General features: G+C 39.3%; 14 protein-coding genes and 2 non-coding genes across 22 annotated transcripts in view; 4 read left to right on the plus strand and 12 right to left on the minus strand.

Annotated features, from left to right (window-relative positions):
* Nucleotides 1-1,072: 1,072 nt before the first annotated feature.
* Nucleotides 1,073-11,286, plus strand: LOC137169150 (gamma-aminobutyric acid receptor subunit rho-1-like). Its single transcript, XM_067572167.1, has 8 exons — nucleotides 1,073-1,212; nucleotides 3,258-3,325; nucleotides 3,409-3,632; nucleotides 8,174-8,256; nucleotides 8,546-8,686; nucleotides 8,778-8,930; nucleotides 10,448-10,644; nucleotides 10,943-11,286. Exons 1-8 carry the CDS (start codon nucleotides 1,131-1,133, stop codon nucleotides 11,228-11,230), a joined length of 1,236 nt encoding a protein of 411 aa, XP_067428268.1. The 5' UTR covers nucleotides 1,073-1,130; the 3' UTR covers nucleotides 11,231-11,286.
* Nucleotides 11,287-13,600: 2,314 nt separating this feature from the next.
* Nucleotides 13,601-20,175, minus strand: LOC137169148 (peptidase M20 domain-containing protein 2-like). The gene is made up of 7 exons (XM_067572163.1): nucleotides 19,544-20,175; nucleotides 17,796-17,944; nucleotides 16,925-17,067; nucleotides 16,686-16,840; nucleotides 16,464-16,599; nucleotides 16,275-16,382; nucleotides 13,601-14,295 (listed from the first exon to the last, which is right to left on the minus strand). Exons 1-7 carry the CDS (start codon nucleotides 19,952-19,954, stop codon nucleotides 14,114-14,116), a joined length of 1,284 nt encoding a protein of 427 aa, XP_067428264.1. The 5' UTR covers nucleotides 19,955-20,175; the 3' UTR covers nucleotides 13,601-14,113.
* A 1,091-nt stretch (nucleotides 20,176-21,266) lies between these two features.
* LOC137169149 (peptidase M20 domain-containing protein 2-like) lies at nucleotides 21,267-26,900 on the minus strand. 2 transcript variants are annotated; one of them, XM_067572166.1, is made up of 7 exons: nucleotides 26,381-26,900; nucleotides 24,446-24,594; nucleotides 23,757-23,899; nucleotides 23,518-23,672; nucleotides 23,143-23,278; nucleotides 21,792-21,890; nucleotides 21,267-21,672 (listed from the first exon to the last, which is right to left on the minus strand). In XM_067572166.1, the coding sequence occupies exons 1-7, from the start codon at nucleotides 26,789-26,791 to the stop codon at nucleotides 21,491-21,493; spliced, it is 1,275 nt and encodes a 424-aa protein (XP_067428267.1). In that variant the 5' UTR covers nucleotides 26,792-26,900; the 3' UTR covers nucleotides 21,267-21,490. The 2 variants fall into 2 exon arrangements, with proteins under 2 accessions (XP_067428267.1, XP_067428266.1); XM_067572165.1 differs by having other exon boundaries at nucleotides 21,783-21,890; nucleotides 26,381-26,899.
* A 2,310-nt stretch (nucleotides 26,901-29,210) lies between these two features.
* On the minus strand, nucleotides 29,211-37,443 carry cfap206 (cilia and flagella associated protein 206). Its single transcript, XM_067571964.1, has 12 exons — nucleotides 36,335-37,443; nucleotides 36,014-36,097; nucleotides 35,314-35,404; nucleotides 34,275-34,463; nucleotides 33,582-33,746; nucleotides 32,854-33,068; nucleotides 32,509-32,628; nucleotides 32,036-32,234; nucleotides 31,775-31,915; nucleotides 30,157-30,350; nucleotides 29,725-29,868; nucleotides 29,211-29,593 (listed from the first exon to the last, which is right to left on the minus strand). The coding sequence occupies exons 1-12, from the start codon at nucleotides 36,440-36,442 to the stop codon at nucleotides 29,372-29,374; spliced, it is 1,872 nt and encodes a 623-aa protein (XP_067428065.1). The 5' UTR covers nucleotides 36,443-37,443; the 3' UTR covers nucleotides 29,211-29,371.
* A 64-nt stretch (nucleotides 37,444-37,507) lies between these two features.
* Nucleotides 37,508-63,015, minus strand: LOC137169027 (uncharacterized). Its single transcript, XM_067571963.1, has 23 exons — nucleotides 62,569-63,015; nucleotides 62,220-62,306; nucleotides 61,486-61,609; nucleotides 61,291-61,393; nucleotides 57,133-57,246; nucleotides 56,932-57,048; nucleotides 54,696-54,856; nucleotides 53,140-53,286; nucleotides 51,454-51,556; nucleotides 51,112-51,240; nucleotides 50,578-50,760; nucleotides 49,559-49,812; nucleotides 47,835-48,794; nucleotides 47,411-47,507; nucleotides 46,903-47,010; nucleotides 44,334-45,830; nucleotides 43,400-43,522; nucleotides 43,171-43,299; nucleotides 41,809-42,001; nucleotides 41,594-41,718; nucleotides 40,623-40,813; nucleotides 39,925-40,058; nucleotides 37,508-39,745 (listed from the first exon to the last, which is right to left on the minus strand). Exons 1-23 carry the CDS (start codon nucleotides 62,585-62,587, stop codon nucleotides 39,513-39,515), a joined length of 5,331 nt encoding a protein of 1,776 aa, XP_067428064.1. The 5' UTR covers nucleotides 62,588-63,015; the 3' UTR covers nucleotides 37,508-39,512.
* Nucleotides 63,016-67,432: 4,417 nt separating this feature from the next.
* rmdn3 (regulator of microtubule dynamics 3) lies at nucleotides 67,433-76,044 on the plus strand. Its single transcript, XM_067571945.1, has 12 exons — nucleotides 67,433-68,276; nucleotides 69,744-69,933; nucleotides 70,219-70,359; nucleotides 71,041-71,380; nucleotides 72,615-72,717; nucleotides 73,058-73,118; nucleotides 73,204-73,279; nucleotides 73,368-73,445; nucleotides 73,919-74,017; nucleotides 74,149-74,202; nucleotides 74,308-74,388; nucleotides 74,542-76,044. The coding sequence occupies exons 1-12, from the start codon at nucleotides 68,075-68,077 to the stop codon at nucleotides 74,599-74,601; spliced, it is 1,485 nt and encodes a 494-aa protein (XP_067428046.1). The 5' UTR covers nucleotides 67,433-68,074; the 3' UTR covers nucleotides 74,602-76,044.
* A 94-nt stretch (nucleotides 76,045-76,138) lies between these two features.
* On the minus strand, nucleotides 76,139-82,378 carry rad51 (RAD51 recombinase). 2 transcript variants are annotated; one of them, XM_067571946.1, is made up of 10 exons: nucleotides 82,274-82,378; nucleotides 80,712-80,798; nucleotides 80,409-80,546; nucleotides 79,572-79,689; nucleotides 79,310-79,401; nucleotides 78,280-78,374; nucleotides 77,856-77,969; nucleotides 77,630-77,759; nucleotides 77,358-77,479; nucleotides 76,139-77,091 (listed from the first exon to the last, which is right to left on the minus strand). In XM_067571946.1, exons 2-10 carry the CDS (start codon nucleotides 80,793-80,795, stop codon nucleotides 76,968-76,970), a joined length of 1,017 nt encoding a protein of 338 aa, XP_067428047.1. In that variant the 5' UTR covers nucleotides 80,796-80,798; nucleotides 82,274-82,378; the 3' UTR covers nucleotides 76,139-76,967. The 2 variants fall into 2 exon arrangements, with proteins under 2 accessions (XP_067428047.1, XP_067428048.1); XM_067571947.1 differs by having other exon boundaries at nucleotides 80,712-80,820; nucleotides 82,274-82,341.
* A 3,139-nt stretch (nucleotides 82,379-85,517) lies between these two features.
* On the minus strand, nucleotides 85,518-108,289 carry cenpe (centromere protein E). Of its 5 annotated transcripts, XM_067571495.1 has the most exons (56): nucleotides 108,097-108,289; nucleotides 106,994-107,106; nucleotides 106,797-106,886; nucleotides 106,579-106,697; nucleotides 106,370-106,489; nucleotides 105,320-105,401; nucleotides 105,146-105,213; nucleotides 105,001-105,075; nucleotides 104,858-104,909; nucleotides 104,684-104,771; nucleotides 103,852-103,981; nucleotides 103,599-103,718; nucleotides 103,327-103,479; nucleotides 103,090-103,240; nucleotides 102,855-102,954; nucleotides 101,979-102,333; nucleotides 101,789-101,845; nucleotides 101,365-101,532; nucleotides 101,188-101,262; nucleotides 100,696-100,764; nucleotides 99,676-99,807; nucleotides 98,678-98,855; nucleotides 98,389-98,543; nucleotides 98,003-98,296; nucleotides 97,613-97,747; nucleotides 97,228-97,407; nucleotides 96,987-97,103; nucleotides 96,719-96,889; nucleotides 96,434-96,583; nucleotides 95,768-95,989; nucleotides 95,568-95,660; nucleotides 95,153-95,236; nucleotides 94,954-95,070; nucleotides 94,576-94,794; nucleotides 94,384-94,476; nucleotides 93,512-93,595; nucleotides 93,313-93,429; nucleotides 92,923-93,153; nucleotides 92,575-92,808; nucleotides 91,740-91,823; nucleotides 91,412-91,528; nucleotides 91,111-91,332; nucleotides 90,892-90,987; nucleotides 90,405-90,485; nucleotides 89,978-90,103; nucleotides 89,637-89,831; nucleotides 89,330-89,539; nucleotides 89,003-89,215; nucleotides 87,907-88,110; nucleotides 87,571-87,747; nucleotides 87,332-87,429; nucleotides 87,046-87,143; nucleotides 86,675-86,810; nucleotides 86,230-86,576; nucleotides 86,101-86,139; nucleotides 85,518-85,703 (listed from the first exon to the last, which is right to left on the minus strand). In XM_067571495.1, exons 1-56 carry the CDS (start codon nucleotides 108,150-108,152, stop codon nucleotides 85,624-85,626), a joined length of 7,770 nt encoding a protein of 2,589 aa, XP_067427596.1. In that variant the 5' UTR covers nucleotides 108,153-108,289; the 3' UTR covers nucleotides 85,518-85,623. The 5 variants fall into 5 exon arrangements, with proteins under 5 accessions (XP_067427596.1, XP_067427599.1, XP_067427598.1 ...); XM_067571498.1 differs by lacking the exon at nucleotides 94,954-95,070; XM_067571497.1 differs by lacking the exon at nucleotides 93,313-93,429.
* Nucleotides 108,290-108,547: 258 nt separating this feature from the next.
* ddx51 (DEAD (Asp-Glu-Ala-Asp) box polypeptide 51) lies at nucleotides 108,548-117,008 on the plus strand. Its single transcript, XM_067571501.1, has 15 exons — nucleotides 108,548-108,793; nucleotides 109,226-109,563; nucleotides 111,219-111,373; nucleotides 111,495-111,645; nucleotides 111,736-111,881; nucleotides 111,997-112,068; nucleotides 113,877-113,983; nucleotides 114,076-114,184; nucleotides 114,293-114,438; nucleotides 114,964-115,159; nucleotides 115,278-115,393; nucleotides 115,486-115,602; nucleotides 116,105-116,206; nucleotides 116,321-116,519; nucleotides 116,879-117,008. Exons 1-15 carry the CDS (start codon nucleotides 108,771-108,773, stop codon nucleotides 116,894-116,896), a joined length of 1,995 nt encoding a protein of 664 aa, XP_067427602.1. The 5' UTR covers nucleotides 108,548-108,770; the 3' UTR covers nucleotides 116,897-117,008.
* A 1,338-nt stretch (nucleotides 117,009-118,346) lies between these two features.
* Nucleotides 118,347-119,570, minus strand: smim8 (small integral membrane protein 8). The gene is made up of 2 exons (XM_067571503.1): nucleotides 119,289-119,570; nucleotides 118,347-118,581 (listed from the first exon to the last, which is right to left on the minus strand). Exons 1-2 carry the CDS (start codon nucleotides 119,415-119,417, stop codon nucleotides 118,423-118,425), a joined length of 288 nt encoding a protein of 95 aa, XP_067427604.1. The 5' UTR covers nucleotides 119,418-119,570; the 3' UTR covers nucleotides 118,347-118,422.
* Nucleotides 119,571-122,964: 3,394 nt separating this feature from the next.
* On the plus strand, nucleotides 122,965-128,660 carry gjb7 (gap junction protein beta 7). Its single transcript, XM_067571502.1, has 2 exons — nucleotides 122,965-123,290; nucleotides 125,171-128,660. Exon 2 carries the CDS (start codon nucleotides 125,184-125,186, stop codon nucleotides 125,973-125,975), a length of 792 nt encoding a protein of 263 aa, XP_067427603.1. The 5' UTR covers nucleotides 122,965-123,290; nucleotides 125,171-125,183; the 3' UTR covers nucleotides 125,976-128,660.
* Nucleotides 128,661-129,448: 788 nt separating this feature from the next.
* Nucleotides 129,449-152,643, minus strand: znf292b (zinc finger protein 292b). Its single transcript, XM_067571544.1, has 8 exons — nucleotides 152,418-152,643; nucleotides 142,708-142,862; nucleotides 141,452-141,530; nucleotides 140,942-141,077; nucleotides 140,506-140,708; nucleotides 139,135-139,271; nucleotides 137,223-137,364; nucleotides 129,449-136,692 (listed from the first exon to the last, which is right to left on the minus strand). The coding sequence occupies exons 1-8, from the start codon at nucleotides 152,580-152,582 to the stop codon at nucleotides 129,868-129,870; spliced, it is 7,842 nt and encodes a 2,613-aa protein (XP_067427645.1). The 5' UTR covers nucleotides 152,583-152,643; the 3' UTR covers nucleotides 129,449-129,867.
* Nucleotides 152,644-160,089: 7,446 nt separating this feature from the next.
* Nucleotides 160,090-160,161, minus strand: trnaw-cca (transfer RNA tryptophan (anticodon CCA)). The gene has a single exon. It is a non-coding gene; the product is annotated as a tRNA-Trp (tRNA).
* Nucleotides 160,162-160,566: 405 nt separating this feature from the next.
* Nucleotides 160,567-160,638, minus strand: trnaw-cca (transfer RNA tryptophan (anticodon CCA)). Its single transcript has one exon. It is a non-coding gene; the product is annotated as a tRNA-Trp (tRNA).
* A 10,265-nt stretch (nucleotides 160,639-170,903) lies between these two features.
* LOC137169704 (5-hydroxytryptamine receptor 1E) lies at nucleotides 170,904-215,098 on the minus strand. The gene is made up of 2 exons (XM_067573018.1): nucleotides 214,729-215,098; nucleotides 170,904-173,408 (listed from the first exon to the last, which is right to left on the minus strand). The coding sequence occupies exon 2, from the start codon at nucleotides 173,329-173,331 to the stop codon at nucleotides 172,195-172,197; it is 1,137 nt and encodes a 378-aa protein (XP_067429119.1). The 5' UTR covers nucleotides 173,332-173,408; nucleotides 214,729-215,098; the 3' UTR covers nucleotides 170,904-172,194.
* A 67,676-nt stretch (nucleotides 215,099-282,774) lies between these two features.
* pcare2 (photoreceptor cilium actin regulator 2) overlaps nucleotides 282,775-288,358 on the minus strand; it is a 6,726-nt gene continuing 1,142 nt past the window's right edge. The window contains exons 1-2 of the mRNA XM_067573045.1: nucleotides 286,513-288,358; nucleotides 282,775-283,836 (exon numbers count right to left, since the gene is read on the minus strand). The exon at nucleotides 286,513-288,358 is cut by the window's right edge and continues 1,142 nt beyond it. Coding sequence (XP_067429146.1) covers nucleotides 283,767-283,836; nucleotides 286,513-288,358 — 1,916 coding nt within the window. The 3' untranslated portion in view covers nucleotides 282,775-283,766. The remainder of the gene's footprint in view (nucleotides 283,837-286,512) is intronic.

The raw sequence follows: 288,358 nt of genomic DNA on the forward strand, positions 1-288,358 counted from the left end.
GAGGCTAGACAGGAGAATCTTATAGTAGAGATTAAACCAGCATGAATGGATTTAAATGCACATGGTCAACATTCTAATCACACTATTGTTTGCAGTATCTAGAGAGGAGGATGGGCTGCTTCCGTGCTAAACCCAATATAATCTATTCTTATCCTTCTGAATCAGAAAGTTCATTTGATTATTTTCTGGATGAAGTCAGTAAGATGACAACAAGCTACAATGCATGCAATCAAACTGCTGGGAGAACATCAGTTGTACAATATACTGAAAAGCTCATTAACCCTGGTGTAGCTCCTGAATAGCACAAGAGTGATTTTCCAGTAGTAAATGTAGCTGGAAGCATCTATCAATGATGTTCAAACAATTGGGGCAAATTACACTCAGTGGCCACTTTATTAAGTACACGTGTAAACCCAAGGCTGGATTACCAGCTCCTTTGACATTGGATTTGAATTTTCACCACTGAAGCACTGTGTTAGTGGTGTAGTAGCCATAATACAGGAGAATGTACTGTAAGCCAAGTGCAACATTTTGTAAAGATTAGATCAGCTTGACAGAAATAGCAAAAAAGGTTTCACATACAATTCAGTAATTTTACAAAAGGACTGATAGAACAAACTTAGTGCACATTAGAAAGCATTTAAAGAACATCATGTCTTGTGAGAAGACAGAATAGTAGAATTTCAGAATTGTTCATCTTTTTTAGAGACCCTAAACTTCATCAGACTCAGAATCAGAGTCAGAATCAAAACAGGTTTATTGCCAAGTAGGCTGGCACATACAAGAAATTTGCCTGCAAGTTGTGATGCATTACAATCAAAAAATAGGGTCAAGTATAAAAAAAAAATATATATATTTTTTTAAGAGAAAATACAAGTACCACAAAAGACAATTGATTGTGTATAATGTAAATTAAATTTTACAATAAAAATTAAGTATTAATTAAGTAAGTAAAAATATATTTAAGTGAGTGAAAAGAGTTGTTAATGTTTAAAAAATATTGTACAAGAACAAAGAATTGTATTAATATAACGCACCATGTTGGATGTTCATATTGATGTGGATATTAACTCTTGAAATGTTGTTTTCCATCTATTTCCATCAGTCCTATCTACAAAAGGAGTCCAGACATGACCAAAACCTGGGGTACAAAGTCAGAGCAGCTGCTGAGGATAGACGACCATGACTTCACAATGCGACCAGGATTTGGAGGTAAGGAGATTCATCTCTCTGAACTAAATGGAGCAGTAGATGATGTTCTCTGTTCAAAGATGCTTCGGTTTGTAATTCAGTGTCCAGACAAGTCATTAACTGCATGGAGTGTTATTTGAGACTTTACGCCTAAACCCAACCCACGCAGCCAGATCTATACACTCATTTAAATGGGGGAAGTGGGAGTGTCCAACGCTGGCTTGAAGAGATGACATAACAGAGTAGGATTATGTCTGAGCCATGCTGCTGTGGGCCAGTGATTAATGTGATTAATTCAATAACTCCCATCTTAATCTGCCACATTAGCACGGCTCAAAGCCTGAATCTGTGTGCTTTTTCAATTCTCACACTTGCATTTCCCCTATATATTCGAAATCTCAAATGAATCCCAGTGCAGTTCCTGGAAAGCCTTCACTCAGTTACTGGCAGTCTTTACTGCTCTTAATTACATCAGGGAATGTGAGCTGGATTGGGTTTAATTAGTTACTGCATGTTTCTTATTCTAAATGTTAGTGTTTTTCAATGCAAAGTGCATTACAGCAAATATTTCAACAGTCCTCTGCAAAAATCATATATATATATTTTATTTTGTAGTCTGCATGCAGATAGCATGTCTTTATTCACTGTAACATATCAAATTTAAACTTGTGATATTTTTAAAATTATTACTAAATCTCTGACTCTGTATAAAGGCTGGAAAATGCTTCTCCATCTGCATTTACAGTATCTGAACATGCCAGGGTGTTGTTTGGAGATGTTTGTACATCTGTTTTCTTCTATACTTTTATGCATTTGGGGTATTACATTAATGTATTCAGTGTAGTTCCACTGTTCCATGTTGAAATGGGAACAATCAATCAGCTTGTTTGTGATGGAGACTGGAACAACAGTGTGTAAGTTGGGTTAATGATAACACTTCACTTTTCATGACTCTCCACCAGCTCCCTGTTACTGCTCCCATTTAATCAAAGTCACTAAGGCTCGCCATCCATCAGTGATGCTGAGTGTGGTCAGAGGTGCAACAGACTTGAAACATAAATAAAACACTTTTTTTCACCTTGCTATTAAGTTACATTAGAGCAACTTCACACTGTATCCTGTTTGGAGGAAAAGCATTGCTGTTCTGACCTTTGTGTGATGAAAGCAGGGACAGATTTAGCCTCTCAGGCCTGGGTGCAGTAAAAATGTCAGGTGGGACACACCATGGTATGCCGAAAACTGTAACTGCAATGTCTGTGGTTCAATTCCGGCTGCAGAACTTTGTTGCATGTTATTCTCCATCTCTCTCTGCCTTCGTTTCCTACTGTCTCTCTACTGTCTGTCTGTTAAAGGAATAAAATAGCCCCCCAAAAATGTCAGTGGGGCATCATCAAAATGCACTTTTAATTTATCCTTATGTTTTTATGTGTGCACATTAGTCGTTTTTAACTGGTTATCTGTTGAGTCTGTGTATATTTCATTTCATATACTGTATGTAGATTAATCTAAATGTAATTGCAATGAACTTGACTGTGCTTGAAAACACAACCACAATACATACTGTATGTTTTAATTAAATTTATTTTTATCTCCTCACAGCAGCTTTAAATAGCAGATGGTAAATTCTTTTCACATACCCGCCCACCCAACCTTCACACTGCAACTCAGTTTAACATCAGCTTTATTTGTGTCATTATATACTTGTTTGTCCCCACCATAATTGTATCAAAATGTAGACAATCTGGAGCCCTGCTAAAAAAAAAAGTTGCCTGCACTATAATGTAAAGTAGGATTAGAGTACTCACTCCACTGGCTCTGTGCCATTTTTGGGAAATCTACACCCAACTGCTTTTATGGGGATTTGGAGGAATGGGAGCAGAAGTCATTGTTTGTAGCAAAAAGCACTGGCATAAAAAGCAGTCATGACCTCCAAATTAACAGATAATCCAAATAACACTGGATGAGGCACTTGGGCTACATCTGCACTGCTGTTTTTATCGGTACTGTTGACACTACTGTAAATTGCAGGTTAATACATCTTTGTAAACTGCTCTATATTTTTCTAGGGCCTGCAGTCCCAGTTGGAGTTGACGTTCAGGTTGAAAGCCTGGATGCTATTTCAGAGGTTGATATGGTATGTCTGGACTGTATTGTGACATTTTATGTATGTTGTTAGTTGAGATAGTGCTGCAACAAACATTTCTTTTCTTGTTTAAGGACTTTACTATGACCTTGTATCTGAGGCACTACTGGAAAGATGAACGTCTATCCTTCCGAAGCAACAAGAACCAGAGCATGACCTTTGACGGCCGCCTGGTAAAGAAGATCTGGGTACCTGACATGTTTTTTGTCCACTCTAAGAAGTCCTTCACACATGACACCACCACTGACAATGTCATGCTGAGAGTCTACCCAGATGGCAAAGTCCTCTACAGCCTCAGGTAATTCTACCCCCAATGTATGAAACAACTGAGAGAGACTGTTTAATCAGGATTTAACATGAATAATGTTATAGTCTGGTCTCAACTAATTAAAAACTCAAGTACTTCAAATGAGATGAAATCCAGATATTTGCTTTCTTTGAATGGAGCACAGCATTTGGCAGAGTTCTGAAGTCACACTTGCATTAGCTGCTTCATTCCTGCTTAACCATCAGTTGCTTGGCTACCAGCTGACTAGTCACATCCACTCATATTCATACAAGTGCATCCATTATAACCTCACACTTCTCTAAGGCTGCAACAATTGATCGATTAGTCAAACAACAGAAAATGAATCTGCATATTAACTATTTTGATAATCGATTAAAAAGTAATCAACAATTAACAAGTAATTTTTCCAACAAAAATGCGGAATACTTAATGATTCCGGGCTCTTAAATTTGAGAATGTGCTGCTTTTCTTGGTGTTACATTATTGTAGATTGAATATTTGGGGGTTCGGACTGTTTGTTGAACAAAACAAGACATTCAATAGGATATTTTGATCATTTTTCATTGTTTTATAGACAAAACAATCAAGAAGATTCAACAGATTATTCAGTCAGGAAAATAATGGTTAGTTGCAGCCCATCTGAGTTCTTTCCACCCCCCCAGCTTCTTCCATATGTACTGTTTTTGATATTGTTGATTAAGTTGACTTAAGTTGATAAGTTTGTCTGATTGAACTGTAGAAATGACAAAACTGTAATGCCAGATCAGAGTAAAGCAAAGTGGTTAAGTGACACAATTGACTGAATAATTTTGTAAAGTTGTTGATCATACAGGGGCAGCATGTAGTTAAAGAGGCACACTACCAATTTTATAAATTAAATTCAATTTACTTGTCATGGGCAGTAGCCTACTACCCAGCCTGTGTGTGTATAATGTCTTTCATGGCTCTGGAGGAGCTTTGTCAAGTCTGAGAAAATAACTGAAGTGACATCACACCTCTATAAGGGTGTGGGCTTGAGGACTACAAATTAATAACTGACTTACAAATTGGTGGTGTGGACTTTGAAAGATGTGGGCGTTTACCAGAAAGGGGAGGTCTAATGAAATACGCTATTGATGTGCATCATGGGAAATGTAGGAATATGTTTTTGAAGCTTATCCTTAACTTTTAGTCCAAGAACAAAACTAAGGGATATCTCAGCCTCTGCTGCATTGATTCTTGCTGGAGTATTCTTAAAGCTTAAAGCCAGATTGCGTTTTTAAGGGTTATGAGGACACAATTTACTAAACCTAAACGCTAAACCTTTAATTAGCCCTGCAAATTAAGACTTGCACAAAATTTTCCTACAGTTTAAAAAAAAAGGCTATTTGTTTTGAGTGGTGTTCATGTCCACCTGATGAATGTAAATCCAATATTCTCAGTTCATTTCTGGTTTATATCTGCTCTTTAGCTGCTAAATGCTCCACTATGTTCACAAGCTAGTTGCTAACTGTGTCTTCTGTCTAGCATTTGGCAGGGCAGTGAGTTTATTAGAGCTTTTTCACTGAAAGCAGGAGCCTTCTGCTGCTGAAACTAGGTTGATGAGACTGAATCAAAAAACAGTAAAGTTGCAGGCTACCAAAACCATGAGCTAAAAAAAGGCTGAAATGCTCCAAAGAGCTTAGGAGAAGAAAAAATATGACTAGTACAGCTTTAATATATTCCACTGACTTCTTTAACACCGGATACTAGTGCATTACATACAAGTAATACGTTTTAAGTGGGGCAGGTTATGATGTTAGTGGGTGTTCAGGGATGTAATTGCCATTGGCTGTCCCACAAAGACAAAGTGGCACCAGCTGCCACAGTACAAGTTGTGTATTTAAGGGGATAACGTTCTGCCAATTACAACCGTTAATACTGCTGAGCATGACCTTCTAATTTTGGCAAGCGACATGAGGCCCGGAGCCAAGATAGCTGTTTTTGTAATCCACATTACAGAACCTAGCAAATGATAACAGCTGGCCATCTGCCTCCTGTTGTGACCACTCATAGTACTGCCTTGCTGATGGACTGGCACGAACAAAATTCAACAGCATCATCTGCAAATCTGCATTTAGCTTTTGATGGGAAATATCACACTGTTAGCATAGAAGGTGCTACTACACCATAATAGAAATGGTCTGATAAATCTATATCTTGTTAAATTAAATCAAACAAAAGTCAGATTGTGTGAAGTCTGTGATCTGGTTTTCTTACAATCAGAGATCCTGATCTTGATGTGAGTTGTGGTGCTTTGCTACTTGGTGAATGTATACTATATGTATGAGAGAAGACTATTGTTGATGATGATAAATACATATAAGCATACTCATCACATGGCATGGGTTAATCTGTGTGGGGTTGGTGCTGGTTAGAGATTTTCCAGACTAAGGCAGATTGGCGAGTGAGGATGACAATTTGTAGACCTCGCCTGCCGACCCTATAGCCCTCTGTTGTCCTGTGAGCTGGATTATGTATTTTCATTTATCATGTGCTGGAACCCCTGACCCAAACAATATTTGCCTGCGAGTATGGATGGATAATGCACTGCTGAAGGTTAGACAAGCATATGTATATGAAGGTCAGTGGGCACTATACAATATTTATCATCAAATCAAAAGCACCAAAATCTTGGTAGGTGAAAATAAGCATCTTTCTCCCATTCAATAACAGCTACTGCCTCTGCTTAACATCAACATTCCCAGAAAGCTATGTAAATTTGTATGCTCTTGTAGGACTGCACATAACTATAAGGTTTTGCATAGCTTATCCTGTTTACTACAAATCACATACAGTACTGTTATGTAGATTACTGCCAATCTCTTTCCAAATCATAGTGTAGTCTTTCTCATTGTGTTACAGGTTGATTTCCAATGTCTTCAAGCCCATTTCTGGAATTAAAAACATTTCCATAGGGCCCAGGAACCGTTTCAGTGACTTAGGAACCTTACCTTCATTTCAACCAATGGAAATGAGGTCAAAATTTAGAAAAGTCCATGCAAGGCCCAAGGCCAAAGAACCATTGGCAAGGGTATAGGTTTGGATTCAGAAGTGGGGGAACACAATGAAGTCAGAGATTGACGAGGATAGTGACGAGGATATTTAGTTCCAAATTAAGTGCTTGAGTTTAGTTCCTGTGGCTCCTTAGTTCCTGGAACTATTTAGTCAAAAAGGGGCTTTAGCTGGTTAGATGGTCAAATTCATATTTTACAGTCACACGGTATTTACATATTGTTTTTCCTTACATTTGTTTTAATCTATACAATAAGAGTAATTAGTAGTGTTAACTATTTACAATTTTATGCATGTGTGTTATTATTGTAAACTCATTGAGAGAAATATGTTCATGTCTCTTTAAGATAGGACCGGTGAATTTGCCGTAGATGGACACTGACACAGGAATATAGTTAGTAGTTTGCATGACGAGAGTGGAGCCGCACAGTTTTCTGACTATGTTGTGGAATATATGGATACAAGGTTGTATTAATCTATTAGATAAATAGATAAATAAGATGTACTATTAAATAATATGTACTATCAGATTTTTTATTTTTGAGCCAGTTTACTTTGTATAGACAACATGGATCAATAAATCCATATTTGCTTTCATTTACTGCATTCATTTTTATTTTTGTTAGAGAAGAAACACGTCTTAAACTTAAAATTTGCACTCTCATGCCAGTTTTGGATTGTACACTATACTTGAGAGGTGACTGCAGAGCAGTAACCTTTTGATGCAAGACTCTACCAATTACATTTTCCTACTTTCAGTGTCCATTGTGGTTTTTAAACCAAATAACAGGAACTAATGAGCTCTAGAGACTACATCAAGTATTACAAGTTGTTTTGGTGCATCCCTGTTTACATTTTTACTGCTTCTGAAGAACTGCAAAGATGAGCTAAATTAGATTGAGAACAAGCTGTATGTGACTACTGTGTGTGATGTTTGATAGTGGAAAGGAGACATACAGAGGTAGAAAAGCAGCTTCGCCAGATAGGAAGTGAACTGTTTTAATATGTAATTTGATATTGGTACTAGTGACAACCACTGCTGGTTTGCGGCCTCAAGGCTAATGTTGGAGCAGGCAGTGACATTCAGCACTGCATACTCCACCCTGAGTTTCTGGGCCATTAGAAATCTTGGGACAAGAGACTTTTTTTTGGGGGGGGGGGCGAGAACATCAGAAACCAAAACTGGAACTAGCTTCTATGCAGGTCAAATTTCTGAGTTCCTGAAAAGGCTTCTTCCTGCAGTTGAAAAGGGCCATGAGTTTGCTTATTGAATTTCTTTATGACAGCAAAGTTTGTCAGATGACATAAAGGCTGCCAAAGAGAACATGAAAACACATATTCCCACATGAACCTTGTTAGCTCATCTTAGCGCCCTCTTTGTGCTATGGAGCAGTTTTAAACATTATTTACTGCATTTTTAAAAAGAAATATCAAGCTTACATCTCATACATGGTGTTTTCTCTCTCTAGAAATTTTAATTATACTACAACAGCTAATTGTTTTGTCTTGTACTGCAGGGTGACGGTCACATCCATGTGCAGCATGGACCTGAGTCGCTTTCCTCTCGACACACAGACATGCTCTTTGGAGATAGAAAGCTGTAAGTGACTGATGTGATCAAGTTTGATTATCTTCTCCTACAGCCAGCTACATTCTGATAAGATTTATCTTTCTGTCCTGTTTTCATTCCTTTCTGAATACACTGGCAAAATATAAATATAATAAATAAAATTGATATTAAGTGTACACCTGTGAACACTGTTGAATACATTGGAGACTGGAGGGTGTTTTTTAGCACTCTCTCCATCTATTGTTGTACAGGGTCTTCACTTATCATGTTATTTTCACGTGTGCCACTGATATTTAGTTTATGCTCTTTGTCCCTCCAGATGCGTACACAGATGATGACCTAATGTTGTACTGGAAGGAAGGGAACCGCTCATTAAACACAGACGAGAGAATATCTCTCTCTCAGTTCCTCATTCAGGAGTTCCACACCACCACCAAGCTGGCCTTCTACAGCAGCACAGGTACTAACAGAGTTATGAGTGCAGAGCTATTTTAAATGTAAGCCTACAGTCTCTCTGGGATATGTAACTTCTAACTTTATCTCCTCTCCAGGCTGGTACAACCGTCTGTACATCAACTTCACTCTGCGGCGTCACATCTTCTTTTTCCTGCTGCAGACCTACTTCCCTGCCACTCTGATGGTAATGTTGTCCTGGGTGTCCTTCTGGATCGACCGCAGGGCCGTCCCTGCTAGAGTGCCGTTAGGTGAGAGTCCTGTCCATTGTTGGTGACTAACTTCTTAGTTAACTGATGAATTGGTTTGGACAGTTTTTCAGACTTTTGGCCCTATTTTAACCAAGAGCAATGACCAGTGCAAGGTGGTAGGTGTTGGGTGCACTGACTGTGTGGGCATCTCCATGCTCACCTGCTATTTTGGTTCATGTATGTGCAGCAGTGCAAAGTACAAAAGGGCTGGTTGAAGGTGTATAGATCAGAGAGACCATAAATCTGCAGCCAGAGGCAGATGGTGTGGGTCTATTTTTTCATTAGTACAATGAAGATAGAAATGAATAATGTTGGTGAAGTTATCGCTTCAGTTCAGTGCAATTTGAACATTTGCACATAGTACATTTATACCATGATGTGTTTCAAGAATAAAACATGACATGCCACTTTTATCAAAAATAAAGGTGGGAAGGAGGCTATGATGCACAGGATTGATGAGCTTTGGTAAAAAAAAACAAAAAAAAACAGGCAGAATATTGAGTTACTATATCCAACTAGACTGATGTTTGTTGGGTGTGCTGTTTTCAAGTGATTTATTGAAGGTAAACACGTGGACAGCCATGTGTAATGGTACTGCGTCTGGCGCAGCACTTCTCAAATTAGAGGCTGCAGATGTATCAACATATTACTGATGCTGCAGATTTGAATGAACTGAAGGAGGCTTTCATACAGTAGAACAGATACTGTAAGAATCACTTATATTAATTCATAAATGAATTCCAAATAAATGGGGTTGACATTTTTTAATTTTAGTAAAATGTATCTAGCTGCAAGCATCAGATGTTAATGTTTCTCTCAGGAAGAATTGCATTGACCTGTGATCCTCTGACTTCTCCTCTAGCGCCATCATCAGGTCAAAACTTTTTTTCTCCAGTACCTCAGTTTCTGACCAAATATCTGCAAAACTAGTGGCATTCCCATCAGGCTCACCTACTGTTAGCATACTTACACAGTAAACTAAGACATTACCTGCTAAATATCAGCATGTTAACACAGTGAGCATGTTAGCATGCTGATGTTAGCATTTAGCTCAAAGCACCACTGTACATAAAAAGAGTCTCAGAGTCAATAGCATGGCTGTGACTGACTCTTAGCCTTGTTTATGTTATTTTTGTCATACATCAGGTTTCCACAAATGGAAAATGATCTTTCGATTTAATTAAATTATTTGATTTTAATATTAGCAGCACTGGACTTCCATAATCTTCAAATGGCAGCAAGATTTAAACTTTGAATGTTATTAAGTTTTTAGTCAACTCAAATGTTGATTCTGCACTTTGTGTGGGTCAATATTTGTACATACACACCAGAATTTTATTTTCATCACATAAGGTGAAGCTACAGCTTCTTGAAGAGAAGGGATAGTATTCTCATCGCAGACAAATGTTTCTTCTTAGTTGTTATCTTTGCTTTTCTTTATCACCATTACCCGAACATCATATATGAGCCTCCTTTCAGCTGCTCTGACCTGATATTCTGTTCTTCCTATGCTTCAGGTATAACCACAGTGCTCACCATGTCTACCATCATCACTGGAGTCAACGCCTCCATGCCCAGGGTCTCCTACATCAAAGCTGTGGATATTTACCTCTGGGTCAGTTTTGTCTTTGTCTTCCTGTCAGTGATCGAGTATGCTGCTGTCAACTACCTGTCTACACTGCAAGAACGTAAGGAGAGGAAACTCAGAGATAGGGTGAGTCAGTCAGTCATCTCTAAGCTCATAGACACCGAGATGATGTACATATGCCTGAGTAATAGTTTCATCTCACAATTTAAAAATGTGTTGTGTGTTAAAAAAGTACTTAAGCAGACAGCAAAGCACATTTTTTATTAAAATCAAAAACTTTTAAGACATAAACATTCTCCAGATAATGGCTTTAAGGTAAAACGTGTGTGAAGAACTGAAAAAACAAAAACAAGATGGTATTTTAACAGCAACTGAAAGATCGTGAACACAGCATGAGTCTTTAATTATTTTTGTTTACTTGCAGCTGCCGTGTACCTGTGGTATAGCCCATCCTGGCATGATGTCAGCTAGCTACAGTGAGGTGGATGCCAACAACACAGGGAACTACGGCATGCCAGAAGAGAATGGGGTGAAGCGGGAGAGGATGCTGGTGCAGCTGGCAATGGAGAGTGACCCTATCACTGGCCATGTTGGCTCCAGCGCCTACAGCAACGTCTGGATCGACACACACGCCATAGACAAGTACTCACGGGTCATCTTTCCTGGATCTTACATCCTCTTCAACATCATCTACTGGTCTATCTATTGCTAGCACAGATGGGATTCAAACAGACCTGTGGGTATCTGAGGTTGCATTTGACAAGTCTGCCTCCCTGCTTCGTCTAAGTGGTTAAGAGATGCACTTGTAGTGAAGTGGAAACTTGTGCACTGAACCTGCAGTTTCAGGGTTTTGTGTTTTCAAATTTGAAAGATAGAAAATGGAACTGACAGCTCCAAAGAAAGACTGGTGTGTAATACAGGTCTTCAGATAGACCCAACCCTCCAAAAACAGGCTCATATCAGGTTTTGATCTAACAGAGGTAGGTCTAGGTTCCACACTTTCTAGTTCAACTCAGTTTATGGCTCTGTGCAAAAGTCTCAGTGGGTAGAACCTAAGAGGATACAAGGACTGTCTCACAGGAGCAAATATAGCCGAAACACAACATATTACCCAATATTTCTTCATCAAAGCACAGATTGTGCCTGTTACATTAAGACCATTGAATGTTTGCCTAGATGCAGCTAAAATTTTGAATTTTGACAGGTTATCTGCCAATTTCATATTTAAGGATTTTCCCAACAGGCTCAGAGTTGTATAAGCTCTTAAAACGGGCTTAAAACACATTGTAGCCAGCACTTCAGTAAATACTGAGTGTGAACTACTTTTTCTGGCCTCAGGTTCATTTGGCTCTGTTTGGGTTTGGTTCAGTTGCTGTGTATCTTTGAAAGGACAGCTCCATCTTAGGGTGTTTTTAAACCTATTGTTCGTTTGCTCTGGTCCAAATCAGTGGATGAGTTGGAAAACTTGGTTCAGTTTCTTTTCACACAGAGAGAAATCCAAGCGACTGAAAATCATCACTACAAGCCACATGAGAACGTTCACTCCACTTATTGGTCAGTTGTGTCTGGGGCGGGTGCAAGACCGTAAACACAGGAAGAAGGTCCTGAAGAAGGTCCACTGGCCAAATACAACATATTACGTTGAAATAGTCCAGGTTGGACCTCAATTAATTTTCTGGCTAGTTGTTAGCAATTGTTAAATTCGCTCATCTGCATCCCAGCATGCAAAGCACACCTGGCTACAGGAGCCATTTTGCTCAAACTCGCAGAGTATACCTAGTAGTTGGATTGGATCAAAGTCAGATTACGTTCCCACCACAAACAAACAAACCGAGACCACCTCCTATAAAGGGTCTTGGTATGGTGGCTTTGGTCTGCACCTGAGTATGATTACTGTGTTCAGACCAGACTAGATGCCATTTTAAGGATTTTATCAGACATACATTATTGTTCCAAGTAGAGTATTTTTTTATATGTCTTAATACATGTCTGGAGGGGCTCTTTAAAAAATACAGATAAACATCTCAGCAACACCCAGGTAGTGTCCTCACACAGATATGCAGTATGTTTTGCTGAGTGCTGAAACACTGTGATGACAAACTGGTTACCTCAGGTACTGACTAACTTTTTAAACAAAAAAAAGCATAAAATTGCCTATAAAGCCATATATAAGGTTGTATAATTATTAATCTGTTTATTTTTAATTCAAAAAGTAGCAAATGATCTGAGGCATGGTACCGGCCTCCAGGGGATTGGGAACCTCTGCTGTAAACCATGTTTTATTTTTTTTTGCATCAGAACTTCAGGGTTTCATAGTTTAATGTCACTGTTTGATCCTTTGAGCTGTTTCTTGATATGCTTGCACTTACACTTTGTAGTTGTCACAGACATTAATGTCAATCTCAGATGGAATTGGAGCATTTTTCTACTTTCACTTTCTCCATCTCTTGTAACTATTCTCATCTACACAGTGGCATATCAAATCATGTATTGACTCCATGGTACATCAGTGTACAAATTTCTTGATTAAAATATCTTGTGTATCACATTTTTCTGTTTGACTGTTTTGTGCAAAAACAAATATTGACTTACTTTGGGAAATGTGAGATTCTGCAACTGGAATGCAGGTCAGCAGAACATCTGACAGACTTCATTTGGAGTCAAATGAAGTCTGTTTGATCAACAAATGAAAGACAGCCTCTCTGAAGATCATCAAAAAGTTTGACGTTGATATGAAATATGTCTGTCTGTTGCTTTTATCTTATGTAATACCACTGTAACATCTGTTGTGGCTTATGTCAAACTTCTGACAAAGCCAAACCGGCAGACGTGGCTTAGAAAAATCTGATATTTCATTGTAAATAAACTCCCAAATCTTCTGTCCTCTGATAAGAAGATAAGAGAAGAAGAAGAAGAAGAAGAAGAAGAAGAAGAAGAAGAGATAAATGATGTGACCATGAAATAAAGTCTTCTCATCTGTGAAGATGTTGTGACAGAAGAGAACATCACTTGAAAACATTAACGAGAGTGTACTAATGATTCAGCATCTACTAGTAACTCATTGCTTTCTTAGGGCCAAAAGTGTTCTTTAAGTATCATTCTGGTTTAATACAACTTTCTATGATAACATTGCACTCTTTCAACCTGCAATAACTTGACCAAAAAACCCTAGTCTGGAAATTGTGGGTGAAGAAACAAAGATGTGGGGGTGGTTGCAATATCAATGAATCCCCAAGTGACATAAGAGGAAGCATAAAATGAGTTCAGATTTCAGAGCAAGCCAGCCCAAATATATATGCACAAGCACTGCGAAAGTGAATTTTTCATAATACGGTCCCTTTAAGGCCTTGCATTATATAGATTTGACTTGTAGTGACATCTAAACACAGGAAACAAACAGAAAAAAACTCTACAAAGCCAAGTTTCAATGATTTTGAGTGAACAGCGCAGCCTACAATAGTACTAGCATTCTGTACTTAAAAATGTCTGTTGGATCAAATGTCAGTAAAGATCAATATTTTTGGTAGGAACACCGTTCCTGTGTTTAGTTGCCTGTTAATGCAAGTGGAGGAGCTGCTGAGCTCCTCCACTTGCATTAACAGCTGTTTGCAGACTGCTCTGTGTTCTCTCCTTTCAGCTTCCTGTCCTCCTTCAGTTTGGCCTGAGTGAACTCCTGCTTCACCCTCTGCAGCAGCTCTGGACACAGCAACACATCCAGAGCTGTCATGACCAGAGCCTTCGCTGTCCGCAGCGTGTAGAACTGAGCTCTGTCATCACCTGCAGCAAAGACAAACACATATTTAAACATGATTTTTACATTTTGTTGCTGCTTGATGGTAGAGCAGTGAGAAAGGTAAAAAAGGGAGGAAGACATATACACATATAATTTCAATACTTCTGAGAGAAAACATGCATTATCGTGCAAAACTAGTGTTTATTAGTGGACCTTTTGATGGACATGTTCTGTTTTGATGAAGGTTTATACTAAATGCTGCATACTGAGTCAGAAAAATAAACATATCAGGTGTGCACCTTGCTATACAGATCAGCAGGATAAAAAAGCCAACATTCATAAAACCAGGGTTTCTCAATATAATAGTATAATATTTTACCCCCAGCAGTTAGAGCTTTCAAGTGTCACATGAATGTGAGCATGACATTCCTTTGTCTTCTATATAGCACAGAGTGTGCACCACTCCTGAAGGATTATATGACAATTATGATATTTCAAAACATTCCACCTTCTTCTTCTATAAAAGCAAAATATTAATATATCAATCTTAGGGTCCAATGGTATTTAAGTGTTCACACCAGAAAGTGGCACAGCAAAATTCATTGTCACATCTTCACTAAACAGGTGGTGATGTAGTGAATACAGAGCTAGCTGGCAAGCTACTGTGGTTGGCAAGCTAACTCAGTAACATCCTAGATAGCCAGTAAACACTTAGCCAGCCTGCAAAAATAGCTCGCCCCACTCACTATAACTACCAGTCATCAAGCTAGCTAGCTCAGTGATGTTGCTGAAAGCTCCAGGCAGATCAATGGCTTCTATAAGCAAATCCACCGACTGCAGCAACTGTACTGAAACATTCTGTTTTCAGACAGAAATTTTGCTGTTACAAATGCTGGTATGCCCAGGCCTTAACAGACAATTTATGAATATAGATCTTTGAAATAAATTGATTCCATTGTGGAGACTGATTAAATCCACACAGTTTTTGTAATTTGGAAAATTCAAGCAAATTACAAAAACCATAATGCTGAACTTAGGATCAGAGAAGCAGATTCTGTAGAAGCTATCAGCTGTGTCACACCATCCATCTTCATAACCTTCATAACCTCTGCTGAATATAGACTGCTCCAAAAAAGACATGGCATTCCCTATGTTCCTTTGAGGCATTTTTATGCATTCATTATAGCAATAATAGAGAGATGACCAGAAACAAGCAGAGAGAGAGATGAAGAATGACATGCAAAGGTGACTGCTGCGATCAAACCTCTGATGCTGCAGTATGCTACAGAGATGCACCAAATTACCTGTTTTAAGTTACTGTTCAGATATTGTCTTGCTAACTGGTAGTTAGCTAACTAGTAGCAAGCCATCTGGCAAGCTATTTTGGGTGCATAACATCAGCATGTTACCATCTAGCTAACATTTTACCAGTTAGCTTGCTTACTGTAGCTAACCAACTAGCTCTGCAAGTAGTCACCACATCACCAAGACTCCAGCACCACCTATTCCACAATGAAGCAACCCAAATTAATTCTGCTACTTGTCAAGCGAAAAGCTCAAGGATGAGAAATTTAGATTTTTTAACCATCATGACACACTAAAATTCTCCACTAAATTCTTCATTTTCCTCAAAATTTCTGGTTAAACATTCTGGAATTTTCTTAGACCACAAAGGTAAAATGACCCATAAAACCCATTCAGTGAGAGGGATAAATTAGTGCCCTTCAATTTCCAAAACAAGTGCATAGATTAATAAACTGATAGCCAGTGGATTAAACTGAGTGGCTATGTCGTATCTAATTATGAATTTTCAGTGTACACACAAGTACAAGGGCCAGATGCATTAACAATGCACACACACAAAAGCCAAGCATAAGCCATTTCCTGAGATTTATAAAACAGAACCATGTGTACATATGGCTTTATAAATCTCACGAAAAGAATGTGTATGCATATTTCTGGCTTTGTGCGTGCAGACAGAGTTTTGTTCATCTGGCAGCAGGTGCGTATCTGCTTGACATACCGGAGGCCACAGTGTATTCTTCAGTGTGGTTCAGAGCCTTAGAGCCGATGTAGAAGTATGGATGGATCCCAGGAACTACAAATGTCACATTGCCAAAGTCTGTGGAGCCTGTAAGGACAATAGAGTGTTTTATTCTTCTTCCATAGGTCCATAGGTCAATGTTTGTTAGTGTATTTACTGTACTCTCACCAGAAGCATTGTTAAGGACTTCTTCATCTGTGGTGAATTCCATCCCCAAAGCCTTGCCATTTTTCTCATACAAATCTTCCAGAGTTGTATTTCGCAATATGTTGTCAAAAGCATTTTTTGCATATTCCACTTCCACCTGAGGAAGACACTATGTTGACAAACTGACCAACACAGATTGGTAGACTCACTAGGTAATTAAAACTTCATGCTATTTTTTTTTACCTGGCAGCCAGTTGCTGTAGCAGCTGATCTGAAACACATTTCAGCTTTTGTCTTGAGGATGGAAAGTTCAGCTCGTGAAGGGGTTCTCAGATAGTACTCCAGCTCAGTGTAGGCAGGGATGATGTTTGGTTTCACTCCACCGTGCTTTATGATACCTGCACAACACAGCATGGTTTAATCAGAGCTCACTGAACTCCTCAGAGCAACATGTTGAGTATAGAGATGCATCAGTTGTTCACCATGAACTCTCCAGTCTGGCTTCATCTGTTGTCTGAGCACAGACAGGTTGTTGTAGCACAGTACAGCTGCATCCAACGCATTGATTCCCTCCCAGGGGTAGGCTGAGGCATGAGACGCCTTACCATGATACTTTATAGTTACACTGGAAAACACACGACAAACCACATTTCAGTCTCTCTGCTTCTCGGCTTTATGAAGGGGATAGGTAAAGAGATAAGCTACTGTAGTTAAGTGAAGTTTACTGCCAATTGGTGTTTTATCCAAATACTAACAGCAGAACTAATTTTATTAGTTGTGTGTTTTCCTATATGCTGGTCAAACAGTCCGAAAACTGTCAAAAATCAGACCAGAGAGTGGATGTCCTACAACTTTACAAAGAAATTTATCAAACTTTATTTTAACTGTTGGCTAAGATAGTCTAGAAGTGCATGTTGGTAAAAATGTTTTCTTAAATTAGTATTTAACTAGTTTAGCACTGTACTCCTTTATTATTGTCAGACTAACAATGGACAGTGAGGAGAAAATAATCAAAATCGATGTATTAGAACTAAAACTATCATCTTTTTTATTCCACACATTCTTCTTTGTCAAAACTTGCCACCTATATTACCCACAATGCAACGACACTGCCGACAGTTTGGTTGGAGATTCAGATGGTTGGTGCTAGATTGGAGCAGCTGGAGGGATGAGATTTGTATGCTAACCTTCCCAGCATCAGAATGAATTAAAAGATGCTATAATCATATAATAATTCTACATTTGGTGGCTTTAATTATCTTCATTGATTTTTGATACATCTGATAGCACACAAAAGCAAAATAATGTATTAGTGCAGTGGACATGCAGAGATGAAGTTTGTTTAAAACTTACTCATGTTCGGCCACAAGAGGCAGATATGGAGCGTCATCCTGCAGAGGATGGGCCATGAACACCACATCCATATTATTAAAGGCTCCCTCCTTCATCAAGTCTATTTTACCTCCACCGTCTTCCTCAGCTGGGGTCCCCAGCACCGTCACCTGTGGAAACACTGATTGTTATGACAAGAATTTTTGTTTCATTAATATAATGTCATTTTACAGTAAGTGGTGGGATGTTCAGAAGGCTTATTTTCATCATTTTCTCATGAACTACAGCACTTCAGTAGAAATTCTGCCACCTGCAGTATTTTAACAGTATTTTTTTTTACTACACTACATTCATTTGACAGCTTTAATTATAAACCACTTTGTGGATTCAGATTTTGAAAACCTTTAATGAGCATAAAGTATTATAAATCGTTTTCCAGTAAATCGTATTGCTGAACAGTATACTTTAATTTAGCTCCACCTCCAGCAACAGCAATAAAATGATGTTTACATATTAATGAATACTGTAAGTAATAATAATCCAGCAATGTTACAAAACACATTAACATTAAAAAGGGTCACTATGCAGAATGAATACTTTTACTTTTAGTACATTCAAGGACAGGTGGACAATTTTTCAAGTCTGTCTTAAAACAACAATCATTCCTCCTGTTCATACTGACCATTAGAAGATCCCTTCATAATTCACTTACAAAATCAACAGTCCTCCTTCTGTGCAAAAATGTATTTAAAAGTTTATCTGAAACTAATATGAAGTTTCAGCGTCCAAATGAGTCAAATCAGTAGATATCTTTCAACGTTACAGTCTTTTTAGTGCCTCTTTCTCAACAGAGAAACACTGTCTGAGGAAACACAAAGAGGGAATTTGATGCTAAAAAGACTGTAAATGTGTCAGATATCCACTTGATAGACTGATGAAACCTCATATAAGCTTCACATCAACTTTTAAATGCATTTTTGCACTAAATGACTATGTGGACACACTGTGGATTTTGTCCTCCATCACTTCCATTGAAAGCACATTTGAAGGATCTTTTAATATCCAGTATGAACAGGAGGAATGATTACAGACACCTGACTGTTGTTTTAAGACACACTTGAAAAATTGTGAAATTGTCTTTGAAGTACATTTTGCTGATAATATTAATGTACATTTACTTCAATAAACTTTTGAATGCAGGACGTTTCTATGTTACACGGTATTTGACATGTCAGTACTTTTATTTAAGAATGTGAATACCTTCTTCCACCAACATGTATCTTAGTGTCTGTTACTGTGTACTTTGATGCAGTTCTGAATCCAAATGCAGATTCAAATTCTGTAACATTGTGGGTGTGGTGTGTGTGTGGTGCAGCCTTGGTGGAGGTACAGTATGTGCTTTCTAGTTAACTGCAAATGTTCAGGTGGTTAACTGTGTGTGTGTGTGTGTGTGTGTGTGTGTGTGTGTGTGTCTGTGTCTGTATGTACAACTGTGGGTGCTTCGAAAGATATTGTGCTCCCTTATCTCTTATTATACTGAAAAAGGTACCAGTAACAGATCACTGGCCTCACAATTTTGTTGTCGCATTTGAGAACAGGAATATATCCTGATAAGATCTAATAAATATGCTTCAGCCATATATGAGGAAACTATGGCAACCAGGGCTCATTTCTGTGACAATGACTGAGCTGATTTGTGTCACTGCAGAGCTGAATGAGTGTGACAAGCGGCCCCAGCCTCCCCTACTGCAGACTGTACGGATGTATACCTGCACCCGGACAGGGAGGCTGCAGGTGTTCTCCAGCACAGCTTTGAGCCCCAAAGCCGCAGCAGCTCCAACCTCAGCTATCAGGTTGTGTCCACATGCATGTCCAATACCAGGCAGGGCGTCGTACTCGCACAGGAAACCCACGTTGACCACATCTCCCGGCTCGCTGCCTCCTCCAGATCCCCAAGTGGCTCGAAACGCAGTCTCAAGTTTGAAGTGAGTGTCGATCTTCCAGCCTTCCTCCTGACTGAAAAACGTTACCAGCCTGTCATGAGACTTCCTCTCCTCATAAGCCAGCTCCGGACAGCTCCATATGTCCTTACTGAGGCTGTGCAGCTTTGCTTTGGCTTCATCTATACAGCAGACAGCTCTCTGTTTCAGCTCTACCAGCAGCTCTGCTCTACCCGACATCTCTCCGCCAAAACCTGATATGTCCTGCTGCTCTGAGTGAAGTCAGTCATTGACTAAAGCAGCCAGTCACTGCGCTAAACAGCGCTGCCAACACCTAAACATGTGACGAAGCTTTTTTGGGGGCTTTTTTTTTTTTTTTTTCTAAAACTTTATTCATATAGATAATCTCCCTCTGGGCAGGCGAGTTTGGCAGCCTAAACATACTGCATAGCCTATATATAGATATAAATATTACTGTATAATAACTTTCTACAGGGTTTAAATTCTATATCTATCTATCTATCTATCTATCTATCTATCTATCTATCTATCTATATAATTTTCAAAAATATATATTTATTGTTTATTGCTTGTTACATTTTACACATCTTTTTATGTATATTTATTTACTGTTTTTGCTGTAATGGAGCCTCCCAGCCAAAGTAGTTCACACAGTTGTACTATTATAACCAATAAACATCTTGAGTCTTGAGTCAGTAAGATGACTTGTGGTTAACATAAATTCCAAACTCCTATAGCTTCAGGTATTCCTTCAGTTAAATGGACATGATGTTCATCAGCATGTTTTGGGGTCAAAGTTGACATTCTGGCTGCAGATATGGCAAGAGAAGCTGACTGCAGACAAGATGGCGGACATCAGCCTCAAGTGAACTTTGATATTTTGTGCTCTGTGGCAAATATAAAACCAGTTATTGTTCTGTGTTCTACATACTAGCTGACGATGCTGATTCTAATCTGTGTATCTTGAATAGATCATGTGGTTTGTAGGTAGAGCCAGACTTCAGTGTTTACTTAGTGAATTGCTATTAACATGTTTGCAATTTTAATGGGTATCTTGTTGAATAATTTGTTTAATACCAAATAATTAAACTGTGGAATTTTTCAGATAATATTTTCCCGAGAGTGCACATTGTAGGTTTCTCCATGCCATAGCTGAGCTGTCTAGTTGTTCTGGTTGGAGGCTGATTACAGGTTATTATTTAATCTTTTGTATTTGCTGCCATCATGTGGACAAAGTGATAGGACTCATGTGTTGCACAATGTCTTCCATTGCAGTTTCTTATGCTTTGCTGTTACAAAGATTGCTTAAGGACTACAATATCATCAGGACAAAGCAGTTTAAGACAATGAACAATAATTATGTTGTTAGATTGATATCATATACAATGTTATGAGCAGGGTAAACAAAACCATGTACAGTTCAGAGGAGTTAACAAAGTTAACAAATCAGTTAACAAATGCAAAACTGATTGTATTTCAGATTTACAAACTGAGAAAAAATTGAGGCATCACCATTTTTGAACAGCCCCAGCAGCTGCCTGCCTCCACAATACTGTACAATCAAACATAAGCTTAATTTTAAGAAATCAACTGTGATTTCAACTGTGACTTTGATGAACACTGTAAGAAAAAGGCTCAAATGCAGCAGAGTATTTCTCATGTTTGGTTGCTGCATTTGACAACAGGAATGAGTCTTGCTGAGGCTGCTGTGTGTTCAGTCAGTGTGCAGGCAGCTCAGCAGAGCCTCCACTTGCATTAACAACTGTCTGCATACTGCTCTGTGTTCTCTCCTGTCAGCTTCCTGTCCTCCTCCAGTTTGGCCTCAGTGAACTCCTGCTTCACCCTCTGCAGCAGCTCTGGACACAGCAACACATCCAGAGCTGTCATGACCAGAGCCTTCGCTGTCCGCAGCGTGTAGAACTGAGCTCTGTCATCACCTGCAGCAAAGACACAAACACACTGTCAGCCATAGAAACACATATCAGCATGGGTCAGGCACTGAAATAGAGGTAGAGGTAGTGATGTGTTTGTGTGGGTTGGTGCACACCAGCAGCACCAGTGTATTCTTCTGTGTGGTTCAGAGCATTAGAGCCAATGTAGAAGTATGGATGAATCCCAGGAGCGACAAATGTCACATTGCCAAAGTCAGTTGAACCTGTAACACAGAAGACACAGAAGACAGAGGATCTGGATTGAAACTGATCATATAATGGAATATATTACATAACTGCAATGCTGTCATGTTGGTAAAGAAGTGGGATGCTTGAGTCAAAGTGCATTTCAGACAGGAAAATAATGAGGAAAATAGGGGTCACCTGAGCAAAGACCTGTGATCCATCTCTGTATTTAAACTCATAGTACATTTTGAAAAAATACACTTATTTGTTCACTCTCTGACATTTATCTCATGTGTTAAGTACAGAGCTGGAGTCAGGATGTGGTTAGCCTAGCTTAGCATAAAGACTATAAGCTTGGAGACAGGAAACAGCCTGGCTCTATGACAAGACTCCATAAAGATTCCAGCATGTAATTTCCCTAAAAACCTCAAATTGTCACTTTTACAGTTCTGTTTACTCAGTTCCGTCTGTTCCGGACCCTAGTTTCCTTTTTGTGTCTAAGTGACTAATTGGAACAATTTTTGAAATTGGTTCAGTATTGAGTGAGAGCGCTTCAGCCAGCAGCCACTAAACAGGCTGCAATGTAATCCTTTGGAGCAATAGCACTCCATCAATGTATGTCCATTAAAAGTGCTTGTTTTTACCACTGACAGGCTCAGATTGGTATTACAAGTGTCTGACAACATTATGGAAAGGACCATACAGAGAGCTTGCAGGGAGCATTTCTACATATGGTCAACTCAAGTTTTGACCATGTTTAGCATAGATTCCAACATCATAGCAGGATATAAATAACAGAAAATCACAAAAAAGCATAATATGTCCCCTTTAAATAGATGTGTGTCTTCACTTTGGGCAGTGCCAGGTTAGCTGTTAAGCAGGTTAACAATGTCCTGACTCCAGCTCTGTACTTATCACACAGTCATGAGATTGATGTTGATCATCTCATCTCAGTCTTGGAACAAAAAATAATAAGCATACTTCCTACCATGTTTAAGATTGAAGAGATCCTAGTATATCAGCCTCCACCCATCATGATGAACTGTGTACATGTAGTAGAAAATCAATGAAAAATCAATGAAGATAAAGCAGGTAGAAGCTGTTAGGACCCGCATAGAGCCTTTTGCAAAGCTGTTTTAATACAAATTTTACTGTGCTATTACAGTATACCATGATGTGAAAACTGTGTGCTTGTTTGGGGTGATGTCACCTCTTCATTCCTCTTCTGAGCAGTGTTCATGACAGAACTGTTCTGTGACCAACTGACCACTCAGAAGCATGTACACTTACCAGATTCATTTTTAAGAACGTCTTCATCTATATTGAAGTCCATCCCCAGAGCTTTGCCGTTCCTCTCGTACAGTTCCTCTAGTGCGGTGTTGCGAAGCATGTTGTCAAATTTATTTCTTGCAAACAGCACTTCAACCTGAAAGAGAGTTAGTGTCTTGATTACTTTTTTAACTTTTGGTAGAGCTAGGCAAAAAACCCTGAAAACAAAATCTTGTTTTCAAATTTGTAAATGAATCACTATTTTTTCTCTATAAAAACTACACAATACATAATGTGTAGATTTGAAAATGTCTTACTTTGGTGACTCCTATTAGTGGTATCAAAAAAGAACATCACTAAGATGCTTACATGTGCTTCCACATTGTGCTTTCCTACCTCACAGCCAGTTGCCGCAGCAGCTGATCTGAAACACATCTCAGCTTTTGCCTTAAGGACAGGAAGCTCAGAGCGTGAAGGGGTTCTCAGATAGTACTCCAGCTCAGTGTAGGCAGGGATGATGTTTGGTTTCACTCCACCGTGCTTTATGATACCTACACAACACAGCATGATTTAATCAGAGCTCACTGAACTCCTCAGAGCAACATGTTGAGTATAGAGATGCATCAGTTGTTCACCATGAACTCTCCAGTCTGGCTTCATCTGTTGTCTGAGCACAGACAGGTTGTTGTAGCACAGTACAGCTGCATCCAACGCATTGATTCCCTCCCAGGGGTAGGCTGAGGCATGAGATGCCTTACCATGATACTTTATAGTTACACTGGAAAACACACGACAAACCACATTTCAGTCTCTCTGCTTTACTCAGAAAGTGCATCAGACATAAAAACACAGTTAAGTGAGAGGTACTAAGAAGTTTATATAAACACTTTTCAACAGCAGAAATTATTTTATTAGTTGGATCTATTAGTTGGATACTGTAGATGATGATGTTGATCTGACAGATGCCCCTGTTCAACACTCTTTGCCAGTCTTTCCTCTTCCCTCTATCAGATTGTCTATGTTGCCATTGTATTCCTGCCCATTCCCTGTCCCTATGTTGTAAACCTGCCTGTTGCTTGTGTTCTAGACTTGCTGCCAGTCAGTGACCTAGTTCCTGCCATAGCCCTGTTGGATGTGTTTTGGATTGACTTCAAGTTGCTAAACTAGTCTTTGTCCACCTTTAATTCACTCTGTTCTCCTTATGTATGTGCATTTGAGTCCTTTTCCCTGTTGACCATACTTTGGAATTTGACAAGACAGTACTGCATTAGTGCATTAGTGCAAAAATTCATACAGGAAATGTGTGAAATCTAATAACGCTTACTCATGCTCAGCCACACATGGCAGGTAAGTGGCATCTTCCTTTGATGGGTGGGCCAAGAACACCAGATCCAGGCCTTCAAATGCTCCCTCCCTTAACATGTCAATTTTACCTCCACCATCCTCCTCAGCTGGGGTCCCCAGCACTGTCACCTGTGGAGTCCAGCATGAACTTCAGCTCCTGCTGCATAGCAATCACTTTAATACAGTAAACATGATCCTTTTCACAACATCCGTATTTAGTTATTGTTCATTGTTACTGTTTGATTTAGACTTGGTGTGGCTGCGGCTCGGGAGGTAAGGCACGTTGTCCACTAATCAGAAGGTTGGTGGTTTGATCCCTGGCTCCTCCATTCCGCACGTTGAAGTGTTTTTTGGCAAGATACTGAAACCCACATTGCTCCCAATTGTTGTGAGTATGTGTGTGAATGGATAAGTGAGCATTAGAAACATTGTGAAAGCTCTTTGGGTTAAAAAAAAGCACTGTATCACTCCTGATTAGCAGGTTGGCACCTTGCATGGCGGCCTCTGCCATCAGTTTACGAATATGGGTGAATGGGCAAATGTTGGTATATGTGGTAGAGTGCTTTGACTGGTCGGAAGACTAGAAAAGCGCTATATAAATACAGTCCACTTCCCATTTTACTTCATTAACAACATAGCATGCTTAACAACCATATACAAGTGTTTGGACATGTTGGAGCAGTACCAAAGGGCAATAACTGAACTGTTTACTTTCCTGCATTACCTCAAACAAGTTTCAAGTCTCTGCAAGTTGATTTTCATACCATATCAAAATTTATTGTAATGAATGGCTGTCTGGACACCATGAAATCAGTGTAAAACCTAAGGGACTGCTTTTCGGTCAGCAAAACTGTAAGGCAGACACTATTTGCAGTTACTAAAATATGCAAACCCACCAATTAGAGCCCATGGACACACATGAAGAGGCAGCTGAATATGAGGACCAGTGGGAAATCATGTGGGGAAACACACAGTGCCTTCCAAAAATGAGTGCCATGACTATCTATGACACATACACATCCATATATTGACACTGTCCATAAGTATTTGGACAACATTTTCTGCTCTTTTAGCTTTGTACTCCCAGCACATGCATTCAAGGTATCCATATCCATAACAAAGAAGGACCAATAGGCCTTTTAATATTAATTTATTTGATTTTTGGGTCACTTGAAGGCAGTGAGACAAGCTAAAAAAACACATCTGACATTGTATTACCATTTGAATTTGTTTTTGCAAACAGTTTCTTATCTCCACATCTAGCAGACACAGAGCAACATCATCATTCATTCGGGATCATGTTCACCTCATTAATATAAGTCCAATATTCAGCTTTTAGTTCTATAACAGCTCCTGAGAAAAATATTTGACTCTTTAGCTGCTAAATGCTCCACTATGTATCTTTGTCTGTCAGCTGTTTGGTGCTGAGCAGGTAGTGTACAGTGGGTTCATCAGAGCTTGTTCATTGAAAAACAGCTGCCTTCTTTTGCTGGCCAGGGACCAAAACAATTAGCCCATTTGACCCATATATGTTATTGACTGGAGGGATTTGACACTAGATGTTGACAAATCTAATTTTATCTCATTTTATCTTTATTCCCTTATTTCTTTGGGTTCCTTAAATTGGGCCACAATCCCTACACACCCTCAGAAAAGTTGGCACTTTAAACTCATGGTGTATAATTGTGCTGGAGAACAGCCAAAAAAAAAGTCAATATCCTACTCAATGGACTGCAATGTAATTACTCATAGTAAAATATTTGACTGAGTGCCCTTTAGTTCATCCTTTGGACTGACACTACACCATTAAAAAGATTCTCTACTACTACTTCACATAAACTAAACTTCCAAATTTGGTCCAAAGTGACATCTGAGAAAAGTGTGAACTCCTTAACATGCTGTGTGGTTATCCTACCTGCACCTGGACAGGGAGGCTGCAGGTGTTCTCCAGCACAGCTTTGAGCCCCAAAGCCGCAGCAGCTCCAACCTCAGCTATCAGGTTGTGTCCGCATGCATGTCCAATACCAGGCAGGGCGTCGTACTCGCACAGGAAACCCACGTTGACCACATCTCCCGGCTCACTGCCTCCTCCAGATCCCCAAGTGGCTCGAAACGCAGTGTCAAGTTTGAAGTGAGTGTCGATCTTCCAGCCTTCCTCCTGACTGAAAAACGTTACCAGCCTGTCATGAGACTTCCTCTCCTCATAAGCCAGCTCCGGACAGCTCCATATGTCCTTACTGAGGCTGTGCAGCTTTGTTTTGGCTTCATCTATACAGCAGACAGCTCTCTGTTTCAGCTCTACCAGCAGCTCTGCTCTACCCGACATCTTCAGTTTACAGGATATTATATTGTTCTATAATAATGAACTCTGGTTCTCACAGTGTAACTGTGTGTCTCCCTTCAAAACAAGCTTCCAGCAGTCTTACTATCAAGTTACAGTAAACAGTGTCACCAGTGCCAGAAGCTAAATTTGTAAACAGTCTCGTTTCAAAATAGCCAACACACAACACTGCATGCATACTGTTTAAACAACATTTGTTTCTGAGAATTGCCAGTTGAAGGGACACTCCAATTTACACATAAAAATCTGCAGTTTACTTTACCAGTTACTTGACCAGGGAAAATAACTGTATAATGTCTTTTGTGGCTCTGGTGAGGTTTTACAGTCCTTACTCTGTTCATGAGCTCATGAGAAGCAGCTTTATGTAGCTCCATGTAGTTGCATCTTGTGAAGTGAAAATAGACAGAACACGTTGATAGAAACTCTAGTTGTTGCTAAGACTAAACCTTCAAGGTTTCTGGGATGTGGTCTGTCTCTCCAAACACTTATCCACCCTACCACATCTTACAGACATTTACAAATGACTGTATCTTGCCCAAGGATGCCCATCGACATGCGGACTGGAGCCAGGAATCGAACCACCAATCTTCCAATTGGGTGACGTCCCACTCTACCTCCTGAGCCACAGCCGTTGAACATTTTCTTTTCACCTATGTCCCTTTACATAATAGTCATGTTTATGTCAGCTTATCTCTGTTAGCTTGTAAACTTAGTTTAGTCTTCTGTATGTGTGTCTTCCTGTACATGTGTATATATTGTACATTGAGAGCCGATGGAAACTGAGTCAAATTCCTTGTGTGTCCAAGCATACTTGGCCAATAAACCTGATTCTGATTGTGATAAGCCACTCTTAATATTCACTGCACTATGCAAAGAAGTACAGACCTAAAATGTTAGTCTAGAGAACACAATGTGTATCACCACACTTCCCCAATAATACATCTTCTCCTAACACATCTAATTTCATAATGAAATTAAAGCTGCAAGCAGTGTTGAAAGGGCCCTCGCGCCTCCACGCACGTCGGGCCGTGGCACAATCGAAGGGCTTCTGTCACGGGCATGTAGATGTTTTCAGACTCAGGCTGTTTTCAGACAGTGCGAGAAGGAGATAAACATCACTTCCTTTGTCCACTATTTTGCCTGCTGCTGGGGCTGCTTCGTTGATATTTCATAGGAGGCACTATTCATCCATTTTGCATCACTGATGGAAAAGTGATTGATGTCATTGTCATGTAGACGTGTTCAGGCCGGGACTCTTATCAAACACGTTAAGTTCGGTGCAAACTGGAGAATTTACAATAAAGTTATAGCAACTTCCTCTGTCATGGCGAAACATCAAATCTCAACGGTGTGAGGATGAGAATTTTCTGCAGGGTGAGACATGTCTGTCTTGCTCACACCTGTGGCATCAAAATCATGCAAGTTTTGGGCCCATTCACTTGAATTTCAATTAGTAAATTGAAAACTCTCGATGAGTTTGTGTGTAAAACAAATTAATTTCCTAATTAATAAAAAGTCTATTTTTAGAAAAGTAAAGACTTTTAACCCACATGACCTGGTGAAAGTTTGATTGACATGTGTACTGTCAGGTGTGTAGAAACAATAACTGCAGCTGGACACAGAAAAATACTCATATATTTGAATGGAGAGTGTGAGTGAACCACTAGGTGCTCGGGCCCTAATAAAAGAAAAACTGCAGTACAGAGCTACAAATTTTAGTTTTGATTTAATTTTTCTGCAGCACTTTATCACTAAACTGTCACCCTCACTCCATTTTTTCCCTTCCCCTCATAGGTCATCCCCACTACTGAATTATACATATAAGACTCATAATTATTGTAAAATAAATGATAATAACACCAAACTTCATACAAAGTTTGTATATTATGTACTGTATGTATTTCAACCTTTCTGCTGTATCCTACAAAAATGAGCTGCATTTAACCCCCACGCCCATCCCCTCCCTCCTATTCTCTCTCTCTCTCCCTCTCAGTTGGAGAGGAGAATGTCACTCTTCTTGTGAAATCTCCTCATAAATCCCATGACTTTGGCCAAATCTTACATTAAAAAAATTTTAGTAGGAAATTTCATGGGGAATCCATTGATACAGGTTTGAAAGTGGCCAGACTTATAGTTTAGATGTCAGAAGCCTTTGTTTGACACAAAGTCCATGCCTCCCCCATTCATTTACATTGTAAGGGGTACATGTGATGTGACGTGGCAATGCAACTTTCAGGGCTGATAAAATCCAACTGACTATGGGTTTAATGCTTGTCTTATTTTCCAGCCTGAACAGTTTACTAACCTGATTATGTACATGCATTTAAAAGAGAAAATTTGAAAAAGCTCTTAAGCCAACACCTGTACATACATACTGTGTACAACAACAGTAACACATGTGAGCAACACTTTAAACAACTTTATCATCTGGCCCTGCTCTCAACAGGCTTTTGTCTTTGATAAAGTTGTGTGCAGATTCCTTCAATCCTTCTCAAGTAACAAAATGAATAAAAACCATCACATGTGTTTACTTTGTCTTTTCTTTTTCTCAACAACACAACTTAGTTATTCATCCACAGATCTGGTCAGGTTTGTTTTGACCACGTGTCCGTCTTTTTGTCCCCTCAGACCTGCCAGGTAGATCTGAGGTTTGGGCACGTTGCTCTCACCATCTCTCTTACATTGGCAGGTAGCGTCCTTGGGCAGCCAGGTCTGAGTGACATTTTCCCGTCTCATGTGGCTCAGACCGGTCTGTGTTGAGTGTGTCACTTTGGTCCGAAGATTAGCCTAAAATTTTGAAATACAATTGCTTTACTTAATTTGGTATCAATAAATGTAATTACTGGGATGTTGATGCTAGAACAGTTATGGTTCAACATACAGAACTGTGAAGCATCTTCTCAATTAATGTGGCTTACCAGTTTGATTGCTTTTTTTCGCAGCTCCCACTCATTCCACTCGTATGACTTGACAATGTTTGTCTCCAGTGGGTGGATGTCGGTCTGTGTGCCGCTCTCACACTTGGTAATGGGCTTCACCAGTAAACTCTCTCCTGGCTGCATCTGCAAAAGCACAAGCTAACAACTAAGTTTGGATTAAACTCCCAGTGATCTCAGTGGTAAAAGTGGAGGGATAGCAGCATGCATCGCTGTCTGCCACACTGTTATTCTTACTACCACCAGATGGCGCCAAATTAGACAATTTTAAAACCTACAAATTGTGGCTTTAATAAAATGTGTTCTTTATATTTTTGGACTATATACAGAGGAATATGTACATCTACTAAACAATAGGTATCCAAAAAATGAAGCTTGTCTGGTAAAATTATGGCCTTATAACTGACTACTAACCTCAGAGTATGGACTGATGCAGGAAAACTGCCGGTGGAGTTTGAGGAGTTGAATGAGTTCAGAGGAGCGCTTGGCTTTCTCTGCCACCTCTGTAATGAAGTCATCTGGACTAGAGGCAAATTTTAAGGCAGCTTCTTTGGAGCTGAAAACATAGAGTCTCTCCTTGTGTTTCAGGACTCCGATGTGTGGATTACCTGCACGAGAAACAAATATTCCAGACTGTTTGGTTTAAAAGGGTCATAGAAAGACACAACAGCCTGCATTAATTGTATCCTATTTTAATAATTGTATCATATCGTATCCCTCTAAACAAATTGTACATATTGAGAAAAATCTCATAATTGGAGAATTAAATGATAATATAATGACATATTACAAACACAGATAAAAATAAAAGGCAGACATATATGGGACTTATACATTACAAATGCTGTTTAAAACCGCTGTTGTTTATGATTGTTTGCTGTAGTGTAGCTGTATGATAGATGTTTATTAATTGAAGCATTATTGATTTAGTTCCCTGTGACTGTGTATACTGTGATAACAGCTTGGTGATGGGGTCAGTGCTCAAATTCAAACCTTCACTGTTCATCCTGTGATGTTAATCTCTCTCAGATGTTGACATTCTTGGATGAACACCCCTTCATAAGACGATACCCACTGTTTGGTTATTGGTCCCTGACCTCAGGGTGGTGCCCCGTGATTATTAATTCATATTCATTAATTCATACTAACCCTATATCTTTGGTTGTGGACAAAACAAGACATTTGAGGGTGTCATCTTGGGCTTTGGGAAACAGTGATCAACATTTTTCACCATTTTCTGACATTTTATGGATCAAACACTGTATCAATTAATCGAGAAAATAATCGACAGATTAATTGATAATGAAAATAATCATTAGTTGCAGCCTCACTAGTCACACCATGAAGCAAAGAAGCACATTAATTTACATGAGAAAGCATGGATTAACAACACAGAGACCTAAAACCCCCAACCTTCAAAAAATATATATATATTTTGCTGTTTGCACGAATACACACTTGCCAGATATTTGGTTACAACATTTATACTGTATGTTTCATTGGAGGACCTGATTATTTATCTTTCACAGGGAAATTGGACTCAACAACATGAACACAGTGACTTGCTAATCAGATGATATTTATTGATCAGCACTGATCATACATCTAAACATGCCATAAACATGAACCCACAGTAAGACTAAGCTGTTTTACCCCAATCCAGGTTTTTTCACTGCACAAACACATCTTCTGTTTATTGAAGTCCATATGACAGACCAGGAGTGTTTCTTCATTCTTCATATTTCTCAAAAACAAGCACTCTCCCTCATAATTTGAGTGGTCAGTTAGTATTTTAAAACTGGATTAGAGAAATGAAAAGGTGTGCACAAATCTAATTTACACAGGTCAGCTGACTCATTATCTCCTTCACACTGCCTGTTTATACTATTTTGGAAAACAACACACTGACTGGACCAGTGACCTCAGTTAAATATTCTGGCTCACACAGAACAGTCAGCACAAATCCAATCTTGCCCACACAATGGGAGCATCTACATACCATTTCAGATATCACAGAGTGCCTTCACCCTACCTGGAAGTAGAAGCCCATCTGTGTTCACAAGTGTGTAGCCACAGACTCCATTATACTGCAGTGGCAGCTCAGTAAAGCTGGCTGTTGTTTCGGGAAGGAACCACTCCTGTGGCTTCATCTCAGCTGGATTGATACGCTCATCTGTAAGGCATAATGAGGCACAACACCTGCACTTAAGCTTGCTTCAAAACAATCTTCTCTCTGGAGTCCATGCTTGAAACACTTGTGGAACATGATATGAATGACTGTTGGTGATGTCACCTGGGGATTCGCTCATTCTCTGTTGGTCCGTCTTCACCTCGGAGCCCTCCAGCAGGCCGTTTAAATATGCTTCAGAAAAAATCTTGGCCTGAGAGGCGAGGAAGGGCTGCAGATTGAGCATGATGTTGTTGAGGATCTTCAGCAGCTCGGCCTCGTCCTGAAGTCCAAACCACAGCTGTGACAGAGCCTTGAAGAGCGGCTGAACAAAGATATGAAGAATGAGAGTAAAATGAGACTGTAGAAAGAACAGAAAAACACTAAAAGCAATACATGCAAACAACACATTTCATAAAGGTAAAGTATAATTTACCCCATGATAGATAGAACATACTGTACACAGAGAAAACCACTCAGAGTTCAAGCAAAGAGTTACCATTATCAATTATCAAACCTGGGTCTCTGCATTGGGATGGGAACTGTATCCACCATTTTAGCAACAGTAACCACATAATAGCAATGACCAAAACACTTACAAAAACTTTTGTAGTGGGCACAGCTGACTTTGACTTCACAGTTTCTTTCAGCCGCTTCATCTGTGATGACAGCTCAGTCTGCAGGACGTCAACATGCTTGGCACATAAACATGCATCAGCCTGGTGGTAAAGAAGAAAACACTGTTTTATTTTTTACGAAAAATTTTACTCAGGAACATGAATTCACTTGTGTTCTTTTACCTGATAAACAACTAGAAATAGTTGTGAGTGATAGGCTGATTAGAGGCTACAAACAAATGTATTTTGAACTGGACGGCTGTTCGTTTGTCATTACGTCAGTTATGACAGTACCACAAACACAACCAGCAGCTACTGTTAGCTCACCAGTAATATTTTGAGGAAAACTTCATGCTGCCTGACGTTGTAGAGAGCCTGTTTGAGCAGCACCAGCGGCACGTCACATTCTCCAGACTGACCGTCGGGTCCTGTCAGTTTCTCCAGCAGAGCTGTGTATTTCCACACCAAACTCTGTGATACATTCAGCTGGTTTTCTATGCCTTTACTGATGACTGGAAGAGCTTCATGAAGAACTGCAGGCACTGCAGAGAGAATGAAAATCATATTGATCAGATCCTTTCATTTATAACGGTTTTGTGCATAAAGCATAAAATCAGATTTATCAACTTCTTGTGCTGAGAATGTGACACCTGACCAATCATATGCCTAATGGTAGTCAAATGGTAGTCACACATCACAAGTAAATCCATTTAATGGCACAAAAAATCCAATATGCTTGTTGACAACTTCAGCACAAGTGATAGATTGTTTAACATGCTTAACCCTCTACCCAGTGTCACTGTAGATATGTGATGATCCAACATTTTTATCTCTAACTAGTAACTGTGTTCTGAAATGATCTATATGATCTCTAAGAATGTGGTACTTTTACATTAAAACTTATTGCAGCTTCAATATGAGTACTCTGCTTAACGCCTTATCTGTTAAAAGAGGCACATTATAGTGTCTACATCAGCTCACCAGATGTAAAAGTAAAACTAACATACTGACAAACTGTAAGAAGGTTTTTATGTCAGTATGCTGGTGTACCGTACTTAGCTCATGGAGGTCGATCTCTTCTCCTTTGCCGCCGGCTTTGTTGAACAGCCTGATGCCTGTGACAATCATGGTGAGCTCATTGAGCTGCTGCTCCTTGTCCTTCTTTAACAGAACCATGAAGGCTGCCAGTTCAGCCGGAGGGAAGATGCTCTGCAGGGCAGCTGGTACAAGCAAAGAGGAAGAAATCAAGTACAGGCACTAGTGAATGTGAACTTAAGATTACCACTCTGAAAGCCTCTGATTTGAAGAATTCTCATACAATATTTCTGCCTGAGACAGTTCAGTCAGAACATTTAAATATAAATCATTCTTTGTTGGCCCACAAGAGTTTTGTGCAACAAATGAAGACTGAATTTGGGTTCATACATGTTAGAAAAGCTAGAAATGAAACTTGACTTTAGTGAAACTTCTCAACATTTAATCACATGGAGCAGTGCATGATTTAGCCAAGAGACATAATGAAGTGCACTGGTTAATTTCCATACTTTAGGAGAGAAAGGTACAGTTCACAGATGTGGTTTGTGAACTGTGTGTGTGTGTCTGGAAGGATGGAAAATCATATGAAGCTTGTTAAAATGGGTGGCACTACCCTTTACCCTTCATACCATGCGGTGTAATGCTGTCACTGCACAGTACTTCTCCTGACAATAGTTCCCCAGAATCAGGGAAAGAACAAGTGTATGTGTTACCTGTTGCCTCTTGCACAGTGTTGGAGTCAGTAGGTGAGCCCATGCCGGAGCGCAGCAGGATGTAAGTGACGATTTTACGGTACAGAGCGTCTAATTCCTCCCGTCTTGTCACCCTGCTGTCAGTGATCTCTCTGCTCACTGTGCTCAGTCTGGACTCCAACACCCGGTGGATTTCATCAAGGAACTCACCTGCACAAACAAGGCACCTGCTTGGTCATGATATTCATATTATTACTGATTTTTTATACGTCTTCTGTGTTAATATTTCCTGAGAGAAGCAGTTTTATTTTTGATTTTTGATTGAGTTAAAAACAGCAGTAATCTCAACATGATCAAATGACAGACTGTGTGTGACAGTTGAGTGTCTAAACTTATATAAACTAAACTGAAGTAGCTCAGTGATATGATCATTTAAGCTTGGATCAATGTTAGCGACAGGTTTAATGATGCAGGATAAAAATCAACATATTTTATAGCACATGTTCAATAATAATATACTAATATGTTTTGACAGAGTTGACCTGAAGAACATTATTTATGACAGTCCTGTAAATGCTGCAGATAAATGGCTGAATATTATCACATGATCAACATCAAGGTATCTGATCAAAAATATTGTGATACTTGATGCTGTTAGTGTTGTCCAGCCCTACTTACACAGGCACATAGATCACCCTGAAGAACTTCATGTAAGAGTGGACACAAGTAGTGCTGACAGTTAGTCAATTAATCCATTAATCAATCAGAAAATTCATCAACAATAATTGATTAATCGTTTAAGACAAAAATACCAAACATGCTCTGGTTTCAGTTTCTCAGATGTGAGGTGCTACTTTGGGCTCTGGGGACTTGTGATGAATATTTTTCACTATTGTCAGGTCAACAGAGTGGCAAACCTGTGTACTAAAAGCTATAGTATACATTCATAATACACTTTATGTGACAACAAATTGACTGTGGGTACCAGACTGAAAAGAAGCTGAAAATCCTCATTTTAGAAGCAGAAAACATTAGTATGAAGGAAGTTTGTATCACTTACGTCGAGAGGTGTAATTCATATCAAAATACACTTGCATTTTGATGGTGTCGAGGGACGGACTGCACTTTTCCGTAAGTTTATCCAAACACAGCTGTAAGAAATATAGCAGAGGAAGAGAACACACACAGTGTTGCTTTAATCATGACTGTAGATACAGCACTACTGAGGGTTTACATTCTACAATGTTTCCCTTTAATAGGCTTACTCCAGGATTGTTTTTGACTCAATATGCTTACATTTGACCACTTTTAGACAAATGATAAATAATTAAAGACAGAATTTAGCATATATCCATCAGAATTTTATTCCAGTGTGAAGAAGGCTTTGAAACTAAATCTAAACGCTTTGGATGCTAAAGCTTTAAATATTCATGTTGTGAAATAAAACAATATTATCAAAGAGTTATCTAAGTAAATAGAACATGAAAAATTCAAGACTTTATTACGTCTGATCTAAATATTCAAAATAACAGTCAGGACACAAACTCTGTCAGTTCCTAAAAATGTTAATAACATCTGAAGTACAACTACACAGTAACTGAATGTTCTATAATAAATAACTTTACAAACACAATTATATAATTATCATAGTGGTGACTTGTTTTGAAGATTGTATTTCATCATGAAATATTGATGAATAGTATAGTATGTATAGTAGAAGTATAATACGGGGTTCTTAATGGTGTAAAATATGAACTTACCTCTTCAAGTTTCTGGACATCCTGTTTGGTCAGAGTCCGGTCAACATTGAAGCCATTTCTTGGGTCCAACACAACAGCTTTCACCTGACAATATTTCACATATAAAGTCACTTATAATAATATTATATAAACACAAATCTTCGTAGAGAAGAGGAGCCAGTCAGGGTTGATAACATGATTCCCAACAAGCTCCAAAAATGGCAATTTTGTATCAAATCATCTTATCTCATGACTAATAAGTCATTTTCATTGTACAAGTATAACGTTTATGAAGCAAACATTTACAGTACAGAGTGACTGCAGCAGGTTAACGTTACTGACCATGAAAGCCACCAAAGTGTCAGACACCGCATGTCCTCTCCTCGCACACTGCGTCACTATCTCACCAATAATGTTCTTAATCACGCTTTCTGCACGAGCCCGAGACATTTCTACCGTCACAAGCAGTCAGCTGGTATCTTTACTTAGCTGCAGTTTGTTTGTCCTGAACATCCACAACAGCGTGTTGATAACTGGTTGCCACAGCAACACGTTCACCACGTAGATGTGCTGAGAGGCTGTGTCCACTAGAGGGCGCTGCTTATCTTTATTAACCAAACACTGATTTTTTTAATCCCTTATCAAATAACCTGTAATAAAACATTACACTTATATATTTATGGCTCTAATAACTGTATTATATGTAGTCACAGTCAGAGGTAAACAAAGTCAGAGTCAGAATCAGCTTTATTGGCCAAGTATGCACATACAAGCTTTGATTTGGTTTCTAGTGGTTCTCTGTGCTTCAGAAAGATACAAAAACAACAAGCTGAACAAAGATATCAATGTTATGTACAAGCAAGTGAAAGATAGATACATACAGTACATATAGACATATACATACAATGTCTATATACAGGTAGAACGGTTTTTGTAGATTGTAAACATTAAGGAAACCAGCAGCTTGCCACCAAGCAGGAGGGCCGATCACTGAAACAATAAAAATTCCATGATGAGAGTAGAAGGCAGGATGGAGACAGACAGCTGAATCCCTGCAGGGAGCTGGAGGGAACAAAGTATCATCATGAAACACAGTACAAAGACCTGGAAAGAAAACTGGAAACCTGAGGAAAAGAGGCCTTGACTTAAGATTTCCTTCTCTCCCCCCATCACAATGTTATTTCTAAGGTCATGAATGAACTTTCATTAACCTACATGTGTTCTCAGAGTAGCTACTGTCCAGTTTAAACGGAGCAGCTTTGGCTTAATGGATTTACAGTAGTTTATTGCATTAAATGTGGAGAGCAGTTCATGATAAAATTATGTTGAATGTGTTGACGCTAGCTGCATATCATAGGACTCCAGTAGAAATTCCATTCCAACTGGGCTATTTCCTGCTGAAGGCAGGCTGAAGAATGCATTTACGTCAATTACAAAAGTGGAAATACTCAAACAACTGTATGTGCATTAAAACCCCACTATGTTCATTTAGGTCTGAACAAAAAGAACAAAACATGAGGATTAAAATATTTATTATAAAACTCAGACATGACATAAATGGAATGGTTTAGGTGAATAGTTGCTAGACTCAGTCCAGACTGATACAGTACATTTAGAGGAGGTTCAACAAACTACAGCCTGTAAACACAAAGCAGGCTGAGCACTTGATTTCTGCCCTTACATAAGGCTCACATTGTAGATCCCACATTCTGATTTCCACTTAAGAACTGAGCTTTCAGGTCACATGAACAACCCCATGCCCTTAAGAGGGGGTAAAAAAAAACAAAAACAAAAAAAACAACATGCAGAGATGGAGCACATGCAGAAGGTGCAACTAGCTTTCATGCAACAACATAATTTCATGCAAAGACATAACTTTCAAAAAAGTGGACTATGTACAAATACACAGGGTTGATGAAGGGTTTTTCAGAATTCATGGTCACAAGATAAATGCAGCACTTTTGGCACCATTGGAACACCTTTCACAAGACAACACTGCTGTGCAAGTGTTGAATCCACACAACCAAAGTTCTCAGATTAAAATATCTCAGAAAAACAAAGAAATAAGTGGATAGTCACTGCACTCAAATAGAAAATAAAGACAGAATTTAAACTTTATACAATATACAAACACTGTACCTGCAGCAGCAGCATTTATCATCTTCATCATCATCAGGCATTACTGGGCCAGTACTGTACTTCACATGGTTCAATACAGACACACACTGCATTCTAACCAACTTCATACAAACCTTCACTGACCAAAAGTCAGCTCAGGTGGAGATTCAACATGTGGGAATAATGATCTCAGGTGATTGTTTTCAAGAATACAAACTACATATCCCACAAATCCTCACTTTTCTCCTCTAGTTCACATTACTGCAGCAAAAGCAAACAACTCATCCACATACTAGGATCTTTTGCTTTGATTCGGGAGTCATGATATCAATGAAAAAAAAAAAATGGAGAAAAAAAAGGGAAAAAAAAAAAGCTGAAATTTTGCAAAAAAAAAAAAAAAAAAAAAAAAAAAAAAAAAAAAAAAAGTTACAAGAAAGAGTTTAAATATTTTGAAAAAGTTATTACAACAATTCCAAATATTGAGAAAAAAGTTGTAACTGTGAGGGGAAAAGTTCTAACATTTGTTTTTTTAAAAAAACATTTTGAGAAAAAAGTCAAAAATGTTATGAAACGACCAAAATGGTCATTTGAAGGAAAACATACGTAGAAAACCTGAAGATTTCAACAAAAAAAAAAGAAAGAAAAACATGTCCTAATATTTAGAAAATAAAGTCATATTATATTTTTTTAACAGAGGCCCTAAAACTCCATCATAAAAGATCATTCAACGCTGCTACAAGAAAAGTTTCCAGTTCTGAACGCTGCACAGCTGCACTGATCCCAGTTTCAAATAGAATGCAACTTTCACCATGTCCAACAAATTCATTATTAGTAATTAATTAATTAATTAATAATTTGATATTAGATTAATATATATTTGGAGTCAGCACATTGAGTTTATTCTTAATGTCCCTCAATTGCTTATTCTGGAAACAAAGTTGGCAGATATCAATTAAAGGCCAGCTTCAATTCAAGTCCCTTACCCACACACATTCATATATTAACACTTAAATTCTCAGGACACAGATACATTCCCAGAGTGAGAAACTTAAGACACAGTTAAGAGGTTCTAGAGGGACGATAACGTCGACTGACAGGAAGTCGATGACATTAACACCAGTTTCATCCTGGCCGTGTTGTTGGATCTTGATAGATAAGGCATAAAGTAAGCAGCAGGTGGATAGAAACCTGCTGGTGTCAAGTAAGAGCTCCACAGTCAAGATCCAGACTGATGGCGAGGATTAAATAGACTCCACAGAAAAACAGAATACATTAAATAGACAGACAAATATTTAAAAAAGGGCTTATAATGGCTCAGACCAATCCATGGCACTGTAGAAGATCTGTATGTATATTGCACTTTGTGAAATCAAATCAGTCATACATTACACAGGAGTCCGTCTCAGAAGCATTTCCTGAAGACAATCTGCGGTCCGAACTCCTCGTATTCTTCCTGACTGATCCATGCAGAGCTGAAGGTGGGCAGGTTGGCCAGCACCGCTCCTCCGCTCCACACTGAGAAGTCTCTGTCTTTGGGGCTGTTGACGCGAACGCTCTCCCTCATGTCGGCTTGCACCATGCCTCTGATTTCAGCCTGGAGCCTCTCGGGCAGGCCGGCCAGCAGAGTGTTCCCACCTTCACACAGGAGATGAAAGACTAATTTAGACGTCAGCTTAACTGGAACATGACCAAACCAGATGAAAAACAAAAGCATAAAGCGTGCCACGCTGTGCTTTTGATTTAGTAGCACAGCTGGAGTGCGTCTTTGACCCGTTAGACGGTTGTGTAACACTGTAACAAAAACCAACTGTTACCTGAAAGCACGATGTTTCCCAGGAAGCAGCGCCGCAGGTCAATGTCTGAGCTGAGGATTGACTTGAAGACGCTCTCGTGAATCCCGTAATGGTCCCGTCCAATCAGCTCGGGTTTAAAGAGAATCTCAGGAGCCCTGGATGAAGGAGAGCAGTTTGAGTAATCTGTTATGAGAGGTAGTCTGCTTCTACAAAGGAAGCAGCAGGCCTGTCTCAGTAGTCTGTCATGTGTGTAGCACCTGCTGAACAAGCTTATCTAGTTCTTCCAATATGGAGCTGACATTACACATTGTTCAGAGAGGGTGCAAAATATTCAATGCTTACAGCTAGTTATATACAACCAGGAGGGCAAGAAATGTGTTTGGTTTTTTTTAGACAAAGCCCTTTCTTCCTACCCCCAGTCGTTATGCTAAGCTAGGCTAACCTCACCCCAGCTACACTCTGTACTTGAAGAGTAACTTCACTCTAAATCCACTTCTTTAATGAAGCAAATTTAACTAAATTATATGTCCAGTCACTTTATTGTATTATCAAATGAATCTGGTCCCAAACTACTGTGGTCAGTCCAACAATAGCTTAGTTCTTGAGCTCAAAACTGTTTGACTTTACTGTTACCGCAGGTGTTGTGCTTTTTATAGACCTCTTTATCTATTAACATTCAGCAAGTCATTTCCCCTCCAGCCCCATGTGGGGGGTGTTACCTGAACCGCTCTGTGCTGAGGGTGACGATCTGTCCATCTGGCATGGTGTAATGCATCTCCCTGCAGGACGACCCCCCCTGACTCAGCTCAGCCTCATAGTTTGGAGCCACACAGCAGCACCTCTCCTTCATCTCCCTCACTATCTCCATCTCTGCTGTGGTGCGCATGCACACCCCCTGTTCCTGCAGAAGCTGGAAGCACAACATTTAAATTTAAACATGTTGTCAAAAATGTGTGATCTTGACCCTAACCTACAGAAAATGAATGATGATTGAATAATGATGATATTTTAACCTAGTCTGCATAGCAACATGTTGTATTTTTCAGTGACAGCATGTCCTTACAATTCAAAACAAAAGATAAACTAATCATCATTGTAAGAGGTTCCAAGGGGCAAGTAAGTCTAGATTCTTTCTGACCAATTGTGCAACAGTGCCTAGAGATTCACTTCAGAATAAGGCTAGTGTGACTTGGACTTCTCTTCTCTGACTCAGTTCCAAACCCATTGGTTCCTACTGAAGACACACATCGTTAAAAACAGCTCACAAATATGCGGTTTCATTTTTTAAAAAGCTTCAGTAATTTCCTCAAACAACTGGGCACTGTAGTTTTTAACAAACATTACTTAACCAGGAGTTGGGACTATTTTCAGGAGCGGATTCAACCAAATCTGGTGCTCTAGTGAGTATTTCTGGCAGCAGGAGGGTGTTTGTGTGTTCATAGTAATGAAGGAACATGTCACAGTGCAGCAGTGTGGCTCATTGATGTGTTTTTAATAGTTTTTGGACATAGAATAAGATGTCAGGTTGGGTTAAATTCATTGTTAGTTTGGCTCGGCACATGAGCTTTGTTGATGAAGAAAGGTTCAGTTATCAGCAGATGTATCCTTTAAATGATACAATAGCTTCTTATCATTAGATTGTTCACATCACTGCCTCTAAACTGTGTGGAGAAGAAGTGTTACTCTGTACCCTTTTCAGATGCAATGTAACGTCTGATCCAGCCAGAGGGAAGCGCTGCACTGCATGAGGTAGACAGTATCCCTCAAACACAGGCACACTGTGGCTCACTCCATCTCCAGAGTCCATCACCACACCTACAAGGAAAAGTTATAAAAATACAAATCTATGATACACACAATGCATTAGTGAAAAGCATAAAAAGACATAACTCATGACCAAATTACCAGTGCATCTTCCTGCAGCGTAGAGTGCCAGCACCGCCTGCATGGCCACGTAGGTGAAAGGAACATTGAAACTCTCAAACATGATCTCCACCATGTGCTGACGGTTCTCCAGAGGGTTCATGGCTGCCTCTGTCAGCAGGACAGGGTGATCCTCTGGCTCCACGCACAGCTGCTGGAATGTGTGATGCCAAATCTAAAACCAGAAGACTCAGTTTTTATGCTGGTCAAGGAACTCAAACTGGTAGAGTTACAGTAACAAACCCATTTCTGCTAGTTCTCCACACGTGGGCACTGGACAGGTATAGTGAGCTGATAGCAGGTGAGGGAGGCATTAGTGAAGCAGTAAGTAGAGGGAAGGAGACGCCACATAAAGAGTTCAGGCCCTGCCTTTCCCACCTGCTGCTGAATAAACAGCTGAATGCAACCATCAACTCAACATTTTCTTTGCATATAGTTCACCATGAACGAGCTTGTTCAAAAGTTGAGCAGGTTCAAATAAGGAACAATGCTCCACCTGGGTGTCTCCTTTGATGTGTGAGTCATTAGTGTAATTAGTGTTGACAGCAGGTGACTTCCTGACTTGTGTGAAGTGTTAAACAGTGGAGGACTATTACAGGAGAAACACAGACATTAGGTTGAGTTAATTTAAAGTGACAAAGCAAAAGGAGATTTGTGTGCAGCACATATCTCAGGCAAAACTAGACCACACACACACACACACACACACACACACACACACACACACACACACACACACACACACACACACACACACACACACACACACACACAGAGCTCTAACAGAGGCAGCTCCCCCCTCAGATTTGTCCTCAGGAGGTGAATATGGAAAATGTCATTAGTCACTAGTCCACAGTACAAAAACTGACATCAGAATGATACGATCTGTCAGATGATGTCAACGCCTAGGACCCATTATACAACTGTATGGAGGTGTGGAGTGTGCTACAATGGTTCAGAGGGCAATCAGCTGGCAAACACATGTTCCAATAATACCTGTATCACAGGTACAATACCTGTTTATCTACACATGGTCATTATGTACTAATTCCTTGAGCGAATGGGTACTTTAAATAGGCTAGATATTGCTCCTTTTAATAGCGTAGGAATAGTCCAGTGATTGTTCAAAGAATATTCAGGTAACATGACAATATGACCATCCCAATACCCCGGTGTCAATCTCATCATCCCAGCTTCACTCATACGATATGTAAATGTGAGGCAGGGGGGTCTGAGGTTTAACATGATTTCAATTCCTACAATTAAATACATAAATCCAACTAATATTTGTCTGTGTCAACAGCAAAACACAAAGTGGTCTGATATCTCCCATTATCATCTTACCTTTTCCATTTCATCCCAGTTACGAATGATCCCATTCTTTATGGGATGCTTCAGAGCCAGGACCCCTCTCATGTGTTGGGCCTCGTGACCAATGTAGGTCTCCCTCTCAAGGTTACCATTCATTATTTCCTGTCAAGACAAAGCTTCTAATTAGAACAGCAGGTAGGAAGCAAAGCAAAGGAACATTACTATTACATCTGTTCTCTACAAATAAAGACTATTTCTTTACCTCATACTTTGGCTGCCCAATAATTGTTGGGAATATAACGTTTGGGAGGCCTTGATCTGCGAATCCTGCCTTCATCAAACCAGACCCTGTGTCCAGGACTATGGGGGTCTTAAAATCTGTCATCTGCAATCACATTGTAAAGAAAATAATAAGTCTATTTGAATCAAATGAACAAAAATGGTGGAGATAATAATCAGCATTGAGCAACACTAAAACAAAGCCACAAGACTGGCCACGTAACCCTTTAAACCCTCTGCTTTTTTGCTGAGTTTTTATTCCATTTACAGGCTTTTAGCAGAGTCACTACATGTTTTGTTCTATTTAAAATTGTTTGAGTTTTTTGCCACAGGTTTTCAACATGAATGATGTCATGATAGACAAGAGTGTCAGTGTTCCAGTGATAAGAACCATGTTGATGGGACTTTCTGAACCTTAGTAATGTCCAAAAAAATTGAAACTGAAAAAATATAAATGATTTTGTCACTCCTAATGTCATTCTTTGTCTTTAAATGGAGATAATTTAGTTCTAACTTTTGGAATTACAGATCCCACAATGCTTTGGGGGATAAAGGCAGGAAGTAATGTTGCCATGGAGTCAGTGTGAGTTAGCTGTGGGCTACACCTGAGCCCTGTTTATTTAGCTTGTGTTCTGGCAGATAGTCAGCATGAAATGTCCTGCTGAATGAACTATTAGCACTTCCTGTTTGCACTGTGACCGTGAATGTACAGACAACTATCACTGGATTACTGTGACACTGAAGAAAACTCAAAACATGTTTATGAGGTAAGATCTGCAGTTATGAGGAGCATCTTTGGATTTAATGAACATTTATCCATGTTTGGGGCATGCTTATTGGTGCTAAAGGTATCTGTCAGGTACAAAGGGTTAAGAGAACACAAATAATAAGGTGGTGACTGTGGATGACAGTAGTACCTCTCTCATATTGATGTTAAGCTGGGCCTGGATCCCTGGCGATCCAGAGCCTGAGACCCTCATGACCTCAGAGCTCTGAACACCATCAGGCAAGTCTTCATTCTGCTCATCTTTACCACCCGGATCAAACTCCTGAGGCAGGTCAGGAGGCAGCTGGAGTGGTGACTGTTGATGTGGACACTCATCTGCAGGAGAAGAAGTCTCAGTTTCTTCTGTTGGGTGTAACTCTGTCTGTACAGGTGCCACTGATGCATGCTCTTCATCCTTAGTGGTCATTTCAGATGCGTTACTGTGATCTAATGACATTTTGCCCTTCTCTGGCAGCGTATGGTTATTGTTGTTATTGTTACTGTGTTCCTTCACATTTGGATTGAGCACCAGGTTGTGACTGATGGCTGGAGTCACATTCTCTGGCAGGGCATCAAGCGGGTTAACTTGTAGATCAAGTTGCACCACAGTGGGATCCTGAGCAACTGAGAATGGAGTTGAATTCATCACTTCTGAGGAATGAGGCGTTTCATGTTCGGCGAGGTCGTTGTTCACAGGAAGCTGAAGCTTTCTTGGCTTAGGTTCAGGAGGAAGGTGTGATTTTCCACCTGGGTCAAATGCTCCATCATCTGGTCTCGTTTCAGCCGTTAAAGAAGCTTCTGGTTTGCATACGCTAGCATTTTCAGCAGATTCTGTCACATATATACATCCCACAGGCTGGATTCCCACCTCTTCCTTTAAATCAGAGTTACTATTTAAGGCGGTTCTGTTAAATGCAGATGGCTCAGGTTCAGAACAATTAAGCTCTTGGTGTCGGGAATCTGGAAGTTGATCCAAATCTTGCGGTGTATCCTCTTTGGCAACTTCAAGACTTGATTCTGCTTGAGCACTTTCAGTCTTACATTTATCCTGAGCTTGAGAATCATGCTGAACCAATGCTGTTGGATGTGTGTTCTGTGATCTTTTACAAATACCTGATAAGAGCTCATCACAGAGCGCTCTGTCCTCCTTATTTTCAGTTCTGGTCTTTTCCATTATAGAACATTTTACAACCTTTCTAGCTCTGTCCTTGTGTTTCTTCACTTTACGCTCTTTGTCCAAACTCTTCTCAAGCTTCTCCACCTCCCTTTTCTCCTTCTCCAGCTGTAACCGGAAAGCCTCCCTCTCTTTGCTCATATTTGATGGCTCGTTTGTATCTCTGCTCCCTGAGAGTTCATCTTTAGGGTTTTCTTCACAGCGTCTGAGCTCATGGATCTTCAGGTTCTCCTCCATGATCAGTTCATCCAGGACGTGGACCTTCCTCATCTCTGTCAGCAGGTCCGGCCTGCTGTGAAATGCTACTGTATCTGCTCCTGTTGCAGTTTCAGTGTAGTGCCCGTCGTCTTTGCAAGCCTTACTTTCACCTGCAGATCCATTTGATCTGGGTTCACTCAAATTCTCAGATTCTACAGGGTCAATGCAGTCTTCCAGGCCAAGAACACCAGCTTCAGCCAACTCGCTGGATGACATCTTTAAAAAAAAAAAAGAAAAAAAAAAAGAGCGAGAAAAAGAAAAGACTGAGCATGATGAACAAACAGAGCAGGTATGAACTAGATGTATAAACTAACTTTTCTGGCAGATAATATTAACTAATGTTTGGCTGGTTTCCTCCATAACAAAGTTTTTCCTTTTTTCAAAAGATGACAGAAGAGTTTTTGGACATATTTGTGGAAACAGAAACATCCAAGCTCCCAGCCTCTGAGCAGGCGTTTTCCATTGCATCACTCGTTACTCAACTGAGAGCCAGCATTGCTTAGAGACGCACAGTCAGCGTCTGTGGTGCACCACTGACTAGAGAAAATCAAATTGTACAGACTACAAACGTTGATACAAGGTGTTCTATTCCCTCTTCAAGTCCACATGGCTATCAACTATTGGCAAGTTAAGCTGTCTGTCATTTCACAACATTCAATATTAGGGTAGACTCATTGTGCTGTTGAGTTTGTATTCCACTCAAATTGGAGGTTAGTTAGCCTAGCATTTTAACATTAGCACTGATTCCCCGTAGACGACATTTTTTGTGCATGTTATTTCAACACCTGTTGAGTCATCAGCAGCTCCTGCATTATACAAGTGTTAGCCATCTCTCTTTCATGGCTCCAGATTTGGTGATGTAAATGACTAGACACTAACTCACAGTAAGTTATTACAGTACAGATGGGGCAAAGCAAAAGGAAACAATGTAAGCTCAACTGATGGTTGAAATCTATATTGTAGTGTGCTAAAAACTGTCTGTTGATGCTGTTCCCGCCCACACTGATATTGCACTAATCAAACTGGAGTACCTGTATTGTCATTCGGTACTAAAATTGACAGCCACTGGAGAAAAATAATGTATGGGGCGCTATTAGTGCACAATGCTTGCTTGAAATAATCAAAAAGAAAAACTAGAGAATTGGCATGACCAGTGAGAGACACTATGGTTAAAAAGAGAAAGAAGAGAGCACCTTCAGAGATGCAAAGTTCAATAGAAAATTCTTGGAAAATAACATCTCTGGGAAATAAAAGTTTATGTTCTTGATTTGATCTATGCATAACATACCACACCAAGCTGGTCCTCACTGTCCCACACCGGCCAGTGACTGTGCCTGTCCTCTGACCTCAACAGGGCATCCAGCACAGCCTCCTGAGCCAGAACATTTTCTTCCTCCTGCAAAGCAAGAGACATAAAAGAGACCCACAAAACTCACTAATGGCAAACAGCACCCAACATAATAGAACATCTGCAGACAGACTTATAGGGAGAATATTTTAGGTCACTTGTAGCCAACAGCATACTAGCACTAGAAGCAATTTAATTTACGATCTGACAGTGGTGTCTTCAATCCTGAAGTCACATTTGCTGAATAAAAAAATGCCAAACATCTGATGGTTACTGCTTATTTTTCTGAAATTATTTATGGTTCGTTTGGTTGCTGATCAGATCAGTAAGAAATGAAGACACATCATGTGACTTGTGATGAACCCTTGACATTTTCTGGACATTTTACAAACCACAGTGGCATGGCAGCAGTTATTCCCTCTCCTCACTCAAATGGTGCATCTCTTACCTCCAGGATTTCATCAGCCCTGTCCAGGATCTTCTCCACCTCCCTTAATCCCTCCTGCTCCTTCACATCCCAGTCCTTTAAAGAGTCATCAGTCACACTGAAAAGATAGAGAAGTTTGCCATTTGGTAGTCTGTGATGGACATGATTAGTGCATGAAAAATAGCACTTCTTTTTATTGATGGAAGAAACAACATGAATTCACTTACACATACAAGTGAGAAGTTTAACTCAACTTGAAAGGGTTTTCCTTATTAGAAATGAGGCTCTAAGATAGAGGATGTTGTATGCTGTACAGATTGTAAAGGCCCTTGAGGCAAATTTGTGAGCTATATAAATAAAATTGACTTGACATTATTGAGACAAAATTTACTTGCTTTCAATTTTACTTTGAGATTTGAGGCCAAACTGAATTTAAACGCATTACCCATCAACAGTATCCTGATTCTGATCATGGAGGTCATAAGAATCCCAGAGAAGAGTAGGAATCCCCTCTGTGGTGCAGCCGGACTTGTCTCTTCCATCTGTGATAGTGCTGGAGAGGATGTTGCAAATGGGACTTAGTTCAGGATCGTCTAAACTGCTTTGTGAATGTAGAATCCAGTCCCTGTTCCGTGGCCCTCTGGGCTGTGTGCTGCTTAACACTTCCGTCTGCGTGGGCTGATCTCGAGACCCGTTGGTCTGGTTGGCATTAGCATGGGGGTCTGAGGGGTCATGGAACTGGAGGTCTCTCTTCTGTGGTGTTGGGTTCTGTGTGATGGTGACTGTGTACGAGTTTTCCAGGTCATCTACTGGCAAGCTAAGCCACGGATTATTGGGTAGTGCAGCTGACCGCTTCACTTTGATCTCAAAGTTGAGGGAATCCACAGTTACTTTAGGGATAATCTGGATGCTCGCCCTGGAGGAGTTTCCCACAGAGCCAAAGTCAAACTCCTCTCTGTGGTCTTCGGAATCTGAAACGCTAGAGATGTTCTCTTCGTAGATTTGAGGCTGGCTCAGGGCAGGCCTCACCGAGTCCCTGGTCCCAGATAATCTGGAAACACCCTCCACTCCTTCCCTCCCTCCCCAAGCCTCCAGCTGGCTGCTCCCCACTCCATCGAAGCCTGAGTCGAATGAGCTGAGGGAAGGGGGTTTACCCTCAGCTGACACCATCCCGGAAACTGCTGTGGAAGGAGACGCTCCAAGGAGATGGGCCACCTCCTTTGCAGTTTCACATTTAGTGAGACTACACTCTGAATGACTGTCCTTATCATCCTTAGCTGCTCTGTTTGTACCACTGTCAACATGGCTGCTCCGCAACAACTCATACTGCCACTGTAAGGCCAGCTGGAGGTGACCAACAGCCACAGGTCCTGAAGAAATGAGAAGTTTCCTCAGGGTCATGCACCTGATGAATACAAGAAAGATTAGTGTAAATAATATAGGTATTAGGAGAGGAATGTGTCTACTAGTCATGGAACTTTATAGAGCCATATTAATGTATATCATAATATAGTACATTTTCTGGAAGTTCAGTTGAGAAACTGAAGCAAACTAGCAGTTTCAAGAGCTTTCAACCAATTTCCAAGGTAACCAACATCACCAAGAGGTTATAAAAGTAGGGATGAAAGCATTACAGTGACTCAGCATGCTTTGCTCATCACAGGATATGACTTCAGTGTGGATGTGAGTTCAACCAAAGAGTGTTTTTTTCCTTCTTAGATCATTGCATCTGAAGGATTGTTAGAGTTCTGAGGAAAGTATTCAATATTTCACAAGAAAGTCAAAGTAGAAAGTCATAAAACATGAGCATCATTTTGTGTAAGAATTATTTTTCTTTCATATCCCCTTAATCATCTTGTGCCCCTTCAGGTTTGTCCTTGGGAGAAGGAAGTATCCTGACCCCCAGGTTGGGATCCACTGGGTTAGAGCATAAGAATACATACATTCACATAAAGAGTACAGTGTATTTTTAGGTGCACTACCTGTCTAAAACAAGGTGCAAAAGGTGTCTTGTGGCAAAACAAACAGCCAGGACCAGATTTATTCAGACATCCCCTCAGGACATCCTTTGTATTAGTCTTATTAGTAATCAGCACATTTGATGACCACGTCATTTTGAAATCAAAAGACAGTCATAGGTTTCTCTTTATAAGCTCTGTGCTCTCTCACCGCTGAGACATCTGCTTTCCTTCCTGCTGGACCTCGTCATCTGGGATGACATTAGACAGATGAGCCAGATGAACCAGCTCCTCCATGTCTGGAGGGGGATTCTTCTTCAGGAACGTTGACAGTTTCTGCCTCCATGCTGGGATCGTCCCCCAGCTCCTCCTCTGCCGCTGTCTGGGAACATCGTCTCCATCGACGCCGGACAGGAGCTGCTGGAGGAAGTTCTCGCAGAGGACCAGACTGTACCAGCTGTTGGCCTGAACAGGGAACAGTAAACAGTTAGGATATATACTGTATACAGTACTGGTTCACACATTCATACACACTATTTCTACTATTCTCAGGAGGAAATGCTTTACAGTGGTTGTTTGTTACATTATTCTTTATCACAAGAGGGGAGACATTTCACCACTTATTCAACTGACATTAGAACTGCTTTAAAATATGCTTACACCTCAACTGACACCAACCAATGTTTACTCTTCAACTGACATTTCAAGTGCTGTCACTGCTTACATTACTGTCATTTCAAGTTTTATCACCTCTTACTATTCAATGGACAATTCAGCTGCCTACAGGACTTAGATGCTTTCAACAATCACTAACTGATTTCAGCACATCAGCTCTTTTCAATGCTTACAATTGAACTGCTTTAAGTGCTTGAACTTAAACTCTTAAATACAACATCTCCCATGCAAATAACATATTTTATCCTGCAATGTTCAGTGTAAATGAGAATTTGAAATTCTCATTTTTTTTATTTCAAGAAATTGCTTCATCTACTTGCTAAAACCCCAGAGGCATTCAGTTTACTGTATGAGACATAGAAAAGTTGCAAATCCTCACACTGGAAAAGATGGTACTGGAGAAATTACTTACATTTATTAATAAAATTAATTGTTAAGATTGTGGATTCATTTTCTAACAATCTTTAAACTACATCACTGCAGTTGATGGCCAATCTCTTCTCCAAAATCAGAGAGATTACTACTTTTATATTTCCATAAATGCTGACAGCTTACCTTGTTGTAGTAATGATGGTAGCTGGAAACTGCTCTGAGGGTTTGGAAAATGAAGTGCACAGCAGAGCGGAGTTTCTCCTTCAGCCTCTCCAGATCCAGAACCCAGCGCTCCCTGGTCTGACTGTCCAATGGCAGGATCTCCGCCATCGTGTGGATCACATCTTCAGCACAGCGAACAAGAGCCTGGTGGGGGGAGGACGAGGGTTTGAAGTTATTTGAAGATACAAGAGAAATTAACGCTGATGTTGTCATAGTAATATGACAACTACTGATATGATTCGTTAATCATTTATTTCTAAAAGTAATAACCTACTATACACACAAACAAAAGGATCATGCTATCAACTATGTAAATAAGCTAGGTGCATAACCTGGTGGATTAGAGTGGATGTGTCACTGACATTAGATATCCAATCAAATTAGAAAATCAGAACCACAACAATATCATCTGAACACCACGACTGTAATTACATTGAGGTCACATCTCCAAAAACTGACAAAAAGTCAAAGAGAACACATGAGCTCCAGCAGTACCATAGCAGGGGTGTGAATGGACGTCTCAAATTCTGACATCAACTTCCCTGCCTTTGCAGCATCCTTGGCAATTTCTATTTCATAAGGCTGGAGCTTCTCTTGAAGAAGAATTTCAATCTGCTCGGTGATCTGGAAGCAGAAGAGTACAGAGGAAACCTGATCATCAAGACATTTATTTAAAAAAAAAAAAAAAAAAAAAAAAAAAAATTACATGAATATCATACGTCATTAAAATAAACACTAATGCACTGCAGTTAGATTTAAACTAAGTAGAACACCATGCCGTAATTAAATAATATCTGTTCAAATCATTCACACCCAAACTGTTGCCTGCTGACTCACCTGCAGTGCGTCCTCTCGCAGCTGGAACACCTGCAGCTGGAGACGAGCCTTAGCAAAGGCCTGCTGCCACAGCAGCTCCACCTTTTCCACACCTGCAGTTATCCTGTAAAACACACAGACTTTTATTAGCTGGCATCATCCCTTCACATTTATCACAACATAATCTACACCATTTGGTGCGTGGTGGTGGTTTAATCCTAAATGCCAACATTAAAATACCAACATTTACTGACAGGCATTCAATAAAGAGATGAGAAGGACAAGGCTGGTGTTATTCTATTTCTTATTGTCAATATCTACCATAAAAAGAACAAAACAAACAGTGAGTTAGTTGGACTCATGTTTTCTGACTTCTCTGCTCTGTCTGTAGCTCTCAGCCCTAAGCCCACCCGTTCCTATTGAAGACATAAATCTTTAAAGTTAGTTAAACGGCTGGAAGATTGAGTGTCTTCAGCTTCTGCACTGTGACATATTTCCCAGTGAAACACAATATGTGGCTGGTGTACAATTACAAGAAGGATTTCAATCAAATTCTTCAAATTTAATTGGACTGCTAGAGGGTGAGCATGGCTTAGTGAATACAGTGTGATATGGAGCTGTGGGGGACTCCCTTGCTCGCTCGTTGTTAGATAAGAAGAGTAGGGTGAGGGTGTAATGAATAAAATCACACCTCAGCCACATTCTATTGGAAAACAAACTTTTTGCCCACTGATATCCTGACACACCTCCTCCTGTTATACTGCTCTGCTGGCTACTATGACCCACAAGCAGTCAGGTGTGGTTTGGAGGGTGATTGTTGATTATATACTTCTTTGTATACGCCCACAAGTTCAAGATGAGTAAATGTGAAAACATTTTACAAAAAGAGAAAAGACAAGAATTTTGATATAAAAATACTCAAAATGGGATTGTTTTTAACATACTGTATATTTGGCAGATAATGTGTCCATTGTGTCTGATGTGGCTTTTTCCACATTAAAAAAAAAAATCTAGTTAAAAATTCTTAAAATTCTTCCTTCTTCATTGAAAAATCCAGAATCTCTGAATATGCAAATATTGTTCATTTCAAAAGTTTAACTGCTGGACACAAGATGTCTCCTACTTCACTGGAAAGTCCATTCTCAGTGTTTGTGCACTGGAGGCTTCAAGTTTCCACATCACACTTGTGTAAGCTGCATACTGGATCATGATTGGCTCCAAACAAGTTGTGATGTCACAAATCAGGTGAGCAGAGAAACTTTCCTCCAGCAGATGAAAACAAACTCTGCATAAACATCAATCTGCACAGAGAGGACACCAGTGAAGGAAGAAGAAACATTTTGAGTGGAGGGAGACTATAAATATAAAATATGATTGATTGATATGTTGAACTATTCCTTTAAAAAAGCCAGCAAAGTATCTCTAAACTATTCATCCTACAAGAATGTCCTTGTTCTGGGTTATGTACAGTGTTACTGATGTTTTAAATGTTCTTTCATTCAACTTTACATCAAGACAACTCCAGAGCAACAGAACTCTAACTCAAAAAAATCCCCTATTGGTCAAACTCGTGTTGATACTGGTCAGTGTTGTGTAACAGATGATTGCAACACTGCTGCATGGTATGTGTGGGAAGTGTTATTACAGAGGATTAAGAGAAAGTACTTTACGAGACTAAGCAGTGTGTGAGCTGCCTGCCAGCGGTACCTGCTGTGGTTCTGAAGCATATCGAAGGCAGTGTGTGTGAAGAGGGCAGTGCCGGCCATCGCCTGGTAGCACGGCTCCTTCTCTGGGTACCGCAGCTTCTCCACCACACTCTCACAGTGCCTCAGCAGCTCATCCAGCCCCAGCTCTCTGCAACAAAACACCCACACACAATGTTAATACAGAGTAACTTGAGGATGGTGTAGTGGTTGACTTAAGGACAACCTAAGGCAACTCAGTGTTTTGTTTCTTGGTGATTTAACCAGAATTTCAGGTTGAGTCAGGTTAGTTATTCCTGTGAAAAACTGGATGACATTGCAAAGATGTTACGGCTGGTACAACAGTGAGAGAACAAGAGCTTATTTCCAAACATCATATAATAATCTGAAAGACATCACAGAAGAGGCAGAGAAACATGTTTTCATACTATTCCCATAATGCCATGCAGCAACCTTACAGTAGCATTACTGGCAGCAATGATGAGAGATTGCTTTTCCTGCCTTTTAATGCCATGTATCAGTGAATGTCACAAGTCTGAGACAGCCTTCAATTTCCACTTGTGAAGTAGTGATAAACCACAGCAGTGGTCATTCATAGTCATACGGGAGCTGTTGCTGTGTCACATATTGGTTTAGCAGCAGTTTAGAGCATGTTCAGATAAACTGGGACATGCAGGAGTTTGAGATACAGCTGTGAGCTGAGTTGGAACTATGTGTTCTGTTAACAGAGCAGGTTCAGATGTTCTGCAGCTAAAGCAGATGCATGTTGAACTTGGCTGGTAAGCTTTTCCGTTTAGAGGATCATATCACTAACTGTTGAAGAAAGGATTTAGAGATACCACTAAGGACAGTGTGTATTTTATGATGCCCAGTGTAATTTCACAAAAACATTTATACACATTTTTATAAACTTTTTTACCTCAACTGATCTTAATTAATGCTAGTCCCAATTTAGCAAATAGTGCTTTCATTGCAAAAGGCAGCAGTAAAATAGGCTGCATCCTCAGATCATTAGGACTTCACATGTGAAAAATGACCAGTGAATACAAAGTACAGGTGCAAATGTATCATTTCACTTCAATTATATATCCCTGAAACTAGGAGGTGGACAGCATGATCTTGTTTTCACTACATGTTTTGATTCTCATATTATCACAATCAATAAATTAGTGCTGTAACTATGTCATTATTGATTAACCTCATAAGTGTTTTCTCAATTAATTGAGAACAATGCCTGGTGCAATTTCCCTGAGTCCACAGTGATGTCTTCAAATTGTCTGCTTTGACTGGTTAACAGTCCAAAACCCCAAAATATGACATTTATAATGACATCATTGGGAAAAGTAGTAAATCCTCATATTGGAACCACCATATGTTTTGCATTTTTTACCAAAAACACTAAAAACAGAAAATTAGCAAATATTTTGATGATCCATTTTTAGCAAATGACTACTCGTTTAATTGACGGTCTGACTGCATTTATTGTGAAGCTGAAACAACCATCTAGTGAAGCGATCCCGGCCTATAGGAGGAGGAGGAGAGAACAGTTGTCATCCTGACCTCCTGAGCTGCTGGAACTTGGCTTCGTTGGTAGAGCAGAAGTGTTGGAGCTCGCTGAAGGTGGTGGGCAGCGGCAGCCTGGACAGAGCCTGCAGGGTGGAGATGCATGACGGCAGCCGCTGGACCACAGACAGGAACTGCTGCACAAACGCATCAATCTCCTACAGAGAACAGCACAGAACCAGAGTCACTCTAATGCTAAAAGACCAACAAGACTTTTCACTATAGATTTTTGTAAAATTTAATTTGTGATATACTCACTTTTATAGTCTAATTGCAATTATAATTTTAAAAAATAAGGACTCATTGTTAGGCTGCTGTGTTCTAAGCTCAATAGAATTTTCTGTAATTGCTCAACGCCCACAAACTAAACCTAAATCCGGGGGTTGGGGGGGGTGGGGTGTATATGATTGTTGGTTAAGCAGTGGGTTACATGGGCTGCCCCAGTAGAGCCTATGTATGGGAAACACTGCTATATGTAGGTCTACTGGAGATTGTGTCGCTGCATCCTTAATAGGTCTCCTATAGACAGAGAGCTTCCTGGTTAAATAATACTGTCATCATGTGCCAAATGGCCCATTTGAACATGACTGAATGTATAATCTCATGGAAAGAGGCTCCTTTCACTTGCTAATAAGGTCAGCTGATTACGCGAGGCATTTGCACAAGCCTCACCAAGGTAACAAAACAATAGACGCAGGCCGCTTGGACGGATCTCATGAATGGATTCACGAATGAAAACATCTTCCTGACTGAATGAGCTGCTCAACAGCAGCGTGCTCTCCATCACAAAGAGCTAATATTTAGTTGGAATGAATATTTTGCCTGCTCTCTGCTTTAGTATTGTATGTCAGGTAAACAGAGTGTATATTTGTGTGCTACTTTAGACCTTTGAATAAGTGAGTATGTGTATGTGTGAAAGACACACACACACACACACACACACACACACACACACACACACACACACACCAGTGGCTGAGGATAGCAGGACAATGTTACTTTGTGTTAAGCCTTCTGTTTGTGTCATGACTGATCATAAGACTGCTTCGTAAGAATCAGACTCTGATAGTTTCAGATGAGTTACACAAACAGAACTGATCAGCAAAGATGCAAAATTACTGTATTTATTTACTGAACAATTAATAACATCTGTGGGCTCATAATAGTCCTTTGGGTGTTTTAAACGCAAGTGAATACTGAATATTTGATTAACATCACCAATTCGAATCAATATCATATTCTTATCCTACATTTCTTAGGATTTTGATCTCTGCAGTGTGAAATTCTTCTTTTTATTGTACAGTACAGCACAGCACTCGAGGGGTGTTTATGCTAATGATGAACTCTCATGAACGAGCACCTTGTCATGAACAGGTGACATTCATCAAGTTGAAACAAGCAGTTTATGACAAGCTTGCTGTACACTCGTACAAACAAACACAGAACAACTTCACAGAAATAAGTAAGTGAAGTTTAGGAAAAGACTACAGAAATGTTCTTGCTGATATTTTGACTTGTGGTTTGCACTACGTTTCAGCCTGGCCATGGGTTTGCACAAACACAATGACTACAATAGTGTGACGATGGCAGCAGGCAAAATATTAAGTACTACATATTTGGAAAATGTTTTTTACTTGCTGTTTCAATTTGAAATGGTCAGTAGTATTCCAAAAATCAGTGTTCAATTGATGGCTGCTGGCAAATGTCTTGTTTCATTTCCTCTTAGTAGTAGTAATTTAGGTATTTTCCCATTTTGTGTCAAATACTAAAACTGCACAACATTAGTCAACGGTAGTACACAGTGTGTGTTTTATAGTAGTATTAGTATAGAATTTTAATAGAGCGAGTGTGAAGGTTAGTAAATTATAATGCACCTCTTTCCAGCCTAGCAAGTTAGCTGGATAGCTAACCAGTAGCCAGTTAAAAAAAAAAAAAAAAAAAAGAAAACAAGGAGTTGCTGTCTGCTGGGGTGGAAAAAATTCATTATAATTTACTAAACTCTCACTGCTGGTCATTGTCTGCTAGCTAGTCAGCCTGCTAGCTAGCTGGCATCTCTTAGCTTGACTGTCATAAATATAGTGAATATTTACACTCCACCAGCTCTCCAGTTTTAGGATAAAACCAGCATTAACTGCTAGTCATTCATGACTTTTGCAGTGCAACTTATGGTTTCTGTGACAGTAGTTGAGAGTACAAAGTAACAGAGGTATTATTTTTTTCCAAAACAAACTACCTTAATGAAGGCAACCCAACTCTGGTGACAGTAAATAAAGTATCCACCCAGCGATGCTGTCAGCTGGCTTCGGTCAATGTAGTTGGAGAGCTCTGAGATTTCTTTCAGAAGGACTTTCTGAAAAAGATGAGAACAGGGTCACTCACTGAAGTCAAACCTATAGCTAAAGTCCTGGTGTTCAGTATGCGTTGTTGCATTCACCTTGAAAGAGGCAGTGTAAGACTTTGATGGAGCCAGGAGCTTCAGCAGCAGCTTGACAACATCCTTCTTCTTGGGCTGAAGTATGTACACCGTGTGGACTGTCCTCTTGTGCAGCTAGAAAGACAGGCGGACAGAAAAATCAGCACTACCATCATCATTTCTGTTATCAACAGTGAATTAATGACTCATATTGCTGAATGAGAATTAAAAGGGGTACTCCAGCGATTTAGTATTTCACTTCCATAAGGTCAGAGACTTATATGAGACAGATTAAATAAAGAATGGTTAAAAATGAAGACTGAAATATCCCGACTTTTAATCTCTATTATGGGTCGTTCTCCAAAAACACTGGATCCTACATTTCCCATAATTCAACCAAAACCATGTTTTAGTTTGCCTGATACTCAGACATTTAGACGTTTATTTTTACACCTCATTTTGATCAGCAGGCTTAAGTCATTCATGGTATGCTATTCAACGGCTGTTGCTAACAGTAGGATATTAGCCAAATTCAGCCATGAATTAACCCTTAAAAAAGGCTCATAGTAAACTAGGGAAAACTGCAAAAGGGCACGCTGCTAATCTTGTTTTGAATGAAAGGGAACTTTAACTTCAGGTTTTGTTCTGAGTTCTGGGCTCTATAATGACATTAGATATTTAACTACCACTTAACCTAATTTTCTGTGTTCACAGCAACTTATTTCAAAACACACCAAGAGGAGTAAACATGAAGTCATGTGGACTGGCAGGAACTCACTGATTGGGCAGTTTAGGAAACCATCCTCCTGCATCATCAGCACCATGTGGGGAAACCAAAAATTCCTCCAATTCCTTCAGAATTATGCAGCACATCACTGGGCCAGAGAAAATCCCTACACTTACATATCGACATGCATATGACTATACATTTACTATTACAAATATTACTTTTATCAATATAGTCTTATTGCTTACACAGATTGAGAGATCGCTGTCTTAACCATTCGTGATTAGCAAATGGATTTATTTTAGCAGTTCAGTCATTTTTGAATTCCACACACACCTAACCAAACAGGTTAGGTGTGAAAGCACCCCAAGTTAATAATTGATTAACACCCAGCTAACACAGTGACTTAGGGTTAGTCTTCAGAATTGCCAGCATCTCATGAGATTTTTGCAGTTTTCACTGCTCAGCAACAATTTATAAAATTGTTGCTGAGCAGCAATTATGTTCAGCGGTACTCTATATGCTGAACTAACTTCCTGCTTGCAATTAGTGGCTTTTCCATCTGTCAGTTTGTGTTGATGTATTGCTGTCCCCAATTGGAAAGGGAAATCAGTTCATGCAGGTTTAAAAACTAACCTTAAGACAAACGAATGAAGTAATATTTGGGAAAATGATACAGACGTGTGTGTCATACATTCAGATAAGACAGAGTGGAGATTATGAACTAAGTTTTTCCCCATCACAGCAGTTTCTAATCACAAAAAATAAAATGTATAAACATGCTGGTATGCATGCTGACCAGCAACTCTGACCATAGGAACTATTTTTCCCCCCTCTGAAACAACAAGAGTTGATCTGGATGCAAAAATGCAGCATCCCCTACATAATTGTGCTCATTTAAAGTAATTTCACTGAGGCTTCTCTATTAAATAACCAAGCATGTGACCAGCCATGCATGTGACCCCCGCTCCCCCTTTCTCCTCACACACACACACACACACACACACACAGAAAGAGGAATTCCACTATGACCACCGCTGACATGACGCATTTGGTATTGTACTTTGAAGATCAGCTCAGGCTACAGCTTTTTCAATAAAATTAATGCTGCATTCATTTATGCTGCAAAGAAAGAGTTCTACTAGCCAAGAGGGCAGTACAAGTTGAACACATCACTGTACTGTGTGCAGAGAACCAACTCCTGTTCATAAATAATTCAGATATAACCAACTGCAGAAATACCAGGCTGCCATTTCACAAAAGCTGTCCCTGAACTCAACTTGTACAACACTTTAAAGACGCAGCACGCTCGATTGTTACATACAAATACCAGTCTTATCTTCTTTGTAGCAGAGAAGAATTCTTTTGTCAGTGACTTTCTTCTCAGCTCAAATTAAATTCTGATGTTGGATTTGTACTTTTCCTTTCCCACAGGAAATGACATATCAGAGGCTGAGTTTAAACCCAGCAGCCAGTGAGCCATCCTGGTCGGTAGATAGCGTGCGCTCTGTGTGCATCACGCTGCATTTCTGGACATTAAAGTGAAAAATGTAGCAGGTACGTCTTGTTCTTTTTCAGGGTTGCCAGCATGCAAGGTTACAGTAGAGTGCAGCTTTAAAGACCAGTGATGTGAAATTCTAATGTGTGTTCAATCAGGGATATTACTTCTCATCATTTAGAAATGTCTTCTTCTAACATTTAGGTTGATGTTGGGGTGTCTCGGTGGCCTAGGGGGTTTACAGTGCTGACCATGTAATCGCAGTGTTGCATGTCATGCCCGTCTCTCTCCCTTCATTTCCTGTCAGCTCTCTACAGTCTAATAAAAAAAAGAGGAAAAAACTCCCCCCAAAATACCTGTGATTTAAACGCATAAATTAATAAAAATTTAGATTTCATGTTGGTCTCTAATCTTTTTGTTTTCACATGGCTGAGAGATAATCACCAACATTTTTTTGACATTTTTGCCTTTATTAGACAGCAGGCAGTGAAGAGACAGACAGGAAACAAGGAGAGAGAGAGAGAGGGATGTGTATGACCAGCAACAAAGGTTCCTGGCTGGAATCCAACCAGGAACAGTAACTATTGGGCTACTGGAGCGCTCCAATAATCACCAGCTTGATGGTATGTTCACATACAGATCGAAAACCTGGAGACGTGACAGGCTGCTATTCATGTGAACTGAACCTCGAAAAAACATGCTGCTGCTGACCAACACTACTCAGAGACTCAGAGACTACCCAGGCGTGAGGAAGTTGACAAAGGTTCAACTGTATGTAAATGTTCTCAACAACAAATTGCCTCATATGGATTCCTCATGAAACTAAAGGATGTAGTTTCTACTCTAAACTGTGTGAAAGCAACAAAACAAAAAGGGAAAAGCTGATTCTCACTTTCATCATCCTGCAAATTCTCTACAATACCAGTTTCAGTATATATACCAGAGTCAGTATAGTGGCAATAAGAAACAATAACTGCCCAATCAGAGCTGAGGATTTAAATGCCATGCTCCACACAAGCTTCAGGCTCGTGACAGACAAGAGGGAGTCTGCCTCCTTGTATCTGCATGTGTTAATGCATCTTTATCTCAAAGATAAAAACAACAACACTGTAGACTATATGAGGATTATATGTATGATGCTGTACATCCAGGTACAGAGGATAAAGACATACAGTAGTTTTATACGTCTATAGTCTCTGTTAGGGCTGACTGCTAGAGCACTACTGACACATGGTTGATGTAATATTATTACTTATTGGCTTCTCACACATATGTTGTTGTTGTGCACTGTTTGCAAACAAAGAAATTGAGAACATATTTCTGAAAATGTTCATTTTTGCCTTTCAGGAAGCACCGTTTCCATTATTATGATCAAAGTTCTGCTGCAGTACATCTATTTTTCAAAACTAGCAAATTTTAGGGTTTAATACATTTTTAATATTAGAAATGGTTATTTAGATATTTTATTCCAAAATGTATGTATTGAATTCCTGTCAGCATGGAACAGAAGCTGCAGCGCCACCAGCAGGAGCTCTGCTCCTGTCTCTAAACTACATCATTCCTATTTTTATTCAATGAATACTTTTTTATGGAAAGTGTAAATATAAAAACTGTATTAAAGACTTTAAACAATTAGTCATTTAACTGATTTATCTACAGAGAGTAAATCTATATAACTGATAAATCACTCAATCATCTCAGTAATTTCCCAAATAGCCAAACACTCCCTGATTCCAGCTTCTTAAATATGAGGATTATCACTGTAAGTCTTTGAGTTGTTGACTGTTGATTGGACGACACAAGCAGTTTGTAGTTGGCACTTCCATCATCATCTGATACATCCTCCACCATCCATGTTTGAGCCATTACTGTAGAAATCTACTTTCCACAGCAGCACCACACAGAGCAGAGCACTCTGACATCATAATGATAATAATAATCATAATAATAATACCTCAAGCAGGAGCAGAGTCTCAGCGATGAACCTGGTGGTGGGAGGAGAGGCGTGCCTCAGATCAGCCACCACCGACACCAGACTGTCTTTCTCCTGCTTCTTACTGTCAGGACAGAACAATTCAGCCATCAGTCCATCTTACACTCTCACACACAAACATACATTTACACTATAAACCTGTTTGACTCCACATACTTCTGCAGACAAAGAAAGTAATTTATGAAGTCCACCACTTCTGCTTTGCTGAGCTCTGAGGGGAGTTTGGCTTGTCCGTCCACTGGGAACACGATCAAAGGACAGCCATGTTGATCAAAAGCACCTGTGCAGAAAGAAATTATCTCATATTCATAAGCTTCACTCCAACTACTAAAAAAAGAGAAACTTCTGGCATTTATACTAAATCCAGACTCAGTTAAGAATACTTTTATTCAGCACTTGCACTGATGTTTTATACAATAAAGCTCTTGTTTTTCTTCATTTGGCAAATGATGACTTTACTATTTTTCATGTGTGTCTTAAACAACAGTCACGTGTCCATATGAACACTGAAAGAGGTTTTCCTCAATGTATTAAAAGATTCCCTTCAAATGTGCTTTCAGTGTAAGTGATGGAGGCCCAAACCCACAGTGTGTCCACACAGTCAGTCATTTAGTGCTAAAAAGTTAGTCTGAAGCTGAAGCTGAAGTTGTCCTCCATCACTTCCATTGTAAGGTCATTATGAAGGGATCTTCTAATGGTCAGTATGAACAGGAGGGATGATTACAGCAAGAAAAACATATTTTAATGTTCATTTGGGCTCCTGACTGTTGTTTTAAGACAAACTTGAAAAATGATGAACCTGTTCTTCTAGCCTATCTAGAATACAATATAGAAGACATCAGTGTCCTGAACACATAGAAACACGCAGACTAGTTTGGATGAATATCTACCAGGGAATAAAACAGCTCCGGAGTTGAGCACATGATCTGCAGGCAGCGGCGGGGAGGAGACACTCTCCTGCACCGAGTCCTGGACGTCTGAAAGGTTTGAGGGGAAATGATTATTTTTATTGAAAACACGCCCGACAAGAATTTCCAACAGACCAGAGCTATATGACCACTGGAGGAACCGCTCCAGCAAATTCCTCACCGCCTTTCACAAAAAGTTGGCTAATGGACAACAGCCTGCCAAGTGATGGAAACTAACACGCCACGACTCTCTGTTAGTTGAAGTGTGTGTAGTATGAGTCTAACATCCTTACGGCAACAGGAAGGTCGCCTGCGCTGCTGCACTTGTTACCTGTGGCGTGTCGGCTCATCTCCACAACACTTCTTCTCCTGTAGTGTTGAAGCACTCGGTCCCTTCACGGTGTCTCTGGAGCCTGAGCGGTCGTAGTGCGGGGCGGGAGAACAGGACCGGGCGGACCACCGCTGCCTCTCTCCGCCATGTTGCGTCCGTTCAGCAGCGCCTGGCTGCCGGGAGGCTGCTCGGCTCATTTATAAACTAGAGAGGGCGGAGAAAACACGGAGGAGGATGGACGCAAACTGTCCACCCAGGTCTAACATGAACAGGGCCGTGGCCAGGATGAGTTACTAGAGCCCAAGTCCCCCCAAAACAAGCCAGCACCCCCCCAAAAGAGTTTGACGAGATTGTTTTCAGTCATTTAATTCTAAGATCTACTGAAGTTGTTTCCCAGCATGAAGGTGGGAATGCTGAGGTGGTGAAATAGACTTATAACAACTCATTGCAGCTGCTGGGCTTTTTACAAATATGAGAAGATCACAGATCATGTTTCAGCCTCTCTTCACTGGTCTCTAGTAAGTTTTATAATTGTTTTTAAGATTTCTCTGATTATCCTTAAAGCATTTCATGGTTATATCTGCTGAATTATTGCTCCTCTACAAGCCAGAGCTCAGGGCCCTTCTGGCTGGTAAACTGTTTGCTGTCAGGGCCCCTCAACTCTGGAACTCCCTCAGTTTAATTCATGCTTTTATTTCCAACATGTCTTAGCTGTTTTATCATAATGATAGTCTTTTATTGTTCTATCTTATATCATGGTTGGGTATTTTACTCATTTTTTGGTATTATTTCTAATTGTCTGATTTTATTTACCTCATTGCAATCCTTAAATATTTGAATCCACGTTCAGTCACTTTTTAATGTTGTAAGTGCTAGAAAGTAAAGTTTAATATTATTACTTCATCTATTAGTAGTTAAAATACTGTGTCTAGAAATACTGGAAGCAGACTATAAAATACCAACTAATTGTAAATTATATAATGTGACAATGTGACCCCCCTATGGAAGCTAAAAGTCCAGAATTCCCAGAAAACAATCTTCATCATTTCCAAAAGATAGCATATTTGAATGTTAAACAAATGTGTGTGAATGTTGTGTTGTTGTCATCAACAGAACTGTACATATATACTGTATATGAGACTTTTGTAGAGTAAAGGAATGAAAATGAATGCCTTTAAACTGTGAATTGTACATATTGTACAAATCTACATGAACTGGTGATAGCCTAAAACTAAAGCATCATTCCTATTTCTGTTCAGTAATCATTCCTTTATGGAAAATGCAAATATCAAAACTGCATAAAAATACACTTAACTGACAAAAAAAGCAAAAAACAAAGCAATATATCACATATCACTTATCTGAGGGCCCGTAGTGAGTGTGAGGCTCTAAGCAGAGGGTCAAGTCAATTATGCCTTCAAGCAGTTCCTGTGTGGGAACAGCTAAGTTCTGTTTATACACTGGACTGGTCTGACTGCATACCTTGTGTGAGTATCATTCTCACCCAGGATCTTTCTTTAACTGAAATTCATAATACTGTGTTCCAATTAGGCCTCAGAGAATGCCACATGCAGGTGCTGACAAAGAAAAATCAGAGCTTTTTATAGTTTGACGCTAAAGAGAAAGAGGAACACGATGAGGGAGATTGTTTCCATTGATATGGAGAGATTTCAATCTCTGAATCTGTTCTTGTGAACCAGAATCTTATGATTCATAAGGCCAACATGTTATTCAGATAGAGAGACTGCATGCTGTCTCATTATAAGGCTGAGAGAGCTCCCCATCTGCACAGAGACAATCATCATCCAGTAGACCCATTTTATTACAATGAGCTTCAGTGTGATATTATACCAAACTGATGAAGCTGTCTCTTTTACATTTAATTATGTAACCATGTTTTTTCAAAAGTATCTGGCATTTGTATCTAATCATATGTATCTGTGAGTTTTTCTCCCCATAACTGAAAACTGAGATGGCTGCTGTTAACAATCTGAATCTTATCATATGGTTACAAGTAGATAAAACATTCTTTTCATTCTTCACCAAAATATCCATTAAATTTTATTTTGTTGTCTGGAGTATACAGTAAATCATCATATCTTCAAAGCCCTGGTCAGTGACATCATGAGTATGGATGGTTACACTGATTTAATGGAAATGATCAGAGATCCTTCATGATTTAGACCAAGTGTTGTGCTTTCATTTTTGATTCTTTGGAACCAACAAATCAGCCTTGTGACTCTTCTTGACTTTTTTGAGTCATCTCAGTTTACTCCCTGCAGGTGTCCGTCCGCGTTATGTTGACTGAAACTCTTCATGAATTACATTGTTCAATCTGTCGGACACATTCTTGGCACGCTTCAGTTTCTGCAAAAAGAAACAAAAAGAGTGATTCATTTTCATCCATTGTCTCTCTGCATACAGTATCTGGGTCAGGTTCACAGAGGAAATATGGCTTAGCAGGTTTCTTCTGAAGTTTTCCAGCCACTCCCAGGCATTATGGGACATATAGTCTCTTCTGCATATCATTTCCTCCTAATTCATTGTGTTCACCTCTGATGGCAAACTTGTGTGTCAACCACAACTAACTTCTTAAATATGAAGGAACAGAAGCACATGTTAACACCAATAGAAATAAAGCTATAGACTAAAAAATCATAGCAAATATATGAAAATGGAAGGCAGAACAAATCATCAAAAGGGAAGACTGACATTATTCTTTACAATGAAATATATATATATATAAGAGAGAGCAAAGGCCATGTGAGCATGAACGTGCTGAATGAATTTCTCTCCCAATTAGACTTTGCTATTAAGTGAAAGAACCCACTAACCTTATTAGCAAAGGTTCATTGATAAAGTTGTAGTGACAGCAAGTGTATTTATTTTTTCATATCTGTGACTTGAAGAGTTAAATTGTTTGCTCTGCATTCCAACTTGACTCTGGTCTCATTTATCTGGCAGCTGACAACATCATTTACCAGTCATATCAATATGATTTAAATGCTTTGATAAAGAGAAGGTAAGGGTTTAGTATCCATACAGTATGTTCCCACAGTATTTTACATGCAAGTTAATTTCATAGCATGCAGTTTGTAAAAAAAAATCCCAAACGTCATTAGGATCAATCTGCTGGGAATGTCTGTACCCAATTTTGTGCCAATCCATCCATTGGATGCTGAAATATTTTGCTAAATAAGTGAAAACTTTGACCTGCTGGTGGCGCTAGAGGAAAACTAGGTGGATCACCAAAGTCAATAGGATTCATCCTCTGAGGACTATGAATGTTTGTATGTAACGTCAGCACAATGCATCAAATACTTGTAATATATTCCAGTTTGGATCAAAGTGAAGGACCTATGAACAGACTGACATTGCCAATCCTAGAGACATGTCGCCATCATGGCTAAAAATTCCACTCACTAAAAACATGGATATGGATGTGTTTTTCTTCTTGTTCCTTATATTTGAGCTTCACTGTGCAGAATAATGTATGTGCAGAGTTTGACACTGGAAGGCTGTTTTTGTGCTTGTTGAAAATCTACTTTTAAGGGGCGGGCCTACAAGCATGATTTGTGACATCACAACTAATTTAGAAGCCAATCCTGGTCCAGGATGCTACTTAGACAAGTGTGATGTGGAAACTTGAAGCATCCAGTGCACAAACACAAATACATCTTGAAATAAGTCCGGAGGGAATCTTTAAAGAATCTCCTTGGTTCTTACATCCCCTATAAGACAAATCATATTCTTAACATGATTGGATTAACTTGCTCTTTGCTGAAATGAGTAGTGGCCTTACACAAACATGCTCCTCAAGCCCATTTTTTCCAGAGTCCCAGAAACCAACCATATTACTACACTCTAATACTATCTGTGTCGTGCAGGTTTGCAATGTGCCAGTTAGTTTGTGATAATGTGGTTGAACCCAAACCCAAAGACAGCACCATGTAAGTGTAATATTAAGAAGTATTGAAGCTAGATTTTGACACAAAGCCCCTCTATAAGTCAGTGCCTCAAGATCAGGTAAAATGCAGGGGTAGGCCCTCAATATTTCAGTTTTTAATTGTGATTTAGTGGTGTATATTACCAACCAAATCTGTAATTCATCAAATTACCATAAAGTAATTGCCACACAGACAGCCTGGATGGAGCCAGCCCTGTGGATCCTGGGCCCATTCAGAAATTAAAAACCAAGTCAGAATAATGAGATATTATTTTGTTTTTTATTTTGAAAAACCTTTGAATCATAATATTTCTCAGATGGTAGAGATTCCCATGTTAATGACTGGTGAGTGATAAAGAGTTGTTCCTGTGAGGATTAAAACACTGCACTGACAACAGTGCACATAAATTAATAGGTAAAAATTGACATATTATTCCAAGTTGAAATATAATAATATAGTTTTTCTTGATTGCTAAGACACATTTCTTGAAATGATGCTCCATTTTCCAAAACTCTAAACACAATGAATAATGGTGTTTATGGCTTTCCCCCAGAACATATATATATAGATAAAGAGAAAGATATACATAGAAAACATAGATATAGATATAGATATCAATATAGATATAGATATAATATAGTAAAATAATTTCCATGTATTTACCGATATATACCGATGTGAGAAAAAAACCCAGTTTGTACATAAAGAAAGAAATCACATTTATTCCACCTCAGGTCTTTGTGGATCAATTGTTCCAAAACAAGTGAACTGACTTATGGCCCTGTTATCTATCCTGAGCTTCTGATTGGTGTTTGAACAATGCTGACTCTTAGTGTTTCCACCTGGGCAATTGTGTGTTAATTGGGTTCCAGCTGTGATGACTTGAGTTAGTGATATTGAATGCCAGTGCTTTCTAAACAAGCACATGAGTGAAAACAGGGGAATAGTATTTACAGTTTTGGGAAATGGGTCTGTCTTCTGGTAGATGACGTCATGGTTTGGCGTGTTTAGTTATTGTGTGTAAGAGAAAAACTGTAATTAGCTTGCATGAGTATTTTATTTTCCTGGCGGAAGTGGACTTCCATACATGGCAGCCAGCTTGTGAAAGCGTTTTATTTTGGAAGCTGTAACCGGAAGTTACTTAGGTGGTACTGATGTGACGTAGTTACGTTAGATAGTTTTATAGCATCATTGCACCTGGACGACCATCATCAGCAATTCTAGGTTTAACGTAAACGGACTCTTCTAGCTGTAAAACGCGTCGCTGAAATAAATGGGAGAGGTTCAAAAGGAACATTTTAGCAATTGCGTCACGTTTGATAAGTCGTCTTAGTTATTAGCTATTGAACGTCATAACAGCGAAAGGCTAATGACAGCAGGCTAACGTGCTAGCAGTAAGCGTGCGTCGTCACAAGCTTATTTTCTGTAGTTGGATAATTTACGTTAAGCACTTAAGCCATATCAGTGGCATCGTGAGACTCATTACAAACAATTATGATAAGCGACATATGAAAGTGACGTAAGTAGCTCCGTTAAACGACCAGCGTGAGAGTGGAGACATGAACACACCGCTCGGTAGGAACGGGTTGATCGGGCTAGCTGTCGGAGCTACAGCCGGTTTGGGCTTGATTGCCTTCATCATTTACAAAGAGATCAGCAAGAGAAGATGCCAGAGACTGCTGCTGGAGGCCAGGCCAGCTCCCTGTCTGTATGACGGGGCGGATGGAGCCGCGCTGCTGCGGGACACGCTGGATGCACAGGGTGGGTTGGCTCGCCTCTGCCTCACACACATGGAGGCTCTTCAGAAAGATGTGTGTCTGTGTGAGAGACAGATGTTTGGTTCCAATTGCGTAATACTAGCAAAGGTACTTTACCCGTGAAAATCAGTGGAAAGTGAAAGTCAGTGGTGATGGTGATGATGATGAATCATGTGGACCTCATGGCAGAGACGCTGCTGAAGTCAGCTTCTAAATTGGCAGCTCCTGATTCGGGGTTAAGGGAAACATAAATAATGATATTTAGTTGCTGATCCTCCGTTATTTGTTTTTTTTTTTTTACCACTAACACAATTGTTTGACATCGTAGCAAAAGTCTTAACGCTGTTCAAACCCACTTTCAGATTTGTGAAACCTGTATTCTGTTTATGAAAACACAAAAAAGTGACTTCACTGATATTTCTCCATCCAGACCACATTAGACCAGGTCCAGATGACAAACCACTGTATTAGACTTGTCAAGTCTGGACTAGATTAACAAGGAGACTCCAGAGACTCATTAACATACAGCTTCAGATTTGTGAAAACTTAATTCTGTTTGTGAAAATAGGGCACTGCTTTTTCCCATCCAGACCACATTAGTCACTTTCACTTTTCACAAATGTGAAACTGCTGTAATGAGTCTCCTTGTTAATCTAGTCCAGATTTGACAAGTCTAAATTTATTAAATTTCTCTCTACTGATTGGTTTGTTTTTCTGTTCATTTTGTGTGCTTCTTGATGTCATTTATATGTTGTTGTATCTTTCTAAATTATGTTACCTTAGATTTTTTTGGTTTTGTTTTTTCCTTTTTTGTTATCGTTTGTTTTTCTCTTTAAGTTGATGGGAGCCTGTGGCTTCTGGACCTCTCCTGTCACATCTTTTATTTGTATTATCTGTATTTTATGCAGTCTTATGTGTGTGCAAAACCCCCCCCCCCAAAAAACGGATATAACTAAATGAGTGAAATCATGTCAATGCTCCTTCCTTTGCTGGCAGCTGGATTAGCAACGTACATGACCTTTACTGCTGCAACTAAATATTTTCAGTATCAATTAATCTGCCAGTGATCTTCTCAGTTAATCATTGAGTGTAAGACATGGAAGGGCATTAAATTTGAGAAACTAAAAACATGAACTTTTTGGCATTTTTGCTTGAAAAGTGAGTTAATCAATTAATTGATTATCAAAATTGTTGCACCCCATAAGGGTTCTTGCCTGGAGGTATTTCCAGGCATGTCCATCTGGCCTGAGAGCACCGTAGGATCCATCAGGAAGAGATGGAGTAGGTATTTATGTAGGTAGGGAGAAGGAGGGCTGGGCTGCTTTGTTTAGCCTGCTGCCACTCTGACCCAGAGACAGATAAGCAGGGGAAAACAGATGATGGGTGGTCAGGAGTGCACTTAAGGGTACTTAATTGCAAACAAGTCATAAACCACATGTCTAACGTGTTGTCTCCATGGTTGGTTGTCCAGAGGCGGAGGCCCAGCAGCAGGCTCTGGCGGCGGTGGAGGCCGTGGTCCAGGGCCTGTCCCCAGAGCAGCAGCTGGAGCTCAGGAACCAGCTGGACCAGGTGCTGACCTGCGTGTCCTCACTGCGCTCAGAGGTGGCTGAGCTGAGGGGCGGCCTGCAGGACATCGCCCTGCAGATCATCCAGGATGTCAAGTGAGTGGCAGTGTGGAGAAGATGAACATATCAACAAATATATCAGGCTTTTATCCTCGCTACTCCTTGACATGAAATTGGACAGTTTTCAGGGAAACACACTTTTTTAGGAAGAACGCTTATTTTGGTTTGGTGAGATGATCAGATGGATATTAGTCTCATGTCTTTGTGTTCAGGACATGGTTAGGGGGAAAACAGCTAGCCTGGCTCTGTCCAAAGTTCAAAAATATGTTTACCTGACCTGTTTGACTGACCTGTATGTGTGTCTCTCTTCGATACATTCAGAAAGGGTGTGGAGGACAGCCAGCGGATACGCCGGCGGCGTCACATCCATCGAGACCGCACAGACTCTACCAGCTCCAGCTCCATCTACTTCACTGCCAGCCAGGGAGTGGCCAGCACGTATGAAGAGACCAGCGAAGGAGGGTATGTGACTGGGATGGATGGACTTGTTCAATAATATTTAGATAACTGTGTTTTAAATTTGGTGTGTTTTTGTACTGTCTAATTTGCTTCATTTGTCTTATGAACTGAAGAGTGAAACATTGGCATTTTTAGTCTTCAACAGTTCAAAGAATATAGGTCAATCAGGACATGACTGAGATTGTGTTCTATTTTTTTGCCCTGTGTCTCTGTGAGGCACATCAGGTGATAAATATCATCTGTGTCTTTGATATGTGAACATGCACAGAGGCCTGTGAGTCCAGTCGTGTATCTTTGTAGAGGATCAGGTCAGGCTGTGGTCCAAGTTTGATCCAACAGTGTGTGTGTTTAATACGCTTCTTAACAAGATTCATCAGCTAGTTAGTCTTAGTCTCTAAGACACTTACAGGTGGTTAAACTAATACTAAGTAACTGAGTCTGTGTTCAGAATGAAAATAGCACTCCATTAAAAAACCAAGGGACAGTGTGGTGGGGGCATGTAGTGTCAGTAGTGTCAGTTACCAGCAGGATGATGTAATACAATCCAGACAGTCCAGTTTGAATAATAGATCCATGACTTTAAAGGCTTATCAGTAGCCAAAAGTCCAAGTTTGGTTACTATAGCACATTTACACTAATTGAAATCACCAAATAAAAGAGAGATGATCTTGCATGTGTATCCAGGTACTCCACAGCCTACGCTGAGTCAGACTACACTGATCGTGACACTGACAGAGAGGAAGGTGAGAGAGAGCCCGAACAAGAGTCTGAGGAAGAGGAAGACAAGAGCTGCGCCACTGTCCTCACCCTCCGCCAAGAAGACTCCCAGGACGAGGAAGTGGAGGAAGAGGAGAGGGGGCTGGAGGAGGATGAGGAGGAGGAAGAGGAGGGAAGGCTGCAACTGGTGACTGAAGTTCCCAGTGGGGAGCTGGCTCTCCTCCTGGCACAGAGCGACATCCTCCACACCGGAGACGCCAGTTTAAAAGCAGAGGGCTTCCGACTGCTGCTGGACAACAGAGCAGAGGTGAGGGGATGTGAAACTAGTGCACAGAGCACTAGTCCATTGACACTGACAGTTGAGATTCATCACTACATTCATTTGTAAAGTGAATACAGTGTTTGGACTGTTGATCAGACAGAATAAGAACTGTGAAGATATCACAGCCATCTGGGATTTGGTGCATTTGTCATTATTTTTCATCTATCTTTCAGACCTGCAGCGATTAGTTGATTGATTGACTCAAAGAAAATTAATCTGCAATCAGTTTTAAAACTGATTGTTTGTCAAATCTCAAGCAAAATCATTTGCTAGTTCCAGCTCCTCAACTTGGAGAATTTGCTTCCTTTCCTTATTTCACAATAGAATATATTTGGGTTGGACTGTTGGACAAAAACAATTTGTTACTGTGTTTTCTGATGTTTTATAGACCACACAATTCATCAATTCATCATAATAATAATCATCAGATCAATTGATAATGAAAGTAATCGTTAGTTGCAGCCTTAATATCTGTTGATGAGGCTTTTCTATGTACAAATCTTGCTTATGAGAAATGAGATATTCCACTTTGAGAATACCATGTAAAGCTTTGAGCAATGATTGTTGAGGAACTACAGACACAGTGTTGTGTAGTTGTGTAGCTGTGCCTGTAGGTGTCAGTGAAGCACCGCTACACTCTCAGTCAGAGTTTATTAAGACAACGCAATGATTGTTGAGGAACTACAGACATGTAGTGCAGTTGTGTAGCTGTGCCTGTAGGTGTCAGTGAAGCACCGCTAAGCTCTCAGTCAGAGTTTATTAAGACAACACACACAACGAGCAGCTGTTACAGTTTTATTTGTCTTAATGCATTATTATTAACATATGAGGCCTATGAGTGAGTAGGTGACACAAACCCTAAATTGTGTTTTAAAACTTATCACAAAATAACCCACTTATTCATTTTATTCAGAGTGTTGGTAGTGTGGTTGGTAGAGATGACAGGTGTTGCACTATGATGGTATTCTTCAATGACTATTCACTATATTCACGTTTTGAACTGTTTTTGAAGCTCCTGTAATCCTGAATATGTACCACTAACACACATATACATGCATGTAATAGTCAATGACCAAGCTGAAGTAGGAAACTAAAATTAAGTTGTGCTGGGGTCACCCAAATATGACATAGTAATGTTTTACAGTATGTAGTGGGTTATGTAATCTGATTACATTTTACTGATTCTTAACTGTTGGTTGTTTGCTGTGTGTGTCCTCAGTACGGAGACAGCAGAGAGTTTCTATGGCGACTGGCTCGGGCCTACAGTGATATGCATGAGTCTGCGAAGGACAAACAAGAGAAGAAGACCTATGCACAACAAGGTAATGAACAGTTTTACTCTGTCTTTTAACTTTGTCACTCAGCATGCTAACATTTGTGGCTAATGTTAGCGACATCAGAGGTTTCTTATCTGCCAAACAAATAATGTTATTTGCATTGAACCTCCCTCCATCAGATGATGCTCCACTGTTCACTTGGGTTTTAGAAAAACCAAAGTACATTGTGGGTAGTTGGAGATATATTCTTAACCTAACCAGGCTGACTGTACCTGTTCAGAAAGCTTGTGGCTCACTTGTGAGCTCCTGCAGTATGGTGTTAATAGTAAAATAGGACTGACTGTATCTTCAGTATCTGTCAGTGAAGTGTGAGCTGCTGTTGCAGGTCGAGAGGAGGCAGAGCAGGCCCTGAAGAAGAACGGCCTCAACGCAGAGTGTCACAAATGGTAAGACGGCACACTGAACCTTGAGGAAGATTCAGAACACTGTAGAGTTCCTGCTGACCTGTGACCTCTGTGTTTCTGTATGCAGGTTTGCTGTGCTGACAGGACTGACCTCCCAGCATGACAGCATGCATAGCAAACTGAAGAGCAGCCACATACTGAAGGTAACACAGGAACATTCACTTCCATGATTGTTCAAAAGGAGTTTATTCTGATGTACAGGATGTGACTGAGGTTTCTTCTCCTGCTCAGGAGCATTTGGACCGTGCCATCGCTCTCAGAGATGATGACCCCATGTGTTTCTACCTGCTGGGAAGATGGTGCTATGAGGTGAGACTGTTTTGCTTGTTGTAGTTAACTGGAGTATTATCAGGTGTAGGTATCAGCCAAATATCTGTGATTGGCTCACTTAAAAGTGGGTGTGGCATAGTAAATAAGGAACATACAGAGCTGTTCTCTACTGTTGGCCTCCACCCACACATCTCCCTCACCTGTGTTGTTAGATCAGATCATTCATCAATGAGACCTCAGCTACATTCTGTGGAGATAAATAAATATTTACACTCCAGGTTCAAGATGAGTCATGTTTTACAGGAAGAGGAAAGATTTTGTTATAAAAAATACTCAAATATTAACATCAATTTGGCAGACTATTACTTCACTGTATCTTCAAGGAACTTTACCGGTGACCACGTCTAAAGGCAGAAGTGTTGATCTGCTTCACTCGGTCATGCTCATGTCATTCAAGACATGACATCACTGTTGTGTGTTTCTTTGCTGTTAAGTATTGTCTGTCTCTGCAGGTAGTCACACTTGATTGGCTGGAGAAGAAGGCTGCCGCTGCTCTCTACCAGAGCCCCCCCACTGCTACCCTGCATGATGCCCTAGAGAACTTCCTCAAGGTACCACCGATTTTTGATGTTATATACATATGCACGTATTACACGTACTTATTACACATATTACACGTATTTTCTAAATGGACGTGTCATTGTAAAACCAAATGTTTCATTTACTTTTTATGTATTTTCAGGCAGAAGAACTCAGTCCAGGTTTCTCTAAGACAGTGAGACTTTACATTGCAAAGGTGAGCAATAAGATCCAAAGTCATTTAATACACAACAGAATAGTTCATCCGTGTGTTTTCATTGTGAGGACTAGTGAAGTAACCATGATGTTGTTTGGCTCATAGTGTCATCAGGAGCTGGGAAACATCTCCGAGGCAACAAACTGGACGGCGCTGGCTTCCAAGATGCCCGCTAACACCAATGATGTAAGAACACACTTCACTCACCTAAATGAAAGTTTGCCAGAGTGCAGAGCTGCAGATAAGTCATGAAGAAGAATTTATTTTTGAAGAATAATTGTACTCAGTACAATAATTTGCTCTTATTGTTGCCTTTTCTATGTTTTTTTTCTCCCCAAGGATGAAGAAACTTGCCAGCTGGAGGCTCAGCTTCGCGTCTTAACTGACAAAAAAATATGAACTTATTTTCTACTGAGATCCATGATGGAACCACAAAGCCGATGCCACCGATCGGCTAGTCAGGCCACCAATCTCTGATCATCCAATCAGATGTGCGCTACAACTGGCACACTAATTTTCTTTCCCTTCACTGGTGGATATCTTTGTCATACTGTCACTGTGAAATTATATGGAATTTATTGATGTTTATTTATTTTTTTGCAGACTTTAAAATGGCTCAATGGAGCCAGTATCACCGAGGAATATATATTGTGTTCTTTATCTAACTTTTTTAACTGTTTGTTGTTTTCTTAACTGATAATCAGTCATTAAACACAAGGAGGTTTTAGTTTTTCAGCACATTTTGTCTTAATTTAACAGGCATACTTAAAGGGTCAGTTCAACCAAATAACAGCATGTGGAAACTATCCATGCAGATAGTTGTAGTTTTATTTCTCCAGGTTTATATTTGTGTCTGAGATTTCTGCTTTCATCCCAATACAATGGAGGTGAATGGAATTGAGTTTGTGCTGGTGTCATTTCTGCTGACCTCCAATCTATTGAGGTGGAGACAGATATCTCAACATCTAGACAAATAAAACTATATTTCTTTCCATGGCTACTAGAGGTAAGGGATGGGTGGATCATTTCAGGGAGATTTCAGGGAGCAGAACATTGTCTAAGAGGGAAATTCTTCCAACAATGGAAAAAAAAAAACCTTCTGGGAATTTTTCACCACATCGCTATTGTGAAATGTTATTTATGCAAGAAATATCTTGAAGTATTTTGGGACATTGAGCATGTGGTCCAGGTTGATCAGGGATGTTTGAAGAGCTTTAAGGGAAGTGAAAGAGGGACTTAGGAACAAGAAATCTTGGGAACGTCTCCAATTTATTAAAGTAATGTTTATTTGTATTGTATACCTTTAGGGTTGTGTGGAGATAAATGATGTTTCATAAATGTAGATGTAGTGATAGGCTGTAGTATTTTGATCTTATTTGGCTTTTTTTCCAACTTTATATCACATCATTTCCCGCCGTAGTCCAGTATAAAACAACTGTACTGGACTCCAGGCAGTAAACTGACAGTGTAAGGAGTCCTCTGTGTGCTTGTGACTATGACGAGTGTTGTAATATTCCTGTACTTTCATTTCATTTGTGTGTTTGCTGCCTTTTAATCTCTGACTGTGTTTTACATTCCTGTTATTTTCTGAAGTGAAAGTTGAGATTCAGTTTGTTAGCAGATGACTTTGTGATCTAACATCACTTTAATAGCACTTTGTATTCTCCATTCATTAATTTATTGTGTTGATTTTGCAGTCGCTGCTTTAAGATCATAGTGTTCCTATCAGTGGATATTATGTTTTATGAAAATGCCATTCCCTAAATATTCTAATCCCACAATGAAAAAGTGAATATGCACTAAAATGACACATGGATAACCTTGAATAAATAGTTTTTTTTCCTATGAGTCTCTCCACCCTTTCAAAGTAATGCTCACATGTGACCACATACAGTGTAAAATCCATTCATGATGATGCTAACAGAGGACACAAGCATTTGAATAGTAAAAGTCATTTAATTTAGCTTTGAAGCTCATACACAGAAGCTTCTGGTAAAGACAAACAGAAAAGGGACATCAGTGGTGAAACATTTGACAAATGACATGAAAAGGAAATCTTTGTAAGAATGTCTTAATTACAAAAATAATGTTATGTTTCAACTGCATCAGACATCCCAAACACCAGTTAACAAAAAGATCTCAAACTATTTAAAACATTTAGATTTTTGACTATTCAGAATATGAAACTACTGAAGTACACTCACCAAAGAAAAACAGACTCTGATTATGACTTCATTTCTCATAATTATGAGATCTTAATTCTTTTTTTTTTTTTTTTTTTTAAATGTTTTTTTGCAGTAAAGATCATGTTATGAGAGTTTTGGATCTCATAATTACATTATAAAGATCTTATGAGCACTTTTTGTAATCATGACATACTAAGTAATAATTATGAGATAAAGATCTCATAATAACATAACTGATCTCATAATTATGAGATACTAAAGTCATCATTGCAGATTTTTTCTCCTTTGGTGAGTGCAATGTGCTTCCCTGTCAATCAGAAAATGTAACTCTCTACCTTGCTGTTGAGCTCCAGAAGGCCAGATCTGCAGCCTGGACCATCTCCTCAACTCTGGTTCCATCAGCATCAATCCACATCACATAACGCATGACCTTCATGTCTGTGTGAACCATAAGTCCAAGGCTTGTGTGGAAGCAGTAATAGGGGGTGAAGACAGCACATACAGCACTGGAGTCCGAGGGTTGAGTCAGCAGGTATGACATAAACGTTTAGCACCACCCCGCTGCTTCCTGCCACTCACTCAGTCCTTAGCATCACCCACACCGTCAGCATTAATAGCGAACATGGCCTCAGCCTCTGGCAGGCAGGGGGAGTCGTAGATTTTACAGATCCTCGTCTCTCCTCGGCCTTTCCTCAGGTACAGACTGCGAGGACAACAACAGTTTTAATCCTAAAGTTATCTTAGAATGATTAAACCATGGTGTCATCAATCTGCAGCTGTCAAATCATTACAGCTGCTTTATGCCTCACTACAGAAGCAGTAGCAGCCGGACAGATAAACAATGAGCTGAAACTCACTATAAAGCTCCGTAAAGTCGAGAGGAGCTGCAGAGTCGCTGAAAATTCTCATCACAGGTCATGTTGGACCATGCTGTCAGGATGAATTAAACACACTCGCTGCATCACTCACCGTGTAGTGGAGGCGTGAGCCAGAATGTTGCCACCGATTGGTTTCTTGGGATCTGCAGAGAACATGGCTGCCCCGTCCACCTGTGCTACCACCTGGTTGGTTATCACCACAGCAACACCAAACTGTTGACACAGGATTGAAGCAAGGCGGATAAAAATAATTTAAAAAGAACTGAAACACTCTGATAGATGAATCAATAATAAAAATAATTGTTAGCTGCAGGCCTAAGTGGGAGCACATGACATCATCAGCGTACAGGATGACCTGCATACCTCGTCTGCCAGTCTGAGCAGCATGCGCAGGAAGCGTCCCAGGTGTCCCTGTCTGGCCGACAGCTCCCCTCTGCCTGAGTAGTCTGTTCTGTACAGAGCTGTGGCACTGTCTACTATCAGCAGAGCATACCTGACACACAGAGAGGGAGTGGCAGTATTAGTTGGGAATATCATAACTACTCTACATTACTGCTTATATCCATTTGCACTGTTTGTGCTGACAGACCTGGACTCAGCCATCATGGCAGAGGCTTGATACAGCAGCTGTGTCTGATGGTCTGTGTTGAAGGCTCGGGCGTAGGCCACGTTGTCCAGAACATCACTGCCTACCAGCCCATACCTGATGACACACACAGGAAGTTCAACATCTATTCTGTTATTCTACAATCCACTTCTAAAAATATGTACACAGACAGGATGACAATGTATGTGATGCAAAAAACAACAAAAAAACAAAACAGTAGTTATAATACATGCCACAAATTGAATATGCCTTTCCATGTTATAGTTTTTTAAAACTTTCTAGATGTTTTAAGTTTCAGACTTCCATCTTTTCCCCTCACAGTTATAAATATAACACAACAGTACACGATGTGGGTGTGTTGAACAATGATGGCTGGCTCGTGAGGAGAGGAAATGTGCTGACTCACCTCTCAGCTACAGCGAGGAGTCTCTCTGGTCTGAAGGTTCCCTCTGTGTCGATGTACATAGCTTTACCTTCTCCACCCCCCTGATCAATGGGCAGCTGTGGATGGAGGAGACAGTGGAGTCTACTGAGTGTGACAACCATACATACATACAACCTCTTTAAAAACACAACTGCAATGTTTTTTTATTTAAAAATCTATTTTGTTGGAGTTTCCCACACCTCTGGCTGCTGTGCATCCCGGTTCATAGATTAAATCTTTAAGAGAACTCCTCAGATTATTCATTAAAATTAACATAACATTGTCAAATTCACAATGGACAGTAAAACATGCAGCAGAACCAGAGATATCGTCTTTTTTTATTCCATGTATTATTTTTCCTTGTCACAACCTGCATTACCCACAATGCAACTGGCCTGCAGACAGTTCAGAGAGAGACTCAGATGTGTTATGCTTGTAGCAGCTAATGTAGCCTCCAGCAGAGATGAGGGGCAGCTACAGAGGTCTGCTAACCTCACTTCTTTCTAACTCCACACCTCCAGATTGTTTTACTTTCCAGCCCCAGCTGATGCTGACTCTAGTGACATCACTTGAGGCAATTTATCAGATTTCACACATCTCTCTCTGGAGACACAAAAGGCTTTATACTACTTTTTAAAATCACATGCAGTTGGGCTGCAACTCACGATTATTTTCATCATCAATTAATCTGTTGATTATTTGCTTGATTAATCAATTAATCAGTTAGTCTATAAAATGTCAGAAAACAGTGAAAAATGTTGATCACTGTTTCCCAAAGCCCCCGGTAACGGGGCCATGACCCAAAGATATTCAGTTTACTGTCGATATACTGGCGATTCATCTTCTGTCCATCAACTAATCATTGCAGCTCTATTTGCAGTAGTACTCCTAACATCTGGAAACAGATGTCTTCCCCTTTAACAGCAACAGTATCCAGTAGATCACTTTGCATCACATGACGTCTCCTGACACCACTGAGGCTTTGTCTCTGTGCAGTCAGTGTGAACTCTACCTGACAGGTGACAGCCAGTGTGTGGCACAGCTGGGTCTTCCCCGTCCGAAACTCTCCAAACATCTCTGTGATGGAGCCCGTCTCGATCCCACCTGCAGGACAAACAGGAAGTCACATAAAACAACCACTCTCTGTGTTCCCTCATTATCTCACTGGGGCTTGTACGGCTAGACACAGGACTTCGGAACAATGTTTGGCCCAGTCTGTGTCAGATGCTTGTTTTTCCACATATGTAATGAAATGTTGGAGTGAGTTTACGAACCCTGCAGGAGTTTGTCGAGCTCTTTGGAGCCTGTAGAGATCTGGATGATTTCGGCTCTCCTCTGGTGGAACTCGGTAGCTGTGGTGAAGCCCATTGGCACCAGTTTGGCAGCTTCAGTCTGAGAAAGAAGACATCATTTAAATATGGCATAACATAAAATATATATATAACATCTCATGAGAATATTTGTCCTGCTCATGTTGTAACTATTCCACACAGAGAGCGTGTGTGTGATGGTGAGGCTTCAGCATCTGGAGCAGAGAGTATGAAGGTAGCAGTATACAATGCAGTGTGTGCACAGTTTAAGCTATTTGTTGGTGAATACATGCTAAGTTCCTGTGTCTTGTTTGTCAGCTGCTGATTAAAGTGAAGGGGGTTAGCCCTGAAGCTAGACACAACTTCAGCCCAGACTCACTTAAGGTGGACTCCTTTAAGGTGGACCAGCTGTTCTCATTTTAGAGATAATCTCAGCTGCTCCTCAACCCATAATCATTTAAACAGCTAGTTAACAGTCAAACATGCTGGTTCATCTTTCTACAATGTGATGATTTGTGATGCTTTTCTGTTTCATGTCATTGTAAACATATTTGGGTTGTGGAACGCTGGTCTGACAAAACAACACATTTCAAGATGTCACCTTAAGCAGTAACTGTGATGGGCAACCTATACTATTTTCTGACATTTTATACACTAAATGATTAATCAACTAATTGAATAAAATCAACAGGATGATTTCCTGTTTTCCAGGATGATTTTCCTCCTCACAAGACTGGCAGGAAAACTAAACGCTGCATCAGAACTCATGACTGTCAGAGTAAGAAGGCTGCTGTCTCTTACTATTATTTTGTCAGCTTTGGCCTCACTGATGCCCTTAATGTTGAGCAGCTCCTTCTTGGGTGCGTAGGCCACCGCCTCAATGGTGTGGAAACCTGCGTCTTCTAGTTTCTTGATGTCACTGGCGCTGATTCCACATTGCTACACATGGAGACATTGAATGAATAACAGCCACATATACTGTCAGTTCAGTGGGAGAGAGAGGAATGGAATCTGTAACAAGATTTTATTTATTCAAACAGGAAAGGACAATTACAGCTAGAGTCTGAGTAAAGCTGTAGGATGACTGCTTTCAGGAATACATACCTCCAGTCTGCACAGAGGCTGTGGCCCAAAGTTTTCTTCCTCCTCTACCTCTGCCTCCACCCTGGCCTCACTCCTCATCGCCATGATCTGAGGTTGGACAACAGAGAAGCTGTGGTTGTCGATAATACGGTCTTCACAAGCATGAGCGCAAGTCAAGTCTGGTTTGTTTCATGACTTTGAAACACAGAGCTGAGACATCAAGCACAGATCACATCGTTTCACAATGATGACAACAAACACGTGAAGAGAAAACTGTGGTGTTGCAGCTATAGAGCAGCACATATGAAACATATCATATGGAGAGTAAAATATTACAGCAAAATTGGACAAAACCAAGAGAGCCTTTGGCATTAACCTTTTGAAAATTAACCTTTAGATGTATTAGATGCAAAATACTATTGAACAACTATGAAGTATCACATATGACTCCACTCAAGTTATTTATTTTGTAGGAGGAAAATAAGATATTTTTAAAGAAACTATAGTTCTCTGTAGACAGATTTTGCTACTTGGTTTGTACAAGTGACACAACAGCCTGTATATGTTGGGAATACTGTTTAAAAACCTTTTGGGATGTGTGTATTGAAATTTTGAAAAAATAAAGGAGGAAAAAGAGAAGAGTTTCAGATTGGCTGTCTGTGTCTTCTGTATCTGTAATACAAAGGTTTCTGTACCTGTTTACCTTTGCTGCTATTTTAAGGCTTTTATACTTTTGTGTACTTGTGTGTATTATACTTTGATTCTGAAACTTTCTTAATATATTTGCTAAATATATTTTTAGTAATCAGGTTTCTCTAAATCGTTTATTCTGCAAGTGCACCTTTTTCAGTCTGATAGAAACAGAGTACCGAGAAATAAAAATCAAGAAATCTTGTCTTTTACTCTGTTTCTCCATTTTTATTTAAGTAATAATCAATACTGGTCTGAAAAAAGATATGAGTTTAGATTTTAGGTATGCAAAAAAGTGCAGTCCATGTCAAAATATGACAAATTTGACATGAACTAACTGACTCATGTTCACAGAGCGGCAGTAAAGAAACATTTGACTGCTCTAGCTGAATGAAAAAAACAGCGTCACATAACCACAACACACTCCCTGCTGAATATCGCTAGTTAGCTAATGTCAGTTGTCGTCAGATTAACAATATCAAAGTAACGTCGCTAGGTCATAATATTTGTCAATGGCGCTTAACTTTAATACACACTGAACAATTAGCAATATCCCAGTAAATTAATAGACCAACTCTTGCAACGTTTACACCAAGAATTTCGCTAATACCGTAACTGTTAACAACCGTAACAAGCTTCACCGCAAGTATAGCTGCTCTGAAGCAGCCGCTAACATTAGGTTAATGCACTGACTGCAGCTGTTAGCCTATTAGCTTTAGCGCTGTTTTCACGTCCGTTCGCTGTATTTCAGTTACTTGCAAGTCAGCTGACAGCGCTGCTCGATCGAAGACAGCAAGTTCAATACAAGTTAATACATCTGTCTTACCTATATACTCAAATCATTTGCAAACGAAAAGCACATGTTGTGTGATACAGCAATATGTTGAACTTACCTGCTGACTTCTTCCTTCTCACAGAAGTTTGGTAACCAAAGCTCCCGCGCGTATTGTACTAACGACGCGCAATGACGCTGTACGTAACGACACCGCCTCCTCCGTCCCCTCTGATTGGTCAGATTATGGATCTGAGTAAAGATAGGATCAACACAGGTTGTCAGTCTTATTGTGTATTTGACAGGCCTGCACCGTTAGAAATGCTTTATGTTATGTCTGAACTGTTGTATAAGGGTTTCAGAAATTAAGTAACCCTGAATGAATCTGGGTCTCTCTTGTATGCCATAAATTATGCAAATGTTAATCACACCTGTGAGTATTATTGGTAAAAAAAAAACTACTCTCAATTCATATACAAGTATTAAATCATACAGTATATGGGATACGATGAATAAGACTGTTCTCTATTTCACAGATAAATATCTATAGATGATATCAATTTAGTCTCATGATGCAAAGTGGGTTATGAGCCCAAAGTGTTTCCAGAGTTTTAATCACTTTAACCTCATGATAACTTTATGCTGTGTACAGTAATTGTATTCACCTCCATTGTATTGGGATGGCAACAGAAATCACAGATGGTTATGGTATCTCATAAACATGGCCAAATAAGTGTTTCTATTTTTTCTTTTTGTAATTTAGGTGAACTGACCCTTTAAGAGCTCCACTATCTAATGCAGAACATGAATCAAAGTCTGTGAGGGTGGACATTGGGACAGGACTACCAGCATAATCAATCATCAATACTATACTCTGACTATATTCTATACATTATGTATTTAAATGGTAGTTTCTGGAGTCAGTTCTTAATTTGAATTCTGATTGAAATAGCTTTATTTAATTATCATACATACAGTTCTGTGACTGCTCTTGTGTGTGGTTTTGCATGTTAAGATCTCTTGTCTGAGCAGCAGTGTAATCACTCAAAACACAAAAATGAGAATTTTGGAAAACCTGCCACTAATTACACTTAGAGGACTCAACCAAGTGGGCCGATTATCAGCAGTTGATGTCAGTGAATTGTTTAAGCCCTACAAGAATGTGCTTTTGGATTAGGAGCAATAGCGCAACAAATGTTACCTACTGCTGATAGAAACATCCCTGTAGCTAATGCTAATTGTACATTCCAAAGAGTATATAAGACATTCATTCATGAACATAGTACAAAACAACATTTGAGAGGTGTCATTTGAGCTGTCATGTTGGGGAAAACATGCATGCTTGAGTGACTAGTGTTTGTCTGATAACAAGCACCAGTTAATTTTTTATTATAGGTTTAACCAACTGTTAATGCTTGTTTGCTTTACCAAAGCTTGTAAAAGTAAGTGTGTAGGTAGCATTCAGTATCAGGGCAGGAACTCGATAAAGCATACCTGACTTAATAATTTAGTGCTCATATCACAGATTGAGGTCCTGCAGGCATGATGGTGCCAGTGACTCCTGCTGTCTGAGTCAACACCTTCCTGGGAGAATCCAGGATCTTCTTGGGTGAAGTCTGAGGTCATGAGAAGTATAGGGTGATGGAGACCTCTGCCTTGCTCTTCACTTCCAGCTTCCTCTGACTTCCTCCAGTTTAGTCTATTCATCCTGGGGTATTTTGTCAAAATGTATATTTTCTGGTTGGAAGTGAGGGCAGTACTATGAAGGGTTCTGAAGGTGTCAGGAAGTAACATTTTAAAAAATGGGCTCTAAATGCATCATGAGCATCTACATATAAAATGCATGTACTAAGAGTGGTAGCACATGTTAGGAAAAAATCTCACATGTGGAATATTCTCATGGGTTTACAGGTGTTGTCCCAACATCTATGGAGCCAATCAGTATCTGAATGCCAACACAGATGTCTTATAGAGAGTCTTTACCAAGCAACTGAAAATACTATTCTTGTGAACTCTTGTTGACAGCAGCAAAAGAAGCCAGACAGAAAAGCCCTTAACTTGCCAATATGTCATTTTACATTGACTGCATTAACAGTTTGTAGTTTATTAGGTACACCTGTGCAATCAAATGTGATCCCATAAAACAGCTGTGCATGAAACTATTAAACCAGTTTATCAAACTGACCAAATGATCTTTCTTTTGAATAGTTGTACATTAATTTATCCTAATCCTGAATTAATTATACTGATGTCCATAAGATTAGGGTTGAAATTGAAGTTTTAAATGAAACCTCTTGGTGTAATATGTTTAATGAAGCATCACCTGCCAAATTAAAGACAGAGGGAATCCTAACCATTTATCATTGCAGTATGTATTAATATGTGAACACATTTCCTTAATTAATACATTCAGTGGATGGTGCTCATATTTTTTGTGGTGAACTAGTTTCCACCTTCTTTATTGCTCTACTGCTGGATGCTCATTGATTGTTTTGCTTTCTTTCCAGGTGCAATGATAATTAACTTAAAGTGGATAACCTGTGTGTTTGCTATTTAAAAGAGGCATGAATGCTGCATGGTTATGACATAAATAATATCTAATGTGCTCAAACACCTGTAAATATTTCAGTGCCTGGCCATATACAACTGCCCTGCTGCTAAATATGACCATATTAACAATATTTATCCATTTAATGATTTTAAATGTTCTATATTTAACTTTCTTTTCTCATAATCACATAATGTAGCATCTTAATTTGCACAATCTGTAAGCAGGTTTATTGATGCTTAGAGAGATTGTAGTGATAGAAACTATATACAATGTCAATGTCCCACAACAAATCAACAGAATTAGAATCACATCAGAATAATTTGGTCTCCCAGATAGAGCCATGAATCTGTGTTTCAGAAGTGAAACTGCTGACTCATCTTGTTTTGTGTTTTTACCTCTTTTAGGGGAGGAACTTATTCAAAATGAAAAGGTTTTATTAATTGTCACAGCTCATCTTCAATCAAAAAGGTAATCAGCATGTGAACAAAGTTTTAACTAAATACAGCCAATCAGAACATAGTGGGCTCATCAGGAGGGAGGCCTTAAAGAGACAGGAGCTAAGACTGCCTGTTAGAGACAGAGGCTGAACTCAGGGGCTGCATAAAGGGCCAATATAAGATAAATAAGGAGTTTTTTGAATTGTCAATCATGCAAAGTTACTTGAGTGGAGTACCACCATAAAAATAGAGAGCTGGAAATGAGCATAATAGGTCCCCTTTAAATAATGAACAACTCTAGCTTTTCCATCTGTAGTTTCTATTTACGTCATGGAAACAAAGTCGCTGGACTGCAGTGTCAATGAAACAACAGTCAATCATTTTTTAATTAGAAGCTTTATTTTGCAAACTACAAGAAAACATTAAAATTAGAAACAGTGAAAAGGACGAAGGACATTAAAAATATTGCACATGTGGAAGACTTTACTGTTGTTTACACATATCCTCTTGCTTTGGAGACTGAGGCCACCACTCATCCTGTCTGTTTGCACCTGCAGCTGCATCTGTAACACAGGAGACTTTCATGAGACAAAACAATACTCAAGTAAAATATGAAATATATATATCCATAAGAATTATAATCCCCAGCCCTCATTGGTCTACATACTTCAGTGGCTGTGATGTTCATCAACCAACCCAGGGTTTTCTATTATGTGTGCTTCTTCATGTGCCAGTGTTGACAACAACATAGTCCTTCTCTTGGACTAACTGTCTCAGAGAAATGTTCCCTTCAGGTTTGTTCAAAAAGTTTCCAAAAACAGTTTTCAATGCCTTTGTTTTGACTTCATATCTCAGAATTTCAAGAAAAGTTTGACTGAAGTGAGTGGAAGAATAGTGAAGTCCCAACACCCCCACGTGTCTGTTAGTAACCATCAGTGATTCCCTAAACACAGCAGTTACCCTTCTCTGAATCTGTCGTATCAGGAACACAGGAAACCTCTGGCAAAAACAAACAGCTCAGGTCTTTACTATGTTAAGAATCTCAGACACACTACAGCATAAAGGGGGTCAACTTTAGATGTAGCTTACCTGGAATGGTCCCCAGGCTGGAGTTATCAAAGAACTGCTTGGGATAGGTTCTGGACAGCAGCTCAGAGCTTCCACCCACATCAAAGAATCTGCTTTTGGGGGAGTCTTGCAGAGAGACTTTTGGAGAATCCAACAGCTTCCTGGGAGAGTCCAGGATCTTCTTAGGAGTAACCAGAAACTTCTTGGGTGAGTTGAGGAAGTTGGAGGAGTCTGAGGTCATGGGGAGGCCCCTCTTGGTGGGAGTACAGGGTGATGGAGGCTTGTCCAGCTCGGCCTTGTTCTTCGTCTTCAGCTTGATGGCTCTGCTCTTCCACTTGTTGATCTCTGTATGCTGACTGGACACCAAGCTGTGGAGACGGGGGGGGGGGGGGACAGATGTCAAGAGAAGCCCTACATGATGCAGTGAATAACATCAGCTAACAACGCTTATACAGGTTCATCTTACCTCTCCAGCTCGGCTATTTTCAGTTGAAGCTGTTTGACTTCCTCCTCCAGTTTGGTCTTTTCCAGGTGAATGCTGCTCTTGATCATCAAGCCTCTGGGGTTTGTCAGCCTGGCATGAAGGTCCTCACCCTGCAGGACTGAAGTCAACATCATGACAGTGTTATTCAACCTGTCTGCAGGAGCCAGAGGTACTTAAAAAAGGACTTACATTTTCTGGTTCTGAGGTGAGATCATCGCTATAAAAAGGTTCTATTTCATCTTTGTGATTTGCTGCTTCTCACATGTCTATATGCAATAATCTCAAAACAGACAGAACAAGAAAATCCAGATCACTTTTGGAGTCATGAGATGAAACAAACACTGATGACTTACACGACTCCTCTCCCTGCTGCTGTGATTTCCTCAGGGTTTCCTTCAGCTTCCTCAGTGACTCTTCCTTTTCATTCAGCACTGTGGTCATCCTCTGGACCCTGAGAGGGACAAACATCTGGTAAGAAAAAAACTGGAACACACCCCTTGATATATTTTTACTTGACTGGAGCAGACAGGACAGCTGTGAATGTCAGCTTTACCTTCATCTCTGCAAAATACTACTGAAGCAAGAAGTCAATCAGTACAGGCAATAAATAAAACAAAGAAACTAGAAAAAGGTCCTTACTCTTGTTGGTGTAGATCAGATGCTGAACTCAACTCCACTTCCATTTTGAACAGTTTAGTCCGCAGTTTTTCCAGCTCAACACCGTCAGGTGAATTTTTCTACACAGGAAAAGACAAATATGAAAATGTAAATCACAGACTTAAACTGTTTACACTAAAAACACAGTAAAATGTTGAGTTATTAGTGCTAGCCTCAGGACGTGCTCTGTAAAGAAAAACTAATGAGATGTTGAGACAAACCTCAGACTCTCGCAGTTTGCTCTTGAGGCTTCGGATTGTGTTCTCTCGCTCCTCAACTTCTGCCCGGCTGTCCTGCAGTTCTGTCTGCAGGAGCTGGGTGGCCTGTTTATGGTTGGACACTCTGTTGATGGCTTTGATCTGAGCCTCCTCCAGCTGCTCATTCTGTACACACAGAGCCTGAAAAAATGTCACCAGTATAGTGATTAAATGAGATCTGCTCAGAGCCTTGCATTGTAACAATGAGGTGGATATTAGTGAGGTCAGCTCGCTCTGCTATGACATGATACTACATGATGACAGCAGTCATAAACACAATCACAGATCAGTCAGACATACTTTGACTTTCTCCTCAGCTTGCTGGAGCTGAAGAGCGAGTTGCTGGTTGTCCTTCAGCAGGGAGAGCTCTGTTTTGAGTGGAGCTCCCTGCAGAGCCTGCTGCAGAGTCAAACTCTTGCTTCTCTCCTCTCTCAGCTGAGAATCAGCCTGAGCCTCCAGCTGCTTCAGCTCCTCACACAGACCGCGCTGCTCATCTATAATCCCCTGTATAGTAAGATATACACAGACACTAATTATGATTCAAAGTAGAGTATTTTATATACATCTTAAAACATATTTGGAGGGGATCTTAAAGATTGAGGAGCAGTAGAGCCATGTTTACCCAGATAAGTAAATGTAGAAATTGTTATTTAATTGTAGAAATTAGGTTAGATCTTTGAGACAGGTGAGTCACACCAGTTATGCAAGTGTGAGGGTTTGAAAAAATAGATATATTGTAAAAGCTACAACTATAATTTCTTACGTATACATACAAGACGTAGTTTAAATCAGCAGCATTTCAAGAAAAAATTCCTACTCCTTAGGGACTGATGAAAAAGTTGTCTGTTGTAGAACCTCAACGATTAGTCAATTAATTGATAAACAGAAACATAATCAGCAACTATTTTGACAATCGATAAATCCTCTGTAATTTTTTAAGCAAAAACATTTGCTGGTTCCAGTTTGTCAGGTGTAAAGATCTGCTGCCTCTCTATGTCTTTATATACTTGTAAATGGAATACTTTGGGGGTTTTGACTGTTGGTTGGACAAAACAAGACATTTAAAGACGTCACTTTGAGCTGTAGAAAATGACAACAGGCATTTTTCACCAGTATCTCACATTTTACAGACTAACCAGTTAAAAGAGACAGTAATCTGCAGATTAATCGATAATGAAAATAATTGTTAGTTGCAACCCTAATCACTTCCCATGCTTACTGTTGTTAAAGTGGCAGTGGACATATATAGGATACATCTGATTTTCAACTTGAAATAGAAATTGATGAATCATTTCAGTCTCTTTCCACAACATTTTTTTAAAATCTGTTCAGTGTTTGAGATATCCTGCTTAACAGGACTGAGGCAGAGATAATTAAAGAACTGAATGAACAGTACCTGCAGAGTCATCTTCCAGCGTTGTGCCACTGCAGATATGTGGTTCTGATAAGTGCTCAGGATGCTGTCCAGACTGCTGAAGCTGATTGGCTGGTTGGTGCACACTGCCTGGAACTGCTCCTTGAACCTCTCCCTCTCTCTGATCTCAGCTGACAGCTCACTGGGGTAAGACGCCATGTTGGTCCAGAACTTCTCCAAAATGCTACCCATTTTCTACAAAGCCGACAGAGTGGTCATGAAGATTCAAGCAGTAATGTTGGAGAGATGGAAACGTACAGAGGATTAAGACACGAGCTCATATAATGTACAACTTGTTGAAAGGCTCACCTGTAGGTAGAGCTGCCTCTTATCCAGCAGCTCAGTCAGTCTGTGTTCCCACAGTGTGTGGAAGTCTTCGTCTTTGATGGAGTAGCTGGGTGCCTGCGCTCTGCACAGCAGCACATCCTGCAGACGCCTCTCCTCAAAGACAGCCAAATCTTTCTTCACCAACTCCTCAAACAGATTCCTGTAGCCCTGAGCACGCACCTGGAGGTGCTCCTGGGGAAGCAAACAACACATGTTTTCTGGTTATTATCTGATAACAAAAATGACACCATTATGAGATTTCAAATGGAAAAAAAGTATGGATATTTACACTAATATTTCCCAGACTCTGAGCAGATTGCCGTTCCAGCTGACAGATGGTGCTGTAGGCATTCATCGTGGGTTTAGGAAGGGAAGTTAAATCTTTCGGCTTCAGGGAACTCTGCACTCTCAGGGCTTTGTCCAGGGCTCTGGAGTTATTCTTGGAACAGAGGTCTATGAAGTGCTGGAATCTTTTGAAGGACTCCTGCAATGATATCAGTTCAGTCGTATCAGGGTAATTCCAGATCAAATCAACAGATTTTAGAAAACTTTCCTGACAGACCATCTTGGATTTACTTCATATTAGAAGAAGATTATTGCTCATGTATAAATGGTCAGTGGTGATGTTACCTGAAGCTGCAGAGTGGAGTCCTGCAGCCGTGATGATGCTGTCTTTTTGACATCACTAGTGCTCTGATCCAAACTGCTCAGCTGCTCTCTGAGTGCTGAGATGGTTGTGTTCGCATCACTGAGCAGCTGAAATGAAAGGAGAAAAATAAAACCTCAGACAAAACATTTTATTGTCATGAACACATCAAATTTAAAACTTCAGTTCATCAGAGCAGAGCTAAACGGACTAAATACTGAAACTTTGAAGATACGTCTGATTGTTTCTGATGCCATTTGTAAGTGCTTGAGTGTGACTGTCTGTGTTTGCTGTACTCAGGACACTCTCAACAGGACACTCTTGGAAAAGAGATCTTGATGATCTCAATAAGATTATCTGATAAAAACCGAAAGAAAAGACCAGTAAAAAATGACTCCAGTAATGACAAACCTGTTGTGAGGCATCTGCTTCAGCTTTAGCATGGGTTTGCCTCTCTCTGAATATTTTCAGCTGTTCCTCGAGCTGCTGCACCTGACAGCAATAAAGAGACAGTGACAGGTCATTCAGAACAGAAATCATGCAGAGAACAGTGATCACCTGTCACCTCTGAAGCCTTCTCAGCCTCATCTCTTTGATCATTTAGATAGAAGACATCAACCACAGCTTTTCTTTTTGGAAACTACAGCTTTAGAGGCTCTGGTAGGAACATTTTTTTAAAATTTTGGACAGAGCCAGGCAAGCCGTTTCCCCCTGTTTTCAGTGTCTATGCATCCCAGTGTATAATAAATATGAAGCTGTTTAGCTGCAGCTTCATATTTACTGGGCAAATGTGGGAGTGGCTAATATCATCTAACTACTGGAAAGAAAGTAAGTAAGCCCATTTTGTGATATGTCAAACAATTCCTTTAAATTGTGGCAGTAAATGATTTGGACCTACTTCCTGTTGAAGCTTGGTCTCTTGTTCGTCTCTGTCAGCCTGCTGCTGCACATTTATCTGCTCCTGCTCGCTCAACTTCTCCTGGGTGGCAGACATCTGTAGTTGGAGGAGAGCATACATTAAATGACAATATAAAAGAGCTTTGAACTGGTCTGCTTTAAGGCTTATTTAAGTTACTGCCCTTAGATTACCAATGACTTTATAATTGTACAAGTGTACCATGTCCATCCTGTCCTCCAGCTCTGCTTTGAGCTGGTTCTTCTCCTGTCTCAGTCCCTCCAGGATCTCCTGCAGCTGATCTCTCTCCTCAGTGAGAGACGTCACTCTGCACAGCAGCTCCTTCATCTCCTCAGTAGAGGTCTGACAGCTGGCTTCCTTTTCAGAGAGCAGACTGTTTCTCTCTGCTTCCACGCTCTCCAGTTTTTCTGTTAAAGTCCTTATCTGTGAGGGAGGGAGCAGTCAGACGGATTAGCCCACAGTGAGAAGTCTATTTGTAACATGTGAGGTATAAGACACTAACCTGTTGATCTAAATTACACTCCTTCTCCTGACTTAGTTTCTCCAGATCAGAGTTCATCTGCTTCTGTTCACACAGCTCCTCTTGGACCGACTTCAAAAGGTCTTGAGTTGTGGAAGCCTAAAAACAAAATGTTAACTTCTGTTAGTCAAATAAGCAAACACATCATCAAAAGGAGAAATGACAGAAAGTTCACATCAAGTACAGGACATCCACAAAATCAACTAAACTATCCAAATGAATTTGACAAAACTAACAAACTATTATGTACAAAACTGCCAGAAATTGTATGATTGAACCTAAAGCCTTAGTTGATGACGAGCTCACTCACCACATTCACGCTCTGCTGCAGATCATCTTCCAGCTGTCTCTTGTGCTCAGTAACGGTCTGTAGAGATGTATTCAGCTGTACAATCTGTTGAAGCAGACGTGGGCAAGTTGTTAACGTAAAACTTCCAAACATTTGCAGAACAATCCAAGCAGAGAAGACATTTTTAACTGTAACTGGAAATGATCAGTGAATTTGCACCAGTGGACCAAAGTACATCTCACAGATTGGCTACAAGTACAGTCTACTATAACAGCTCGAAGCTAAAATACACATCTGTCTGATCTATGATGCATTCTTTGTGATTTTGTTATTGATTTTGACAGCGAGTACCATCGGATACCAGTGCTTTGTTTTCCCAAACTTAAAATCTGTATACCTCACTGCATGGAATTCTTTGGGATCTCTTATGTAAGGTGACATGAGACCAGGGATGCTTTGGCACTGAAAACTGAGCTGGTGGCCCGCAATGACTAAATGAATTTAAAAACTGTATTTAAGAAAGGTACCCTGTGGAGTTTTTGACCACTAGTAGCACCATGGAGCAATGTTTTTATGAGTTGGTCCCCGTTATGTTCAGCCTGATGCACACACTCACAGGGGATAACAAACTGAGTTATGAGGAAGAAAACACATTTAACATGTTTATTACATGTAAAGGATACACACAATGGACACATGCAAGAACATGTTTGTATTCTAATCTCTCTTATTATTTATTGAGCTTTTCTTGTTCTTGGGTTGGCTTGTTATATCAAGCCCAACAAACATATGAAAGTAATGTGTAAAAAAAAAGAAAAATGTGCAGCTAATAAAAGTAAAGCTATCTGAAACAAACCTCAGTTTGTAGTGTGTCCATCCTGTCCTCCAGCTCTGCTCTGAGCTGGTTCTTCTCCTGTCTCAGTCCCTCCAGGATCTCCTGCAGCTGATCTCTCTCCTCAGTGAGAGACGTCACTCTGCACAGCAGCTCCTTCATCTCCTCTGTGGAGGTCTGACAGCTGGCTTCCGTCTTGGAGAGCAGACTGTCTCTCTCTGCTTCAACACTCTCCAGTTTTTCTGTTAAAGTGCTCATCTGTAAGGAAGGGAGCAGTTAGATGAAATATGTCCTAAAAATGTCCTATTGGAAATGTGTGTACTCCATGTGCCTTAAAATAATCGTACAATAGTAAAACTATCCAACACAAACCTCAGTTTGTAGTGTGTCCATCCTGTCCTCCAGCTCTGCTTTGAGCTGGTTCTTCTCCTGTCTCAGTCCCTCCAGGATCTCCTGCAGCTGATCTCTCTCCTCAGTGAGAGACATCACTCTGCACAGCAGCTCCTTCATCTCCTCTGTGGAGGTCTGACAGCTGGCCTCCTTCTCAAACAGGCCATTCCTCTCAGCTCGCACACCTTCAAGCTCTTCAGTTAGAGTCTTTATCTGTTTAAATGGGACAGTTTTCAACAAGCAGTCAGAACCCTGACAATAGAAAACTACTAAGAAACTAAACTTCCTCAGTCTTTGTCATTCAACAGGACTTTTGAAAATGGAAACTAAACATCAGTCTTTTCTGTAAAATATATGTTGTGAAGAACAAACCTGTTGTTCTAGCTGAGCTTGCTGCTCTTGACCTAATCTTTCCAGGTCAAGGCTTCTTTCATTCTGCTCTCGGAGCTGCTCTTGAAGTGAATGTAGAAGGCTCTGAGTCTCTGCAGTCTGAAGATTAGGAAAAAAGGTTGAGCCCTTTAACATGACTGGCAATGTGATGACACCAGTTTGACCACAAACAACCCCTCACCATCTCTATGTTACGCTGTAGTTCAGCCTCCAACTGGCTCTTCTGCTCACTGACGGCCTGTAGACTGGCTTGTAGTTTCTCTGTCTGGAAAAGAAAACAGTAACATTTCACAATCCAAGTATTCATACATTTCAAAGTCCACCAAACACCAGAATATTGAAAAACAAGGCACTGATTCCTTCTGAATATGTCAATCTTTATGTAGCCTATGAGATGTACCAGGAAGTACTGGCAGGCAGATTTTGTAACCTTTGGACAGAGCCATGCTAGCTGTTTCCCCGTTTTCAGTCTTTATGCTAAGCTAGGCTAACTGTTGGCTAGCTGAAGCCTTTTATTTAAAAGAAAGATGAGAGTGGTATCAATCTTCTCATCTAACTCTCCACCAGAAACCAAATAAGTGTATTTCCAAAAATGTCAAACTATTCCTTTAAAAAGGACTTATAAATACATAGTTTCATTTTTAACAGAGGGTTAGTAACTTTCTAAAACAGCTGGTCACTGTAGTTTTTAAACAAACGTTACTTGAACAGGAGGAAATGTTCTAGTGAGTATTTCTGGCAGCAGGATGGTGTGTGTGTGTGTGTGTGTGTGTGTGTGTGTGTGTGTGTGTGTGGGATTGAGTCAAAATAAACCACAGTGTGTGTTCATGGTGATTAAGGAACATGTCAATGCAACAGTGTGATTCACTGATGTGTTTTAATAGTTTTTGGCTCTATGGCACAGAGGAATAAGATATATCAGCCTTTAGATACACACGCATTTTTTGTTATTAGACCAGTTAATTGTCAGTTTGAGTTTACACACAGGATTTGTTGTCAATAAGAAAACAACTGAATTTCATCAGATGTGTCCTTTAACAGAAGCTGTGTTACCTCTTGCTGAAGTTGTGTTGCTCTCTCATCTTCTGCTTGCAGTTCTGAGCTCAGCATTTCTGGCTGGTTAAAGCCAGTCTGGGCTTGAACAACCTGTGAAAGAAAAAACATCACTTGTTTCCTTTTCTCATTGTGGGCAGATAGATATGAAAAATCAGTCATACATGAACAACAGTTAAGAAGTTAACATACCATGTCCATCCTGTCCTCCAGCTCTGCTTTGAGCTGGTTCTTCTCCTGTCTCAGTCCCTCCAGGATCTCCTGCAGCTGATCTCTCTCCTCAGTGAGAGACGTCACTCTGCACAGCAGCTCCTTCATCTCCTCTGTGGAGGTCTGACAGCTGGCCTCCTTCTCAAACAGGCCATTCCTCTCAGCTCGCACACCTTCAAGCTCTTCAGTTAGAGTCTTTATCTGTTTAAATGGGACAGTTTTCAACAAGCAGTCAGAACCCTGACAATAGAAAACTACTAAGAAACTAAACTTCCTCAGTCTTTGTCATTAAACAGGACTTTTGAAAATGGAAACTAAACATCAGTCTTTTCTGTAAAATATATGTTGTGAAGAACAAACCTGTTGTTCTAGCTGAGCTTGCTGCTCTTGACCTAATCTTTCCAGGTCAAGGCTTCTTTCATTCTGCTCTCGGAGCTGCTCTTGAAGTGAATGTAGAAGGCTCTGAGTCTCTGCAGTCTGAAGATTAGGAAAAAAGGTTGAGCCCTTTAACATGACTGGCAATGTGATGACACCAGTTTGACCACAAACAACCCCTCACCATCTCTATGTTACGCTGTAGTTCAGCCTCCAACTGGCTCTTCTGCTCACTGACGGCCTGTAGACTGGCTTGTAGTTTCTCTGTCTGGAAAAGAAAACAGCAACATTTCACAATCCAAGTATTCATACATTTCAAAGTCCACCAAACACCAGAATATTGAAAAACAAGGCACTGATTCCTTCTGAATATGTCAATCTTTATGTAGCCTATGAGATGTACCAGGAAGTACTGGTAGGTACTCTGGCAGCAGGATGGTGTATGTGGGATTGAGTCCAAATAAACTACAGTACAGTACAGTTCATTTTTTTGTTATTAGACCAGTTAATTGTCAGTTTGAGTTTACACACAGGATTTATTGTCAATAAGAAATCAACTGAATTTCATCAGATGTGTCCTTTAACAGAAGCTGTGTTACCTCTTGCTGAAGTTGTGTTGCTCTCTCATCTTCTGCTTGCAGTTCTGAGCTCAGCATTGCTGGCTGGTTAAAGCCAGGTTGGGCTTGAACAACCTGTGAGAGAAAAAACATCACTTGTTTCCTTTTCTCATTGTGGGCAGATAAACATGAAAAATCAGTCATACAAGAACAACAGTTAAGAAGAAACTATGTTAACATACCATGTCCATCCTGTCCTCCAGCTCTGCTTTGAGCTGGTTCTTCTCCTGTCTCAGTCCCTCCAGGATCTCCTGCAGCTGATCTCTCTCCTCAGTGAGAGACGTCACTCTACACAGCAGCTCCTTCATCTCCTCTGTGGAGGTCTGAGGGTCAGCTGTCCTCTCAGATTGCAGACTGTCTCGTTCTGCTCGCACACTCTCAAGTTCCTCAGTCAGCCTCTGAATCTGTCAAAGTGTAAACATTTCTAATCAGGATTTATTTACATAGGGCATATTTAATCCATCAGACAATTTAACCTTTTTGTATTGAGATTATAATCATTTATATTTTACTAGGGCTGGGAATCAAACCTTAATTCTCTGAAATCAAGTGAAATGTGTCTGTAGCACAGAGTATGAGCTTGGGTTTTGGAACTATTTTTCTCTGAATTCCAATTTCACTTTTTAAAAAAATGATCTCAATGTTACTCAACACAGAAACATGACTCCAAGATAATGTAACAACTTTATATTATGACCACCGATTTTAAATATTTCAACTTTGTTTCTGAGAAATCTTTTTTTTTTTAATTATTATTTGTAAAGCTGAAGTAAAAAGACACACATTGTAATTACATAGTGTCATAGTGTAAAAAGAGGCCCAGTTTCCTGATGAATCAATAAACTCACCTGTGTTTGCAGCTCCAATAGCTGGCCACTCATGTCATTGGGCGGTCCATCTGAGTTGGGTGTTTGTGCAGTCTCCAGCTGTTTGATCTGCTCCTTCTGCTCATGATTCTTCTCCAGTGCTGTCCTCAGCTCCTCCTGAATCTCAATCATCTGTTTGATAGTCATTTATTTTATTGTAGGCTACTATAAATTGAAATGAGCACACACAGAGCACAAACAAACAGCAGAGGCTCAAACAGTTGACAGAAATGAATGGATTAGCAAAGCAGGCACATGGAAACTGACCATCTCTACATTCTCCTGCAGGTCCATCTTGAGCTGGTCTCTCTCTGCAGTGAGAGATGTGACTGTAGAGAGCAGCTTCTCCGTCTCCTCTGCTGAGCTCTGACCACCGGACATCTGGAGAGTCTCTTTCTCATCTTGCACACTCTGGAGCTCTTGTGATAGACTCAGCATCTGTTAATATGGAAAGATTTCCAACTAACAGTCAGAAGATGACAATGAAAGAAAAAAATCTAGAAAACAAAAACTGCTTCAGTAACATTTCACACACATTTCTCCCTAAACCAGATTCTGTCTGCTCATGGAGTTTTTCCATTTCTGAATTCTTCTGCTTCTGCTCTTGAAGTTCTTCTTGTAGAGAATGGAGAAGACCTTGAGTCTCTACGGCCTAAAAATGAGAGAACATTTTGTCAATCAAAAAACAACAAAGGGGCTTTAGTACTTTTAAACTGGGAAACTAAATAGCTGGTTTAGTTATTTAGTCTCCCTGTTGACTTTCAGTGGTCACTCACCATCTCCACATTTCCCTGCAAGTCCATCTTGAGCTGGTCTCTCTCTGCGGTGAGAGATGTGACTGTAGAGAGCAGCTTCTCCATCTCCTCTGCAGAGCTTTGAACACCGACATTCTGCTCAGACAGGAGAGCCTCTTTCTCAGCTCGCACACACTGAAGCTCTTCAGTCAGCTGGTTCAGCTAGAAACATCCAAATAGATATGTTGAGATTATATTTTACATAATTATATCTATAGTTTTCAATACAGGAACAAACATGAGAACTAGAGAAAAGCTGGCATGTAAGACATGATGAGGACTAGAAACTGCACAGAAGCATTGGAGAAAGCCAGCTTTACAAAAACAACTCATTCAATAAGAAGCATGTATGTACAGTATGACATACCTGTTCTTGAAGTTCTTTACTAATCTCCTCCTCTGTGGCTCTGGAAACTTCACTGTCAGCAAGCTTCTCTTCCAGATCCTTCATCAGCTGCACTTTCTCCTCCAGTGATGCTCTGTGTTGTTCACTCTCCTCCAGCTGAAATGAAAACAGAAAACATGACTTAGTGCTAAAGCTTGTCTGTCTGGTTACCTCATTGTCACAACCCATTTCCAAAAAAATCCATATAGATTTCCCTGCACATATGTCTGAACATGAGATCAATCAGGACCAAAATTCCACTAGCAGAAGATTACAAATCAATCCTAAAAAACTCAATCATCAAAAGTATCAAACTAAGAGAGTTGCACTTGATCAAAGGGCATATTGATATATTCATATTCCATATCTTACTCTTAAGCCTGTCTCTTTGATGGTAGCCATGAGCTGACTCTTCTCAGCATCAGAGTGCTCCAGGTCTGAGCGCAGTGATTCCAGCTGCTGTGTGGCATCAGCACACTGCTGGTTCAGGTCGTTTTCTCTCTGTGCAGCAGCACTAAGATCTGCTTGGATTTTTATAATCTGATCCTGAGATGTCTGCAGGCAGTCTCTGAGCTGCTGAGCCTCCTCCTGGCCTACAGCTTGGGCTGAGAGCAGGCTGTCCCTCTGACTCTGAACAGCACACAGCTCCTCAGTCAGCTCACACACCTGAGGTAACACAAACAATTAATGGTATTGGTATTTCATCAATGTGATCATGTTATGTAACACGGCTCTTGGAGGATGTTCGGGGGACTCACCTGTTTCATCAGGTTGTCCACTTTATTTGGAAGAGCCTGAAGTGAAGCCACCTCCTCCAGCTGAGCTCTGAGGGCTCCCTCTGCTTCACGAGATGCTGCCAGCTCTTTATTCAGGTTGGTCACTGTTCTCTCAAGTTCCACACTATCTATCAGATCTGGAGACAGAGAACATCTTACAAATTGTGCTTGATTTTACGAATCATTTGTCTATATTGTCCAAATCCATATGCAGACTGTGCTGATCAGGTTCTGAGCTCAGAGTATCCAAATTCTGTAACTTGAAACCTACTTTTGGGGACTTTGCCATCTAGTAGAGTGGTGAGCTTGGTGTTCTCATCAAATGCAACATTCAGCTCTTTCTGGAGATCACTCTGCATTTTTTGGTAGCGTGATTTCTCTGCTGCAAGTTGAGAGCGCAGGCTGTTCACCTCAGCCTCCATCTTGTCATGGTTGGCAGTCAGAGTCACCTGGAGAGGAGATTGTGACAAACACAAGCTGGTAAGATAATGTGCATTAGATCCATGTAAACCACCTACAGCCCTAAAAAAAGAGTCATTTAACCTCTAATGACAATATAAAGACAATAAACATAGAAACACATAGTACCAAGACACCAAAACGCTCCAAACAGCAGGCAGTGCACTGAACACTGTCACTATCTCACTGATTCTAAACTACAAATAAATTGGTACAAATAAATGACCTTATGAGATTAATTTGCAGTCTTCAATATTACTGCTCATAACCATCTTCATGTTTGAGCTCTTTGTGACTATAACGTTTAGTAAAGTGCAACATGACCTGCTCTCAGTCACCTGAATTTGATTTCCTCATGTGGGTCCATGTTGTGCTGATGATGCAGGTTGACAGTCAGAAGAACTGTCCAGTCAGTCAGTTACTTATTAGTCCATAAACCAAACCAAGAGCAGTAAACATGAAGTTTCTCCTCTTGGTTTGTTTACAATTAGTCAGTATGAAAATGAGATGGACCAGAACTAAAAAGGTAAAAATGGATCATTTTTTCGTTGGTACAGACAAAACTACTCAGTGATCTTTGACCTCCTGAAACTATATAACTGACTAACTAACTAATGCTAACAAAACACCTGTTGCCTTTAGAGGGATAGTGAGGAACCTTGGGTACCACTGTAAACTCTATATTGTAGACATGTTGATAAATCTTTAAATAACCCATTTTTTCATCTTTCTGAGTAGATTTTCAGACTTCACAAGTCTGTGTGTGTGTGTGTGTGTGTGTGTGTGTGTGTGTGTGTACATCCCACTTACATGCGTCTCCTCCAGAGCGATGTTCTGGCTGCGCAGGACGGCCCACTCTTTCTTTGTGTCTCTGCTGAGACCCTCAGCATCATCCAAGGAGCGACGAAGCTTCGCCACCTCCTGTACCAAGTCCTTACCGTTCTGGAAGGAGGAGACATGACAGCGTTAGTCTACATGTGCATAATCATTTGATTTCTTCAACTAAATTCAACTGCTTCAACTTAAACCTCAACTCCCATACGACATCTCACATGTAAACAATGAACATTTAAATACATTTTAAGCTATTTATAGTGTTTGCACTTGTAATTTAGAGTGCAAATGAGCAAACTTAACCTTCACTGGTTTGTTCCACCTTACTATTGTTGAAAGATTTTCTTCATGATAATTGTGAAAAGGCTCATTAGGGATGCAGTATTGAGTATTTACACACACAGTGTCAGGTTCTCATCATTACCATTACACTCAATTGTTACACTATATGTAATCCTCATTTCATATATACAGTTTTTTAAAAATGTTATAAACTCTTAAGTTATTTTAATTATAGTTAAATAATGTAGCTGCATTGTACAGCATAGTCTAATGTATTATAGTTATATCATGTAGTAATGTGGAAACAAATTGCTGACTTTCATCCTTTCTGAATGATTCTACTTACATTTAAATCAATGCTTTGGCAATACTGTACATAAATTATGGTAATTCCAATAAAGCTAATTTGAATGTGAGTGTCAGGAATTGAATTCTTTGTGTTGTGAATTTGGTTGTTTTCCAGTGAATGAAAGATGGAAAGATTTGAATGAAAACATTTACATTTACATTTAGACAGTTCAGGTACTTCAGGTTATTACTTATCTGAATTCTTAGTTCAGTAGTACTGTGGAACTCTGGCTAACTCAAACTGCATCTGCTCATCTGTTTAAAGATGCGTTTCATGGACTTGCTTTATATTTCACTTTTATGATCTTTACTGGTAAAAAATCACAACTATTAACAACTACAACAGAATAAGACAACCAAACATACCATACTCTGAAGATCCTCTGCAAACTGAGTTTTCTTCTTCAGCTCCTCAGACACAGTTTCTAGTTTTTTCTTGAAAAAAAAATAAATAAATAAAATCATTAAAACAGAACAAAACTGCTTTAACTTTATTCACTTTTACCTCAATATCTTAACATTAACTAACAATCCACATCACTTCACAGCTTAAAGCTCAGATCAGTGATTTGGGTACAGACCCATTTCACCTGCAGCATAGCTGAAATGGGTTCTTTGTTAGTCATGTAACGGACAGCTGAAGTGGTAAATATGCAGTGAACTAACAGTGGATTGGGGCTTTAAGATTGTTCTACACAGAAGCAACATAATAAATAAAATATGAAGAAGATTCATACTCAGATGAAGGATGTTTTATGTGTACTGTAACTGACACTTTAACAAACAAAAAACTAATTTATATACTTTTCCAGAGTAGACAGATCTCAGGAGGAACTCTTTCTTGACATGTCATCTTACCTGAAGCTCCGAGCATTGGAGCTCAGAGGATTCCATGGCCTTCTTCAAGCTGGATATTTCATTTTGCAACTCGCTCTGTAAGATCACACAAACAGAATTAGCACAGTCTAAACAAATAAATAAATCACAAAATTAAAATTCTGTCCAAATAGTGTGGAATCAAATCAAAAACATTACCTCATGCTCTTTCCTGAACTCCTCTTCCAGAGTTTTGAACTCATCCATCTCTCTCTTCTCCTCCAGCTCATGTGAAAGAGCAATTTTCTCTTTCTCCAGGCTGTTAGTCTGCTCTATGAACATCCCCAGTTCCTGCTTCAGATAATCTCGCTCAGTCATCACCATGTCCTAGAAACAATTTCATGGAAATCAGTGAGTTTTTCCAGTTGTTTTCAATGACTATTAGCTTGAATAAATGAAATGGTTTCCTGCAGATATGATTCTAAAATGTAGACATTCAAGGTTGCTGCCAAAATCTATTTAAATACTCTATGATCGTTTAAAAAAACTGAAACATTTAACACACTAACCGATAATCTGTCAAATAAAGAGAATCACTCATTGAGGGCAGGTTGTATAGCAGAGCAGCTACATCAAGGATTACCTTCTCTGTAGCCAGAGTCTCACAAAGCCGGATGGTCTCTTCAAATTCTCTTCTCATCTGGAAAACAAGGTTCTGATGATTAGTGCAAAAAAACAGCTAACACACACACACACAAGCTAGGTCAAAAAAAAGTGCATAAAAGGTGCTTTTCTTTTCAGTTACTCCTCTCAGTATGTTACACATAACACACCTGTTTATCAGCTTCCATGTGTGTGTGACTCTGTTCTTCTAGCTGTCTCTCCAGGTCTGCCACCCTTAACTCCAACATCTCCGTGGCCTCCAGCTTCTGCTGAGCTTCTGTTTTGAGCTGGAGGTCGAGCTCTGCTGCTCTCTGTTCTGATGTCTGCATTTTCTCTAAGGCCTCCTGTTTCTGCTGAGCTTCTGCTTGTAGCTGCAGCTCCAGCTCTGCCACTCTGCCATCTAATGTTTCCACCTTTATCATGGCTTCCTCTTTCTGCTGATTTTCCATTGCCAGCTGCATCTCCAGGTTGGACACTTTACCTGAAAGCTCACACATCCGGTCTGGAGATATGAAGTCTTTGGGACTGGAAAAAGAGATAAAACATAAAGTGTTCAACAACTCAAAGAGAGGGTGTGAACAGAGAGTAAGTGATTAGAAAAGCCAAGGCTACGGTGCAGACAGGAAGCATGAGAAAGTGATGAAGAAATGAATCAAAGGCCTCACTTTGCCTTTTAGCTTTGTCTAACACAGACACTTCTAATAGTGACACTTGTAAGAATAATGTGGTATATGCTTACTTTCATCCATTTCCATTCTCACATGATCTGTGACTCTACTGCCTTGTGTCAGTCTATGAAACACTTGTAGAGTTAAACATTTTTCATTGCTTTGTAAGGCACAAAAACTAAATGAAAACAACAACTAAATGATTTCAGCAAAGGGAAGCCACATCCTACTTTGTGTTTCTATTAAAAGTAGCCCACTGGGTAAGAGAAAGGGTGAGTTTGTGTGTGCAGTTTCTGAGGTAACTGAAACGTGGTCACTCTGGTGACAACTGTAACAGAAGGTGTTAGCCCTCTTAAAAGTGATAACCAAAAAGTTTACCTGTCTCCAAAGCTACGAGTAGTCACAGAGCTCTGACTCATCTCCATGTCATCTGACGGCTCATCAGGAATCTCCCAGTGAGAGTCAAAGTCCTCATCATCTGTTAAAATATACCATGTATGCATTCATTAATTATCAGATAGTGCAGTTCATGCATGCACGAACAGGGAATTATAATGTGAATTAGAATTTGCAATGTGCATATGTTTCATTTGTTTTATAGGCTCCTCCTTACCTTCAGCCAGCTCCATCAAACAGGAGCGGTCAGCCTTCCTCTTCTGACTGAAAGATCCTGCAAAGCTGAGGTCAGATTGACCGCCCTCACAGCCAGACAGACGGGCGAGCCGGAGCATCTTCCCTCCCCATGTTACTCTGCGTTTCGGCATCTTAACACAGGACGAGAGTTATTATGACTATGATAATGAAGAGAAGGCTGTACTTAAACTGAGACTATATTTTGTGCTCTAGTTACCCGTTTGACAGGAACCAGGTTGGAGCTGGTGACGATCAGTTTGGTGAGGTTCCTGATTCTGTCCTGTTGTTCTCTCTGGAGCTGATCCTTCTCTTGGAGCAGCTGGGAGAGAACCTCCTTCTCTGTCGCTGTGGTCTGTGTGACTGAAGACACCTGCAGAAGGGTGGAGGTCATCCACAAGTCAGTGGGTAGAGAATGCTGCTGTAATGGAACTCGCACAGATAAGCCAAACAGAACATGACTCTGAAGAAAGAAAAATAGATGACACTTGCCTCTTGAAGGCGTCGCTTGAGGTCTACAATTTCATTGCGATATCTTTTGAGTAGAGCCCCGTCATCAGACACCTCTGTGACATGAGGATCGTTCTTCATTTTCTTTGCAGTGCTGGCAAACTGAGAGATGAATACACATTTGTGTGAGCGATTGTATTGAATGTTGGGAGTGGATTCAAATCATACATCTCATTGCCAAGCAGATGTTAAGACAGGTGTATTAGGAGAGGTGAAATCTGCATATTCAACCAACCTGCAGAGTGCTGAGTGTCTCATCTAGTGTGACGGGAGTGATGGTGCAGATGATGACTGTTTTAGCATTCCCACCCAACGAGTTCTGCAGGATGCGGGTTAGCTTACTGTCTCTGTAGTTTGTAAAACCCCTGTTGAGAGACAATGATATTTAGCCAATTTCTGCACCAACATGTAGAGATCAATCTCAAATCATGGAACTAGAGGTTTTTTTTAAAGTGATCACATACAGGTTAAACAGCCATTTCAAATCAGTGAGGCAAGCTACTTACTTTTGCCATCAATTATACTTTTAAGGAGCTATATTAAAAAGAATAGTTCAACACTACGGGAAATACTGTTATTCAGTCTCTCGGGGGAGTTGCATGCTGGATCTATAGTATTTCTTGGTTATCAACATCCATGTGCAGTAAGTGTGTGCTGCTTATCAGGTTAGGTACAATCACACCTGGCCAGAGTTTCTGCACAGGAGGACTGGGTGGATGGGTTTTTTCCTTTAAGTGAATAGATTACAGAGATTTAGGAGAAACTAGTCATGCTCCTTTGTCCCTGCCTGGTCTGTGAATATACAGTACGGGTCCAGTGAATGGGAAACTGTGTCCAAACTTTGGACAGGTACTGTGTATCAGGAGCAGTAAGACTCTGACCAGAAAGAGGGAAAACTTCAAAACTGAATGATGCTGGCAATATCCCAGTAGTACAGAGTACAAACCCAACAGTACTTGGATGTGTCAGTGGTATAACTCAGAGTAGAAATTAGAATATGTTAGTCACAGTAACACAGGTGAAAAGGTTATTACATTAAGTGCATTGCATGTCTATTTTATACCCACTTCTGGCTTTCATCGGTTAGTTTCTTGATCACTTGGCCGAGTGTGAACAGACTGCGGTTGATATTGCAGCCTTCTTTGAAGCGTGTGCCTACAATATAAAAACAGATGGATTACTGTAAAGTCAGTATTCAGGAAAGTGAAACTCTAACATAATATCAGGCCAATCCTCCTTACCTTCAGCTCCTGTTTGGCTCGCTCTCTCAGATCCAGCTAGATCAACTAAATTCTGGTGGAAAAAGACAAGATTGCTGATGACCAAAGAATCAGAACAACACAAACTAAATGAGTAGAGAGATAAAAAAAAAAGGCAAACTTACCAAATGGGACACAATAATGGCTCCATCAGCATTTTCACCTGATGCTGGGTCGCTCCTCTCACGGCTTTCCAGGATCTAAAGAAAACACAATCAGTCCAGACTCTCCCACAATCCCACACATTACTATATGTTGTGCATTGCTTACCATTCGGAAAATGGTGTGTGAGCGGCTGCTCCTCTGGTTCATTTTAGTCTTTCCATAGTGACGATTCTCTACAGAGGCAGATTGTGCAGGAAACACATTGGTTGTTAAACACAGTCTGCAGTGGACGCCCTGTAAGGATTCTTCCTGATGAACTGTAATAACCTCAGATCTTACTTTCTCCTTTACGAATCCAGGCCAGGGCTTGTGCAGGAGAAGTCACCAGTTCCTCAGTCAGGTCAGCTACATAGATGTTTTTCTGCACACAATAGTTGTAAACATAATTACATTGATCATTTCAAACCGGAAACTACATCTTTTTAGGGTTTTTGCTGTTCAGTGCTCCTAGACTTTGGAATGATGTTCCTTAGGAGCTTCGGCCTATGATAAGAAAGACTGACATCTAGTCCCTTGTACAGGGCAAGCTCCAAAAACACTGGATCAAAAACATAACACTTTTAACACAAGTGTTTTATAGAAGATTAGTTAGAATCATCAACTTTAACCTTCTACTACTAGTAATGAGTCAGTGTCTGTACTTTGTAAGGGAAAAGAAACATTACTCTGTAATTTGACTGTGACTGTGACTGGACTTGGTTTTGCAGTTCAGTAAGTCATAAATAAACCCGACAACCCACTGGGTTTTCAAATCACCCACATTTAGGCTATTCTATGTGATCTCCTTTTGATAACTAATGTAATAACTAATATAATATTTTTTCACTTCCATTCACTGAGCCTCCCCTGAAACTGTTTGAAGCCCCCTGGGGAGGCCCGCCTCCCACTTTAAAAACCTCTGATCTAGTGGATCACAGCAAAACTATTTCAGAAGAATTACACAGTTAAACTCATATGCATATATAATATGAATATTTTAAGCTGATCAACATCAAAACAGTTCTGAATCAAGTAGTTTTTGAAAAATAAGGTGAAAATATTAGAAGTGTTATTACAATAACTAGAATTTCCCATGTAATGCTGCTCATCTCATTTTCAGGTTATATCGGGTTAGGAAAGTAATGAGGTTGACACTAAAATAGGTTTCTGCCTTCTCAGCCAACACAAACTTATTACAGATCTAAATTCAATGTTTGAGTTTTAGTTATGTTGAAAAATAACCAAACAAGATTTGTTAAGCGATCGGAAAGGATTCCTTGATAAGAAGAATCAATACTATATTAGATTAAAAAAAATGCAATCAAACCCATTACTAAGCGACCCTCTTACATTGATAGTTTCTCGGACTTCCAGGGGTTTTCTCTTCCAGCTGTCAACAAGCAGATCAGTCACAGTCTCGTTGTAGATTTCCATGTAAGACACCCTGAGAAGGAACTCCTTATTTGGACGCTGTGGCCAAAAGAGAAGCCGTTGGTTACAATAAGCAGTAATTACACAACAAACTGCACCAAGGTTCAAACACGTGACACAATTCTTACATTTTTAATGGTTTGGAAGACATCCTCAACAGCTAGAGGTATTACTCCAGGAATACGGTCGCTCCCCATCATGGTGAAAGTCTTTCCAGAGGATGTCTGCCCGTAAGCAAATATGGTTCCTGTGGATCAAACACAGAGTAGATATTTACACCATGCAGCTACAGTAAGTGAGATGGAACAACAAGACGGGGTCTCTTTATTTAATGTCCATTACGTACCATTGTATCCCTCAACTGTTGAAACAACCAAGGGCTTTGCAATGTCCTGGTACAGATGATTGGTTGTTTCTTCAGCAACGAACACTCGATCTGAGTACAAAATGGAGGAAAGTAAGTGTACAGTAGATTTTGTTACTTTGTCTCTACACCAAATAGCATAAAAGAACCACAACACAACCACATGCTGCAAAACCTACCGAAGCTAAAGCTTTTGGTCGAGTTCCCATCATCGATCTGATGAATTGATTTCTTATCAGCTTTCCAAAACAGCTGGACAGGCTTGGTATCCTCCGATGCAGCACTTTCTTCCCTGTAATAAGGACACACGTTCAAGATATGTGCAGAAAAACATTAACAGACAGGAGACTAAAGTTTAACATTGCTGTGTGACATGTGTGGCTGACTTGTTTTAACATCCCTGATGATTTTTGGAACCATCAGCTAAAAACAAAATGTTATATTTGGAGGAGAAATCTAGCATTCCCCTCAACCAATACTTATGTGGAGAAAAGGCTCTCTGGTTATGAAAAGAGCAGCAATCAGGCCAAATTTTATCACAGACAAAGTCCTGATTGTCAGTTTTGTGACAGATAAGTGCACTGGATAAGTTACATATACTCCTAATTACATTTAAGAGAAAGAACACAATTACAAAGTGTATAAAAAAGCTCATTTTAAAAGCCTTTGGATTTGTAGAGAAACAAAGTGAGTCAGTGTATAGTCAGTGACCTTCTTTGTAAATAAAATTAGGCTTTACAGCTGTAAATGTGCCTGTTTGTGTCTAAAATGTAGCTGTTATTTATATATAACAGCGAACTAATATTGTCTTCTAGGATAGCGAACAATAGATCTTGTTTGGTATCCTAGCCCTGACACTGAAACACTGCCAGGGCGTCTACTAAATGCACCATTTATGTCAATAAATTTCCTGTCTGTGATACAATATTCGGGCTGTCTCCCATACAGTGGATGAGACCGTTACCGACAGGTCGAGGCGTATTTTCTACAAGATGCAGATCTTGTGAAATTGAGGGCAGTAACTTACTTACTGCATGGGAGACCTTACAGAAAAAAAACAATTATAATAATAACAGTCTATTAAAACAGTCATATATATATTCAATACCTTACCTATGAACATTTAGAATACTGTTGGAACCTTGTTTTTTAACTGCGCCTCTGGAAATTTATGAACATTTTACTAACCTTTGTTACTTTTTAGTAACGTTAACAGTTAGCGTTAGCAATAGGTACGTTAGCTAAGTTACTAACTTCTACCGGCCGTTGACTCAAAACTCACCTCTCAATAAGCGGACGGACTCGAACACAGACTTTAACAGCGGACTCTTCTGCCATTTTGTCTTTCTGGTAGTCACCCACATAAAATTTCCAGTAAAACTAATACATGACAAAAAGATAATAAAGTAAATAGGCTTTATCAACTGAAGCGAGCGCACTGTAAGCGACTCCCTTTTCAAACTTCAAATTCTGACACTTTGTTTTGATTGGTGGACGTCATCGGGTGGACGGATCCATATGCGGATAGGGGTTAAAAAACGGTTAGGTTACGTTTTGGTTACGATTATGCGTTACAAAATCTATTTTAGCAATAGGTTTGATTTACCACGCGCAAATAAGTGGTTCAGAAAGCAATATTTAGTTACTTTAGATTATATTATTTAATTTTAGCATCTAAATACCAAGTTAACATGGCCGCGCCCGACTGGTGACGAAAGAAATGCGACTGTTTGAGTGACGCCTTCAAACCGCGCCTAGCACAGTATGGAAACACATGAGTTGACTTCTGTAGTTCAGTAGAAGTGTTTAGAGTACAAAGTTAGACAAACAAACCTGTTTTACGTAAATCTGTTACATGACAATTTGCCTGAATCTGGACGGGGCTAATTGATATTCAGTGTGAATGTTTTCCTAATGCAGGATATCTGAAAGAATACGTTTCATCTTGCTGTGGAAATGTCTCTGTTTCTTGTGAACAGGTAGGCTTTATTTCTGTGCTCGTTTGTTTGTGTGTATCTTGTTCCATTTACGATGGGGATTTCTAGAAAAGATGTTTAAATAGTATTAACTGATACTGAGAAGTCATTTTCTTCTTGGAATTACGAGGTTCTGTCTGTTAAAGCATAGTTTTTCATGAAAAAATAAGCAGTTTAGTCCCACTTTATTTTAATGTGTTAGATAGATAGAGTCTTTATTGTTTTCACAGCCTGTACATATTCCACACAGAAACATACGGTTAGCCACACCACAAACATACCAATATGTATAAACACACAAACACGCACACACAGATGATCTATACACTGTGAATAACATTTTTGACCAAAAGATAGAACCTTATAATTCTCACAATCTCCTGATCTGCGATTGTCTGAAGTATCTGTAACATGTATTACATTCTATAATCACAGATACCTCGGTGATGAGGAAGATGGGAGCATCTCAAAGGAGTCTCGGTCTCAGGCGTTGCTGGCTAAACTACAGCAGAAGGCGAAAGAGAAGCAGAAACAGACTGTGACAGAGGAACAGAGACAACACCTGGCTGAAGAACACACAGAAAAACCAGATGTCAAAAGGAAAAGAAAAGCTGACAAGCACATCGGTGAAGAGAGCCAACAACACAAAAAAAGGAAATCTGAAGCTGTGACTTTGTGTGTTTCGGACACTGATAACCATGACGAGCCTGTCCAGGAGAAAAAGAAGAAGAAGAAGAAAGGTGTAAATGAGAAACAGAAGAAGGATCAGTCAGGTGCGTGCTTGTTTTTCTATACCCTTACATGTTGACACCAGGCTGGATCATACATTCATATGTAGGGCTGACACTAACGATTGTTTTCATCATTATTGGTTAATATGCCAGTTATGTTTTTGATTAATCATTTTATCTATAAATGTCAGAAAATGTCTGTTACGTTTCCTTATGTCTTACATGATGACATCAGATGTCTTGTTTTGTTCAACCAACAGCCCAAAACCCAAAGATATTCACTTTACAACAATTTAAAACAAAGACAAGCAGCATTGAAGAATTTTTTGACTTTTTGCTTAAAAATTTGACTTAAACATTGAATCAGTAATCAAAATAGTTGCCAATTAATTTTCTTTTTTTATTATTGTGAATAACAGTGGGTACAAAGCAGGTGAAGTACATAAATGTGTGCATTTAACATTCACAGATGTGTGTCTGTGTGTGGAGTATAATGTGTGTGTGCTGTGTGAGAGCAGGGTGATGGGAGTGCGGTTCAGGGGGGTTAGCCAAGATAGAAACATTATATTATTACTGAGCCCATACACATATTGGATAGACAAGCATATACACATGGTGAATGCATGCAAGTATTTCTCCTCCCGTATACATATATATACATATGTATATATAGTATACATACATAAATAAAGTAAAGCACTAATAAGCAATTAAAACAGTGATTGATTCAGTTGAACGTATGTGTGCGTGTGTGTATTTGTTGAGTGTGAGTCGGGCTAGGGGGAATGGAGTCAGCCCATGGTTGGTATCATCATGTATCAGCTGATAAGAAACAAGAATTTGTAGTTCAGAAATGCCAAAGATGTGTTTGTAGTCATTTATAATACATCTTCATAGTACAGACTTTTCCACACACCACACACTGCTTAATACAAAGCTGCACAAATAGATATTTTTTTATTTGGGTGTGTCAAATGACTAATGACTAATGTGAAAGATGTCTCTCTTGTGATGAACTGGCAAAGAATTATCACCAACTCAGCACATCCCCGCAGCTCTTTTTAGCCTCTGTTAGCTCATTGTTTTGGTTTTCCAGCCGCAAAAACAGACTTAAACTAAAGAGACTAAAAAGACTAAACTGACACAAACTACAGCCTGCAAAATGATGGTTGAATCAACACCTCTCTTAAATTATAACCATCATGAAGTTATGATGAATATTTTTTTTGGCCACTTGGGGGCAGCGGAACAAGCAGAAAACACAACATTGTCATATTGTCTCCAATAAAAAAAAAAAACATTATTTAAAAAAAAGAAAAATATCTGCCTCTTTAGTTGCTAAATGCTCCATGATGAAGCTACTGGAAACCAGGTTAATGAGCTGTGAGACTGAACCAAAACAGTAAAGTTGTGGGCTGCAAAACCAAAACAATGAGCTGAAAGACAGTAAAAGGCACTATAGAGATGAGAGGAAAAACAAGCTAATTACATATAAATATACATATCATATACATGAAGATATTTGACACATATTCTAACAAGATAAATCTAAGATTATTTAGCCCTGAATGCAGCTTGAGGCAGACACACCAGCAAGCACCACCAGTTGACTAAAGACACTAAATGAGAGCCAGCACTTTGAAAGGTATTTTAATCATAGTCTACTATGTTATTCATCATGTCGGTATTTCTTCCAGACACTCCTGTGACTGTAAGAGATGGACAAGAAGACGCAGGAGGAGAGGAAGAGGCAGAGACAGAAAATGACACACCTAAAGAACCCACAGGGAAGACTTCTGCTCCAACTGGATTCACAGTTTTGGGAGGATTTGAGAACAAACCCGTCCAAAAGGTATAGTGATTTGTTGATGGCGCCAAAGAAAAGGTCAGGGGTCACCAGTGTGGTTGCTATTCCTCCTCTGGAGACAACGAGTGTCCACAGAGTGTTAGTGTGTGTGTTCTTTTGTTGACAGGTGCACAGAGTCCTGCCTCAGTGGCTGGCTCAGCCTGATGTCATTCACAGAGACATTAAAGGAAACCTGGTCCCCATCTCTGACATCACAGGACTGTCTGCCCAGCTGGTGAAGAAACTACAACATAACGGAATTCAGCACTTCTTTCCAGGTGAAGACAAACTTCAGACTGGCTGGCTTTAGTGAATATACACCTGAAAAATAGTAAAAGTTGTTAATAGTTACCATCCTCTATTCACAGTGCAAGCAGAGGTCATCCCAGCTGTCTTGGAGAGTGCACAGCAGGGGCTGCTGATTGGACGAGGCGGCTACAAGCCCAGAGATATTTGTGTTTCTGCTCCAACAGGCAGCGGCAAGACTCTCGCATTCGTCATACCTGTCATACAGGTGAGCTGCCCGCCATCTCTTTTCAGTACATTTGAGCAAAATACATACAATATGTACAGGAAGTATTCAGTGCATGTAAAGACGGTGAAGTAATTAAGGTGTTCTCTACCTGCAGGCGCTGATGGAGCGGCTGGTGTGTGAAGTCCGGGCTTTGGCTGTGTTGCCGACCAAAGAGCTCGCCCAGCAGGTCAGAACCTTTCCAAACCATCTGCACAGTTGATTTTGTTTTAAATATTTTTATTTGGAACACAGAGTTATCCAGAAACAACCAAGTGGAATCATAGCATATATGTATATATTTTTTATATGAAGAACAGAGATGGATACCTTAACAATGAACAACAACATCCACCTCAAGGAGAGACTTGAAATCATTTAAAATAAGAAAATAAGAGCATAGACAGAAATATGTAAACTCAACTCACATAGATACGTTAGAGGAAGGATAGCAGTTGTTCACATCACACTCATCACCATCAACAGTGTCAAATGAAAGCAATGAATTCAAATACAATAACATCTTTTGTGCTGCTCAGCCTCTGATAACATCACATCAGGATATTTAACTCATATTTCCTGACAAGCCTTTCTTTGATGTACTCCATTACTTTCCAGACATGCACAACACATGTCAGAAGCCCGGCGACAGATCTTATTTAGCTTCACCTTATGCAAATCAGATGAACTGCAGCTGCTTTAATTAACATTTGGAATCTTAGTAAATACCATACTAAATTAAAAAATTGCAGTGATGTGAAATTTCCCCCCTGACGGTAATTTGCGACATGCTTATCTAAACATGTTTTTTTTTTTTAATGAATGTTTTTTTTTTTTTTATTGGAGACAATATGACAATGTTGTGTTTTCTGCTTGTTCTGCTGCCCCCAAGTGGCCAAAAAAATTATTCATACAGCTTTAAATGTTACTGAAGCAGAAATCCACTCAGTTGCCAGTAAAACCCTGCAATAAATCCAACCTTCATGATGGTTATAATTTAAGAGAGGTGTTGATTCAACCGTCATTTTGGAGGCTGTAGTTAGTTTAGTCTAGTTTGCGGCTGGAAAACCAAAACAATGAGCTAACAGAGGCTAAAAAGAGCTGCGGGGAAGTGCTGAGTTGGTGATAATTCTCTGCCAGTTCATCACTATGAGAGACATCTTTCACATTAGTCATTAGTCATTTGACACACCCAAATAAAAAATATCTATTGGTGCAGCTTTGTATTAAGCGGTGTGTGGTGTGTGGAAAAGTCTGTACTATGAAGATGTATTATAAATGACAACAAACACATCTTTGGCATTTCTGAACTACAAATTCTTGTTACTTATCAGCTGATACATGATGATACCAACCATGGGCTGACTCCATTCCCCCTAGCCCGACTCACACTCAACAAATACACACACGCACACATACGTTCAACTGAATCAATCACTGTTTTAATTGCTTATTAGTGCTTACTTTATTTATGTATGTATACTATATATACATATGTATATATATGTATACGGGAGGAGAAATACTTGCATGCATTCACCATGTGTATATGTTTGTCTATCCAATATGTCTATGGGCTCAGTAATATAATGTTTCTATCCTTGCTAACCCCCCTGAACCGCACTCCCATCGCCCTGCTCTCACACAGCACACACACATTATACTCCACACACAGACACACATCTGTGAATGTTAAATGCACACATTTATGTACTTCACCTGCTTTGTACCCACTGTTATTCACAATAATAAAAAAAAGAAAATTAATTGGCAACTATTTTGACCAACAGTTTGCAAGCTTGAGGCAAGAAAAGAACAAATGCGTATGATTGGCCGTAGACATTGAGCATCTCATCACACACACATTTGTAGCAGGTCATAGTCCTCATGACTTTGAAATGGATTATTGTGAGTGGTGAACATGAAGAGATGTAGTTCACCCTGTCCTGCACAAAGTCTTTCATCCAGTGATGTAAAGCTTCTTCTTCTTCTGTGCAGGTTTGCAAAGTGTTCACATCATACGCTGAGGGAAGCTCTCTGAAAGTGGTGATGCTGGCGGGTCAGAGGTCCTTTGCTGCAGAGCAGGCTTCACTGTCCGAACACAGGTGAGAACAAAATGTGAAGCTTGACATCACATAGATTAGAACACCTTCTGCTGCTCTAACAAAGGCTTTTTTTAAAAAAACATTTATTCCAGAGGGGGCATGAGACGCAGTTTAGCCGACATTGTTGTGGCGACTCCAGGTCGACTGGTTGATCATATCAACAAGAATTCAGGCTTATGTCTGGATCACCTCAGGTTTCTTGTGAGTTCCTAAAACCAAAAAAAATATAAAGATATAACTTCAACAATTATACCTTAAAACAACAACGAAATCATTTGTTATTTGTGTGCGTCTTTGCTTTCCTCCCAGATTATTGACGAGGCTGACAGGATGATTGACAGCATGCACCAGTCTTGGCTCAGTCAGGTAGTGAAGGCGGTGTACAGATCAGGAAGTGGACCAGAGGACATGTCCATCTTCAGGAGGACTGAGCCGGCTTACGTCACAGCGGCCAGGTGAGCCTCAGATTCCACACACAGAGCTAGAGTCTAGTTCTTTCAAGTATTTCAGTCAGGACACTCACATTTAGGTTTTAACCATTTATTGCAACAACATGCATTGTAGTTTAGTGCTGTGGCTCTGCTCATATGATGCTCTGGAACAAATCTGAGCAGGTTGACACAGACTGTCCCTGAGCTCACAAACCCCCCTGGCGGAGCCTGAGATACACAATGTTTGATGAACATGAACACATTGAAAAGAAACGTTCAACATCACAAACTGAATGCTAATGCAGGAGGAGGCTGGGGAGGTGGAGGGAGTTACATTCTGAAGCAGGCAGCAGTGTAGCAGCGATCCACTGTTGCTGTAGATCTTCATCAGGCACAAAACATTTTTCTTGTGGTTGTTTATTTTATATTAGTCCATAAGTAGATATGATTTGGAGCTGGTTTCCTTGGCCTGGTTACATGAAGTTAGATGATGTCTTTAAGTTGTATTAAAGTTAAGTAACCACGTGTCTCTCTCTGTCTCCTCTGCAGTCTGTCTCCTCCTCAGATGCCGCTGCAGAAGCTACTGTTTTCCGCCACGCTCACGCAGAACCCAGAGAAGCTGCAGCAGCTGGGCCTCCACCAGCCCAGGCTCTTCAGCTCCGTCCACAGCTGCTCCAACAACACCACACCGTCAGCCGCTGTCGCCCAGAAACACGACCGCTTCGACTTCCCGCAAGGGCTGACGGTAAGACGTGACCTTTGACCTTCAGGAGAAGAGCCGAGGCACACATGGAAGTGCAGAGATGATTCAGATCTATCAGACTTGTTTCGCTTTGTGAATAATTGCACCTGTATGTTTTTAGGAATATTATGTGCCTTGTACACTGAGCAAAAAGCCTCTCCTCATCCTCCACTTCATCCTGCGCATGAAGCTCAGCCCCATCCTCTGTTTCACCAACTCCAGAGAGACTGCTCACAGGTTGGAGAAAGCAACGCTGTTAAAATGCATTTCATACAGTTTCAACTGCCAATAACTGTATCAATACGGTTCTACTGTTGCTTCTTTCTCAGACTTTACCTGCTGGTGCAGCTCTTTGGTGGAATTCAGGCTGCTGAGTTCTCCTCCCGACTCTCTCCTGGTGAGAGGAAGAAGACGCTGAAGGAATTTGAACAGGGGAAGATCCAACTGTAAGTCCGTGTGTGTGTGTGTGTGTGTGTGTGTGGAGACATCTTGCATCCAGAAATTAAAACTTTTGAAATGGTTGCATATTGATAGAATCTGGATTTTTTCAATGATGGAGAAGGAGAGTAGAGTTTTTAACTAGTTAACTGAACTTTTTTGTTTAAAAACATAGCAGACAATTTCTTATACATCTTTCAACATGTCTGCTGGGTCTTTAAGTACATCTCATACTTGTGATTTAATCAAAAGCATCACAACTACTAAATGGATCTTGTATTGAGATTGTTTTGTCAGCTGCTGTTTTCTAAGATTAAGAATCATGCCAGTAGAGTCACAGTGAGTGCTAATATTGCTTGCATAAATATCTCTCCTAAATATATTTACATTTGCAGGAGCAGATATTAGATGGAGATCATAAACCTAATGAAGCAAATGCAGTGTGTGTGTGTGTATTCATGCAGTGTGAGCTTAAAGGAATGAGAACTTTAACTGACTTGTCATGTGAAGGTTGATCAGCACTGATGCAGCTGCCAGAGGCATCGACATCAACGGAGTCAAATGTGTTGTGAATTATGACGCGCCACAATACATCAGGACGTACATTCACAGGTGAGCAGAATCAGGATTTATAAGGTGCTGAAGCATTTGCATCTGGTTGAGTGTAGCTCCATCTGGTTGTGTTGTGGGCTGAGACTACATCCTGGATTCTCTGTCTTTGTTCAGGATCGGTAGAACTGCGAGAGCAGGGAAAGCAGGTCTGGCCTTCACCTTTCTGCTGGGAGTACAGGAGAAGAACTTCCTGCAGATGGTGGTGGAAGCAGGAAGCCCTGGAATCCAAAAGCAGATCATCAAACCTGAGAACCTGAAGAGTATGGAAGCCCGATATGAACAAACACTGCAGGAGCTGGCTAATGTCATCAAGGTACCATCTCAAAAAGCTTTACTGGGACGCCCTGGTGGCCTAATGGTTGTAATGGCTGAGGCCTATACTTTATAGCCACAATGTCCACAGTTGGATTCCTTACCTACCATACCCTAACCCTAAATTCCGTTTAATATGATTCTATGCATAATTGAATGAAACCGACTCTTCTTAAACTTAATGGCTTCACAGGATGTTGTTAATGATGACAGTGTCATGAAAACTGTAACTTTAAAACCTTCTGCAGAACATTATTGATATGAGGTTTTCTGCCTCCTAACAGTTGTGATATATGAAAAATTACTATAATTACTGTTTGCCTGCAAATACACAGCAATGTCTTTTGTTTCTCTCTACAGGATGAAAAAGCCAAGTGATGGACTTGTTTATACAAGCAGGAGATCCTATGTGAGCTGACATCTGTGCCTGATGAAGATCACATTTGACTGTTTAGTTATTTATGTTGTTCAATAAAACATAAACTCAAGGTCTCTGTGAGGTGAAGCTGCTGATTTCAGCTGTGCCACTGCATCATTAAAACATGTTGGATCATTAAAGACAAACCTTCATGTCAGGCTGTGGGAGATGAGCAGTGCAGACAGTATGGAGGACATGTTGAAGCTGGACTAATGTGGTGCTCTCTGCAAGTTGATCAACAGAAGACGAATCTGATGATCTATCCTGATGATCAATTAACTGTTCAAGTCATTTATTGATGAAACATTCTTTGCTTACAGCTTTTCCAATGTGAGGATTTTCTGCTTTACTCTGTTTTCTATTGTCAACTCAATCTCTTTTGAAGAAAACAAGACATTTGGAGATGTGATGTGACTTTTCACTATTTTTAAACATTTTTATGGACTAAATGACTCATTTAAAAAACAATGGAAATGTTAACTGCAGCCCTAAACACATACATCAAGTTAAAAATCAAAACTTGATGCTGGAGTGTGTCCCATTTGCTGAATTAAAATTTCTCCATCACATCTCTCACTCACATCCTCGCTGGGAGGAGCTAAGATGTGATGAGGAGATGCGTTAGCTAGACCCTGCACTGCCACACAGCTCTCTTTACTCTTGATTGATCTGATTAGACCTCTGGGAATCATGTGACGTCACATATGAGGGCTGTAATTAATTATTTTCATAAACCAACAGTCCAAAATCCACATTCAGTTTACAGTCATATAAATCTGCAGCAAATTCTCCCATTTGAGAAGTTTTGCATTTTTGCTTGATGAATAATTTAAACAATAATCAATGAATTGTTACAGCACTAGTGCCAAACTCTCTGTCCCAGTAAGAATGATAAAGGTGTGTGTTGTCCTGCTCTAACTGCTGAATCAGGAAGATGTTAATGAAGCACAGTCTAATCAGCTGACTATCTGCACTGCATCATCACAATACAATAACCATGACAACCATAAAAAGAGCCAGAATGTTCAGTGTGATGGAGGACTGACTCAAGAAGTTTCATGTCTGCAAATTGAATTTGTCAGTGTATTAAAATAATTATAAAATAATGACTGTGTATGCTTTGGGACATTTTTAGCACCATCACATGGTGATTTGAAGTGGAGTAGAACATATAAAACGGTGGATGAGCCCTTTAATGCTACTGAAGGTAAAGCCACTTCAGCATCACACCTGGTAACGCAAAACAACAGGCTGCTGTCTGATTTTTTTTTTTTTATACCTGTCTGTGCTCTGATCCTGTCCATGGTGATGCACAAGATCTACTAAAACTTATCTGTCTGCCAAGAATTTGTATCTTCTTGAGCCCAGAGAAAACCACGAGACAGTTAAATAGAAGCTTTCAGAGAAAACTTAACATGTGTCCTTGTTTTAATTCACTCTGTCTTCACAAACACACACACACACTCATTAACAGAACGTTCTGCCATCAGTCCCATTTGGAAGTCTTCCTCCTCATGTATCTCTCTCCTTCACTGTCGACGGCCTCGTAAAGCTGCTGGTCGTTTTCTTTCATCGCATGCATGTAGCCCAGGTAACCCACGCACAAGGTGATGGTGACCAGTCCAAACGCCATCAATGGTTTATTCTGCAAAAAGAAGACAGCTTTGTGTTAGAGTGACATGTCTGAAGAGGATTCATCTGTCAGTCTGATGAACAGTCTTCACACATACAGACTCAAAAGCAGGGACGGCTACAGCTGCTGTTCATCCTGTGTGAGTGGAACAATAAATCATGAGTCACCTTCCAGTACATGTTATTACTCAAAACAGTTGCCTTATCTTTATGAGACTGAACTTATAATTAAAGGACATGTTCACAATTTTTCAAGTGTGTCTTAAAACAACACCTGTCCTTTAAGATTATTTTGTAACTGGGTCAAAAATGACATTTTACCCTTAAACAACGAGGCAGTTTCAGTCTTTTCACTTTCTAGATGATAAAGGTTTATATCCAGGTCTTCATTATAAATGGTATAAATGTACCTGATATAAATAACGTCATTACTGTCTGCTGTGCTGCTTTGTGATTCACTGTCTACATGTCTTTACATTAAGGACAGATGTCTTTACCTCACAGTTATCACCAAACTGTTAACATTACAACAGGACTCACAGTAAATAGAATAGCTAAAACTTAAATAAAGGTCTATTCCAAAATGATACATTTGTGTCACACATGATACTCCACGGTGGATTTATCACCTGCTTTGCTAATTTACAAGCAGAAAGTTAAATTTAAATGTGACTGTTTTCCTCATATATGAATACATAACCAGGCTGTTCTGTGTCTTACAGGCTTGATGAAGAGTTCAGGGTTGACAGCTCGGAACAGTGTGGTGGTCTGTGCGCCTCTCAGCCCGGGAGTCCTGTAGCCTTTCTCCCCGGAGCCCTCGTTCCCTTTACCGGCCTCCTTATCTGACATGTCCGCTCAAATCTATAAACCACAGTCCTCTGGGAAAATATGGGATAATGAAGCCCGAAATGTTCACATAGCGCACTTTCAGACTATACTGCCTCTGTGTTTACAGCGGCAGCCATGTTTCAAAGTCAAAGACGACTGCGACATTGAAGAAGAAGAAGAAGAAGAAGAAGAAAGTGAAGAATCTGCGGTCACAGCGCCCCCAGTGGCTGAGCTGTCATATTGCTATCACATCTGTTTATCATAATGGAAGATTAGTGGAGAATTACATTTGGGCAAATTGTTTCTAGTAGGGGGCCCTTGTGACAAAAAAGAGCCATGGGCCCCTATTCACCCCCCTGTCTTTCCCACTCTCTCTACAGTACATTAGTACATTAGTATTTATGAATTATATATCTATTTAGTAACATGTACAATGTAAGAACAATATCATAAAGGACTTCAAACTAGATTTTAAATTGGCACCTCTTTAAAACAAGGCTTCTAAATATTAAGGCCTCTATTATATGATTTTATACTGTGCCATAGTGGTGCCTATGATATTTTCTGTCAAAATCTGCAGATAATCACTTTACAACAAACTACTTGTCACACCATGAGCACAGAGCCCTCTTGCCTCCTGATGTTGGGGGCTCTGGGGCAGTTTTCTGCTTTGCGTGATTGGAAATGCAACCTTGTTTGTAATTGTAACTTTCTGGGTAAACATATACCTTAGTATCTCTCTCTCTTTCTCTCTCTCTCACTCACACACACACACACACACACACACATACACACACACACACACACACACACACACACACACACACACACTGACACGTGCATAGAAAACCTAGGCACTATATGTGGGTGTCTGTGCACATCATATAAAATCTGTATTGCTGAAAGCTCCGCTATATGTGACAAACTCTACTCAATACTTCTGACTATTTTATTTAATTTTAATTGGTGACAAATTAAACATAGTTTAATGTCTTGCACCATTTGTTAGGAACTTTGTGGAACTTGTACTGAACTAGAGCTGAACTTTAAAGAATGACTAAACAAACAAACACAAACAAACATCAAAAACATACACAACCTGAGGCAAGATAACCTGAGGCAAAGGAGAAGCTGTGGTTTTCTGCACCTAGCAGACATCCCTAGATTTTAATCTCAAATGTGAAAAAGAAGAAGTTCAAAAGTTCCACATAGTCTGATGTAAGTGACAGATAAAGAAAAGGTTACTATTTTGTGTAAAATCATAACATGAGCATGTAACTGATAGATGTCCTGGAGATAAATGATATGTGGTATTACAACTAAGAGGAAATTGTAGAGTTATAAAAAGAAAAGTGGGACCTTCTTTTTCCATAGGGCTTTTTGAGAGATCTCTTTGAGACTCTCTTTAGTCTTTTAGCTTTTTGCATTTTAACTTTTTGCACAAGTTTTTGTATTTTACTTCTTGCAACTTATATTATTTATTTTGTTAAAACCAAATAAAACTGGTTTGTATTTTTATACACTCCAACCACAGTTCCTGACTTGTGTTCATCTCTGAGGTCTTCTGGTTTCTCTCAGGTAAGTGAAGACGTCTCACTTTGGATAGGCTGACATTAGTTTTACATTTATTTAGATTAAAAATTATGATGAAATTTGTAAAGGATAATCTAGTTTTTGTGTGTGTATGTATGTATTATTGACTTACTTATTTTATTTTATTTCTCCCCCTTTTTTTCTCTATTATTAATATTTCACACTAAAAACGTATAAATGTTGTAGGAATGATGTAGGTATGAACAATATCATATGTATAACTCTTGTACTCCTGCAATAAAGTATATAAAAAAAGATGTACTGACTGAGGTCAACATGCTGCTATACATGTGATTGATGAATGATTTCAGAATAGAATAAGATTGAGAGATTCATTAGGGATTAATTGGCTAAACAGTTAGGGCTCTGAAGCTGCCCTATAAAACCAGGCGAGTGCCCTCGACTATCAGACTGGGCTTCCTCCAGAGATGACCTGTTAGAAGGTCATCTTGGAGTATTTTCAAACCTCCAACACCTATTTGCACCAGTACACTTTGTTGTGACCCAGGCTGTTAGGATTCCTGACTAAATAGGCCCGTTGGTAGTGGTTCAACGACAGCTGGTGATTATAGAAGCCAGGCTGAATCTGGTTCCCATAGCAAGGCTGGGTTGGTCTTGCGTGTAGATTCTGGGAACCTGGTTTGATACCTAGGTCAGAGGTAGAGGACAACCGTCAACTTCTCTATGTAAAACCTTAATTTGCCATTAAGTAGTAATCAGTAGTATAAAGTAGCATAAACTGGAAATACAAGTTCAAGAACAAATACATTGCACTATATTGTGTGTATGTCGATATATATCTTCTTTTTTTAAATTATGCATAATTATGGTAAATTTTATGTTGAATTTCAATGAAGACCTTTATTCAAATACACAGCCAGGTTTACTATTTAGATGGAAACAGCGCCTCCCAGTGGTTGGAATAACCAACAGCAAAGGTCTCACTGATTCTATCCTCTTGACTGATATCTTAGCAGTATTGGAAGTATTCAGAAGTAAAAGTATCAATACCACAGTCTAAAAATACTGCAGGATAAATAAGAGTCCTACTTACAAATTGTTACTCATAATACATAGAAATAGCTCCTGAGTGATTAGATTCATACTGATGCATTACTGTCGAAGCAGCATTTTACTGTTGTGTTTGGTGCTAATTTGAACTTTCTTATAAACTGATGAGTTAATGCAAAAAACAAGTAGTAACCATGGATGTCAGATAAATGTAGTGGAGTTAAAAGCATAATATTTCTCTCTGAAATGTTGTGGAGTAAAAAAAACATGTAAAGTTACACAAAACAGAAGTAAAACACAAACACCTCAGAGTTGTACGTGAATCCTCAGGGCCTATTTCCATTCCACCACTGGCTAGAATAAAATGATTTTCCCCACACATTGATCCACGACTTCTGCCAACTCTTTAAAAGTCTATGTTAATGTATAATGTCCCACCATACAATGACAGGGGAGGCTTTACTTTATTAAAATTATATGTGGTTCTGATGTTAAAGTTTTGGCAAGTGTCCCAGGTTACCTAACTTTACCCAGGTGAACAATGGAAATGGAAATAGCACCTCTTAGTGGCTAAAAATATCCTACTGATTATATCCACACTGATTGATATAATGGATCAGGATACTGTACAAATATAACACAGACATATATGCCAGTCTCTCATTGGAATATAATATGATATCATATATACTGTACAGTAAAACTTGTACACCGGAGACTCATCAGATCTAGAACGCTGCTTTCTTTTCTTTAGGATTTAGGATAGAATGTAGATCTAAAACCTGACAAATAACAAACAGAGACATTAAACAGGCACAGGCCTGAGGCTACATGTATTATTAACAGTGTAATGTGATCTGACTCTCATCAAAGTTACATGGGTGAGAGGTGAGAGAAGAAGGAAATAAAACAGTGCTGTTTTAAAGGTTATTTCAGTGTTCTCCTCCCCCACACTGAATCTGAACAGGACCTACAGCAGATATTATTTGCATTAGACAGCTCCATGGTGATGTCCGTGTACACACACGCACACAGACACACACTTCACAGGATACCTGCATATTCAACAGGTGAGCTGGAGGAAGGCTCCTGGTCACATGATTTAAAGTAATTTACAGTAAAGTTTGCAGTCAAAACAAAACAGAAAGTGTGTGTTCAGATGATCTTATAGCTACAGTGGTATTTAGAGGAGTCTGAGTGGAAAAGGTGCGCAGATGTGCAGGTGAAGCAGCCAGCAGAGGACACACAGCACAGAGCTGCACAGAGGAAACCCCCCCCCAGGCACTGCCGGTAAGGTCTCCACTCTCTTTTACTAACGTTTACACAGACTTTTAGGACTTATTTCACCTAATAGAACAATGAAATATCAGCTGTCTGTGACACGCACATTACAACAATAAAAACACAGTAAGTCATGGTTAATATGTTTTTAAGAATTGAATTTGGTATTCTATGTTCATGTATGGGCTACTATAAGAATATACATGAGTCTTTGTACAGTTATAGGATAGAATTCATTATTATATTTGATTATGAATATAATTATTAGGCCTATATATAGCCAACAATCATACAGTAATGTATGTTCACTCACTGTAAAAAGTTTGCTATGGAACAGTTATGGAGTTTTATTTATCATTTGGTATAATTCAGGCTACTGTGATAAATATATGGGAGTATTATTAGACCATGTCAAAAGTTTTATGTCACAGAATATCTCTTTACTTACCGCATTACCTCCCTGCCTGCTGTGGTTGGTCTCATCTGTGCTGCCACTGCAAACGTTTTTACAACATTTATAGCAGGTGTTACTAACAACGGTGCCGACATTGTATTTATCTCACATTATGATAGCTGTAAAAGACAAAAAACATACAGAGTCACGAGTTTTGATATCTGATAGCAGATATTGTATTTGTGCACAATAATACACGTCATCTGTACAATGAAACGCTTGAGATGAGGCTCAGGACAGTACTGCAGGCAAAAGTAATTATACACAGTAACAATAAGATAAACATTAAGTTATAATAGAAAGAATAAAGATTTAAGAAAATACAAGAAAAACTCCTGCAGATTAAGAATAATTGACAGTAGATGAAATAACGGTGTATAAATAAATAAATAGAGTGGAGTATATGAGAATAGTGATACAAATAGTGTAGTGTAGCTGCTGTAGCCTCACAGAATTTTGACAGGTTGCAGATTTTGGTACAACAAAACAGACAAAACAGTATTAAATCTGTGAATTTTGTGAATACTATGGTGGCACCATGTTTGATAACAACCATCAAAATCAATTATGATATGATACAAACATTTGCAGTGGCAGTATATGAGAAATCAGGTCACAGTGTTTGGTGTAACACCGACGTTTACGATGTCCTAAACAGAATCTGTAATCCACCTAAATACATCTGCATATTGCAATGTGTGAATGCAGGAGAGTCAACCAATCACTGAGGCTGGATAACCAGCCAGGAAACGCTGCCAGTCTCAGTGTTGGCTTGTGGCCATTTGAATATATTTGCAAATTTGTTTGGAAATATGAACCACTGAAGCACAGAGTTGACTGCAGCAATGAGGGCCTGATAGGAGAAGTCTGGTAATATCATATAATTATCCTATAGTCTCAGAAAGTAGTCTCCAACAAATGCACTATTTCCTCCTGTTTGAGTAACGTTTGCTAAAAAACCACAGTGACCAGCTGTTTTAGGAAATGACTGAACCTTTTTTAAAAATGAAACAATATATTTGTGAGCCAATTTTCAATTTACATCTTCAGTAGGAACCAATGGTGTTGGGACTGAGTGCTGCAGACAGAGTAGAGAAGTCAGAGAGTGTTGAGAGACGTGTTAACACATTTTTGCTTTGGTTTATTTGTTAACAGTAAAAATATAAAGCAACACCAGCCTTATTCTTTAACACCAATGACTTGGGACCTCATTTAAATTTTGGTCTTTTGACCTGGAATGACTTGATATCCTCCCCAAAGACTAAAAATGATGTTAATAAAAGTGTGTTGTGTGGTGAGATTGTTTTGCCAAATAATGACTTGTTTCAGAGTTCAAACAAAGTTCAGGACTTGGTCTTGATTCAGGACTTCGTAGCTAAGATTTGACACTTACAAAACAACTGTATAAACACAAATACTCCAAATGTCTTCACAGGTGACAGAGAAAAATGAACTGGGGATTCCTGGAAAACATCCTCAGTGGTGTGAACAAGTACTCTACTGTCATCGGGCGCATCTGGCTCTCTGTGGTCTTCCTCTTCAGGATCTTGGTGTACGTGGCGGCAGCTGAGCAGGTGTGGAAGGACGAGCAGAAGGACTTTGTGTGCAACACCCGGCAGCCTGGTTGTGAGAACGCATGCTTCGACCACTTCTTCCCCATCTCCCAGGTGCGTCTCTGGGCTCTGCAGCTCATCATGGTGTCCACCCCGTCCCTGCTGGTGGCCCTGCACGTGGCCTACAGGGAGCACCGCGAGGCCAAGCACAGGCGTAAACTGTACGAGGACAAAGGCAGCATTGATGGAGGCCTCTTCTGCACGTACATCGTCAGCCTGGTCTTCAAGACTGCCTTTGAGGTGGGCTCCCTGCTGGCTTTCTACTTCCTGTACAATGGCTTTGAGGTACCCATGCTGCTCCGCTGCAGCCAGAGTCCCTGTCCCAACACGGTGGACTGCTACATCGCCAAAGCCACAGAGAAGAAGATCTTCCTCTACATCATGGGCTGCACCTCTATCCTGTGCGTCGCTCTGAATTTTGTGGAGCTGGTGTACATTGTTTGGAAACAGTTGTGGAAATGTTTCACCAGGCGGTACATCCCTGTGGAGGAGAAGGAGGCTTTCAGCAGCAGCCGGCCACCTGTCTCCATTGTAAACAAGTTTGCCTCCGCTGAGCCCACACCAAACACAGATACAATCACCACAAAGTCGGCATCTGCTGCTGAAAACCAGTCTGTCCGGTTGTAGAGGGCAGGGACTTACTGAAACCTGGTGTTCTTATCTCAGCATGAAATCACAGTGGAACCTTTGTTTACCTGACACATTAACATGGAGAAAAGGCTTTAGCAAGCTGTCATATTATTATTATTATAAGTGTAAACAGACCTCTAATGACACATACTAATAAACAGATAAAACACTAATGAAGGCTGTTATGACTGATCAAACTACTGACACTATGGAATCTCTAATGAAGGTTTCAGTTCTATTGCAAAAATGAAAACTAGACAGCTCCATTTTAATTATGACTAGTCATAACTCAAATTCAACACTTGCTTATTATAATTATAGGGGCCTTCTGCCAAGTTTAGGTGATTTTATGTGTGGAGTCCTGCTCAGCCTGTCAAACCAGTTGCATGATGTTTCATGTGGCATCGTCAAGTCTGGGAAAATAACCCTTGATCATGTCATCAAGACTATCTTGGGTTGGGCTGGGAAATATGCTACCAAATTACAATATGGAATATCTCGGCCTCTGCCGTTTCAGTTTTGAAAAATCTAAATCATTGGAGGACATCTTTAAGACTTGTCTAGATTATCTTTGTAATATCTACATTACCAGTCATAATGCAGCTATAGATATGCTGGAGCTGTGATTGGAGGTAAATTAAATGGAGCTATGTTTCTTGAATGATCTTGACTTATTACTCATCAAAAGTCCCTGTAAGACGCTGTAGCAACAAGTTGTTTTGGATATTTTAAGAGCAGTTTTCTTCTGACTAGTATGGAGAGCCAAATGGTTCAATATTACCTAAATAAATAATACATTATGAAATGAATCATCCTCCTAATAAATACAGACAAAAATGTATGACTGAATCACATTTTGTTTTTAATTTAACCTTTATTTTACCAGGCAAGATATTAAGAACAGTTTATTTACAATGACGGCCTGTATGTGTTGTAAAATAATCCAATACATTTTTAAAACTATGCTCAATATTTTGACAATAACAGAGTTTATTGTGAGTAATTTTTGCTGTTTTTAGTTAAAAATGTTGTATTGCTTGGTCTGAATGAGTGACCAGCAATCTAATGAAATGAAATGTCTTATTTAATATTCACACCATGTTATTCAGACATGATGCTGAACATCAGTGCTTCACATCCACACGGCAGTTTAGTTCTCAGGTGTAGGTAAAAGTGCAATCCTCCACAGACACCACTGATAACTTCACAAGCTCTTTCCAGTTAACCTCTTTGGTAACATTTTAATTTTCTTTATGAATAACTTTTTAATAGTCAGATAGCAGATAAAGAATTATAATTTTGATTGATGAGAGAAACGAATGCTTTCAGACTACAGTTATTCTTAGAAACAAAAGTCAAATGAAACTATTTTGTGTAAAACAGCTCGCCATAGAATAAAAGACTAAAAACACCACAGTATGTCACTGTCAACCTAACTCCGGGTCTCAGCTGTTGTCATGGTGGTGACTGTGGGCTCCAGAGGAACAGAGGTTGTGTGTATTCTGAGGGTCACTAACCACACAGAATGAAAGTCTTCCCATGTTTCACTCTTTCACGGTTCACAGTTTTTTCTATCGTTTGAGCAACAGTGATTGAGAGGATGAAGTGACTTCACCGGGTGATTAGCACTGATCAGAATGTGTGTGATGCACAACAAAGACAACATCTATCTTAATTAGATGCATGGAACTTAGATTAACTGATAGGTTAACTGATCATATATATGGAAGCGTAATGCATTCGCTTGAGAAAGAAATCAGCTGTTTTTCTGAATTAACGAGATACCTCAAAATCTCAAGAGAAGCTCTCATTCTTAGCTGAGAGCTTGATTTCATGGAAGCAAACATATCCTGCCTGTTTAGTTGAATCCAATGTTATTGTGGTTTTGGTTTGAAGCATTGGGAGATACTGGTGTCTTTAGATGATATTGTTATTAGTTTGTCAACTCTGTGCAGGCACCTCAGGACAGGCAAAAATGTTTCATCAAAGCCCAAAGACAGATGAAACAAACACAGCAGACTGCCTAGAGAGCTAAGAGGTTATTTTAGCTTGCAATTCCCACAAACAGGTACAGTGGGATGACTTAGCTTTGCCCTTCTGGCAAAATAAAACTTACAACAGGTCAAACATGAGTGAAAAGTACAATGTATTATGTTCATAGGAGAGCACAGAGAAAACATGACAAGAAACGGGTGCATGTATTTTCCAGAACCTTCGCCACACGCAGAGGCCGTTCTTACCGTAATTACACTACTTTAGGTGCAACGAAGTTCAGACAGCTGGCTTGAACACAGTTTGGCACCCGGCGGCTCAAGTACAGCAGTCAGGATTTTGAAGTATCTCATTAATTCAGAAAAACGGATTAGAATTTTTTTTTCAATGAAAACTTTTCTCAAAATACTGAAATAGTTATCTCGTTAATTCAGAGACACAGAGCAGACGTTTTTCTCAAGTGAATGCATTACGCTTCCGTACATATCTTTATATTTTTACATTCTATAACTTATATGTGTACGTATATGTGCAGTTGCTATTTAGAACTGCATCTTCATTTTAGACTACTGATGGTGATTATGAACATGTAAAGTGCAATAATACCGTAAATGATTAATAAATACAATTTAAACTAAATCTGGTCTTTCTCAGCTACTCTGTCAATCAACTCTGCAGTTTATCCACAACTTAGAGCTCATTTAGACAAGCCGACTTAAACTTATTCACACAGACAGTAAAGGTCACTAAATACAGAAATAACTGACACAGCTGCAACATTGTTAAATGACCCCTTTGAGCAGAGGAGGTTTTGACTATCTCACCATTCAAAAAGCAACATTCAGCTCAACAAGGCCTATATGCTAGCCCCGTAGTTAGAGGAATAGTTTGGCATTTTGAGAAATGTTTGCTTTCTTTTCCAGAAGAGAGAAATTGATTATCCCTCCACAATTACTACTTTCTACATTTGTTTGAGCTTTAGAAGTGTTGCTATGTGTCTTTTTAAACTATGGAGAGACAGGCCAGCTGTTTCCCTCTTCTCAGTCTTTATGTTAAACTAGGTTAACTCCAGCTCAATACTTATATATAGATATGTGAGATTCATATACATATTTTCTCACTCTTTGATTGAATTCAATCAAATTTTCCAAAATGCTAAACATTAATTTCAGGGCAGTTCAACATGTAAAGGATGTGGGATTTGACCTCCACTGGGATTAAAGGAGCTCAGATATAAAGTCTGGAACTGTTAGAAAGAGGACAAAATGCATAACATTAAAAATTCCTGACAAAATAACAGATGTGCATTTTATAAAATCTATTTTCTTGTATATAGCTTGTTCAAATAATTAAAAAACTTCCACGAAAAAACATTCAGTGTGAATTCAGCAGCTCCAAACTTTACAGCATAGAAGGAATTCCTAAACTGCATTATAATCAAACAGAAATGGCAAATGATGACGAAAAACAAGTCAAAGTGGTTGTAAAAAACTGTTTATTCAATAATAGTAAGACTGCTGGTGGCAGTGGGTGATTTCAAACTATATACACAACGCACAATAATCAACATCTTCAAATCACAAACTACACACAACACAATCCATTTCAAAGTCCATTTGTCTGCAAGTCCCACAGGGATAATTAAGACACCAGAGACTGATGCCACATTTTCATTTTCAGCAATTAAATTTGTGACTGTAGTCCATAAATAAAAACATGCTATACACTTCTCTATAAAAAGACAAATCTTACAGATATTATTACAGTATTTTTCAAAACACCTGTTTTTTAATAACTGGATGTGAAAAAACATTTCTTCTGTAGGGCACCAGTCTGCAGCAGATTTGACTTATTTTAGTCCTGAGATTCTGCTTACAAAAAAACAACAAAAGACAAGTTAGTCATTTTTTTCCAATACCACTGTAGGCTGCTTATCCTGCAGCTGTTTCAACATAAGGTCAGTGACACCTGAAAAGGCCTTGTCTATAATTATTTTGACCTTAGTAAGAGATTTCAAATTCTCACGGTTGCTGAACCTGACACATGTGTCTCTGATGTTCAAACTGGATGTTTTTCTCCACATGTCTGACATGTCAACCTTCCTTGTCGAGGGGTGTTCAGATTTATTTGACTGTTCCAGGAATTTTAGGAAAGACATTTCAAATCCCATGGGTTTAAAAGTGGCCAGTGGAGCACTCTGCTTAGTCACTTCCTCCTGCAGCACTGCAGGGCAGGAAGTATCTGATTCATAGTCCTTGCTGTAAACTACATCAACCTTGGTTGTACGTGGGATTTTCTTGCGTTTTACTATTTTTTCGATAAGTTTTCGTGGTCGCCCTCGTTTGCGTTTGAGCACCACAGAGCCATCAGAACTTTCGTCATTTAATAGTTTGCTGTCAAACAATGCGGCAGGTATCCCTGACGTGGTCCTTTTGCGTAGGACAGGCTTTGAATATCCATATTCACCTCCTTCCACGACAGTGTCTGCTGCTGGGAGCTCATTGTCTGACAGGTCTGAGGCGTTGTCTGATTTGGAATCATCGCTCCTGATGGAGCGGCACTTCTGCCTGGGGACCTTTTTGCAGAATATGAAGTGACTCCTCTGCTGTTCCAGGTACTTTTCTGAGAGTCCGTGTCCCATGTAATGTTTTAATATGCTTCGCTCTGATTTCATGACTGACTCACAACCCTTTATCATACAGGGGTACTGTAGAGGAAAAGTCTTAGTGCACATGGCAGATGCCTCCACTTTAGATTTCAAGGAGGGTTTTCCATATTTAGTCCAGTGATTGTGTTTTGCCTTGTTAACTCTCTTTGTGTACCTTCCCTTCTGTAGGATCTTTTTATTGCTCTCAATGTTTTCCTTCCCATTACTCGTCTTGGTAATTTGGTAATGCAAAGTCTTTGAATTCTGTTTCATCCCGTCTTCTTTTATCTGTTTCATCCCTTCTTTTATCTGTTGATTCTTTAGTTTGGGCTGGTACAGCTCCTGATGCTTTTTCATCGCATGTCTGAGCAGGTTTGACTTTGTGGCATATGAACGATCACAACCTTCAATTTCACACTTGAATGAGCCATTTAATTGTTCGGGTTTGCCCAGCTTTATTTCTTTATGCTGTTCTTTGACATGCCCTATATACTTCCAGAAAGCAGTGAAGGTTGCTGGGCATTCTTGGTGGCTGCAAGCAAACTTGCCGAGTGTGATTCCAGACACGAGATTGCCAACCGTATCAAGACTGAATTCATGGAGCTGAAGATAATGCTGCAAAAGGTTGGGGACTTCTTGGAAAACTCGGGAGCAGTCTTTGACTTGGCATCTGAATTCAGAAATTTGAGGCAGCTCTGCCTCTGGCTCCTCTTCCTCCTGATCCATCACTTCGTCCAGTCCCTCGCACTGGTCCTGCTCTTTGTTCACCTCCAATGCTGACAGAGCAGACTGGTGGACAGCCCTGTAATGGAGGATCAGATTGTGCTGGATGGTGAAAGCTGCCACGCAGCCTTGATGAACACAGCGATATGGTCTGTACGGACTCATGGCATCACCTGAGTTGGGCTTCTTCTCTTTTGTCTTAACTATAGTCTGCCTGTTGATAGTAGACTGTTTGTCTGGAGACTGAGGCCCATTAGTCTGGGAGGGGACGGGGAAAGCCTGGGTCAGAGGTGCTGGGACTTTGGCTAAATGGCCTCCAACATGATGACCACTTGTGTATTGAGTGGAAAGCTTGGGCAGGTTTCTTTCCTGTTCATGTGACCACTGTTCTGTTACTGTTCCTGCTTGTACTGACTGAAAGGCTGACATGGAGTTCTGAGCCTGTCCTTGTTGGGTCAACACTTGGTTGGGCGTAGGAGTTGTTTGCAAGGGATGAATGACTGTGGAGCGACTCTCATCTCTAAATTTCTGATTAGTCGTGTCCATGTTAGTGTGAGGTACAAATGTCTGTGATGGGTACTCATGTTTTACTGCATCTTGGAGTGAATGCAGATGTGTTCTGCTCTCCATTGATGAATGAGTAGCTGTTGTGGTATGAGCTTCTGGAGCCTGGCTTAAACTAACAGGCGGGTTTCGAAGAGCAGCAGATGCCGCAGCTTTGGCCAGCCTGCGCTTCGTATCTAGATCTGCGATTTCTGCAGCTGATAATTTGTGAGCTGACTGGTAGTGAGTGCGAAGGTTTGAGTTACGTGTGAATGTTTTACTACATTTTTGACACTTGAAAGGAGCATATTGGCCATATCTTTTTTTAACCACATTTACCATCTCGTGTGTGTAGTTGTGAGTTTTGGAGAGGTGTTTCCAAAGTGCTTCGCTCCCCATGGAGCTAAATGTACAGTTCTCGTTCTCACAAGCAAATGGTTTGACAGAGGCAGGCATTGTCGTGCTACGCGAAACAACCTTTGCTGATCCTGTCTGGCTGTTCATACTATTGCCATTTTGATCCATGGAGGGTGCAATTTGACCAGACATTTCTCTGACTAAGTTGAGTCTTTCAAATGCACTTTGAATTTCTGTCATCCACTGTTGCTGGCTGGCTGATAACTGAGTGGGCTCAGGATCTGCATCATTTGCCACAGTGCCTGTGGGACTCAGCACCTCCTGCTGTCGAGTGGCGTTCTCTCTAAAACAAGTAAAGCTCTGTGTGTTAAGTAGTTGTTCAATTTCACCAGAAGATCCAGGGATAATTACAGAGTTTTCTTGTCCTTGATTAGCCGAGTCACTCTTTGCATGATAAGACATTTGATCAAGGCCAGAATTTTTTGAAGGGCTGCACATTGTGCCAAAAAACATTGGACTGTTTGAATTGGCATTAGGGTCTGTGTTGCCTGAAAGACATAAGCTGTTTCTACGGTGAAAGTCGCCAGCCAAGATCTGCTCCCTCAGTCTCTTTTTAATATCTTGCTCGGTGGTCTTCCTTTGAGTCTCATCTTGCTTTCCACTTGTTGTTGCTGGACTAAGCTGACTATCGGGCAACAGGGTTTGCTTCACTGGGTTTAAATCTGTATTTGGTGTCTGTATGGGTGTCTCAGAGTGATACCCTTCACTGAGGATTTCCCCAGGAGTCCCATGGTTTGAGGGAACACCGCCATGAGCAGTAGTAGAAGGGTTTTCTGTAAGGATCTGAGAAAGAAGTGGATCAGGAAATTCACTTGCACCAAAAGTGTCAACGCTTGGCTGGGGATAATGGGCCGTACTATAAGAGTTGTCCTCTCGCTTGATCTCGCCTCTCAGCTGGATATTTTCTGTGTGCTGTATGACTGAGCTCCCTGGCAAACGCTCAGCGGCTCCATAGGGAACACCAGGGTTTTGAAACATTGGCTGAGGAGCAGGTGTGTGCACAAAAAGATCGGACATATTTGATTCAGCCATGATTTGTTTAAGAATGTCATCGTTTGACTCACCATTCCCATATGATGGCAAATTTTCTTGTGGATAATTGGGAGTGGGGAATTCTTTTGCAGCCATTGAACCACTTGATACTGACTGGTGAGGCTTCTCCTGATAAACAGCAGCAGAATTGTAAGACAATTGTGGCTGAGTGTTGCCAACTGTTTGCTCTGAATTGAGGAGGTCAAGAAATGATGTTGGCAGGTCTGTGTTCAGTTCAGACTCTTCATATGGTTTGCAGATTGCACGCTTGGACAAATGGCCTCCAAGGGATTTGGGACTATTAAATTGTCTAAAACATCTGCAACAAACAAATTTACCATCCCTAAGAATTGCTGGCCATTTCGTTCTTCTGTTTCTGCTGGTTCGCCTTTGAATTTCAGGACTGTTTTCAGTGATGACTGAGCCATTCTGAGGTTGGTTGATACTGCTTTTTTGGCACACACTGTCTCGAGGGGGAAAATTGGACTGTACATGCTTTTGCATTGACGTTTTTTCTGGTGCTCTGGAACCAGGGACTGCACTGCTTTGCATCTGTGATGTATATGGTGGAAGAAGGTTTTCCGCTTGTTGCAATGCTTCCTTTTCCATGTACGAGGTCAAAACTGACTGGGACCTATTTTCCATAAGTGAAGACTGTAAAGACTGTGCTGGTCTGTTCATTGTGGATCCCATCATAGAGCATGATGCAACACTAAGTGGCAGAGCTGCACTGGTAGATTCGACTTGTGGCAACGCTTGCATGTTAGATGGATAGACTTGGGAAGAGCCACAGTTTTCAATTTGATCACTTCCAGGGGCTGAGTGCCAATTTAGACTACCTGCAACTTGGGACGGTGTGGTTATTAGATTTGTATCGCTTCCTAACTGAGAGAGAACAATGGGGTTTAAAACATTTTCCATCAGGAGCGAAGCATTCTGGTTGTGTGCAGATGGGGGATGGGAAGGTACGGTAAAATAGATAACATTCTGCCTTTGAACTCCAAGAACTGGTGCTCTGTTGCCTTGCTGGTTCTGAGGTGAAGTAACCAAACTTGGATTTATGACAGATGGTTTGTTCGGAGCTGGGGCGTAGGTTGTCTTGATTTTAGTTCGAGCAAGTTTCCACTGCTCATAGAAATCTGGGTGAACTGTTTTCATGTGCTTGGCAACACTTTTGTAGGAGCTGTAGTGCCTTGTGCATGTTTCAAGTGCACAGTGAAATCGCTCTCTCTGGCCTGGAGGGGGACCTGTGCTGGCTGAGGATGACACAGCGTTCTCTGGTCTGTTCCCAGTTAGTGGCTGAGGGATGACTGTTGGTGGAAGTGGTTGTGACATTGCTGGTTCTATGGTGTTCTGGGGCGGCGCCACTGTAAACAAGTTATTACTACACACTGGCCCTAGCTGTTCTGGCAATGTTAAGTTGCAGTCAGAGTTGTAACTCATAGGTCCAGTATTTACATTACTAGGGAACATTTGTGGCTGTCCTTGTACCACATTTGTATTACAAGTATGTGGCAAGTTACTTAAATCAGCCTCAAATGGAGGTACTGCTTGACTCTGTTGGGCTGGTCTCATGTAATCAAAAGAATGACCACGTGAACCATCTCTGTGTCTGTTAGGATCAGACAGGTGGGAATTCACAGGCTGAATCACAGAATGAGTGGAATTCGGGGTCTGACTAGGTAAGAAATGTATATTTTCTGGCTCTTGCTTGACTCTGTATTGTCCCATGGTCTCCACGGGTGATTGTGAAGATTTCAACAAACTCTCAACGGAGGCTGGCAGCCTTCCATGATCTGAATTCACAGTACTCTCAGTTTTACAGTTCTCTTGGTAATTCTCTTGTTTAATGGGAGTGTGACTGGAAAGCATTTGTTCAATGAGTGACGGGCCAGGCTTCATATTTTGTGAGGTCTGTTCAGAAGACGGGCTTTCTTCTTCTTCTTCTTCTTGAGTGGCATGCTTCTCCTGGTGCAAATCCAGCTGCTGTTGTGTATGGAATACTTTTCCACAATCCACAACTTTACAAGTGAAAGTTTTATAATGGTGTGCCTCATGGTCATACAGTTTGAAGGCCTCATTGAAAATCTTTCCACAATTTGGAAACATGCATCTAGCCTTAAAAACAGGATGTGTTTTCCTGTGTACAAGGAGTTCAGTGTTAGACAGGAAACTTGCCTTGCAGTTCAACTGTATACAGATGTAAGGCCTCACACCACAGTGGACCTGTAAATGATCATTAAGATGGGTGACATTAATAAAGTGGCGACGGCAGTACTGGCAAACTACTTTCTTCCTCTGCATTTCGAGGAAAGTCTTAGCTTCCTCGTTCTCCCCGTGACCTTTAACATGTGCAATTAGATTTTTGAAATATTTGAAGCTCCTTCTGCATTTTCCAACAGGGCATACATTGTCCTCAATACTCTCCACCTTATACCTATCCACTCTGGCCTGAGCATTATGAATTAACCCCCCATTATGCCCTTGGGAATCACCATTTTCATAAAGTTCATTTTCAGTCTTGGACTTTAAGGCTGCAATAACAGGGGCAGCTGTTTTAGGATTCGCCAACTTCTTGTTTGTTTTCATTGCAGTCAGCCTTTCCTTGCACGACTGTTTAACATGTGATTTTACATGGGGAATCAATGTGTCTTTTGAGGTAAAGGTTTGAGCACATATTGGGCAGCTGTATACTCCGCCGCTAAGATGAGTCTGTGCATGGCGGACAATCCTGTGGCCAAGAAACTCTTTGTCACACAGCATACAGTACTGCATGTATGCCTGCCAGTTTCTGAACCTGGCGGAGATGAAACCTTTTTCTCTCAGTTTCTTCATCTCTCTGTTTTTCTGTCTCTTGTCTGTTATTTCTTTCAGTTCATAGGTGCCGCTCACTAAGTGTTCTGGGTCCTTAAACCCTCCCTGACTCAGGATTTCTTCCTCTTCTTCAGGGTCCTCAGTGTCATTCAGCAAGTCAATGGATGACACTATTGAAGCCTCTTCACCCATTAGCGCTAGACAATGACGTTTAAGTGTTTTCCAGTCCCAGAACTCTGGGTCAAAAGGCCACTGGGTTTTAAAAACCAGCAGGAGCTCGCAGTGTAGTGAGGTGGGAACGGGCATATTCTCCTCATCCAGTTTCTGATCTGGTTCATTGTAGAGAGTTTCCACGGCGTAGTATGAATCCACTGTGGGCTCCAGGAGAAACTCTGTCAACTGGCAGGCTCGCTTAACTTCCAGGTCAGTGGGAAGCAAACAGGAAATTGTTTTACACACAGTGGCTTTGGTATTTCCATCGTTTGCTTCCATCCGCAGAGCCCTTATGCACATTTCGATGCACACTGGCAGTCCAACGCTGTCAATCTATGAAAAAGAGGAAGACGAATCATTTAAGTTGCTTAACACATAGAACACAAAATTACCAATATATGACCAATCCATGTCTCTGGTGTCCATTTGTGGGCTCACTTTGTTCCAAATATTCATATTGCGGCCAGAATATTCATAAATACGCTTCTGTGCCTTGAGCTTTTTAGGTTTGTCACTAACTTCCAATATAACCAAACATGGGTGCATGCAAATAACAGCTAACCACACTATTTTTGCAAAAACTGAAGCACCTGAAACTTCCTGATTATAAAAATGGACAATGAAAAGGCGATAATGTTCCAGGCTGACCACAGCCACCTTGAAACCACCTTTCAAGTTCAAAGGTAGTGACTATTTAACTGAAAGCTTGCTTTAAACTTGGACAAACGCAGGCTAAAATAAATGTACTGGAAAACCATGTAGGAGGTTTGATAACACATGACAGCCACAGGTTAATCAGTGATGACAACTTCTGGTTTTAAGCAGGCCCACACTTTGAAAAATAACAGCTACTGTTTACTGACCTCTGACTGGATGACTTTGATGAGGAACAGGATGTGGTACACTGTTTTAGAAAGTAAGGACATCTGGCGGCATCGGTCGAGGAAGGCCTGCTCTGAGGGCTCTAATCGCTTCAGCAGCTTGCTCCAAAACAGAGTGAGCTCCCTGGTTTGAACAAAGGCAATTCATTGTCAGTACTTATCTATTCAAGCCAATGTGATCCATTTATAAATAACATATCTCACACACACACACATACCATGTGCAATAATATTGTTAGATCTGTATCCAGAGCTGGATACTCAATTTAAATTCAATTTGAATGCTGTGTGTTTACAATCATCAACTAGAGTTGGCGATTAATCGAATTCTATTTTCAATCACCATTTTGGCTTCCAATGATTATGAAAACAAGATAACGTTAATTGAGATATAAGGATCATTGTGCTGCATTCCGTTTTGCAGTGATGCTCTGGTTTTGTCTTGTGTTATAAATTCAGCGCATCGTGTCAGAGCAGCTGGACAGCACAGTGAGAGACAGACAGACAGAGTGGAGTCTTCCTCACAGTGTGAATGTGTCTGAATTTAACAGTCAAATGCAGCAAATCAGCAGTGGAAACTGACTTATTTAGACATCCACAGGCTACTTTGTTTTAGTTTCAATCAGACTTCGGATGCTTTTATTTTAGATACGAGGAAGCTTCACTCTCTGTAATGATCTCCGGCCCTGTTTAATTGTCGATTTGGAGAGGGAAACCGGTTAGGGGAACGAGAAATACGGGAGGTGGATTATGTTTTTAATTCACATGAAAAACAAAATAATTTGTTTATCCTGTTATCAAACAAGTTGAACAGCTATAAATAATCATTCTGACGCGGCGCTAGAGCGAATCAATAGGATGGGCATTCGTGAGGGGACACAATGCATTGTATATTTGTTCATCCTGTTTTCAAACAAGTTGAACAGCTTTGGACGGAGTGGATCTCGGTCTGGTCCCCCTGCTGGTTAATAACGAACGAATTAGGTCTTTGCAAACGGAAATTATGTCTGTGTTTATTTGCATATAGAATGGGGAAGTGAGATCCGATCGCCTCTTCAAATCGACAATCAGAATAGAAATGAAACCATACATTTTTCGCTTGTCTGTCTAAAAAAATATTTCAAAAGCTAGTTTGAAATATGGATAGTTTTCTCTGTCCTGTCAAACTGATAAGAACAGCTTTTAGTTTTGCTGTGCTGCTCGACATAACGAGCTCAGGATTGATCAGGAGGACGACTGCTTTACTCCAAACAGTTTCACTATGTGAACCTGGACTGTGCAACAGCTGACCTACTGGATGTGTAGAACACAGAACATTAATGAACATTAGATCCTGATTGACCCTGTCGGAGTGAATGACGTGTCCGTGTTTATTTGTATATAGAGCGGGGAAGTGAGATCTGATCACATGGTCACTCAGGACGCATATGGAGACGCATGTTAATGCCAGGTGTAAACAGGACCTCCTTTCATCCAGCCGCTCAGCACCGTGCTTCCTCTGTCTGCAGTCTGGGATTGTGCACATGCTTACTTGTAAAAAGCTAATTAGAATCCTGGTTATGCATTTATTTTTTTTGTTTTTTAGTGGAATTATATTTAAAGTTCAAAGAAATCCCCTGCTAGAAAGACAAGTTTAAAATAAAATAAAAAAAAAAAATCAAATGCATGACGCTTCCAAAGTCAATGAGTATTCATGTTAAATAATGATGATTGTGATTTTTGCCATAATTGAGCAGCCCTAATGCATACATATTTGTGAGTGTGATAAAGAAACTGACTTATTCATCTCATATTAAGACAGGTGTGTACTGTGTGAATGACCATGGTATCAGATCTTGCCCTCCTTCAACCCTTTGCAGATGAAAATCTAATTGGATGGCTTGTGTTTTCTTACCAAGCACAGTATGTGTCTCCTTGGAGAAGCTGTCGGGTCAGGAAGGCTGAGCATAAGCTGAAAGCTGCCTTCTCATCTCCGTCTGACTCCAGATTGCAGATCATCTCTAAAGCATCGCGGCAGTCCTCCTTCGAAAGCTGTAGGTAGATGCCATGTTTAACAATAAGTGACTTTCACTGCACAACAGTATATACAAGCTGAGATTCATCATCCAATATTATGAAGAAGTAGCAGACACTGTTCTAAATGCCTCCGACAATGCTGAGTTCATTTAAAAAACTGTTGAAAGTAGTCTGCCATCTTGTGGAGGAAGACCTAATTACAGGAAAATGTTCAAACAAACAAACAAAGAAACAAACAAACAAACAAACAAACAAAAAAACAAACAAACAAAGACTGCATCAGGCTGAATGGGAGGCATGGCACAGATGGCCCTAAGAGGACACTGAATGACACCATTTTCTTCTTGAAGGACATTTCATGACATTCACAAATCAATACAGACATGAGTATAAGGACAGAGTCTGAATTATGAACATACATGACGTGCTGAGCAGTAGCTGACATGATATGTGCTGTTATTTGTAAATGATAAATTAGAGTATAACAGAAAGCTAAACATGAAGCAGCATGTCAGCTAATGCAGAACACCTCTTCTTCCTCGTGTTTTTAATCACATACAAATGCAAACCAACTGTAGACACACTATTAGTTCTCTTCCATGAGCCGTAACCTGGAGCTCCCCAAATCTCATTGTGTGAGAAGCTTTAAAATCTAGGTTCAAGGTTCTACCTTGTTTTCCACTATGTTTGACAATCCAGAAGATTTTGGATACATGTCACTGACATCATTTTTATGCGCTGTTTGGTAGGCAAGTGCCGGGAGCGTCGGGACAAATAACACCAGTCACACCGGATTCTGCTCTGATCTGTAGCTGTTTATTGGTGGGAGGAGAGCTCAGGGTGTATTTTTTAAACTCTGAGCAGCAGCAACAGTGATTGTTCGTCTGCATGTCTGTTAGCATGTTTAGTAGAGCAGCAACAACAGTGAGTGCTCAGTCTGTCTGTGTGGCTACTGGCTAGGCAGGCTAGGGGGTTTATATCAGTTTATATGTAGCAACGACATCATGCAGAAACCTGCGTCAGGGCACGTGGGAAAAGGTTTTTAGAAAGGCTTGGGAAAATGGCATTTTGATGTTAAAACATGCCTCCTTTGACCAAAAATTTAATTTTCAGATTTGAATACATATGTCACACTACTTGGAAGTTACATAATGATATAAAAACCTAAAAAAATAAAATTAAATAATGATGCCGCCCTTTAAGTTAAAGTTTGTTATGTTCCTATAGTGGAAAATGTAGCTAGACTTACCTCTTCCATCAGCTGATCCCGTTCTGAGGTAGCACAGAGGCAGACGAGGTACATCTGTTTGAAAGGTGACTTCTCTTGGAAGGCAGGAGACTCGGAGCATGTCTTTGCAAGTGGTGCAGCCATCCCCAGTTTGTTCTCCTTCATCAGCTGCTTCACTCTCATCTCCAATAGGATCGGTCCCTCCTGCACCAGGAACCTTTCAACTGAAAACCAGGGGAAATTTTGTTCAGCAACGGTGGATCATCACCTACAACTGTAAACAAAAGCTGGAAATGCTCGACACTATAATCTTTCTAGAAGCATTTGTGTGACTTGATAAAATAATCTTACAGCTCCTTCAAAAACAGAACTTATGTTCCTTAGAGCATTCTCTTGTGATTGACAATTATAATGAATATGAGTCACAATTTGATGATCAACAAGATATCAGACTCACCTTGTTCCGTCTGTAGGTTCTCATTGGACAGAAGGCCTTGTAATACCCTGTTGGTCCAAACACCGTCATACTGGCCCAAAGCAGACAGCAGAGACAGCTGAGTGATCCCGTTCTCCTGCAGCTTACTGTGGGCAAACTGGACAGAACACAAAGACCATGTCACTGAAAGACACAATCCAGAAGAAATGAGACTATCTGAAGTTTGAGTCTATTTCAGCAAAACTTTCAGTGGCTTTGAATTGCAAATAAAAATCAAGTTTATAAATACAGTGACTGTGCAAATGATAAAGTAACTTTAGTTTGAAGCATTTTCTCACTTGAATCACAAGATCTAACAAAACGGTCATGCATATGAAGAGGGGCATTTTGACAGCAGAGATATTTTGATGTATTAACTTTTTTGAGAGAATGTGATTTTATTCTGTCAATTGCTTTCAGACTGTACCGTATATATACACATTTTTAATATAAATTCACATTCTCCCTTAAAATGAGAATCATTTGCTTTACCTGGACAGAAGACTTGAACTCTTCCCATAAGCCATCTGGAACGTCCTCTTTCAGTGAGAGCAAAAGCTCCACAAAACTCCTGCACCACAAACAACAAACATGATACAGATCTTTGCCTGGATTTAAACACAAGTCTTAAGACTTTAATACACTTTACATAAAAGCATTCATTTCACTTTTTGGGTTGTGCTCAGCATAGTGATTATGGGGGTAAACTAGGGCTGGGTGATAAAACGATAATCATAATTATCTTGATATAATTTTCCTCGATAGAAATATAACCAATGTTTGATAAATGTTTGATATAATTAAACTCAGAGGCTGGGTCAGCTTGCCCTGGCTACTGGGGGCTGGCTAATTACAGCTTCTAATGACTGGGTTTCCATGCTGCGGAGTTGCACTTCTAATTCACTGAACCTTGCCTTCATCATGACAAATAAACTATATTTATTACATGTACCATCATCACTAAAGGAGGCAGAGGAATAGCTAAACATAAGACACACAGAGCAAAAGAGAGCAGGAGAGCGTGGAGGAGAAAGGGAATCCATCGCTAGCTGCTAAGCTAAAGTAACTAGCAGATCTGAATAGCTTGTAAACAACTGTGGGATTAGTGAGAAAGTCACTAAAAGAAGGAGAGAGCTATGAGTGCTTGAGGAGAACTAGTGAAAGTTTAAATGTACAGTGGGTAATTAGCAACTGTAATGAAGAATAGAGATAAATTGAACTGGGTTGAGAGCAGCAAAAACTAGAGGTAGCCTGCATATGAGGCGTTTAGGGAACAACAGTAAATTGTAGTGTCTACACTCATCATATGTTATTGGACATGAAACTAACTTTGCAGTTTGAGCCATCTTCCATGTGTGCTGTATCACACTGAAGCATTTAATTCTTCTATTAACATTTATTTTGTTGAGGAAAAGGGATTTTAATTGTTCTCATGCATATTTTGATGTTGAAATAAGGTTTTATCATTATAATTGTTTTGAATGTTCTACCTCAGATGTGGGAAATTGTTCTGCTGTTTGGCAAGTGTTTGTCATGTTCTGACCATATGAAATAGTTTAAAACTTCCACTTCAACTTTCACTCAGGAGCAAAAATCAGTTTGATAATGATGATGACATTTATTGTGATAATTACCAATAGTAACTGATATGAACATCTTTATCGTGATAACATTTTTGGCCATATCGCCCAGCCCTAGGGCCAACCCTATAGCTTATCTGTGGTTGATCATATCTGAATGGTACTTACAGCGAGAGCCTCTCGACCACAAGGGGAACATTTTCACACTGCAGGGAGAGGTAGGGAGAGGCCTGGGCATAACTCAGCAGGGCGACTATGTACACTTCCACCAGTGGCAAAGGCTCTTCCTCTATCCTCCAACGGCCTGCGTACTCCAGCAGCGTCTACAGAAAGGTAACGACAGTCATTCACTCACAATGCAGCAATCCAAAGTCACCATGTTTGCACTGAAACGTTTACCAGCAGTTTGAAAAGAACATCAGAGGATCAGTATTTAGCAGGAGAGAGAGCATGAGAGTCGCTGCCAGAGAATGAAACAGAAGATACCAGACAGGACTGCCTGCACTGTTTGACTGACAAACCACCTCTGAGAAATGCAGCTCAAAAAGAAACTGCAAACACTTATGTTGCTAGCCGATAAAGACACATTTTCTTTGGTTGTATTGGCAATTATAAGTGCATTTACAGTCAGGTTTTTTATTTAATTTAACCCTTGCTATACCCATTCTGGCTATGTCACCATTTGTATATATAATGACAATGCAAGTATTTTTTTCCCCCTGGGAGAGTACTGCTCAAGTGTATTTTAGAATTTTACCTATAAACAACCTAGGTAATCATGTGTTACAAGACTGGTTTTTTAAGACATACAGCCTTCTTTTCATAGTTTAATCCATCATTACCCAAACTGTTCATTGTAAACACTATTAGATCTGACATAACTATACCCTGGTTCAACTTTGACCTGTCACACTTACTAGTTATTTAACTGTGTTGTCTGACAACTTGCCCCAATGGAATCTCTTGTATTACTGAATCTATGCCTCAGGTTAATGAAATATTACCAAAACCAGTAGAAATTATAGATAACACCATGAAGTCAAAACCCAAGTTCCAAATATAGGTTTGATTTAACACACTCTGCATATAATGTTAAAAAAAAAGTAAATGAGTAAGATCAGGGTGAGAAAAGCCTTCCCTACCAACCCATCCCTGGTTCCTTAAGTAAAGAAAATTCTGCAGCACTTACAGATGTGTTTACCATGTTAGAATAAAATACTAAATTTTAGACAAAGTGGTATTAACATCCCTTCAAATTGATTTATTCTGCAAAGAAAGTGCAACACCTACTCAATTTTCCTGCTGGTAACATTGTAGACATTATGAGTGTTCATGCTGACCTTGGTCAGGAAGAGAAATGCAGGCTTATCAAGCTGAATACCTGCAGAAGAGAGCGGCCTGAGGGGAAGGGAACCAAGCCAAGTGCAAATACTGCTCTGTTTACAGAGCAAGCTCTCTGCTTCTCAGATGTCTCAACCTAAGCCTACACGCTCATGATCCACCCACACCATGTCCCCCTGGGTATTAACTCTACTGCCTCTTAAACACTCAAGGACAAAAAAAAAAGACTAAACAAATTAGAACAAACACCCATTACATGTCAAAGTCAACCGTTACAAGTTTCAATTTATTTGATTTGAAAAGGAACAATGAACATTAATCACCATTCAAGCAAATGTTAATATACCCGAGTTAGCCAAAAGGCTGGTTTTCATCTGCAGTCCCTTTGCCTCATGTTGTTAGACATCCTAGAACAATTAAAATACTACCATATGTACAATACTTAAGCACATACTACATTGTGATAAAAAGCATATACAATAGAGTTAATAAGTAATTATACAATACAGATGATAGAGGCGCAGTAGAAGTAGAGTCATGTTAAAGGTGGATAAAAACAGCGTCAGTGTTGACATTGTTGGTTTTCTAAGATTACACTTAAATGAATAATAGGATGGGGCTCTAATTGATTGTGGTACTGAAGTCCGTTGATATGATGCTCTGAAGGAAAAGACAGCCTGGTTAAATGCAGTTTTTCTGAGTGGGCTTGTGCAGTCCCCTTTAGCTGCACCTCTAGTAGCTCTGGTTGCAGTAGATTTGAAGTTGATGAAGCCAGACAGAGGAGGAGGAGCTAAACCATGCATAATCTTATAAACCAGGCTGACATTTTTCTATTTTATGAGGTTTTCCCAGCTGAACAGATTATACTTCTTTAGAATATAGCAATGATGAAAACTGAATGGAACCATTGACTGGAAGTACATTACTGCCTCAGTTGATAAGAAGTTACTGGTAAACCTGAAATTTGCCAGCTGAACCAGCTAAAATTTCAGATGATCATTAATATCAACGGGCTAACCCTGCCGCTCCAAAGCAGTCAACCTAGAGGAAACACTGAAATGCATTAATTAAAACAAAAAATATATTTCTTCCCCTCATGGGTTTAACTGTCACAGTAGAACATGATCTTAATAGGACCTTGTGGGATTTTAGTATGCAGGCAGGAACCGAGAAAATATACTAGTCCGTTTGTGGTCGACACAGGTTAGAAGAATTTGAGCTTCTCCATTTTCCCACAGCTGCTTATAGCAGAAGTGGCCTACTCCTGGTGAATTGGTGACAAACTTTGCTAATATCTGAATTTATGAAATAAAATCTTTTCCACAGGTCTAATGTCCAAAAAGTGTGTGGCTGCTGTTTGGATGGTCACCTTATTAAAAGATGAGTATGCTAGGATGTGCCACACTACGCTTCATGATTCTTTGGTCTGACTTACCAGTCCTAGATTGTTGTATAGTAGTGAAAAACACAATAGAAACCCATTGACATTTTTTTCCAATGGGTTAACAAACCTTTATTTCTTTTAAATTATATCTACAAGGTATACGTTTGTTTACATGACTTTTTAAACCTGAAATGCTCCCAAAATAATAAATGCTGGCTTTTTACTGCCCTGTCTCTTTACTTTCAACTTGTGTCAGAAGACAGCATAAGCTCTCGGTACAAGTTACTGTACTATCTGTGCACTTATCCTCAGTATAGTAGCTCTATGATTAAATAAAGCTTCAAGGCAGGGAATTTGAATCATAGATTTATATTATTTCAATCACTTCAGTAATAGTTACAGCCCTAATGCAATTCTTTTCTTTTTCTTGAACAACTGTTGGCACATGGAAGCCCTAATAATAAAATATAGACATCAAGTAAAAAAAGTCTGTAAGAGTTCAAGGAAAACTCAGCATGGAAGGATTTTGACGTTGAGTCAGGGAAAACCCTGAATGTGATAATTAGTTCTGCACATTCAGGCATCTGATCCTCCTTGATGCTACCAGACCAAACAAAGAGTGGAGCTCCACTGTCAATGTCAAACTCTTAGCTGGGGTTGGAAAAAACAGCTCCTGATTAGGAGAAAGCTATGCCTTTAGTTTAGCGTGGTTCACTGTTGTGTAATCATGTTAAATAAAAACTAGGCTAAATCAATGTAACTGCTTTGGGGTCAATTCTTAATGTAAACATTAATACAATATTTTTTAATAAAGCACCAGGTAGAGGGTTCCCTGTAAAATGTACAGCATTAGTTCTCTGACAATCTCTTTCATATCCAAGCTAATTGGTATTGTGACTGAAATATCCCTGATCAAATGATATCAAATTGCATCAGGACCTTGTGAATCAGAATCAAATCAGGAAATGTGAACTGATACCCAGTCTAGTATCAGGATACATTTTCAATGAGGTTGGATGTAACTATTTTTAATGATTGATTGATTTGACATTCCCATGTAACCCTGACCTTTTTTTGTTACTGTCTTGATTAGACTGTTCATCTTCAATTGATAAATGTGAAAAATGTCCACCACAATCTCCCACAGCTACTACCATCTACTACGTTCCACAATAACTCACACAGCTATTACACAACTGTTTGTGGATGTTTTTTACAAAACATATTGCTATTTATCAAAATCGGGTAGAGGTTGAACATGACTTGCAACATAAGTCACAAAAATTTCACTCTACTGCTAAGGGTTAATTATCACTGGAAATGATTCTGCAGTTAGGCTACTTTGTTGTAGTTGTGCTGGTAATACCTTGTCATGAAATGACATGAAATGACATGAAAGTACATGTGTTGGACCCGCACTAGACTCATTCATATGAGGCAGCTGTTACCCTGCTTCTGACTGTTAGCAGACGCCAGTCCAGGGCACAGAATAAGCACCAGCCAAATGCTGGTAAAATATGCAAGTGGCTGGTAGATTTGCTTCACTCACTAGCATAAAAAAACAATGGTTATCTATTGAGTGGGTGGCAAAATTTGCACAATCACTAGCCATTTGGTCAGTAGACAAAAAAGTTCATTTTGAACCCTGCTCCAGTCTGCGGTGTAGATCCAAACAGTTCACTGATAAAAAAAGATAAAGTTTAGTTTCAGTTGGGCTCCGTCCCTTAATTTCCCAAATGTGCACACTCTCTATTCCTCTCTCTCTCTCTTTTTGGTGAGTCAGGTCAATGACCTTTAAACGTCAGTACTGAATCAATTTCCTCCTTTCCTGGTTGCGTCAGCAGGCAGTGTTTCCCATACATAGGCTCTACTTGGGCGGCCCATCCAGGTAGATTAAGACCAGCCCAGGTATTCAAAATGCACACAGATCAGCGGACATTCAGCCCACATAAGCATCTTGATTCTTATCTCCTACATTTCTGAATTGATTCACAAATGTCAGAAATCGATTTTCTAAATGTTAGCTGATAACATGATGTTGATGGAACGAAAAAGGCGAAACGCAACTTAATCAAATGTTATTTCAATTACGATTTTCCAATGATTATGAAAACAAGATAATGGAGATAAAACGATTATTGTGCTGCATTCAGTTTTGCAATGATACTTGTTCTATCTTGTGTTATAAACACAGCGCATCCCTTTCCTTTACAGCAGCGCACTCTCACCCCTCCCTAAAAGCCAAAACTCACTCTCACTGGGAAGCCACACAGTAAGTGAGACATGAGCGATGCGTAAGCACCGACTGTCAACAGAGGCCCGACAAACTGCCTTCATCAGGCTGACTGACTGCAGAAGTTTACTGAACCAAAATAGTTTTCATGTCGGCTCCACAGGAAGAAATCGACAGTGTTTGTATTTACTGACCGATTGATTTTATTTCTCTGCCCACTGCAACCAGCGAGGGGAATCTGCCTGTAGTGAAACAGGCAGCTCACAGACAGACTGGGAGCCTTGAGCCATCAACGTAAATACTGTTAATAAGTTCAAAACATAAACAGCAGGATATTTGTGTAATTTAAACATCTGTGTGCAGATTATGCTACATTAATGCAACAGAAATAGACTGGGAGCTTAAAAAAAAAACATGGGGGGTCTCTGTGAGAAGCATGGCATTTGCGTGTGTGGATTACTGTATTTAATAAAATGCAAGCTTTTGATTTAATGACTAAATAATTAGCTTTGTGAGAACAACGTGAAGTATATTGTGAACTTTCTACACCGTCACTCACAGACTAACGTTAGCTGAGCAGTGAACTCCAGCAGCAACAAACAAGACCCAACACACACTGCAGCATTAAACAACTTAAACCAAGAAAATAACCAGGTGTTCAGTTTGTTTCAACCGCTTAGCTATTTGTACAGTGAAGTCTATCCCTGGAGCTAACGGTGCAGCAGAGAAGCTGCTCTCCACTGCTGCATACATGAGGTTAATAACACAGCAGAGCAGAGCACTCCACACGGGCTGATTCAGTGATTTGGGGGCCACAGGCAAACTCTGTCTTGATTTATTTTCACCTTCTCTCTAACTGTTGAATATTGATATTGGTTGTGGTAGAAGAAGTACTCAAAACTTTTTTCTTAAGTAAAACTATCAATACCACACAGTAAAAGTCAACATTCAAATTTTTACTTAAAAGTGAAACAGAGGTATTATTTGCAAAAAGTACTTACATGTACTTAACTTGTGTTTAAGGTGGATTCTGGTTGATTTTAATTCTTCCATAATGCTGGATAGTTTAATGAATAATAATAGGCTACATCATATTTTATTTGTTATATTGGAGTAGAGGTATACAGTTGCATATTTTTTAAGTGCTTTGGGGGACTTCTGCAAGTAATTTTGGGGTACAATGAGTTAAAATAGTAACATAACTCAATATTTTTCATATCTAAACATCATAATAAATCTCTATCTGGGGCCCCCAACTACACCTTTTAGCTGGGGGCCCCAGACAGCTGCCGATCTCCCTTAATGTTAAGTCCACGCCTGGCTCCATCTCCCCTCATTTTGTTATTCTCATACAAGCAGGAGACTGTAAGATGCTTTCTAATGAATGAATGAATGCAGTTAACTTTTTTAAATAAAGCAGATGTGGACCATTTATCTTATCTGCCAGTTATGTTTCATATTGTATTTCAGTGGACTAAGTACACCAGTGAATGGTTTGGCACCCAGTATACTGGAGCAAGAGACTGACAATAGTGCCCCCTTTTCTATTCATTCAATTGAGAATTGGTTTTGAATTGAGAATCAATTCTGAATCGGAATCGTATTGTGAAATTCCCAAAGATTCCCAGCCTTAAGCGTCAGGAAGATGAAGAGAGCCAAAGAGCACCACAGGTAGGATGCGAACTCTTATAACAGTGGGCTGTTGGGAAACAAAATTAGATAATTTCAGATAGCAATACATAGAGTTATTCATATACCTTTGTTTGACTAGTTTATTAGGCTACTGAACCCGCCTGTCACACACTGCAACACCCACCACAAGTAAATTCTCAACCTGTGGGAAACACTGCCAGGTCATCAGTCTCTAAACCGTGCACAACCCTGGTTGGGGGGGAAGAGTTGTGAAGGAAGGTCAGCTGAGACAATGACCCATTCACATAAATCCTGATGCAGGTTGGACCCATGTAACTGTATAGCTCTGAATGGGGTATAAGAGATCAGACAGTTGCATCCCAGTGTAATACAGGTAACAGCATGACAGGCTGTAACCTTTTACAGAGTCTTGTCTCTAGATGACCTTAACTGTAGTGGAAACAGAGGGGGACAATGGAAGCAGAGGACAGAGTGACACATAGCAACTCTGTTTCCTGCTCTGACTCTGACACTCAGCTCTGGTGAGAAGGCAGGGAGGTCGGCTGAACTACTACGAGCCAGATGCTATAACAACCTCCACTTATTGACTATTCAGCTAACAGCGCTGTCAGCAGCCAGTCCAGAGAGATGCTCTGTGGTGCGCTAGGATTTCAGGTTTGCTTCGCACTTTTAGAAATCAACTTTAATGCTATTTAAGACCTCTTTAAGACCTTGACAAAGAAAATATAACATTTTAATTTTTTAAAAATGTATGTGTGAGTTACAACTTACTTGGAACTGTTAATTTTGACAACACTGTTAAAACAATAAGGCTATTCAGGTCGTTCTTGCACCCAGAGTTAGCTGTAGTTAATTCTCCCACCTAAGACACATACCTGTTACATATCTGCATTTCACTCACTTTAACAGTCCATTCAATCTGTAAACGCAACCACCAAATTAAAAGTCCGCTCCTCTCCTTCATGTGGCATGTTGGCTGTTGCGGCTCGGCACTACAAACATTATCCAGATTCTATCAACTTTCAGAAATAACAGAGGGCTTTGTGTCTCCTCTGAACCCCCTTGGCCAACTGTCTGTAGCTGAGCATCATCTGTACTGTTTTGTGTACTTGTTTAACTCTGTTACCTTCATGAGAGCAGATAGCCTGTAGAAGACCAATCAAAACATTACCAGAAAAAGAAAAGAAAGAGCTGCGCCGGAGTGAGTCGCGACCAAAGACCAAACCACATTTAAATGATTGAATCCTGCGGGGAGATATTTCTCCAGCAACTAGGCATCACCTCAAAATTTAACACCCACCATAATTAGAAATACGACCTTTTAAGACATTTTATGACCTTCAATTCTGAAAATCTTATGTTAGAATTTTTAAGACTTTTTAAAGATCAGTAACTGAACTAATACCAAGATATGCACTTTTTTATTTCTCTGTGTAGAACTCTGATGTTTTAACATTACAGATGATGAACAACAACGTGAGTCCCACAGGTAAAACAAGACTCATGTAGGCTGTTACAGGAGCTTGGTAGAGGGCAGCTGCTCTGCAAACATGCTTGACTGTACTGTAAGTGGGTAGAGGCTGTGTATAGCATTTCTCTTAATCAGCATTTATAAGAAAAATGTGTATAGATAAAAGGAAGCATCACTAATTGATGAGAATTCAAATGCCAACCTCCATCTCTTACACTGGAGGAGAAGTTGCAAGAGATCTTCTCACAGCCAGTATGGACAGGAGGAATGATTACAGCAAGCACAAAACACTGCCAATTTTTTTTTTTAAATATGTTTTAAGATAGACTTGGAAAATTGTGAACCTATCCTTTAAAAGAAACCTGGTAGCACAAGTAAATTTCTGCAGGAAATATTATTGTTTGGTTATTTATTAGTTAGTCATTGTTATGACTTCAAACAAACTATGTCAGGTTACATCAGCCAGAGAGCTGAACACATAATAATGTATCAGTCTCTATTTCCAAACAACTGCAAATCAGGAGGTTGTACTAGAAAAATGATCACCTCAGTGACCATTTAAGTCCTCTACTCCTCCTCCCTTACTCAGAACAGTTCCTTTACCCAGCAGGTGTATAGTTTTTTTTTCTAAAAGAATTTATTCACCAAGACCAACCCCAATAAACAATAAGATGCTTTGGGAATACGTCACTATTAGTTACATCCATAAGGTCTCTTAAGCCCTCTACATGACCCCCAGCCCTGTTGTCAAAGCACTGTCTTTTGATTAGTTGCCTGCTTCTGGACACAGTGGACACCTTTCCCTCAACTATACACCGCTGCTTGGAGCAGATCCACCCTCCTTGCACACATACGTTCACACAACACGCTCGACACATATCGATCTTTAGCCACTGAATCGTGAAGATGGCTAAATTACAAGCAACGAACAATACCCAAGGCAGGGACCTGACATTTCTGCTTTCTTTTAGTATGCTACTATGGTGCAAAACGACGTGCCTGCTCTGCAAAAGCATGCGTTCCAGTCTGCACGTACACACACGAAATTCACCGCGGGAACACCTTACAAATCTTTTCATTATTATCAACTAGCGTGATAATATTACTCACAGCATAGCTTATTTAAATGGTTACTTACGTTGTTGCAGTGCACTGGCCACAACACAACCGGTAAAAAGCTGAACCGACTTGTTTTCCTAGCCTGGGAGCTAATTAATAATTAACGTCACCAGCACAGACAATCAGTGTAATTATTATCACGTGCACGCGCATGCAGCCAAACATACAAGGCTAAAAACTAACATTTAGCTAACTGTAGGTAGAGCTAGGTGACTGATGTGCTAACATATAACTGGGAATTTCCACCACTGTTTACGAATCATAAACCAGGCTGATACTGGTCTTTTGGGACCGGTCTACCAATGATAACTAGGCAGATATCTTAGGCATATTTTAATGTCAGTAACATTTAGGTGAACTAACTTACCCCCTACAGACATAGCTACCAGCTAGCTTTTGCTAGCTGCTAACTGAGCTAGCCATGTCAATGGTCAGTCGGAGTTTTATTTATATGGGTCTAATTTAATCCAGCCGTTGGCCGAATTTTAACCACGGCACGTATTCCCATTCTGTTACGGCTACTGGGCAACACACTGACAACAAATTACACACCCGTTTAAGCATACTTCGTCTTTGAAATCAAGCGTTTCCCTGGATTATCCGGGACGTAACGTTACCGTTATCTGAATGCTAGCTGGCTAGCTTGTTGGCTAACTATGTGCAGAACAATAACTCACCCTGCAGAACTCTTGGCAGTACTCAGAGGATGACTGGGCTGCAGAGTCTCCGCTTTCTCGAACCACGATTTCTTGCAGTTCTTGCAACCGTCGTCTCAGTTCCCGTATCGTTTCACTCATACCGTTCTCAGGACTACGGTCCTGTTCGGCCTCCTCGTCCGCCATCTTCACACCCAGCTCCAGCGCGTAGCACTACAGCGTAGCTACGTACGCAGCGGCGCAGCGCCCGGTGGTGTTCTTCTCCGTATTCTTTTGTTGTTTGTTGATGGTTGGCTTTTAACTGCATTATCGCCACCTTCTGGATTGGAGTGTAGATCAGAACGGTTACTATACTATTATATTAAATTCTCCTATCAATTCCTGTGTTTTCTAAAAAATTGAAAAAAAAACCTGTACCTACATCACCTGAACTCCTCTGCAACATTTCTCTAATATCTAGTGTCATGTGATTCATTTGGAGTGTCATTTTAAGTGTCTGTCTCTTTTGGAGAATAAGTCTTAAGGAGAAGACAAGACTGCAGCATAGATTCAAACAAGTTTTGTGCAATGTCACTGAAAAAATCAGACTTCCTAGAATCAGGTCAAATCACATTGTCCTCCAGGCCACTAGGGTGCAATGGTTCTCTGTGTGGACTTAAAATTGAGTGTAATATTGAATAATGGTTACAATTATAACCAAAATACTGTTATTCAAATAATGGCTAAGTCTTAAATCGTAGCTGGGGGCGTAGCCAGCACAAACAAATAAAGGCAGGTGGCTTATAAAAGCCAGGTGAGGATGGTGGCCTGTAGCCTACAACAGCTCACATGGTAAATTCAGCACTAATTCCACCAGTACAGCAACAGTCATGTTATACTCACCACTCTGCTGTGCTGAGTTCCTCTTTTAAACAGAAACAATGTTTTCATACTCTAACTGATTCCAGTTCATCTTTGCTGTACTCCTGATCAATGTGAAGTTACCATCAAGAAAAATCAACACTAATGTTTTTTTTCCATATATATATTTTTTATATATATTTCATACTTTGTGTTGCATTTCATACACAAATAGTTCTTGTTCCATCAGCTTTTTTAAGAATGTTTCAAAGCAAAGCAGCATCAGTCAGCATGTTAAACTGTATCAATGTGTCAAGTCATGGCAACTGAACAGTGACGCGTGACCAAAGTCATGTAAACAACCTTCAACAATATTTGCTTCATACAAAAATTTTAAAAAAAATTGTTTTCGGGAAGAAAAAAAAAACTTGTTAAATATCAGCATGCAAGTCAGTTACATCGCTATCTCAGTCTCTCTCCTCTGCAACAAGGGGAGTCACATCCATCTGCTACATGACGCACATTTTCTTGTTTGGACATCACTCCTGGAGTTGAGGGTGTTCCCCAGAGATAAAGCTGAGCTACTGACACATGTGAAGTGCTCCCAAGGGAACCTGTTGTTCCTCTTCTCCTTTCCACAAAGTTAGGTTGAAAAAAATAAATAAATAAATAAAATAAAAAGTGCAAAGCAATAATCACCCTTGGAATCTTCCCTACATGTTACACACTGTGTTGTCTCTGTGTTATGGGTGTATAAATAGGTAGGGGTCTGTCTGCAATGAGGCGATGAGTAAAGTTTTAGCTCAGTAGTCAACGCAGTCGTCTATGATCTGAGAGACTCCAGTTCAAGACCCAGTGTGGGGACCTCCTTCATAAGATAGTTTATTCATGAACACTTATTGTAACACTTAAATTTCTAAAATTTAAAGCATAATAAAACAAAAACAGGATTTTTAAGCTTCTTTCCATTTTTAATTGAATACAAATACAAATACAAATAATTTTGCTGCCTCAACAAATATAGATACAAATACAAATACTGGACTCTCTGCACATCCCTAGTCAGCACTCCACCTATCAGAGAGGAACACCTGCTGATTGGAGGACAATCATCATGAAGGTAAGACAACTAAATTCATGTTTCTCCTCTTTCATGCATCTCCCTACAAGATTTAAAAGCTTCCTCAGTACAAAAATTAACATTATTTGTTCAGTTTTAAGATGGACAAATACTAGATCTTTTATGACATGTTTGAAAAACATGTTTGGGTGATACAGGACGTTTTCTCGATGTAAAATGAAAGTAGTCAGATTCTGTTATCATTTACGTGATTGAATGGTCTGTAGTTTTCACTAATAAAAAACCTTGTTGTCAGAAACTTTAAGACATTTAAATGAGATAATATTTTATTCTCGAAGCGACCTTTGAATGTCTGTGGAGCAGCTTACCTGTCTGGTGTGTAGTAAAGCACGGAAGGTTAATTACCTTTATATCTTCATGCCATGTATAGTAAGTCATTTAAATAACTGATGTTCTATGTGCGTAAATGCGCACAGTGCCTCAATTTGGAGACGCACGTGCTTCTGTGTGATGGCTGCGAGTATTTTATTGGCTGAAAGTTAGTGTATATTTTACAAACAGTTGTGTGTAGCAAACAGAACATGAGTTCAGGTTACATTTAATGACAAGTGAAAGACATTATGTTATAAATGAAATTAAATTCTGGCTTGATTGCAGTAAAAGTTGCATTTGCATCCACAGTTTAATCTTTAAAATGATCAATTGTAGAGAAAATTGAAGCCAAACTTAACACACATGAAAGATGTTTGTTTTGGAGAAGTCTGTGTGCGTCTCTGTCAACTAAAGCTCATGTCAGTGCTGAACTGTGGAAAAGGAAAACAGTTTGACGTTCAGATGTTGTCCTGTATATAGAGGAAGCTTATATAACCTTCATATCTATATTCTTCAGAGTGTATTTTTATAGGTGACCATGGTCAACAATTTACAGCAGGCTTTGGCCGAGACCTGAAGGCAGTTTATGGTATCTTTTATTTATTGTTCTGAAACATTGAATTTAATAGATGAAATATATAAAAAATGTATCCCTCAAAAGATTAAAAAAATGACAATGCACTGAGAGGAACGATGCATGCGGTATATCATATAAAATAAAAAATATAGCGCTCATTCATGAAACTGAACATATGATCAGCAAGCGCTTAACAAAAAGTTTGAACATCACAGTGAGAGAGGATGAGAAATACATTATTTCTGGTGATTAAATACGAACATCTGTAACTTCCACATATTTACGCAATGTTATTATTATTATGATTATACAATCATAATAATATATTTAATTTGTACCGCGGCACTTTTCATTGATAGTGAAACTCAAAGTGCTACAGTATTGATAACATATAACACACAACATAAAGAAAATAATAATAATAATAATAAGAGTTAAAATGAAAAATGAACAGAAAGTAAAAGAATGAAAAGGATGAACACAAAGTAGGATTTTAATATTCTTTTCACTTTGTTGGATTTATAAAAGAGGTTTTTAGTTTTATTTCGAGGGACGTTTCAGGAAAAAATATTTTGGTTGTGAAGAATTTCACGTCTTAATTTATTGCTACATTTTCTATCACTGATCAACACCTCATATGTCCCCGGAGCTGAGATGGATCTGACAAGGTGTTAGACCACGTGGGACAAACTTCATGACTTGATTCAATTCTCTGATTCTGATCGGTAACTTTTGATGCCATTTGGGAAGAAAAAGGAACTTAAAGAAGAACTGTGATCTGTTAGCCTACAGAAAAGTTTTATGTTTAGAAAAGTGACACGAGGACATAAAACATGACATGAAATAAAAGTGTCATTAGGAAAAAAAAGGCCATCATGAAATAATAAAAAAAAATAAATGATGATAAAATAACTTTTCACAATGACGATTTAGTTTTCATAATTTCTTAAAGTATTTCACACATTATTTCATAAGTATTTATGAATCCATTTACTTAACATTGAAGACTTTGGGGCTCCAAACACAAACAACTACTTTGGAATAATACAAAGTTGAAGTTTAAAAATAAAACTATTTCTCATTATAATTGGGTTAAAATAATAGGCTATTTTGCTGGTAAATGAAAACGTTTGTTGACACTGAATTCTTAAAGACACTTTGTTTATTCAACACCATCAGCTTTTTAAAGAATGTTTCAAAGCAGCCAAAGCATCACTCAGCATGTTAAACTGTATTAATATATAGAAAATATCATTTATAGACTCACAGGTGGAGTCATGGCAACCGAACGGTGACGCGTGACCGAGGTTATTTAAGATCTGCAGAACTTGTCACTCTCTCACTTTGCACTCGGACTTGACTCGGCTGGACCTGTTGCAAAACCTGAACTCCGGAAAGCATTTGGGGAAAAAACAGATCTTGTTGGAAAACTAAATCAGAGGAGAGCTGATCTATCGCGGGAAAAGCAACCTGTTAAAAAATGCCCGTCAGCACCCCACCTATCAGAGAGGAACACCTGCTGCCTGGAGGCCAGCGTGAGACGGACAATCATCATGAAGGTGAGACAACTAAATTCATGTTTTTCATCATTCATGCATCTCCCTAAAAGATTGAAAAGCTTCCTCAGTACAAAAATGAACATCATTGGTTCAATTTTAAGATGGAATAGTACTAGATTTTTTATGACATGTTTTAAAAACACAGATTGGGTGATACAAGACGTTTTCTCGGTATAAAATGATTATTAGACGGTGGAAATGCATTAAAGGTCCCGGGAAAGTTGTGGAATCGGTTAACAATGGTGTAGCGATTTGAAAACACTGTTATTTTGGTTTGAGGGCATCAATTTCATCGAGTTTGGCGTCGAAAGTTTTGGAAAAAAGATGGCGACTGGGCCATTTTTTATAAAATGCATAAAATATGTATTTTGTTGTAACCATGGAGTTGATGGAACTGTTAGGAGAGCTATTAGAAGTAAACGTCAGCGCGTCAGAACGCGCAGGTGTAAACAGATCAGAGCATGTTTCCTCTGTGTGGACAGCTGAGTTGTTTTAAAATGGATCCAGAGCATCGAGTCCTTTTAAAGTCAACGTTTACCTCCTCAATGAACTTATTTTCACATATTCCTCCAAACGCACCATCACATGTTGTTCTGACTGTGAGTGAATCAGACAAATTGAACTTCAGGTGTTTGTTTTTGGACCTACAGCCAGAACTGTTGAGTGTAACGTTAATCATTTATTATCAGATAGGAGCCCTCATCATTTAGCCAAACTTGACATGATATTTCATTTTCATAGCACCTAAATATATTTCCTTTCCGAGTGAGAAAAGACAAGAGTATTTGTTGATTTGTCATGGAAGTGTGCGTGTGACTGAACGTGTGCGTCCAGGATGGCACCGTCCCCTGCACGCTCCATGATGTACAACTCATAAACTGGGAGAATAATAAGCGACTACAATGTGCACAGAGGCTCAGACGTTTGTGTTGTTATTTGATTATTATGAAGCCCTGTTGATAGTCAAGGTTCCCAGGGTCCAGCGTGCGTAATTACGCATGACCTGTGATCACCAAACTGGAAGGCTACATCTCAGTATTTTAAACAGTTTTTGCAAACACTGTTCACACAGTGTCATGAAAGATTATGAACGGTCTGTTCCTTACAATTGTCTCCTTTCTAAAAGAACTGCTATATGATGTAGCATTGTGCCTAAATGATTTGGCTAAATTGGATTATAGCCCATGGAAAAATTGTTTTTGATGTAAAGCTGTGTTATGTAAAAAATGATTTTATATAAATATGCATTTAATATCATATATATGATTTTAATTCACATAAGTATTTGTGCTAAAATGATCTGCACAGTGTTTAGTGACAGTAAACGATGTGGCATTAACAGATCACCTGTAAACTATTTTTGGAGAAGCGGAAAATAGTTTTGAGCAGATTGAGTCTGAACTGAATGTATGTAGATGCTTTTTCATATATAATTATCTGTATGTTTACACCCTTGCAGTGCATGGCTCTCTGACTGCTGTTTGTTAACAGTCCTCTTAATATCCTCTTATAGGGAATCTATACAACATTTGATTTTTGTTTTAAAAGTCAGTTCAGAGAGGAAATCTTTCTAACCTGTTTTGTCTGAGTTAAGAAAGACTTCAGTGAACAGGGATGAGGTGATGTTTTGGTCTCTTTTTTAAATGTTTTTAGGACCTGAGCCCCAAAGGGGCGAAGACCCTCTTGTATCTGTTCTGTTTCTTTCTTTCTTTCTTTCTTTCTTTCTTTCTTTCTTTCTTTCTTTCTTTCTTTCTTTCTTTCTGTCTTTCTTTATCTCGCCACTTCAGACCTAAATTTTACCCCCTAAACATGCTCAAAAACTCACCAAATTTGGCACGCACATCAGGATAAAATTTGATAAAATGTAAAAATTAACCCCCAAAGTGCCAAAATGTGCTCGAGAGCGCCACCTGTGTAACGAATATGGCCGCCAGGGCCCGTAGGAATGTCGTAGCGAGATCGCTGAAAAACCCCTGACCCAAATCCAACAGGAAGTCCGCAATGCACACATGAAAGTACGACTTTTCCCCAATTTTGGACCCTGAATAAACGCTGTCTCCTCCTAGGGTGTTAATGGTATTGCTTCAAAGTTTAATACATGATTTATCACACTGTGCTGAACAAAAGTTATTAAAAACTTTGTAATAACTCGAACGGTTTAGATTTTGTATGTCCTGAAAGTTGCAGTGCCACATCACACCTTACAATGTAAACCAATGGGGAGGCAATCTCTAGGCATGGACTTTGTGTCAAACAAAGTCTGACAAATGTCTGACGTCTAAACTATAAGTCAGACAACTTTCAAACCTGTATCAATGGATTCACGAAGAAAATTCCTACTACAATATGATTTTTTATGTAAGATTTGGCCATAGTCATGGGATTTATGAGGATATTTCACAAGAAGAGTACTCTGAAATCCTTCTCTTCAGCTGAGAGGGAGAGGGAGGGAAGAAAGTGGGGGGACGGGTGTGGGGGTTAAATGCAGCTCATTTTTGAAGGATACAGCAGAAAGGTTGAAATACATACAGTACATAATATACAAACTTTGTATGAAGTTTGGTGTTATTATCATTTATTTTACAATAATTATGGGTCTTATATGTATAATTCAGTAGTGAGGATGACCTATGAGGGGAAGGGAAAAAATGGAGTGAGGGTGACAGTTTAGTGATAAAGTGCTGCAGAAAAATTAAATCTAAACTAAAATTTGTAGCTCTGTACTGCAGTTTTTCTTTTATTAGGGACCGAGCACCTAGTGGTTCACTCACACTCTCCATTCAAACATATGAGTATTTTTCTGTGTCCAGCTGCAGTTACTTATTGTTTCTACACACCTGACAGTACACATGTCAATCAAACTTTCACCAGGTCATGTGGGTTAAAAGTCTTTACTTTTCTAAAAATAGACTTGCTATAACTTTATTGTACATGCTTTTACTAGTCAACTAATCAGCCGAAAGACACAAAAACTAGGGGGATAAAATTCTTTAAGATGCTATGCCAATTTGCATGTAAAGTGCAATAGTTTCAGCACAACAGTTTAATACCAATTTGAAGTAAAATATATTGATATTGAATCATTTTTTGCACAGGTTGTCTTGGTGGAAGAGTTTGCAGATAGATTGTTATAGATTTTAGAAGCATTGTGCAATGAACATATCAGTAAGGCAGCAGGCTGTTACCAGAAGAACTGGACAGTTGCACATATAGACAAAGTTGTTTCTTGTGAGTGCAACAACACATGTTGCAAAGCTTAAATTTTGACCCTGACATGATTTGAACACGCAACCTTCTGATCTGGAGTCAGACGCGCTACCGTTGCGCCACAGAGTCTGTTTTAAACCTTTAAAAAGTCAAATAATCAGCTGACAAAACAAAAACTAAAGGGTGAATAAAAACATTTTGTGTTTGTCATCAGTGCAACATTACAACCTTTATAAAGTTGGAGGTGAAAGTGGAGAGAGAAAGAGGGCTGCTTAAATCACTTTTGAAATGCTATGACAGTTTGGTAATGTAAAGTGCAATAATTTCAGTTCAGTACTGATCTGAAAGCAAAATTACTGATCTTGAAGTGATTTAAAAGCAAAACCATCTCATGAGGAGCGAGACACACCACTGTAACGTCATAGTGTCTGACAGCAGCAGTTGGTTCACTGATCAGGGTTTGTAGATACTATCTGTATAATTTCCCCTGTTCAGCACCACAGAGTTCAACATAAAGGACAGAGCTTCCCATATTGACCCTGATGTGATTTGAACACACAACCTTCTGATCTGGAGTCAGACGCGCTACCGTTGCGCCACAGAGTCAGTTGTAAGCTTCTAATTAGTCAAATAATCAGCTGACAAACCAAGAACTAGAGGGAAGGATAAGAATAACCATTTTTTTCTTTGTCTATTTTCTCATTAATATTGTTTTGTGCAGGTTGTCTTGGTGGAAGAGGCAGGCAAAAAGATTTTCATAGTTCTTAAAAGCACTGTGCAATGACTGTATCAGTACTGTAGCAGACTGATCCCAAACTTTGACCAGGTCATGTGGGTTAAAAGTCTTTACTTTTCTAAAAGTAGGCTTGATGAAAATCAGGAAGTGAATTTCTTTTACATACAAACTCATCAAAAGTTTTCAAATTATTTATTGAAATTCAAATGAATGGGCCCAAAACTTGCATAATTTTGATGATGACACCGTTGAGATTAGATGTTTCGCCATGACAGAGGAAGTTGCCATAACTTTATTGTACATGCTCCAGTCTGCACCAAACTTTACATGTTTGTAAAGTCAGACCTGTCAGCCCAGGTCTGGAGACATCTACATGCCTGTGACAGAAGCCCTTGGACAGCACTGCGCCGCGACGTGCGCAAGGGTGCGAAGGCCCATTCAACGCTGCTTGCAGCTTTAATTTTTATATAAATTCTAATTGCCAAATTGCAATGTTTTTAGTTATTTTAATATCTAGAAAGCATACAGTGTATATATATATGAATTTACTCTTATAGCTTTTTGAAAAATTACTAGAATATCATCCACTCATCAGCGATACAGTCTGAATTTCATTGAGCAATCCTGCATTTTTAAATGACAATTAAAATGTACCTTGAATCTTGATCTTTGATAAGTTTGCATTCTTTTCTGTGTTTAGAACGAACCTGTACTGCAAATATGTAGACTTTATCGAAGTATACAAATTCTCCTATCTTTATCACACAGTCTCATGATCAGAGAACAGTCTTTTCTGTCTTGTAATGCCTCTCTTTGGTCTTTGGTTTTCTCGTTGTTTGTCTTGTTCGTCATTCAACCGTCATGTCTCATAGGGAGACTGGGCAAGGCAATGTGTTGTCTGGAAGCAAGGTTAAGGTAAGAATTCCTGAGAAGTGACATGTTCTCACAAAGTTCTGATGGTGCATGCTCCATGTCTGGTACGTGTGTTCTCATCCGTGATCATGCATGCATTTCTCTCCTCATGAAATAAGTACATGATGTTGCTTACGTAATCTTCATGATTAAACATTTTTTGTGTGTTTTCTTAATAATTTTATCCATTAACATGTTATTATCCAAAAGCCAAAATGAGAGGGATACTTGTTTCACATGCAAGATATCTGTAAATGTGTGTTTGTCATTCCTCTTCTTGCTGTTTAAAGGAGATGCGACTGTGTTGGAAAAAGCTAATGTCTGGTTTATTTATTATTTTAAGATATAAGAATCAGAACAATAAGTTGCATGGTTGTTTTCTGCAAGAGAGATATCGTTGTCAATCCAATTTTACTAAACCACATACACAGTCTAGATTAGCAGCTACCCATCACATCCAGGATTCCTGTGATGACAAAGAAGAAATGCAAACACTTGACAGACCACAGGATAAGCTGGGATGCTTCAGTAGACTAAACAAGTAAGCTCCTTATCAGAGCTACAGACGTCACCAGATGGACATAAAGTTGTGAGAAAGTTAACATTACATACTCTATGTTGATGATGTGTTAATGTCTACCTTCTGTAATACAACATTATACATTTTCATGACTTGTTTTTGATGTCAGGGCAGAACTCCTGTGTCTCCTGGGCCACCAGACAGTAGGTGGCAACCAACCGATAATGATCCTAGGAAGCTCCAGCACCATAACACCAAACACAATCAACCACTTTTAACACCAAACTTTCTTCCAGACCCTATCGGAAGGGGTGATTCCCTAAACCCCCGCAATACACCCTCCCCTACTAGTCAAGAAGATGAAGAGGATGAGCATGAGAGCAGGGTTTCAGTCAACTAACAGAGAAAGTAAGCCCCTTATTAAGAATGCAAAAAAATCTAAACAACTCTGAGCACTCGGAACCACTTTCAGCACCAAACTTTCATCCAGAAAGGACCTCTTTACCCCCTCCAACCCACCCTCCTCAAGCAGCCAAGGGGACAGCTCGAGATCAGTGTTTCAGTCAACTCAGAAACAGGCCTGGTGCCACAAGGAATCTTGAGGAGGCTTAGCCCCATCAGTCATATTTTTTCCCCCCTCTGTTTAAGAATTACGTTTCTACAGAAAAATAGCAAAAACAACAAAATTATTTTCCGAGATACACGTGACTATCACTTAACCGTTGTTTCAGAACCATGGACAGTGCTGTTTGTGGTGTGTAGATAATAAAAAAAAGCCAGACAGAGAATTGTTCATAAATTCAAAAAATATTTAGCTCTCTGCAAGTGCTATGTTCTTATGTGAGTGCTCTGGTTAGTAAGTGTATTCTTTGATTTTGAAACACTAGCCTTAGGTTGTTGTTATTTAGCCTTTCTGAGGCCATTGCACGGTTAAATCAATTAATTTTATTTTATGAAAAAATTTGCCCCCTTGCAGTTTTTAACAGACCCCTCAGTCACTTCATCCTGGCGCCGAGCCAGCTAAGAAAGAAAAGTAAGAAAATAAGCCCTTTATAAACACTACATAAGTCACCAAATTAGGATAAAGTCTTGATAAAATAAAATTAACATTACATTTTAGGATATTTCTTATCATCTTGAATAATATATATAGTAAATATTCATCACCATTTATCAATTTCAGTGCAGGAAACTTCCAAATATCCATTTTGAAGAACTGATATCTTGATAATCCAATTAGTTATTCCTCATAACCAAATGGGGCATTATGTTCTATGACAATTATTTTGTCTGATTAAAAAGAATAAATAGCAGACATGAGGATGTTTTTTTTCTATGTGATGAGTTGAATGCTTAGATATCATTTGTATATATTATATAACCATATAATATATATGATAGCACAAGATGCTGTAGTAATAAATTGTTAACTCTGTCCATATCCCAACCATATCATTGAATGGTAACTAATGTTTACAGGCACTATTTTATGTACTGATTTTACCTAATGTACTACTTCTTACATACAGTTAGCCTATTGCTCATATTTATGACTGTCTTTTAAAGGTGTGGTGTTGAATTCAATAAAAAACAAGTAAATCTAAAGTGATCCTGTGTTCTGTGAGCTCTTCTACTCTCAGTGATGTTGGGTTAACATGACGCTTCTTATATTGTGAATCCACTGCAGCTGTAGTGGCTACAGTTCTTCCACAACAGCTTCTCCACCCAGGGCTGGAGTTATCTGGATAAGATAAGCTCTTTTTACATGAGTCCATGTTGCAGATTTGAGCTCGTCCTTCATATCTAACACTCTGAGGATCCATCAAAAATCAGGGAGTCAAGAGGATTTTATGTGGAAGACTGGAAGCTGAACAGAATGGATTGTAGTGAGGGCTTCAATCAATAATAGGAACTTTAGAAATCAAATTTGCTTATAGCTTACATATAGTATATATCATTCATATATTTGAATGACACAAACTACATTTACTATATATACTCAGCTGTACTTTGTGCCTAGTGCTAATTAGCAAATGTTGATATGCTAACACACTGAACTAAGATGGATGATTACAGTTACCATTATACCTTATTATTAACATCAGCGTGTTAGCATCCTAACGTTTGACCCTTTTGACCTTTTTAAAATAGTCTACTGGTCAACTGTTAAATATTTGTGTCACATATGACTTAACGAGGCGTTTTTTGTGTGTTGAAGTGTTTTGTGGCTTGTTGAAGTGATAATTCTGCTTTGAAAGGTCGATACTCTGTTGTCTGCTTGGAGCAAAATGTCATTCATTTTGGTGTACTATCAGTATTGGCTGACATCACATCTGAAAAGCAATATTTATATTTTTAATGATGTTTTGTAGATTGAAAAGTGGCCATCTACGTGATTTTAGTGATGTTTTTAAATTAAATTACAATTTTTTAGGAGTTTGTCACTGAATACAACTCTATGGTTAGCAACAGGAGAAAAATACAGTGGTCCTAAACATTTTGGTACCTTTAAATGTCAGCATTTGAAGTAAAATTTGGGTATTTGGGATTGATATTTCATCCACTTACACAATATCATTTACCACAGTAACAGTGGAAATCTCAGCTGTATATTTGTATTGGCAGCCACTGATTCACACTCAGCAGAACAGATTGTGACACATTCTGCTTGTGTGTTCTTGGGAAAGTATTTCAGCTAATTGACTGCAGAGACACATGATTTACAGGAAACATGGGAAAACCAACATCAACCACCAAACAAAACACAAGCTGCTCAATGTTGACTTGAAGTTTGTCTTACCAGTTTCATCAACCTGTTTTTGTTAGTCAATCATTTACAGCTCCTGCTCTCTTAGAAAAATCAACTTGACCGGTAAAATGTTGAATGAAGTTACAGACTTTAGTGTTTCATCAACTCCTGTAGCCAGTAGACAACAGTGAGGTTTGTTTCTTCACCTGCATGTATAACAGATTTCAAAATGAATATTTTGACTGCTGTTATCAGCAGTTCAATAGTTTCATTGAAAAATATTATCTATTATCTAAGCTATTTTAAATATTAGTAAGTAAGTAAGTAGTAGGAAGTAAACTTTTAACTTAAAACTTTATATCTGTCACTGACTTATTCAAAGTGAATATCCTGCTGACTGTAATGAAGCAGTGCAAGTCATATATGTTATACCACAAGGAATTTCCATGTTTTAAGCTATGTGCAATTTTCAAAAATGTAACTAAATCATTTTTGCTCTTGAGTTATTGGACATCTTACTTAAACATGACTTTAGAAGAGAAAAACTTTTACAGAGCTAAATGATTTTTAAAAAAAAAATCACATTCAAAGTTAGTTCACCCAAATAATGATTAAAACAACAGCAAAAGCACATTGTCCAGCTTTTGAGATATCTGTTTTGGACATTTGTCTCTCGTCCCCAGTACAGTGAAAGTGATTGGAATTTGCTTTGTGATGCTCACAGAACTGAAAAATTTAAAATAACAATTTACACACAGCGTCCATGTTACTCTAAATAATCCACAGACCTTACTCTGAATGGTTTTCATGGGGACTAATCTTTGGCAGGAAGTAGTTCCAACTGTCCAACAGGTCTATTCAGAGTATCCAGAGTAACAAGGAAAAATGTATGTGTTTGATAGTTTGTAGCAAATCTAAACTGCTACAAACTAGAATAACCACAAATTCCATTCATCTCTATTGTATTTAGGGGGAGGCAGACATATCAGGGACAGCTATGTCAAAACCTGGCCTAATAAAACCAAAACTGTCTGCATGAGCAGATACCACTGGAGGTAAAAGAGCATGTTTTTTTTTGTCATTTTGATGAACCAACCCTTTAAAGAGTAACTTAACGCTTCTTGAAAATCTTGTCTTGTCTTTGCTGATCTCCAGTGGTTGAACTTCTCCCCCTGCTGTTGGGTGATGTCACAAGGTTGTGATGGTGTCACAGCTTTCCAGCCTGGTGTGAAGATACTCTTTAACTCTAGATCACCTTACTAGTTTTGTCGCAAGCTTTTGAGTGGGGTTGAAAGCTTTGAAAAACATAGTAAGTAGACTTTGGGTTGAGATTACTTTATCAAAACTATTTCCATGTGGTACTCAAAAGAACTATGACCTTTTGACCTGAATCCTGTTTTCTCATCAACTTGATATTCAATTCTGATCAATAGCTGCACCATTGGTACTATTTTTTGCAAGTGAGATACAGTTCGCCAGTGTAGTCCTGTGAGGGCACCGGATTCTCCAAAACTCAACCCTAAAGGCATGTGAACACACTGTTTAACATTCAAACTCATGTACAAATGAGTTTATCCTTTAACTAATACCTTTGTCTTTTCTCTGCTACAGTACACAACAGACTAAAAGCTACAAAACATGATTTGTAGAAGGTCAGAGGGCACAGAGAGTCGACATGTTTTTAAAACGGTAATATAGGACAGTATAAAAATACATGCTCTACCATTTCCTGTAGTCCGCAATGCTCACATCTACCAGTAGCATGCTTATTCATTATGTTTATTGTACTGTGCAGACTGGTATGACCAAACCTTATCCTTGATTTAATGTCCTCCTTCTTTCTATTTCTACTGCTTCCTCTCATTTCTCCTACTTTTCTTTGAATGCTGTAGTAGTATGTTTTGTAATTCAATTGTAAATGCTTGGATATTTTGTGAACCAGGTGTTAATCTCCTGTGGGATACATGATTATCAAATACTAATCAATGTCTCTTAGTAGGACCCAGCTGATATAAAGGAGGAGGCTGGAGTTCCTGAAATTTTTTCTGTTGTGGTCATAACAGAGGCAGGCCAGTGTGGAGAGCTGCAAGGGTCCAAGAGTTAAAGTGGCATAGCTTAGAGCCTTTTTTTGCTTTTCACAGTTTTTGAATTTAGTTATTTATTATATCTTTTTTAGTATTGTTTTTATGCTTTTTTTTGTCAGGCCTGCACCATACATGTTGCTGCATGGGATTGTTAGTTTCCACTGGTAAATAAATACACTTGGACTGCATAAGTGGATATTGTCTCAGTTTTTGTGCCTTGGCCACTTGGCCAACCTTACAAAGATGTGAGAATCCTTACTTCAGATGCAGACATCTTCTCTCTATTAAGTGTTCATTTTTGTTTTAGAGTTTATATAATGTTTATCATTACACTTATGGCCAGGCAATAAATTATACAATACTTGAAACAAAATAATATAAGAGGGACATAATAAATATTCACCAGAAGTTGATCAAAAGTATGGAGGCACATTCACTAAAAAATATAAAATCATTTTCTGGTGTGACGGCAATGACTTAACAGCTGCAAGTTACATAAAACAGCCCTCTCATGGAAAATATACAACATACTTCACTTGATTTTTCTTTCTTATGCACCAACACTACTGTAGTATTTTATCAGCTCACGTGTAAGTGGCCTAAAATTAAAACAAAAAGGAAACAAAAGGATGCTATTGTCAAAAAAGAAACAAAAGGATGCTATTGTCAAAAAGGAAACAAAAGGATGCTATTGTCACAGAGGAAACAAAAGGATGCTTGTCTAGAGACTCTGCAGTCCGACTCCATATTCCTTAGTTGCCATTGTCCACCAGTCCACCAGATGTCCTCAGATTTTTTCTCTCTGTTTTGTGAGGACTGGACTGAGTGGGAGAAGTATTACTTCTGTACTTAAGTTATTTTCATGTATGTCAGTTTGTGGAGTCATTTCTTATGTTGCTCTGTTATTCACTTTAAGTCAATAGACAGAGATCTAATATTGGGATATGTGAACTTATGGGTTAAGTTTATGTTTTCTGTCTTCTGGTTTTGGTGTGTCTTTAAAAGACATGGCATTATAATATTTTAGTTGCCTTTACTAGTTAGTTTTTATTTCAGTGTGTACTCACAGCTTACTCAGTCTTAGTTGTTAAGAGGATTGTGTTTTCTGGGATTTGGTTTTGTTTGCTCTGTTTCCCATCTGTGTTCCTGCACTCCTCCCCTGCCTGTTTTTCCCTCCACACCTGCCCTGTATCAGTCTCGTCAGCCCTGCCCTGCTCCCTGTGTTTCCCTCAGCCTATCAGCTCCTTGCGTGTTCTCAGTTTGGTCACTTGTTCCCCATTCCCTCATTAGTTCAGTTTGTATTTTAGTCCTGGTTTTCAGTTCAGTTTTGTTGGATCCTCTGTTCTGTTCGTGCTGGTTTGTTCAGTCTTGTTCTGCTCACACCAGCCAGCTTTTGTTTTTGCTTGCACTGTTTCAAAAAGGAAAAATGAGCCATAGATTGTTTTCCAAGATGAAACGAGTCATGTATTCTTTATTTCCACAGGATCAACAAAAGGCAGTCTGGTTTAAATTACACCATATCTGGGTAGGGGCGCATTGATAAGAAATTACACTCTTATGGTCTTTTAAAAGAAGATTAGATATTAGTATAGAAAGAGATGGCTGAAGAAAGAAATACCTTGTGTTGATGAATAGATTGACCTTGTGTGCAATATTTATGTAAAAGAGAGCACTGTTTATAAAGAGAACCCAGAAAGATCTATTTGTTGAGAAGTGGTCAAAATGGATTACTTAGGTTTCATCTTTGAGTCAAGATTTTGTGTATAAGTATTATAGCTTAAATGAATATTAGACTGCATGTTTGAGTGACAGTTATGCTTTTCCAATAATTTAATTCAAATTTATTTCTATAGCACCATCTCATACAGTATCAGTTCAAAATGCTATACATAAAAACAAAAATAAAAAAATAACAGCAAAATGTGAAAATAAACAGAAACATCCATGCACACATACACATAAAAACACATAGATACCATGCAAACATGGTGTATTCATTTAAGAAAATGCTCAAGTGAAAATGAAGGTCTTTAGTTTGGTTTTCAAAGAACACAGTGTTGGAGTAAGTCTAAGTTCAACAGGCAAACTGTTCCATTCTTTATGTGCATAAATACTTAAGTGCTCTATAGGCACATGGAGATTTCCACCCTGTGGCTGGACAGGTTTGCTGGGGTTATAAACAAGACAGCATGTCTGAGATGTACTGTGCAGCCAGACCAGCAAGTGCTACATAAACCAAAAGGAGGATTTTGAATTGTATCCTGAAAACAACGGGTAGCCAGTGAAGGTTCCGGAGGACTGGAGTTATATGGTCTGATTTTTTTGTCCTGGTTAGAACTTGTGCAGCTGAGTTCTGGATAAGTTGTAATCTTTTGTTTGGAAAACCCATAAACAGAATTGCAATAATCAAGCCTGCTCATGACACATGCATGCATGAGTTTCTCTGTGTCAGATTGACAAAGAAAGCCTCTGATTCTGGAAATTTTCTGAGCTGGAAAAAGGCAACCTTGGTGATGCTATTGATATGGTTCTTAAAGTTGAGTTCATCATCTATGTTTACTCTTAGGTTTTTAATCTGGTCACTTGTTTTTAGTGATCTGGACTCCAGCTACTCGCAAATCAGCTGTCTCTGGCCTTTAGCACCTACAACCAAAATCTCAGTTTTCTCCCTGTTCGGCTGAAGGAAATTTGCTGCCATTCAGTGGTTGATTTCTTCCAAGCAGCTGATGAGGGAGTTTATGGATTGGAGGTCATCACATTGAGAGTGATATGAGAAGCTGCGTGTCATTGGCATAATTATGGTATCTGATGTTATGTTTGCTGATAATGTAACCAAGGGGAAGCATATGTAGATTGAAAAGAAGAGGACCACTGCGGGACCCCACGCACTAATTTGTGCCTGTTGGAGTGGAAGTCTCCATGTGTGACAATGAAATCTCAGTTATGCAGGCAGGATTCAAACCACTAGAGAACCGTGCCAGACAGACCCACCAAATTACTTAGCCTTTCCAGATGAATCCCATGATCCACTGTGTCGAATGCAGAGCTTACGTCTAGGAGTATTGGGACTGAGGTTTTTTTTTATTGTCACTGTTGATATTCATGTCATTAACAACCTTTAAAAGAGCAGTTTCTGTGCGGATGTGATGTGTGGAAGCTGTGTGGCGGATGCTGTGGAATTATTAATGTGAATGTTGAAATCAACAGAAATAATTACTTCGGTGTTGTCAATACAGATATTTGATAGCAGATCTGCAAAATCACTCATGAATTCAGAGTTGTATTTAGGTGGTCAGTACATTATCAGAAGCAGAATTGAAATGTCACACTGTAGATTGACAGCATGATATTCAAAGCTCTGGTTCTCTCCATGTGAGACCTGAAGACAGTTTAAAGAATCAGAGGAAATGGCTTCTACTTCCCAACCCCGTTTACCCTGCCTTGCAGTGTGCAGAAATGTATAATTTCAAGGGTGATTCCTCACGCAAAAGAACATCAAGGTCATTATCCTCAATAGGTTTGCTTACCATAAATTACTTATTGGTCAGGGAAAGGACGCAGCTGTCAATCATGATCCCTGCTTCATATTTGGGTGAAGGTGGGGGGGGATGAATCTGGTGCTATGATTGGTTGAACTCTTTTGCTTTTCGGCAGGATAGACGCTGCTGCCTCTTGCTGTTAGATTTGAGCCCTGCACATGCACAATTGAACCCACAGGTGTCACCTAGTTTTGCGTAGTTTAAAGTGACAAATCGAATAACATTAAAAAGATTAACAATGTCAGCCTTCAGCAGTTCAGATTCTTTACATGAGACATCATACGATCCAGCATGAATGATGAGTGGCTTCACAGTGGTGTGCCTCTTAAGGATAGATGGCAACTTTTGTACTATATGTTTTAACTAACCTGGAACTGACATGTCTGACAATGGATTCACCAATAACCAGGATATTTGGATCTGCTGTGGATGATGTCACAAGGCTTACCCGGCTATTTGGAGGCACAGAAGAGCGCAGATTACCTGGCTGTTGGTTGATATAGAGGGAGCCAACTTATTTGCCGCAGAACTGGCCCACTGCCCCACTGAAGTAGAGTGAGATGAGGAGTTGGCAGAACCACCACAATCACAACTGGAGGACCCTCCAGCCCTGCCCGAAGGTGGACACTGATGGCCATGATCCAGATAGCGCAGCTAAGTGATTTTCACTGCAGGGACAGTGGCAGCAGAGGACATGTGTGGCGTAGCTTTGACTGAGGTTCTCACCACAACCTATCAGGAGCAGATACTGCTGGACAGTCAGCAGGATTGTGAGACGCTCCAGTGGGGACATGGTCTGGATCTGGGCAGGTTTGGCCAGAATCACCTGGGTGGTCCGGAGCTTCGTCTGGTAGCGCTGCAAAGCGATTTGTCAGGTTGAGTGGTGGGGGTGAAACGACCGGACCTCACCTCCTCCTTCCACCCCTGACCACCACCTCAGACCAGGTTGCCTGTGGGTTGGGGGTTGAGCAAGTGGATGACTGAGGGTGCATTGGATCCCACAGCATGGTATCCGAGATGGTGGAGTTCGTAGCTGAGATCTTCCTAGCCTGTGCAGGGTGCCATGTCGATATCACTGGACAGCATGGAGTCCTTCTTCCACAGCTCTGCGGAGAGCCTATTGATATCTTCCTTGAAGTTAGTAACCTCTCTGTTAGTGTGTGTGAGCAGCAGACAGTCTTCACAGGGTAAGTTCATAGAGTAAAAACAGCAGTACTGTTACCTGCAGTCCCCATTGGCTAGCTAGCTCCAATGCTAAAAACAAGCCCTAGCTAGTAGCAAGCAGTACCAAGCAGCTGATGGCCAAAAACTTTTACCTTTTTAAAAACATAGGCTATAGGTAAAACAACCCAGATCTAAAAGTGTAGCATAAAAATGTGGTGTAAAAAAAAAAAAGTCAATTCATGAGAGAGCTTCTGGTGGACAAACACAATGCTGACGCATGCACCGGTAATGAACAAATAATAATTATTTAGAAGTATTTTATTGATAAAAACAAGCAATACATTGTTTGTTGAGTTGTAACTTTTTTTTACTTGAAAAACACAGCATCACACTCCATATTGCCAGTAGACAGACTGCAAGTAAGGTGCATACATCCCTTTGGTGTTGTAACCTCCAATCTATGCATGTTCTTTTCGTTTGAGTAGCTTTTTAAAAGCCAGCTTGAAATCATCATTAAAGCTTGTGTACAACAAGGGGTTGATAAGAGAATTGATGTAACCCAACCAAGTCAGGACGTCCGAGGTAAGCTGAGATGGCTGTAAAACCCGCAGTCCCACCAGGACCTCCTTTAAAAAGAAAGGCAGCCAGCAGATGATGAAAGCCCCAAGGATGAGGCCGAGGATTCGCGCTGCTTTCCTCTCACGTGAGGTACATATCTGGTTCTTCTCATCCTGCCCGTCCATGTCCGTCTCAAAGGAAGGGATGCGGATGGTGGCGTTGAGTTTGTCAGTAGTTAGCGTTGGGTCTGAGGTGGACAAGTCTGACACGCAAAAAGTGTGGGATACACGGCAATGGTTTACAGAGTTCTGACTGCCCATGCTGCGGCTGCTGAGGTGCCGCGAGGAGCCACGTTTTTGATAAAGTGTCTTGGCGGCGTTGTAAATCCTGTAGTATAAGATGAGGATGATAATCATGGGGATGTAAAATGCACCCATAGTTGAATAAATAGTGTAGCCCAGGTGGTCATGCTCTATGATGCACTGTTGGAGATTGCTGCTGCTGGGCCTCTGCCTCCAAAATAAGGGCGGCATGGATATAAAAATTGAGATGACCCAGACTATTCCAACCATAATGGCAGCACGGCGGGCTGACCTCTTGCGGGCATACTCAATAGCTTTGGTGATGGCCCAGTACCGGTCCAAAGCAATGACGCACAGGTGCAGGATAGAGCAGGTGCAGCAGGTCATGTCAACACTCAACCACAACTCACACACCACCTGACCCAGGGACCATGATTCCATGGAGATGTAAAGGATGCTGATGGGCATCACAAGGACCGCCACCAGGAAGTCAGTGACAGCCAGGGAGCAGATGAGGTAGTTGGCTGGCAGATGAAGCTTCTTGGTGGTGCAGATGGCGATGATGACAGCACCGTTGATGAGCGCAGTGAGGAGGGTGAGGAGCCCGAGAACAACCACCACCACTGCCATACTGTCTGTGAGCTGGACTGCCTGCAGGCTACTGGTTGGTGGGCCTGTGTAGTTTGTGATGTTGGGTCCTGCAGTGCTCTCCCCTGGGTACCTCTCCATGTCCATTCCTGTCAATGCCTGGCCCGTCCCTCCCTGGAATCGCTCCCAGGGAGACAGTGCTCTCTCAAGGGTCAAAGGTCAGTCTGAAACAGACAAAACAGGCAAATAGTACATCAGGAACCATAAAAAGACACTAAAATGCACTCAATGTAGGAAACAAGTATAATAACTTGCAAAGAATGCAAAAAGTAGTAGTTTTTATTTATCATTTTATTCAATTAATGATTTACTTTATACAGATTAATTCATATATTTTGTTCCTATAAAATGATGTTGTCATGCTTTTCCCTTTAAACTCTAAAGATGACCCACTGTTGATGAAATATTAGATTATGGAATAAAGTCTGCAACACATATCTGCCATTCTTAAGTGCTCCTGCATTCTTTGAAAGTTATTATACCTGTTTCCTACCTAGTTTACCAAGACATCTGATATGGCATAATCTACACATAGTCATGATGTACAACACTTTTGGTGCCCTGCCACTCACACAGGGATTTTTCTTGCCTTCCACAATTCCAGCCACGGACCTGTGTTGAATGTCATACCCCTCAGCTCACAAATACTGTATATAGTTTCATTTTTTGAAAAGGCCCAGTAATCCCTCCCTCCCCCCAAAAAACAGCTGATCACTATAGTTTTTAGCAAACGTTACTCAAACAGGAGGAAATAGTGCATTTTCTGAGGACTATTTTCAGCAGAGGATTAATCCCTATTTGGTGCTAGGGTATGTTGGTAGGTCTGTCAGTCAGTCTGTTGTTCTAGCTATCCATCCGTCCAACATTTCGGTCTATAACGATGGAATCATAGGAAAAATCCCCTCAAAGTAAGCCTGTTTTTCAAGGAATATCAAAATCTCAAAGACTGTAATGAAATTTGCTGTTTTTAATGTTAATGGCCTGCCTTGAATTTTCCTCTAGTACCATCCTGATAACAAAATCTTTATTTTATTTTTATTAATTTAATTACTGGCTGGTATACTCCATCAGAAGTGCTTGTTGGATGGTTGCATAGTGTTTTCATTTGGTGTTTTTCTTTGGTCGCATTAGTCACATAGGTGTTCAAGGTAAAAGCATGTCAGTCCTTGTTCTCTGATCAAGTGACAGATTTGATTAATGAGTGATATAAACTAGGTCTCTTAAGTTTTATATGAGTCATTATGGAGCAGTTAGTTGATTAATTCTATGAGTTATAGACCATACTGGTGCAGTGTTACTGTACATTATTGATGGCTTTTCTTCCAAGAACATTAATGTATATTTCATGGATGATCTAACTCAATTATTTTTTAAATCTCAGCAAATAGAATTTTATCCTCTAGTGAAATGTTGGCTGAAAAGGCAAGATAACACAATAAAACATGTAAACCACATTATGCTTTGGAATGGGGAACATCCTATAGTTCATGAATGGAAATGCAACATTTTAAACCCAGTGGTGCCTTTGCAATAAAGAGTCCAGTTTGGTCATTGAAGGGTTGAGTGCAGCTATTTATGCACATTCCATAATCACTGAAAACAAAGACAAAATGCATCTACTTTACTATGAAGAGGTAAAGAACACATACAACTCTAATGTATAAACATTAATCAGGGCAAAAATAAAGTTATGTTGCATTGAGGTTGACCTTGAGGAAGACTGATGTACAGTCACTGCATGTCATATTTTGAGCTTAAATATTCATCCTTGAACTTGGAAATATCACCCTGAAAAAATATCTCACCCCAGGGTTCAACCCACTTGTTATTTCCAAAGCTTTCAACCACATCTCCTAACCTTCCTCTACGGATGGAAGTTGCTTAATTGTCATGGCGATGGTTTAGTTTTTATAGAGGGTTCAGATCTGCCTCTGCGCATATACAATCACTTGATCAAAATCCTATACACATGTGATAACAACTAAAAGACTACAATATGTGGTTGAAAGCTTAAGAAACAGTAAGAGTTGGACCTTGTGTTGAGAATGTGACATTAAAGCATCATTAATAAAGGCTTTTATTTTTCTGCAACAACAAAGAGGTGAGATGTTTGGAGTGGATGCTAATGGCTGTTCTCAAGGTTTTATGTTATGATTTAATTTTATATAAATTGTATTTTATGTAAGCTTATGTGCTCTAGGTGAAGCCTTGATTTTCTGGTAATCCCTTCCTCTTCTTTTGTTGCCACTATCAACCTGTGGATAAGGAGCACTTCTTTTGCTTTTCAGACCCAAGAACTACTTCCCCAATTGTATTTTACAATAATATCAGGGATGCAGTGGATTGATTTTCAGTTGAAAAAAGTTTTAAGTATTATTTCTATGTCAAACTAATCTCCCAGCTTTCCAAACAACACATGCTAATGTGAGCTTTGAGGAGCCATGAGATACTGCTGAAACACTACTGACTGGAAACGGTGGACGGGGTGTGTTGGAGCAGCTAAGTGGTGACACTCGATGACAACAGCAGCTCAGTGGCAGCTGTCACGGTGGACATGGTTGACTGCCGCTCCTGTACAACCTCTTCAACACACATCAGCTGAACCAATAATCACTGACAGGTGGGCCAGAGCAGTGGCATGCTGTGAAAACGGCCAGGTCCCCCAGGGGAAAAACACACTGACAAGAGACCAAGATACCTGGGATGAACTCTTTCACTGAGTTACCTTTTAAATCTGAAATATCAGGCTGCCACTTTCTAATAAGTCACCTTTATGAAGGGTTTATAGGTTGTAACTATTGACTTTTGAAGGGCTGCAACAAGCAATTATTGATTAATCTGCATTTTTTTTAGTTGGAGAAATAGTGTGACAAAAAAGTGACAGAAGATAAATAAGATAGACATAACAGACAGACACACAGACAATAACGTAAAGCAGTTACAGTTAATTAGGGTATGTGTGGATAATGTGTGTGTGTGCACATTTGGATGTTTGTATGAGAAGTAATAAGTAGTACGTATGTGTAAGAGAAGAGAGAAAGAAGAGAGCAACAACAATATCTTAATGTAAAGTGTATATGTAGAAGTGTGTATGTGTGTGTGTGTGTTTGTGGGTGTGTGTGTGAGTATGAGTACAATGTGCTATGGGTGTGTGTCTCCAAGGTGATGTGTGTGTTGCAATATGTGTTCTGTGTGTTGGAATGTGGGAATGTATGTAGCACTAGTCCAGCCCCAACAAGGACAAGAATGGGGACCATCTTTCTTTAAAAACTGTGATGTTGCTGTTATTGTAAGCAGTGATTTTTTCCTTAGTTATATATTCTGAAAGGAGGTTGGTACAATGGTTAATCTTTTTTGATTTTTTTGAATTCCAGTTTAAGAGAATTGTTTTCTTGGCAACAGTTAGAGAAATGAGCAGGCTGTTCTTGTATTTGTTTGGTACGTTGATTTTTGAAGTGTCTCCGAGCAGACAGTGGAGAGTTTTTGTGTTGTAGTGTCCCAAAAAGAGTGAACTGGTTGGCAGGCCCAGAGTGCCTGAAAATGATTATCCATTGTGCCTATTGTGAGCAAGTGTCTGTGTTTGCTAGTCCCATTTTGTGCATTTTATATTGAGTAATATGTATTCTGTCGATGAGATTGTATTGATTAGCTGCAGATCTACAATCTGCAGATTTTTTAAAATTTATCAATAGTCTGTAAAATATATAATTAATGAAAAAATCTGTTTTCTATAGCCCAAGATGTTGTCTTCAGTTGTCTTGTTTTGCCTGACCAACAGTCCAAAACTCAAAGATATTCAGTTTAGAATTATATAAAACAGAGAATAGCTGGTGTTTCTGCTTGAAAAATCATTAAATTATTTTTATTTCAATTGACTAATTGATGAGTCAACTAATCATTTTGGCTCTAGATGTTCGGTTCATTACAAAGCTACAGCTATTAATTAATTGGAACAACAAAGCATGACAAACACCTCTCCTTGGTGATATTTTAGTCAAGTCAATAATTAAGTCATTAATAAAGTGTAACAAGTGTCTCACTTTCTAATGAGCCATCATGTCTGCAGATATAAATGTTAATAAACCATTAATAACAAGGGTAACAGGTCTCTCACTCTGATCTGAAGCACTTTTTCAGAAGGTCAGGGGTCTCCTTCATGAGAGCTTGAAAAGACAAAGCAAGTCTTCTCTCTGCTGCAGGAGGATAAACAACAGCCGGAGAGATTTTTCACAACCTGGCAACCCAAACATTGTTGCTATCAACGGCTTGTATCTGATCTACAAAACATTAGCAATGTAAAAATTAACCATTAATTAATTACCCAAATATGGTTTTAATTAAAACTCTTTATGAAGGATGAATTATTATAAAATGTTACCAATCTCAGTTTAGTTTTAACTTAACACATCTATATCAACTTTGAACTGACAGTTTCAAAATTTTAAAAGATGATTCCTGCAATTTAGTATTCCACTTTCAAGAGACAGATTATAAAAAATAATGGTCAAAGTCAATGAAAGAAGGCCAGATATCCTAACTGAAGGGCAAAGCACTAGGGAAGTGTTTTTTGATCTTGCTTCCATTTTATTAAATCCACACTGACTCTGAGACATGCATTTGACGTGTGTCAGCACTTGAATGCTGATGGGTTTTTTAAAGCTTTTTCTGGCATGCACTGTGAATCATAATCTCAAAATCACAAAAACCCCCTCATTTCTATATATAACATAATGATTGATCAGGTTTTCTGGTGTTGACAGTGAGGACAGTTTAGCTAATGCCTTCCAACGATGTCTCACTTGTCATGTGGATTCACTTCCCATTGCAATTTGATAGTATCTTTCACTAGACCCCCCCTGAATGGTAAACACCTACATCTTTCAACCTCCACAACTCCAATTTGTAACAGCTTTTCCCTTACACGTTGCAGTCTCCAGGGTCAACTAGACTTTAACATGTCTGTCTAGTTGTCATGGTTGATGGAGTGCTCCTTTCAAAAAAGCAGCATTTTTTGTTTCAAAGCTGGAAACTGAATCATTTTAAAAAAGGGACAGATGTTGTTAGTTGCAGCCTACGTGACTGTCATGTTAGTGTTATAATTTTCTCCTCTCTTTAAAGTTATAGCCTTGAAGATCTCTGTTTTGTTCTCTTTGGCGGCACCATATGGCGATAAGCTGTAATTGCAGGTGTGTTGTTCTTTTGCATGGATAACATTAATAAATTACTCTTATTGGCTTTTTACTTGCGAAGCTTTTATTGCACTTAGAGCAACATAACAAGTGTAGCTGGCGTCAGCTTGAGTACTTCCCCTGCTTCACTGTCCTCTGCGCTGCTGTGCGTGCAACACACACACAAAGAGCCCTTGTTGAAACACGAATGGAGTGGAGAGGAGAGGATATGGCGCCACCATAAATGACAACAAAAGGCAGCAGAGACTGATTATATATGTTGTTTACCTAATTTATGTGCACTCGTTTCATTTCAGCTCAGTGTGAAAGTCTTTACAGCGTTTTGCTATCATTTATGGCCGCGCTACTTTGTCTCCTCTCCCCACTGAGGAGCAGCGAGGGACGGGACTCAGCCCTCTGTGTGTGTGTTGCACTGTGCGTGCAGCACAGGAGAGACAGTTACTGTACATGCAATAAAAGCTTTGCGAGTAATAACAGCGAATTTGAAAAGGCTTTTAAAATATAAGCTGCCTCACACACAAGAGGCCCTCCTGTGTTGAGCCACATGTTTGTTTAATAGTTGTTAAGTTTCCCCTGATATACAAGTCTGTGCATTCCTCATTGCACTCAGTGCCTACACTGCACTAACCAAGTGGTATCAATGACCTTAATACTGACCCCACGACCTGGAACTCCCCACCAGTTAGAACTGAAGAAGCTCCTTGGATAAGTATATGGATATGCTGCTATGTCGAAGCACCGGGGGGGAACCCACTATACACTATATATGTTATTTTGTCATATATCAGATTTATGTATGGGGCATGCTTTCCACTGCATCTGTGTGTTGCTTGGCAACCATTCTGCTAAATGTTACTGAAGAACTACATTGCTTGGCAGAAAATTAGATTATGATTATTTGTTAACAATAAATTATTCAATTTTTGTTATGTAGTAACTGTTTTATAAAAGCAATAAGCCATGCAAGGCCGTGGTTTACAGTGATTTTAGAACAGCTATGGGGGTTTTAGGCACTCCACTCCATATCATGCCTAATAATGCCCCTTAAAATCACTGTAAACCCCTTATTGCTTTAGTTTAAGGTTAAAGCATGTAGTGATATTTAAAAAATCAGCAGAATGAGTGTTTGAGGAGTCGCCAACATGAATATTAAAATCACCCAAAGAACAATTCTAACATACTTTAAAACAAGTGCAGATAAACATTCAGGGAGTTCTATTAAAAAGCTGCTGATAGATTTTGGAGGGCAATTAATTAAATCAAATACGATCAGATGGAGACCACCTAGTTTAAACAGAAGAACTTTAAAGGAAGAAATTTGATTACATGTAACTGATGGCATTGTTACCACTGTAACAATCTCTCCTTTCGTCCAACCACATCGCTATTACTTTCCCTGTCTGCAGTCTTTTTTGCATGCATACTTGTAAAAAGCCGGGTAGAAACCAGGTTACCTGAATAAATGGCCAAGAAATCAACATTCTCCAGGAGAATCTGGGCACCATGAATGCTTGTACCAAAATTTGTGCAAATCCATTCAGTTGACATGGAATTATTTTATTGGATAACTGAAAATCAAGGGGAACATGAATGTCTGTTCCAAATGTCAATGGCAATCCTTCCAATAATTGTTGAGATATTTCACTCTGGACAAACATGGTGGACTGGCTAGCATGGTTAACAAATTACTGAAAGATTTTAGTGAAAGATTTATGTTGGCTTCATTAGGACCCGTTCTTCAGAACATAATTAAATAGACCAAAGCAAGAAATTCTTTCCCTCTTTCTGTCTATCACTCTCTTTTACATTATGGAATAATATTTCTCATGTATATGAATAGTGAAACAACATTTAATCAATTTGTCTGTTTTCCTAAAAACAATTGCTACCCTCAAGTAAAGCAGGCTTGATATTACTACTGCATGTGGACTATCTCTCCTCTAGGGCAGGCTATAACCTCTCCTCTGTCATGGACATGGCTAATCCCATGTGACAGTCAGTGCTCCAGAAACCACACATCCTGAGGGAAGAGATATACAGTAGTGGGTCTACATCTGAAACACTCACCTCCCTCAGGAACTAGACAGAGATGGAGACTTTGAGATGGACAGACATCAAAAAGAATGGTTTAAAGCAGAATATATGATTGACTTATCTTCCCCCCTGCATATGATAAAGTCCTGATTCTAGCCAAAGTGCCAAAAGGCTCTTGTTAATTTTGGGGTTGGAGTGCAAAGGCCCTTTATTCTGCCTCTTTAGATCACTTTAACACTGTATAATGTCAGGCTGTCCCAGTCAAAAGTTGGCAGCTGTGAGATAGATGCAGTGAAATCTTTGGTTGTCAATCTAAAATAATGCTGCTATATCACACTGTCAGACATGTCCACAGATGTGCTTTGACAACCACAGGCAGCCAAGCGTTGATGGTGTCAGAAATTTAGGACCAAATGTCACTGTTGCTCTGACCCAACCAACAAAATCACAATACGGCATGAAATGACACAAAATACGCTGGCTGGTGTCAGGGACGCATCGAGAAAACTGGATACTGTGTTCTAAGATGGCATCCCATTAATGTCCATCAAAGTTGCTCACTGGGTGTGCACACTGAATAAGTTCATCAGTTCCATGGCCAGTTGTGTGCATGCCCATTAGAGACTTCCTCTGGCAGAGCTGACTGACTTCCTGCACACTCTTCACACACACGAATGGCATGAAATGAATTACTGATGCTGCTATTCTAGACTTTGTAAAATTTTATTCAACCAAATGGATACAATTTTCATTATACAGAGCCACTCGGTGTTTGTGATGGTAACAAGCTGGGAAAAAGTGTATTTGGGCCAGTGTGTATTACGAGACCCTGCAATATGAAGTATGGCCACTATGGAAAAATCACCTCACAGTCCAGTGCTGTATATACATTTTTTTCATAATCTATTTGATGGATTGGCACACAATCACAAAACAGGTGTAAATGAGTCCAGTTAATCTGATTTGCTTAGAATGACACTAAATAAGATTTTGACAAAAAACAGATCTTTTAATAAAAAGATCATTGATGGAATGAGTTATGAGAAACTAGTGGGAGCTATTTGGTAAAACTTTTATACTCCTTTGACTAGATTATTTTTGTAAACAGAAAATATCAGGGTCTATGTACTAGCTGCTTCAATGATATCATGTTGGACTGGAGCTGCTGTGAGCCATTAAAAGTCAGAAAAAATATAAGCAGGATGGAGCTGAGGGGAACAGAAAGATAAAGTCGTGTGAAAAATAACAGACTGTTGCTTTGCTGCTCTATTGTCTGGTGATAAGGTACTGAAATGAGAGCTTTCCAAAAGTGCATATTTTATGCTTCTAAACAGGAATGCCTTAAAATATAGGTTGTATGAGACCAAACATGCAATTTTCAGCCATTTTCCTTTCATTTTACCAGCACAAAACATCAGTGCTGTCCTTTAGTAAATAAGGCAAAATGCATTTTGGTTGCCTAGCACGTACAAAGGGCCTGCAAATCATTAGTTTTGTTTCTTTCCAAGTACATTATTGCCCTTTGATTCACAACTAATTCATCCCACAATCTGACATGTTTCAAAAGTGATATTGTACACTGACACAGACTGCAACCAAGAATTTATTAGACCTGTATCTCACAGAGTGACTTACATTGAGCCTGCAAATTCGCTGTTATTGTACAGGGTATAGGGAGAAATGTGTGTTCATATCCTGTAGTTGTGATGTGATGCATTACAGAATAACTTGGTTGTGACCTTCTCACATGTCCACATTTTCAGCTCAAAGGCAAGATACTCAGAAAGCATGAATATTCATCACTGGATTGACCTCAATCCAGGCTGATTTGTGTTTTTGGGCAAAGCAGTTGGGGAGACACACTATGAAGGTCAGACTGTCACGTCAAAAGGCAGTATTTGAAGTGACAAGAGATGTCCGACCATAACTACCCCCTGCTCGCACAGATACACCATCCCACTCAAGCCCACTCTTGTCTCGCAGAGATTCTGACAGTAACAATGCTTCCAATTGAAAATTTTTCTGCCAATGCCACAGGGAAAATAAGACATGTTTACCTAATGGATTTTTCTAATGTAATGAAATGCTACTACAGCTACTCAACAGATCACTAAACTCACTAAACCATCATTTAAATACCAATTCCATCCATTTTCCACCACTTATCTGGCAAAATATGCAACTATGTGAACAGAAAAAAAGACCAATTACAGTAAATGCATTTAAAAATAAAAGCACAGCTTCAGCCTGAGGCAGTGGAAACTAAAAGTGGATACAAATATTGTGGGTCACGACCCTGTTTTTCTGAAAGTTGATATTGTTTCCCATAGCAACAGATACAAACTAGAGGCTACAACACCAGCCTCTGAGCAGTAGTTGGAGCCATTTTATTTAATGTCATTGATGTTTGAATTAAATATATGCAACACTGATAACATCTCATATTTTTGTACTTCATCCTGCACTCCTCCTGAGATGTTGCTGCTGACTGCCCACAAGAGATTAAATATATCCCGCACCTACAACATTTGTGTTGGGTCCTGTGGGATCCCTATCCCATTCCACGATTATCTTCATGTACTCCTTGAAACCCATGTGGGTAGATTTTTATGTGATTATAGCATCTTTTAAATTATTATTTCAATTTATTCTAAGGGCATTAGTTCTTTTGAGGCCTCTGTCCAGGAGGTATTCATCTCCCAATTCCAGAGGTTTTTTTTCCTGGGGAGGTTGGGAGTAAGGACTCCACATGGGTCATTTTCAGGGCCTCCATTATGGAAGCTTAGAGTTGTGGTCAGAAGGCAGGTGTCAACCTGTTGGACACCAGTGCTGAAGAATGTTGTCAAACTGAAGAAGGTCTTTTAGGTTTGGTTACTAGTCAAGGGGTCGCCTGAAGCAGCAGACAGTTATTGGGTGCCCACAAGGGCTGCAACCTCAGTGGTCGCCACAGCAAAAAGGTGGGTGTGGGAAGAGTTTAGAGAGACTATGGAGAAGGACTTGCAGTTGGCCTCAAACAGAGTCTGGCTGTCCAACTGTCCAACGGGAGGCACAGCTAAACCCTGGCAATTTTCAGCAGGGAAGGAGAACTAGTGACCTTGACTGGGGATATTAACAGCGGAAGGAACCATTTGAGGAACTTCTAAGTCTGACTGACACATCTCATTCGAGGAAGGCAGAGTTGGAAGCCTTACCCATCTCCCTGGCGGAGATCTTTGAGGTAGTTAAAAAGCCTCACTCTGGCAATGTGTCAGGGGTGAAAAAGATTTACCTTGGGATGCTGTAGGCTCAGGATATTGTTGGGCTGTCTTGATTGACAAATATCATGTGGAGATACCTGTAGACTGGCAGACAGAGTTGGTGGTTTATAAAAAGGGGACTGGTGGGTTTTCTCTAATTATCGGGGTATCATACTGCTCAGCCCACCCTGGAAATATTTCTACTAGGGTGCTGGAAAGACAGCTCTGACAGCTCAAACCTCAGATTTAGGGGGAGCAATGCATATTCTGTCTGGTTGCGGAATACTGGACCAGATCTTTACCCTGGATGCTGGAGGATTCATGGAGGGCTTGCCCATGATCTCTTCATGTATTTTGTGGACTTGGAGAAGGCTTTCCCTTTAGGGTGTCTTTTGCAGATTATTACAGGAATATAGGGTGCCCATACGGGCCTTGTATAATTCAAAGTACTTGACAGGAAGTGATGTATATTCTTGATGGGTGTTGGGCTCTGCCAGGGATGCCTTGACACAATTCTGTTTCTGATTTTCATGGACAGTATCTCAAAGTGCAGTCATGAGGTGCAGACTGTTCAGTATAGTGGTCTCAGGATGACATCTTTGCATTTTGCAGATGATATGGTTCTTCTGGTGTAATTAAACTGTGACCTGGAAAGGTTTGAAGCTAGGTGCAGACATTAATGTTTCCTTTAAGTTGAAGGTAGCAGCACATGAATTGCACTCTTAAAGTATTTATTATCTGTGAGACATTGGAAAATGCTGAACATAAACTGAGCGTCCTAGTTGTGACAGTTAATAAGAACAGAACGCTTGAAAGTGAGTCAAGTTGGAAGCTCATTCCATCAGTCAGAAGTGCACTTGAAGGCATGATCAATCTCTGAAGGTTACTGACCCTAAAATACCCAACTCCCCTTTCAGCTTCTGTTTCAGTCCACCCACAACAACACCGAACATTTACATTTCCAACCAACCTCTTTTGCAGTTTACTTTAAGTCTCAGTGTTGAAAGTGGTGCACCATTTGTTTTTAAGCTATTTGTTTGTGAAATGTGATTTTTTTGCCAGCTACAAAGGACTGACCTTTTACGGTGTTTTCTTAGTGAGCCAGTCATGTTGTTGGCTGGTTTCACCCTTTAAGCAAACAGCACACAGCAGAGACAGAAAACTCATTTAAAATTGAGATTAAAAAAATTGATATATAGCATTCTCAATCTTTTTTTGACTCCATGACCATTCCTCTGTTACCAGTACATTTATGGTATTTTGCAAAGAACAGTATGAAGGCAGCAGGTTTTTTTACTTTTATATTTACCCTGCCATTTAGTTACAGAAATAGCTGTGTGTCACTCCAATCTATCTATGAATAAATCACAGCAGACAAATCACTAATCAGCACTGACACTCTTAATAAACCATATCCTGAGGTTCATTTCTATCAATTAAGACATATTTCATCAGTTTAACGTGAATCTCCCTATCACAGGACATTGCTTTCTACATGTGCTTTGTTGCTATAAGATTAAAAATTAAAAAATTATTTAAAACACTTTAATAAGCAAAGTGTCTTGATAACATCAAATATCATAGGCTATCTTCAATCTTCTCTCCACAGTCCTGAAAATAATAAAGATACTGCTTGAGTAAAATGTAATCATCTCTACTATGTACGCAGCAGCAGATGTCTGTAATTCAGTCTCTGATAAGACACTGGCTTTTACAACAATGGTAAATTCAGAGCGATACTTGAGGGACTTTAGCCCTAAATCATTCGCAGAACAGCCAGTCATGCCTGGGGAGCCTGCCAGTGAGGGCCATTACTCAGCTGTCACTCACCTGGAAAATGGATGACCTTTTCGGAGTGGAGATTGCAGAGGGTTATTTTGTGTCATCATAAAACTGCCAACATTCTGGCACATCTGCAATTTAAGCATCGGGGCACGATACGAGCCACATGCAGACAGTCTATCCTGACCTCTAAATGGTCAAATTCCATCTTTGAAATTCATTATTGACTGAATTTCACACTGCCCTGTGGTGAGGTGACCCTGCTGTTACTGAAGGAAAGTGGAGAAATGAATGCAGAGCAAGACAGCGAAATGAGAGGATAAAGTCAGACAACCAAATGTGGAACAAACAGCATGATGATATATTGAAATGACAACCAAGAGAAAGTGGATAGACATACTCTGATGGATGAAAGGACGGGTCACATATAGCTCCATTTCATTTCACGTCCAATTAGATGTTCTGACAAGCAGGTATAACTGATACTCCATCTTTATCATGTATAGAGAAAGCTTGCAGCACTATTGATCATAGGAGGAAACTCTAATATAAATGGACAGGCGAGAAATCACATGGCAAAGAGGGCTCTCCCCAAAAGGAGCCTCTTGTAAAAACTTTATGATGTACTATAACAATATCTAACATAGCCCCAAGCGGCAATAATTGGGGTCTAAGCAGATTGTGAAAAATTGCAAAATTTGACATTTTTAGAGCTGAAGACCAGATACAGATGACTTGAGAGATTAAAATGATGAAAGAATTATGACTATGCCAAGCCATTTTTTTAAAATAATTGTGAAAATGTAAACTTGATTATTACAGCATCACCTTGAGGTCAATAAGTATAATTATATGTGCCTGAGTAGTGGATGGAATTTGCAACCAACCTGCCAAATTTTGTGTTTCTAGGTCTTACAGTTTTTGCTGCACACTTTTAGCAGAGAATAATAATAATAATAAAAAATAATATTTTTTTTTTCACAGGGTCACAATAGGTAGATTTGACTTAATATGACTTCAATAAGCACTTGAAAACATACCATATGCATAACTTGCTACATTGTTGCCAAGTAGAACTTACTCACCTGGGGATCTGAACCCTGGACATTTGTATCATAGGCAGCAGCTTCACCCCAGGACTATCAGCTGAACATGCTGTCTTTTGTTTTCACGACCTTAAACTTGAATACAACAGAATCTATGGGACTTAATGCATCTGAAGTTCAAATATTCACCACAAATACAGATTTACAGCTGCAAGACTAACTTACATGATTGTGATTATCAACAAAGACATATTTTGTGATATTTTCAAGAAGTTTGCTTGGTACCAGGCTGGATTTGTAGCGGTGACCTTACAGTTAAGGTCATGTGTTTAGGCTACTAGACTCTCAGTAGAGCACAGCTGTCACTAATAGCAATTGACAGTAAACATAAGATTAGTTTTGCATACAGTAAAGTACTGCATTGAAGTCAGTTAGAGTGAATAATTTGGATGAATGAACTTTGTCTTATGCGTGCAAACAAAACACAAAATCCTAATCCATCTGGCTGGTGGAGGCCTAGGAGGCAGACAAGAGAAAGTTGTTGACAAGGAAGCCACAACTATCCAGGTGCAGATAATTTCCTGATGCCTCTTCCAACCCTGCCCACCGGCTCCTGAGCCAGGAACCAAACCAACCTCACAAGCAGAAGGCAGACAGAGGGAGGTAACAAAACTTAAAAAATGCACAACAATTTAACTGTTGGGATACAATTCTGAAAAAAAAATCAACCTGTTTTTCTCAGGTGTATTGTCAAATATTTTGATGAAATGTGTCAAAAGATTGGATGATATAGAAAATGTTATGCAAATTACAGTAGGACTTTATATCATTGTGGACTCACAGTTTGACTGATCTGAACACCATGCGATATGTGATATCTAGCATCCAAAGAATGTCCAAGAGAATTATGGTAGTAATTGAATGAAGACTTGTGGAGATACAGATGTTAATTGATTTTGCATATTTTGAAAAATATAGACTGCTGACTTCTGAATTGATCATAGGTTGCAGTGAGACAAACTTTTATCACTTTTATCCCATCTGAAAAAATTTCAGCTCTGAAAGAAGTAAGGGTGATTTATTTTGATTTTTTGAATTTTGGAGTGTAAAATGTCTAGAAATTTAGATTTGTTGTAATAAGCCATACCATTTCGTACAAATCTGTGTAGCCAATTACAAGACATATACTTTTAGCTGAATATTCCAAGACGGCGTAGCGAAGCTCAATCCTAGCAAACCAACGTGTGCATCAAGTTTGGTTTCAATAGCTTAAGCCAAATTTGATTTATAAGCATTTATGTAAAATCGTACTTAAAGACACAGGTCTAAAAATGTGTAATTTCTGAACAGATTGATGTATTGAAATTTCCTTGAGAACTTTTGATCAGCAGTCTGTAGATGATCTTGACAAAGTTTTGGGAGGATTGGCTCAACAGTTTCAGACAAGTTCTTGAAAATAGGTTTTTGAGAAAACTGAGAAATTTGACATTTTTAGAGCAGAAGACCATTGGAACAAAGATGCAGATGAACTGAGATAATTGAGAAAACATAAACGTGATTATTATAGCGCCACTTTGAGGTCAATGAGTGTCATTTTATGTGTCTGAGTAGTGGGTGGAATTTGAAATCCACAAGCCAATTTTGGTGGCTTTTGGTCTTACAGTTTTCGCTGCATGAACACTTCTAGTGGAGGAAAATAAGAAGAAAGAAAGAAACAATAATGGGAACAAAAATAATAGAGCTCCAGCAGTGAGGTTTGCTGCTTGAACCCCTAAAAATTACTATAAAAACTTTTTGTAAAAGTGAAAAGCTCTAAAAAAGTTTTGGGGACTCTGATTTTCCTTGTTATATTATCCTTCTGTCCTAGATATATTGTTTTTGTGGTATCTTTAAAGGACCATTCCAGTGGTTTCAATCCAATAAATCCTATAAAAATAATAATAACTAACCCTAACCCTCGTCAAAGACAGTTAGTCTTTGACGAGTTAAAATGATAATAGAAAACGACACTCTAAAAACATTTCACACAAAACATTAATCACATTAAAAGCCGTTCTGAAAAGGTGAGTTTTGATTAGTGATTTGAACATGGACAGATTGTTGCAGTCTTGGATGTGTTTGGGGAGACAGTTCCAGAGGGAGGGGGCAGTTATGGAGAGGGCTCTGTCAACCCAGGTCTGGTGCTTGATCCTGAGTGGTGGAGACAGGAGGTAGGCTTCAGAATAATGGAGGTTGCGGGAAGGAGTGTGGTGATATAGCACATCGGTGAGGTAGGAGGGGGCCTGGTTATAGAGGGCTGTGTGAGTGAGGAGAAGGACTTTGAATTGGATCAGGGGTGATGTGGTCATGGGAGTGTGTGAGCACGTGAGGAGCAGAGTTCTGGATGTACTGGTGTTTATTTAGGACAGGGCTATTCAACTACAAATTCAATTGGGCCAGATTTTAAAACTATGTAATGTAGATGGGCCAGACATTTTCAGCAGCCTATTTAAAACCTTTTTTTTCTTTAGCTTTTGGTAATGACAAATTCTGAACAAACGCAAAGGAACATACTAAAAAATACCAATGTTTATTGTTTTGATTTTGAAATTCAAAAACATTTTTGGTCGCATGTCTGACCCAGGCATCACAAAGTGCAGAAACAGAATAAAAAAGAGCTATCAATGCACAGAATCATAACAATCACAACAAGTGGCAATAACGGTAACAAACACACTCTATCTCTCTCTACCAGTATTTCCATGTACGTCCACTAAAAGTGCTTCTTTCTGCCACTGACATCCTCAGATTGTTATTATAATTGTCTGACAACATTGTGGAAAGGACCCTAAAAAGGAAATAAAAGTTTTATCTTTACTTTTTGCTTGCTCCAGTCTGTTTGTTATTGTGTCTAATCAAGTCTCACTCTGAAATCTCACGAGAGTTGACTTGTTGCAGGAAGACAGCCAAATAATCAGCTAAATATTTAGTTGAGACTTTGAGAATATGCTTTCTGTGCTCCAACACAACAAACTCTTCTGGGCACTCCTCTCTCCAACTCTCACTCACACACATGAAATTGCATACAGAATATCTTTGGATTTTGGACTGTGGGTTGTACAAAACAAACAATTTGAAGATATGACATTGGGCTCCAGGAAATTGTGAATTTCGGACATTCTATAGACCCAACAGTTAATTGATTCATCAAGGAAATAATGAGCAGATTAATCATAATGAAAATAATCATTAGTTGCAGCCCCACTTGCTATTACTGTAACAAACAACAGTGGTACTTATAACATGAAGCTAATTTTTTTAAGTGAATGATTCAATATCTATAAAATATTTACTGTCCTATCCTACAATTTCATTACATTACATTAAAAGTAGCATGATTTGATTTATTTTAATGCTGCAGAGCCTTTTGTAAAAGGAAGAATCAATTTTTCACAGGATGGACTTCTAAATTTGGCTTCCTGGTTCATCATATTGTTGTCTGGGGATGAAGACCCTGGTGAGAGCTCTAGCCAGAGGCTAATGTCACACACTCATTCAATTTGTCACTTAGACAGTGACTGACAGTTGCTTTCAGCATGTAATAGGCACTGTGACAGAGGGGTCAATGCATGGATCCCTCTCAGCACACACAGCTGCCAAGGCCACAATAAATCTATCTTTTATTTTCAATCAAGTAGAGAGTCCCAGAGATCCTTTCTTTTCTTTTTACTTTCATTTTGACATAATGTTAAGCATTCATCTGTGTTTTTTCTGTACTGCCAGTCAATCAATCACTGAGGGAAGATTTAGCTTCATTTCTGCTTGTTTAATAACAGCCATACAGATGAACATACCGTATGGTACTGAATGAGACAGCATGTGTGACATGGCAGTAAAAGGTTTTACTACAGAAAAAAACCCATGAATCTCTCCTTGCCGCTGTCCTTAACTGTTGCTCTGCAAAATTATTGGCATCAGGACGAGCACTATGCAGGCTGCAACATTTATCATGTGGAGAAGCAACAGCACTGCTTCACTGATTTGCTGCTGCAGTATTTCCTCCGATGTTAGATCTGGTGGTGTTTTTAGGCTTGGCTCCACAACCTCTCTTGTTTTGGCCAAGCAGAAATGTTTTTATTTTGATCATTTGTGATTATAAGAAATACCTAAATTCCAAACGTAACAATAAAATGACTTGTTTTAAATGTATAGTTCAACTCTCAACTTCTGAACTCAAAGTTCAAATTTTGGGAAATACACTTAATACACCCAAGACAATGGTTATGGTAGTTTGTTTAGAAACAGCTCCAAAGACTAATAACAGCGATCAGGTTTTCAGTCTCAGGGGAGATCTGTAGTTCTGTGTAAAGCAGACACGGTTCCATTTACAGAGCTTCACTAGTTTGTGCTACATATCACAACATCTTTGTACTAACGTTATTTAGAATGTACAATGTAGTACAAAGTCTAAAGGTTGTAATATGTAGTATGGATCCTTTAAGTACAGTGCTGGAGTCAGGCTGTGGTTAGCCTAGCTTAGCATAAAGACTTTATGTAGATGGAAACAGCTAGCCTGGATCTGTCCAAAGTGAAAAAATAGACTTACCAACACCTCTAAACCTCACTGATTAACAAGTTGTTCATGTTGTATCTCGTTTGTTTTATCCGCCAATAAACAGAAATGTAAACATGACAATTTATGGTTTTAGAGGAAGGTGAGTGCTGGAATTTCTGGTAACTTGCAACATAAAGAACATAGACTCTGCACAGACGTGCTGGTTGGATGGATAAGCAACACCTGACTCCTGCTAATACCACATATGGTTGTTTTTAAATTACTTTAGAAGTGTTAGTAGGTGTATTTTTGAACTTTGGATAGAGCCAGGCTGTCTCACCCTGCTTACAGTCTTTATGCCAAGCTAGGCTAACCATGTCCTGACTCCAGCTCTGGAGTCTATTGTACGCACAGACATGAGATTGATATCAATCTTCTCATTTCACTCTCAGAGAGAAGGTAAATAGGTTTGAGTAAATGAGTTTTTCCTTCACAGATGAAACTGCATTGATGTTAATATGACATTTTCTTCTTCAGTAGTATGAGTGGTCGAATAGTCTCCTCTTGGGACTTTCAGCTCTTTATATCTACATAAGGAGTGGGTCCCCTTGCACAGAGCCCGCCATGTTACACCACCATTTTCATGGACAACCAAACACTGGCTCTAGAGAGGGCCTTTTACTTTTTTCACGAGTTTCACAGAGACTGTAGGTTCTCCTGCACACTTGGAAGGAAAGGGTGAGGGGAGGGGTATTCATTTGGTTGCAATCTGCAACCTCGCCGCTAGATGCCACTAAATCCTACACACTGGTCCTTTAAACTGCATGAAACACTGATGTTTAACACTGCACTGTGATGCAAGGTATTTTAGGCCTACATGCATAATGCCATCATTATCTATCAGAGGCCTTGAGTTCTCATCACAATGTCCTCAAATGCTTCACTTAAAAAAAGGAACAAGATACATGATTCTATTCAGTCATATAATATTATATAACAACGATGTGATAATAGCTAACTTCTATATACATAAAAACAGATTTCCACAGGTCACTCCAGTGTTTTCAGCTTTGGAAATGAGAAAGCATTTGTTTTGGGTTTGAACTCATAAGAGTGTATTAGAGAGCTGCAGCTGGTTATAAACCTCTCTATTATGAAGCAGCTGAGGAGATTTTGGACTATGTAGGATGGCGTCAGGCCTGGAGCCAGGGCGGTAATGGAGTTGGCTATGACCTCCGCCCTGTAGATACACACAGACACATACGCGCACACACGTGGCAGCCATGGCTGGGTCTTTTATATTTGTACACATTTACAATAGTGTATTGTTTACATGATTTTTCTTTTCTTTTTGATGGAATGACCAATCAGTTTGACACTCAGGTCTGCATGATGCTTTGTTGAGATTTGGAAGCTTGTGCAACCTATGAACTGTTTGCATGTATCTTCAGAGAACCATAATTCCAGTCAGAAAGTAGCTATGTCTGATCAGTTAGTCAAGCTTTAAAACTGTGTAATTCCAGATTCTTTTAATTCTCCTCCTGTGTGTAGGGATGATTCTGTGTACAACGTCCACATCTTGATATAGACCAGTTTTTATCAAACAAGGAGGACAGAACTTTGTTGACTGGACCTCCTACAGTTGTTTCACAATAAAAGCCTTCTGGTGGTTTACAGGAAAGTTTTTCATGTGAAGCAGGAAGTGTTTGGTTTGCATCAACTACAGCTTAAGGCCGTGTTCAGGCCGACTTGAGCCCTGAGTGAAAAAATGCAGCCCTCTCATTCTTTTGAATGGGGCAATGTGTTGATGCAGTGGGGGTAACAACACAGGGTCATCCAGCAAAAAAGTTGAACCTGGTTCAACTCTTCCTGCAATCATCATCTAGGAAGATGCTACATTGGCCAATCACATACATGCAAGCGCACATTCCTGGTGGATTACTTTGTAACGTGAATACCATGTTCTGCTGTTTACCGATTGTTGAGATGAAAGATAAACCAGTTGCCCCTTCGATAGCTTTCCAGATTTGTAAAATCCTGTCTGTGAATATTACAAACTGCTGTGTGGTGTTTTGGCATCTGACAAGCCTTTAAATGCATCAATCTCCAACTAGACTTCCTGGGTCGTATTTCATTGTCTCACAGGTACCTTATACCACACACAGTCACCAATACAGCCCCTTGCATTGTTTTAACACAGGGCTGATTTGAATGAATGCAGCCTAAATAGCAACAGCATTTATTATAGATTTGACAGCAAAGCAGAGGCCACATTTATAAGGCTGCTAACAGTCAGACCTAAGAGTAGAAACATAGGAATAGAGCTACGTTACACAACAGCATTCGAATTTGAATTTAAATATTTATAATTTTATTACAAATTTCATTAGTTGCCTACGAGCTCAGTATCCCTTGGATACTAGGATTCTAGTATTCTATCTGAAACCCTCTCACCCCACAATTTTCCAACATCAGAACTGGCAGCTGCATCTTACAATTTTAAATTTTTTTTGTAACAATAACAGGTGTGTGGAGGTGTGAAAGTAGGCAGGGTTTGAACTTCTCTTTCAGACTCTCATTTTTCATTCTTCACACTTGTTCTTATCTACTTCTGTCATTTTTTGTGTGAACAACTGAGTTCAACACCATGAGAGACTATCTTAAAGTGCTCTATTATTTTCATTTATGTGACTTATCGTGTATCTCCCCCCGCTATGACATTTTACCACACAACACCATTTAGAACAGCTTTTGTGCTCATACAAAAATTTGTTCAAGTTAGTTCACTTCAAGCACACCCCAGCCTGATGGGTGTGACGGATGAGTGTCAGATAAGTGTTTAATGGCTCCAAATTCTATGTAACAGACCATAATTCATGTTTTGATAAACACTGACTACTTTAACCCTGACCACAATCTTTCCATAACTTCAACCAAAAGTTTTTGTTACCTAACCATAACCCTAACCATATTGTCATTGCAATGGATACAGTAGGGATAATTAAGGAAAACAGTGGCACAGAATGTTCAAAAATGAGGCATCAGTCAATATCAGCACTCTGGCAAGTTAGTTGTTCTTGTCATGAGAGACATCATAATTTTGGTTGGGGAAATAAAAGATGCCAATTTTCCATCATATTGAATATTAACGGAGATTCCAGTGTGGTTAAAAATGTCCACAGCTGTGTTTTAAACTCCTTGATAACAGGCACCAAAAAGAACCAGTAATAAAAAGTAAGTGTCAAAGAATCAAAGACACATATGTAGGTTCCTGCAAACTGCACAGATCACCTCAGAAGTTGTGTAAGTGCTGAGTTAAGACCAGAGTGCAGAAAAGGTGCAAAAACATGTAGTACACAGTATTCTTGAAGGCAACCGCTGTCTGTTTTGAGTTCAGTTAGGTCTCTGCACAGCTCATTGAAGTGAGAAGGCCATCCCTCCACTGGGGGGCCAGGATTATCTCCACTCAGGGGCAGATTAGTGATTTTGGGGGCTCAAGGCAAACTCAGGCATGGGGCCTTTGTTGTGTCTTATTTTTACCCTTTTTCGAATAAAAAAGTTAAAATTAAGTTTAGAGTAACCTGTGGAAATCTATATTCACATACACAGAATTTAGCTATTATCACAATGTTGTTACAAACATTTGGCACTGATAGAAGAATGTGAATGTGTTGTGAATGTTGATGTGTGCAGCGGTCGCAGTAGCTCATGTAGTAATTATTAATTCATTAATTAATACATTACTGTAAGTTTTTGAAGGGTATATATATATGTTAGAATAGTAACATATGTCATATGTTTTTTTAATATCTTCACATCATATTAAATCTATAACTGTCTAATGTTAAAGTCCGACCCTCTCCACTTATAAGTTAGGAACCACACCTCTAATCACCTGTCAAGCCTACTTATGCCTAGTCGACCCATCCTACCCTGTTTGTCTCAGATTTCTCGACCCACCCTCCCTTTCCCTTCCCTTCATCCTTTCATCTTCCTACCTCATCCCTCCCTCTGCTCATCCCTTCATCCTCTCCTCCCTCTTCCCCATCCCTTCCTATTCAATCTGGTGCATACCTCTCCCACGTCTCATTCTAGACACTGTCTGAGGGCCAGTGATCAGCTTTGGCGGAAATATGCCTGAGACGGAACCCCCACACTGAGTCTCCCTCCGCCCGGTCTTCAATACATCCTCCCACACCAGCCTAACAGACGACATCTTCTTTCTAGCTTCACCCACATCCATTCATCTATCCTCAAAATTCAATACCTCCTGAATTCCATTAATGCTGCTGTCCTTGCTTACAAGAAAACTCCATGGTGTCAGAAACAATTCAGCTTATAGTTACAATCTGGGACGTATTCAAACATGATGTTCAAGTAACATTTCCAAACAGCAGAAAATAAGCTTTTTGGATGTTACTGACCATGAAAAAGCTCAGTATCCCTTGGATACTAGGATTCTAGTATTCTATCTGAAACCCTCTCACCCCACAATTTTCCAACATCAGAACTGGCAGCTGCATCTTACAATTTTAAATTTTTTTTGTAACAATCACAGGTGTGTGGAGGTGTGAAAGTAGGCAGGGTTTGAACTTCTCTTTCAGACTCTCATTTTTCATTCTTCACACTTGTTCTTATCTACTTCTGTCATTTTTTGTGTGAACAACTGAGTTCAACACCATGAGAGACTATCTTAAAGTGCTCTATTATTTTCATTTATGTGACTTATCGTGTATCTCCCCCCGCTATGACATTTTACCACACAACACCATTTAACGCAGGCTGAACGCAGGTTATTTATACTATGTACAATCATAAGATAATCAGTCCTAGTGTATGATAGCTCTGATAGTAAGAATTAGATAGAAAATTGGCTCTGATCCAGTAAATCTTGACACAAATAAGTCCAACAATGGCTCAACAATATTTCCTCTGTGAACTGTGTCTTTAATTTCTGGAATTACAGACAGTAATCATCAGTTTCTCTTCTCTGCTGTTGCTACTTGACAACACTGCAAAAAGATTTACTGTGGTGCAGGAACAATGACACAAAACAATTTCCCTGCTGTAATTCATATTTTTGTTTTGTTGTTTTCTAACTTTCTTCACAATTAAATCAGCAAAAGAAACATTACTTTCAGTGAGCAGAGTGACTCATGGGAAGTGAGCAAGAATCAAAGAGTTACGTTGTAGAGGATGACAGCATGCAAGGCCATCATCTGTCTGTCTACAATTCTCTGTTCAATGGCGCCTTGCAAAGAAAAGTAGCCTATTGATTTGTTGTCCTTGATTGCAAAGATAGGAGGATAGTTAGTGCTGGCTCAGTGGCCAAGCCCTGCCTCACTTTTACAACTAGAACACTGTGCTCTTGTTTATTCACTGATAACTTTTAAACAAATAAAGTGATAATGAAGAGCAGTATACAGTGTTTCCCCTGCGTTGACTAATTTGGGGTGGTGGTGGCACACCACTGGTGTAATTAATGGGACATATTCAAAAACAACAGAAAATTGAAAGCCTTGGACTGGCAGTTTTTTTTTTAAATATTTAGCTCACACGGCCCTGTTGGCTCCAGTTTGAATTGACTAATTGAGAAACCTGGAAAAATGGGATAACCCAAAATTTGACCAAAAAGTGATATGGGATAAAAGACATTAAGGCTCTGTAGCGGGTGATTAAAACCCAGAACATCCTCGGTACCCATCTACTGAGCATCAATGATATCGCTGAGGTGAGGAACCTGCACAGAGCCAAAAAGATACTAAAAGACAAACCCCACCCCAACCATAGCCTGTTCACCCTGCTGCCATCTGGCAGGAGATATAGAAATATCTGCTGTTGCACCACCAGACTACAGAGCAGCTTCTTTCCTCAGGCTGTGAGACTCTTCTGTCCTGTCAAGTTGATAACTGCAGTTTTTAATTTTGCTACGCTGCTCAGTATAATGGAGCTCAGGATTTATCAGGAGGAGCCTGCTTTACTCCAAACAGTACCCTAACCCTAACCCTGGACTGTGTGTGTGTGTAAAAGCTGACCTATTGGATGTGTAGACAAACACAGAACATTAATTAACATTAGATCCTGACTGATCCACACAATGCATGGTATATTTGTTTATCCTGTTATCAAACAAGTTGAACACAGCTTTGGATGGAGGGTACACAGACCCCCTGTCCTCCCACCTGTTCAAAACAATGAATTTGGTCTTTGCAAACGGAAATGGTAAGTGTTTATTTGCATATGGAGTGGGGAAGTGAAATCTGATCACAAGTGGTCACTCAAGGTGCATGTGGAGACACATGTTAATACCAGGTGTGAACAGACGTACTTAGAGCTGTCCACTTGTGATTGGATCACCCAAGACGCATGTTAATGCCAGGTGTAAACAGGGCCTTAATAACAGTAAGTGAAATCTGTATATTGTACCTTTGTAGCTTTTCAGTTTCCAAATGGACTTGATTTGCAATCGTTGTTCAAGCTTTTGCAGTAGTGCTAGCAGCCACATTGAAACCAGGATCAGTTGTGATAGATATGACAACTACAGCTTAGGTGATTTGTAAAGAAAGAGCGTGGGGGGTGGTCTTCATCAAAGTTTGAATCATTTTAATGTATGTAACTCATTTGAAACATCTAAAAGACATCACAAGCCTGTCTTCGAATTAGGGTTAAGAAAGCTTATGTTATAATGAGTTAATCATAAAAGTTGAGTTGATTTAAAATAATTTAGATATGTACATTCCACAACTTAAGAACACAAGTTAACAGAACTTTCTCATTTTACAATGCATAAGATTTAGAAGAAATTATCAGGACTCACTAACCTTTGTTAAAACAAGAGACTAACTGGGTGAGTTGGCACAACTTCAATTTCTCTAAATGCTGACAATTTTTATTTTTAAGTCTGAATAACCCCTAATAAATCCTAATAAATCCTTAATCACCATTTTTTCAGTGAAATGTTTTGTCTCATATCTCTCTATCAGGATAATTTCTATCTCCATTGGTGACAATCCACCTCTGCCCACCCAGTGTCTTGTGGAGTGCCCGAAGAGTCCTTGTAATCCATCCTTGTTCCTCTACTGTTTCTTATTATGTATTACCCTTGTGTCACATCATCACCCAGCACAATAGTTCCTATTGTTTTTATGCAGACGATGCAGTTCAGTTCTACCTTTCTTTTAATCCTAATGATTTTAGTAGATTGATTGGGATTCTATGTCTGTATTTTAAGTTACATCACAAACTGGTGCTTCCTTTAGCTCAGAATAATTACAAGAATAAGATCCATCTTTTCTTCTAATGACAATAGCAAAGTCTTCCATGCCTTCATAACTTCCCAGTTGGACTTCTGTAACACACTCTTCTTTCCAAACTCTGCAGCCTCATTGCACTGTCTCCCAGTTTGTTTCAAAATTGATCTAAAAAATGCTCTTTAGCACCACATGGCAAAGTCATGCTTGATTGGGCCCTCCCCTTAAATTAGAGACATTGCAAGCCTACCGCAGCCTCAGATCAGAGGCAGCAGATTTGTGATTATGTTCTGAAGGCCTGGTCATAGGCCAATATGGCTACAGTTGCATTACCAATGAAACATGTCTTATCTTCACAAATCAGAGCATAAATCTTGCAATTTCACACCACCAGCAGTCTTGGAAATTTAAATTATTTTGTATTTTCGTGCCAGCACATGATATGCACAGACATATACTGTATGTGTTATACATCTTAGTAGAAAAAAACAGAACCTAAGTGCTAAGCCATTAAACACAATTCACTGTAAACAAAATCCATTGTAGTTACCTTGATTAAATCATGACCATCCAACCTCAAACTAATGCAAAATAATCACACACACTTCTGTTCTTCATATATATTTTGTTATATTCCACAAATTCTCATTGTAATTCTCATTCTCTTAGCATTCCTGGTATATTTCTATACCACTAGAGCTGCAACTTACTTTCATTATTGATAAAGCCATTATTTCCATCCATCCATTATTTCATTATTTAATCGAGTTTCTCGATTAATCAATTTATCATTTTGTCTATAAAATGTCAAAAATGGTGAGAAATGTTCATGAGTTGTTCCCAGAGCCCAAGGTGACATCTTGAGATGTCTTGTTTTGTCTCACCAACAATCCAAAATACATTCACTTAACAATGATATAAACAGAGAAAAGCAGAAAATCCTCACACCGGAGAAGCGGGAACCACTTGAAATCTTTGCTTAAAAACTGACTTCAACGATTATTGGCTCTCAAAATAGTTGCTGATTAATTTTCTGTTGATAGACTTGATTAATTGACTAACCATTGCATCTCTACAAACTATGAATTGTACATTTAACACATTTAAAAGAACCTTACTCCCCTTGTAAATTCAGATATAAGATTGTGAAGACTCTGAGATTCAGTTGAAAGATGCAGTCAGGAATGAACTTACATCCTCAAATTATCATAAATAATTCTATTGTACTGATACCTGCACCAAAAAAATGCCTTGTGCATATGTATGCGAATAATACTTCTGATCTGACTAGAGTGACTAGAGTTACTCTGTGGATCATTCTACTATAAAACTGCATATTATTACACATGGAACATTTGGAGACTAGACTTTTAACAATGTCACAAACATAAATTCAACTTTAAAATCTAAATCACATTTCTGTGGGTGAGTAATTGTTGCTTTATATTCATACCATGCTGCTCTGAACCTCCCAGACAACAACATTACTTTCCCTCCCAAAGTGTCTGCACTCTGTTCTCTATTTGCTGAGCTGCTGTCATGAAGCGCCACTGCTAACTGACTAAAGGTTTTAAAATGAGTAATATGACAGACTGAGTGAATAATGACTGACTGCAAAATGCTCTGATTTAAATTGCACTCTACCCGACAATTTTGCATATCATGTGTGGTACTACTTCAGTGAGCCCTCATAGCACAAGTGCAAGAAAAAGCAAGATTGGCAAACCTTTGCCTCCTCTGTGATGTGAAAAAATTCACACATTGTCATCAGAGATGTCTTCAATGACTAGGTCTGACATGAGTGAAGAATTCAGGAAACTGCTAAGCAGCAACTCCTCCTTTGTGACAGCTAGGTCAGCTACTGTAATATGTTTTATGATCAGAAGGCAGGCTGCTACAGTACTGTAAATATGTTCACTCACAAATATGCTAGAAGCTTGATGTGTATGACTACACATCAGCCCATGCATATATCTCAGTAGGTATAATTTTCTCCTGTCTCTCTCCATCTTTCTCCTCTCTGTTTCACCCTGTCCAACATTTTCTGTAAGGTAAAAGTGACTGAAGGCCAATCTAACAGTAACACCATCACTATGCCATGATTAGCACACTATAGAAAATATTAAAGGAAATATTCTTAATACGAGCTGCAAAACATCCTCCTTGAGACACTTTTAGACTGTGCAACAAAAATATTGTGTAAATTTATTGCATGTCACACTGTGTGAGATGGGTCTAATAAAATCTTGGTTGCAATCTGAGTCAGACTGTACATTATCAATTTGAGGCTGTCAGATTGTGCAATACCGGAAGAGGGAGACTGGGGCACCCTACTGGTGTCAGGCCTGGAAGGGGAGCTCACTGGTGAGCGTCTGGGGGCCGGGCCTTGGCCAGAAGACAGTTAGTTCCTGTCTAACAGCAACCTGAGAATCTGCTGGCGGTGAAGGAGATTGTCAAGCTGAGGAAGGAGCTTGGCTGCCCCTGGAGTCTTCTGAAGCAGCAGATGGGTACTGGAGGCCAAAAGGGCAGAAGCTTCAGTGGTTGCTGAAGCAAAAATCAGGGTATGGGAGGAATTTGGGGATGCCATGAAGAAAGACTTTCAGATGGCCTCAAGGAAACAAACTGTCAGATGACTCTGGAAGGGGAAACAGGCCCAGGCTGTTTTCAGCAAGGGAGGAGAACTGCTTACCTTCGAGGCAGGTAGATTTGCTACCTCGATTCTCACGTAACCCTATGGTTACGTCAGGCTTCAAGTTATGTACTTGTGTCCAAACCACCATTAGTTCAGAACATTAGCATCCTATGAGGATTCTCATGTGATCTTGTGATCTTATGAATTCAGCTACCTCGCAAGGTAAGACAGAGGATTCATCCAATCACCTGCCAAGTACCTTTTGAAATTGCTTGCCCTTTTCCAAACAGTTTCCATGGACGACTTCTCAGATGGTTCAAACCATCTGGCACGTCAGGTTAGAGAACTGCTGACCTTAACAGGACACATTGTTGGATGGTGGAAAGAGCACTCTGAGGAACTCTAACTCCTAACTCCTTCAGATCAAAAGAAGCTAGATGGGGTGGTTTGGGCATCTAGTTACGATGCTTCCTGGATGCCTCCTTTTGGAGGTGTTCTCGGCATGTCTAATTGGGAAGGATCTGGAATGTGTTGGAGGGATTACATACCTCCTCTGGCCTGAAAATGTCCCCCAGGAGGATCTGAAGGACATTGCTGGGGAAAAGGATGTCTAGGTTACCTTTCTCAGTCTGCTGCCACTGTGATCTGGTCCCAGATAACTTGCAGAAAATGGATGGATAGAGATTGTGTGATGATTGTGTGGTGAATCGCAGTCGTACAATGTAAATAGAAAAAAGTAGATGAGAGCAGTTGCACATCACTGGCTTACATTATCCACCTGCACCACTCTGCAACAAAGTAAGGAAAGTTTTCTCCATAGATGTATTAAAAGAGTTCTCATAATACAGCCATGGTTTTGTCCCACAAACTTATTTTTTATTCTGCCTCAATAATTTTGTATCTGTGCATTTGTGTCTTTATTCCCCTAAACTTGATCCAAAAATGATGCCTACAAAATGTCACGCTGGCCAGTGTCTTCTCATTATATGTTGTAGCATGGTTGTTTGCTTTATAGACAAGGGTCATAGCAGCAGTCATAGCAGAATTTTGCAGAAGGAGACCCAGGAGCACTTTTTTAGACTGACAAGCAAAGATTTCACCATGTTTCTCTCATGACTGTCAACTTTCCTTCTGGACTGGCCACAATCACACAATGCAAAGGGGCCTTTAGGGAAAAAATAAAGCTTAACAAGGCAGAGGGATAAACCCAACCTTTCATCACTTTAGAGAGTCAGGACAATTAGTTCGCACAATTAATTCACTTTACCCAGTGACTGTTTTACCTGTGTTTGGTTTAGGCTGTATTAAAAACCATCCAACTATCCATTTTTCAAAAAGTCTGGTTTTTAGTGGATAGGCTGGTGAACTCACTTTGCAGTGGCCCCGGTTCACAGCTAAATAACAACTCATCGTTTTTAACATGCATTTCCAGCTCTGATCAGAATAATGTGCTTTATTTCACTGTATGAAAAGAGTTGTCAGAAGCTACCGGGAACTGTGGGCTAACACCAAGGAGTTAAAATATAGGTTCTGATTGTTTGACATTGTGTCCATATCCTCAGTTTATCCTGAGCTCAAAATCAGCATAAATGATTCCAGGAGTATTGGTTGGTTTGTGGTCTCTGGGCGAACAGTAAATTGAAACTGCTTTGTAGAATGTTATTTGCAGTACGCACTGATGCACACTAAGAAGTTAATCTGGCCATGATAAAGAGAGGTGTAATTATTATATTACTAACTGAACAATTAACGATGGTGTTTACATCATGAAATTAAGATGATAAGATGGAAGAATGAGTCAATATCTAATTTTATATTCAGTTTTCCCTGTCATAGTGTTTCCTGAATTTTCTGAATTGCATTTCATTCCCTCTTCCATTTTCTACTTTCTTGTGCTCATTTTTAAATTTTAGTCCCACTTCAATAGTTCTCTTCTACTGTTGATGTCTTTTAGAGGCCTTTCCCTTCCTATATCTTATGCTATTATTTTACAAGTGAACCACTTGTATTCTTGTTTTTGAGAAAACCTAAAATTTCTTTATTTCTTTAGTGAATAGATGCAAGTTTGTTATTTCCTGATGAGTGGTGCAGAAAGCCTAATTTCCTGCTGTGATTGGAAAGAGTGATAGTGTCACTGTGAGCTCCATCACATTCCTGAGATTTATCTGTAATAACTCTGCCAGAGCTGTTTGATAGCAGAAAGGGAAGCACTCAGCTGGAAACATGTGGACTCATCCTACAATCCGGGTGCCCATTCAGAACGTACATACAGTACCTGTACTGACACTGTTGAAATTGTAAAAAACAGAGATGAGCACTACAAGGCATGACAATTAGTTGGAATTCTAGGATACAAGCGTTTCTTTGATAAAGCCATTGCGCTGCCACCAATTTAAAATACAGAACATTGCCATTGACTGCTGGGCTGCTTACTGTCTGAAAGCACCTTTAAGCATGAACATTTACAATACAGTCAACAACAGACCCATCTCCATGAGCTTCATCTGCTGATGTGTACTGTAATATGGTTGAAAGTGCTGGAAAAAGCTAATAAGTGGACCATAAGTTAGGATTTTTTAGTTAAACTACATTCTAATTGTATACAGTATATATACCAAACTACATATTAACTGTCGTCATGTACTGTTTTTGTCATGTGAAGTACTTGAGTTGACAACATCGTCACTTCTGTAGACATCGCCTAACCCTAATGCGCATGTCAATCAAACTGTAACTTTGGAGAGTTTAAACTTCACAAAGAGAAAAGCTGAATTTTCTTCTTTGTTTTTGTTTTCTGGGATCTTCCTGGAGTTACCTCACCAACATCTGCATTGTGTGACAATAGTGTACATCAACATCACACTCAAAAATCAAGCGATGATTTTGTCTGTTTTATGGCTTTTTTGAAAATACTTAAATCTGTATTTATTGATTTTTTTTGCCACTTGGGGGCTGCAGAGCAAGCTGAAAACACAACAGTTTTTATCCAAGCACATTTCTGCCAATGTGATAAAATAAAAAGATCCTGTAAGTCATTTGAATAAGAGACTTTGTCAAAATAATGACTTAGTATCTCAAAATAAAGAGAAACTATCTCAAAATGATGAGAAACTGTCAACTTTCTCAGTATTTCGACTTAGGCCTACTATCAAGAAGTCACATGCACTGGCTAGCTTTCCGTCATTGCTATTAGAAAAGAGGTAGGCAAGCATGGTTTTGGAACATGGATGTAGAACAAGCTACTTGTACATATTGTTGTGCTCTTGGGCTACTTGAAGGTATGTGTTATGTACTTGTACAAATGACAAAATGTAGTAAAATAATGTTAAATGTGTTGTTGCACAAGATATTATCCAGATTAAAGTTAAGTATAGCATGCAACATGTGGGTGACTGACAAGTCTTACTCTGCCAGATACCAACGACACCTAACGTTAGCTGTTACATTAGATTTTGATCGTGTTAACTTCACTGGGTTTTACTGACTAAATTCAATTGATTGAAGACAAAGTTTGCAGCTCTTGTAGGCATAATGTTAGGTGCAGGAAGTAAGGGTGCAGCAGCACCCACCCCAAGATGCTGCACGTCCGTCTCTATAGATTGCCAGGTGGCTGGCAACCTATCGGCCAATTTGTGTCGTTGCAATAATTCATTTTTTTCTGTTGTGTGCAAGCCGGTCTGGCAAAAATAGACACTGTATGTAAAGAAAATGAAGAGGGGAAAAGAACCGGTGTCATGCCAAAAAGTGATTATCTGCCAAAATCTGATTCCCCTCTGCCAGAGTGCATGCATACTATTAAAACTGTGTTGCATAGTTTATTTATGCTTTTATCTGGATCAAACAGTCATAATGTGCAAATACATATAACTTTATGTCAGTGGTAACGGCAAAGGTATGTCTTTGTGAAACTCATACGTCTCTTGTAACCGAATAATCACAATTGTGGGCAAAGAAGTGTTTGCAGTTTATAGTGTAATCAGGCATGACATTTACATAATTATAGGCAATACTATAGTATTGTTTCCGATGTGTATATGTGTTTGGTATGTCTAATATCCTTGTTCAGGCCTATATTTGTAAACTAGACTGTAATTAATATGGTTTATGGATGGGTTATATATAAAATGAAGAAATGAACTCTTGTAATCATCCTTATGACTCTGCATTACTTTACTTGATCTATGCCCTAGATTATAATGAACCAAGTCCTTTTTACCAGTTTAAATATCTTTAAAGCAGCAATAGGCCTACAACCCATAAAATACACTTTTCCACTTGCCAAAAAGTCATTAATTAACGCTCCTGTGTAGTGCGGAGGAACACTATATTTCGAAGAGAATGTTCACTAGAGCATATTGTGATCGTATCTGAGATATTGCAAATTGTTTAAATGCAACAAGCCTAATCTACTGGTAAACCAGACTCCAGTCAACTAGAATGTGTACTCCATTCCCTGGACGTGGGACTTCTAATTTCTGTCCTCAGCAGCTGGCTGTTTAATTGCTGATTACATTGAATGTGTTTATGTACACAGGCTGAATATTTAACTCTCCAGCTCTACTGTAGTTAGCACATAATATTTGCAATATTTAACACACACATGTGAATTTGAAAGGGATCACTCAAATACTAAATTCAAAAATCCCTAACCATAATGTGATTTTTTTAAACTGAGAGGAGAGTGTGATGCTTACAAAACTATATCTACAGTATATATACTTCAGTAAGGAGTACGCCCTTGGTTGTGCTACTGTCAAAAAGCAGAAGGCTAAAACTGGGGCAGGATTTGTGAAGTGCATCACTAAGGGTTAGAGCAAGTGCCTCAAAACAATAATTAATGTCTCACTTTTTATACATATACAGTATATAACCTGTATGTTTCATTGCAGAACACAGTTAAACTCGTGGTATCAAGTTTTAAGCATAAGTATGTTAAATTGTTATTATTATGAAGCATTATACCAGTCATATTATATGTAAACCTCACAAAATCTTGTAATCAATGTGAGGGCACATAATATGTTGAAAATGATCACACTCAGTGCACTGAAGTAATTCTAAGTGTGTTTGTATTAAACTTCATTATTTTTTAAAAACAACCTTGAGAAAGAATTAAGAAATAAGGGTAAAAAATGATAAGAATAACTTTAAAAATTAAGGCCAAAAAGAAAGCTATGGAAATAATGGTGTAAAATAAACCTGAACAATCTTAAAAAATAAAAGGAGATATGTCTGAACATGTCTGGGTAAACAGAACATGCCCAGACATGTCCAGGCCTACATGAAACCTATTTTGGGATTTCAGCCTTATAATAGCAGATGTAAAGATTTTCCAATGGTGTAATTGGACAGTATGAAGAGGTTGGACAAGAGGCGTGATCTGTGCAAGCCAAACAGTATAAAAGAAGGAGCACTGGCCCTAGCAACTCAGAGTGTTTTTGGTGAACCTGCACTGTAAACTGCTCTCCTTTACTGCTGGCATTAAAGAACATTTTGCTGCTCTGAACTCTGACTCCTGATGATTCTGTTTGGACACCAAAGAGAAGTTTTTCCTTGAGCTGGTCTGAAACTTTTTCCAACTGAGGTCCAAAGATTTGTTACGACACACTTCCCTTGCAAAATCATAGCTCATCTGTAACCCAAGACTCTTGTTGTGTATATATGGAGAATGTATGATAGCCTACAATAACTTTACTTGCAATGCATGCTCACAGGATGGGTGACTTAAGTGACTTCTTAAGACGGATAAATGTTCCTAAGGAAACCATAGAGACCCTGGAGCATGAGCAGTACTTAACTGTAAAAGCAGCTAAGTACCTTAATACTCTGCAGAAGCAGAGTATTTCAAACAACTGTACTTTTCATACTTTTTATTGGTTCTAATTGATTGTTTCCTCAAAACATAAACTTTCTTGTATTGCTGTTTCATTAAACTCTAGATAACTAAATGTTATCAACATTAATTAGGTTATCTAATCAGGATTGCTATTTTTTAAACAATGCCATTGTCCCTGTTTAGATTGATGCTAGTACCATACAGCTGATGACAGATGAAGACTTAAAGACTTATTTGTCATCTTATGGTGACAGTCTAGCAGTGTTAGGATTTTGTAGACAGAAGGAAAACAGCCAAAACAACACTCGCAAATCAAAGCCTGAAAACAAAATTGGCCAAAAGAAAACCTTGTGATGAAGGAGGCAGCAGCACAAAGCAAAGGGCGCATTCCCAACCGAATCAGAAAAAAATGCTCTGAAGACAAAGAGAAAAATAGAAATAGGATGGATGCATTATGATGATGAAAAACAGGTTTTCAAGCTAGTGAGAGTCAAATGAGGAGGGAGAACAAGAAAAGTTGACATGTCAAAGGATGCTCAGAAAAGGGATGTGATACAGGAAGCGATTGGCCTGTTCTTTCCAGATGGGAGAAATATCCTGGGGCCCTTAACAGATTTTGAGGTAGATCTCAAGAGATTATCTCAAGAGGTGACAGCTGATGATGTAATCACAGCTGGAAAATTGTTCACTGATACAAAACTTGCTCTTCTTAGATTTTATTGACCACACAAAAAAAAACATTGACAGTCCACACAGACACAGCTCCATCTTTAAGAGAGCTCTCAGAATCAGTCTTCTGATTCCTTCTCTCAGCGTTGCAACAGCCCCGCCATCTGCTGCATTTGAAACAGTCAGCCCTGAAGTTATATTTCTTGTAAGCACTACAAGTGATAACAATTTTGGCTTTTCACTATATTCCACAGAGGGTGGGAGTGAGGATGCTTTTGAGAGCAGCAACATTGTTTTTATAGGAGACTTCTATGCAAATGAGAAACAGAATTTGGATGATACACTGCCTGTTTCACCATTCAAACCATGCCATCAAGTGAGAGAGTGAAGAAAATATTGGCTGTTTACAGAAGGCAGGTACTGCCAGATGGAACACCTGAGAAGGCGTATGATGATGGAGGAGCTGTGAGAGACTGTCTCTGGAATTCTGCACAACAGGAAATGCTTTTAAAGTGTTTTTCCTTAGGCATGATTTTGGACAGCAGCAGTGGGAGAGTGTTGGCAAAACTGTTGCTTTTGGATGGGCGAGGGAGAAATATCTTCCTGTGAAGATTGTGCCTGTCATATTATAGCAAGCTGCCTTGGGATATGTGAAGAGCGATGAAGTGGAGAATTTCCTCAAATACATGCCTGAATATGAGCGTGTTTGAATCATGGCAATCAGATTTTAACAACATTAACCAAGAATAACTGATTGAGATCCTTGATAACCACAGCTGTAGGATACCAACAGCCAGCAATGTCAATGAAATCCTCTAGGTGCCTGCCTACGTCATCGAACAATGGGAAAAAATACTCAACACCACCAAGCAGAGCCTTCAGGACCTCACAACAATATCCAAAACCCTGCAAGCAACTGCGAGCAGAGACAATGAATGTCCACCAGAAGTACATTCAGACGCACCTAACCACATACTTGAGAAATGCTGATACCGTGTTTCCTCCTCTGGTTCTGCAGAGATTCAGATCTGTTCCTGGGAAAGAAAATCATTGTTGACTTCACCCAGATTCAAGGTTTTCAGAGAAGATGTGTGGCCCATACGTGTAGCTGTGTGATGGAGCTGTCAGTCCATTATGACAGCTACCCTGACTTCAGCTGCGAGATGAACAAGGTGTTGGCGTCTAATGTGTGAGTAATGGACATAATCTAATCTAGTCAAAAAGGTATGTGTGTGTTTATGCTATTCACATACAACTTCAATGTAAAATCTTGTTATTTCCTTGTATAATGTCAGTGACCAAGTGTCCTCATGTAAAACATGGCATGAGATTCAACAGATAGCACAATAATGACAATACATTCCGGGTTGGTACTGAGATAATTTGTTAAGGATAACGCCACAGGACATAATAGCATGGTGCTAGTGGAGATAAAGGAGGGCGAAGATATTTAAATGTTGTTGATAATGTTTAAATAACTTTTATTGGCACTTTTAAGTGAAGAATCGTGTCTATAAAGGTGGATGAAAACAATGTTTTTTTTACCCTTTTTGTTTGTTTTTGAGCTAAGCCATTGTCATATAAAGTTAATACTACCAAAGTAACATATTCACTGGCATTAGTTCATGTCACTTCAGGTTAAAGCCTGATCACACTGATGAAAGACAGACTGACCATTGTAAGATTTTTTGATCTAATGCATGCCTAAAGCGTGATCATGGTTTAAACATCTAATAATGTTAATAAGTAGAAGAATTATCAATTCTACAATTGTTGAAGTGTTCTCTTGCTCTGGGAGAATGTAAACAACATGTGACAAAAAGAGCAGTATGGCACAAATAACTTGCTTATCTGTAATAGAATGTTCAACTCTCAGGGTTAGTCACGCAAAACAGCCATCTTGTCTCGGAATCTCTTATTTAAATCATCAGACATCCATTTACACACAAAACCTACAGCAGCAGCATCATCATTTTCTCATTAGCGTATACAGTACATTTGTTCTTACACAGTGTAGGTACCAAATATTCTTGTTTGTTGACAGATAAACGCATAAAGGGAAGATAGGAATATGTGTCACAATTCCTGACTGAAATCATTGACTATATATCTTTTGTTTTGTTTTGTTTTGTTTATGAGAAATTCCCATATTAACATATTGTTGTTGTACCTGTTACCATTACAACTGCTACCATGTACTGTGTAGTCATGTTCTTTTATTGACAATCTTTTGAAAAATGCACTGTACTATTAGTGTATATGTCGCACACTTCTACAGATGTATCTAATGTAGCCGGCTGAGTTATGCCTATGATGCTCTACCTTGTGTTCTTGGTGTTTTCAATAACAAGGCAGGAGGCAGCACTGCGTCTCAGGTCTTTAGTGTTTATCTGGTAAAATATATACAAAGTAACAAAATCACCAGCTCGTGGTGTGTGTGTATGTGTGTATGTGTGTGTGTGTGTGTGTGTGTGTGTGTGTGTGTGTCTACTTAGCTCCCCTCTCTGTCAGTTGGAAAGATTTTTTTTTTTGCCAAGATGCACTTACAAAATATATGAAGTTCAATTTCATAGACATACAATAGTATATAGAAATAGCAGCCTACTTTGCAAAACCTAGTAACCATTACTATGACCAGCAACATGACATTACGTTGATACTCTCATATAAAGAAATAATCAATTATAATTAAACACAGTACAGAATAGTAACCAAAAAACCCATATGTCATTACTGTAACACTATAAACATAGAAAAATCACAATACTCATTCACATTGAAGTCTGATTATCTTATAACTACAAAACATGCAGCGCTATAGTGTTACCATAGCAACCACACCAGCTAGACTTAGCTTAGATAGACTGGTATGAATTAAACTCAGCTACAAAATTGAGTCAAAAACAAAGAAAACATCTCCATACCCGATAAAATACATACAAAGTAACAAAATCATCAGCTGGTGGTGTGTGTGTGTCTGCTTGGAAAGAGTTTTGACCCATGAGCGTGAGCACACATACCTAAACTCTGACTTCCAAAAAGCGGAAGTATGACATCACTATATAGACACCCGCACAATGGTCATTACAACAGACAGGAGATACAGACCCAACACAACAAAAATAATAAACGTGAATGATTTGATGAAATTCATAAGCTATGTCTACATTAATCTGTTAGATTTACATGCAGGGCAAGATAAGGAAAGTGCGCCCCTATTTGTGCACATCACCAGGCACAAAGGTAATAAAACACCTCATGTTATTGTAATCTATTTAAGACCAGGATGCTACTAACACCAACATGTAGATTTATAACAACTGACCACCCACAAGGATGGTGAATAACCAGATAAAAAATGAATGATGTATTCATCAATAATAGGATGTCTATATCAGCTTGCCAGGTGCATTTCCACTCATGAACAGTGCTGACCAGTGCTTTCCTGGTGCCCTGAGCAATTGCTCAGCCTGCCTATGCATGTGTCACTGTCACAATCCATAACACCATGGACAGAGAACAGGTTAAGTAATACAACTTCAGAAGAGCATGCGAAGTGTAAATTATTCAGCACCATGGACAACACCCTGCACTCGTGAGAAGTGCGTTTATTCCAAGGCTATCAGACTGTTAAGAAAGGATGAGAATGGAATAGCTGGTGTACTTTGAATTTATTCATCTTGTGTCATATAACACTAGGAGCACTGAAACTGGTCATTTGACCGATAGGGACATCTAGACACATTTAGAAATGAATTACATTTAGTTACTTACAAGTCACAACATCCAACTTTGCTGACTTTTCCTAGATGTTTGTTCTTTACATGCCAGTGTTGCAAGAATTTCAAAATCATGTTTGGAAACTCGCTTTTTTTCTCCTCCATGTGTGTTATCCATGTGTTACTGCATCTCACTCCTCTTCTGACCAACGATTCAGTTTTCCTTCACTGCACCAGGTGACGCAAGGATTTGCCTAGGCTACATCTTCACACATAGCCTAGTCTATTTTACAACATTATAGTAAAATAATAATAATGAGTATTCTCCATCCCATGATCTAACTGGACTTTTAGTGGACATCTATTGTTTTTGGTCACAGCATCTATAAAATAACCTGTGATAATACAAAGGTGGTTTTCTATACTTCTAGCCATATCATTTTTCTTGAGAAGCCACTTATGCAACCACTGATACATATGCCATAAGGCTTTAATTTGTCACAATTTCACAGTTTCTCTGTCAGTAATTATCCCAGTCATCCAACATTTCTGGTGCATCCATCTGTAGCCGTGATGTTTGCCGGACGTTTGTAGCTGTTGGTCATTGAAGGATGCCACTTCAGCTTCCTCAGTCTTATTTCATCTCTACCAAAGCTGGTTCTTTTGAAGCTTTCTCTCTAGGGTCCGAAGGCTTAGTTTGATTTTATGCGATCCCTCCAAAACCACTAATATTTAATGATTTGTGAATCCATGTCTAAAGTAGTCTTCAATGATGGCATCCATTTCCTGCTAAGCTTCGTCTCACCCACTTGCTTCTGTTGCTTTGGCACATATGAGGAGACACAGGCCTATGCAAATTTTAAGCTTGAGTTTCTCATTATTTTGAGATACTAAGTCATTATTTTGAGAAAGTTAAATTACAATGATTTTTTTTGTTCACCACATTGGTGGAAATGGGCTTCCATACCTTTTAGCTCTGTTGTTGCTCTCTACTAACTCCTGAGGGAAATATCTGGCTCTTTAGCTGTTAAATGCTCCCCTATGTTCACCAGCTAGTCTACAACTGACTGTGTGTTTCTGCTGTTTGGTGCTGAGCAGGTAGTGTACAGTGGCTTTAGCAGAGCTTTTTCACTGAAAACAGCTGCCTGCTGCGGCCCAAAACAGATTGATGACAGCAGGAAGAATGAACCAAAACATTGTTTTGGCTATAAAACCAAAAACACGAGTTGAAAGAAGCTAAAAGCTTTTTAGAGCTTAGGGGAGTTGGTGATAAATCTCTGTAGGTGTATCACTACAAACAGCATGTTTCACATTACACACATTACATTACAATCAGAGTGAAATATGGAATTTGGAAACAGTTTGACTTCCAAATCTTTGTTGTAACTGCATGAAATTGTGCAATCCTCTCTCATATTATAGGAGACCATATCTATTTCCCCCTATTGGGAAATAGTTTTGGAACCATAAATCTTTATTTAGGCAAAGTTGATGTATTTGTCAACAGGACTCACAAGCTCTATTTGGAGTAGGACAGTAAGTCAGCTAACTGGCCCTATGATAAAGTGTGGCTCTGTATTCCATTCAGGTTTACCTCACCAGTTAAAATTATACCTGCATTCAGAGCAGCTCTTCATTTTAAAAGGTCTGTACGCCTAAAACTGTGTGTAAGTGTGTAAGACAGACTTCAGCGAGATGTGACCCATGCACACAGACAGCTGCATACAGCTGCACTGAGAATTTCACTGACCTGCCTGGGTAAATAAGTAAATAATTATTAGTAAATGAGTAAATAATTAGTAAGAAAGGAATGAAAGAAATATACACCTAGTAGCCTTATATACCCAGTCATCTCCCTCATACTCATACATCACACACACAGTGATTCAGTGCACCCACTCTCTGCTTCAGCCAATTCACGCAGCACTACTGAATCCACCACATCATGTAAATGACCTTTCAGTTGCGCTTCTTAGCTCACTGACCTCAGTCTGACATGATCCATGAGACATACAGACAGTAGTGACTCAGCTAAACACAACTTCAAACAGCTCAGAACACTCCCAACCTGACACATTACTGTTAGAACTGATAATGGTTAATCACAGCTTGGCTGGACAACAAGCTCGTCCTACATACTTGATTAATCCAACGGATATTCTTTTAATGCAGCACACTTTAATGGAGACTGTAGAAATATAAGACAATACACTTTTTTTTTATTGAAGGAGACAGTCATTGCTCTAAAAAAAAAACAGTGCTGTTACAGCATTTAAGTCCTTCTGCAACCATGACGGAATATCTACCATCAAGGATACTGGGGTCATGTCTACATTTTTTCCATAGTTTTAGCAAATTTGAGGGTGTTCATGTTCTATAATTTAACATTGCAAAACACATTTAATTGACTGATATCCAATATAGACTCAATACAATATGTAAATTTGAACATTTTTGAGCCAACAAAATGAATATTATGTGCACACAAGATAAAAAAATCGAATCTTTCAGTATGTTGATGATTATGCAGGATTCTTTATTTCACCAGACTTTCATTCCTGGCCTTGTAGAGAAGCCACTGAAACTGAATTTATACCTGAATTTTGGTAAATAAAAATTACAGAAACTGTAAATGAACAGTTGAATAAAAGTAATATGAAAAATCCAAATAATTAAACATTTTTAGATACTTTCCTTTTGCTGGTGGGATGGTGGGGCTTGCATTGAGAGGACTTCAGTATTTCTGAAATCCTGGCCACAGCCCTGGATGCAAATAATGATCCGTTTCATTATTGATTAACTATTTAGGGCTGCAACCACCAACTATCATTGTCAATTAATTATTCAATTCATTGTTTAATTCAGAAAATGTCAGATAATAGTGAAAATATTCATCACAACTTCCCAGAGCCAAAGGTAATGTCTGTAATCTGCTTGCTTTGTCAGACCAACAGTCCAAAGATATACAGCAGAGAAAAGCAGAAAATCTTCAAATCAAAGATTATTTGGCATTTTTGCTTGATAAACGACCTAAACAGTTCATCAAAACTATTGTCATTTAATTTTATGTCCATCAGCAAACCTATTCAGCTAACTGCAATTATTTTGAATCCAAAATTGCAGATAGTACATAACCAGAACAGTCCAGAAACCAACAGATATTCAAGCAATATCAGTAGTTTGTCATTTTGATAAAGCATAAATTGGTTATCAAAATGATAATCAATTAACTAAACAAGTGAATATTTTGTAAGTATGAGGCTACTTACAGTGTATTAATGATCTCATGGTACATTACAATGTGATTTTAGTGTAAGTTTTAGAAAACCACAGAGGATTTCAACAAGGGTTAAGCAGCTTGTTAATGTCAGTGAAGGGCAGATGCTGGTAGGACTAACAGCATCATGCTTGTTTTATGAATTACAGTGTAAGTACAGCAGGCTGTATGCTGACAGACAGGGAGGGCACCTGTGGCAACACAAAGACATCCCACTACACAGTATGTACTCATTCACATTAAACCTCCCAAAACCTTCTCCAAACATCTGTTCACTCACCATGGATGTTCTCTCATATTCTTCTCCAACCCGCGTGTTTTAAGTATGAAGGAAAAAAAAAAAAGCTGTCTGTCTTGCGCTCCCTGTTGCACAAAGCTGCAGCGTTTCTTCAGGTCCTCTCACATTATGCACAAACATAAAAAAAAACAATTCACTTCAGATGCCCGCGTGCATTAATCCGCGGAACGAGTCATCTGTCGTTCACCTGCCGGTGGAGAGAAAACAGGAGAACTTCATGAGCCAGTTTCTCATCATCTCAGGCGCTGCTGTTCGTCCCTGCTCCTGCTGAGGCTGGCGCCAGACTCTGCTGCTGCATTCACGTCGTATCGGAAATGTTGGAATTAGGACTCCTACGCACATAGATGACCCCATAAGGTAGTAAATAGACTTGATATTACGTAACGTTTGTCATTTAATAAGCACATCGATTTTATGACCACAATTTTGATTTTTTCATTTATTCTTCTGCAAAGCCAGCAGGTCTGTAACAGGGCAGTAGCCAGAATATCTGAGATCATGGGTCAAAGGTTCCCCAACAAAAAGTCGTGTAGTCAGAAATTCTATCGTGGTTGATGGTCTGAACTACACTATTGTTGCTAAAACTAGGCAGCTATTACCATACTAGAACCATGCACACCTACATTACACAGTGAATCTGATGACATTCCCACAATGATATCTTGGTTTTTTATCATATTTGCACGGAATTTGAGACACCTGGATCAGGTGTTTACATGTTACAGCACTGTAGTTTCTATGGGAATACTCCAGCTAACATATCCAGGTTTCTCAAAGCTGGAAAAATGGCTTTTCAGGTTTCAGAAACAGGGATATTGTGTGTACATGTGTAACACAAGATAATCCAAAAACTGGATCACAACCAGGAAACTAAACCCACTCATTGTCAAAGGCATGATGGACAGTTTGAAAAAAAATGATCAGAATTGAACTAGCAGAACCAAAAATATTGTCTTTTTTTATTCCACACATTCCTCTTCCTTGTAAAAGCTTGTGCCTACCTAACCCACAATGCAACCCCACTCGATTCACTCCACTGTAATCACAAATGTTGCCAGTTCCTTATTTCACAAATGATTGTCACTCGCAATTTGCAGATAAATTTGTGAGTCTTACAGTCCTCTTGGGTCTAAAGTATGGAGTTTCTTTTGATTAGTTAAACATGTCAAAATTAAGATGACAGGAAATCATCTCATGTTGCAAGTTGCAGTTTGCATGTTGCAAATGTAGTGAAATGGGTCCCTGATTTGGATGTGTTACGCTAGTAGCGGCTAAGTAGCCTGGAGCTGCTAGCCTCCGGCAGAGATGAGGAGCTACAGAGGTCTGCTAACCTCACTTCTTTCTAACTCCATGCCCCCAGATTTTTTTTCATTTTCAAACCAAACCAACACAATTTATCAGTTTTCACACAGCTCCCTCTGGAGACACAAAAGGCTTTGTACAATTTTTTTCACAGTTGCCTTTTAAGCAACATTACAGGCATATAAATTGAAATTAAAAAACCCCCAAAACATCACACTTATAGAGGGCATAGTAACTAGCCTAGCGCTCCTTATTCGGCATATTTGGCATATAGCAAGAGAGATTTTTTTATTTTATTTCACTGGTTCTTTAAACATTCAGTTTTATTCCAAATAATGACAACTGCATGAATGAACCTATTAACAGAAGTAGGAATTTAAGAATAGCTCCTGAAGGCAGCATGCATGTTTCTGAACACTACAGTACGAGCAAATTCTCACATCACTTCAATAGAACATTTGTTAATTGTAAAATTTGAAGTGCACTCCAGTGATTCAGTATTGCACTTCCATAAAGCTGGAAGGACTAGTACGAGACAGATTAAATGAACAATGGTTGAAAATCAAAGCAGCAGAGGACAAGATGTTCTGACATTTAGTCCCTTATGAATTCCAAAAACACTTCTCAAAGTTGTAATTTCAATAGCACAGAGAAACTTTCCAACTTCAGCAGATGAATGTGAAAACAGCCTTCTAGTGTCAAACTGAAGGAACAAGAAAAAAAAATCTTTTTGAGAGGAAGGACACAGCCAGACCCCAAACCATGATATTTATTTGCATGTTTTCAAGAAATATATGGTGGATGGTGGAAGTCTGGTGACATAGTGACTACTACTAGTGAACTGGTAACATACTACCGCTTGTCATAGTTCTGTCACTGACTCTAGAGACTCTTGCGACTCTGTCTTTGAATTCCTTGGTTGCCATTATCCATCAGAAGCCCTCAGACTTTTTCTGTGTTGTGAAGACTGGACTGTGTGGGAGAGGGCTTGTTTTGAGTTGGACTTTCTGACATGGTGTTATTTGGGTTGCCTTTATTGGTTGGACTATGCTCATTGGGTTTTTGGTTTCCTGGATACCCTTTTGCCTCCTGTGTTCATATACTCTTCCTCACACCTGCCCTGCATCTGGCCTCGTCAACCCTGTCCTGCTATCTGTGTTTCCCCCAGCCAATCAGCTCCCTGTCTGTTCTCCTGTTTCGTCACATCACTCCCCTCTCCTGAGTTTTTCCACCCATCTCCCCACCTGTACCTCATCTTCTCATTAGTTCAATTAGTTTTTAAGTCCTGGTTTTCTGTTCAGTCTGGGTTGGATCATTTTTTCTGGTTTGTGCAAGTCTCCTTCTGCATTCTGTTTTGTTCTGGTCAGCCAGCTTTGTGTTTTTGTCTATGATTCTTCAATAAAGAAGTCTCCTCAGCATTGCTCGACCTGCTGTCTTGCATTTGGATCCGTTTCCTCTACATGACACTGCTAGCCAGCCACAAAAGCCCACCAGCCAAACTTGCTATCTGCCAGTTAGTACAATAGCTTAGGGAATAATAGGTTAGACAAAGGGTTAACACATCATTCAAGATAATTATTTGTTTCAACTGCTGTCATGACTGACTGCTCATGCTGCATCTCTTTTGTGATGCAGGTTACACTCCAGTAGAGCGGAGCTAAATAGAATCGAATGGTGCCACACAGGTGATGCGCCTCCACAGTTTTAGGATTCTAAGTTCACTCAAAGGTCAGCAACAAGCCCCCACTAAGCTGTAATAGCGACAGTTGGACACCGGCTGGGCTGTAAAAGAAAGACATTTTAGAAACATTTTGAAATGGCTGAATGTATTATCATAATTTGATCCCTTAGGTCTGATAAAATTTGAAAAGTCTAACAGACAGTTATCAGTAAATTATTTTCATGCCATTCGTGTGTGTGTGTGGGGATTGAACACAAAGTCAGCCAACTCAGCCACAGTGTCTCTAATACACATGCTGTATGGACTGCCTGAATCACGTTCTTTATCAACATAATAGGGAAACTTTGTTCACATATCTGCCAAGTCACAAAATGTTTATGCAAATTGTATCTGCAAAATGTTAACTGACAATGTTAACATTATATACCTGCAACCTTAACATAACTGAACATCTTGACAATTTCTTTATTGTCTCTTATTTCTCATTGGTAATTCTGTCTTTCCTGCTAAATGCTTTTATAATCCGACCTGATTATGAGTTTTAGGAATAGTTTTAATGAGGAATGATGGAGGAAGATTAGTCTGGAAATTAACAAATGAATGCTGAACATCCCTCTCCTATTTCCATGTAACGATGACATCAATCTCTCTTAATTGCATGATGTATGAGGGCTGACATGACTAAAATAATGATGCTCTCAGGGGGCCATAAGAATCAATGCAGATTGATGTTTCTGAGGTGACTATGTTTTATTTTACAGCAGAAAGAAAGTGATATTAATGTTACTAAATTTGACTAATTTTCCTGCTCTACCAAGCAACCAAGTAACATTGAGAGTCTTTGAACGCTTATTGCATAGGAGAGGTCAAAGGTTAAACTTCACTTCTACTCCAGTGATAGTAAGGAAGCATCTTTTCCAGCTGGGATTTAAAGCTGCAAGGTTTTGATGATGAAGGCCAACACCTCCAACTTTCAGGCTGCTCCAACCTTCTGCGCCCTAATTATTCTGTAATCAATCATGTATGATGTCATATCAGTATGGAGCAGCAGAGCTCTGCATTAAGTGGAGCTGGGAATGGAAGGCTGGTTTTAGCTCTATCAGCGCAAAGTGGAGGAGGAGTATGGTGAATAATTCTGAGAGCGCTGTCAGATATGAAATACATAACAGTGCTAGCTCCATCGGTCTGTTAAAGTGATGGCTTTACGTTCATGTTGCTTTAATCAGACATGTCAGCACATTCACAGGAAGAGACCATGCTTGTGCGATATTTGTCACCTTGTGCACGAGAGGGAGCCGAGAGAGAAAGAGAGAGAGAGAAAACAGCAGTGACTTTAAAATGTTCTGATAAGGATGTTTGTTCATTCACAGGCTGCATCACTGATGGATTTAAAAACTTATTCTGATGTTGACCATTGAGCTCACCCCCGCTCCTCACATCAGTTTCATCATCAACATTATAAAAGAACGAATTCTGCTGCCTGTTTTGTAAAGTCCCACATGCACAATCATTTAATGAAGTTGGGACTCTCATTTAATTCCTCACATACTGTATCTAAGCATTTCTTCTGGCTCTCATTTTTAACAGGACAGCAACTATCTGAAAGCATCAGCCATCACTGGAAGCAACTTGTACTTTCATCAGAGAACGTCTCACTCTGCTGAATCACATGTGAGAGTGAGGATAACTCAGAGTGGTCACACACGATGACTCCTCCCTCCTGCCACTGTCTGTCACTCTGCATTTGGACTAAGGTGTCAAGGTGCATGGCTGGGTTAGCCTGCAGGGTGTTGGGACCTTGTTAATCCCCCATTCCTTCCACTCTCTGTGTATGTGTAAAGCTTTTCTCTTCTGAAATACTAACTGGCAACTTTAGACAGAGTTTGTCTGCACATATGTGCAGTGTGCTTAATAGTGCCAGTAATGCCATACTGCCAGAGTAGCAGTGTTATTTGTTCCCTAAAACTGACAAAAACCTGAAAATAAATAAAAACCTGCATTCTGTATTCATACTATATACAGATCAGTCATGATCAGTTGCTGAACCAACAGGACCCATTTCTATTGGCAGAATGTGTTTATTTTATTTATTCATTGTTTGCATCTGCCTTTATTGAATAATCCAGATGATGATTCGGGTGTCTTTTGAACACTGGAAATTATTTATAAAGCCAAATATTCCAGAGATAATGGAATTTTTATAACTCATATCCAACCTGATGCTCAGGGATTTTCAGCCTCACATATAACTGAATGGAATTAACAATAAATGATGTAAAATATAAATGTGTATAAATTGCGTTTCTTGCTGACGGACAACTGACTCCTCTCCCTGACTATAATTTTATCCATAATAAAAGTTCATTTGGGAAATAATGTTGTAGAGTAGCTGCTGTGCAGTGTGAAAAGGAGTCCTCAGAGTGACCAGGTAAGAAACCACCACAACAACTCTGAAGGCAGGTCTGAATCACAGTTTCTTTTTGAGGACACAGATATCTATGGGAAATGAGGTTTGAAGTTCAGGCTTGCGTTCAAGGGTCCAGGGACACTGCACTCTGGCTTGGACTGGCTAGACGGGCCTTGGCTTATGGGGAAACATGGTCCCATCATCTTAAAATTCATTTATGCTAAAAAGGTCTTGATGTGTTACATCCAACATCCAACAATTAGCTCAACACTGAGGAAGGCAGTATGCAGAGTAAAAAAAAAAGGCAAAACACTAATGATTACTGATAACAAATTTCTTTGTTTTGCACCAGTACTGTCATTAGCTCGGAAGTTAGAGTATTTTAGAGTAGCTGCAGGCTCGCAGTCAGAGAAGCAGACGTGAACAGAGTCAGTGATTGAATCCCCAGGCGGGCCGCTGGATTAATGTGTTTACTCAACTCAGCTTTTTTTCTAATCCCTTGTGTTGTTATTATTGCGTTAGTATTGAATATATAATAATCATTTGATCTCACTTGATGTCACTGTTCCCCTCCGCTTCCTTTTTATAGTGGCCATTTGTCATCTCTCCCTGAGCGCTTTCAGTCCACTGTGGCGCAAGCGACACAAACAACGAATAACTTTGAAAAGCATTTCCGCTCATGCTCAAGGAGAGAAGAAAAGTGTTGTAGAGCTTCTCCTCTCACTCCAGTGTTTCCAGCTCAGAAATGTTATTCTCACACTGCAAAATCCAGAAACCTCAAGCTCCTCTGTTATACAGTACTATTATAATGAATCATTTTAGTCATACACATATTTCAGACCAGTTCCCTCACATTTACATTTTGCTTGTTGCTCCCAATAAGTTCCCATATCTCTCCAACAACATAAGTGGCTTGTCAGTGACTTCCATAACATATCCATATGACTGCTATAAAAATGATATTTTTATGTTTTCTGAAAGCAACTTTAGGCCTCTAAGTGTTGAGTTGAGGGAGGGTTAATCACAGAGTTGATTGGAATAAAACCCTGGGGTAATGACAACTACAAGCAATCAACAGAGAGAAATAATTGTGTCCTACCTCCTTAACTGCAATCTGCTAGTCCATTATTGAATGTTTCTCCAGCATTGTCTCTTTAATTCCCTTGTGTGGTCATTTATCCAGGGCGCAAGAAAACAAGGTCGAGGGTAGACCTTTATCAAAAGACTAAAAAAGATTCATACAATCAAGAATAAATGACATAAAAGGACAACAAATATGTATATTAAAATCACCAAGAATTAAAAAATCATATTTGGTCATCATACAAGAAAGTAAATCAGAAAATTCCTGAATAACAACAGAGTTTACTTTTGGTGATCTATAAATTAAGACACACAGCATGGCCACTGACTGAAAAACAAAGTGACTCATACAAAGTAAAACTGCCCAATGAGACAGGAGAGCATTTAAAATTATTTTTAAAGATGACAGCAACCCCTCCTCCACGTCCTGAGACGTTGATGAAGGCAAGAGTAGTTAGGAGGACAGGCCTCAATGCAACACAGCATTCAGGACTTAAACATGTCTTAGTAATAAAAAAAAAGACAAAGTTGTTAGATGTGATCAAGTAATAGCATAAAAAAGACTTGTCAGCTAGGGATCTCACATTGAGAAGGCTGAACATACAGGAGTTGCTAGAGATTGCAGCTGCAGTGGGAACACTCAAAATGTGCTGAGAATGTTTAGTTGGTATATTTGATGCAGCTGTTGTAACTAAAATTGGTGTGATTTTCATGTAGTTGGTCTGTTCACAGCCTTGTTTGTGATCTTGACAGGAATAGTGTTGAAAGTGTTAAGGGTGCTAGTGTGCTTAGTATTGTCTGAAGATATGCAGACATGCCACCGACTGTGAAAATGGACCAGTATTGCTTGATAAGCAGCATGGTTCCTTGCCTGTCAGATAGAGGATCCACTGCACTGTCTGTGGGGACACTTGACACATTAAATGATGCAGCCAGGTCGTACGGTTTCTTTGTGTGCTTTCCTTGAGGGAGAGTCTTGCTGCTCCAGTCTGTGATTTTAAATGGCATGCCTGCATTCTGGAATCAGAGGGATGACATGTAACACAACAGAATTGGCGTCTAGTGTGACGTATAACATATGCGTCAGGCAGCGACATTGCTTTCTAAACAATAATGGCTGGTGAACTGAGTGTTGAGGTGCTTTTGCTAGCCGTGCACATTTAAATCTTCAAATGCAAGCAACGTTTTTAAATCCTGTGGTTGGTTGCACACATCACCGGTGCCGGCTTAATGGTGCAAAAACAATGTCCTCCCCATTCCATGCTCATACATTTTATACAGAACGATGAGGTGGAATAACGGCACAATATTCCCGCCTTCAACAGGCTGTATAAAAGGGGCTATAGACTCTGTGTGTGGTCTTTTGTTTTTGGCTATCTGAAACTATGAATTTTGGGTTTTTAAAGTCCATATCTCATATTAACAGAGAGGAGTTTAGATCCTTGCCAGATGGGTGGATTCCATCATTTCTATAGTATGCTCCAATGTTCCAGAAAATGTTAAAGTTAACAGTATAGCTTATATTTCTGGAATAACAGGCAGAGGCAAGCCATGTTTTTAGGCTGAGGAGTCTGCAAAAGCTTTCAATACCTCTACTGAATGTAGGAATGGGGCCTGAAACTGCAAAATAATAAAAGATAAATAAATAAATATATTAGTATTTTGTCAAATTAGGTAGAGCAGAAATAATTCCAGGTATCTGTTTGATTAATTGTCTAATGGCAGTGTTTGGAGCAAAGTAGTTTTTTACCTTAGGTAACCTAATAGCTATGGCGATTGAGTCACTGATAAGAACAGTGTCTGCTGGGGCTGGAATGGATCCAGGCTGTGAAGACCCCACTGAAGGAGTCTGATTTCGTCTGGTGCTCAGAGGCTGCAGGACGAAGCCTGAACCACAGTGAAACCCTCAACTGGTGTATTTGTTTGCTTGTTTAAGTGGGATTTGCCTATAACAGGAAATTGAGCAGTTATAATATTTCATTTTATCACTATTTTGGCCTAATTTTATTTTTTATAAATCTTATAAATCGTTTAATGTGGTTCCTTTTTACTAATGTGAATTATTCAGAGGGGGTTTAAAGGTGTATCATAAGGGAGACCACACACATAGTTTGAGAGTCTTTATTCTTTTACAAAGTAGACAGACACCAACTCAATACACATCATTGTTTTACATATGTTTTTGTTATTACTGTTTAGTGACAAAGCTCACAGTATTTGTAGGAGCATTTTACTCTCCGGGGCTTCTTGTAGAACACATCCATGGCCCTTTGATATGAGAAGTCCTTGAGAGGAGGCCCATTAATAGACAGCTGCATGCAGGCTGCTAGGCGCTCTCCTTGCAGTCTGTTCCTTAGGTCTGTCTTCACCCTGCAAGCAGAGAAAGAATAATGAGAGAAGGTGGAGGGACTAATAGTATTATAAATTACATATTCAGTTGCTCTCACGCTATTCGTGGTAGAAAAATCCCTCTCACAATTCACAGAGTAAACAGGCACTGTGAGCACAATGGCTGTTAGTTTGCCTCACTCATCATTTTGGGCAGCCAGCTTACTCATAATTGACTGCTCATCCATATCCTAAAAGACATGCATGAGTAGCAATTGTGGTGCGAGATTAGTCCAAATGCTCCCCGACCTTCCTCCTAGATTGACAAAATGTGTTTATGTGTGTAATAATTCAGTCAGACCTTGAATGCTTATTTTGATTTGATTTGATTTGATTTGATTTATTGATCCGGACAGTGTGCAGCTTTAAACATTAAAGATGCACTGCACCGGAGTTAGCTCGAAGCTAAGTCCCCCACAATCAAAACATACAACAGCACAACAACAAACAGCAAAGCAAAGCAAAAAAACAAAACAAAACAAAACAAACAAACAAAAAACCCTAAAAGAAAACAAAACATAAAAAACCCCACACAGAACAGAAGCTACACACAACAGCACATCGCATACAGTGTCAATTAGAAATTAATACCCACAGAAATTTACCCACATGTCAACATAAGTCTTTCAATTGAAAAGTGAATATCATACTTGTTCCCTGAACCTTGCCCAGAGTTGCTCCCTAGTTATCCCTCCCTGTCTTTGTTCTTATCCTCTCCTCTCCCTCTCCTCTTCATCCCTGATGCTGAAGGCACCAAGACCTCTGGGGTCATTTAGGTCCTGAGGGGAAAACACTCATCAACACCCTCAGAGAAGCAGCCCAGCAGGACACTCTGCAGCATCTAACAAATGTTACATATTGATGTCTCATACGGCAACAAAGCCTGAGCTGTTATTTCACTAAGACTCACCATTACTAAAGGCCTTACAAAACATTTGAGAGGAACTTCTCTGCTCTACTGGACAGATTGACAGATAATTAGCTGTAGATTATTCATGGCCCTCAGAGGATGAATGCTAATGTTTCAGGTGATTTCACAACTTTTCTCTTGTGTCTCCATCAGGCTCTTTCTCAGAGTTAATGAAACATTCTAAATGCTACTGGAAGAAGTCTCATATTCAGTAATGAGACACAAGTGACTTTTCCATACTCACTGTATATCACAAAGTGTAAGAAAGAATGTAAACACAATTAGTGTGTGAAATATAATTAAAGCATGATATGACCTGGTCATGTGCATCACATCTGAGGTGGATTCCATTGGTGCTATCAATGGATGAAATCAAAACTACAGCAGGACAGTGTTACCTCTTGCGTTAAAGCATAGGTTCACCTTTTTTTCAAGTCTGTCTTAAAAGCATACTCACATGCCTGTATGAACACTGAAAGAATTTTGCTTGCTACAATCATTCCTCCTGTGCAAACTGGACATCAAAAAGTCTTTTCCTTATACACTTCCTATGTAAATGATGGTGGACAAAAATGTATTCTAGTGTATCTGAAGTTAATAAGGCTTCAGCAGTCTGAGTTAATCGAATCAAGAAGATAGCTTCCAAAGTTACAGTCTACAGCCTCGTAGAAAATACCCCCCTCGTGTTTCCATGGACAGGGTTTCTTTCTTGAGCTGCAGTGGAGGGACAGTAGGACAAAGAGGGAAATTTGAAGTGTTAAGTCTGTAACTTTGGAGGATACTCACTTGACTTTTCTAACTCAGACTGCTAAAACACCATATTAGCTACAAGATATTTTTGCACAGAAAAAGGACTGTGGATTTTGTCAGTTACGTTTGAAGTTATTATTTAACATGTTTAAAAATAAATGTTCTTATTTATATACTAAAACAGTGTTTTTTCATTTTTTGCCTCAGGGCGACATTGTGCAGTTAGACCACTCTTGTTAGGGTGATAACATGCATAGAGATGTGCTAGATGCATAGTTATCACCATAGTCAGTCACTTTACTATCTATTAAGTGGATCCCAGAATCAGGTTTGAGACATAGTTACGAGGTCAGGGGTCTGTCAGTAGAGTAATGTGTGTTTGTGTGTGTGTGTGTGTGTGTGTGTATGTGGGCATGCATGTGTGTTTGTTGATAATTAGACCGAGTCTATGGATGAAGATGTACCAGAGGATGATGTTCCACGTTTACCCCAGTGGAGAACAGCCCACAACACCAACACACACACTCTCACATATACCTACATGATGAACAGGCTAACCCCTCCACACACACACACACACACACACACACACACACACACACACACACACACACACACACACACACACACACACATAGCACATATAGCTTGAACATACTGTGTAAGCTCTTACAGGGCAGGTTAGGTGTGCAGCCTGAGTTACCATAGTGATGTACCTTCTTAAAAGTGAGCTGCTGTTGAGAAATTGAAATACCAGAGTAAAGCCAATAAATGTAGGTTCATGACACTGGTTCCTAGCCAAGCAGTCACTGACTTCTTTCAATCAACAATCATGTCGTTCACCCACACATATACCTATTATTGTGGTTATGTTGTGCTGCTGTAGTACACACTTCCTAATTGCTTTTCCAGCCTACGTATAACATATAACATATAACATATAACAACATATAACATGTTACTGATAAGCATAACTTTCTACAGTAGATGAATTAGATTTCCTAAACTCTCACTGTGAGCAGCACACAGAGTACTGAGGCTCTGTGGGGGCACACTGTGTGATGTTTAGCTGCAGAGTTAGTCCATTAATTGGAAGCAGGTGCACAGCTTGAGCTGAGTGGCTGAGGGACTCCTGCTGCTGAATTTATACAAGGATTTCACACTTTCCTACATTTAACCAACAGTAACAACACAGGTCTAGCACATACCTTGGTTTTAAACCTTATTTGGATTCAAAAGAGATGCATAACAAAAGATAATCAGTAGCCTAGCCATTATCACTGCCTTCCACTTTATATTCATCAAACAGAAAAACGCATTGCACCTGTAAGGTACATGCCAACATAAAAGGACAGGTTTACACATTTTTAGGTGTGTCTTAAAACAACAGTCAGGTGCACATATGATTGCTTGCTGTGAGTGCTTTCAATGTAAGTGATGGGGGGCAAAATCTGCAGTGTGTCTACACAGTCATTTTGTGCAAAAATGCATTTAAAAGTGTATCTGAAGCTTATATGAGGCTTCATCAGTCTGAGTTAGTCATATCAAGTGGATATCTGACACATTTACAGTCTTGTTAGCATCAAATTCCCTTTTTGTGTTTCCTCGGACAGTGTTTCCCTGTTGAGAAAGAGGAACTAAAAAGATTGTAATGTTGAAAGATATCTACTTGATTTGACTCATTTGGACGCTGAAGCTTCATGTTAGCTTCTGATAAACTTTAAATACATTTTTGCACAGAGGGAGGACTGTGGATTTTGTCCCCCATCACTTACATTGTAAGTGCATTATGAAGGGATCTTCTAATGGTCAGTATGAACAGGAGGAATGATTACAGTAGGAAAACCCTGTTCCAATGTTCATCTGAGCACGACAAACTTGAAAATTTGTGAACCTGTCCTTTAATCATGACTTTCAGAGTCTTAAACTTTGCTGTACTTAGAAATTATAGATTTCCTTAGCAAAATATACTCATAACATATACAGGTATTTAAAGAAATTCAAATAATAAAAATCACATGTAATACAATATTTCATTAGCAAAGAGAGAACACGTAAAAAATAAATGGATGGATGAACAGTACAGGTTGAACAAACACTATTATTTTTTCTTAAGAGAATTCCTTCTTTTGACCTTATTTGTTTCAGCAACAGAGAAGTGCTCAGAATCCATGTTTTGTCTTTGAACGTGCTGTCTGCAGTGGCAGTGGAAACTTACTATGTTGCACTGATTTAGATGAACTTTTTTCCTAGTTGTCAAGAAATTAGTCATCTTTTTGTAAATGAGTAGTATAATGTGTTCAGTGAGGAGCTGTTATAATATCTGAAAGAACCGCAGAACATTTCTTCAACAAGGGTGTTTTGAACGTTGGCTGCTTTTAAGATCACACTCCTCCTTCCCAGCATTGTGAGACCTACACCGCACTCACAGAGATGAAGGCACTAAATCTGAAAGCACTAAACCTCAAAGCCCTCCCTCCCAGCATGCCTATATCTACTCCTTTCATTTTATAATAAGAAACCAACTCACAAACATCTGTATCCCGAGAAGTGGCTTTTTTATGATGTGCTGGTAGAAAAAGCTTCTTTGTGTCCTCATCAGGCACAGATGTAAGTTCCTTTGTCCACTGAATATATCCAGAAAGTGTGTATGTGTTGCTTAATTGGTTGTGGTCTACATTTTTGAGAGCAGCCATATCACATAGATTTTACACTGCTCCTCCTGCTGTAAAAACAAAACCTCACTCAGTGGGAGGACCTGTCGCTGACTGATCACACTTACTACCAGGGTCCCACTCTGAAGGCCCTCACTTATGATCAGGGAACACAGTGTTAGGAACCTTTCCACAACAGCTGACTTAGAACAGAGGCACACTGGTCTGTCACAGAGTAGATTTTTCTCCATGCCTCAAAATCTGCCTCCTCACTTCAGTGGCAAGTTTTGGCTGGACCAGATCAGCTCCTCATGGTGATGATGAAGCTGAAGCTTTATCTACCCAAGAGTATCTAGTTGAGAGGTTTATTGTCTACCAGAGCATTGTCAGCAGGATTCTGAATCATTGGATAGATTTGGTGGAGCAGAGGATGAGGAATTTTTCATGGCTGCCCAGGACAACCTCGCATGCCCGTGTGTTTCAAAGAACATTATCCAAATACAACATGCATCACCGAATGCTCTGAAAGCCCAAATATAAGACTCAAGGACCAAGTCTTATCAAGCCTATGAGAGCAGAACCACTGACAAATTGATCAGTCTCCTTGACTGTTTGCAACCTGGTGATGAGGTAATGGTCTGACTGGGCCATTCTGGACCTTGTTCATGAAAGCAGAGTTAAACTAAGATGCCAGCATTCAGAGGAAAAGGAGCTCAGCTTTCTGAAGATGTTACTGTCACTCGGCTTATTGCAAACATGTTCACCAGGAAAATCAAGACCTTCAACACATTGCCAGGCAAGGATGAGAAGGAGGAGAATTAAAAGTGGATTGGCATCTGGTTGTAAGATGCATGATGAGTGTGAAGGCTTATTCTTGACCTTGGAAATTGTAGTTTTACAAAAACTTTGACTTACAAGAATTCTGCCGGCAAAAGTAAGAGAGCAAACTGAAAGAAAGTGGAGTTAGGATTTATACAATGTCTGGGGATGAGTGAGATCACAATCACTGTCTGTCTGGCAGAGGCCCAAATGAAATTATATTAGTTAACATACTTAAAGGTCCAGTAAATGACATTGAGCCTCACTGGATGTCAGCAAACAACTGTTTGCTACGTAAGGATATAGTGGAGTAATGGTGACCTGAGCAGTGAATGAAGTTACACTCTCTCTGTGTGTATTGTTGTCTGAGCTTCTCTGTTCTTTGTTTTGGGTGCCAGTCTGGCCGCACGTGCATGTTAGTGCATGTGAGCGTGCATGTGAGTGTGCATGTTAGTGCATGTGAGTCCCACTGTGTCCTTCACGTCCGTTTCCAAGATGGCAGCAGTGTCACAAACTTTCTCAAATTACAGCTAAACAGCACACTAAATTATCTCTCTGAAAACATCTGAGGTGAGAAATAGGCAACAGAATCTTGATCCATATTTGATCAGCTCTGCCTAGTTTGACAGTTTGATCTGAATTTCATGAGCTGTTTCAGAGCAATTAAACAAAAAAAACAAAGCAGAAAACCTGTGTTTAAATACAATTTAAAACTCAAAACACCTGCAGCTTGCACTCTCTTCAAGTGGGCTTGGCCTGTTCAAAAATAAACTATTCCCAGTGTTGCATTATCCCTTTTTCATTGTTTGTTTCTTAAAAACAAACAATGAAAAAGAAATGCTGGAAATTCGCATGCCCCCTACAAAATGTATTATTTGAAAAACATACCTGACAACTGCAAAGTAAGAGGAAAAAATATCTTAAAGGATATGACTGGTGATTTTCTATATTTTTCTAAACAAATCTCTTGTGTAGAGCCGAACCAACAATGAAGTATTGTGTGTGTATCCAAAGGCTGATATACAGATGAGGCTGAAAATATTGCTACCCTTGCATTTTATTAAAATAAAGCACCATTCGCCCTGAACAGTATTGAAATTAAAAGATATTTTATTAGCAATGCATATCAATGTTTGGTTTGCAGTGGAACAAAACAAAAAAATTGTGAAAATATCACAGAAATAATATTAGCCAGAAGTACAGCGAGGGATGTCACAACAGAACATGCAAATATATATATATATATATATTTTTTTTTTACAATGGATTCACTCCTATGGATTGAGCCATGTGTGTTTGGAGGAAATTAAGTAAATCCTCTACATAAATAAAATAAACTAGTGTTACCAGTCAGGCAAGCCCCCCCTATGAAGCATAGATAGACCTCATAGGGGGCTTGAGCACCTATTATCTGGCCTCATAGAGAGAGTGCCCTTTTTCTGGGTTTAAAAAAAAAAAAAAAAATCAATAAATTCCTGTTATTCCTGCTACATCCAGCGTGACAGAACAATATGCTCAGTACCTCATATCTTGCTTCGGAGTGTAGCTGACAGAGAATTTATTTTAGTATATGTTAGTGTTAATAGTGTTTGCAACTACCATGAGGTAAAGTGACTGTATTATTGCACATCCCATGCAAAGCGGGTATGAATACTGTCATGCAACATGTTTCTCTAAGTTGTTTAAGTTAGTCATAAAGTTGTGAAAAAGGTTTGCATCTTTATCTTCCACAAGCTACAAGACAACGACGATATGATGCACTTATGATTCGATGAAATTAAGGATGTTTTACACCCTCTGTAACAAGCAGCTAGTGAGGTGCGTTCCATGTTAGCTAAGTTAATTTGAGTTTCTAGCGTCAAATTGATCTGCATTAACTATAGTCAGCAGTGATTCACATGAATGTGGAATGTTAACTGTTTACTAAATATCATTATATATTTAGTCAAATAGTAAAGTTCAAGCACTTTTTTCAGTACATTTGGAGGGAGGGGAGAAGGAAGGGATGAAGGAATGTTAACTGCTAAAATCTTTATCTTAAATCAATAAAAAATAAATCAATGTCCAATACACCTTATCTAAAGCTCGTGTGTTGCTTTTTAGAATTGTGGCCCAAAATGAGCTAGCTAATCCTCAAGCTACCTGAACACAGCTTAAAACAGAGTACCCTACATAATGGAGATGAAAACAAGCTATGGTCCAGAGGATACTTGGGCAGCAAACTGCTATTTCACGTGTTCTCTCCTCCGATCAGAAGGCTCGCCACTTGATTTCTTACTGAAGGCAGGTGGATTCGTGAGATCACAACATCACAAGATCACGTGAGAATCCATCTTTTCAGGCTTCAAGTTATGCGCTGGCGGTTCAGACCAATCAGCGTCCTTTGAGGATTTGCACATGATCTTGTGATCCCTTGAACCAGCTGCCTTGCAAGGTAGATTCATCCAATCACCTGCCAAGTAGAATGTGGTGTATAATGTTTAATGGTGTATAATTAGTTATTATGTGTGTGTGACTGTTGGTTGATTGCATGTTTTTTCATGTGTTTTGGCAGTGGGTGGATGTCAGTGTTGTTTGTTCTTGTATTTTATTTAATATAGTCTCATTTTCATCACACTGAGTTGATCTTTAATGAAAAAGTGTTATATGAAGAAAGTTTCCTTGCCTGCATGGTAAAGGCCTCTGCCACTATTTATAGAATGTGGGTGCCTGTTAAATAGATTTGATGAGAATGGGTTACACTGAATAAAAGAACAATAGCAGACTGATGATGCACTTACAGAGTTCCATGGTAACAAGTGAAACAACATATGACGCACAGAAGACTACAGATAATCCCTTCCACAATTGCCTGTACAATCAGCAGCCAATAACTACAGTATGTGCTTTAAGTGTGCTTGCAGATATCGAGGGAAGTGAGATGGAGAAATTGAAGTCAGTGTGAAATCGATCGATAGGTCTTCCTCACAAATCCCTGTGTGAAGAATCTCTGTTGTTATTGGGCAGCCCCTCCCTGCACACTGTCAAAAACAAGTCATCCTCTCTCGGTAATGTCTCTCTATTGATTGCACCACCGTGGCTGCAAATGGTCAAATCAGCTATGAGAGGATAAAAGGGAATTCAGGCTCAAGGTGACAGAGACATCCAGAGATGGGTGTTGGTTTCTTGTTACTGAATGCTAGAAGTCCAGGTTTTTAGACTGATGTCAGTCCTTTCTTGGGCCAGTGCCAGCATATTCTGTTCTACCTGCAACATGATCAATGTTCTTCTGCACAAACTGTCTGATCTATTATTTATCAGTATTGGTTGAAACAAATAGGATTACAGAGGGCATCCTTCCTTCATCCCTCTCTGTATTGTGAGGTATTTATTTTTATTGAAAGTAAACATTCTACTTTGATATTTGACATTTAACAGGGCTCTATGTCTACAGTAGACATTATTCCTATTGACAAGTCTTCATGATATCTTTTATGTTTATTGCAAAAGAGATTTAAGCGAACAAATGAGCAGACTGATTTGGATTTTATGTAGCGTGAACAATAAATGTCTCAAAGACTCATTATAATGGTATTCAGTTTCAAAGTCCTTTGTTAATTTGAAGATAAGTATAATCTTTCTTAACTCATCAAACCCCCTTAATTATAGAATAGACTGTTGACTGTATTCATGTAGTATCTATTCATTTATTTTGGAAAATTTACATGACATGTAATGGAAACATTTTGCTGTATAAAATGACCCTGATTATAAGACAACCCCTCCTTTCAAACTCCTGCTTTTGGAAAAATTGCTTTTGAAGATAGAAATCATTTGTACTGTTGGGAAAGTTTCCCCAAGATACTAGTAGTCCAATGATAAGAATGAAAATACTTCCAGTAAAACAGAATGGAAATTCATTTTCCTTTTTGGATTCCTCATCAAGACATTCTGTGACAGCTGTAATTTTTTGCCTGTTTGACAAATGATTTGGTCCCTAGTGCCCGTTTCACAAAATTAATTTGCAAGCATGGTAACACGCAGATTGCAAATGGTGCTCATGTCACCCAAATGATTGTCACTCATAAACTGCAGATAGATTTGAGAGTCCTACGAGGCTCCTGTATGCTCTTGCATGCATCACAAACATGAAGTGGAGCTTGTTTTAATTAGTGACATGTGTAAAAACTAACAGGAGAGGAAATTATCTCATGTTGCAACTCATGTGAAACTGGCCACTAGTCTGTCTCAGAAGATGACAGGAGATGCTTGTGACTTGTTTTCACTCATCAAGAATGTATTTCCTCCAAAACATGTTCCACGAGCCATCAGGAACTACTGTAGATTAAGCTGGGCAAACTAAAAACCTTTAGGGCTGAACAAATCTAACAGACACACCTTTTCCACCAAATTTGCAAAAGGTGACAAGATAATTTCCTTTGACTCGTTTATCTAATCAAAAGAAACATAATTGTGACTCATTCATGAGTATGTGAGAGGACTGCAAGTTGCAAGTAACAATCATTTGCAATTATCGTGTAAGCAGTGCTTGCAAATTACTTTTATGAAACAAGCCCCTGAAACAAATTCTGATGTTTTGAATATGTAAATGTCTAGTCTTCAGATATAATAAGACCCCACTTTTTCAAACATACTTTCCAGGAAACAAATAGCGTCTTATATTTGGGCTAATGGTAATATAGAAAAATAAAATTGTCCTTAATCGTGTAAGTATAAATCGATAGGATATTGTCCTATATCATTGTGCATCTCAACAATAGGAAAATACAGTGCAAAGTCATTCTTAATCAGATAAGAATATATTAATGGATGTTGTCCTATATCACTGTGCATCTCAACAAAAGTTCAGTGTAATACAATACTGTGTCTCTTGTCAATTACATCTTTTGTGTTCCTAAAGAAAAAAGTGCTGCCACCCTGCTGATATATAGTTTGTGAAAGTACACTGATACTTAAAAAAGACCTCCAACAACTTCATCATTATTTTTATTTTTATTTTTTTGTAACCTAGCTCAGAATTTTACGCATGTTTCTCCCAATTTCCCAAAGACACCTAACTGTAACCCACAACACCCCTGCTCAGTATTATGGTATACAGCATGTGGTATACCAGCATCTGCATAATAGGCACTCAAAATGATAAAATAATACATCAAAGATTGCAGTATAAGTTTTAATAGTTCACAGCATTTCAAACATTGTTGTTGCCACATACAGTATATTGTCAGTTAATCACTGCCAGCAGTCTTCCAGGGCCCTGCTGTACTGCTGCTCACTAATCCACAAATGAATACAGCATACACAGGCCACACACTGCCTTTGTAATCCATCATCATTTCTATTTGTATGTCGTTACTAGAAATTAGCAAGGCTACTTTAAATGCTAATGATATTTCCAGCCTGACATTGTATCAGCAATAGGGAACATTTTGGTTGTAACTTTTAAGCAGATAAAATGATTCAGATGGCTTACCAGAAAATAGCAATGGCCTGTCCAATTACTGGTACTGAAGCATATCTTGGACTGCATCCAATGCGGCATGATTGTATTTTCAAGTGGCACAATATTTCGTGGGTGAAATGTCAGGACAGCGTGTATTAGCCATGTCATTATAAGCAGGAAAGCACTTGGTAAATAACTGCATGACTTCCCCATTTAATTGTGCAATCAATTACAAATGTATATAAACTTATTAATAAAGTATTTGCTATTTCTCCTTTGTTTATTCAGGAAATATGTTTTGTGGAGCAGGCAAGCTATTTTTAACAGCATCCTGGTTTTGCTAAAATAAATGCACTGCAAAAAACATTAATCTTACAAGGTATTTTATTCTTTGTTTTGGAAACAGAGGAAACCATCTGAACTGTTTACTAGAATTTTTCTCTTCTTCTAGGGTTAAACAAAGAAAGATACAGATGATTTTTGCCAGTGTGGGTGTTAAATTTTGCACTCAGAGCCAATAGTTGCTAAGGGAGTGTGGTGGAAGTTGACCAAATAAAGGAGACCAACAAAGAGAAATTTGTCTTTGTATATTTATTAAGCTTTTGTGCAAAAGGACTGAAACCTACAAAGTGACAGTCAGCGACCACCGAGGAATCGATGCCGAGTGCATCGTCATCAGAGTTTTTATATGCATAAGAACAAATAGTCAATAGTTACATTCAATGAGGGGAAGCACATCAATGATTAAATTAAGGCATTTCCCTAATGAAGGAACACTCTTGTCTCAGATTAACATGAAAGGGTTAATGTGCAAGCTGGGCTATATTTCAACCTTACATTATTAAACACATAAATGTGGTATACAGATCAGGCATTGTATTAAGAAAGACAGTTCATTTATAGCATCAGAGGTTCGAGCAAAGTTCAGCAGAAAGGGAGCGAGTCCTGCTTTCCACAAAACTGTAAACAACAGAGAATCACACTTAAATGGAACGTTCATACACTAAATGATCTTTCTTTTTTTTTCCTCTACGGGGAGCAAATGTACAGTGAACTAAATAAAATAATCTAATTTGAAGCAGGCAGCTCAAAAGTGGAATATTTGCATGAAAATTTCAAAGTTAAGTTGTATCAATCAAAATCAGGAAACTCATGATGCAGGGTTTGGCTTATGGCCAGTGCACATGTGAAAGCACAGAGTTGGTGCTATTCTTTATTTTTCTTATTAATCTTATTAACTGATCTGACGTTTAATCCTCATTTGTTGCTCTAGTGAGTATTTGCACTACAGTCTGTGTTCACTGTAGGAACCCAATGTTACAGTGTGGCTCAATGATGTGTTTTAAATAGTTATTAGACATCAGTGGTGCTCTATGGCACAGAGGAATTATATATATTAAGCTTTGGATATGCACACAATACTTGTCAGTAGGTTACATTCATTGTTGGTTTGAGTCTTTCGTAGGATTTGTTGACAACAAGAAAAATATTGCATATTGCCACATAATACACAAAACATTGCATAGTTTGTTGAATGCCATGGTGTTTATAAATCAAGCCTGTTTCTTCTTTCATCAGATCGATTGTGTCTTTATCCAAGGCTGAATTACCAAACAGACAAAGCTGGTAACTGGCCAGACATCCAGGGGGGCAAAAGCCTAAGGTTCAAAATGTGCAAATTTGTTTGTGGTCATTTCATTAATGCCAAATTTGCTGAGGGATATGGAAATATGTGCAACTAAAGCACAATATCAGCAGGACATGGACCTTAAATGGGTCATGTCAAATATCACGAATCACAAATTTGCCTCAAGGGGCTTTACAATCTGTATAATCTGCTTTATTACCTGATCTTAAGGCCCTGTCTTGAAGTGGGTCTCTGTGTCAAAAGCTTAAACATGATACTGATACCAAGCCTACATGGTGCATAATCCTAAATTAATTTGTGTTTAATCACAGAAACAAAGAAAACCTATGCTGTAATACTCCACACATTGAGCAGAGAGGGAAAGGTTAACAGGGGTCAAGCAGCTAATTTTTGCCCAAAGGAGGTTAATTCAGCCATTTCTTTATCAAAAAAAGTTTAAAAAGGAAGATTAAATCTATCAGTTCAATTATACTTTCATTAGCTTTGTTTTTTTTAATCATTTTCTCAAAGTGAATTTCATCACTTTTACTGCATGTCACTGATTTGCTCTATGTAGCTAAATTCAGAGGTCTGTCTCTGTGCTGTTTAACCTGTAAGTTACACTGACTGATAAATCCATTTCTATGATTCTGTATGTCCCTGTGTCTGCAAAGCTCATGTTAAAAGAGAGTGATTCTTCATGTGTTCTGGGAGTGACACACACACTGTGTTTGTTCTTCATGAGTATATTTTCTGCTGTTGTGCAGGAACCCTATAGCACAACTAAACTAAATCCATCTCAGAATAATAAGTGGTTTTGTGTGTCACATCATAGGTATTGTTGCTTAAGAAAAAATATCCTCTTTTTCCCCCAGGATAAGATTTTCTGGAGCAAATGAGGGATTTTTAAGGATATACCAGACATTGTTCTATGATAAAGAAATAGAACAGATAAGATTGTATTCCAAGGTGCTATATCCGTTTGATTAAAAGATCATTATCTGAAGTTGATGATTCAGTATTTCAAAAATATAGAATACTGAAGGACTTAAACTTAATTTGGTTGATTTTCTTTATGTGGACATATCAAAGCTGCATTAATTGATTTCTAGTAAACACAAAACTGGCATATGACCTAAAGTTGATGGCTAGTGTGTTCACAAACACTTGCCTATATACACAACCAACAGACATAGAGCAACATTAGTATTCATTTGAAGTTGTGTTGCTCTGGTTTGGTCTCCACCAAGTCCTGAGAAAAAAATCTGGCTCCTTAGCTGCTAAATGATCTACTATGTTCACCACATTTATTAGTTTATTACATTTATTTGTCAGGGACCATGTACAAAAAAACAATCTCAAACAAGGAGAAGAGATGCAGCCTATTTTATAAGATTTAGCTACTAGCTAATTTCCATTGCTTACTAGTCTGTCTGCTGTTTGGTGCTGGGCATACAGTGTAAAGTAAGTTTAACAGAGCCTTTTCACTGAAAACAGCTGCTGGAAAGAAAGGTTCGTGAGAGTGCTGACACTGAACCAAACAGTAAAGTTATGAGCCTTAAAACCAAAACAACAAGCTGAAAGAGGATAAAAAGCTCTGTAGAGCTTAGAGAAACTACAGAATTAGTGACAATTCTCTGTAGGTTCACATATGAGGGACATTTTTCACATAACACTCATTTCATCCATTGTTAAGGTCAAAATATTTTGAGAAATACGCTTACTTGCTTTTTGTCCGAGACATAAAAACTGAGTCTTGTGTCTGTGTATTACTTATGTTGCTGTAGTAAGGATTGGTTAGCTTAGCTTAGCATGCAGAATGGAATCAGGGTGAAACAGTTAGCCTGGCTCTGTCCAAAGTGACTAATTAACATTTATTTATCCATCTGCTCAGTACTTCTGTGCAGTATCCTCAGCTATAACTCTGCCAGGTCAGTGAGCACAGGTTTTGGTTTTGTTCTCTGTACAGGCACCATGGTGAAAAACCTGACAACCTGAAATGATAAGGCTTTGTTATTCTGCTCACAGACACTGTGCCCAACTGTTGCTTGTCAAAAATGGTTTCAGCAGCATGTTATGCTGCCTAAAATCACAAATTGTGATTCTATTTCACTCAGAGCCCCATTGTCACGCTTAGGACTGATGACACATGGGAAGGCCTGTTCAATGTAGACAGTGTCTCCCAGCAAGCTGTCCTCGCCCATCTTCTCCTGCCATGTTGTGTAGAAGTTGGAGGCCCTCAACATCTTGGCATCATGAACCCTGCCTGATGGTCCAACAAAAATGTCAATGAATCGCCCCCTCTCATCTACAATCCCCTGATGGGGGATGGAGTAGAATGACCTTCTGTTGTGTGGCCTCTGCACCCTGATGTGGCATCCATCAATTGCACTAATGACACCACTGAGGCCATAGATGCAGAGGAAAGCAGCTTTCTCACAAGTATTTGGCCAGGAGATGAAGGTTGGTCCCAATGTACAAATGATGTTGAGCACTTCTAGGATGATCCTGTTTGCTGATGACTGTGACACATCAAACTTGTCTGACATCTCCCTAAATCTGTCTTGGTTGGCCATGTAACATCAGCACTTTCTTTGTCACAGGGACTAGTGGTAGACCTTGGCTATATTCCTTTTTTATGCCGTTCTCCTGCACCTTCATCAGGAGATACTCAAACTGTGGTTTGGTGACTCGGAAATGGCATGCAGAAGTGTAGTGATCCATGTTCAGCATGACCTCCCACTCTGTTCCAATCTCCAGGATGATACACTGTGTGGACTGCAGCATAGTGGATATCAGTATGCTAAGTCAGAGAGAAACTGTATTTAAATCAAGAATATTTGACATTTAAATATTACAGTCCTATCTACTATCACTGTATTATTTCTATTTCCAATTAATTTGAGCAGCTCTGGCTAGACAAAGCATGCTTAAAACAAAAATCTTAAGCACATTTATTAAAACGTACATTATACATATCCCATTTAGAAGACTAATATTATAAATTATATTATAAAAATTACGTTTATATTTAATGTTAAATCTTCTGAGGGAGTCCTCACCCTTGTGTACTGGTTATGGAATGACCGATTAAAACACAGTCAAAACATTTTTTTTCACAATGAAATACATTGAAAAACAAACATACCTTCTGCACCTTCTTTTGTTCTGTAGTTGTCTGTATCCTGAAAGAGTTAGCACAACAAAGGTTTTCCTGGAGGCGTTCCATCTTGGTTTTCCAACTTGTTGTGCTGGAATGCGGTCAACTCGGGTGTGACATCATTCCCCGCTCTGACTTTTGAGGTAAATGGAACACAGCATAAGTCACAGACATGATATTAATATCAATCTTCTCATTTAACTCTCAGAAAGATAGCAAATAAGCATATTTCTATCTCTTTAAAAACACCTGACTGCACTGATTTAAAATCTAACAAATAGTAGTAATCCTTGTTATTTAAAACACCACATTGTCTGTAGTTTAGAAATATTGAATGACACACTCCCATATATGATATTTTTTCCCAATTCATAGAGAACACATTTCATATCTGGTCTATTTCTTCATCACAGTCAATACAAAAAGCAATTAATCATTCCTTTAAAGATAAATATCTAACAGTGAATATCTAAATCTGGAACCAAACGCTTCAGCTGTTTTCAGCTGCCAGATTCAGTGACCATACATTCATTATCAGCAGGCCATTGCTACTGTCCAATGCGTTACCATGGAGATCCAAACCGTTTTCACATCCATGCAGAAACAATTACACCCCACAGACAGCAGTGGTGGCATCGCAAAAAGCTGGGTCAAATTATTACCCTTTCAATGCGCAAAATGCCATCACTTGGTGCTTGTGCATGTACAGTATGAATACAGATCACTGTGACAATCTTATTTTCACTGCTGACTGCTGAATTGTATGTAATTAATACCAATACTTAAAGCTGCTGAAACACATGCTATTCCTGCCCTCAAATGTGACACTTTATCTTTTTTATGCAATATAAAGACAGCCCCCCCCCGAACACACACACACACACACACACACACACAACCCCTAACCCTGACACATATTTATTGCATATTGACCCCTGTAAAGGTCCCAGTCCCAAGGGAAACATCAAGATTTTAAATAGGAATACACAAGAAAAAGAAAAAAGAAAAAGGTACAAGACCACATACACAAACACACACACACACAAACACACAAAAAAAGAGAAATGTAAATTGAAATTTTGTCAGGGATATGAGAACCAAGTTGATGGGACATTCTGAGTCTTAGTAATGTCAAAACATATATTGATAGTGACAAACAAACACACAATACAGAAACCCCATTTTCACTGATTTCACCAATCTGCTTGTTTTGAGGGAGATTGAGGGAGGTTTCCTTTTGAGGATATTGAACATTTTTCACCAATTACATGTGTGATTCGTGCAGTTTATGGCACCAAAAACAACTCCTCATGTTGTCTCCCCGTTTGTGCTTGCATCTCACAGTGACATCACTCAGAACCTTGTCTATAGGGCACATTACTTCCTCCTTAAGCACTGAATGTTGGCCCTGGCGAATCTATGAATGACATTAGAGAAGAGGAAGCTCAAGAAAAAGAGTAAGAGAGTGGTAATACTCACTCTCAGATGTTGTGTTTGACAATTGGTATTGATATTTGTGGACAGCCCTGTACATTTGCCACCTGTCTGTTCGCATTATCAGGTGCTGACAGCCCAGAAACCTGCATTATACATCCAGTTGTGCCTTCCAGGTTACTGTTCTATAAAGACCCCAACACATATCATTCATTATTCTTAAATAAGCTCCTTTTAAGTCTTAAACTTCTATCAACATTCAGCTTGTATGATTTATTAATTACAGGCTCCTTTTCTCTTTGCTCTTCCTCTAGTTGAGAGTTGTGGCTAATTAGCCCCTGGAGGCCTCTCACAGCCAATGTCCTTGATAAAGATTTCATTAGGCTTTCCAGCTTCCCCTGGGCTTCACCGCTGCTCCCCAGTCAGCACTGACTCGCAGGAATTACCTTCAAACCTCTGCTCTCCCAGACAGGTAAACAGATCAAGGTGGGAGACAGTTAGAATAGCTGCATCACAGACACCAGAGACGTTTGAACATCATACTTTAGTTCCATGGCTGATGTCAGGTGATGTAACTGCTCTTTAGTCTGTGACTGACAGCTTGGTAATACTTGGTACATTGGTACATTACACCAAGCCAAGAGTTTAGTCCTTCTGCCAGATCTGCTACATTATGAAAGATGAATGCAACAACATACATTTCATATACTTGTAAACAACTGCTGATGAAGACTGTGAGTTCTGGCAAAGCTAGTAGTAGTAGTTGAGTTGAGATTGTTTTTGATTAATGGGGGCCTTTTTCATTAAATTTGAAACATGCAAGCTACAATTTGCCACTTTGCCAAGTTTTATCTATCAAACCAGACACAATACTTGCCACCAATGCACGAGCATGTCAGATGCAAATTTATCTATAATTTGCGAATGTGATCTGTGTGTAAACAGTGCTTGCAAATAGGGATGGTTTGTGATGGCTGGTTCCATTTTGGATCCAGTTCCCAGTTGGTCTTTTATTGAACCTTTTATTTTTCCTCACTCTTGTTAGCAAAGAGCAATAGAAAACTTATAGTTAGCAGCTTCTCAGTTTAAGCCGGCCAGTCTTTCCCCTATATTCATTCTGCAGCGGTGCACTACTGCTGCAAAATTATGAGTGCCGCTGCTAAAATTTCACATGATCGTTAAAATCTATGAGCTACTAATGACTTTCACTCACACACTGTGCAAGCATGATAACCCTATGTTATTTTGAAATTGTTTTGAATCATCCTCCCTCTCCTCATTCTTCAAAGGACATCTATGTGAAAGGTACAGTTACAAGAGCAGCGTAGCTCTGTTAAGGAATGGGGCAGTGTGTAATGTGTGCACGTAGTGAGTGTGTGGTTGAGTGAGCAGCAGAAAAGTGACGGTGAATGCGAGCGGAACAGAGGAAAAGGTTAGCAATAAGTTGTCAGTCTGGCAGTAAATGTACAGTAGAGACTACAGTGTGTCAGTTAATAAACGCTGAAGCCTCTCAAGACCAAGGAGTCTTGTCTGTTGTTTCCCCAACTGCTGGAAAAGTGCCCTGAAGTTAGCAACAATGGGTTAGCCTAACCTGACCAGGCTCACTAAAGGTGGATTGACCTTTAAGGTAAGCTATTCTAATTTTAGTGTCAGTGTCAGCCACTCTTAAACAGTGGACAGAGAAATGTCTGGCTGCTGAGTCTCTCTCTCTTTTTCGACTGCCCGTGTGCCACGTCCACCACGTGAGTCCTTCTTCAGCACTTCATCAGAGAGCCGTTGGATGTCCCTCTTAAGGTCACTGATCTTTTTGTTTGCTTTCCTCAGCAGAACGCTGTCCTCACAGGGTATAGTTGGCAAGGTTCGTTTTGGTAAGGAGTAGATTCAATGCTAGCAATGCTAAAAACAAGCTGGGTTGTGCCAGAGTTGGCAGTCAGGTCGTGTAGTTAAAAATCCAAATGTCCGATGAACTGTTTCTTGGCAAAACAGTTTATCCATCCATTAGAGCCTAAATATGTCATAATGCATGATATAGAGTTGTCAATAACTGAAGTTCATGAGGACTGAGCCACGATTGTTTGTGCAAAGCTATGGCTGCCTCCAATTTCACACTTGAGGTTCATGTGGACAGGATGTGTATCCACAGTGCTCTTTGAACTCTCCCCTCTTTCCACCTCTCTCCTCACTTCTTCTGCCATTCATCTCTGGCCAATTTACAGCTGAATCTAACAACCACCTCATTAGTACTCTTGTTCAACCATCATCTTATTCACTCATTCATAAAACCACTGCCAGCTCTTAATAGGCTAACTTAAACTGAATAGAGTGGTTCTGACCTTGAGACTGTTTACAGCTGTTGTAAGAACACATACAAACAATAAAGCTTGATGTTAGAGTTTTAGTATGAGCACATTATCAGACTGTATATTTTCTGTGAATTCTGTGAATGTGATTTTCAGCATGACAGAGAAGCTCTTCATCTTTAAAAGCTCATTAGATAAAAGTGCAACTATCAACCTACATACTGTGTGAATGGCAAGTTGCATTACCACATTGCACAAGCTGAACTCCTGCCTCCTGCTTCTCATGTGTATCCAGGGCTAATGAGCTCTGCTGGGTTATGGAACAGGTGGCTATATTCCCATGGTCATTTTAAATGAGCTGCCTGACTCCAGCACTGCATGTAGAGCATTGTGAAATAAGAAAGTAATTTCATATCGCGACTTACACCTTTGCAAGCTGTAAGAGGATTATGACATTTTTTCCACTACTCAGACAATCCATCCAAGTAAAAAAAAGATATCCAACTATAAAAGATTAATGGAATAAAGCTGCTAGCAGGAATTCCAATACCCATGAAAAATGTAGATTACACTGAACACTCTCTCTCTCTCTCTCTCTCTCTCTCTCTCTCTCTCTCTCTCTCACACACACACACACACACACACACACAATCGAAAAATCAAAAATTTATTTAACATGTGTAACCTTAATAACTGTACACATTGCATTTTGGAGTTATTTTAGTAAAAGAAATTACCTAATTAATTACTTAATTACTAATTTATGTATTAATTTATGTTATTAAGCTTTACAGAATTGGGTAAGATATATATTTTCCATAGGAATAATTCCACAATATTATTTTGGACTTGCAGGATGAAGTTAATTATTTTATAAGATTGTTTCATCATCATTTACAGCACTTTAACTATTTATTTACATGTTTATATGTGTAATATTTAAGTTGCTTATTCATGTCCCCTTGGCTAAGTAGTAAGTAAATTAAGTAGTAAATAGTAAATAAGTAGTAGATTTTAGTTATTGCTTGCCATTGTTTATGGGGGACACTTGTTTGTGTAACAGTAACATGTGCCCTGTGCTGGTAGAGTAAGAGGTCCGCTGCAAATCCCAAGAGAGTTGGATGTTCTGTCTTGCCATGTTGGTGTAGATTAAAGAGAAACTGTAGCCTGCTTATTGTGCACAGCCCAGAGTGACTAGAGAACGCTACCCACCAAGAAATCAGGGTTACACATTCAAGCAGTTTGGCATTATACAGCTCCATGTAAGCCAGTTTTAATAAGGCACATTAGAGACAATGAACACAAACATTCAACATTATGTCCTCTAAGTAGTGAGTGACTGATTATATATGTATATACATATATACACTGATCAGCCAAAACATTAAAACCACTGACAGGCGAAGTGAATAACATTGATTATTTCATTAAAATGGCACCTGTCAAGGGGTGGGATATATTAGGCAGCAAGTGAACACTTAGTTCTTGAAGTTGATGTGTTGGAAGCAGGAAAAATGAGCAAGTATAAGAATCTGAGTGACTTTGACAAGGGCCAAATTGTGATGGCTAGACGACTGGGTTAGAGCATCTCCAAAACAGCAGATCTTGTGGGGTCTTCCCGGTATGCAGTGGTCAGTTCCTACCAAGAGTGACTGGTGAACCTGCGATAGGGTCATGGATGCCCAAGGCTTGTTGATGTATGTGGGAAGCGAAGGCTAGCCCATCTGGTCTGATCTCACAGAAGAGCTATTGTATCACAAATTGCTGAAAAAGTTAAAGCTGGCTATGATAGACAGGTGTCAGAACACACTGTGCATCACAGCTTGCTGTACATGAGGCTGCATAGCCGCAGACTGGTCAGAGTGCCCATGCTGACCACTGTCCACTGCCAAAAGTGCCTACAATGGGCACGTGAGTGTTAAAACTGAACCATAGAGCAATGGAAGAAGGTGGCCTGGTCTGATGAATCACAATTTCTTTTACATGATGTGGATGACCGGGTGTGTGTGCATTGTTTACCTGGAAGACCAAGAATACCCCTTCATGGCAACAGTATTCCCTGATGGCCGTGACCTATTTCAGAAGGATAATACACCCTGCCAAGCTGCAAAAATTGTTCAAGAATGGTTTGAGGAACATGATAAAGAATTCAAGGTGTTACGTTGGCCTCCAGATTCCCCAGGTCTCAATCTGGTCGAGCATCTGTGGGATGTGCTGGAAAAACAAGTCTGATCCATGGAGGCCCCACCTCACACCTTACAGGACTTAAAGGATCTGCTGTTGACATCCTGGTGCCAGATACCAGAGGACACCTTCAGAGGTCTTTTGGAGTCAATGCATCATCAGAGCTGTTTAAGTGGCATGAAGGAACATACACAATATTAGGCAGGTGGTTTTAATGTCATGGCTGCTCGGTATATATAAATATATATATATATAAATATATATATTCTCTTCTCATTCATGGATTTTTCTTTAGTTTTACTATTTCATATACATATTAATATTGAAGACATCAAAACTATGAAATAACACTGACTAACCCCTTACCCACATTTTCCTTTTCTCCTGAGTAATCAGTCCACAGAGAGCTCAACAACCCCTTCACTCTGCATGAGATGTCTATTTTTAGCATTATGCAAATGAAGGTTCACTCGGTGCCTATTGAAGCAGAGAACTCTGACCAAATGAACCTTTGATGGTTCTATCATTTATCATTTTACCTTTAGGCTTTACTGAAAGCCAGACCTTTGCTTACTGTGTTACTGCTGTAGCAGGCCTGGACTGTGTCACACATCAGGCCTCACACTGCAGACAGACCTGAGAACTAATGTGAGAATGTGTACAACATAACTACTTCAGACAGCAGCACCATGCAGCCATAGTAATGCTCTCAGCTTATTAAAGGTGTTAGGCTGTCCAGTACAGTGATGCTCCATACTGTCAGTCCTTCTCAGTCAGGACTTCCCTTTCTCTCAGTGTGTTGTCCCTGGAGACAGTATCAACAGACTGAAAGTTAAATTCTGTTTTGATGAAATATTGCAGCATTAGAGAAATAATAATATGGATATGTCATAGTTGCACTGCTGCTAAAATGTGAGTTGACTATATGTTAGCTATTGCTTATAAATGATTCTGTTTGCTGTATTTTTGCTGCACAACCAATTAAATCACTGAGAACACGTTTCCCTCTACAGTATGTTAAGTTATGAAAACCTCCTTTAAAATTTGATTTGTTGCCTTAAGTTCCTTGCATAAAATAAATCTTTTAGTATGTAATTACATCTGCACAAAATTCCACTGACTAAGTTGTTAAAGAAATCCATGATAGGAAGCAGTGTAGGGAGTGTTCACTATGTCATATGCTCAATCTAGAAGGCACAAAGCCACACTTCTACAGTTCACCAGCCCAGAACATAGTATATGCACTCTGCACTCGAGCACTTTATTGTGCCTGTGCAGTGTGATGCAATCCAATACAATAGCTCTGCCATCAATTCTACTTTTATGAAGCTTATACATTTTCAGTGTTTGCTTTTGTCAGAAAGGTGATAATTCTACTTTATTGACTTACTTTATTATGACTTTATTATTGAGGTCGTAAATGGTGGCGATGGTGGTGTACTGGAGTGCATTAAATTGAAAAGTGTTCCTATTATTTTATCCACCTCATTAACACATAACGAGGAAGGCAAAATATTTTGCAGGATAGTTTGTGTATTCACTGGATTCTGCAGAGGCATAGAATTACAACTTGTTGTTCTTATAAGCCTATATGGAGATGATGGTTGGTTCATCTGTTCAACATTTTAGCACAGTGAAAGATATCTATAATAGTTATGGAGACATTTTCTGTCGGTAGTCATTATCCCCAGCGGATGAACCCATTTTGGTAATCGCTTAACTTTTCTTCTAGTGCCATTCTCAGCTTGAAATTCCTACTTGAACTCTTTTCAGACATGGAATACAACACATTTCAGGCTTCATCTATGTGTTAAAATAATGTATTTTTGTCATTCAGACATAGGTGTTAGTTACATAAATGCCTGTTCATTATGTATGTACATATCTGCCGAAAAGTAATGATGTAAAGGAGAAGTTTTCTCACAAGCTCATAGCACAGGTACAAATTTATAAACATGTATGTAAAGTTGAGATAAAATAATGAAAAAATATATAATAAATCAGTGGAAGTGCAAAGTCAAAATCAAATCGTTACCTTCCAGCTGCACATCAGAGATACAACCATCTGCATCTTTAATGGTGTCATTGAATATCATCGTCACTGGCAAAAAACACGGTAACATGCACAGCTGTTGTCACTGGATGAATATTCAGGATGCATGAAAGTCTGAAATCCTGACTTTCTACCCTGCTCAAGTGCAATTATTATTCCAAACTCTGACATTATATACATTGTAACTATATGGCTTACAAGGTAAACAGGTCCATATAAACTAGGAATGTACACAGACATCTTTCAATTAATAAAAACTATGGTACAGCAATATATTGGCAAAAACTAAAAAGCTAAGTAACTTTGTGTAAACGATGGTATACCATTATACAGCTTATCCCAGCAGGGTATTTACAGTCCTAGTTCTTTCACTAGCTAGTTCCCATGCACAGAGGGTTAAATGTAAGGAAAACACACAGGGTTATGGTGTACACTGTAGGTTTGGCAATTTCAACCATCTCATCTACATGCAAAAATTGGAAGAGGGGAACTCAACAAACAGCATTTGAATCTACAGAAATCTACAGAAAACACAAATAGTCTCCTTACATTATATAGCACACAGTATTGTAAGTAGCTAGACAATTTTTCATCAAACACACACAACACAGAATATAGTGATCATCAGTGGTGGCTGGTGACTCAAAAAATTGGGGAGGACAGGAGGAAAACCAACATGGAATGTTAAAACAAATCGCATCATACTACTATATTTTAGCTGTGGAGTGGCTCTGAATGTGTCATTTTACCAACAAAGTGAAATTCAGATTTATAGTATTATTCTATTGTTACAACAGATTTATGTTCTCATCAAAAATTGACAACATATCACATGATTTACACGTGTTTCCTGTGTATTTTCTTAGTATACGGAAATATATAAAGTACCACAAAGCTTATAATGTGATACAGGTTCAGATCAGTGCTGAATAAGAGAAAGACTGAACACTAAAAACATTCACAGATCTAAAAGTGTAAGTTCACAAAAAGTATTAATGCATGTATCAAATACATGATTTACACATTCTTATCTATGTGCACAACATACAAAATATAGTCTACAAAACTGACATGTTAACACTTGTTATTCTAGTTATTTCAAGCTTATTACTCAATATACAGTTCAGCTTAAACACAAATAATGAAGAAATTGTCACAACAAGCAGCCAGACCTCCTGCACTCATTCATTAATCACACAACATCAACAGGTGACTGAACAACCACTCAATTAATCAAATTCTTCTTTCTATCATGGAGATGAAGTATTTATGTCATAGCGTCCATCTGTGGCTGTTGTTCATCTTGTTTGTTAGTTAACAGAACTTAATGGCTGCTTGTTAACCAGTCTGATATCATTAGCAACAATGACAAACAAGCTAACTCTCCTGGTTGTTTCTCTGGTTGCTTCTCTCTCCAGCCTCCCCAGTGGTGTCCTGCCGCTGCTGTGCTGCACAGTCCAGATCCATTCTCCCATTAGCACAACAACAATCCTTAAAAGTTCTTCCATGGATGTATAAAGAGTCCTTCAGGCTGCTACAACAAGCTAACTGTTGCGTTGGCTAACGCAAGCAGCTATCTACTGCTCTTATTCACTGTTGCTACTCTGCCTTACAGTGGAGAGAATTGAAGATGAAATCTGGAAACTATCATTGGACCAACGCGATGTCAAAATTGCATTCTGGTTGTTGATTGGTTCGTCCTCCCTTGGAGTGTCATTTTACGTGTCTTTGCCAATCATAGATTAGCATGAAAAAAAATGAAGTACATTAAATCAATGTAAGAGATCCCGCCCTGCGGAGGACAGCAGGAGTCCGTCCTCCTCTGTCGTCCCCCCCCCCTCCCCCACTGCCCCCCACCACCACTTCACACACACTGCTATTTCTCCTCCTGCCCTGCAGGTGTCGCTGTTGAAGCATTTTAACCAGAATTTCAATAATGGATTTTTTCCAAAGAAGAGAAAAAAATATTTCATAAATAATACTGAGATTTGGTAATGGTTTATTTCAACCAAATATTCTTTTTTATATTTTGATCTTCTTCTTGCCTCTCAAAAAATAGAGGAGGACCAACCTCCTCTGCCTCTGTGGACCAGCCTCCACTGGTGATAATCTATTTATGCTGTCTCTGCAGTGGGAGAAAAAACAGCAGTTTGTGCAGCTCTACAGTGGTAGTGAAGATTGGAGGCCCATGGCTGCTGTGCTCAGCCAAGTAAACACCACACAGTTCAGTTTAATTATCACAGTACAACACACAGTACAACAAATGTCAAAAAATGACATTTTACTCAGTCACGATTAGTAGAGCTCAAGGCAACGACTGTGAGCTGAATTAAATTTTCTGAAAACATTGTCCTTCCATTTGTTCTGGCAATTCTTTTTCAAATGCAAGCTGTACAAATTTGGCCTTCCTTACGTGAAGCATACTGCGTCTGTGGTCGGTGAACACACTTTTGAGAGTGGAGAACAAGTTTTCACAAGTAGTGGTTGAAGCACCAAATACCAAGGTCAGTTGAAGTGCTGTCAATACAGTGGCATTGCTTTCAGTGTTTTCTTGTGTTTTGACAATAGTCTCTGAATGGTCCAATTCTCCTCTGAGGCCTCTTCATCCATTTGTGACTAGAGGAATCGACATGCAACACAGTAATCTGATTCCAATAAGAGTCCAATAAACACAAAGCTTGGTTCCTTTATGTGTTGAAGAAGCCCACTTGGCTCCACTCTCACCTGTGATCTGTAGACCTGAGTGCTGTTAATCTCTGACAGTACTGCAGAGATATCCCCAAGTTTTTAAGGATCACTGAGACTGTAGCCAGATGACCGGTCCAGTGCTGGTCCAGGGGATGCTTCAGGCTATCACATTTGTAATGAATGGATATAGTGGGCTTTCTTAAAAACATATATAGCATGTTGAAAACATTAAAGAAGTAACAGATTGCATCCTCTGCTGACATAGTATTGACAACCACAAGGTGAAGTTGGCAGTTGAAACAGTGGACATAGGGAATTTCTCGGCCAACTTTGTCCTGTAGTAGTTTATTGACCCCCCCCCTCCCCCTCCTCCATGCTTTCCGGATATGACAGAAGCACCATCACAGTACTGACTCAGTATTTTTGTAGTGCTGAACCCAACTGTTGTTAGTTCTTGTAAGATAGTGTCTGTGAATGTCTCTGCATCCCCAGGTAAGTAAACGCTTTCTTATCTCCTCGGATATAAAGTGAATTACTATAGAAATGTTATCACACCCAGTGGGATCACGAGTCCTGTTGACTTTGATTGTGAACCATTGTGTGCTTATATCCCTTACAATTGCATCTGTAACTACACTACTCATTGCTTCAATCAAGTCATTTTGTATGTCATGACTGGTATAAGTTGCAATGTGAGGAATGGTTTATATGACTTTGGCCAGCTGTGTGTCTTTTCTCAATATATATTCAAAGAGAGACAGGAATAGTCCACTTCCCCCTTCTGACATACTGTCAAATGCATCCAGCTTACCTCTCAAAGGTAACTGGTTTGTTGCTAGAAATGACAAAATATCCACAATGGAGGACATGTAGTATCGATTTCTACCCAGCTGTTCTGTGATAATAAAAATGTGGAAATCTCAGTGTCAATAGTGCTACGTTTCTCCCGCTCATCTCCAGATGACCTCACAAGTCAGATGCTCTTTAGAAGTAACATGTTTGTGAAGGTCTTTGTTAGATCCAGTCGCATGCTTCCAATTGCAATACCCCTTTATGGTGAGAGCTGAATTAACAGCACTAGCACATGCTGAATGAAATTTTCTACAAGGGAAACAGAAAGCTGCGTCTGCATTAACAGAGTACTCCAACCAGTCTCTCCCCTGATACCAGTTACTAACAAACAAACGTTTTTTCCCATTATAAATGCAGCCTGGATACTTAACCTGATTTGGCTTTTCACAACCAAGATCCTCAAGTGGAGTAGTTGGTGGCGGTGGCTGTGTGCACTGGTTGATGTAGCTGCAGCAGTGGAGTAGCTAATGTTAGCCAGGCTAGCTTGCTGTGTAGCAGGGAGAGAAACATTGTTGATCACGTTGGGAGAAGTCTCCTGGGATTTGGAAACTAATTCTGAACTGGTTCTGAGTTAGATCCTGTAGTAGATTGTGATGTGGGTGGTGCAGATGGGGTTTTGAGACATTTTCTTATGTCTATTTTGTAAAACTTTTCGTTATCTAGCTAAACTGAAAGTGAAACGTGCGTCAGCACAGCGAAGATGATGTGTTTTGTCAAGCCAATCATGCAGCGCTGTCAAATAATCAATTTTGCGCCACCTGACGCTGGCCTGGCCATGATTTCATATATGTATTTTAAACTTAGGAATTAGTTTGCAAATTAAACATTTTTTATCATTTATCAATACATGTTTTTCTAATATTTAATGTTTTTTATAATATAATGAATTTTGGCACAAAAGCCAACGTGGACAGGCATTGCCCCCTAATGCTCCCCCCAATGCTACCAGTCTGAGTTAGTCATATCAAGTGGATATCTGCAACATTTACAGTCTTTTTAGCATCAAATTCCCTCTTTGTGTTTCCTCAGACAGTGTTTCCCTGTTGAGCTGCAGTGGAGGTATAGTAACAAAAAGAGGGGCTTTGGCACTAACAAGACTGTAACATTGAAAGATATCTACTTGATTTGACTGAAGCTTCATATTAGCTTGAGATAAACTTTTAAATACATTTTTGCACAGAAGGAGGACTGTGAATTCCGTTCATCACTTACATTGTAAGTGCATTATGAAGGGATCTTCTAATGGTCAGGAGGAATGATTATGGCAAGAAAAATTTGTTTCAATGTTCATTTGGGCTCCTGACTGTTGTTTTAAGACAGACTTGAAAAACTGTGAACCCGTCCTTTAACTGTTTGACATTTTTTCAAACATTTTTAGCTTCATTAAAGCCAAAGCTAGCTACTAGTACCAAAATCATCAGTGTGTTGCTCATTCTGTCCAACACTTTCATACTGTGAGCTATTTTTTGTTGGTCTTGTCAAGTATACACAGTAAGTTATTCACAGACATGTTAACAATGCTTTTTGGGCTCAGATTGTGTTGAATCAGCTCAGAGACAATTATTTCTACATGATTACCCTCTCTTGTGCCTAATCAAGCCAATGATCTCCTCTGGAGAGCAATGCTGAGAGGAAGGGCAGGAATTTCTCACTAAGTGATGATTGCCTATCAGATTGTCATTTGGAAATTGAGCATGCATGCAGCTTTGATGAAGATACATTTCCACACAAGAAATAAATTGTTTTAGTCACAATGAGATATCCAGCACTGGAAGGTAGTGTATGAGGCTCACACAAATTGAAGCAGGGGATTAATTTAGATTTGAGTATTTTCTAGAGATCACTTTAATCCTTTCAATCGCAGGCTTTTTTTGCTCAGCTTTTAACCCTTTTATTTAAAGGCTTTTAGCAGAGTCTGCTGTCATATATTGTTATTTTCAGAATAAGTTGTGTTGCTCAGAAAGGGCATCAATTTACATGTAAATTGTAGTATACAGGTTTTAGAACAGTTTTTATGAAAATAAATAGTCTGTTTAAAATGGTGTGATTTTTGTCCACAGGTTACCAACATAGGGAGAATATACAGTTTCCATAATGCTTTGGAGATAAAGATGTTGCCATGGAGTCAATGTGAGTTACTAGGGGTGTGCCCGCATACAAATACATTATTCGGCAAAGCTCAAATAGTGGGTTTTTTTACGAATATTTGTTTCATACAAATATTTTAAAAATCATTTGTTTTTCGGGATAAAAAAAACATGTCAAATACCAGCACGCAGGTCAGTTATATCGCTATCTCAGTCTCTCTCCTCTGCTCCATTGTTACGTCTGTCAGCAGGTCTTAACAAGGGGCGTCACATCCACCTGCTACATGACACACATTTCCTAATTTGGACATCACTCCTGAAGTTCGGAGTGTTCCCCAGAGATAAAGCTGAGCTACTGACACAAGCGAAGTGCTCCCAAGGGACTCCCCATAACCTCTTGTTATGGAGAGTCCACAAAGTTAGGTTGTAATAAATAAGCAATAAATGAAAAGTGCAAAGAAATAATCGGCTCTGAAGTTCTTCCCTACACAGATGTTACATGCTGTGCTGTCTCTGTGTTATGGGTGTATAAACAGGAAGAGGTCTGTCTGCAATGAGGTGATGAGTAAAGTTTTAGCTCAGTAGTCAGCGCAGTCGTCTATGATCTGGGAGACTCCAGTTTGAGACCCAGTGTGGGGACCTCCTTCGTAAGGCAATTTATTCATTAACATTTATTCTGACACTTTATTTTCTAAAATTAGACTCGTAATAAAAACAAAAACAGGATTTGTAAGCCTCTTTCCACTTTTATTCAAATACAAATACAAATACAAATAATTTTGCTGCCTCAACAAATACAGATACAAATACAAAGACTGGGCCCTCTGCACATCCCCATGAGTTACGTAGCTGTGGGCTACACCTGAGCCCTGATGAGTTCATCAAGATGTGTATCTGTGTAGATTTGACTGAGTTATGACTCTGAGGAGGAGTATGCATATTGCAAACTGTGTCCAACGGGTGCCAAGTGTTAATAATCGAGTCCTCTGTCTTGTACTGGGAAATGACATTTGCTTACATGTTCAGATTTAAACTGCTGAAAAATAAAAACTGTAGAAAACGCAAAAACTATGAAATGTAAAATGTATCTGATATTTTTTAACTGTCAAAAGAACTATGTACAATGTGTATTAGTTACACTATGCTGTTACACAGATAGAATAAAGCCATTGTAAAGACTGTCAGCGGCTGAGCATGGCAGTTCACTCTTAACCCTGCGATCAGTATGTGTGACAAAATACTCTCAACTCAACTCTGAGACATGGTTCATGGATGGCAAGAATCCCACCCTGACTTAAGACCAATGCAGACTCTATAAACGGGACCTTAAGTGGCTGCACTGTCAGACCCCCCTACCACATCCTGAAAGGAGAGTAAACCAGTGAAACCACTCTCTCAACATCGGTTTCAATTAGTAGGATAAGAAAGATGTTTTGTCCTCTCATTAGTTCCTTAGATTTTTCATTTTGGCTCTTCTAACAATCCAACCGACCCTCATGAGATTTAAACCCACATACAGTACATTAATATCCCTGACAGGATTCCTGACTATGGTTTGGTGCCACTCCTTCATTTTGTCTTTCATTTCACTTCCTTGTTGTTTTCTTTTGCCTAATTAACAGATGAAGGATTTACTGTCCCCAGCAGACACCGCTTGGAGAACAAAATTAAAACCTGTCACAATAAACTAGCTGTCTGAGATCAGCTGTTTTCCAGTGAAGTGTCCAGTTAGTCTGCAAAATGACTTTTACACAACTTTATCTGGGATTTGGTGCAGAGACAATTACAGTTCATCACAAATCTGACTCTCGACTAGACAGTTTTTCTTTTCATTATCTGATAAGATCAGGTAAAGCTTGGTAGGGTTGTAATATAATTGTAGAAATTCACCCCGAGCACTCTGTCTCGTACTGTAATTATGAATGTGTGTCTTCAGATATTCTCCTGAGACACAAACAACAGCTCGCATTTCATCAGAGCAGAGTGGTACACAGGAGCAGTCAGTGTCTCAGGAGCAGATAGTGTCTGTCACGTTATTAGAGGAATCCCTGAGTGTGGAGTCTTTATTGTAATCATGGATATGAATTTAGAGCAGTATTGGGAATAAAGTGAAGCTAGTGATACTCTAGCTTTACCAAATTACCCTCTGCAAAGAATCAAAGTAATCACAGTATTTAATATCCACATACATGGATTGTAACTTTTGAATAAAAGGGCACATAAAAGAACACGCATCTAAACATGTGAGATATTATTATTAAAAAATAATGATAATCGTAGCAAGTGTCATTACGCAGTGGATTGATTCCAACTGCATTTTACTAGATAACACCACCAACAACGACAAAAAAAAAAAAAAACAGACCTGAAAACAGAGGTGGGACAAAGTCATTGGGTCTCATGCAAAAACATTTTCATATCTCATCCTGATTCTCATACTTTTCTCTGTGACTTGCTTCAGCCTGATGGATTTCACCTGTTCACAAGTTGAATGTTAGTGAGAATTGATCATTAGCATAATCAACACCCCCAAAATTACCAAAAAAGGTGATCTTTTCTCCTCTGTTTGTGGACAGGTTTCATGAAAAAGGCGAAACTCAACTGCGAGGGCAGTACAGCACCCGGACAGTCTACAGCGTGCACATGCTAGAGTTATCTTGTCAATACATCTATGTATCTTGTAGTTCATCATCACATAAGGCAGTGGTAGCACACATATTTTGATTTAATGACTAAATAATTAGCTTTGTAAGAACAACGTGAAGTTTATTGTGAACTTTCTACACCGTCACTCACAGACTAACGTTAGCTGAGCAGTGAACTCCAGCAGCAACAAACAAGACCAGCTGACCAACACACACTACAGCATTAAACAACTTAAACCAACTCTGACATGAAGAAAATAACCAGGTTTGCACACTTTTCATAACATCATTTAGATTGTCTGTGCTTATCAAGTCATTCCAAGTCAAAAAGCTAAAGTCAAAATGAAGTCACAAGTCATTGGTATTAAGGTTAAAGTTGTGGTGCCAGTCTTTTCTGATTTTATCAAGCTGAGTTGAAAGTCATTCATGGCTCAAGTCTACACCAGATAGAAGACAAGATGTAACCTCCTTCATCTTTGAGAAATCTTTGATCACCACTATAACAACCAATAAAACATGCAAATGCTTTATGGGAATTTTTTATGCACTTTTTTTTTAATCAAGGTAAGTCCCATTGAGGATTGAAAAGTACAGATATTACATTGCAGCATAAGAAGTGTTACCCAAAACAATAGAAAATCAGACAATATTAAAAACTGATAATAATACTAAAATAAGGCTATAAACAGGATTACCAGCACTGCTGAAGTTGCTCTTTGGTCAGTCAGACTGGATGACCCACTGTGTCAAGACGGAACTAATAAATAGCTGTGGACCTGGAAGAAAAATGCTGCCTGCCCTCTCAGCTATAAACATGTTGATTTATACTCACTTGACTCTTGAAATCCAAATGTCATTGACCATGTAGCCTCTTTTTTTGTTACAATAAACTATGGACCCAATCTAATCTGACGACCATGCTCAGGTCGACATTAGCATTGTGTCAAATAACACATCCTCCTTAAAAATTTCAATCAGACAAATGCAAAAATGTAGAACTGTTTGGCATAAAATGTCTTATAGTTTTATAAACAGATTTGCAGTGTTTTGGTGTCTGATACTAGAAAATAATCTATTACTCAAACTGGAAATTGTGGATCATGTTGCATTTTCTTACTGGAGAAGAAATGTTTATAAATCACTCATTTCCAAAAGCGCTTTTGAGAGAAACGTCATGCCATCTGAATTATGTTTTACCAACATAATAAAGAAACTCTTTTTGGGCATTTATGCCTTTATTAGGTTGTGACAGTAGAATGATGACAGTAAATGAGGGGAGAGAGAAAGAGAGTTACCCAGTCGGACAAGGGAAACTGTGACCCACCAGGGCATACTGTGAGAAAATGTTTATATGTATATGTATCTGCAAAAAACAGAACAGACTTGCAAGACATTCATTATGTATTTCATTTGTTTTCCCTACAACACTCTTGCAATACGACAGAATATTACTAGTGGCTGTGGGTTTTAGCCTCGTTGCTAGCACAGCTGCCTCCAATGTCTGAACTTGTGAATTTGAGTCCAGTGTGCATGTTTACACAATGCAGGTTACATGTACTCACCTCTGTCCTGCAACCACACACATCACTCTTTTAAGTATAATTATACATCTGTAAATCAAAATGAAACATGAATATGTCTCACATAGCTTTTCATAATGTAGCTCTTTTGCTTCAGCTCACCACAGCATCTACAGGCCATGTACTGTTGTTGTTGATTATATAATGTGTGTTCTGTGTTAGTAAAATATTTTTGCAGTAACAGGTCTGTATGTTCCTATATTTGGTTATTAGTTATAAACATTAAAGGGTCATTAGTTTCTCACATTTCTAATTAAATGTCAACTCTACACTTGTTGTGTATTGTAAATATTTATAAGTCATTAAAGTTCTGGTATTATGGACCTTTTTGACCCATTTTTTATAAATACTGAGTTTATTTTAAACATTAATGTGACATTTTAGTTACCAAAAGATTTCTCTTAATCCATCTTTCCTTACAGCCCAGACTCCCCTCTGTCTCCCAGCAGGCTGTTTCTGAAGCTATTTACCAAAAAATTGCGTGTGTAATGTGTAATGAACACCTACTCCGATTGGCTAGGGGTGAAGGCTGGGTCCACACCTCCAGCCAATTGTAGTACCAGAGCTGATAGATCTGCAGTGGGCCCAGTCCTGGGCTCCTGGTGGTAAGCTTCTTCTCCTTTTTTAGGGTTGGAAATCTGCTGTTTCACCGTTGTGGGCTCCTGTACAGAGCCTGAGCGAGTAAGTTTTATCTTCACCTTGTCCCCCTTCCTGGTTGTCTGTAGTTAAGGGTCACAAAAGGCTCTCTCTCCCCCCAATACCCACTTGGTATCTGCGGTGATGAATCCCGCTCTCTAACTTCTTCACTCCTCTGGCTGAGCTCCCACCAGAGCCTGTCCTCTCCCCTATTCCACCTCCTGCTCACAGAGTGGACCGTCCCCAGCCTGCCATCAGAAAGTGCTCCACACCCGCCAGTTTCATCTCGTCTACGGGCTCACCGTCCCCATCACCGTCCTCCTGAGTACAAACATCCTTGTTTGTTGCTCCTGCAGTTGGAGCCTGACAACCTGCTACACTTGGTGCCAGCTCAAGTGACCTCCTATCCCTCATCACAGCCACCTGTTACTATCCCAGTGCCTCACCCGACACAAGCATGAGATCAAGTAATCAATCACTCAGCTCACCTGCACTCAGCCAGTTTGTTAACGATCAGCAATAATCTCAGATCAAAGCTTTCAGTTTACAAAGGCAATCCTGAAACTGAATTACTGGAGACTCTGTAATCAGATTTGTAAAGCTTCCTGGTGTTATTACATACTGTCTCTCTGGAGGCAAGGCAGTTGATTTTATTGATCTAATCCCAGCTCTTCTCCACATCCATCCCTCTGTCCACACTGTGATAGCACACGCTGGCACAAATTACGTCATATCCGGGCGATCCATTAGGCTGCATTATGAACTTGAGTCTCTAGCCTCCACAGTTGAAAGCCTGGGGAGGAGGTGTGACCTGTCTGGTCCCACTCCCACTATGACCAAGGTCTCTGAATGTTTTAACCGTCTTTTCAGTCTGCACCTGTGGATGCAAATTTTTTGCTCCTGCCATTGGTCCTGGTTTTATTAGTCACTTTGATTCATTGTGGACTGAGTGGGACCTGTTCAAATATGATGGTCTGCATCCTAACAGGAAAGGAACAGGAAAATTGATTTGCAATTTTATTAACTTTATTGCTTTTAGTCTTAACTGATGGGCTCCCCAGCAAGACCCTGCTCAGCATTCTGGCTGTGTATTTAATAGTCCTGTCCCAGACAATGTGGGTCCTGCTGGTGATAGTTTTGTTTCTCTCCCTAATTCATTCTTTCCTGTTAGAATCACTGAAAGGCAGTGTGCAAAACCAAAATCTACTCACAGTCCACACAGAAACAATCTCATTATAGTTAGACCACTTCTTCAATCCCTGCTGTTCCTGCTGTGTCACCCTCACCACCTACAAATACCCCAGTGTCTGAGTCTGCTTCACACCCTTTTCTTAGTCCTTTAGGCTTTAAGAATAGAAAGGCTTGAAAAACTGGACCAGCTGAAAATCTTGGTAACTCAAACCAATCCTTATGTTATCCTTTTATCTGAAACATGGTTCAAATGCTCTGTGAGTGACTCTGAAGTTGTCTTGAATGCTCTTTTTAGAATGGACAGAAACTCTTGGGGAGGTGGTGTGGCCTTTTACACAAGTTACGCACTGTTCTTAATGCAGTCACAGTTGATAAATGTTTTGAGTTTTTGGCTAAATATTGCACATAATAATTCAGTTACTGTGGTTGCAGTGCACAGACCTCCTGCTGCGTCCTCCTCAGCTCCATATATAAATTCAGAGATGATCTTTTTAGGTGATAATTTGAACTGGCTGAGCTCTGCCTCTGATTATCTAAAAGATGTCTGTGAAAACTTTAATCTCTCACAGCTAATTACTGATCCTACCAGGCTGAACTTAAATGACTTTTCTAAGTCGCCTTTAATTGACTCAGTTGTAACAAATAGAAATAATAAAATTACTCAATCGGGAGTATTTGAGCTTGGTTTTAGTGATCATTGTCCAATAGCCTGTATTAGAAATACAAAGATAAAAAAACAATGCCCTGGCATAGTGATTAGTAGGAATTATAAATATTTTGTTGAGCAAGCCTTCCTGTCTGATCTTTAAGTGACATTCATAATACTGTTAAAATCCCTGATGTTGACGTAGCTCTTCACCACTTTTGTAAGTCTTTTAACTCTGTGGTCGATAAGCATGCACCTTTTAAAAACCATAGGGTGCAGAACAGGTCAAGTCCCTGGTTCTCAGCTGAAATCTCATCCTTGCTGAAAGAGAGAAATAAAGTCTGGACTCTTGCCTGGTCACTGGCTTACTTTCAGGCACCTTAGAAATGAATGCACAGCTGCAATAAGGAAGACTAAAGCTAATTAGTATTTGCTTTTAATTCCAAATTAATATTCAAATCCATCAAAATTTTAGAAGGTAGTGAATTCTCTTAACTGTAAGTCTTCACTCTCATTTCCTCCTCTCACTTCATCTGACAGATCCTCGATATCAGATCATAAAGAGATTTGTGTTGGTTTTAATAAACATTTTCTAGCTGCTGGCAACCTTTTTGAAGAAACTTATAGAGGACGCCCTCTGCCCACTACTCATCCTGACTCTCATGCAATGCTAAGCCCTCACTTTGAGTATGCTTTTTTTGAATTTTGAAATTTGTGCTGCAATTTTCAGAATTTCAAATGACTTAAGAAGACCAAGGAGATAGAATTATTAGCACAGGAGGGCCCCCACCATCACCCTAATCCACCCCAAAACTCATTTTTCTTTTTTTTTCCACAATTCTAGGCCTTTTAAGGGTTGTGCATGGTGGCAGAGAGAGCTCAATGCACTGCAGCTTTAAAATACACATACAAATAGACAAAACACAAGCAAATGAATGCGATACACTTTGACAAAATATATGTCGACTTAATTAAAATAAACAGAAAAAAGTAAAACAAGCCAATTTAGAAACACTTGGACCAATCTGACAACACATATGTGGCATAAAGAAGCAGGCAGCAAAGACAGAAAACACAAGCAACATTATCATGAAATGACAAAGGAAACAAACTGGAATGACTCAGACTTTATGTGGAGATCAACATAAGGGAATGTTTTTCTGCCATAAACTACACAAATTGCAAAAGTAGTGGGTGGAAATGTTCAATATCGCAAGAAGGAAACCCCCTTTTCAGCTCAGATAGAACCACATATCTGGCATACAGTATACATAGTGTCTGGTATAGTTGGATGGTAAACGGCTGTGGCTCAGGAGGTAGAGCGGGTCGTCCACTAATTGGAAGATCGGTGGTTTGATTCCCGGCTCCTCCAGTCCACATGCCGATGTGTCCTTGGGCAAGACACTTAACCCCAAATTGCTCCTGGTGGCTGTGCCATCAGTGTGTGAATGGTTAGTTTCCTCTGATGGGCAGCTTGGGACCTTGCATGGTAGCCCCTGTACCCATTCAGCGTATGAATGGGTGAATGTGATTTGTAGTGTAAAAAGCGCTTTGAGTGGTTGGAAGACTAGAAAGGCGCTATACAAGTACAGTCCCTTTACCATTTAAACATACATATATACAACAACTAGAAGACTGACTCAGTAGAGTGCAGATCTCCACCAGGTGTGTACAATCAAGATGGCGGCGAAGAAAACAAAAACAGATGCTCTGGTTCAAGATGAGACTAAACTTTTCTAGGGATGTCAGTTTTTGAGCAATGACAAGGGCCAAAATGTGGCCTGCAACAGACTATGTAAGCCTTGTTTTTAGCCTAGCTGATTGCTGGAAATACCTTTTGCTATGTTGACTGCTGAAAAGATGAATGTCTAAGCTTTATGATAGAATCATAAGGAGTCTAATCAATATTTATTTGAATTCACAACACAACCTGCTCTCAAGGTACTGAAATTTGGCACCAATTGATCTACCATGGCAACAAGGCATGATTATTTGTCCCCAGAGGAAATAAGACTCCAAACTGAAGCAGTGGTTGATCACTTTTGGCTCCTACCAGCCGGTTAAGAGGAGTGAGGAGTCAGCGGTCAATGGTGGTATAAAATAAGTTTTTCAAAAATTGAGAGACGTCCTTGAGCATACAGTCATAAATGTGCACAAAAAATATTAGGCTGATGGGTCCAGTAGTATGTGAGATTAGCTGTGGACAGATACACACATGGACACACACACACACACAACCAAATGCATGATCCTCTCCAGGCTTACTCCTGGTGGAGATAATTAGTAAAAAATGAGGAACATGCTAATGACAGGTTAACACCAGGTGTAGAGCAAATATCTCCTAATAATATGGGAAGCATGTAATCATTATATTAAAACTGATAAAAATGACACTAGGTGAGAAAGGTGATAAAAATGACATCATCTCACATACGAGTCACTCATTTGAGTTTGTCTTTATGTGTTTTGTGTTTATTTGCTCTCTTCAAAAGTTAGTTGAGAAACAATATCTGTGTGTTAAGCACAGAACTGGAGCTTGGAGACTAGCCTAGCTTAGCATAAAGACTGGAAACAGGTGGAAACAGCTAGCCTGGCTCTGTTTGAAGTTTAGAATTTGAATTTTTCCTAATGTCTCATTGTATACTGAGAGGAAATATATCTACTATGAATTTGTTTATACCTATTTCTCATAGCTCAGGTCAACTTGTCAATGTTAAGTTCTTCACATTGAAGTTGATATTAATAATAACCTTATAAAAAATATATGTAAACTGGTGCAGAATGAACTGACTATATTGTATGGATTATTATAAGTAAATGGTTTATTTACTTCACATCTGGTTGCCCTGGAAGCTAAAGATATGATGTTGCTTTTTTCTCTGAGCTCTCAAGAAGGCACTCAAGTCAAGTCAGCGCTGTCTAACTGCCATTCTAAAGTGCCCCTTTAATCTTGAATATAACTATTCTATCTTGTGATATACTAGAGTTTATTAACACTCAAAGCTGTTCAACAGTTTGCAGAATTATGCATTTAAAATGCCAAACCCACTGAATCATCTGTTTATTCAAGTATGTTGTTAACTGATCAGTGCAAGGGGGAAGTCAGTGTGCATTATCAGTGTTTTAGTGAAAGCGGATCATAATTAACATAATCAGATTCATCTTGTAATTAGCATGCTTAAATTTGAACAAGAGCCAGCCTGTTACTAGCTTAGCCCTTTGTACTGTTTCAAATGGCTGATTACAATGACACTAACCCCATGAAAGTTTATTTGATGTTGAATATGTTTTATAGCATAGCCTTGGCAGCAGCCTCTTAGCCATCATGTCAACTCAATTCATGTGCTTGATATTATTCCAATGTTGTACTTCTGCCTCCAGACCCACAGAGCAGAAAAGGATGAATATTACATAGCAAATGTTATTAAATTTAATATCAAACAAAAATATGAATATCCTCTCCACAGCATCGATCTGAGCTCTACTTAAAAAAGCTGTCGTATTCAACACAAAGGCATACAATGTCATTTGTTGCTTTGCAGGCACATGAATAAACCCCAGATGGAAGGACAATTGCGATTTGTCCTCTTCCCTTTTCCTCTCGTTCCCTTTAACCTGCCTTAATAGTACAGCACAGTACAAACTAGTTCAGTGCATCAAAGTGGGATTCTTTATAAGCCGTGCACCCTGTACAGTACATAGCAACAGAAGGCTTTCTCAGTATCTGAAGCTGACACTGATGCACTGTGCAGGACAAGTCAATGATGACATGTACACTGTGCAGCAACATCAAACTGAAACTCCATTACTTTCTTTATCTGCACAGCTTAGAGTGTATCATCATGCTTTGTATAGAGAGCTCTTCTGTTCTAGATGTAAAAAAAACCTCATTCCAAAACCCACTGACATTTGTAATAAAACAAATAATGAAAAACCAAGCCTTGGAACAGAACCTTGCTGAACAGTATATCATGTTGTTCTATTTACGTGTCCAGTAAGCCAAGCCAGTGAGCCAGCATGCACAACACAAGGGCCCTGAAACTTGCACACACAAATGCGCTGCAGCCATGATTCATCTTATCAATTACGTAACAAGTCCTTCAAATTAAATGACCAAATATGTGGTTTGACCGTGTGACTTGAGACATAGGAGTGTTTTCTAATCTGGTGCCATTATCGGCAGGAGCACATCATATGTCTGTTCTTTCCAAAACTGTTAAAAAATAATGATGTTTTATGATGTGACAGGGCTGTAGTTAAGGGTTGTTAGGTTTAGGCACAAAAACAAAAACTGCTTGGTTAGGTTTAGGGAAAGATCACAGTTTGGGTAAAAATGATCACTTTGTTAACCCTAACCCACTGGTGAATGAATGCCTCGGTCCATATATATATGGACATATATATATATATATGTCATAATTACTACAGCTGCTAGATGGTATCTGTCACTCAAACGTAACTATATGTTGTTTTCAGGTAACTGACATTATGACCTGTTGTGTTTTTTTTTTCTTGGGAGGACAGTGTTTAATTACACCTGTGCTTTCCCTGGTGTGACATGCTAAAAGGCCGTAAAAAGGTGTACACCATCAGTCATTCTTGAATACCTGTGGTATATTGGTAACACATCTGTCATATCTGATTAAAGTGCAGGTTCTAATCTTTTCCAACATGCACTATCTCAGGTACAGTAAAAAGGAGCCAGTAGCCATTATAACAACCACAGCCATGATAAAATCCTTAGTCACAGCCACAATCACAATGATCTATGAGCCAGGGACAAGCAACCAGTGGTTGTAGCTTCTGTCTTAGCTCCAGCTGCCTTTGGAAATATCAGAGGAAATGCAAGTTAATTGCACAGTAAAGCAATACCTGTTGAAAGGGAGTGCAAACGTACTGAACTGCAGAAACAAACTCCTACTGTGGTTCAGTTTACCTGCTGAGAGCCTTGGCAAAAAGAAAAAACATAGACCTCATGAAAGAACAGAAACTGATTAGATAATGTAATTTCATAGGGTGAAGTTTCTTTTGAATCATATCATTAATTTTTTCAACCCAAGCCTCCCATATCTCAACTGTGATTTTACTTCATATCATTCTCACAGGCCTCCTTGGTGATTGCCCCCTGCAAATAGCCTGTCTCCTGTAGTTAAGTGAGATCTCTGTTCATAATTTCAAACATAACCTAAAAAAGTGACAGAAGAGCAAAAAGAAGATGAAAAGTGAGACTGTATGCTGAAATGTTTACTGCAGCAGTCTAAGACTCTCACTGAGTAATAATATTCTTCTCTACCTATATTGAGAAGTTGGGGTCATCCAGTGCTGGTCAGAAGTGTGAATTATGCAAACAGAAGTTAATTCAAAATACATTTAATTCTTTCTCTTACCAATAATCCTTTCCCATTTTTTTAAACTATACATTTTATAATTTTGTAACTGGCCCAACTGAAAATGCTGTAAACCTTTACAGTGCAAGCATGTGTTCAGGTCTAATATCTCACAAGTTATATGAGCAGAAGCAGAGAAAGATGTGTAACACCACTTGGATATTCAGTAGGACTCTCATTGCTTACAGATCTACAGTAGATGAATCCATTAAGATGCTGAGAATGTTTCACACCCCTTGATTCACAGTCAGTAGCATCACTCACTTTCTGTAGACATTGGTATTCTCTGACTACCCTGTTCTTCTCATCATAAACATCTCTGAATGTATGAGACTAAACTAAAGTCTGTGTATAGTTCTATAGCATTTTTTTCCTTTACATTTGCATTTCTGGATTAATCAAGACAGACAAGTGGAAATATGGTTCTGCCTTGATAGATTGGAGGGCCTATATAAGGGGAGAGTTACTGGTTTGAGGAAAAAGCTGAGCAGAAAACAAGAGGATGTCTGTGTAGCTGTGTACATGTGATCATGCGATCATGCCTAAATTTGTTGAGTTTTGAATGCAGTTAAGATAAGTTTTATTTGCTTGTTTTCATTTAAATTTTTGGGACACTTGTTTTTTGTTACACTGGTTGGAATAAATCATTTTTCATCTATACATTTTTTTAGTATTTCCAAAAGTCTCTCAGTCTGCCTCTTATCGCCTTCCTTGACGCTCTGGCTAAGCTTCCTCACACACTGTATTTACATTTCCCTGTCACATTTCAAAAAGCTTATGTTGTCTTCCATGTTGTTGCAGTTAAATTTACCAAACACAACTAAAACCTCTCGATACCTCATGTTCCTGTTCTTCCGTGGAATGACCTTACAAACTTGTGAATAGGAACCCCTTCCCCTCCTCTACCCTCCTTATTTTCAACCTATGGTGAGTGTCTCATCTTCAGAACGTCTGCTATTCATGTCTGATGACTCATTAGCATCTGCTACGGTGACCATCAGAGAGAAGTTGATGCTGACCACGCTTCACAGAATGGGCGTCTGTCAGATTTGTGGGGGTTAGACTGCTGCTGCTGCTGCTGTGAGGCTCAGCTGGATGAAGAACACCAGCACACAAGTAGGATGTTTCCCTGCTGGGTTTACTATGAGCCCAGCGGGTGACATGGTTAAATTGGTTTTTAACTCGTGTACAGAAATGAGTAATTATTCATGGTCTTGAAGTAATAACTCATGTCATTTAGGAATGATGAGATTGCACTTGTAAATAGCATTCATGTCAACACCCAGATTTTTCTGAAAGCTCTAATATATCCAATTTAGCACTCCATCATACAGAAGTGTCTAAAAATCAAGGGAATAGGGACGCCTCGCATTAGCTTAAATCTGATGTTTAACGTGATTAAACCCACATTTACTGGATATGGTGTTAAATTGTCAATGATAATAACATTTTAACATACAGTACCAGTCAAAAGTTTGAATACAACCTTCTCTTTTTCTTATTACTATTTTCTACACTGTATAACAATACTGAAGACATCATGATTATGAAATAACAAATATGGGAGCATGTCTTTCATATTTTAGATTCTTCAAAGTAGCCACCTTTTGCTTTGATGATGGCTTTGCACATTCTTGGCATTCTCTCAACCAGCTTCGTGAGGTCGTCACCTGGAATGATTTTCTAACAGTGATGACGGAGTTCCCACATATGCTGAGCTCTTCAAACTTTTGACTGGTACTGTATGTTTAAGATAACAGAGCTTTGTATTTAATAGGCAAAAGATGACTGTCCCCATGGTCTGACTAACTTATTTTGCACTGCATCAGGCTACATAATAGGATATGTACCCACTATAACTGATAACAGCCACAGCTGAGCGGTACTGCTTAAACACTGTCCAACGTTACATCACAAGTCTATAAAAAAGTATCAAGGGGACAAGGACGTACAGTATATGAGTAGACTTACTTTAAAAAAGACAGAGCTGTCAGGAAACAACAGTGAATAAATAGCTTTAATGTGAGAGTATTGGGTATGTGTTCTATTGTATGAACAGTTTAGGTTTGAGACATCATAAGCCTAACTGATGCAATTCAGGGACTGTATGGAAATTCATGTGGTGGTGGGGGGGGCTGATTATTAGTTGTGCTTTAATAAAAGCAAGACCCACCCCAGCAATATTACTTTTTGGACTCTGAATACAGCCACTCTCATTTTTTTTTAAAAAACACAAGACCCCAAAGAAACAATCCTGCTTCTCACAGCCACCAGACAACATCTCTGTGACTGCTGATGAACTTGAGCTCCACTAAATTTTCATCACAACCTGGGTTTCGTTTGTACTGATAAGCAGTTTTACACAAAGCTGAATTACAGTGATGAGAACAGTTGTTACCACTGCAGCTGAAACAGGTGTCAGCTCTGAGGCTGCTGACGTGCTTCTTTGTATGTAATCAGACGTCTGTTATAACTAAACCAATTACTTGATGCCTGAGTTGCAAAACCTGCACACCATTCAAATTTTGATTGTGCAAATATGAAATGAAGTTAATCACCATGAATAAATGGCTCACTGATGCCCGGGGGAGATGGGAGACAGCTGTGTCTCTCCAAAAATCTCCTTTCAGTTTAAACTGCTGCAAAAGACAGTTTGAAATGACTTTATGAGATCAGCTTGTCTGACATCAGTAACACGAGGAGATGGTGATGATGGACCTGCAGCTGATTCATTCTCTGTGGCTGTTTGTCAAACTGAAGGTAACGCTGCTTCATTTATCAGCAAGATAACTATTATAACAGCTAGCCACATTACATACCGATATCAAACCACTCTGAAACACTGCTAGCAAGCTGTGTTCACAAGAATTCTATCAACAGCTGCCTTCCCTCTGATTGTTTCCTTTTTTTCCCTCTTTCAATAGCCTAAAAAGGTTTTTTTTTTATTTTAAAAATGACATAGTTATAGTCATGACATAGTCAAGTCCTCCTCATCAGCATTAGTGCAACTACAGTGTTTGAAGACATGTTTAGAGACCAGAGCCGTGTCCAAAATCACTAATTTACTATCTCTTGTATAACAGACACTCAATAGTGAGCAGCAAATCAAGATTTTGGACACTTACCAATCATTATCCTTTTGTCACTTACAGCTGTAGAGTCAGTAATTCTCACATCTACAAAATGTATTATTGCAGTGGGATTTTCAGCAGAGAATAGTGTACAAGGCATGGACAGCACTTGCCTTCATTGTGGAACTCTTGAGGGCACTGTATAGAACATAAATTTGCACACCCATAATTACTCAGAATAAAATGGTGGAGGGTAAATATAGTGCACTATACAGTATAGTAAATAGGGAGTGATTTCAGATAATATTGTTTTAGATACAAGAAACTGTCTGTCAAACTATTTATTCATTCAAGTCAAGTTTATTTATAGAGGAGAGTTGACCAAAGTGTTTTACAGAAAAATGTAAAATACAGTTAAATAATTAAAACAAAATAAAAGAGAGGAGTAATTGATCAGAGGATCTGAGGGGTCTGGATGTAGAAAATGGACTGAAGAAATCAAAGATGCAGGCTGGTGCTGAACCATTCAGAGCTTTAAAAACAAATAAACCAATCTTAAAATCAATTCTATATTTCACTGGTAACCAGTGAAGAGTCCTGCAAGGTAGTGAGAGGAAGGGCTGATTATGTTCCCCCGAAACTGACTGATTCTTACATAAAGGGAGTTGCAGCAGTCGAGACATGAGGTCATAAAACTGTCTCCAGCTCGCCAAAATAGGTTTTATTTTTGCCATCAACCATGTGTGATAAAAGTTACTGCTGAAATGTATTTGTTTCTCAAATTTTAATGCAGGGTCATGACATGACACTTCTGGTATGTGTGCTGAGATATGAAGACTGAGACAGCAGAGAGTTAGCTGCTGTATATCAGAAGGTTCATTTTCAGGACTGATAATGAGAACTTGTGTTTTACTTTGATTTAGCTGAAGGACATGCATTCAACATCATCAAGACAACTTAAAAGAGACTGAAGATTGTGAGTGTCACTTGGTTTCAGTGGGAAGTACACTTGCATGTCGTCAGCGTAACAGTGACAACGGATGTTGAATTTCCTAAAAACAGACTCCAGTGGGAGCATGTGTAATAAAAATTAAGATAGGGCCTAGGATGGAGCACATACAGCTAATACTAATAGTTTAAGTATAAGGCTAATGATGTAAAATGTCAAAATAGCAGCTAAAACCATCTTTTAATTTCAGGCTTCTTGAAGGCTCTCCCCATGTTTGGACCCTGGTAACTTAGTTTCCCTCACTACAACCGCCCTGAGAGATCACATTATGTACTATAAACTGGACATTTAAGTTTTCTAACTGTGTCAGGAGCAAGCAGTGAGAGTGCTGGCATGTAAAGCGATGTAGTCAGCTGTCAACCTGAAATGAAATGAACTTCCAGCACAAGCTGAGAACAGACTGATAACAGAGTTTACCTGATTGATATGGATGTTGCTCTCTGTCTCTGTTGAAATAATAAATACATCCTGTTGGAGACACACACAGTATATTGTATTGTCAGGCAGCAGCACAACCAGGAACTCTCTGTTCCACTCTAATACTTCATAGACTAAAGAACAAATTGCTACTGTCACCAGTCAGAAGAAAGTAGGCAAGTAGGGAAGAAAAGAATCCTTTTTTTCCTCACTGACACATGCATCTGAGACTCCAACAGGTTCCGAAGGTCAAACCACCGTTGATGTGATAAATATGCTAGTTTATGATGCTCCCCTGAATTTTCTCATTACAGCTTGTCAACGCTGTGGCCACAGTGATTAACTCGCCATTTTGAATGTCTTGTCCTTGGCTTGTGTTTGAGCCGCTACCTTCTTGTCAGCCAAATAAATCTTAACTGCTGTGCTGTTCCTCTGCTGCCACGTTTTTATAAAGTGCCATGCAAAACAGACAGAGCTATATAAAATTCCCTGTTATGTTGAAGAGCATAAAATACAGAGGACTTAAATATTTATACTCGATCATGTTCAAAGAGCAGTTTAAACATTTCAGCTCTGCCTATTTGACACTGCATGTCACACAGAAAGAAAAGTAAAGTAGGACACTGCCATCATTGGAGTCTATAAAGTAGATCACATTTAAATTGCAGTTTCCTTGGATTACAGGACCACCTGTTGTTTTTTGTGAATGTTAATTTAAAGAATTATAACAGGAGAAAGTCAATGTACAAAATTAAATGAAGATTCTCAGTATTTAAAGACAGCCACTGAGGACCATGTGGTTATAAATTGGTGCATAGTATAGGACACATATAATATTCATAATAATCCTTGGACCAACTGTGTAGATATTTAGAAAACATACAATAGAAGATTTGGATTAATGTTGATAGAATGAGTAATAGACTAAATGATCAAAACAAGCATATATAAATGCTGAATAGTCTGAGGTTTAAATGTCTAGTCATCTTGTAAACAAAATTATGTAAATGATTTCCTCAGTGTTATTGAACATAGAAACATGGGACTGTCCTGAATAATGAGCCTCTGCTGCTGTTGCTATGGAGAAAAAGCCAGTCAGAGATGAGAATCAGAGCTGTGGTGAATTCAAAACACTTTGGTGTTGAATTAGTGTACAAAACACAGCATCACATCTGCTGAATAAACCCCAAACTGACCCAGAACCCTGAAATGAACTGAGTGAAGCTGCAGATTGTAAAATAAGTTTCTTTAGCTGTCAACCCAGATTGCAAGATGCATTTTTTGCCAAAATGCATCTTGCAATCTGGGTCCTTCACAGTCCTAATGGCATCCTTCCCTGGCTATTGATGCTTATACTTATTGTTATTGTTATGATTGTTGTTCTTCTGTCCCCCCTCCCCCTTTCCCTCTCTCTTTCTCTCTCTCAACCCAACCGCTCAAAGCAGATGGCCGCCTACCAAGAGCTGGGTTCTGCTTGAGGTTTCTACCCGTTAAAGGGGAGTTTTTCCTTACTGCTGTCGCCAAGTGCTTGCTCATGGGGGAATTGTTGGGTCTCTGTAAATTAAAGAGTACGGTCTTGACCTGCTCTATGTGAAAAGTGCATTGAGATGACTTTTGTTGTGATATGGCGCTATATAAATAAAAATTGATTGATTGATTGATTGATTGATCTTCCACAGACAAGTACAAGTCTGAATCCCTGAATAAAGTGTAGCTACCAAGTTTACACCACCTACTAGACTCATAGTGGGTTATGTCCCTCCTGCCTGAAGGATTACATGGAGACAGTATTTCAGTCTACATCTTGAAAATGGTGGTGGGCCTTGACCACACAGTGGGTTTGCCTTTAGCATCCCAGTTCACAGTTTAATTTACAGCAGCACTAACAGCCGCATGTCCCTGTGCCTCTCTTTCCTTTTCATCTCACAGCCTCATCAGGTATTAAGACTGACAGTGCTACGCACAACAAAGGAGCTCATTAATCATTTAGAAGGAGGATGGGGAGAATCAAAGGAATGGGAGTCTTTTTAAGTAGGAGATGTCAAGAGCACAACCCTGCACCACTTTATGGGAGGGAGGGCCAAGCAGTAACACACCACTTTCATGCTGACACCGTTATATTTTATTCAGGGATCTTTGCTACAGGCTCAATGTAATGCACACAACATCAGAGGGATGATAGTACATCTAAAACGGCTCTTTACACCTGCATTTCTTTGCCCTATAAAATAATGTAAACCCTATGCTACAGATGGTGTAGATTTAGTGCAGTTTAAAGGTGCAGTAATCAATGTTTTTACGTTAACGATGGATCATATTACTATGTGTAATGTGAAAGGTGTCACTCGTACTGGTGCACCCACAGATCATTATCACCAATTCTACAGTTCCTGCTAGCTCTCTGGAACATTTTAGCATCTTTCAGCTCATTGTTTTGGTTTTACAGTTTTACAGTTTTACGGAAGAAACTGTAGGGATTAAGCATGGTATTAAATGGGAATCGGTCACCCCACCCTCAATTGCCTGGACGGCAATGAATGATCTCACTCTTGGAAAATCAGTTTGATTTTTGATTATTGATTGAGAAATTTTGGTGGGCTGTCTGCAGTTTGAACAGTTCCCCAATCTGATTTTAAACATGGCCATCAAAAGATACATTTTAAACAATAGGGAGCTTGTTTTCAATATTAATGGAGTAACCATTCAGTACATGTTATGGCTAAAACTGTTGACTGATACTGCTGTGATATAGAACTGAACTTGGCAGCGGAACAGACAGATCATACTGTCTGCATCTTCCAGCCATACGTGGCTCCATATTTGTAATTTTTTCTAATTACTTTCCATCAATAGTAGAGCTGTACAAAGTAATTTTGCCTTTCTCTCTTTCTGTCAACATTGTTGAGGATGTGGTTGACTTGTTTGGGCACAAAAGTCACAGGTTCTGGCTGTGCTGAAAGGAAGATAAAAACAGGTAGTGTCAGTTAACTCAACGTACAAGATTAGTAAAAACGCACGTGTCTGCCCCGCGTTACTGTTTTGATTCAGTCTCACAGCTCTCATCAATCTGGTTTCCAGCAGTAACTGGCAGCTGTTTTCAGGCTCTCATAAACCCACAGTAGACAGACAAAGTTAGCAACCAAGCCAGAATATGAATGAATATTGGATTTCAGGTGTCTAGAACCACAACTTCAAATGAATGATAATGTAGCTCTGTGTCTGCTGGATGTGTAAATAGGTAACATTTTGCTAACATGTTCAGCTACTTTATAAAGTGATAATATGTCAGTGTTGTGTTTACAGTTTGTTTTACTGCCCCCAAGTGGCCAAGAAATCTATCTTAGCTTATTTCACACTAGTAGGGCTTGGAGTAGACGAAAATTGTATTCATGTTGTATGGAAGCTGTTGTAATTACCATTTATTTTTTACATTCCATCCAAAAATGATGATGATGTACAGAGATTAATACATAATGAAAAGAATGCATCAACATTTAAGTTCATCCAGCTTGGAATCTGTATCCTATTATATAAACAAACACCACTCCTCCCCCACTCACCCAACTGCCCCTCTAACCAACCCTGAAATGGGTAGAAATGTAACATGTTAACTGTTAAATATTGATATGGACAATATACCACCAGATATCACTTTGAAAGTGGTTATGAAAGTAAAGATTCTGCTGTATCAAGTTCTCCCTCCGAGACCCACTTCCTGTTTGAGTCCATTGATTCCTTTTCAAGTTGGAATTGCGGGCTTGGTTCTTGAGTGGTTCAAGTCTCTGACAGGCATTTAATTTCTTTGTGTATGAAGCCCTATTCTTTTTTCAATCTACTGTACATACTGAGGTCACATAATTAGTAGACATATTATTTCAGGCAGATACATAATTTTTAGGCAGATGCATAATTATATCTTCTTGTCAGCCCTAATGAACCTGGTAGTTCAGGTGCCCTAAAAGCTTTGTATATTAGTGTGCTAACAATATAATCATTATCCTCTAAACATCACCATATTGGCATTGTCTTTGTGATCATTTTAGCCATACCTGTCAACATTGGGATTTGAAAATAATAGAGATTTTCTGGGACCCCACCTGACCATAATTTTTACATTATGCAAAGGGTTTCCTCTCTCGGCTCCAAAGATCTAATCACCAGGTGCCTTTACTGCCTGCCCCGCTGTAACCTCAGAGCAAAAACAATTGGGTCAACTAGTTCAACAAAGGAAGGTGATGACACACCTTGCAAAATGTGTGATTGTTTCATGACATGCTTTTTGTCAGTTTTGGTGGTATCTCACCTATTTCATTATCCATTTTTCCTGCTGACTGAATGACCATTGTGACTTGTCAAAAAGAAGAAGGAGAAGAAGAAGACAGGGATAAGCATGTCGCATGCTGTGTGCGGCCACCTGCTGGACGGGTGTGGGTATCAACTCTGCTGGCATACAGTATATATACAAGTTTATGAATCTAACTTAAACAAGTTGATTGGCCCAATTAGGATTCTGTATAACTGCAAAAATAAAAAAAGGGAAATAGAGGAAATTTACGGGGCAAATTATGAGACGGGAGCATGAGGGCAGAGGGGGTAAAAATATGAGAGAAACCCAGGAAAAATGGGAGAGATGACAGGTGTGATTTTAGCATGCTGTTGTTGTCATTTAGCTCAAAGCATCACTATTCCGGTGAACAGCCTCACAAAGCAGCTACAGCCTGGCGGTAGGTTCTTACTGTGTGGTCAGATAGAACATGAAGCATGTATTTTATTGTACTTGCATATCTGTGATGCACTGTGGCGTTTATGATGATGAAAGTCGTATATTTTAATTACACTGTATATGTAAAGCCCAACTAGGGACAAAATTTGAAAATTAGTAATAGCTATAAACTCTCTGTGCAGTACATCAGGTTCATGCTCTGTATTGGAACTATGTTAAATTGCATCGTCCCTATCAAATAAAAGGAAATTATAAACAAAGTCAATGTCGGGCGGCGTGAACTGACACAAAGAGGAGTTTGTGCGAGTTGAAAATGTTTCAACATGAGTGAAAAATATTCGTGTATCACAGGGCTTTATGAATCTGCTTCATTAATGTACAAAGAGGAGGGGGGAAAATGACAGAAACTGGAGGGAAATAATAGAAAGCACCAGAGTTTCTAGCGAGTTCTGAGTTCAGTAAGAATCTGAAGTGAACACAAACGCACAGACACAGACAGTGCGTCTCTTACTAGCTAGCTTACAGCTAACATATAATTGGTACATTGGGTGTTTGGGGCAAAAAAACACAAATGGTCCAGTAGTCGCACAAATGACACAAGGCGAAATTTTGTGTCACTGCATTTTTTAAATTTAGTGAGGTATTTACTAAGACTACAATGTAATGATACTCTGGTAAGTAAGTGTTGATGCTGGGCTGTTTTGACATGCGTTACACATATCTGGACAGGAATGGGACACAAAAGAAAATGTTTTCTGCCGCTAAACTTTATATATTCTTGACGAGAACAAACAAATAATTTTGCTGCCTCAACAAATACAGACACAAATACAAATACTGGACTCTCTGCACATCCCTATTACATACATTTATAATTTGCTTTTGTCCCTTGTTTTGTCCATTTATCTCTTTCTTTCTGTCTCTCTCACTCACTGTTAGTCTCTCACTCTCTGTAACTGCGATAAAACAGTGCCACAGATTTTACACCTGCTTTTCACTGACGTTACATTTTCTCTTCATCAATGCTCCCCCTTCCTTTTGTTTCTTATTCACTTTATTCTCCATCATTTGCACTCCCTCTAAACTGTTGTCTCCAAGCTTCAAAGGCTTTGTAATTTAACCCAAACCACCTACACACCCACACCCACACACACACTAACCAGCTTCTTAATGATAATGTGATTGATGTAGAAGGAAACTGCACTGACGTATTATAACTGCACAGTCCATTGATTCTAGGAGCGTGGGTGTGGTAGTGGGAGCAAGTGTCCCACCTAGTGTGGAGACGATAATAAATTAGAAACTAAATAAATAGATCAGTAGGAATTAAGACTGAAAAATCAGTTAGTAAGTGTTGCTTATTTAAGCTTAGCATCGTTCCAGCAAGCCAACATTGCAGAAGTCTGCAGTTTCACCTTATACATTTTTGAAATAAATGTATTATTTGTGCACCACCAATGTATTATTTGTGCACCACACCCTCACCTATACAGAAATATAAGCTATTTCCATGCTATACTCGAAATACGCACATCATGGTATATCCAATAATGCTGTGGACAAGCTGACCACTGACATTTCACAAAAAATTCCATGAATAGGGAACATTAACATATGGTTGTCGTTAGATAATTGAATGTTAAAGCTACATTTATTTACTGTTTTGGCCACCTAGGTGCAGAAGACTCTGTGACCTTTTAGCAATCAATTACCTATTTACACATCTAGCAGTTATGAAGCAACATGATCATTCATTTGGTGTCGTGTTTATGTCCACCTGATGAATGTAAGTCCAATAGTTACTCTCTTTTTGGCTCTTTTGGACTCCACTGAATCAAATTCTGAGAAAAATATCAGACTATTCAGATGCTAAATGCTCCACTATGTTCACCAGCTAGTTAGTGAGAGAAATATGCAGGCCTTACAACCAAAACAAAAAGCTAAAGGATGCTAAAAAGCTACATAAAGCTGAGGGGAAGTGCAGAATTGGTGATAATTCTCTGAGGGTTTGTCACAATAAGCAATTCCTCTCACATTATTCATTTGATCTATGAATGTAATATATAAAAATAGGTCTATAGGCCTGGCACTGTTGAGAGTACCAACAGTAAGGAAACAGTACAACTCTTTAGACAACTCTTTTAGCATGTTCTTTGGCCTGGGGCCAAAGAACATGCTAAAACTGTTACATGGTTTTACATCAGACTTTGGGGAAAGCAGTGCTCACTTCTTCCCAAGGGAAAAGAAAAAAAGAGAGGAGGGGAGGAGGCAGGTTTGGTTTATGGGACAAGGCCATAAATTTTGATTTTGTAAATGTCTTAATGAGTTCATATTTTTTACTTTAGGAGTATTGATTTGTACCTGCAGTATCCCAAAATGAATCATCTGCCTCCATCTCTGGCTGCTCTGCTTGCTTCATGTTTTTGTGACAACAAAACATTCTTTAAACATTGTATAAGGGTATAAAGAATCTACTTAATGTTGAATCATAATATAATAACTAATGAACTCTCTTTATATATAATACAGCATGCATCAAAATATTACACCACTCCTGTTTTCTCTCATAATGGCTGTCCAAGCCGTACTGCTAACAGTATGTGTCTCTGCTGCTGCTATTAGTTGAATTATACAAGGTCATTCATGTTGCATATGATGAGGATTGAGAAAGAGAAAAAGAAAACAAATGACTTAAAGCATATGGGAGTGTTTTGTTCTATATGGACATGACCTTTCAACCACATATGGTCTTCCTCTGGTAAAGGTGATGAACACATGTATTTGATACTTTTGACCTAATATTCTAACTTGCACAGATGATGTATTAAAAGTGTTCTCTCTATTCAGATCTGTTTGGGTTGAACAGGTCTTGGATCAGGTCTAATAATCTTTGGGTCTGTTGGGGTCCGATCTGACTGTCATTGGTTTCCTGTTGGGATTGTGTCCTTTTTTAAGAAAGAAATGTCTTTTTCAGTAGGTCTTTACAGGTCCAAAATCCAAAATGGAAACTGCTCTTATGCCATGAGTATCCACCACATTTCATTGAAATGAAGTGCTAGTTTTTTGGATACCTTGTCATGGACCAAAGTGTTGGTTAGTGGTAAATTCTGACTTTTTGATGACACCAGATGAAAGGTCAGCGGTTCACCAAAATAATTAGGAATCATCCTCTGGGAATTAATCTGGACCAAACTGTTGGACAAACGTATAGATCATTGCCATCTCCATCTAGTGGGAGCAAAACATATGGTTGAAGCTCATGATAAATCCTGTGAACTGAAAATACAGTACATAGAATGTATACTTCAGTGGTGGTAATTTAAGACTTAATAAGCAAAAACTCAGAAAGTATTTTGCCATGTGCACACAATCTGTAAATTGGCGCCTAGGTCTCTGAAGCCATAAGCATAACAAAGCCTCCCTTTTCCCATTGGACACAGACTCACCACTGGTGTTGATTAACCAAAATAAGCCTCTTTCAGTTTACTCCAGAATGTCCTCCGACAGGAAGACAGGGTTGGGTGCTACCCGAAGCTGACTTGAAAAAATAAAAAACACTCTTAGTGGTGCTGTGAGGGTTAAAAACACACACCACAGTCTTTTTTTCTTAAACCTACCAACCATTGACCTCAGCACCTATGTAACATAAGATGGAAAATAAACCCACTTGATAATTATAATAAAAATAAGATGAAATAAGGTGAAAATAGAATGCATAACATAAGATGGAAGATAAAACCAACTGACACATAAAATAGAATACATACTGAATAATAATTATAGTGAAATAAAATAAAAACAAATACATAGACTGTATAAAACCAAGTAAAAACAACATTTCAAAAGAAGCACAGTAGTGTATAAGTACGAAGCAGACTGAGAGAAAAGCTATTTAAAGGCTAAAGTGAAGAGATAAGATTTTAGCTTTCTTTTAAAAATATTAAGTGAGCTGGTTTCTGTGGTATCTATAGGTAGTGTGTTATGTAGTTTTGGGGTGTAACTGATAAAGGCTGCTTCCCCAATTTTCTTTCGGCTGTTGCTGGGGCACAAATAAAAGAGCATAAGATGATCGCAGTATTCTTGAGGGCAAATAGTTAACAGGGGAATTAGCAATGTTGCTCGGTCCTAGCCCATTAAGGGCTTGGTATATAAGGGGGAGGACCTTGATATCAATTCTAAATGTTACAGTTAGCCAGTGCAAAGTAGCTAAAACTGGACTAATGTGTTCTCTCCACTTGACTCAGGTTAATGGCCGAGCTGCAGAGTTTTGAATGAGCTGAAGTCTCTCTGTTTTTTTTCGGCAAGCCAGTAAAAAGTGCATTACAGCTTGAAATGAAGGCATGAATCAGTTTTTCTTTTTGATTTATAAATGGTTGTACTTTAGCTATGTTTCTCAGGTGGAAAAATTATGTTTTTGTCACCTAAACAGCATTTCTCTTCTTGTTTTGGGGCTGACTAGTAGGATTTCAGTTTTGTCCTTGTTGCAGTTAATATCCTAATAAGTGCTAATTATGTCAAATAGACTGTAAATTGTTTAAAACAGTAAAGAGGACAAGATGAAAAAGGAAAACTGTCGACTACCCCTCCGATGGGGGTTGCGAATTCCCTGTAGAACTCTTAAAAGGCCTAGGCTTTTTATTATGAAAAATACTTTGAACTTTGGATGTCAGATATAATATCACATCAGGTAATATATGACAAACAGCTTAGGACAGTCAAGGCTCACAAAGCACAAACAAACAAAAAGATCATTACAAATAGAAAGAAAAACAGGTACAAGTAAATAAAAAGTTTATACATAATAAGGATACTTCAGGAATATTAAGATCATTGGCCAATATTTTCTATAAAGGTTGGATACCAAACTTTTACAAATGACATTGGCCTTTCGTTTAAATAATATCTCAACTCTTCCAAGTATAATGCATTGCTCAGTTCTCTAAGCCACATTTCAAAGGTGGGCACAGACTCCGCTTTCCACTTCTGAAGTATAACCTTTTTTGCTAATACCATACATAATGAGTTTGGCATTCTTCAATGTGGCACCCAGAATGCTTATCAATGGATCTAGCTTAATCTTGGCAACATAAGCCTCTAATAAGAATTCAAATATATTCTTCCAAAATGGCTGGATTTTTGGGCATGACCATAGAGAGTGGAACAAAGTGCCCTCATATGTGTTATATTTATTACAGGCAGGAGATACCTCAGGGTTTATCTTGATTTTGTATAATGAAGTGTATGAATGACCTTGAATCGGATTAATATATGTTTAACATTTATAGAGCATTTATTAATATTGCCAATACACCCACCAAGACTTCCTCTGTTATTTCATCAGAGAACTCCATTTCTAGTTCCTCTCTGATCTTGTTTGTGCTTATATTGTCTGTCTTTGCCACTGTAGTATAATAAAAGGAGATTGCACAATTCATTGGGTTGTGTTGGTTAATACTTGCAATGGTTGAGTCAATACTGATCTTTTCAAAATCATAGAGGAATTTCCTAGTGAAATCCCTGATTTGTAGATACCTGAAGAAGTCCGGGGAAGGTAGGTCATACTTCTGTTTAATTTGAGTAAATGACCATGAAGAAATGTGTGTTTATTATATCCTGGGCTGTTCAAGTAGGTATTGGGAAACTTAAGGTATGATTTGATCTGCTTCCATATTTTAAGTGTGGTGAAAATTACAATATTTCCATTGTATAAAGTTGTGTATATTTTGTGTATATTTCTTATTTTTTCTTATTTCTTCTTATTTCTATTTCTTTTACTTTGTTCTGTGTTTTTTACTGTGTGTGTGTTTGTGTGTGTGTGTGTGTGTGTGTGTGTGTGTGTGTGTGTGTGTGTGTAAATAGATAATAATAATATAGAAATATTTTAAATTTGGCCTCTATTGATTTCCTGGACTCAAGACAACCCAGATAATCTTTGCTTTTTAACACCTATCAAACCTGCAAAAATCAATGCTTACTTCAGAAGGAGCAATATTTTCAGTTCAAAAATCTATATATTATATACATTTGATCCTAGAGGGGAACCATGTCACATGACTACAGTACTTGAGCAAGCCCCCAGTACATGTATACCACTGAAACTCATGTGTATCTTCTTGGAAGTGCAGGAAATTCAACACTAGATGGCAGCTTTGCTGCACAAAGATCTCCAATATTTAACTCAATTCAAGCAATTCAGTCTGGATTTTTTGCTAAAACAGATGTTTGAATGATTGAACACCACACTGATTCTGTATTCAGATGGACCCATATAGAAATTTGCCCCGTTTCTAAACTGTGACGTGATTGGATTATAAGATGTGAAGTCAACATGATACATGGTCACTGGAGGTACCTGTGTTAGAAACTGATTTAGGTTAATATATGGAAAAAACATGTGTTCTAGTGTAAGGGTTTTTATTTAAATCTGCGCTCCACTGATTTTACACATGAAGTCACAGTTAAGGTTAAGGTTAAGTCAGGGTTTGGATGGGTTTGGAGACTACAAATTCAACAGAAAGCTTGTTAAATCAGGGGCCGTATTCACAAACATTCCTAGAATACTCTCAGCAAGGAGTCCTAGCTTAGAAGTGATTTAAGAAAATTCTTTGAGCAACTCTGAGCAAGGCAGGGACATAAACTTTTACCTACTTTTAGTGAGGAGGTGTGGTTGACCGCATTGCTAGGTATGACTCATTCTTTTAAAGGTGTAGTTGTTTGGTCAAAAAAAGAAAAGAGATGAAAGTGAAATGAATAGGCCTAATCATAGAATTTAATCTCTATTAAGACATTATGTAATTATTAATACTATTTTATGTAATGAACATCTCCGTTGAATAAATTATAAGACACACTTTAAAAGTAGCCTACGAAATGTTTGAAAACACAGGCCTACCTGTGCAGTAGTCTCTTGCATGTGGTGATGGTGGTGTGTGTGTGTGTGTGTGTGTGTGTGTGTGTGTGTGTGTGTGTGTGTGTGTGTGTGTGTGTGTGTGCATGCGCGTGTGTGTATTAATGTTGTTGCCGTATGTGTGTGTGTGTGTGTGTGTGTGTATCAGTACCTTGCCAGTGGAGGGTGGTTGTGTATTTAGCTCCTATATTAGACCATCCATCACACAGTGAGTATCAGTATCAGTCGTTCTAAGAGCAAGGAATTACTAAAAATGATCAAATAATTAAACTATTTACAGAGTTATAATAATAGAATTATATATAGAAACATATATATAACCTGGTTATAAGAGCAAAATGTAATCAATAAATCATTTACAAATCAAATAATATATATTAGTCAGATAATAAATTAGATAAATTGTAGGCCCACCCATGTTGACTGATATATACAAAAAAAAAAAAAAAAAAAGCAGGGGTCTTAGCAGCAAAACTGGAATACAAATAATGACCAAAAAACAATAGGGCTCCAGCAGTGAGCTTCACTTCTTGGACTCCTGAAAAGAGTTAAAAATGAAACAATTACGAAGTCAATGCAGAGTTGTGTTTCTCAGGTTCCAATGACTGTCCTTAGGTCATGACATGATGTGATTAAGTTTGATGCATTCATCTCACATCTGGGCATTTCCCCAAGTAAATACAGGAGTTTCTCTAATATATTTTCAAATTCAGGGTGTATTTTTAATTATATTGGGAAAATGTTCATTTCTCAGAGCCTGAGATGTGAGGCATGAGGACAAGTATCGGTTCATCTAGGAACTTCCCGTTGGTGTCCATGAGTAGGATCATTTCATCCCTTCTGCCTCTGTGTGCCTGTGCAGTCTCAGTGGAGTGTGGAGTTGAATCCGCTGGTGCTGGGGTGGGTGCAGGGCTGTGGCTTGAGGCTGGGGCTGGCTGAATGAGATGAGGTGAGCTCCCAGGGATGGGGTTATGTGGAGGCTGAGCAGGTGCAGGGTTGGTGTGGGTGGGGAGGGTTTGGCTCTGAGGGGTGTCTGTGGGTAGAGAGCATTGTGTATTCAGTCTCTCCTGTAGAATGAGCAGAGTTCTGTCCTTCTCCAGCAGTTCCTCTCTCAGTGCTGCTACCTTAGCCTTACAGCTGTCTCTGTCACTTCTCAACTGCTTCTCCTCCTTACTGAGATAATCCAGCTGTCTGCTCTGACTGGCTCTGTCCTGCTGAAACTCCCTCAGCCGAGTGTTGAGGATGTCCTCTTGTTCTCTCCTGGTCAGGACTTTCTGGAAGTGAGGGTTAGTCTGCTGTTGGTCCAGCTGGTCCCTGAGCTGTACCAGCTCTACCTTCCTCTGGGAGAAATGTTCCTTCATGAAGTTCAGAGCCTCTGAGTGCTCAGTCTTGCGCCTGGCTCTCTGCCAGGTGCAAGACAAGAGGTGGAGGTTTTGCTTCCCTGAGTTGGTGGGGTATTTGTTGACCCTTCTTCTCCTTTTGAGCACTTAGTGTCATGGCAGGGAAGTCACCCTCAAACTTTGCCAGGTATTCTTGAACCATGTCAGTGCCATTTTTAAACAGGTTGACTGTCATGGTGTGGGACATTTTCCTCCAATACACTTATCTTCCATCCATTGCAGATACCTGCTGTCTTTAAGAGTAGTGAGAGCTGATGACATTTAGCCAGACATGGGGTTCTGTGGAAGATTAAATTACATGCCCTCCCATCTTTATACTGGTTGAGGAAGAGTGTCTGTGGTCTGTCATGGAGAACTTGTTTGGGGGGATATTCTATTCTCAGAACAGGTAGACAACATGATACAGTAGTTGGCACCCTGAGGTCTGTGAGCTGTGATTCATAACAGTAAAGTTCTGCTGCTACTGCTGCCACTGATCCCATCGCAAGGCAACAGCTCAACTGTTGTTTAGCTAGTGTAAGCTAGTTAGCTGCTAACATTAGCTTTTTTTGTAATTCCAAGTGTTAGAAGTGTTATCAGTGTCCAGGGTCCAGTAGTTCTCAGTTAGTCTACTTGTTTGAGGATGTTTATTTAGTTGAGTCCTCCTCTATCTTCTTATTCTTTTCTTTTCTTCTAGTTGTTGTGACTGTTTAGGTTAGCAACGTTGTATCCAACTAGCTAAATGTCTTGATCTTTGTCTCCAGGGTCCTATTCTAGCTGTTTTTTCTCTTTCTCTTCTCTGGCTGGTTGTGTTATTTCCTGTATTCAAGTTTTTTTTTGTTTTTTTTTTAACCATTTTTCAGTGTTTATCTTATTTTTGAACAGAAAACAACATTATTCAGGAGCTATTCTTAGGCATGACTGCTCAGTTAGAACTCTCTGACCATTTCTATAAGCATTTTGAAGGAACCACATGAGACTGGCTTTGGGCAGATTTTTCTCTTTTATTGGGACACAGTCGAGGTAGAAAACATGGTTTACACCGATAGGAAGCTAGTACAAACTGTCCAAACACAAAATAGAATACATACAAAAACACTTCAGTAAATCTGATAATAATACAAGTTAAAGACATTCTTTTTGATGTTGGTATAGCGTCCCCAAATCCCAAGTTTTTCTCACACTTCTGTGTTTAAGAAGATCAACAGTGAGTGGAGAGGAAATATGGGGATTTGGGAGTACCAATATGGTGCTATAAAAATCTGCACATGTATCTTTAAATTCAAACAAATTCAAGGTAGATTATAGATTCAACATTCAGTATAGATTAAGTATGCCCTTCTAAACAAAGAAAAATACAGACAAATCCTGACAGTGTTTTCAGAAATTGGTTAGAGACAGATGTTCTTATATCCCATAAATGTCCATTAACACCTTGAATTAATATTATAAATGTATCTAAAGACCTCTCTTGGAACAAACCTCTTTTATAAGGAAAGGAAAGAAAAGAGAAAGGGGCTTAACCTCAGATAATCCACAATCCCTTTCTCTGCATGCTTCCCACCTAGTATCTCACTTTAGAAACCCTGACCAATCACAGCTGGGCTCTAGGCTGTCATCGCAGTGGCACTTGGATCCAACTGGGTGTTGTCTTCTGTCATCAGAGGGCTGACTGGCCTATAGGAGAGTAGGAAAGAATATATTTTAGCACATGAGTGGATTAAATGGCGTAGCAGGAACAGCAGGGTGCAGAGTGGGGTAGGAGGGCTAATCCAATCTGGATTAGACCAGATGGCTTCTCTAGAGGCAGGAGGTGAGCTGGTAACATACAACTGGGCTCTGACTGGGCTCTGACTGAAGGTTTGAATTAGAGTTTAACAGTTTGAAAAAAGCCTTTACTGAAGGTGTCAAAACAGTTTGTGATAAAATAGCAACCAAATCCTCACTGTTAATCTCCACAGAAGTAAAGCTCCACAGGGATTAAAATGCTTGATTTTTAAAGGGTCTTTTAAGAAAAGATATAAGAAAAAAAGGCTAAAATAAAACAGACTCCTGAGCAATCTCCTCTACCCATGGCCAGCTTAACCTTGGAGGCCCCAAGGGCTAAAAATTGCTGTTCGGCCTTGATGAACCCACTCACACTTCTTGGCCTCTGTGCACTGTGTATGAACCCTGTTCATCCAAGTTCCCATAAAGAACAGAGTACACAGCAGACTATACATGGAAGCTTCATTATAATCCCTGACTCCAAGAGACCAATTTGTCTTCCTGTGCTAGAATAATCATACCTGGCCACAGGTTTTCTGGTAATCAGTTAGTTTGATTTAATTTGAGTAAACACAACTTCATTAAGAGAGGTGTAGTCACAATGTTAAACTAAAATGTTAATGGTCTTAAAACTAAATTTCTACACAGGGCCCCCCTACAAGACAGGGCCACAACATTTAAGGGACACCTCTCGACTGGAGGGAGCTTTCTAAAGTCTGTCAAAGTTAGGGTTACCCCAGGGTTGGTTTAGGATTTTTGTTTAACAGAAAACCTGTTTTACAAGCCAAGGGTGTGGAGTTTGAAAGATGTGGATGGTCTAATGTAAAATGTTATATAGTTGAATTATGGGATGTGTAGGATCCAGTGTTTTTTAGAGCTTGATACAAACTAGGGGCTAAAAGTTAGGATATTTAGCTGTCTGTTGCTTTGATTTTGACTATCCTTTTGAAATATATCACTTGCAAGTTCCCCAACTTTATGGGACACCAAATCACTAGAATTTGCTCTTAAGTTATAATACCTTAGTAACTGTATCTTAGTGTTGCAAATTCTTCAAAATGCTGGCAATTAATCACACGTGCAGCTGACTGACACACAGTGCCATCATGAAATGCTTCCATAATGCCCACTCTCTGCAGCCAGATGTTTCTGTTAGTGTGCTGCTGGCCAGCAGTTTATGGAAATTCATTTGATCCATTACCCAGCAGCCAACCTTACCTCATCTTCCACCTTAACTTATTTACTTACAGTACTGATGTAGTAGTCTTTGTTCTTTTTCCCCTCACACTTACTTTTTTTCTGTCCTCACGCCCTATGTTCTGTATCACCCATACTTTCATATACATACAGTATAAGGATATATATACATATATGTACTTGGACATATATCCTTCTCAAAAATATATAAAAACATACTCAGTAGTTCTTTGTTAATAATTACTTTTTACTTACTTAATGTATATTACTACTGTAATGATCTTGTCTGTGTCTGTTTTTTTGGTTGGTGTTTGTGTGGATGTCTGTTACGAATATGTAGAATGTCTCTACCTACAATACCAACCCTACTCTATTCCCCTATCAACTGTAGAGTATATACTTTGTCTCATCTCAATAAAGTTTTTTTTCTTCTTTTAAGGCAGCTTGAAAAAGACTACACGTTGGAATTTGACAGTGCAATTCTGTCTTTTGTTCTCATTGTTTTTTTCACATGTTGTTGAACAGATCCAGTTCGTCCATTTTGTCTTTAGGAGATGCTGAATACTTTCACTTTCAGAGAAGAATGTTAGTGCCCAGACTGCTGGTGTTATAATGTTATATCAAGGGCCTTTTAAGCCCTTAAAATTCTTCTACCTTACATGTTGATCACATTATTTATATGATAATATGATTGAACTGTTTCAGTGACACAATGTCTTGTTTGACAGATCAAATTAGATTACACTGTAGGTTATCTCAAAACTTGAGCGCTACTTTACAAAGAAAATAGGGCATCTGAAGATCTGTTTTGTTGATCATATTATTTATATGATAATATGATTGAACTGTGTCAGTGACACATTGTCTTGTTTGACAAATCAAATCAGATTACACTGTAGGTTATCTCAAAACGTCAGCGCTATCGTACAAAGAAAATAGGACATCTGAAGATCTGTTTTGTGCCTGATGGGATCACAGATGGTCTGACATGCTGATGTCATTCACTTAAACAGTGAGACAGGCAGGTGCCAAAAGCCATCTGTGTGGATTCAAAGTAAAGAACCACCAAAGGTCAAATAAACCTGATTTGATAGCTTTAATTCCACTAATGATAAACCAATAACAAGAATCTAAACATTATTTTGTTCCCATTTGAAAATATTTCTAGATTAACAAAGTTTTAGGCACATGGTGGTTTATGGAATAATGGTGTTTTAGAAAAATACAAAAAATTAATGTGTGTCAGATTTTTCATTATTGTATATAATACCTGTCTCAACACTAACAGCCAAATATGACTATTACTGATACAAACTCAAACTTACTGTACCCAAAAGTAAACTTGAGTGATACATTTTACATGGCACAAAACTATACAATATTACTTACCTTTGCTTTGTTTCACCAAATTCACCCTGTTTGGCTTGTGTGGAGGTGGAATTGCCATCTTTGGAAAACTCTAGATGGGAAGTCACACTAGGCCTCTGTTCTGATTGAGTGCGACGTGTAGTGTTGTCTATCCCTCTTGTGGTTAGCCTGCCTCGGGAGGCCTCTCCACATGGCCTGGGAAGCACTGAACTTCCAGAGGACTCTTTTTGACAGAAGACTGAACGGGCATCATGGAAGGACACAGACGGAATAATCTCTTCAGTGTTGTTCTCTGTGGCACGTGTCACTGTCCTGGGAGAACTTGGTCGAGATGAGGGCCTAGAGTTAGACTGAGATCTGAAAACAGGAGGGCTTGGAAATCTGTGGCGTACAGAGGGACAAGATGGCGGTAGGCGGACCCTTGAGACAGGTGGTGCTGTTACAGGCAGGCTCTGCTCACCCTCATAAAGTTCACTGCTTTCAAATCTCTGACCCATTCTGGCTTGAATGGATGAAGGCCCTCTACTGCTTTGCTCTGCAATATTTCTCTTGTCAGAAGATTCTGCTGCATTGCGCAGGTGAATGATCTTGCGTGCCTGCTGGTAGAGACAATTAGCCTTCTCCATTTCTGGATCCAGATCAGTTTCTGGTTGCTGCTCTGCATCCTGCGCCCCCATAACAGCATCCTGTCTAACAGGACGGGAAGAGGCGATACTGATCGTTCTGGGCCTCATGCTTACTCGGTTAGGCAGCACTTCTACATTCTGCACTGATGCCCTCAGGCGCTGGGAGACTCCTGTCTTTTGGTTTATCATTGGGAGACTCTGAGCTGATTCTTCCTGCGACCCTTCTTCATTTTCTGGCATACCCTCAGTACTCTGAAAGGAATTGTCCATCAACACCTCTGGGGGTGGAGGTGGTAGGTTGTCTACATCCAGGTCATCCCTGCCGTCAGGCCAGCTGTTGTTGTTGTTGTTGCCATTGATGACTAAACCCCCCTCATTACTATTTCCTATGTCAGATAGGGGAAGGAGCCCACTTTTCCTGGGCCTCCTGATATGAGGTGGTATATTAGCAAGGGTCTGGCCTGGTCTACCATCCACCCCTTGACTAAAGGAGTTTATCAGCCTTCTGACAGACTGGCGCTTTGGTGGTTGGGGAGCTAACATTGGTAAGAAACAGGGTGATTTACTTGTCTTGAAGGGGCCTTTTTGTGCACTTGCTGAACCACTTAATGAATGCCGTCTCAGTCCAGCTCTATACAGATTATAATGAGGCCCCGCTAACTCTTTGTTTCCTCGGATTTCATACATCTTTTTCATTCGCCGATCCAAGTCCCTCTGGCTCTTTTGTAACTCCATCACTATGTTTACAGATTTGGTGGAGGGTTCAGGTTTGGTTGCAGTGACAGCAGTCAGGGGTCGTTTGAGTGTAGGTTGCAGATCCTGCATGTATTTTGCACGTATGTAGAGAAGAGGTCGACTGGGATCTGGTGGGGAAGAGTTTGACCTCTTTCTCCCATGCCCATCCTCTTCATCATCTTCATACTCTTCATCGTCATCATCGTCATCCTCCTCGTCCTCCTCATCATCTTCATTATGGCCTACCAGGTTGGGTGAATTATCAAGAGCACCACGAATGTTGACTCCAGACCCACAGCTTCCAGATCCAGCGCTCCCACGGTGGCGGCGGTGCCTCTCAGAGCCTGCCAGACTCTCATTCTCTCCACCAATACCGCTGTCCTCACTGTGTAGTGCAGAATCTTCTGGGTTAGACTTCCTCATGGCAGCCCCCTCTACCCGTGCCAGCACTTGAGACAACCTCTGTTCCACTGCCTGCTTGGCCTGCAGCTTCACAACCAGTAGTT

This window comes from Thunnus thynnus, chromosome 18 (assembly GCF_963924715.1).
Source record: "Thunnus thynnus chromosome 18, fThuThy2.1, whole genome shotgun sequence".
Classification (NCBI taxonomy): Eukaryota; Metazoa; Chordata; class Actinopteri; order Scombriformes; family Scombridae; genus Thunnus; species Thunnus thynnus.

Excerpts from the sequence above, each read along its gene's own strand:
- rmdn3 (XM_067571945.1), top strand. The coding sequence starts at position 68,075 with ATGAACACACCGCTCGGTAGGAACGGGTTGATCGGGCTAGCTGTCGGA. Across the intron at positions 70,360-71,040 it reads GAAGAGACCAGCGAAGGAGG|GTACTCCACAGCCTACGCTG; the intron begins GTATGTGACTGG and ends ATGTGTATCCAG. Across the intron at positions 74,203-74,307 it reads TGAGACTTTACATTGCAAAG|TGTCATCAGGAGCTGGGAAA; the intron begins GTGAGCAATAAG and ends TTTGGCTCATAG.
- LOC137169148 (XM_067572163.1), bottom strand. The coding sequence starts at position 19,954 with ATGTCGGGTAGAGCAGAGCTGCTGGTAGAGCTGAAACAGAGAGCTGTC. Across the intron at positions 17,068-17,795 it reads CCTCTTGTGGCCGAACATGA|TGTAACTATAAAGTATCATG; the intron begins GTAAGTTTTAAA and ends TGTGTTTTCCAG. Across the intron at positions 14,296-16,274 it reads AGAATACACTGTGGCCTCCG|GTGATGACAGAGCTCAGTTC; the intron begins GTATGTCAAGCA and ends TCTTTGCTGCAG.
- cfap206 (XM_067571964.1), bottom strand. The coding sequence starts at position 36,442 with ATGTCTCGGGCTCGTGCAGAAAGCGTGATTAAGAACATTATTGGTGAG. Across the intron at positions 35,405-36,013 it reads ATGTCCAGAAACTTGAAGAG|CTGTGTTTGGATAAACTTAC; the intron begins GTAAGTTCATAT and ends TATTTCTTACAG. Across the intron at positions 33,747-34,274 it reads CACTGTGCAAGAGGCAACAG|CTGCCCTGCAGAGCATCTTC; the intron begins GTAACACATACA and ends TGCTTGTACCAG.
- rad51 (XM_067571946.1), bottom strand. The coding sequence starts at position 80,795 with ATGGCGATGAGGAGTGAGGCCAGGGTGGAGGCAGAGGTAGAGGAGGAA. Across the intron at positions 78,375-79,309 it reads CACTGGCTGTCACCTGTCAG|CTGCCCATTGATCAGGGGGG; the intron begins GTAGAGTTCACA and ends CTCCATCCACAG. Across the intron at positions 77,480-77,629 it reads TGCTCAGACTGGCAGACGAG|TTTGGTGTTGCTGTGGTGAT; the intron begins GTATGCAGGTCA and ends CTGTGTCAACAG.
- LOC137169027 (XM_067571963.1), bottom strand. Across the intron at positions 51,557-53,139 it reads ATGCTTCAGAACCACAGCAG|GATAACTGCAGGTGTGGAAA; the intron begins GTACCGCTGGCA and ends TGTGTTTTACAG. Across the intron at positions 49,813-50,577 it reads ACCATCATTACTACAACAAG|GCCAACAGCTGGTACAGTCT; the intron begins GTAAGCTGTCAG and ends TTCCCTGTTCAG.
- znf292b (XM_067571544.1), bottom strand. The coding sequence starts at position 152,582 with ATGGCGGACGAGGAGGCCGAACAGGACCGTAGTCCTGAGAACGGTATG. Across the intron at positions 137,365-139,134 it reads GGAGACACATACTGTGCTTG|GGAGCTCACTCTGTTTTGGA; the intron begins GTAAGAAAACAC and ends TGTTCAAACCAG. Across the intron at positions 136,693-137,222 it reads TCAAAGTCATCCAGTCAGAG|ATTGACAGCGTTGGACTGCC; the intron begins GTCAGTAAACAG and ends TCTTTTTCATAG.
- LOC137169149 (XM_067572165.1), bottom strand. The coding sequence starts at position 26,791 with ATGTCGGGTAGAGCAGAGCTGCTGGTAGAGCTGAAACAGAGAGCTGTC. Across the intron at positions 23,900-24,445 it reads CCATGTGTGGCTGAGCATGA|TGTAACTATAAAGTATCATG; the intron begins GTAAGCGTTATT and ends TGTGTTTTCCAG. Across the intron at positions 21,891-23,142 it reads CGTTCTTAAAAATGAATCTG|GTTCAACTGACTTTGGCAAT; the intron begins GTAAGTGTACAT and ends TCTGTGTTACAG.
- LOC137169150 (XM_067572167.1), top strand. The coding sequence starts at position 1,131 with ATGACCAAAACCTGGGGTACAAAGTCAGAGCAGCTGCTGAGGATAGAC. Across the intron at positions 1,213-3,257 it reads AATGCGACCAGGATTTGGAG|GGCCTGCAGTCCCAGTTGGA; the intron begins GTAAGGAGATTC and ends ATATTTTTCTAG. Across the intron at positions 8,257-8,545 it reads CTCTTTGGAGATAGAAAGCT|ATGCGTACACAGATGATGAC; the intron begins GTAAGTGACTGA and ends TTGTCCCTCCAG.
- ddx51 (XM_067571501.1), top strand. The coding sequence starts at position 108,771 with ATGTCTCTGTTTCTTGTGAACAG. Across the intron at positions 111,882-111,996 it reads TCGTCATACCTGTCATACAG|GCGCTGATGGAGCGGCTGGT; the intron begins GTGAGCTGCCCG and ends CTCTACCTGCAG. Across the intron at positions 113,984-114,075 it reads GCTTCACTGTCCGAACACAG|AGGGGGCATGAGACGCAGTT; the intron begins GTGAGAACAAAA and ends CATTTATTCCAG.
- LOC137169704 (XM_067573018.1), bottom strand. The coding sequence starts at position 173,331 with ATGGACATGGAGAGGTACCCAGGGGAGAGCACTGCAGGACCCAACATC.
- gjb7 (XM_067571502.1), top strand. The coding sequence starts at position 125,184 with ATGAACTGGGGATTCCTGGAAAACATCCTCAGTGGTGTGAACAAGTAC.
- smim8 (XM_067571503.1), bottom strand. The coding sequence starts at position 119,417 with ATGTCAGATAAGGAGGCCGGTAAAGGGAACGAGGGCTCCGGGGAGAAA. Across the intron at positions 118,582-119,288 it reads CTGAACTCTTCATCAAGCCT|AATAAACCATTGATGGCGTT; the intron begins GTAAGACACAGA and ends TTCTTTTTGCAG.
- cenpe (XM_067571495.1), bottom strand. The coding sequence starts at position 108,152 with ATGGCAGAAGAGTCCGCTGTTAAAGTCTGTGTTCGAGTCCGTCCGCTT. Across the intron at positions 93,596-94,383 it reads CAACACAACTTCAGCAAGAG|ACAGAGAAACTACAAGCCAG; the intron begins GTAACACAGCTT and ends TTTCTTTTCCAG. Across the intron at positions 92,809-92,922 it reads TGGACACACTACAAACTGAG|ATGAGCACTTTAACAGAAAA; the intron begins GTTTGTGTTGGA and ends CCTTCCTTACAG.